The sequence below is a fragment of the Culex quinquefasciatus genome, chromosome 3, assembly GCF_015732765.1.
Source record: "Culex quinquefasciatus strain JHB chromosome 3, VPISU_Cqui_1.0_pri_paternal, whole genome shotgun sequence".
Taxonomy (NCBI): domain Eukaryota; kingdom Metazoa; phylum Arthropoda; class Insecta; order Diptera; family Culicidae; genus Culex; species Culex quinquefasciatus.
The window spans coordinates 142,709,695-142,998,052 of NC_051863.1; the positions used below are offsets into that span (position 1 = coordinate 142,709,695).

At 35.9% G+C, this 288,358-nt stretch overlaps 14 protein-coding genes across 18 annotated transcripts; 5 read left to right on the top strand and 9 right to left on the bottom strand.

The window, feature by feature from the left end:
• Positions 1–4,468: 4,468 nt before the first annotated feature.
• LOC6038399 (WD repeat-containing protein 47) lies at positions 4,469–196,128 on the bottom strand. Of its 4 annotated transcripts, none has more exons than XM_038259540.1 (11): positions 195,015–196,128; positions 149,647–150,452; positions 140,041–140,316; positions 139,798–139,970; positions 132,442–132,839; positions 132,095–132,374; positions 31,473–31,633; positions 27,590–27,616; positions 24,208–24,604; positions 23,927–24,150; positions 4,469–6,058 (listed from the first exon to the last, which is right to left on the bottom strand). In XM_038259540.1, exons 2-11 carry the CDS (start codon positions 150,362–150,364, stop codon positions 5,833–5,835), a joined length of 2,880 nt encoding a protein of 959 aa, XP_038115468.1. In that variant the 5' UTR covers positions 150,365–150,452; positions 195,015–196,128; the 3' UTR covers positions 4,469–5,832. The 4 variants fall into 4 exon arrangements, with proteins under 4 accessions (XP_038115468.1, XP_038115466.1, XP_038115467.1 ...); XM_038259538.1 differs by having other exon boundaries at positions 132,442–132,842; XM_038259539.1 differs by having other exon boundaries at positions 31,473–31,630; positions 132,442–132,842; positions 195,015–196,127.
• An 8,289-nt stretch (positions 196,129–204,417) lies between these two features.
• Positions 204,418–205,428, top strand: LOC6038397 (TM2 domain-containing protein almondex). The gene is made up of 4 exons (XM_038263179.1): positions 204,418–204,511; positions 204,573–204,601; positions 204,667–204,729; positions 204,787–205,428. The coding sequence occupies exons 1-4, from the start codon at positions 204,418–204,420 to the stop codon at positions 205,390–205,392; spliced, it is 792 nt and encodes a 263-aa protein (XP_038119107.1). The 3' UTR covers positions 205,393–205,428.
• A 6,522-nt stretch (positions 205,429–211,950) lies between these two features.
• Positions 211,951–212,411, bottom strand: LOC119770442 (shematrin-like protein 1). Its single transcript, XM_038265365.1, has 2 exons — positions 212,336–212,411; positions 211,951–212,272 (listed from the first exon to the last, which is right to left on the bottom strand). Exons 1-2 carry the CDS (start codon positions 212,342–212,344, stop codon positions 211,955–211,957), a joined length of 327 nt encoding a protein of 108 aa, XP_038121293.1. The 5' UTR covers positions 212,345–212,411; the 3' UTR covers positions 211,951–211,954.
• Positions 212,412–220,156: 7,745 nt separating this feature from the next.
• Positions 220,157–220,625, top strand: LOC119770381. Its single transcript, XM_038265116.1, has 2 exons — positions 220,157–220,242; positions 220,307–220,625. The coding sequence occupies exons 1-2, from the start codon at positions 220,234–220,236 to the stop codon at positions 220,622–220,624; spliced, it is 327 nt and encodes a 108-aa protein (XP_038121044.1). The 5' UTR covers positions 220,157–220,233; the 3' UTR covers position 220,625.
• Positions 220,626–224,785: 4,160 nt separating this feature from the next.
• LOC119769845 lies at positions 224,786–225,327 on the top strand. Its single transcript, XM_038263558.1, has 2 exons — positions 224,786–224,859; positions 224,926–225,327. Exons 1-2 carry the CDS (start codon positions 224,851–224,853, stop codon positions 225,241–225,243), a joined length of 327 nt encoding a protein of 108 aa, XP_038119486.1. The 5' UTR covers positions 224,786–224,850; the 3' UTR covers positions 225,244–225,327.
• A 3,311-nt stretch (positions 225,328–228,638) lies between these two features.
• Positions 228,639–229,126, bottom strand: LOC119769844. Its single transcript, XM_038263557.1, has 2 exons — positions 229,050–229,126; positions 228,639–228,990 (listed from the first exon to the last, which is right to left on the bottom strand). Exons 1-2 carry the CDS (start codon positions 229,056–229,058, stop codon positions 228,646–228,648), a joined length of 354 nt encoding a protein of 117 aa, XP_038119485.1. The 5' UTR covers positions 229,059–229,126; the 3' UTR covers positions 228,639–228,645.
• Positions 229,127–232,613: 3,487 nt separating this feature from the next.
• On the bottom strand, positions 232,614–233,119 carry LOC119769284. Its single transcript, XM_038261253.1, has 2 exons — positions 233,053–233,119; positions 232,614–232,985 (listed from the first exon to the last, which is right to left on the bottom strand). The coding sequence occupies exons 1-2, from the start codon at positions 233,059–233,061 to the stop codon at positions 232,614–232,616; spliced, it is 381 nt and encodes a 126-aa protein (XP_038117181.1). The 5' UTR covers positions 233,062–233,119.
• A 487-nt stretch (positions 233,120–233,606) lies between these two features.
• Positions 233,607–234,173, bottom strand: LOC119770293 (glycine-rich cell wall structural protein-like). Its single transcript, XM_038264898.1, has 2 exons — positions 234,095–234,173; positions 233,607–234,036 (listed from the first exon to the last, which is right to left on the bottom strand). Exons 1-2 carry the CDS (start codon positions 234,101–234,103, stop codon positions 233,701–233,703), a joined length of 345 nt encoding a protein of 114 aa, XP_038120826.1. The 5' UTR covers positions 234,104–234,173; the 3' UTR covers positions 233,607–233,700.
• Positions 234,174–237,786: 3,613 nt separating this feature from the next.
• Positions 237,787–238,372, bottom strand: LOC6038396. The gene is made up of 2 exons (XM_001848151.2): positions 238,255–238,372; positions 237,787–238,186 (listed from the first exon to the last, which is right to left on the bottom strand). The coding sequence occupies exons 1-2, from the start codon at positions 238,261–238,263 to the stop codon at positions 237,887–237,889; spliced, it is 309 nt and encodes a 102-aa protein (XP_001848203.2). The 5' UTR covers positions 238,264–238,372; the 3' UTR covers positions 237,787–237,886.
• A 10,299-nt stretch (positions 238,373–248,671) lies between these two features.
• LOC119769422 (skin secretory protein xP2-like) lies at positions 248,672–249,789 on the bottom strand. Its single transcript, XM_038261816.1, has 2 exons — positions 249,327–249,789; positions 248,672–249,264 (listed from the first exon to the last, which is right to left on the bottom strand). Exons 1-2 carry the CDS (start codon positions 249,592–249,594, stop codon positions 248,816–248,818), a joined length of 717 nt encoding a protein of 238 aa, XP_038117744.1. The 5' UTR covers positions 249,595–249,789; the 3' UTR covers positions 248,672–248,815.
• Positions 249,790–252,785: 2,996 nt separating this feature from the next.
• Positions 252,786–253,643, top strand: LOC119769423. Its single transcript, XM_038261817.1, has 2 exons — positions 252,786–252,946; positions 253,015–253,643. The coding sequence occupies exons 1-2, from the start codon at positions 252,932–252,934 to the stop codon at positions 253,423–253,425; spliced, it is 426 nt and encodes a 141-aa protein (XP_038117745.1). The 5' UTR covers positions 252,786–252,931; the 3' UTR covers positions 253,426–253,643.
• Positions 253,644–256,827: 3,184 nt separating this feature from the next.
• Positions 256,828–258,329, bottom strand: LOC6038394 (skin secretory protein xP2). The gene is made up of 2 exons (XM_001848149.2): positions 257,579–258,329; positions 256,828–257,517 (listed from the first exon to the last, which is right to left on the bottom strand). The coding sequence occupies exons 1-2, from the start codon at positions 257,724–257,726 to the stop codon at positions 256,991–256,993; spliced, it is 675 nt and encodes a 224-aa protein (XP_001848201.2). The 5' UTR covers positions 257,727–258,329; the 3' UTR covers positions 256,828–256,990.
• A 20,162-nt stretch (positions 258,330–278,491) lies between these two features.
• On the top strand, positions 278,492–282,322 carry LOC6038392 (toll-like receptor 13). 2 transcript variants are annotated; one of them, XR_005278809.1, is made up of 5 exons: positions 278,492–278,893; positions 279,966–280,095; positions 280,159–281,603; positions 281,659–281,797; positions 281,851–281,916. XR_005278809.1 is itself a non-coding variant. In XM_001848147.2 (5 exons), the coding sequence occupies exons 1-5, from the start codon at positions 278,507–278,509 to the stop codon at positions 282,038–282,040; spliced, it is 2,280 nt and encodes a 759-aa protein (XP_001848199.2). In that variant the 5' UTR covers positions 278,492–278,506; the 3' UTR covers positions 282,041–282,322. The 2 variants fall into 2 exon arrangements, 1 of the variants encoding a protein (XP_001848199.2); XM_001848147.2 differs by having other exon boundaries at positions 281,670–281,797; positions 281,851–282,322.
• Positions 282,323–282,440: 118 nt separating this feature from the next.
• LOC119770027 (shematrin-like protein 2) lies at positions 282,441–283,261 on the bottom strand. The gene is made up of 2 exons (XM_038264102.1): positions 282,968–283,261; positions 282,441–282,810 (listed from the first exon to the last, which is right to left on the bottom strand). Exons 1-2 carry the CDS (start codon positions 282,974–282,976, stop codon positions 282,514–282,516), a joined length of 306 nt encoding a protein of 101 aa, XP_038120030.1. The 5' UTR covers positions 282,977–283,261; the 3' UTR covers positions 282,441–282,513.
• Positions 283,262–288,358: the final 5,097 nt, after the last annotated feature.

The window sequence follows — 288,358 nt, forward strand, 5'->3', positions numbered from 1 at the left end:
AAACAATATATCGGAAAGAGAGGCCCAACTCTCAGAAGAGGAAAAATAATGATTAAAACAGTAAAATAGTGAATGGCAAGAGCGCGCGGCACCACACACACTCGCGGGTTGCTGCAGTTGGAGTGAAACAGCGCAGTGCCGAGAGAATTGGCCAAAGGAGTGGCAGACCCAAGGCACCAGAGACACAAAACGGATGACGAACTACTGAGCGATACAGTGCAATAGATGCAACATGCAACGTCGTTGCACACACCAGCAAAGCAAGGGTGATAAAAAGAGTGCGAGGAAAAGTGCGTTTCCTTTTGTATTGGCATGGGTGCGGGGTAATTTGGCAGTTGTTGTAACTGTTTAGATCAAAGCTATTGGAACAAATTATCACAAAATGCTTTATACATTATTACAGTTATGCTTCTACTGATTTGCAGAATATCAATGTATATACATCCATTTTTTTCCTAAAGTCTTATGTTTTTTCCCGATCTGTGGTTCAAAAAACACAAAGTAAACGTGATAGTTTACAATCAATTGAACAAGTGAATTTTATTTTTCAGCAATCATTATTTTTTGCCCCTTGCCCCTTGATTTTTTGGCCGCTTCCATCTCCACCGCGCACCAGGGAAAAGGAAAGGGATTTGGAATACGAAAAGTGTTGATGCTCCACTTTTTAAAGAGGATAAGAGAAAATCTGCACCCCAAATAAGTTTCACTTGGAGTTGATCGGTTTTTGGGAAGGTTAAAGGGATCTAGGATACGCTCTAAGTAAGCGTTGCGACCATTGGCATGCTCAGGTAGTAAGATTTTATTTTCAAGGCAAGCAATCAGATACTGCTGTCGAGACATTTCCCGTTTGACACTCTTTAATAGCTATGTATTATTGTATTTTTACTTAGACATCTGATTCTACTGTCGAGACACAAAAACACATTTTTTTTTAATTTTTTACACACTACACACTTGCGACAACCCCCCTCCCCCCTGGAGCGTGTCGTACTTTATGGATGACACCTTACTTAAATATTGATAAATTGCACATTTTTCGAGGTGAACCAAGTATATATAACAAAATCTATATTAAAGTTTTGTGAATTGTAAAATCAGTAAAATTGAGGTGTTTCATTAAACTGTGTGAGATGCAGTATTTTATTGAAAAAGAACAACTTTTACTAATGAAATATCAAGAGAATGGTCCTGAAAAGTGCCTGAAATTAAGAAGGTATAAATAAAAGTTAGCAACTAATGAAATTTTGTTCAAATTTCAGCTGCAAATTTAAACGCTTACCCCAATCTTCAACGCTTTTCAAATCCACAACACCTTACCATGCCATTCTAGAGACTTGTTAGTCACAGCGACACGTTCCACATTCCTTATGAAGGAAGATGTTTTAATTCAGGTCTCTAGTTTAACTTAGCGTCTGGAGATGGAGTACGATGCAAGATGCAGAGATTACGAATCACCCAGATGACGTCGATGTTGAAACTCGCTTACTTACTAGCTGGTTGTAAGATGGATTTCGTGAATAGTTTTGTTTGGCCTCGGTCTATATCTCGACGAAAATATGCCAAATGTATGTTTCAGTCTAACTTTTTTGTGCTTAAAAACGATTAGTTTACTTGAAGATTTTTACATTTGAGTGTAATTTAACACCTTTAATATTATTTTTTGTAGTGAGATGAAAATAACCAGATTAAGACAATTTCCATTCATTGCTTATATGAACGAAAAAGAAAAGTAACGAATGCTACCATGCTTTGTCGCTGGTGCTGTTAAAGCTGGATGATTTATGTGACTGCTACGCGACACAGATATGTTGCAAGAGTATATCCGATGCAACATTATACGTTGCATGTCATGTTATATGTCACAAATCGGTGCGTCATTGTTGTAACAGATATGATGAATCATCATTGATGATTCCTAGGGAGTCAGTGATTTTTGACGAAATTTTTCTGGACGTTGATGGTTTCATACACTTTTGGAGCAATGGATAAAACGCCCAGAAAAAGTAAATTGCAATAAAAAAAATTATCACGATACGTAAAATACTTCTTCAAACAACATGTAGCAATACATTTTTGAATGACAACGGAAAATTTTTTGGTATAAAAATGATTTTGAATCGAATGCATTTTTCAATTCTTTCAACAATTTTTCACTAAGTGGAGGGGGAAGGTATTTCTTGGTGGTCCACGATCCATATAAAAAAGATTCTGAGATTTCTAATAACGTGTCCTCGTGGTTTATGGATGGTCCCAAGAACAGATATGATTCCTTCAAAATATGAGGATATTTTTTTAGTAAAACAAATTCAATAACAATAGGATGTATGTTAAAATCATGGTCCTAAATTGTTTCAGATGCACTGGACGCAATTATAAGTCTCAACACTGCTTTGACTAATCGGCTCAAAATCATGGTGAAGACAATAATCTAGAGTTTTTCATTTTTATTTTTTTATAAAACAAAATTTTACAGCTTGCTTTGCGCATAGCACATTTTCAAGCTGAAATCGTCTGTTACAGAGCACCATGACTTTAAGAAGTTTTGACAAAGAACTTTGTCCTAAGGGCACTGTCTACGGGTGTCAATCCAAAATTTCGCGAAGCAAAAGTGTAACGATTTGTGTCGTTTTTCAAATGCTTATATCTTCCCCCCCCCCCCATTCAAACAATCTTTATGTTTTACCCACCAAACGAAAGGGGAAGACTTAAAGTACAAGTTGACTACCTCACAAAGTTGATAAAACTTTGTTAAAGTACTTAAAAGTTAAGATGAAAATAAAAAATGAAAGCAGGAAAAATCCCGGCTGCTGATTGGCTGAAAGCACATAGCAAATGTTGCCTCCTCTCCTGCTTTCGCGAAACTCTCACGCGAGAATGTGGCACCACTGTTGCCACATTTCATGCGAACTATATAAGCTAGCACTTAGCCTCAGAAAATTTCAGTGCCTAACGAGGTTTCGTCAAAGACGGATCCACGGTGGTAATTTTATTGCTCACACACACACACGCACACATTGAAAGACACAGTATGTGCACCAAATTGGGAGGAATTCTGTTCTAATAAAGATTGTTAGGAAGGTCACCGGAAAACCAGAATGATTTGGGGCAATGGGGTTGGGACCACATTGATAGGATATTGGCCACACCCGGAGTGGCCAGTGCCCTGGGGAAGGTTCTACCGGGGGGACATTAATCGAACCATACGACTTGGGGCAATATGGGTATCAAAATTCATGGTTTTTGATACTGGACATGAAAATAACCATTTTGATTGTGGTGACCGACCACAACCTAGAGTGGCCGGTTCCGTGGCATTTTTGGAACCATACTTGTTTTGGCAATATTTTCGTGTTTTGGCAATTTATTTCCACAGAGGTGCCAAAGATTGAAAACATTTAAATGGAATAAATTATTCAGGATTAAATAAATAGGCAATGATTTAAAAATAAAATATAATAGAATTTTTTTTTTGAGTTTTGTACAAAGTTCTTTGTCATATTGGTCATGTAGAACATAACCACCTGCACCTTTTTTGAAAGTATTGGTGAACAATCTAAACACATTTCCATGAATAAGATTCGTTGATTATCATTCATATCGTTAATATCATTCGAATCCAGAAATCATCTTGAATTTTTCTCATACAGTGGACTCTCTCGTTGTCGATATTGAAGGGACCGTCGAGAGCGGGAGTTATCAAATTATAGAACGGAAAATCAAAGCAATCTATTTGAAGGGACTGAAAAATTTATTGACAGCTGGAGCAATATTGATATCGAGAAGATCGACAGCCAGAGAGTCCACTGTATTATCTTTTTTTCCCAAATTCAGCCCAAACTAGATTATAAAAAATATAAAAAATTCACTCTGGATAATCGAATAAAAAACTATTTTATACTTCTCAAAGTCTTAAGAATCTGTAGATTCAAGATGTCGGCCAAATAGGCAATTAACCATTCGAATTTATTAAAACGGGATCACAGAATTCAAATTTGATGTTAAATGTCACAAAATAAAAATACGTATTTTTTTGTTCATGATTTGATTAACCGAAGTCCCATACAAACAAATGGAATTATAGACTTTCGGATAATCAAGGCTTAATAATATTTCTAAAAAACCAATGTGTGTGTTTTAAACAATGTTTTACCTTGAGCGCCTCCACAAAAAGTCTCCAGAATCCCACATCTTTAAACCAGGTAAATTTATCGCTCTGAATCTTATTCCGACAGCTTTTCAGATCAAAACCGTGTTGGTGCCTCTGTTCTTTTCGCTCCCCCAACTGTAATGAGCATGATACCCGCTAATTGGCGCATAACTAGGTGCTAATTGTTTCTTCCCCCCCGTCGTAGAATGCTTGTGCTGCGCTCAATGCTAAATGAACGGGTTCTATCTTTTCAATTAACACCCCGTTTGTGTCGCTTTGGGTGGGCTTGTCATCACTAGTTCAATAATGCAAGTCATGCTGTATTGTTATTAGTTTACGCTTTTTGAATTTTATTTATTACAATCATAACTTGTCAGATGTAGCTTTCCACTGGTTACAACTCTTGGTATTTTCTGCATTCGCGCCAATAAGAAACGTTGTTTAGCATAAAGTATATGGTACAAAAATTGCCACTTTACGTAATATTGTATGAATATTAACGTTTTTTTTATTTCTTGTGTTTAAGGTTTGCGTTCCTAACAGTTACCGCAAGTATTATTTTTTTTAATATTATATTAACAAAATTAACAGCTGGGCAAAAAGTATCAGTAGCTTATGTTTCATGAATGTGGGCTTTCTTGAGTTATTAATCACTTTACACCTTAATTGGTAGAGCCGCTTACTTAAAAGCACAAACATACACGTGTATAATGATGATTAGCTTTTTTTAGCTTTGCTTCTGATGCACGAGCGCTTCCTGCTAATTCGCCACCAAAGCTTGGCGCTTGTTTGTCACCGCGATTCACACCTGATTATTCGGAAGATTAGTGAGAGGGGAAATTAGGATGGTTGTGAGATTTGTTTGGTCTTTTCGTTTGTTTGGGAGGAAGCCGCTCGTGCGAAAAAATCACTTCGATTGAGGTCATTTCTTGTTTATATTTGCCGAGCAAATTTTGATAGCAGGTTGTAAGTTGCATTTTGGAAGTGTGCCGCCCTGTGATGTGTTGTACTTGATTGATGCTAACGAGGTGAGAATTGGTTGATTTCACGCGAAAATTTGTTCACGTAGCGAATGTTTTTGTTTGACCTTCAAAATAAAAGGGAATCTGGTTTGAAAAAACTCGATTGGATGAAACCTTTTTGATAATTTATTAATTAATAAAGACGTTAATTTATCAGCATCAATAAACACGCAATCACAATCAATCTATCAATTTATTCGTAAAACAAAGCTAAGTCCCCAATGCAAGTGATAGTTCCACCGAATTTTATTGCAAATCTTAAACATGTTTTTTTGAACGCCTCCCAAAGTGAGCATATTACAATGGTTAATGAGCAGTCGTTATGGAGATATTGTTGCTTTACTGTCTAAATGAGGATGCATTTTGTGGTTGTGGTACATAAATATCGAGACTGAAATAACTAATTACTGTATTACGATTTTCTCATGCAATTTATTGCTTCCCCCTTTCCCTTCGCCTTAATTTCATGCAGTTATATTCGATTGAGTACGTTTTTCATTCATTTTTGGTGATTTTCATTCGCATGTTTGTTTTTTTTTAAATCTTTTGTCACGTCATTGCTACTTGTTCATTTCTGTGTATTATTTTAGTCCAATATTTTTTTTTACCGTAATTATCATACAGACACTCCACTCCAAGAATCATCGATCAACGATGCACACTTTAAATCGGTGGCAGGGCCCACAGCGTGGCCGTCTTGTCGGCGGACGTCGAGAGGAATGAGAAATCTACCGGATGCCAGCGGCCCGATATCACCTTGTCCGCGTGCTGGGCCACCACCACCGACGGCAGCGGCATCGTCAGGTCGCCCTGCAGGTCCGTCAGCACCAGCTTGTTGTCGTAGCCGGCCGTCAGCAGGTAGTACGCGGACGGCGAGAAGCGGATTGATCTGTACGAAGAGAGAAATTGCAGACACATTATTTAAAGTAATATATTTAAGGATATAACTTGCAAAGCATCAACAGAGGAAGATGTTCATCTTCTTGTTCTTCATGGAACCTTATTATAAAACAATTTTATTGTCAGAATTAAATCCATTTCAGCCTGTCATTGAAAAATGGCTAATAGAATCAGGAAGGGCAAAACGGACCACTAGGGGCAGAATGGGACACCCTTTTCCTGGTAGGTATACAAAAACAATTAAAATGTATGCGATTTGATAAAATTGGTTATTTTACCCCTGGTAACTTCAAAAATCATGTTTAATGGAACATTAGTGTCTTATTTTAACCTGTTTCACTACTTTCAAAAATGTTTGTTCTGTTAACCCCTTCCCGCCCAGAGCAAAATCGAGATTTTTTTACGTGTTTCATTATTCAGCAATTCCCCACGAAAACAGCATGATTCGAAAAAAAAGTTCTCCGATCGGGCTCAAAATTTTTCTGGGGGATCCTTGACCGAAATAATTAGACCCGTATTTTTTTGTTTGGCCATTAGGGTGACCTACGCCGTGTTAGGGTGGTTCGAAAAATGGCAATTTTCGTCGATTTTCGCAAAAACCACTTTTTTCAAAAAATCATATCTCGGCGCCATTTTATCCGATTTTAGCTGTCCTAGATGCAAAAGAAAGGTGATTAGTTTGGCTATTTGGGAAAAATAGTAAGAAGTTTCAAAAATCTAGCTTAACATTTGAAAAGGTCGTATGAAAATTTAAAAATGCTGTTTTAAAGGTCTCGGGACCGAAGATCGTATGTCTGAAAATATTTTTATCGGATTCCTCGGAAAATTTCACATAACATATCAAAAAATGGTGAAGTTATGTTTTCGATACTCTGAGATACGATTTTTTAAAAATAAAAACTGGGTTTTTCGACGCGCCACGCGCAAAAATGTAATTAAATTAATAATTAAAAAACGCAACTTTTGGTACCATAACATCTATAGGTCATCGCTGAAATTTTAAAGTTATCGCAGTTTTAGTGAAAAAAGTCGATTTTTTCCCGTAATCGGCATTTTCCCATTTTTGCGCGTGGCGCGTCGAAAAATCCAGTTTTTATTTTCAAAATATATGTAGGTTGATTTTTTATATTTTTCGAGATATTTCAGTTTTTGAAGTTAAAAATGAATGGTGGTCTGAAGTAACCATAGACGTTAGAAGGTTAAGGATTAAAAAAAAACATTTTTTTTTTATGAAAGTGATCAAACTTTATAAAATAAATCCTTTCATGGTTCTTAAATTCGTGAACACAATTAAAGAAAATGGACCGAGCCACGTAGCCCAGTGGTAACACTTCCGCCTCGTAAGCGGTAAATCGGGGTTCAAATCCCGGCTCGGACTAACACAACTGGTGATCTTTTCCCTTCTGGATTCGATTGCTTAGTAAAGGGAAGGTAGTGTATCGTCACAAACTGGACCTAATCAAGACACCTTAGGAAGACAACCTATGGAATGTTAACATTAACCTTAACATGTTAACATTAAGTTGATTAATAAACTGTCACTGAATCCGCTTTGTAAATGCCGGCCCCGATACTCTTCACGGGTGTTCCCCTCAGGAGTAGGGAAAGATTTACTAATTAAAGAATTCGGGAATTGTTTTTTTTTTTTCTGTGTAGTCGGAATGATATGTTTTCTAATGAGGCCCATTCTGGCCCGCAAGTTATCTTCATTAAAATTGAATACAGAGTGGATTCACTAATTCGAATGGAACTGCATTCAAATGAGCAAATCCAAATTCGCTAATTGGAACGACTGACAGCTGTCAAAAGCTTGAAACCACGTGCTCTGAAATCGTCGAACAAACGAGTTGAAATGTCAGTATCAGTTTGACAATTAGCTTTGACGTTTGAGTGCTTTTTAATTCCAATACGTTCGAATTAGTGAGCTTTTAAACTAGCAGACATTCGAATTAGCAAAAATCGAACTAACGAATCCACTCTGTACTATGAACAAGTCTGCCCACTGAGAATTTTGGCTCGAGCCTCGAGTCGATCTGGCTCGAGATCGAGCCTGAATCGAGTCGAGGCTCGAGCCAAAAATCTCAGTGGGTGTAAAGAAAATTATTCAAACAAAAAAAAATAACTGCATTTTATTTGATTTGATGTTTCAATCACGGTGGGTAAGAAGGGGATTATTATGCAACTTGCATGCACCTCGGAACCGGCTCCGTGGCTTAATGGTTATGGCTTCTGCCTCACAAGCAGAAGGTTCAGGGATCAAATCCCGGTCGGTACCTTTGAAATTTGGAATCAGGAATTTGAAATTTGAATATGAACAAAAAAAAACGAAAATGAATCAGGTGGGATTCGTACTCACACCTTTGGATTGGTGGTCTGGGACGCTAAGCAGTCGGCCATCAGATGGTTTACACTCTAGCAGTGAAATGATCCGTAGTGTTGAAACATGTTATCTTCTCATATTAAATACGCGCTGATCCCTGATTTGCCTGACGGGATTGGAAGTCTAAATATAGATCGAGTTTCCTTCAGATGCTTGCTTCTGAGCAATTCTCTGAGATTTCGGTCATTCGATTTTTTTTGTATTTTTTAATTCGGCTGAAACTTTTTTGGTGCCTTCGGTATGCCCAAAGAAGCCATTTTGCATCATTAGTTCGTTCATATAATTTTCCATACAAATTTGGCAGCTGTCCATACAAAAATGATATGTGAAAATTCAAAAATCTGTATCTTTTGAAGGAATTTTTTGATCGATTTGGTGTCTTCGGCAAAGTTGAAGGTATGGATATGGACTACACTGAAAAAAAATGATACACGGTAAAAAAAAATTTGGTGATTTTTAATTTAACTTTTTGTCACTAAAACTTGATTTGCAAAAAAACACTATTTTTAATTTTTTTTATTTTTTGGTATGTTTTAGATGACATAAAATGCCAACTTTTCAGAAATTTCCAGAATGGGCAAAAAATCTTTGACCGAGTTATGAATTTTTGAATCAATACTGATTTTTTCAAAAAATCGAAATATTGGTTGCAAAAAATTTTCAACTTCATTTTTCGATGTAAAATTGAATTTGCAATCAAAAAGTACTATAGTGAAATTTTTGATAAAGTGCACCGTTTTCAAGTTATAACCATTTTTAGGTAACTTTTTTGAAAATAGTCGCAGTTTTTTATTTTTTAATATTAGTGCCCATGTTTGCCCACCTTTGAAAAAAATATTTTTGAAAAGCTGAGAAAATTCTCTATATTTTGCTTTATTGAACTTTGTTGATACGACCCATAGTTGCTGAGATATTGCCATGCAAAGGTTAAAAAACAGGAAAATTGATGTTTTCTAATTTTCACCCAAACAACCCACCATTTTCTAATGTCGATATCTCAGCAATTAATGGTCCGATTTACAATGTGAAAAGATGAAACATTCGTGAAATTTTCCGATCTTTTCGAAAAAAATATTTTCAAAAAATTTAAATCAAGACAAACATTTCAAATGGGCGTATTATTGAAAGTTTGGCCCGTTTAAAATGTTAGTCTTGATTTTAAATTTTTTAAATTTTTTTTTTCGAGAAGATCGGAAAATTTCACGACTGTTTCATATTTTAACATTGTGAATCGGACCTATAGTTGCTGAGATATCGACATTAGAAAATGGTGGGTTGTTTAGGTGAGACCTGCGTGGTGCGAGCTCTGTCGCTGTTTTCACACCAGCTCAAAATGTCAAAATTGCACCGGCGTTTCAAGGCTTTCGACGCTCATGGTATGGCAGATTTTCAAATCAAAATATATTATTTCAAAGTTTTTTTTTTAATTTTAATTGGCTTTTCATGAATTTTTATACTTATAAATTTGAAGTTGTCAAATTTGTTTATGTCAAGCGTCGTGTGTGTACCGGGTTGGAGTTAGCTTTGAGCTATTTCGTTTGACAATTCTAAACCGATCAAAGAAATTGTTTGAAAAAATCGTTGTTTTGTGATTTATGTTTAGTCTTTTGTAATTTGTGAATCAAATCTGGATTTGTTTCAGATTCTTGATGGCCGCGATTTGCGTTAAACGTTTGGTTAAACGTGGTTTCAATTTTGCGAAATGTAATCTGTTGTTAATGGTGGAGAAAAAGAACAACTGTGTAAATTCATTTAAATATGATCATAAATAAGTTCAAAGTGAATAAATTCAGCCCCTTTAAGAAAAATATGTAAAAAGTGTGATAAAATTTACATGATATCACTTTGATATCTGGCATACCATAATTTTCTTTGTACCTTGACCATAACTGACAGCTCGCACGACCTAGGGTGAGACTTAGAAAACATCAATTTTCCTGTTTTTTTAACCTTTGCATGGCAATATCTCAGCAACTAAAGGTCGTATCAACAAAGTTCAATAAAGCAAAATACAGAGAATTTTCTCAGCTTTTCGAAAATAATTTTTCAAAGGTGGGCAAACATGGGCACTAATTTTAAAAAATGAAAAACTGCGACTATTTTCAAAAAAGTTACCTAAAAATTGTTATAACTTGAAAACGGTGCACTTTATCAAAAATTCACTAAAGTACTTTTTGATTGCAAATTCGATTTTACATCGAAAAATGAAGTTGAAAAATTTTTGCGACCGATATTTCGATTTTTTGAAAAAATCTGTATTGATTCAAAAAATCATAACTCGGTCAAAGATTTTTTGCCCATTCTGGAAATTTCTGAAAAGTTGGCATTTTATGTCCTCTAAAACATATCAAAAAATAAAAAAAATTAAAAATAGTGTTTTTTTGCAAATCAAGTTTTAGTGACAAAAAGTTAAATTAAAAATCACCAAAATTTTTTTTACCGTGTATCATTTTTTTTCAGTGTAGTCCATATCCATACCTTCAACTTTGCCGAAGACACCAAATCGATCAAAAAAATTCCTTCAAAAGATACAGATTTTTGAATTTTCACATATCATTTTTGTATGGACAGCTGCCAAATTTGTATGGAAAATTATATGAACGAACTAATGATGCAAAATGGCTTCTTTGGGCCTACCGAAGGCACCAAAAAAGTTTCAGCCGGATTAGAAAATACAAAAATTAAAATTAAAGAAAAAAGACCGATTCCGTAGAGAACTGCTCAGGTATTGATAATGACTATTCAGAAAAAATAGGCAAACGGATTTTTTTGCCGATTTTAAAATTAACTTTCATCACACAAAAATAATTTTCCGGAATCTGCATTTTTTTTATTTTTGAAATGTTATGATATTTTTTTTAAGATTTTTGGAAAAAAATGAAATTGTAGTCAAAAAACCTGGAGCTCGATACAGGTCTTCAAAGTTTTACTTTTTTTTTTCCAAAAATCGGCCTCAGTAAATTCAAATAGAGTCTCGGACATCGCGAGGTGAGACGTCTATCTTTTTTGCAGAGCCAATTTTCGAAAAAAAATGCCAGACTTTGAAGGCCTACACTGCCGTTCTACGCATAATTGTCCCATGTTCAAAAAATGGCAACTGAGAAAAACGCGATTGATTTTTTTCAATCGATTTCTGTGTTTCTACGCATAATTGTCCCGTGGATCCCTATTCGCCCTATAAGTCCCTAATCACCCCGGTTAACATGTTACCACCCTTATTTGTAATCCTCTTTCAGGTTAACAGGTAAACAAGAAGAAATGTTTCGTAAAACTCATGATTTCGTGATAGAAAATACGCGGTGGGACAATTATGCGTAGAAGTTCAACGATGGGACAAACAGACTTGGTGTTGTTTTCAATGATTTTCTGAACAAATTCCTAGATTTTATGTGTTTATCTGAAAGTTTACGTAAAACTAAGCTTAAAAATGATAAAAGTCAGAATCGTCAAAAAATGACATGGGACAATTATGCGTAGAACGGCAGTACACCAAGCTCCAGAGTGCTCAAAACTTAAATGTTGTATATACCAAAACTTGCGAAAGGATTTGGCCTATACGCCAGTTATGTTAAACGTAAACGCAAAAGTGGCCAACAAGCCTCAAAAATGGGCATTTTTGAAGAAAAAAATCGTTTTACGGGTTAAAACCCATCAAAATTCAAGTGCAAAGCGTTAGCTCCTGTTACATCCAATCATGCTTTTATTTTTGATTTGGGCTCAGTACGCCCACCGCAACAAGCCCCTGAATGCAAACATAAAAATATTTTTGTTACATCCTAATAGGTACCCGGGCAGACGGTAATAACAAAATTCATGCCATTTCAATAGCAAAAACTGTTAAAATAACATAAAGTGTAATGGAAACTTCTTAAAAAATCCATTTTTGCATAAGGGTTTCATAACAGTTTATGTTATCATATCAAAATTTGTTATTGGTCTGATATTGGTTGAAAGCCAAAACAACTTTGGAATAACATTTTTTGTTATGGAAGAATACCTCCAACTGTTATTGGGATGATCGGATTAGTTGTTAAAATAACAAAAAATAATAACAAAGATTTGTTCGAAGAACAACTAAAAGTGTTATTAGTCTGTTATTACAATAACAGTTCAATAACAAAAAATTCATAACAACGAATAACAAATCTTGTTATAAATTACATAAAATGTTATTGGCCTAGTATTTTCAAATATCAAAAAATGTTATTCCCAAGTAATTTCCGTCTGCTCGGGCTACAATATCATCATAATTCGAAACACACAAATATGATCTCTAAACGAATTAGAGTTATTCTCTGCGTTTCCGCAAGTTGATTTTTCTTTGTATATTTTTATTTGAATGAAACTTTGTCCCTATGTCAAAAGTAGCCATTTTGCATGATTGCGTAAAAAAAATGGGCATGTGAAGGTCAAATCTAATTTTCTGATCGATTTGATGTTATCGACAAAAGTAGAACTTTTCAGCATTTATTTTGAAAAGTGGTTGTTATTCGATTCTGTTATTTCTGGTACAGAAAAGTAGGCTATTTCGTCGTTCAAGAATGACAGGAAAAGTGAGTAATTTTACGACGAAATTGCAAAAACAAAGTTTTACACTCAACCCCCGGTGGTTGGTCACTTTTTCGTTTGACACTTTTTTAGTTTGTACCCCGTTGGTTGGTCAAAGTCAAACTAAAAAGTGACGAACTGTCACTTTTTACACGGCGCTCACGCACACTATCAAAACAAACGTTTGGTAGTGTGTGTGAACTTCGTGTAAAAGGGGTGTCAAACTAAAAAGTGACCCCGTTCGTTTGACAACAGTTGGTGTCAAACCATCGGGGTTTGAGTGTATACACTGTATATCTTTTTCCGATCTGTAGTCCCCTCATTAAAAATCTGCGGAAAGTCGCAGTGTGCTCTATTTGGTTTAAAATGCAAAAATAAACGTTATTCATACAACGTATTTTAAATAGTTTATAATAAAATACAAGTTATTTCAATGAACATGACAATTTCTACCAATATTTTTTTTAATTTCAAATTTGCAGTGGCTTAATAAACATTAAAAAATAACATGAAAAAGTTACACGCACGTCAAAAATCACTCAGTTTTCGTCAAAACCGTACCTACTCAGAAATGAGTAAAGGGGGCATCTGTCAGATTTGAGTGAAATTCACTCAGAATTCCACGAAAACTGAGTGATATTCACCCAGATCTGAGTGAAATTCACTCAAATCTGACAGATGCCCCCTTTACTCATTTCTGAGTAGGTACGGTTTTGACGAAAACTGAGTGATTTTTAACGTGCGTGTATAAAAAAAAAACAAATTTTCTTAACAGTTTTGATCGTAATAATCATTGTTAATTGACACGGTGGGTAAGAAGGGGATTATTATGCAACTTGCATGCACCTCGGAAATTCCTTCTGGGGTTTGTTGGAGGGACTATTCTGAGTCAGAAAAACCGATTCCCAAAATATTCTGTCGGTGAAAACTGATTTTATCTCGATTTGAAGATAAAAAACCTAATATATCACCTAAAACCTTAAAAATACGTCTAAAATCTCGGTCTAACTCTGGACAAAGAAGTTAATTTTCATCAAGATATCAATTCTTAGTTCCCAAAATATAATCCTGACATAGTACACCTTAAATCGGTCCATTACATAAGTCCCAGCGTCATCAGGAGGTGTAAAATAGTGTTATTTAAAAAAAAATTCAATTTGCTCTGGTAAATCAACTGTCATGTCTGAATTCGAAAACTAATGTTGTAGCATTGTTGCAAACAAAATGAAGAACAATTTTGCAGAAAAAAGTATGACATTTTATCCATTTTCGGTAATGTTATGTCTATTTTAGTGGGAAAGTTGCTGCCAATTTTCAAAATTCTTCGATATTTAATCAATTCCTGTTATAAACAGCTACTATGATCATACTCAGTAGGATGTAACAAAAATTACATTTTGGCGGGCATTCAGGGGCTGGTTACGGTGGGCATACTGAGTCCAAATCCCAAATATGAGCTTGATTGAACTCAATAGGAGCTATGCATTTGAATTTTACATAGGATTCAACTCGTAAAAAACATGTTTTTCAAAAATGTAGATTTTTTAGGCACTTTGGCCACTGAAGCGTTTATTGTCAACATCATTGGCGTGTAGGCCAGATCCTTGCGCATGTTTTGGTATATATAACATTGAATTGACGCACTCTGGAGCTCAGGCCTTCAAAGTTTTGAAATTTTTCGAAAAAACGGATCAGCAGAAAATATAGGCGACGCGCCATTCCATTTTGCTCAAAACTTCAATGTTATATATACCAAAACATGCGCAAGGATCTGGCCTACACGCCAATGATGTTGACAATAAACGCTTCAGTGGCCAAAGTGCCTAAAAAATCTACATTTTTGAAAAACATGTTTTTTACGAGTTGAATCCTATATAAAATTCAAATGCATAGCTCCTATTAAGTTCAATCAAGCTCATATTTGGGATTTGAGCGCAGTACGCCCACCTTAACCAGCCCCTGAATGCACGCCAAAAAGTAGTTTTTGTTACATCTTACTGAGTATGATCGTAGTAGCTGTTTATAACAGGAATGAGTTAAATATCGAAGAATTTTGAAAATTGGCAGCAATTTCCCCACTAAAATAGACATAACTTTACTGAAAATGGATAAAATGTCATACTTTGTTCTGCAAAATTGTTCTTCATTTTGTTGCCTTCCTCACTGAGGTAAGGCTATAATCCTGCTCTAAAAAAGAACTTTTTATTAAAAGCTCAAAGACCCACCTTCATGTATACATATCGACTCAGAATCGAAAACTGAACAAATGTCTGTGTGTGTGTATGTGTGTGTGTATGTGTGTGTATGTATGTATGTGACCAAAATTCTCACTGAGTTTTCTCAGCACTGGCTGAACCAATTTTGAACAAACCAGGTGCATTCGACTTGGTTTAGGGTCCCATACATCGCTATTGAATTGTTTGAAGTTTTGATAACTAGTTCAAAAGTTATGTATAAAAATGTGTTTTCACATATATCCGGATCTCATTTATATGCATGTAAACGATGTCCGGATCCATCATCCGACCCATCGTTGGTTAGGTAATCAAGAGACCTTTCCAACGAGTCCACAACATTGAAGGTCTGGCAACCCTGTCTCGAGTTATGACCACTTAAGTGATATTTATGTACTTTTTTGAAGCCGGATCTCACTTAAATGTATGTAAACGATGTCCGGATCCATCATCCAACCCATTGTTGGTTATGTAATCAAGAGACCTTTCCAACGAGTCCACAACATTGAAGGTCTGGCAACCCTGTCTCGAGTTATGACCACTTAAGAGCGAGTTTTTCACCAATGTGTAACAGGTCGTATCGAGTTGCTCCGATTTGGATGAAACTTCCAGCGTTTGTTTGTCTATACATGAGATGAACTCATGCCAAATATGAGCCCTCTACGACAAAGGGAAGTGGGGTAAAACGGGCTTTGAAGTTTGAGGTCGAAAAAACATAAAAAATCTTAAAATTGCTCGCATTTCCGTAAAACTTCATCAATTCCAACTCTCTTAGATGCATTCGAAAGGTCTTTTGAAGCACTTCAAAATGTGCCATAGACATCTAGGATTGGTCCGACTTTTTCTCTTAGCTTTTGCAAATTACTGTCAAAAACGGATTTTTTTAAAACCTTAATATCTTTCTGCAACAGCCTCCAACACCCATACTCCCATAGGTCAAAAGATAGGTAATTACATGGACTATAAGCCTACGGTGTTAACTTTTTGGCCAATCGCAGTTTTTCTCATAGTTTTTCGATTTTTCTAGAACAAACATTTTACAACGTTAGTTTTTGCCCTGTAGGCCGCCATAGCAGCACTTTTTGGTCTCAATTATGTCATATTCGAAATCCTCGGACAATTTCACGTAAGTTAGAAGTATTGGAGGTGTAAATTTGATTTAAAAAATAATTAAATAAAACATTTTTGAAAAAAGAAATAGATCTTATTTACCCTGTGATCAATACGTCAAATGCAGTATCAAGTAGGCGAAAACCTGTTTTACCCCTAATCCAACAAATTGTTAAAAAATATTTTAATTCATTCTAAATGGCAATTTTTCCAATCAAATTAAAAACTCTAATACTTCTAACTTATGTGAAATTGTCCGAGGATTCCGAATATGACAAAATTGAGACCAAAAAGTGCCGCTATGGCGGCCTACAGTGCAAAAACTAACGTTGTAAAATGTTTGTTCTAGAAAAATCGAAAAACTATGAGAAAAACTGCGATTGGCCAAAAAGTTAACACCGTAGGCTTATAGTCCATGTAAATACCTATCTTTTGACCTATGGGAGTATGAGTGATCCCGATGATGCTATGAGACGCGGGTTCGATTCCCGCCTTATCCACTGAGCTTCTATCGGATGGTGAAGTAAAACGTCGGTCCCGGTTTCTCCTGTCTCGTCAGAGGCGCTGGAGCAGAAATCCCACGTTAGAGGAAGGCCATGCCCCGGGGGGCGTAGTGCCAATAGTTTCGAGTATGAGTGTTGGAGGCTGTTGCAAAAAGATATTAAGGTTTTAAAAAAATCCATTTTTGACAGTAATTTGCAAAAGCTAAGAGAAAAAGTCGAACCAATTTTGAAGTGCTTCAAAATACCTTTCGAATGCATCTAAGAGAGTTGGAATTGATGAAGTTTTACGGAAATGCGAGCAATTTTAAGATTTTTTATGTTTTTTCGACCTCAAACTTCAAAGCCCGTTTTACCCCACTTCCCTTTGTCGTAGAGGGCTCATATTTGGCATGAGTTCATCTCATGTATAGACAAACAAACGCTGAAAGTTTCATCCAAATCGGAGCACCTCGATACGACCTCTAGAACAAACCGAGCAATATTTACAAATACTGCCTCTTAAGTGATATTTATGTACTTTTTTGAAGCCGGATCTCACTTAAATGTATGTAAACGATGTCCGGATCCATCATCCGACCTATCGTTGGTTAGGTAATCAAGAGACCTTTCCAACGAGTCCACAACATTGAAGGTCTGGCAACCCTGTCTCGAGTTATGACCACTTAAGTGATATTTATGTACTTTTTTGAAGCCGGATCTCACTTAAATGTATGTAAACGATGTCCGGATCCATCATCCGACCTATCGTTGGTTAGGTAATCAAGAGACCTTTCCAACGAGTCCACAACATTGAAGGTCTGGCAACCCTGTCTCGAGTTATGACCACTTAAGTGATATTTATGTACTTTTTTGAAGCCGGATCTCACTTAAATGTATGTAAACGATGTCCGGATCCATCATCCGACCCATCGTTGATTAGGTAATCAAGAGACCTTTCCAACGAGTCCACAACATTGAAGATCTGGCAACCCTGTCTCGAGTTATGACCTCTTAAGTTATATCTGTGTACTTATTAAAAAAACAATAGCTGAAATATGTGTCCAAACCACTCATATTACCCATTGTTGGTAAAAAGGGAGGAAGGCATCAACCACATAGGTGGATTAAGTTAGTTTTTGCAACAATATTAGTTTTTGAATTCAGACATGACAGTTGATTTACCGGAGCAAATTGAAAATATTTTTTTTTTTAAATAACACTATTTTACACCTCCTGATGACGCTGGGACTCATGTAATGGACCGATTTAAGGTGTACTATGTCAGGATTATATTTAGGGAACTAAGAATTGATGAAAATTAACTTCTTTGTCCAGAGTTAGACTAAGATTTTAGACGTATTTTCGAGGTTTTAGGCGATATATTAGGTTTTTTATCTTCAAATCGAGATAAAATCAGTTTTCACCGACAGAATATTTTGGGAATCGATTTTTCTGACTTAGAATAGTCCCCCAAACAACCTCCAGAAGGAATTTCCGAGGTGCATGCAAGTGTGTGTGTGTGTGTGGTCCAATCCAATACCCGCTAACCCAGGGGTGCTCAATGTTTTTGAGTGGCGGGCCAAATTTGAAGCTCACATAAACTGGGGGGCCAAATGTGAAAAAAAAAATGTGTGTTTAAAAAATAACGTTATTTCAAACTATAAAATTAAAAATACAATAAGTTTCCAGGTATTTTTTGGTAATTTTTGTCTTAAGAGTACAAAAAAAGTAATTTTTCCAGCAGTTTTATTCAATTGGTTCATTTTTTTATAAAAAAAATATGCATAAATTTTGCTATTTTTATACCTCAACTAACAGATCAGGTTATACAATAACTTTGTAAAAATAATATTTCACAAAATAAACTAAATAATCTTTAACATGTATTTTCACATTTGTTCTATAAACAAATTTTAAGAGAGATGATTCATTCTTGAAAAGTGGAGTAATTTTATTTTCAAATAAATTGCTACTAAAATTAAAGATCGTTGCAAAGAGATTTTTCAACAATAATTCCTCCAATTTCAATAATATCTCAATAAATTTTGGTCAGCCGGAATCAGATGTTACGTACTTAGTCACAATTCGTAAACCAAATGAAATGAGTTCGGATCCCGAGGTGGGCAGTTTATAGGTGCAAAAAAGTTTGGTGCTCAGCCTATAAAAATATTGCGTCATGAATCCTCAATTAACATTGAATACCTTTATTTTTACTGTCTTTACAGTTTTTCACTTTAGTCAAATTTGACTGTTTTATAACTCATTTCCAAAAATGTTTGATGAAATTTATGACAAAATTTACTGTTTTCAATCACATTAACACGTGTGAAATTGTTTCAATAAGTTGGGTTTTTTTTTACAAAATATCTGTTTCATATATTCAGGATCAAAGTATGGATAAATCATTGGTTCATATTAACTAAAAATATTCACTAAACCTTAATTTTAAGAATTATAACTTTTTTGTCCAAATTACGAATTTTAGATGACTATCCAACATGGGTCCGCGGGCCACAAAAAATAACCTCGCGGGCCACATTTGGCCCGCGGGCCATACTTTGGTCACCCCTGCGCTAACCGGTAGCGATATTATGGGAAAGTATAGTTTGTATCAGACTATGTATATGCCGAATGCTGATGCAACTTATCTCAGTCCCGGGTATTAGGTGGTGATAGCCCTCGCGCTGCTTCCAACGACCCATTTCAGAATGACAGAGCTCCTTGCGGTCCAATTCCGAGGTCGCTGGGCATTGTTCGGCCCCGCCTAAACATAGAAGAGCAGTTCTCTACGGAATCGGTCTTTTTTCTTTAATTTTAATTTTTGTATTTTCTAATCCGGCTGAAACTTTTTTGGTGCCTTCGGTAGGCCCAAAGAAGCCATTTTGCATCATTAGTTCGTTCATATAATTTTCCATACAAATTTGGCAGCTGTCTATACAAAAATGATATGTGAAAATTCAAAAATCTGTATCTTTTGAAGGAATTTTTTGATCGATTTGGTGTCTTCGGCAAAGTTGAAGGTATGGATATGGACTACACTGAAAAAAAATGATACACGGTAAAAAAAATTTTGGTGATTTTTAATTTAACTTTTTGTCACTAAAACTTGATTTGCAAAAAAACACTATTTTTAATTTTTTTTATTTTTTGATATGTTTTAGAGGACATAAAATGTCAACTTTTCAGAAATTTCCAGAATGGGCAAAAAATCTTTGACCGAGTTATGATTTTTTGAATCAATACAGATTTTTTCAAAAAATCGAAATATCGGTCGCAAAAATTTTTCAACTTCATTTTTCGATGTAAAATTGAATTTGCAATCAAAAAGTACTTTAGTGAATTTTTGATAAAGTGCACCGTTTTCAAGTTATAACCATTTTTAGGTAACTTTTTTGAAAATAGTCGCAGTTTTTCATTTTTTTAAATTAGTGCCCATGTTTGCCCACCTTTGAAAAAAATATTTTCGAAAAGCTGAGAAAATTCTCTGTATTTTGCTTTATTGAACTTTGTTGATACGACCTTTAGTTGCTGAGATATTGCCATGCAAAGGTTAAAAAAACAGGAAAATTGATGTTTTCTAAGTCTCACCCTAGGTCGTGCGAGCTGTCAGTTATGGTCAAGGTACAAAGAAAATTATGGTATGCCAGATATCAAAGTGATATCATGTAAATTTTATCACACTTTTTTACATATTTTTTCTTAAAGGGGCTGAATTTATTCACTTTGAACTTATTTATGATCATATTTAAATGAATTTACACAGTTGTTCTTTTTCTCCACCATTAACAACAGATTACATTTCGCAAAATTGAAACCACGTTTAACCAAACGTTTAACGCAAATCGCGGCCATCAAGAATCTGAAACAAATCCAGATTTGATTCACAAATTACAAAAGACTAAACATAAATCACAAAACAACGATTTTTTCAAACAATTTCTTTGATCGGTTTAGAATTGTCAAACGAAATAGCTCAAAGCTAACTCCAACCCGGTACACACGACGCTTGACATAAACAAATTTGACAACTTCAAATTTATAAGTATAAAAATTCATGAAAAGCCAATTAAAATTAAAAAAAAAACTTTGAAATAATATATTTTGATTTGAAAATCTGCCATACCATGAGCGTCGAAAGCCTTGAAACGCCGGTGCAATTTTGACATTTTGAGCTGGTGTGAAAACAGCGACAGAGCTCGCACCACGCAGGTCTCACCTAAACAACCCACCATTTTCTAATGTCGATATCTCAGCAACTATAGGTCCGATTCACAATGTTAAAATATGAAACAGTCGTGAAATTTTCCGATCTTCTCGAAAAAAATTTAAAAATTTAAAATCAAGACTAACATTTTAAACGGGCCAAACTTTCAATAATACGCCCATTTGAAATGTTTGTCTTGATTTAAATTTTTTGAAAATATTTTTTTCGAAAAGATCGGAAAATTTCACGAATGTTTCATCTTTTCACATTGTAAATCGGACCATTAATTGCTGAGATATCGACATTAGAAAATGGTGGGTTGTTTGGGTGAAACTTAGAAAACATCAATTTTCCTGTTTTTTAACCTTTGCATGGCAATATCTCAGCAACTATGGGTCGTATCAACAAAGTTCAATAAAGCAAAATATAGAGAATTTTCTCAGCTTTTCAAAAATATTTTTTTCAAAGGTGGGCAAACATGGGCACTAATATTAAAAAATAAAAAACTGCGACTATTTTCAAAAAAGTTACATAAAAATGGCTATAACTTGAAAACGGTGCACTTTATCAAAATTTCACTTAAGTACTTTTTGATTGCAAATTCAATTTTACATCCAAAAATGAAGTTGAAAAAATTTTACGACCAAAATTTCGAATTTTTGAAAAAATCAGTATTGATTAAAAAATTCATAACTCGGTCAATGATTTTTTGCACAACCTGGAAATTTCTGAAAAGTTGGCACTATATGTCCTCTAAAACATATCAAAAAATAAAAAAAATAAAAAATAGTGTTTTTTTGCAAATCAAGTTTTAGTGTTAAAAAGTTAAATAAAAAAATCACCAAATTTTTTTTACCGTGTATTATTTTTTTCCAGTGTAGTCCGTATCCATACCTACAACTTTGCCGAAGACACCAAATCGATCAAAAAATTCCTTCAAAAGATACAGATTTTTGAATTTTCATACATCATTTTTGTATGGACAGCTGCCAAATTTGTATGGAAAATTATATGGACAAACTAATGATGCAAAATGGCTTCTTTGGGCATACCGAAGGCACCAAAAAAGTTTCAGTCGGATTAAAAAATACAAAAAAAATCGAATGACCGAAATCCTAGAGAATTGCTCACCTACAACTTTGCAGAAGACACTAAATCGGTCAGAAAATTCCTTTAAATGTTACAGATTTTCGATTATTAAGTAACATTTTTGTATAAACAGCTGTCAAAATTGTATGGAGACTTGTATGGGAGAACCAATGACACAAAATGACTTCATTGGTCATAAAGAAGACCCCCACAAAGTTTGAGCCAAATAAAAAAATACAAAAAAATAAAATGGTCGAAATCGGCCGATTTCGTAGAGAATTGCTCAACTTAAAATTGCACGGTAAAGGGAATTTGAAACTTAATTGAAAAAAATTAACCGACATTTAAAACCATCAAAACTTAAGAGGCAGTATTTGTAGATTCTGCTCGGTTTGTTCTAGAGGTCGTATCGAGGTGCTCCGATTTGGATGAAACTTTCAGCGTTTGTTTGTCTATGCATGAGATGAACTCATGCCAAATATGAGCCCTCTACGACACAGGGAAGTGGGGTAAAACGGGCTTTGAAGTTTGAGGTCCAAAACACATGAAAAATCTTAACATTGCTCGCATTTCCGTAAAACTTCATCAATTCCAACTATCTTAGATGCATTCAAATGGTCTTTCAAAGTCCTTCAAAATGTGCTATAGACATCCAGGATTGGTTTAACTTTTTCTCATAGCTTTTGCAAATTACTGTTAAAAATGGATTTTTTTAAAACCTTAATATCTTTTTGCAACAGCCTCCAACACCCATACTCCCATAGGTCAAAAGATAGGTAATTTCATGGACTATAAGCTTACGGTATTAACTTTTTGGCCAATCGCAGTTTTTCTCATAGTTTTACGATTTTTCTAGAACAAACATTTTAAAACGTTAGTTTTTGCCCTGTAGGCCAAGAAGACGGCACTTTTTGGTCTCAATTTTGTCATATTCGGAATCCTCGGACAATTTCACGTAAGTTAGAAGTATTGAGTTGTAATTTTGATTTAAAAATAATTAAATAAAACATTTTTGAAAAAAGAAATAGATCTTATTTACCCTATGATCAATACGTCAAATGCTGTATCAAGTAGGCGAAAACTTGTTTTACCCCTAATCCGACAAAATTCTAAATAATATTTTAATTAATTCTAAATGGCATTTTTTCCAATCAAATTCAAAATTCCAACACCTCAATCTAATGTAAAATTTTCTGAGGATTCCGAATATGTCAAAATTGAGACCAAAAAGTGCCGCTATGGAGGCCTACAGAGCAAAAACTAATGTTGTAAAATGTTTGTTCTAGAAAAATCGAAAAACTATGAGAAAAACTGCGATTGGCCAAAAAGTTAATACCGTAGGCTTATAGTCCATGAAATTCCCTAACTTTTGACCTATGGGAGTATGGGTGTTGGAGGCTGTTGCCAAAAGTTATTAAGGTTTTAAAAAAAATCCATTTTTAACAGTAATTTGCAAAAGCTATGAGAAAAAGTCAAACCAATCCTGGATGTCTATAGCACATTTTGAAGGGCTTCAAAAGACCTTTCGAATGCATCTAAGAGAGTTGGAATTGATAAAGTTTTACGGAAATGCGAGCAATTTTAAGATTTTTCATGTGTTTTGGACCTCAAACTTCAATGCCCGTTTTACCCCACTTCCCTTTGTCGTAGAGGGCTCATATTTGGCATGAGTTCATCTCATGCATAGACAAACAAACGCTGAAAGTTTCATTCAAATCGGAGCACCTCGATACGACCTGTTTCACATCGGTGAAAAACTCGCTCTTAAGTTCAAATAATAGCCACCAGTTCAAAACACCCAAACGCTTACCTCACATCGGACGCGTGCGGCTTGAAGCACTGAATGGGCCTGTTTCCACGGATATCGTACAGCACACACGAGCTATCCTCGTGACCGGACACCAGCAGCCGTCCGGAAGGATCGACGCACACCGCCGCCACCGGCGAACCCTGCCGCGAGCCCGGAGACGTCGCCGGTGTGACCATGTTGACGCAACCGCGCGTCCGCAGATCCCAAAATCGAACGGATTTGTCCTAAAATGGTATACAAATTAGATTGTTTGCAATACAAAAATAAGAATTCAGTCCTACCATCGATCCGGAAACGAACATGACGCTGCCCCAGTTGTACAGCGACAGCACGTGCCCCCCGTGGCCGCTGAGCGCCTGGAACGGCGTCGACGTTTCACAGTCGGTAACGTAGATCTTGCAGTCGCCGGCGCCGCCACTGATCAGCAGGCTGGACTTGTTGGAGGTGTCCTCGAGGAAGCACAGATCGCGGACCGTTCCGTCGTGCATCGTCAGTTCGATTTCCTGGCCCTCGAGCTGCTTTTGGTTCTCGTTGAAGCGCATCAGCTTGACCGTTTTGTCGTTGGAACCGGTCGCGATCAGGTCACCCACCGGGGACCACGCCATGCAATAGATGGAGCCCTTGTGGTGTTTCGTCCGCTTGAAGAGGACCGTAGGTTGGTACGTGGTGTGGTCTTCCCTGGAAGAGTGTGGGAAAAAATGGTCAAGATTAGTGTGGTAAAGACATATATTTTATTTAAATTAAAAAAAAAATACAATCAGATATTTGGCGTGGAAATTGTAGACATATTAGTTGTGGAGTTGAATTTAACTGATTTTTTTGTTGACAAATCGAATACAGTAGTTGTTCGGTAACTGGGCGTTGTTTAACTGGGCTGCTTTTTAACTGGGCGCTCGATAACTGGGCCGTAGCCCAGTTAAAAAGCAGACAAACGTCAAAAAATCAAAACAAACCAAAATTACCGAGGGGTTAATGGATGCAAAAATCATATTCAATAGATAAAAAAACTTTTTCAAACTTTTGTTTAATTTCAAGTTACAATTAAAGAAAAATTGAAAGTAAGCATTGTAAATAAATTTGAGTAACTTTTATTTTTATATTTCATCTGGAAAATATTATACATCGGTGGTCCCCTCGTTATTTTTTGTTTAGCCCAGTTAACGAGCAACATTCGGTGACTGGGCTACGTTCTCAGCCCAGTTACCGAACAACTACTGTATATAAACGACATAAAAACCTTTTGGGGTGGATACCAAACAAAATAAACAAGATTGGCTCATTTGACCATTTCTTAAAAATAAGCAAGCAGTTCTTATTGCAAAACAAATCATGAAAATAATCATATTAAAAAAAATATGTCTGCTATTGTTCTTTTTATTTACTGATGATGTATAATATTTAAAGGTGACAATAAACAAGTGCAAAAGGTATAAAAAGATACAAAAGAATGTTTTTGTCGGTTTCTGATGCACACATCTCTTTTGAACTGCCAAATGAAAATGCCAACTCAATTGTGAATGTTAAATTTGGAAAACAATGAATGGTGATTGGCAAACCACAAAAAGCCACTAGTTTATGAAAAATTCAATCAAAAAATTACTACTGAAAAAAATTGTCATTTATTTTAACTGAAGAGTGGTTCTTCACGATTTCGAAATTGGACTTTTCTTTGTATTTTTTGATTTGAATTATTTTCTATGTCAAAAGATGTCAATTTGCATCATTAGTTTTTCCATACAAGTCTCCATACCATTTTGGGGGCTGGTCATACAAAATAGGTACCGTAAAACGGGGTGACTTTGATAGCCGGGTTTGAATTTGAATTTGATAGGTTTGCGATTTTTCCGCAAAATGACGAGTTCAATTAAAATACGTAAGGAATGGTTTAGAATCATACTGACCGTGGTTTATTTAAAACTTCTCAATGTTTCAATAAACATGATTTTGAATCGGAAAACGGAATGCATTTTCGGATTCTTTTGACAATTTTCCAATAGGAGGAGGTTAAATAAGTTTGTAAATAATAAATAATATGAGTTTTTGAATCACAATTTAAGAAAATCTCCTAATTCAAAGTCACCCCGGAATTTATACTAAGAATTTTTAAAGTAACTATTTTTCTAAACGCTATTGAAACAACTTTTTTTTCCAAAATAGTGCCTGGACTTTGTGTGGCCTACCCCAGTACATGTTTTAAAAATAATAATCTTGAGAAAAACCTTACCTGTGGAAAATATTCCAAAAACAAATTGAAATCCTATCTAAGTCACTCCGGTTTAGGGTATGAAAAAGTATAAAAGTCTGTATCTTAAGAAGGGATTTTCTGATCGCGGGCAAAGTTGTAGGTTTTGATTTGGACTTTTCGGAAATAAAATAGTTAATAGTTTTTTTTTAATTTTCGAACTTTTTGATATGTTTTGGGGGACTAAAAAATATATCTTCTGAGCCAAGTGATGGTGCAAAAAATTGAAAATATCAAAATCCTGAACAACAAGCTTTTAAAACATTTTTTAAAGCAAAATTGAATTTGCAATCGAAAAAAACTTTACAATTGTTCGATATAATGTACCGTTTTCAAGTTATAGCTACTTCTAGGTTTAAATTTTCTATTTTATTTTATTTTATTTTTTAACTCGCATTATAAAAAAAAAACTTTTTGATAGAAAAGCACCCCTGAATTTTAGTTTTGAAAGGATGAGAAAATGTCCTACAATTTTCTCTCTGAAAATTTGAAAATCAGGCAATTTGTTTCTGAGATACAGCCTCACAAAATATTCGAATCGATGAAAATGATTTTTTCTAGGTAACACACCTAATTAGCCTAAAATTTTAAACTAACGATACTTCGGAAGCCATTGGTCCGATTTTCAATGTTAAATCATCATCATCAAAAACAAAAAAAATCACAAAAGTTTCATTTTTCATAAATTCAATACTCCTAAACCAGATTTTTTACCATCACGCACTATAGCTCAGAAGATGTCTTATATAGCCCCCTCAAATACATAAAAAAATCGAATATTAAATAAAACGTATTTTGGGAATATACCATTAAGTGATTAAAAGTTAAAAAAAATCGTGCACCTATTTTTTCCGAAAGGTCCTAACCACAACTTACTACTTACAACTTTTCCTAAGACACCAATTGATCAAAAAATCTCTTCTCAAGATACAGAACTGTCCAGCCCCAAAATTGTATGGAGACTAGAATGAAAAAAACTAATGATGCATAATTGCCTCTTTTGACATGAGAATTCATGGACAAAGTTTTATCCAAATTAAAAAAATGAACATTCAAAAATCGGGAAATAATATTGTTAAACAGATACCGTAATCTTTAGAACATAAACAAACAATTAAAACTATTTAAACTGAAGAAGCGTCATGTTTTTAAATTTGTCAATTAGAAAATACTTTGCTTCAGATAATTGTTCAAATTAAATTTAAGTGGTAGTAAAAGATGACTAAACTAGTCTACTAATTAGGCCTCCAAACAATGCACCAATTAACGACTGAGATGAATAGATAAATTTAAGTATTCACTTTTTCAAAATCAACACATCACACAATATCACATTGCACCGTGGGCGGACGAGAATCAATCAAAATGAGAGTAAAAACGAGAAGAAGAGAAAAAAAACAATACAGAAGATAATCGCTCACCAACTTGCACCGCTTTCACATCTTTTGCTGCATGGGATTTTTCCAGCGACCCCACACCGACATTTTTTTTGTGTACAGTTGAGAAGAAAGAAAACGAAAAAAAACACACACAACAACACAGGAGACAGACATGAGAAAACAGCTGACATCGGTTAATGGACTATTTTCTACCCTCGATTGATGATGAATGCACCTTGCAGTAGCAGCAAACTTGCGAATGGTACGAAAAAAATGTTTTTCAATGTTAAAAAATCAAACACAAAAAAGTCTGGAAACTACATTTCAGCGTAGGGGAACAGCATCTAATTCCAGCGTGCCTCTAATGTTGGCAGGTCAGAACTTTGACATTCAATTAAAGCTAATTAAAATCGATTTCAACTGAAATCGAGTGATGAATAGCTCAATAAGAAGTGAGCAAGCAAGTTTGTATCCAAATTTTTGCAAAATTAGTTGTTTAAATAGTGAAAATAAGCAAATTGGATGGAGTTAGAAGCGAGTGCTTAACCTGCCAAACATACGAGAATTTCCCCTACATTTGATGCTGAAAAAAAAAAAGATTTTTGCAACTTGTTGCATAAACTACTATTTGAATACGATTTACTTCAGGTCGAAAAATTTCACGTTTCGAAATAAGTGCTGTAAAGTAGATTTTAGCACTGATAAGAAGAATATTTTATCACAATAACAGAAAAAGTAGGTATTTTCAAAACGGAATTACAAAAAAAAATTATCATACTAAGCGTGAGTTTGCTGTTTGCTGCTAAGGTTGATCAACTTCCAGAATCAAACACAAACAAATAATCTAGTGTGCACTTGTGCAGGTGTATTTGTGCACGTGTGCGTATGTGTGTGTGTTCGGGATGGAAAATGGTCGTCACCTCAAAAGCTTGCTGCGACCGCGCTGAGAACTTGAAAGATAAACAATCTTTGGGCAAAGTTGGCATGCAAGGCGCCGCCTCAAAATTACTTCAAACATTAGACATCAGGTGGTGTGACGGTGTGGGGTGAGAATGATCCATGCGCGCGGTGATGTGCGGTGAGGTGAGGTGCTGTCATGAAAGAGTTGTTGGGCCACATTTTTGGGAACGATGCTAGAAAATCTAGCATGTGAGTAGAAGTACTCAAAAAGATCTGTTGTTGACGTGATGTGATAATTATGATGACGGCAGGTGCGATCGAGAGGAGAGGGTGCAATTTTCGGCACGATAGATGGCGTTACGACGCGGCCAAGCGAGGCCGAAATAGACACAAACAAAAAAATCTACAATTAAAGTACGCGCATGGGCTCGAAATGATGGCATGGTTGTTGCAAGAAGGTTCACACCTGCGAGCAGTTCTCTAGAGAAAAAAAAAATGCTGGCCCTCTATCGGCGATTTCGATTTGTTTATTTTTTCCATGTTTATAAGGTACTTCAGTTAAACTTTTGTTCTAAGAGAAACGTAACTAATCTCTTTTGACATTTTCATCTTGCATTTTCTTGTATCATAGTCCAACTCAGATTCCATTATTCAAAGTCTTTGCAAAATTTGTTTTTTTTTCGGTAATCGCATCTTGGAACTACGAAAACAAAATCTTTTTTGGGGTTTTTGAGCTAAAATATGTCTCCAAAAATACTCTAAAGTGCTCTCTGCTATGAAGGCGGTGGACTTTAGAGAATATTTATTTGGTAATGCAACTAACCTCTTCCCACCTAGAGCAAAATCGAGATTTATAACTTTTTTACATTATTATTACACACAAAATGGACCAAATTGGAAGGAATTTTAAATTTTATGTAATTTTTCTATGTTAACTTATTTTTTTCATGCTGCTTGCTTTTCAAGACAGCTTTCAAATAAAATATTAATGCATACTTAAATTGAGCAAATGTAAGTTCAATAAAACTAAAAAAATGGAAATGTGATACGGGACAAAATCAAATGTACATATTTACTCAGAATTTTTTTATTTCTTCTTTTCAACGAATTTGAAAAAAAAAATTATAATATCAGTTCTACATGCAAAAATGCTAGTCAGAAAATAACATTTTCAGATTTACTCTGCAGTTGAAAAAAATTATTGAAAAATATCCATAAATTTAAATTTACTTGGATTCACTGGTTAGTAATTTTCTCACACAATTCATTATTTATCATAATGGATCCAATGACTATATTGCAGATCATCAAACCTGAAAACCTATCCAAGGATGTATAAAAATGTGTTTCCATTGAATACTAAATTCATCTAGAACAAATCAAAGAAATACAATTGATTATAAAACTTCCATTTTCTACAAAACAAGCCAAAAACATGTATTTTTGCGAGGCAAACTGATTTGAGGAAAAAAGTTGTTTTTACGCTAGAACTCAACGTAACCTAAAAGAAATAGACAGTTTGTGAAAAAAAATTTAACAAGATTATTACATTATTTAGAAAATATCAAAAGGGACTGGCTAAAAATTTTATCATTCAAAAAATTCCTAAAAAACTAATTTGAAGAAATTTTCGTAGTGTACGAAAGAAACCGAATAATTTTCTAATACCTTTTATCAAAAAATACCTCTTCAAAAAAAATTAATTGAAATCATACAAACATTTAATAAAACAAAACAATAATTTTGACATGATAAATTAAATATTATTTCACTGTTAATGCATAAAAAAATATCTGATTTCACCGTTAAGTGTGCATTAGGGTGACAAAAAAAATGTGACACCCTCTGACTCGATTCCTAAGGCAATATTTAACATCTGTGCCTATTTTAAGCCAAGTCGGTTGTGATTCTTAATTTTTTACTGAATGATTTTTTCATACCGTCACAAGGGGTGACATATACTCATACAAGTATATTTTATATACTCATACAAGTATATTTTTAAAAAATATCAGCTTCTAAAAAAAGTAGGAATGTTCAAAGGAAAGCAAAAAATAGCTCGAAAAAAATATTCAAAACTTTTTTGTAAGAACGGTGTATGCCTAAAATAATACAAAAAGAAGCTTGTTTTTATTTCCAATGCGTTTTTTTTTTGCACAATTCGTCTTAAATTCCCATTTTTGCAATTTGGATTTTTTTTTAGTTTATAATTACATTGTAACTTATCAAAGAAATTCCATAGGTTGAAAAATTATTGTAGGAAGTCATTCAAAGAATCTGGTACTTTCTTGTAATATTAAAGTTTTTTACGAAAACATTTTAGAACATTTGATCATTTGATTCTTATGGCATATTCATTTCCCCCCAAAGAAGAGTCAAATACCCCCCCCCCCCCCCAGGGGGGAATTCCTCACCGACAGATATTTTTGACCAAGAGTTTGGCTTTTAAAAGCTTTAATATTATTTCAGACAATTTGTGGACCAAAACTTATAAAAATACCACATTTTAACCAAAATAATAATTAATTGGTTTAAACTAGGAGGATAACTTTGGGCTTATTCAGCGAATTATATTATTAATACTAAATTGAATGAAGAAAATCCTAAAACAAAAGAAGCTGAGTTTTTCGTAAAAACACATGTTGTTAAAATTGCCCCCAAAATCTTTAGCTACCGATTCCCTAGAGAACTGCTCCGCGCCGGGCTCACATGGGTCTCCACCAACTATGCTATGGGCTCTCTCTCATGAAATGCTACACCCAAGTGCAAAGTGCAAAGAACCAAAACAGACACGTAACGCAAAAAGGCCGAAATGTAGTTTGATGGTAATCTGCTCTTTCTCTCTTTCTGCGCACGCTGTAAAGAGGGTTACCTCAGTGCCGTTGAGTAGCAGCTGATGACCATCAACTCCGAAATGTTTCTAATTTGATTAGCTAATCGCTGGTGTGGCGTTTTGTTTTGCGGTGAGTCGGCTTTTGGGTCAAAAACCCAACGAACCGTGGGAACGTGAACGACGGTTACGCACCTGATTTCCGACAGTGGCGGGTACTCGCAGATTCGGAACGTTTTCGAGTTGGATCCCACGGCGTAGATCCGGCCGTTCGGGTGGAACTCCGCGCATCGGACCGCCTGGACGTCCTCGAGGGAGGTGACGGCGACGAACTTGGGCCGGTTCTGGTCTGACTGCAAAGTGAGAAAAGAGAGTAAAGGTTGCGAGTTAGTAAGGGTTTTAAGAAGAAAAAGGATTTTTATTATGAAATTCCTGAAAATATTTTCAAGCTATTAATTTAACAAAAAGAAGAAATCTAAAAATTTTAGGAAGGAAATGAGAAATAATTTTCGAATTGTTTTTAAAAGAAACAAATTCAGCTGATCCCATAACAACTAAGCACATTCACTTTTCACTAAGCAAAACAAAATTAAGTTGTTTGCAGAAGCTGATGAGATAATTATCGCTGGTCGGCCAAACCTCATCTTCTGCGTACTCCTGTACTGTTGTTTTAATACAAACAAGATTTGAATGCTCACAGATAAACATTCAAGATAACTCGCGTATTGGGAACGAACGTGGACTCCGTATTTTGGTTAATAAGTTGCACTACACCACCAACGATGGCAACAACTAAGATTAGGAACGATGTTCTTTGAAAGTCGTTTAAATCAAGTTAATGAATTGAGTAACATTACATTAACATATTTAAACTTTCTTGAAAGTTAAACAACTCAACCCATAAATTAAAGAGAAAAAAACATATCCCACTTCTACTCATAAATAAACTTTACAGTTAAATCCATGTAAATCTGCGACAAATCTAAGCTGTTCCTAATCAAAAGTCACCAGCCACACAACTTTTGCGCCGACAAGCCGGATGAACCGGCGACAGTCCAGTTATGTTTGTCCGATACAAACGTTATCTGCAGACCTGACCCACAACTCAGTCGGCTTGCAAACCCGCAAATGGTGAAGTTTAAAGTCATGTTTAGCTAGTTTTGCTCCTTTCGCGATCGGCGATGCATAAATCTTCAACACCATCTTGACGGCGGCCAGACCCGTTAAGGCCAACTGGAATTTGCAGCTCACGGTGAAGTAATCAAATGATGGTAATTAGCTGGAACATCGATCGTAACTTTGTAGGATAAACGCGTGGTGCCGTATCGTAGTTTGGTGTTTACATCTCTGAAGCGACTTCATAAGCATAACTCGAAAAACGAAACTATTGGCACTACGCCCCCCGGGGCATGGCCTTCCTCTAACGTGGGATTTCTGCTCCAGCACCTCTGACGAGACAGGAGAAACCGGGACCGACGTTTTACTTCACCATCCGATAGAAGCTCAGTGGATAAGGCGGGAATCGAACCCGCGTCTCATAGCATCATTGGGATCGGCAGCCGAAGCCGCTACCCCTGCGCCACGAGACCCACTCGCGAAGCATAACTCACTTTCCACAAATACGAGGTTGATTTTCACTTTCGATGAACTATCGCTTAAAAGTGAGTCGATCGATGCTCAGCGCGTGAAGAGCGTGGTGAACCGATTGCATATCTGAAGAGTTGGAGTTGAAGTTGCAGAAAAAAAAGTAAACAGCAAAACATATCCGTAGCGGATTAAAGCGCCACCGCCAACAAGAAGCTGCTCGTTTCAGCAGGACTGGTTTTGTTGAATGCGGAAATCAGCAAATGACATGGAGTTGGAAAGGAGAGAGAGGTGATTTGGAAAAAAGTAGCAAGTTGTTACTACTTGCAAGTTTGCAAACGGAACAACTTCGCCAGTATTTACACCCTAAAGCTATGCATGTTAGAAGGCCTCTGAGCAAAGTTGGAAAATGTTAAAACAAAAATAAAAAAAATTAACTATTTGTTTTGACGGTTGTGTTTGTTAGCTTCGCTTGACCATGAAACTATTTTTTGTTTATTTTTTTTTATTCGCAAGCTTTTATTGTGTTTTCCTATACACGATGGACTGTTTGAGCATACTTTGCATACCAGCTTGAAAAAAGTGTTGTAAATGTATCACTAAATTTTCTGTCATGGAATGAAATATAAAAAAACCCATTCTGAGCTAGCAAAATACAAAATACCAAAAATATGGAATCCATTTTACAATCAAAGCATATGCACAGCAAAAAAAAGTTGAATTTTGGAATGTTTAAAAATTTGGTAGGTTGAATATTACCTCTTTTTTGAGTAATATTACCTAAACAATGTGTAATGTGAACCTGATGAACATTCACCAGAAACTGATGAAAATTCATCAATTTCTGATGTAATATGACACATTTTTTTTGCACAAAATCTGTTACCATTTCCTGATGAACATTACCGTCTTTTTTTTCTGTGTAGAGTTCGATGCTCAAAATGCTGAAATATCGAGAAATTCGAAAATTCGTCGTTACTTGTACACTCAACCCCCGGTGGTTGTTCACTTTTTCGTTTGACACTTTTTTAGTTTGTACCCCGTTTGTTAGTCAAAGTCAAACTAAAAAGTGACGAACTGTCACTTTTTACACGGCGCTTACGCACACTATCAAAACAAACGTTTAGTAGTGTGTGTGAACTCCGTGTAGAAGGGGTGTCAAACTAAAAAGTGACCCCGTTCGTTTGACAAATAAGTTAGATGATTCAATGCTGAAAACTCCCTTCTCCCCTCTCCCCCTTGTAACATTTTGTCACACTTGCGACCAGGGCTGTGGAGTCGGAGTCGGAGTCGGAGCCGGAGTCGGTGGAGTCGGGTCTTTTTGGGGACCTGGAGTCGGAGTCGGAGTCGGAGTCGTCAAAACTCGAACAGCTGGAGTCGGAGTCGGAGTCGGAGCCGGAGTCGGTGGAGTCGGGTCTTTTTGTGGACCTGGAGTCGGAGTCGGAGTCGGAGTCGTCAAAACTCGAACAGCTGGAGTCGGAGCCGGAGTCGGAGTTGGCCAAATTTTATGAGCTAGAGTCGGAGTCGAAAATTTCTGATAACCTGGAGTCGGAGTCGGAGTCGGAGTTATTTAAAATTCAACAAAAAATATGTTTTTTATTGCTCACAAAACTTTTTATTTTTTAATTGTTTTTTTTTATGGTGCATGCATTGCGATGCCATTTTATATATTTTTTTAAATAGATTTATCAGAAGAGCAATTCTCTACGAAATCTAACGATTTCAACCTTTTTTATTTTTTGTTTGTTTGTTTTTTTTTTTGCTATATTTGGCTCAAACTTTATGGGGGCCTTCCCTATCACCAAAGAAGCCATTTTGTGTCATTGATTCACTAATACTAATCTTCATACAATTTTGGCAGGTGTTCATAAAAAAATGATACGTAAATATTCGAAAATCTGTAACTTTTCAAGGATTTTTTTGATTCTTCGGCAAAGTTGTAGGTATTGATGAGAACAATAAAAAATGAGAACCGGAAAAAATAGTTTTGGTGATATTTTTAATAACCTCTTTATTTCAGAAATTCAATTTCTCAAAATCGGCATTTTAAAATTTTTGAGTTTTTTTTGTTTGTTTTAGGGGAAAAAACCCCGCATCTTTTAAGCCAAAAAAAAATCAATTTCTTTCATCCGCTGTATCTCAGCAACCAGTGGTCCAATCTTCTTAGACGAAATAGTAGGAAATTTTCTGAACATTTCGAAAATAATATTTTCAGGAATGGACAATCATGGACACCATTAAAAAAAAAACAAAAAACCGGAATTTTTCCGGACAAAATTTAACTTTGAAAAGCTATATTTTTAAAACGGTGCACTTAATAAAAAAATGTGTAAAGTACTTTTCGATTGCAAATACGATTTTACATTAAATTGTCAAACAATTTGAAGTACATGATTTAATTTTTTTTACAAAAATCCCTTTTTTAATACAAAATTTTGGTCCATACTTCTGAATTGTTTTTCTGAAAATGCCTTCAAAACTGGAGATATTTTTTGATTTCTGTTTCAATAACGTTTAAAGCTTGTTACCTGGAAACTTTTTTTTCGTTTTGTGATTCAAACTTATTTTCCTTGAGAAAAACATGACATTTGGAGAGTATTTAAATAATCCTATTTATTAATGTTTTCAAAATAATAGTTAACTAACTTTTGAAACATTTACAAATATTTGGAGTCGGATTTGGAGTCGGAGCTAACCATTTGTTGAAAGCTGGAGTCGGAGTCGGAGTCGGCTAGAGTTTTTAGGCCGGAGTTGGAGTCGGAGTCAGAGTCGGTTCGAGCTGAAAGCCGCAGCCGGAGTCGGAGTAGGAGTCGGCTAATGTCAGAAAGCCGGAGTCGGAGTCGGAGTCGGAGTTGTTTAAAACATGACCCGACTCCGCAGCCCTGCTTGCGACAACCCCACACTATGCTCCAAAATTATGTTTTCCTCGCCCTTTTAGTTTTAGTAATGTAGGATTTAGAAGTGATTTTCAAAAGAAATCTGATAACCCTATTCATATTTATGAGCTTTTGAGTATTATTTATCAACTTTTTATGAGACTATTTTGAAAATCTTCACTTTCTTAGATATTAGAAGAATTGTATTTTTGGAAAAAAAAATCTTTCTTTTCAATGCGCAACGCTTCAAAATATATCTACGTAAACGTTGCACGTGAAGAAGCTCGAAAGTGAGTAGCCATGTATGTGCGTTTCAATTGTGATGCTTATTTTGACTAGCAACAAGTGGATTATGCCACAGAGCAAACAGGAGTTCAGCGCGTAAATTTCTCATTTGTGAATTCAAAGGGGGATGGGATAAGATAATTCACTTTCGGGTGAAACTGAAAACACACCACTGGAAATTACTCGATTTGCGGATACTTGCCACAATGCTTACCGTTATGCCTCAAACTATCTTTTTTGCAAACGTTACACAACCTAACCGGTTCAACAGCAAGTGACATTTCTCTGGGTGCACACATGATCTTCACGATGTTACATCATATCGTCGAAATAAAGTGCAAAAAAAAATAACATCAACGAACCGGTATCAAAACTACGGACCTGCTGCGGGGGGAAGACCACTTTTTATCAATGCCATATTTTAGAGAACAGCAATATAAAATCGGATCCTGCTCGTGAAATCGATCGAGCTCGAACCGGTTCGGAAGTAGCTTATGGCCATATTGCGTATAGACCAGTCGGTGGTCGGCCACACCAAGATTTGCGGATTTGTACCTTCCGCGCAGACATCCGTGGTCACAACTCTTTGCAAAAATAAAATAAAAAAAACAACAACAACTGCTAATGAGTGGCTCGTAATGACGTCTTTTAACAAATTGACTTTTTTCCCGCCTCAAATCCATGAAATTGTGTGGATGGCGTCGTTTTATAGATCTCCGTTTGTATGCACAAAAATCATAAAACGGTGCAGTTCGCAAACCTTTAATCAGCAGCAAATTATAGCTATCATCATCAAGCCAGCAATCCGATCCGGTGTTGCTGGATATTGCTTCAGCTTTGCTGTGAGCTCAAAAAAAAAAAGAGAATGTTGGCGTACAACACACGTTACAGATGTTATGAAATGTGCAGTGCAGGAGGTGCAATATAATCGCAGCTTAGGGGAGGACTGCTAAATGAGCGGAGTGGTCATTTCCGTCACCGCGAGCAGAATTAATCACCCCCCTCTGGGGTCAGTGGTGTAAATTTCTTCATCTCGGTGACTGGCTGGTCTGCGGTGTTGTAATAAGGGGGTAATTTCACTTGAATTGGTTTGTGAATTTGTGTGGAATTTCGATGTGGTTTGATTGTCTTATAATGGATTTGTTACTATTCTGATATCCATGGCAATTTTCAACAAAAACCGGAAAAAGATCTTCAACCTTTTGTATTGAGCTGCTATTTTGGTGAAACGTTCTCAAAAAGCCTGTTTGGATCGTTTATTCGACCATGCAATTAAGAAATCGAAGGTAGAAGAAAATACAGGGTTATTTTAACTCTGTTATACACTTCACAGAAAAAAAAGTTGAATTTTGGAAGGTAAAAAAGTAGGTTCGTTGAATATAGCCTCTTTTTGAGTAATTTTATCTAAAAGATGTTTAAACAAATTTACCCAAATTCTATCACTGTCTGTGTAGTGTAGTGTTCAAGAAATCCTTTCGCCTTAGAAAACCTAATATTTCCTGTTTATATATTCAGACATTAGGTATTTATGTAGTACAGTTAGTTTGAAATCATGAGCTCTAAAAAAATATAAATTTCGACAAAAAATATTTTTTTGGGAGAATTTTTATTTGCGAAAATTTACTGGAATTGAAAATATTTTTAAACGACCTTAAACATGTTGTAAATGATTATAAACGCCAGGTAATAAAATATTTCATCAGGGAAATTTTGTGGTAAAATCGCCAAAAAACCACAATACATCGATTTTCGACGCTACGTCGCCAAGTCGATAGCAACTGGACAACCTACCGAGCTTCTAAGGCGTCATCCATAAAGTATGACACGCTAAAATCGGCCAAAATTAGACTTTTTGTTTACACTTCGGCATTGGCCTATTTACTTGTTTTGCTAGGATTATTTTTTAATTCGGAGTTCAAGCGAGGTTGTGTTTGTTTTTTCATTTTATTTCAAAATATGATGATTTAAGCATATTAAATCTATTATCAAAAACTCTGTTGCTTAACCCCTTGTATCGTGTTCCATTTATGAGTAAAGTTTATCAAACATTTAAATTTTTTAAATATATTTTAAGGCTGTATTTTCAGTATTCAAGAAATAGTCTAGCGTAACGTCACAGTCTCACGGACCACCCTCCTCCCTTGTCACATTTGTCACGCTTGCGACAACCCCATTCCCCCCTAGAGCGTGACGTACTTTTAGAATGACGCCCTAGACTATTTCTTTAATACTGAAAAATCATTCTTTAAATATAGCTTAAATAGTTTAATGGTTGATAAACTTTACTCATAAATCAAACACGATTCAAGGCTTTGAGAAACATAGTTTTTGATAATAGATTTAATATGTTCAAAAAACTGTAATGGTGACAGTTATTTCTATCACTACAACATTGAACAAAATAGAAAAAAAATCCAAACTCAACCCGTAAAAATGATAAACATTCTCGATGAATTCCGAATTTTTAAAATAATCCTTATTATAAATCATTCCAAAATTGTAAAACAAAAACAAGATAGTGGGGGGGGGGACAAAACGTGACGTACTTTTCGAAGGGGGGTCAGAGCCAGCATGACAAAGTGTAACAAAGGGGGGAGGGGGGGGGGTGTAACCTTTGGCAGATTTTAACGTGACATACTTTATGGATGACGCCTCACGTGTAAAAAAACTGAAATTCAATAGAAATTTATGAAAGTTTCACCAGTTTAAAGATGATAATTTTTTTTTTTGTCAAAAAATCTTTCATAAACAAAAATTACATCAAGAGCCAGATAAACTAATATCATTTTCTATTAAAATTCACCTTTTTACAAAAATATACTCAAAAATTTAAAACATTTTAAGAAAAAAAAACTGATTGTTAACTACAAATGTACAGAACAAAACTAAATTGAAGTTTTCAATAGATTCTACTACATTTGGAGTTTTTTAAGGAACATGAATAAAACTGTTATTTTTTTAAGGAATGTGTAAGTAAGGTTGCTAGAAATAAATTTATTGTACTTTTCCAGAATTTTTTTTTATTTTTGCTTGTCAAATAAATCAAAAAATAAAGCATATCCATTTAAAAAATAAGGATCATTGCAAATATTTTCATAAATTAAAATGTGTCTAAAATTATGAAGCAAACATATGCGCAAATTACCAAGAAGTTTGATTTTTTATAAGTCAATGACAGGGGTTTTCAATGCAATCGACAAAAAAATCAAAATTGAAATAAATCAAGTATTTTTTGAAAGTTTTCTCTATCTCTCTTCCTAAATATAAATATATGAATCATATTTGCAACACTTGTTTATCAATATAATTTATTTGAAAAGGTCCTATTAACATAGGAAACCCGAAGCTCAACGACCTTTGAAAAAACTATTGATTTGTTTTTTTTTTTAACTTTTATCAAACATTATTTCCGGGCCGTCACTGCTTCGGAAAATGCAGATCTGGAAAAAGTTGGGCATCCCTGGTTTAATGTTACTTTTTTTTTCGATGTAATTTAACCTTAATGTATGAGAAAAAAACATGGTAATTTTACATCGGAAATTAAATTTTGTGTCAGAAACATTGTATTCAACCTTCAAATTCTACAACCTGTCAACATTATTTTATTTTGCACTCAAAAACGAGATTACCTCAATTTAGGTCGAAAAAGTAGAACTACACTAGAAAACATGTATATTTACATATTTTTAGAAGTACAAATATACAGTTTTTGTGCCATAGAAGATGCACCCATTCCAAGGTGTAATATTTCTAGAGTTTTTAAAAAGGTCCTATAAGCTATTGTGCTTTTATATGTTTATAGGAACTTTAAAAAAAAAACTCTAGAATTTTTCTCTGTGATCTATGCGTTTCTGGATTGGATAGAAAAAAATAAACAGAGTTTTACATCATAAATGGTGTTACACTTTTTCATGTAAAAATCAATTTAAATTTAAAATTAATTCGGTGTTAATTTGCAACAACTGATTTACTTAAAACTAGTGTTAAGACTAACTCAGACGATTCCGTCGATTCTCATGTTTACTTCAATTTAGTTTAAATGTAAAATTACATCGAAAAAGTGGTTTTATTGAGCCATAAAATGTTCAACCTTCCTAAATTAAACTTAAAGCTCAATTTCCGTACAAGAAATATGGGAAGTAGAGGGTTAAAATTGTTATTAAATTTTTAAGTTGATCTCAACTTGTGAGGTTCGGGCGCTTCTGTAAATGAAAGGTTCCACCGTGGTGCCACAGGGATGATGCGCATAAATTAGTCGGTGGACCAGAATAGGTTTATGGTGATTTAACCTAGGGGCAGCAAAAAGCGCTGAAACAATGGGTTCAGGCATAAAAAGAGAGAAAACTGAATGAGATGGTTTGCAGTGAATGGAGCTCTAGTATTTCCATATATTAGCAGTTAGCTTTAATTCTTGAAGGAAATAATTGGCTGTAAAAACCGGTTTTCTTTTACGCTCATTTATCATAAAGATTGTATAAAAATTGATGACCAGTTTGCTCACTTTGCTTTCGTCAAACTAATTGGTCACTATCGCTTAGATATTGCAAACAGGAACAGATTGGTATTTAGCGAAGCAAATAAATTTTCCTACTTTACTGTTTAGTGAAAATCAAAATTTAGCATATCTTTTGAAGTCCAAATATTATTATCAATTTATTTTAATGTGTTTCCCCCATCCTAACCAAAAAAAACGCATCACACCCTAGCTCCAGATCTTCCAAATTGATCATAATTAAAGAGCGTTAATTCCACCATAATTTCGCCGAACCACTTCTGGCCAGGTCACTCTGGTTAACCCGAAACCACCGCCGGAACCACTTTTGATGAGTAAACAAATATATGCCTGCCCCTGTGACCCAAATGCTTCCCCGGGTGCGTCCATCACGGTGAGAAAGACCCCCTTATTCTTCCCATCTGTCTTTTTTGTTGCTTTTTTTAACCATATGTTTCGGTTTTACATATTTTCACATTAACTCTCGGCAGTCAAAACATTAAGCAGCCAGCAAAAGTGGGCTATTGTTAACCGGGGGTTCAGCCGCACCTGCTCTTCGAACCGTAATCAGAAGTCATGGTTAAGGTGAGTCGTCGTTTTTCATTATAAAGCTTACTTTAATCAAGAGGGCTAAGAAAGTGTGCGTTAATCTGTGTAATTTTTAAATAAATATTATGAAAAAAATGCAATCGAACATTTTTAAAAGAAATCTCCCTCTTTTTAACTTTTTGAAAGATTTTTGATAAATTTAAACGGTTTCCAATATTTTTTTCACTTCAATCAAAATGAGTATTTAATCATCAGTTTTGTTTTCCAAAATTTCAACCACATCATAAAATTAATACTATCATAAGCACACTCAGTCAAGCTAGTCAATTAGCATTTCGTGAACTTTTCGCATTCTCCCGGCTTGTTAAACCCAACAACAGCATAAATAATAGACCGAGAGAGACAGAAAGAGCAGTTCTCTGTTCATGTTTACCCATATATTTGGACGGTTTTTTCTCTCTCTCTCGCTTCTATCATCATGTTCATCATCATGCCCACTTTATAACGGTCACGGCGGGCGCGATAAAATAAAGGAAAATGAATGGAAAATAGAAAGCTCAACAAACGCGGTAGAAAAAAAAGCAAGGCTGAAAAGGTGTTTTTTGTACTAACTTTTTGCCCCCCCTCTCTCTCTCTATCTAAGTTTTCTAACAGAGCGCGCGATGCTTGCCGGCAAATTAGCACCGGCTTCCCTCCCATCAGGGAGTAACGTTTTTTAGTGTTCGAACTTGCAGGGCGGTTTCTTGCCCGTGTGGTTTTGGGTGTTTTTTTCCCCGTGGAACTGACCTGTCACAATGTGGGGTTTATGGGTTTTCCAAAGAAAGCGATTGGAAGTTAGTCAACGATTTGAATTTGCATGCTTGTAGTTTAACCACAGTTAAAAAATTAAATGAAATGTATTTTAATGCTTATGCTAGAAATAGTCTCTCTGTCTTAAAAATGTTTTTCTATGTCTTTTGAATTGAAAATAAATTCAATTCCATTTTTTTTTGTATTAAAAGATGATCAAATCACTCTTAGAAGTATGCAATTATGTTTTTTCTGCTTTTGTCAAATTACAAAAAGTCCAACCATATACCACGTGGACACTTTTTGGAATTCTCAACCCCCAAATAAAATCTTTTTGTATGGAGCGTGGACCATCGCCACCCCCCCTCCCCCTCTTAATCTGTCTACGTGGTTCATGGATGGTCCCATACAGGCTCCAAATGGGGTTGAGAATATTCGAAAATCTGTATCTTGAGAAGGGATTTTCTGATCGATATGGTGGCTTCGGCAAAGTTGTAGATTATGAGAAAGCAGACAAAAAAAAAACTAGATTTTTTTGTTTTTTCGTTGATTCTTTATTACTGAAAGTTGAATTCACAAAATAGGTACACCCAACTGGCAGTCGCATGATTGTGATGCATGGCGGCATGAAAGTATATCAGAATCTGCATGAAAACTGTCCTCATGCATTTTTTGCGATACAGGGGTATGACATTTTTGCCCGTTACCGACAATTATCGACATTACCGACGGCTTTTTGGTTGTATTTTACAAAAAAAACCCTTAACAGAACTAGGATTGAACCACCAACTTCTTGGTTATTAATCCGACACGCTACCACCGCGCCATGAACGCTTGATGAAAAGTGAGTGAAAGAGCACCAACATATTATGCTTCTCTTTGGAGTGTTGCTCGGGGACGGGCCAGCGTTATATGTGTTGGTGAGAACTGCAGATCGCTGAAATGTTTACACGCGGGCAAAAATGATCTAGGGGCTTGCTGCAAAAAATGTTATAAAATATGACATTTTCTGCAGCAAATCCACTGTTGCTGATTTTGAGATATATCTTTCATTTGGGTGTATATAATAAATTATTTTATAAAGAAATTTCTTGCACTAGTGTTGAACACTGGTGGAAAGTTTGAACGCTGGTGGAAAGTTTGGTACAAAAGATATGATGTTTTAAAAAATTGTTTTTTTTTTATCTTATTAACTTTCCAACTTAATTTCAAAAATCATTATTGGATGCAAAATCAAATTTTCATCAAAAAATGACTTAGCCTATTTTTTTTATAAAGTTCATAGTTTTTAAGTTATAGGCTTTTTGAGGTGAAAAATTAGTTTTTTTTTTCAATTTAACAATACATCATAATGGAAAAACATGCCTGCAAAACATGTTTATGAAAAGTTGAAAAAATTTCATGCAATTTTCTTTTTTAAATTTACGAAAACTGCTGAAAAAAAAATACTTGAAATATTTTTTTTTGTCTTTGTTGATCGAATTGCTTATTGCTGAGATAATGCCAATGTCACCTAACTGGCCCTAATTTTTAAAATCGCGATGTCATGGAAACGATTGGTTCGTTTTTAAATGTTAAAAAAAGATGAAATTTTCGTGAAATTTTGAAATTGAAAAATTATTTCGGATAGTTAGACTCAATGATAACCAAGAAACACTTAAGGGGAAAGTGTACATGTAGAAAATCTCAAAATTTCATATTACGGCAAAATTGTTAATTCCACTAAAAAGATGATTTCCAATCACTCCTGAAAGTTTCATGCAGATATTTCATGATTCAAGTGAGTAACAGACGATTAAAGTTTGAAATTTTGCCGTGCGCAAAGCGAACTGTCAAACTTTGTAAGCGTTTTTCTCTACACCTAGAGTTGATTTACGGGTGCCACGATATCTCGAAATTGGATGAACCGAATAAGCTGAAATTTGGGGTGAAGACTCTGGAGACATATCCCGTGTGCATGACAAAGCCCGATTTTGATATTTTGCTTTTGAAAAAAATACAAAAATCAAAAACTGATGATTTTTAATATGAAAAACTTTTTTTTAAATAAACTTTTTGAAAATCGGCCTTCGTCATGCACACGGAACCGGTTTAGCGAGTCTTCACCAAAATTTTGAGCCGAAGCAGTGTTAAGATATCGTGGCACCCGTTTTATGAAACTGCTTACTTCAAATAGCTATATCTCGGCAAAGATACAACCAAATGTCTTCAAATTTGTTTTGTTAAAAGTTGAAAATGTATATTTTAATGCCCTGAAAACAGATTTACAAAAAATGTAAGTGTGTGCTCATACCAACCTCTGACATTTTTGCCGATTTACATGTATGTAACCCCTTAATAAGACAATATCAAATATTGGGCTAGATTTTTAAAATGAAAAATTATTTTTTTAGAAAAGAGCAGAAAATTACATTAAAGTTTAATTTTTTTAACATTGCAAATATAAGCATATCGAGGTACATCGATTAAAACAATAAAGCTTATTCGATGACACTGAGAAAAACTCTGTTTTTTTTTACAAAATTTAATCTTGAAATGGCTGTATCTCAGCAACAAGCAGAACGACAAATTTTTTTTTAAAAAATTGCAGGAAATTATTCCAACCTTTTGAAAATATTTTTGAATGGGTGCAGGGGCGAAACCATTTTAAATTGTAATAAACTGAACTAAATGTAAAAAGTGGTTCAATTATACTATGAAATCAAGTTATTTTAAGAAGACTTAAAAAATATGTATAGGTTGAAGTTTTTTTTTCAATATCAAATATATTTCGAACATTTTCGTCATCAAAATATAATAAAAAGCAGAAAATTACAGAGATTTTCTAAAATTTTCAATTCAATTCAATTTCTTGTCACCCTAAAGATCATTCAAAATGGGTCACATACTTTGGTCACCCCTGAACTAAACACCCATTTGAAAAATAAAATCGTTTTAAAATGAAAATGGTGTAATTTATCAAAAAATGTGAAGAGTCATTTTCGATTGCAAATTTGATTTTGCATCTTGAATGATTTTTGAAATTTGTTTGACAATTCTTTAAAAAAAAAATTCCAAAAATCCTTTTTTAGATCATTAATCTGGTCCCAGATTTTTCTCCATCGTAAACTCTAGCGTAAAATACGTTTATTGGGAAATCAACTTATAGTGATTAAAAACTCAATTTGAATAGCAGAAAAATACATAAGACAGGGTGACCACTCAAATTCCATTTTCAAATTCCCGACTTTTTCCCGACTTTTTTTCAGACTTTTCCAGAATGCTCAAATAATAGGCATTTCTTATCTAAAGAATGATATCAAACAAACAAATGTCTATAAGAAAAGTCAATATTTACCACCGAAAAAAAAATCTAATTGAATTAAATAAAAAATCCAAGTATAGGCATTTTTTGTAACTACAGAAACTAAACAACAAATAAAAAAAAAAACTTCAAAATGGAATTTCATTATTATGATTCAGAGAAGAAACACAAACAATTAGTCTTTGAAAAAAATGATCGAAAGTTCAACAATACTTATAACTTCCATGCTATTTTTTAAATTGGCAAACGTATAGTTTTTGATACTTCGTTTCAACTGGAAATGAAAAAAAAGTTAAAGAACTTAAAATATCGATCCTATTTTTTAAAAACTTCATCATCACTTTAAATCAAAGAATGATTAAAACATAATTGCTGTTACTATTCATTCAAAGAATTTAGAAAAAAAATGTCAAGGAATTCATAAAAAAAATCTTTTTGCCAAGTTCCCTAATTAATTTTGTAATTTTTGATATTGAATATTTAAATCAATTTTAATTTATCTAGTGGTCAGTATTTAACTGTTTTTTTTTTTCAATGAAAATTCAGTTTGAAATGATTTTATGTTTTACCACTTATTTTAAGCAAAATGTTTGAAGAGACAAATTTTTTAATTAATTTTGCAATAACTCAAAATTTCTTGGATTTTTTTGCAAATTCAATATTTTCTTTATGTTTTCAAAACGTAAAAAAGTTTTTCAATTTAGGATTTTATTCGACATTTGAGTTTTCCGAAAATTGAAAATCAAGCTTTATCTATGGTAGGTAATTTACCCATACTCACAAAAAAAGTTCAAGGGCAACATTTGGAAGAAGATAAAACATATTTTAAATTACTTATTGAATTTAGTTAAACAATTAACAAAAATATTCACAAAAAAAACCATTGCCAAACTCAAGTTGGAATCTGTTTTCAAATATTCAATTATGTGGTAAAATTAAATAGAATCATAATTCTATGCTGGCCATTAGGCTCTATTTTTATATTAGTTTTTCATTAATTTTACCTCTTGTTTTTAATAGCGATCATTTGATTCATAGAAAATATTATGGAAATCTGTGTCAAAGACTCCAATATTTATTAAGATTTTCCATACTCAAATATATTGAAATAGTGAAAAGAACCTTAAATTTAAAGTAAGTTACTAAAGCAGAAATGAGTGAATTCAATTTGAAAATTGTACAAAATATTACAAAATTATTCAAGAGTTAAAACATAATTTTCAAACAAGTATGCTCAGAATTCCCGACTTTTCCCGACTTTTTGACAAAAAATCATAAATTCCCGACTTTTTCCCGATTTTTGACAGATTTTGGCGAATTCCCGACTTTTTCCCGACTTTCCCGATTTCCCGACTTGAGTGGCCACCCTGATAAGAATAATCGGATACTTATGAAAATAGCTGGTCTGTAAAAGTCCTAGATTGGAGTGATTGTTGGAGTAAAACCGAAATCTTGAACTGTTCCACATTTGAAATCCTTTTTTTTTAATAGTTAACAATTATAGAAAAAATGCATGAATTAGTTCCTGGACTTTTCCGGTTTTAGCAAAAATCTTTTTGAGCATATGTTTTGAACATTTTAACAATGTTCACTAGGGAAATTGTCTGCGATAGAAAAATGTTTAGTTATCCACAAGAGAAATTGCGAAAACAACAACGGTAAGGTTGTTCAAAAATGTTCAGGGTTTTGATTCCAAAGTTATAATCAAAAAATTTAATAGTAGAAATCTAGAGTATTAAAAAAAAGATCCTATAAACATATAAAACACAATAGCGATCTTAAAAAAAAACCTTAGAAATGCATGCCAGAGTATCAAACTGCATCTTATTAAAATTTCCAATTACATTTTGTCGTAATTTGAGCAAGTTCAGAGGTCATCAAGGTTTTTTTTCTGTTTCTGTCCTCAAGGTTAAAAAAGTTAAATATTGAAAGCTACACAATATGGCGTCCTTAAATCAGTTTAGCCCAAAATGCAGGTGCGAAAATATAGCACGATTACGACGATTTTGTTGTGTGTTAACGTTTGTTATCACGATTTGTAATAAATCTGTTGAAAATATGCTTCTCTTTATAGAACCCTAGATTGTTCACACTCAATATTAATTCTTAATTTTTTTGTTTCCAGTTAATATTTATTTTCTAAAATCACGCTTTTCGTGCACAAATTACTCATGACATTGAAGTTGCACGTTTCACAGACTGACAAAATAATTATCCTTCAAAGATTTGCATCTCTCTTAGCAACACTAATTTAGCCCGTCATTTTCGCAGACAAAACCTTCCACAACCGCTAAAATTAGTATATACCTGGTAATAGCTCTCGTAGTTGGTGTCGACCTCTAGCAGATTATCCACGGAGTGGTTCTTCATGGAAATGAACTTTCCTCCTCCTCCGCCAAAGCCCCCACCTCCACCCCCTCCAAGGTGTTCACTGTAGCTGTGGCCACCGTTCAGGTTGTTGCTGCCAAAGTTGTTGGTGTAGTGGCGAAATCCCCCATTGCTGTGGATTCCCGAGTGGCTCGGACTGCTCGAGCTGTTGTTGATATTGTTGATGTGGCTAAAGTTGTTGTGGTGGCTGTTGATGTTGTTGTTGGCGTTGGCGTTGTTGTTGTGACTACTATTTACACTGGTGCCGTTGTTGAGCAGCTTGCCGTTGCGCGTTCGGTACTTGTCGAACATGAACGCACTGCTGGTGAAATCGTCCATCGATTTGGACCTCGACTTGGACGACGAGTTCAGGTGGAAGAACGTCGGCTGGCGGTTCTGGAGCCGGTGGGGATGGGGCACAAATTGGCCCCCAGCGCCACCGGCCATGCTGTGCTGGGACGTCGAGTGCCGCCTGTCATGAGCGGAACATGTAAATATTTAGCCCACCGCGGTTCGAGCAAGACAGAGTTGGAGCGATTGCGGACCCCGCGATTGCGTGCTGTCACGTTTTGCGGACGAAACTAATCTTTGCGTGACGGATGATAGGAGAAATTCAGAACTGACCCCGCGCAGCAGGGTTGGGACTCTCTAATCGTTTCGGGTGATTTTTTCTTCACCTGCTTATCTTCGGTCTACTTTCTTTGCACTGCAAATTAAGGTGGTTATGTATATTAAGTGGATTGTCTAGTTTGGTTAACCCTCTATGATCCAACCCCGCCTCTCGAAGGATTTTGTTCTGAAAGTTCGCCAGAAATCATTCATACAAATTCCCAAAAATTTAAAATTTTTGACCTTACATTGAAAATGAATTGTTTATTCTTTGAAAATATTTTTTTAACTTGAACATTGCACACAGGCCCGTAGCCAGGGGGTGGGCTTCGGGCTGAAGAACCCCCCCCCACCCCCCGAAATTTTTGGAAGACGTATGAGAGAGAGGGAAGAAGAAGAAAAGAAGAAAATTTCTTCTTCCAGCTCCCCCCGCACCCAACCAAAATTCTGGCTACACTCCTAATTGCACAGGTGATTTTCTCGTTTTCTAAAAAGTTGTTGGGCTCGCTAATTCAAGCTACATTGTCGAAGACACCAAAATTTTATCTCGCAATCTACGCCTTCTACGTTCAAATTAAGAGAAAGCATCTGAGCAAACCTTCAAAAATCAGTTTTTCAAGGTTGAGTTTTAGAGAAAAGTGTTGTTCGGGGTACTTTTAGAGCTTTGAACAACAAACATTTTGATTTTCTGAAAAGTCAATTTGGACTAAAGGGTCAAAAGTTACAACAATTTTAAGGTAAAAAAGATGCAAATTTAAAACTCAAATATCTCGAAAATGGCGCAGGCCAAATTTTAAGCTCTTAGGTTGCATTCGAAAGAGGAGATCTAGCACTATAAACGCTGAAAAAATTCCAGCGGTATTTTTCCTTAAACTTGAAATATTTTCATTTGAAAATGTCTAATTTCCAAGGGAAATTCAAAAATTGTCCAACTGATTTTCCAAATAATTTTGCCCGCTGAATCTGAATCTGCCCTCAGAATTGAACCAATGTGTCGAAAACTCGATTTTTGGTCACATTTGGGTTTACATGTAAAATTATCATAAACTTTTCACTGTATTTTTTATTTGTATGAAACTTTGTCCATCGATTCCTTATGTCCAAATAAACCATTTTGCATCATTAGTTTCTTTATACAAGTCTCTATAAATTTTGGTGGTTGTCCATAGAAAAGTGCTATGCAAACATTCAAAAATCTGTACCTCGAGAAGTAATTTTATGATCGATTTGTTGTTTTTCGCAAGTTGTAAGTAATGATTAGGACTATTCAGAAAAAATTTTAACTCTCTAAAATTAGTTTTTTAAGCAACAAAAAACTCGTTTCCGTAAAGTTTGCCATTTGAATTTTTTTTTCATTTTTTGGTATGTTTTAGAGGACAAACAGAGCCAACCTTTAGATCCATATTTGGTCATAAGGAGTTGATGAACAAAGTTTCATATAAGTAAAAAAAAAACAAAAAAATAATATTAGATTTTTTTTTTTGCGAAATTCTCGGGAACTTCTCAACTTTAAAATCGAGTCTAATTAATCATGTTACAAAATAATCGTTTTGAAATTTTATAGTTCATTTGATTAAAAGTTTTTTTTTATTAATGAAATCCGAATTTTATGGAATGTGTAAGCTTGAAAATCGGACCAATAATGGCAAAATTTGATCTGTTGAAAAATAAGGTCTGTGAAACATAGAAAACAAAAATGATCCAGTGTTCTCTATGGAAATTTTGTTTTCAATAATTTATTTTAGTAACCAGTCATCCGATAGCAAAGTCCAAAAACAAATGGAAAAAAATCTGTTATTAAAAAAAATACCATTACAAGCTTAACAAGCCCTTAAAATTGGAGAAAGAATTATAAAAAAAAATTTGCTATAAAAAAATTTCTTCAGACGCAGGAAATTCATGCTCAAACTTTGATTAAAACCAAAATAATCAAGAGAAAATAATTTTGAAAATCGTAGATCACCACAAATCGGTTACACTATTTTTTTTCAGTCCAAAGTAAGCTAAAAAGCAATCGTGGATCCAGATTTCCCTACATTTTTCACGTAATACACCTATGCTCAACACCGCATGCAAATTAACGGTAAAGTCAGCATTTCAACGACGACATCACCTAGATTGCTGACATTACTTCGCCCAGCTGGTTTAGCCGGATACCAGAATCTTCACCTGGTTAAGTCAACCTTGCCTATCAGCGGTACAGCCGCGACAGCGCAGCGTGGCCAGTTAAGTGAAATGGATGGTGTTTATACTGGCAGCACTTATGTAGAGCAACCTTCTACCATACGACGCTGCCCACTTAAGGTTGATTTATGACCTTCACAGCGAGTATGGTTAGAGGGGGTGTGGGGGGAAATACCGGTTAAAATCACCAGTAATTTCCTCAATCAATAAGTTTTGATACAGGATTTCTTTTTTTGTTTGGCCTACTGAACAGCTGGTTTCCGCAAGCCGTTGTAGAACTGCTTGAATTGCTTCGGTTTAAACCAGCTTTTCCGGCGATGAACTTGAATTGGTCTGTCTGAACATCGGAGTTGTAAAAGGTTGTTCGCTGAAATGACCTTCGCCGTTCAGGTCAGCAATAAATTGATTGAACGGATACGGTTGAGTGAAACTTAAGACTTTCTAACCCTGATGATTCTAACTTATCAGCTCTGAATTTCTCTTCATCTTATATCACGCAATCCGGGGTCCTTCAACACGCTCTCTCACTGCGATATCCACATACCTCATCCGCCGAACCTCTTCCAAATTGCTATCACTGTCCACGACGGCCGGCAGTCCGCCGATGTTCTTGACCTTGCGCGTTCCCGCCATGTTGTTCATCATGAAGTTATTGTTGTAGTCGAACACGCTGGCCGATGACTTGACGTTCAGGAAGATGTCACTCTTCTGGCGGGTCAACATCGGCGGAGGTCCTCCGTACCGATAGCCGGACCCCGGCCCCCCAACACTTCCATTGAACAAACTCCCCGGATGTCCGCCGGTTCTCATGGGAACCCCACCCAGGTCCATCCCTGGACCCGGACTCCCGGCACCCCCGGACGCCAACCACCGTGACTTGGCCATCTTTTCGGCGTACGTCGGCGGCCATGGCCGCAACCGACGATCCGAGTACCGCTTCTCGGCCAATCCAGGCCCAACGCCGCCACCACCACCACCACCATTCTGGTGTGGGACGCTGAAACCCCGCTCAAAGCGGGCCGTCGTTAAGACCATCGGTCCCGATCCCTGTGCCCAACTAGTCCTCGCCACGTGCGTTAAATCAACCAACCGGGCGACGTCACCATCAAATCACAACCAGCTCTCGGTTGCCCTTCGGAGAGCTCGGCCAGAGAGGGTGACTTTCGAAAAACGGTTCTTCGCAGCAGCTGTATCACGGTTCGATGACGATCTTGTGGTTCCGCAAACACAACCCCAACAACACCTCTTTGACACTTTTTCGACCTTCTTCAGTTTTGTTGTTCACGCGATCTGCTTCACCTGCCAGTTGGGGGAAAATTTCACAATTGACCACGCAGAACTTTGCCGTGGTAGAGTTTCACCGTTAAAAGTGCGAAATGTATGGTATTTAAATAGTTATGATGCATTTCGTCAAATGGTGGATTTATTAAATTATATTTTCTGTTTGGATTTGAGCTGCATTATTTTTTATCTATTTCATATTTATTTTAAGCAAACACATTTTAACCTGTTTTTGACCAGCTTTTTTTTTATATACGATAAAATAACAATTATAAAACGATACCTATTTTGAGTTTTATTTTTTCTAACCACTGCACTAATTGTATGCTTTGTTAAAAATAATTGTCACATTCAAATTATTTTCTAGAGAGTTGGAAAGAATTTAAAACATAGTTTATGGCATGAAAAAAAAACCCTTACTATTGAACAATGCATTTTTTTAAAGTTATATGAAATGATTACAACTTTCAAACAACATAACATTTTGAATGTTCTTTATACTGATCTCAGCAAAAAATCCGATGGTAAAATTGCATGAAAAAGCATGCACATCACCTTCGTCAAAAAAGACACTTAATATTACAATTACAATTACACAATTTACAATTTTTGTAAACAAAAAAAAGCAACAGACGGGATTCAAACCCAGCACCAACAGTGAGAACTGGCGCCTTAGCTCGCTCGGCCATCAGACCGATGAAGAATGGAATGGATAAACGCATATATGAGCTTGACATTGCGGTCAAGTAGGTTTCCCATACTGATGAGCTACATATTTCAGGGTGTAATATTACATAGAATTTCATAAAATAAGCAAAAAAAAATTACACCAAGGCCTGTTGCACAAAGCTGGATTATTACATACTAATTTTGCTGGGTACTTTTCGAAGATTATGATTCGGTTCAAATAAGTTAATGAGAAATTTTATAGATTTTTTGTGACCCTTAACTACATTTTCTGATTTCAAGTCTTGTTTACAATTTTTTAAGTAAAAAATTGTGCAAACTTGAATGGTGTAATTTTTGAAGATTTGATATTACCTCTTTTATGTTGTAATTTTACCTCAATTTAGACTGAAAAAGTGACATTACAGCAGAAAAGTTATATCATTACACATTTTTAGAGGTAAAATTACTCCTTCCCAGATGTAATATTACCAAGATTTTTCTGTGTATTACGAAATGTAAAAATAAATGTTTTAAACTGTATTGTAGATACACAGTAAAATGAACGTTTTTTGTTTTTATTATATAAAAAAAAGTATAAATTTACATGTTTTATTTAATCTAATCTAATCTAATCTAAAAAAAAACATGTTACATGTTTTATTTGTAATTTTACTTATTTCACATAAATTGGATTAAATTACATCGAAAGAGAAGTATTATTCAATTAGTAATTTTATTTCAACCTTCCTAAACTCAACTATTTTTTACTGTGTGGTTTGCCAACAATTGCACATTATATATTTGGGAAAAAACTGTTTTACGCCTCATGATTGAGCGAGATACAATGAAGGAGGAGAGGCAAAAACTTAAATGACGTGCAAAAACTCAAAACTTCTAATAGAAATAAAGGGGAAAAATAGAGGAAAAAGTTTTTGTTGAAGGGACTAAATATCAAGAGCCCAAATTGTTAGATAAATTCAATGAAATCACCTGGCTTTAGTATACCAATTCAGGAATAAATCTATGATTTTGATCAAATCGGAAATAGTAGTTTATGCAACAAGTTGCAAAAAGGGTTTTTTCAGCACGAGTCGTACATTTATCCAACGAGGTTCACCGAGTTGGATAAATACGATGAGTGCTGAAAAAATCAAGTTTTGCAACGAATTCTATAAAACATTTTTTGCAATTCCAAAAAACACCCATTGAGTGAAATTTTAAGTAAAATTTTCATGTATTTTGTCAATAAATCGTTTAAATAAAAAAAAATGAAAAGTGTTACTTTTCAAAACAAGTGCTTGCGAAAGTGTTGCTATTCGATTCTGTTATTTTTGGTACAGAAAAGTAGGCTATTTCGTCGTTCAATAATATTACTTTAAATTGTATCAAAAAATATGAAATTTCTTCGAAATAATTACAGCAAAGCAGTTTAGACCGCAGTAGGATTCTGTTTGAACTCAATTCTACGAATCATGGTAATGATTACTTCGTTTTTGGAGATCGAAGCAACCCGCGCGCGAGGTAGGATGCGAAAAGTTTTCGCTGTCATTTTTAGTGGGATTTTTTTTGTGGAAATATTAGTTTTTTAAAAGGAAAAAACGAAATGCCTGTGAATGCCAGTGACCACGGTGGTAGCAAAAGTGCACCGGTTCTGGTGGAACTTTTTGTTCAAGATCATTTGAAGTCCGGGCCACGGTCCAATTCCACGGTTTCGTGCTTTCGGCCCATCTCTTCCAAGTGTTCTTGCCAAAAGAAGATTAATTTGATTGTGTGTGTCGAGTGGCTACAAGATAAAAAAATCAAAATTTCAATTGTGTGAAAAAATCAGGAAAATGTCGTGTCAGTGTCAAAACTAAACTAGAGAAGAAGGTTGAAAAGATGGCGTGGAAGCGAGCTACCTTCGAGCCGAAGCGTCCAGTGGTCGTCATGGAGGAGCATGGCTTCCAACCGGCCTGTTGCCCATAGAGGAAAGGCAACATCGGTTGAGCGGATGCAACGGCTCAGCAAGCCACATTGGACACTGAATTTGGGTGAGAGCGTTCTTATTATTTCGTGTTGAGTTGTGGAGTACACTAATTTTGTTCCTCATAAAATGGCGGCATGACGTTGAATTTAGACAACAAACTTTGAGGAGATGAGACTGCTGCAGCTGTAACTAAGCTGTTACAAAAATAATTCGGTGCCTACTGCGACCGATCGGGTTAGCTCGCTCCGTACTCAATCTATTTTCAATTTATGGTAGTCCATCCTAATTTAGGTGAAGCATATATTTATCACTAATCAAGTTACTTTTTAGTAATGTTTGATGTCCCTAACCCTTTTTCAGTTTTGTGCAAGAATGGTTTAATTGTTCTCAAAAAAGACGTAACATTTGATGCCCATGGAATTTTTTATGTGTATGGTAGAAGTTTTCAGTTAATATGGTTACATTTTTTATGTTACAAAAGGAGTTGTTATGTGTCATTAGCTAGTCCTTGTCACAAATTTTTAGATATTCACATCTCTTTGCAATGCTTTGTCTGCTTTGGATGATGTCTAAGATTTAATTTTATGTTTTATTTCAGCGCTGCTGATTTTTTAACTGCATTTTTGATTTACTTGTTTTAGTTTAAATTCAATAATTTTAGCTTTACTACAATTCAACAATTTTTCAGTATTTTTATTCTTGAATTTTAAATGCTGAATCTAGTTTTATAACTTATACTTCTTTACAGTCTCTTTTCCGGGTTTCAACAACATTTATTGTACATTTATTCACAATGGTTTAAACAAGAAATTTATCAAACTTATATTTTCCATAATCCATTAATAATTTTAACTCAACAGTTTTTGGATCCATCTGGTGTCTACATTTAATGAATATTCGATAGAGTTTTGTCTGATTACAGGTATCTATTGAAAAATTAAATGTCAGGTCCGCTATTAGAACCAGCTGCTAAAGTTGGGACTATAAACTGTCCACATGATATTGAAACTAGGCCTTGACAACTGTTCCGAAGCTCTTGTTCTCTACATCCCTAAAAGTTTGGTTTCAGCCGCTGCATATTATTTTCTTTGCACTGATGTTTTTGTCAATAAAATTATTGTTTTCAATAACAAATAATTTTTAATATTATTGCATGTAATATTCTCATCCAAGTTCCTGTCCCTTAAAAAAACATTTATATGATTAAATTTTATAATAAGTTATATGGGACTATTTAATATTTAGTACAAGAATTAGTTGTAGAATAAGATCATTTTATTTTATTTTTTCTTTGATTTGAACTTCGAAACATTTGTTAAGATCTGAGGACATATTTTTATATTTTATATTTTTATTATATTTGTGATATTTTTTATTTAATATTTTACATCTATTATATTTATCATTATTATATTACCATTACCATTAGACCATTACTCTCTATATTTCAAATGGCATTGAAAAACTTCCAACATCATTGTTTTTCAGGACGACTTTAAATACCATCATGGAGTCTTTTTAATAAAATTCAGTAGTTATTTCTTGTTAAGTCTCGATTTTGGAATCAGTAATATTTTTGTTAAGCAGTTTTCCAAGACTTAATTGTTAATTAGTTTTCCAAGACATAATTATTCAATTGGATGAATTGCTATTTTTTAAGCATTTCCAATAAATGACAAACCTATGTCTGCCTAGTTTTTTGATGTATTATTTTTATTTACAATTGTATAATAAAATTCCTGCTTCCAAAATTGGGACAGTTGTTTAAATTTTAGGCTTTGAAAGCTGTTTCTAAGCTTTTGTTACCTGGCCTTTACAATTCCAGCGGCTTTTGGTATATTTAATTTTACAAGCACCCTAATGTTCTTTTTTCTATAATTTAATATTTTAATTTGTTTTATTTTCATTACAAGATAAGATATTCAATTGATTTATGTTGATTAAAAATAATAGATGCTTCGAAACAACTTCCAAAGTTTATGGCATATATTGACTATTATTTGTTATACATTATATATTTTCTATTTGTTTTCATTATGTTATATAACGCATATTACCATATATTTCAAACGCCTAACAACCCCAAAAAAATACTAACCCCTCTCAAAAAAATAATCCCAGGGCCTTCATATATTTTATGGACTGGATGAGGGAGTCGTGGATCGCCTGGCCCAAGTCACATGAATGTCATTGTCTATTTAATCATATCATAACAAATGGTTGGATTGAGAATGATAATCTTTTAAGGTCCTTAAAATATAAGTCGGTTACTAACCGAACCGTCTCAGTTGAAACATACTGTGGTCATGGCCAAGTCCTGCAAAGACGGGGGTACTAATACATACATACATACATACATACATACAATTCTACGAATCATGGTAATATTAAATTTGGGAATTTTTCCAGATTTTGTTTCAGAAAAAACTGTATTATTATCCCTTAGAATGTGTAAATTTACACCATTTTATGTAAAATTTTACTTATTTCACCAAAATTTACGTAAAATTACATTGATATCAGGTCATATTAAATCATGGAATTTTTCAACCGACCATTTGTTTTATTTTCACTGTGCCATTTTTTTTTTATTTTGAGTTTATTTTTCTTTTGAAAAACTGTTCTTTTTTTTTAAGACCATTACATTTGATATTATAAGTTGGTCAGTAAAATTGTCAAAATTGTCGGTTCACTCAAATTTTATATCGCAATTTTCCAGCTTTGATCATGTTCAATTCTTATAATTCCAATCTACCATATTAAAAAAAAGTTCTTTGAAATACTTTTTACAAAACAACTATTTGACGAAATGTATCGTAACATTTTTCCATCACTATTTCCAAAAGTTTCGGATAATTGAGCGATCAAATGTTTGACCCACAAATATCATCTTCCAGTTATTAAACTGTACACCACACGTTAGTAACAGTTTTTGCCGCTTATATTTATTTCCTTTATTTTCACAGTTTTTCTGTTTTGTTTTTTTTTTTTTCCTGCAAAAACAACACAAGTCACATAAAAAACCGCGCACAAGCCGTTCAACTCCGCCGATCCACGTGTGCAGGCAGCCTACCGGCCCGCCGAGATTGTAATCGTCAATACACCATTCCAAATTCACTGACTTTTCCCAAAGTTGATGAGTTTTCTCTAATTTGCACATTGTCACTTTCAAATTACATCTACACCGCGGCCTAACCGCGCAAGAGCGGTTGATGGACAGATCTTCGAAGCCCCAAACCGTTTTGTGGCCGTCCTGAAGAGACTTTCCCTCTCCGAAAAAAAACCACGCACAGTTTGAACACTTTTCGGGTACGAGGAGAGCCACGCCGCATTTTGAGACTAAGTTCGACTTAAAGGCCGATCGAGGCATCTCTCGAAGGATGATGTAAAAGTTTTGCGCGGGCATTGTGAGGCTGGGTTTGGCGTGGTGGAAAATCGAAGAAAGTTTTCCTTTCGACGAGGCGAGCTTTTAAATATTGATCTTTGGGCGCGGGCATTTGCCGCGCAAGTTTAGGTGCGTGGTTTGTGGCAATTAAAATTTCCGAGCGAAAGTGATAATTTGAGAAGCACACGTGATGGGTGTTTGGGCATGGTTGGAGCTGGTAATCGCAACAGTAATTGAGAATTGAGCAATAGGTATTAGACTTTTAACTGATGTAAGATGAGTTTATTTTAGGATAAACAAAAACAAATAAAGTAATTTTTTTTAAACTAAAAATTTCAATGCAAAATAATCTGGACATTATTGTTATTAAAAAATCATAGAAATAAAGTAAGTCAAGCTACCATGGCCGTTAGGTTATTTGCGGGTTTCACCTTATAAGTGAAAGGTGATGCGTTCGATTGCTGTCTGGCACGGCAAAGTCATATCCCTTCAAAGAGTAAATCTGCTCACTGGGAATCCTAACCAATAGGGGATCAGTTTCGACTAGCGGTATATGGATTTACAATCCAGAGATCGTGAGTTCGATTCTCGTTCCGGGATGATGAAGTTTAAAAAAATAAAGAAATAAAATTGGAGTATATAAAAAAAAGTTCAAATAAATAACATTTTAACGGTTCATACTGAAATTAATCAACTTTACAGTAGCAACTGTAAAAGATAAAAATAAATTAGGCTTAACTAACTTAAATAAGCAAAACGAACCACAAAATGTTGTGTATCAAACTTGATATATTTCTCCAAGCTGTGGTTTCAAATCTTATTAATATTCAAAAATACACTATGCAACTGATTGATGTTTGTTAATTTCTGAAATTTTATAAATATTAAATAATGACAATTTAAGCTAAAAATTCATTTTTTTTGTTAACCCTCTGCTGCCCAAATATATTTTTTTGACAATTTTTATTTTTCCGTGTTCAGGAGGTCATTTTGAGCAACTTTTGTTCTACAAAAAACTTTATTCTTCTTGTTTTATGTTTTTCTTGTTTTATGTTTAGTATTTTAATTTGCATTTATCTTGTTAATTTTATCTTTGTTTTTGGTAGTATTTGGCCTATTCTACCACCTTCTATTATTTTATTTTGCCTTTCTAATTTATTCATGTTTTTAAAGTCACTTTTCCAGAATGGCACCATTATCATTTGACTTGTAAAAAAGCGTACAGGCATAGTCTGGGACACTACAAAAATTACTGTATAATTCTTTTTACTTAAAATATAGGAAATTTTAGTAAAAACACTGCCAAAGTTGACCCCTAAAAAATTACATTTTTAAAAACATTGGCAAAGTCACATAAAACACCAAATTTTTAGAGTTCTTCTTTCCAATGCTTTAAACATCAAAAATTGGTTGATTAATGGATTTTAAACGATTTTTTAGTTCGAACCCCGTCTAATGGCGGGGTTGAGATGTAGAAGGTTAAACTAAATTTGTGAAAAAGAAGTGCAGAGTTATGGAGAAAAATTTTCAATTTTCATCTAAAAATTTATTTTTATTCAAAATTCATTTAAATATATAAACATCTATCAAAAAAATTAAATTATTTTTTATCTAAACTATATTTTGCCCTTTAAATTTAATGGAAAGCCCTTCTTTTTAAACTAAATTTGAATAAAACCATAATGTTCAAGTAAATACCGTTTCGTAGAGTAGACCATTCCCCATTAGCTCATTCACCAGAATGAATAATTCTACACATTTGTTATAGTTGTTCTACATAAGTGTTATAGTTGTTGTTTTACCTGAAAAGGGAAAATTCTATGAGTATTATAAAATTCATAGAGATTAACCCTTCTTTAAAAATTCTTAAAAACTTCAAATTTTATTAAAAATAAACTCTGCATTTTGATAATAAAATTTTTTTAATCTTTCAATATTAAAATCTTCAAAATAGATGTAAAAAAGGATATGAACTCATTTATTAATCCTTCAAATTTTCAAATCTTATGATAAAGAAAAATTAATTTCTATGATTAATGTTCGCTTAAATGTATCCCTTCATTTAATAAAACAACAATAATAAACTTATCTAGTAAACATTATGTTCTAAAGAATGGGATTCTGGAGAATAGATTTGTGGTTAACCATTGGAGTTTTTATTTTGGTGATTAAAAAACATTAAATAATAATATATTAATTTTGTATCGAGGATTACTGAATTGAACTTATGTTTTTTTTTTATAATGCTTTGAACTTTGGAGACAATTTCTTCAAAAAAAATTCTTTCACTTTTGGTGATTTCAGTATTTGCCTTGGAAAAGCTTTTTTTAAAAAAAATAACATAGTGTAAAATATCAAATCAGTTTTAATCATGAGAAACCAGCAAAAGTATTTTTTTCATCCATTTGTTTTGTTTTTATTTTTTATTTTGTATTTTATATATATTATCAAAAAATGTAATATTGAAAATTTGACCCGGAATAATATCTGAACGATTGTTATTTAAAAAATCACTATTAAAAATATGTTTTAAAAACTGAAAATTTGGTTCAGGTTCAAACAATGTTATAAAAATTTGTACCCGGAATTTAGTTTAAATTAAGTCTGCATTAAATTTTCGTATGATCCTTCAATCATTTTCCCATGCTAAGACCATTACAAATATTGTTTGAAGTTTTATCAATCAATAATTTGTGCCAAAAATCAAAATTTTCAAGAAAAAAAATCAATCGATCAGTTTTAAAATACATTGTCTTGTTTATGCATTTTTAATCAAATGCACTTATAAGCATTTTACAAATTTTGATTTTTGAGACCAAAGATCAGCAAGAGACTTTGAACCTCAAGAAAAAAAATAATAGTTTCATGAATTCTTTTAAGTACACATATATGTTAGAGATTGTTGTGAGTTCCATAACTGGTTTACTGTGTTAAACAATGTGTGATACTTTTGTTTAACATTTTGTAAATAATTCGTGAAACTTGAAAACCAACTTGAATTTTTTTTTCTTTCCTCGACCAAGGCCGCGGGACAAAAACTTTATATCAAATTTGTAAAAACCCTATTGCATTAAATAGACAAAGTTTTTTTAAAAACTAAAACCTTCTGACATTTTCCAAAAAAACATTATTTTTAAATTAAAAATAAAAACATTTTTGAACTAAATAAAAAAAAATGATTTGGATTTGATTAGCAAACGTCTTCAACTTTCATCAATTTTCCACCAGCTAACCACACCACATACCCACACTTTTGTGCCACTAACATTCTAACCCGCATTGGGTCTCGAAACATTTCCAACCGCAGCGAAAAAAGGGGCAAAATTCAGTCCATTCGAATTATCCGTCAATTTTTTTATCTCCGACTCGTCGATCCATCCATCACAAATCGTCACATCGACCGCAAATTAACCGGGGTCGGCGAGCAGCAGCAGCACATGTGCCGTGCTCATCAGTCCAGTACGGTGTACAGTATCGCAGAACATCAACACACACACACAAAGAAGTGGAGTAACACGTCGCGCCTAACTGTAACACTTGAAAGTATTTTTATTTATATATTGTTTATAATTGGCTTCTCTCTCTGAGTCTTTTCTTTTCAACGTGATTCCCCCGCAGTATCAACACCTGAAAGAAAGGTGCCGGTGCTGCCGTTGGCGGAAAAATCACTAAAACCATATACAGCACACAGCACAACATGTAGAAGCGCGGTAATCAACTCCAGCGATCGAAGAACACAGTTATGTTTGTGGGGCGCTTCTTCCTCTCCAATAGGCCTTTGCAATCGGATGCAGCAGCCGAACCGGACTCTCGATACAGGTTTGCTACGCGGACTTCTGGAATTCACTGGCAATCTTCTTCTTCCTTCCCCCAAACTTGCTCCCCGTTTGGCAATCGAGTTGCTTAATCAGCGCATCACGCAGCACTTTTCATTCAGGCTAATAATTTAATTTTCCCAACAAAGTGCTTCACACGTTAAACCAAACACACACACACACACACAATGGCTGCATTTGTTCCGCCCAACTGAAGCTAGTTCAGAAGAAGATTCCAAAGAACACGTAAAACAACCAGAACTCCAAATACCGTGCAAGCGCTGGAAAAGCTTCGAATCGCGAAAAACTACTAACGTCAAATTTACAATACGCGAAAGTTCATGCGCGCGCGCCCGTCCGACTGAAGAGATTGCTCCGCAAGTACTGACGGCGAACCCCGCTCATTCGGTGGGGTCTCTCTTCGGGGCGGGTTTGTTGTGGCATGAAGGAAAAAAATGGTGTGTGTGTGCGGTAACAACAGTGGTGCGGTGAGTATCTCCAGCCCAGGTGTTCGCGGAAACTCTCGCGCGGCGGTGTTAATGATCACGGGTGAGCAGGGTTGCCAGTCGGGAGAACGGAACTTGGAAATTAATATTCGCGATTTGGGAAATGTCAATTTGGGTTTTGAAATAAAAAATGCATGTTTTTTTCGGATTTGTTCATCGTGTATGATGCATCCACAAACACAATCCACATCTATTTTGATCAGCATTAACTGATTTTTCAAAAAATAAGATCCCATTAAATATATTTTAAAAAAATCCTTCACCAGTCATTTTATCCCCAGAATTTATTTAATCTGTAATTAAACCGATGTTGAAATGTGAAATAGTCATTCTTTGAACTTTTTAAAATGCAACAATAAGCCGTTGAATTCTTTATTTGTGATACATCCAATTCACAAGCAAATTCACACTCATAAAACATTGCCGTATCATGCAAAGAGTGCCGATCTCCGCTTCATTTGTTCTTTAACCCTCTACAACCCAACCCCGCCTCTAGACGGGCTTCGATCTAGAAAATCGCCAAAAATCCATTTTCAACCAATTTTTGATTTAAAAACTGCATTGGAAAGAAGAAATTTTAGAATTTTAGAAATTTCAGAAAATGTTTGGGTTGGAAGTTTGACTTTTTTAAGGGACTTTGCCAATGGTTAAAAAAATGTAATGTTTTTAGGGGTCAACTTTGGCTGTGTTTTTTACTAACATTTTCTATAATTTAAGTAAAAATAAGTTTGCAGTAATTTTTGTAGTGTCCCAGACTATGTCTCTACTCATTTTTTTACAATTCAAATGATAATGGTGCCAATCTATAGCAGAAAATGTGAAAAAAAGCAAAAAATTGTAAAAACATGAAAAAATAGGTAAGCAAAATGTAATGATAGGAGGTGGTATAGAATAGGCCAAATACTACAAAAAAAAACATAAACTAAATAAGATAAATGCCAGTACCAAAAAGGACCTAATACAAATAATTTTATGAAAAACAAAGTTGCTCAAAATGACCTCCTAAACACGAAAAAAAAAATCTAAAAAAAATTTGGACAGTAGAGAGTTAAATGAACCATACACTCAACAGAACGAGAACAAAATTAAATAAAGATATTTTTTTAAACATTTTTGTCATTTTTCCTCCAGAAATATACAAAAACTAAGACAACAATTTTGTCATTAGTAAGACCAATTTAAATTTTATTTGAAATTATTATCCCCTTTTCTCCCTTTCAAATGTTTCCGAAAATCAGGAGGCAGGAAAAATGAGTCAATTCTTCTTTTTTTTCAATCAAATGATGTACATTAAAGATTTCAGAAAATTTTGAATTTTTGGAACCACAGATCCGAAAAAGAAAAAAATACCAAATTTCCTTAACAAGAATATTAGTTGCTTGGCGATGGCATTCATTTTTATTATAAATGTAAAATTGGCAGACTCGTACTTTCGAAAAAACGTTATTTTCATCGAAAAAAATACAACAAAAAAAAATACAAAATACAAATACACTGAAACAAAAAAAAGTACCAAATTCCTAAATTCTAGAAATTGTGCCTCCTTTTCTTATTAAGTAATCCAAAGAATCCAATTACTAAATTCAAAATTCCTAGAATTTAGGAATTTGGTACTTTTTTTTATTTCAGACTTCTGTTTTTTTAGGTACTTAACTGTTTTTTTAGGCATGTTATTATTATTGTTTATTATTAATCATGTAATGTATTACAAAGTCTTATAAAATATTTTGATTTAGTATGATAAATTCACAGCTTGTAAACCTTAAAACTATTACTGTTTCTATTTACTATTGAATCATATAAATTGCTAACTATTCAAAATTTATTTTTTCATGAATATTTTAATCAAATGAGAATCTTCCTAGATTTTTTTTCTCAATCTTCGGACCACTCATCGAAAAAAACCTTTAATTTTCAGGATATTTTTTCTTAATTTACAATTGAAATGCAAATTATGACAGTAAAGCAATTCATTGAGATTTCGGTCAATGTTTTTTTTTTAAATTTATGATTTGGGAGAAATTCTGTGTGTACTTTTTCTACCGAACCGACTTGAAAAGGGATCTATAACTGAATAGGACTGCTCGATATTTGAAAGAACTTTCTGTCAGCGGTCATTTCCGAAAACTAAAGAAACGAAGGAAAAATGAGCACTATTCAAGCAGCGCCCGAACTAAACACCATGCTCTGTCTCTTTCTCTCGTTTTTCGTCTCTCTCTTCCTTGTGTTTGCTGCGTGGTGACAGAAGTCATTTGAAAGCGATCATGGGAGAGATGATCGAGATCTCGGTAGAATGTCAAACGACCTTCTCTGAGAGAATGTATTTCTAGAGGGAGGTCAACGACTGTGTGAATGACTTTTCGTAGCACTCATTCGTTTGTTTGTGAAACGAACAGGTAGTCGTGGTGAAGACGATTTTAGTGTTCTGTCACCTATCACAAACAAAGACGAAATTTCATAAGCACTGATATTGAGAACGGACTTTGAAATTGATTTGATGTCTTGGGTAAAGTTTAAGGTATTGCTTTTCAGAAAAAAATAGCTTAAAAAATCACCCAAAAAAAATTTGCGAAATAATTATATTTAAAAATTTCCTTTCTGGAAATGTACAAGTTGGTAAAAATTCATTATGCTTACAAATTAACCGTAGACACCAAATCGATCAGTAAATCCGTTCGCAAGAAACATATTTTTGAATATTTTTTAAGCCTTTTTGTATTGGCGGTTCCCAACATTGTAGGGAGACTTACTTATACGGACGAACCAGTGATGCAAAATTACTTCTTTGATCATAGAAAAAGTACACTCAAAGTTTCATCCAAATGAAAAACTCATTTTAAGTTGCTCATTCTTGAGAGAATTGCCCAGTAGTACAACTCTCAGTGTTGAGAATTCGATGACTATGACTGATTTTAATAATGAAAAAAGTGATAATTTTAAATAAATTTTGTGACATAATATGACGTGACTTAAAAGAAAACTTCACTTCCCTCAATCTGGCACCACTCCCAGTTTGCGAGCAACAATCGCGAGCACGAAACATGTTTGGAAACTCTGGTAGAAAGAAAAGCAGAAAAAACATGTGCGCCGAGGAAGCGGTACTCGATCGGATGAGAAAGAGTGAGCTTGTAGGTATGGCAAAGTGCTGCTCATCCCACCACACCGAGAGTGGGCTATTCTGTACAGAATCAATAGAAACGGTAGACAAGTGCCTGGCGGGACTTGATACTAGTGACCTAATTTTGTAAGCCTTCAGCAGGGGGTTTGTTTTCTTGGAGTTGCGGATGCGTCAATAATTAAAAGGCTTTTTGGTTGGTGAAGGTTGAAGCGCTGATTGCAGTGCAGTTACCGAAAAAAAACCAAAACTTGTGGAATGTGACCGTATATCACGCAGCACGGGGCATCCTGTTTGGGGAGTGCAACCAATTAACCTGGCCATGGTCTTCGTTTTCTACATACACGAATGGTATTCCGGGTCTATAGGACCCAGAAATGTTTTCAGCTGCCAAAATTCGAGATTGTAACCGATTTTGGATGTCTTGACCGCAAATGAAAGGCTAGGATGTCTACTTTCTGAACCCAACCGACAGAACCGGTTTTGGACACCGTGACCACCGGGAACCTGCTATAACCGAAAAAAGTCCTTTTTGAGGCCCCTACTTTGAGGACCTGTATCTCCGAAACGATTGCACATAGCAGGTTGCTTCCGGTTGCATTCGACAGATAATAACCTGAATTTTAAGCCCCAGAAAAAATAATTGGTCCATAGTGGCCACCGGTTCCGGTAACCCGGAACTTACGGAAAACTTGATTTTTGCAGTTTTTGACATAAAACCGTCACACAGACCAGTATTTTGAAACGGGTTATTTAGCAAATCATTGCAGAAGGATACTACATACTACCCCTGACTGTTTGGTATCGGTTCTGGCCAACTCTGGCCAATCCGGAACCGGTTCCAGGGTACCACTAAAACGGTTCCAATGATTGTCACGCTAGAAACCCGTCATGTTGCATATCAAACTTGATGAAATTGCATGTTATGACCATCTGAGGTCATGCCGATGTCCTCTGACCCATCCTGGTCACTCCGGAACCGGTTACCGGTGGCCACTGGGGGACACTATCGGAATATGCAATTAACCCTATCATCCGACATATCAAACTTCATGAAATTGAAAGTTATGACCATCTGAGGTCATGCCGATGTCCTCTGACCCAACCTGGTCACTCCGGAATCGGTTACCGGAGGCCACTGGGGGACACTATCGGAATATGCAATGAACCCTATCATCCGACATATCAAACTTCATGAAATTGAAAGTTATGACCATCTGAGGTCATGCCGATGTCCTCTGACCCATCCTGGTCACTCCGGAACCGGTTACCGGTGGCCACTGGGGGACACTATCGGAATATGCAATGAACCCTATCATCCGACGTATCAAACTTCATGAAATTGAAAGTTATGACCATCTGAGGTCATGTTAACGTCCTTTGAACTTATCTGGTCACTCCAGAATCGGTTACCGGTGGCCACTTGGTGACACTCTCTGAGTATGTAGTAAACCGTATCATCCGACGTATCAAACTTCATGAAATTGAAAGTTATGACCATCTGAGGTCATGCTAACGTTCTTTGAACTTATCTGGTCACTTCGGAGTCGGTTTCCGATGGCCACTTGGGGAAACTTGTGGAATATGCTAGAAACCCTATCATCCGAAATATCAAACTTCATAGAATTGAAAAATTATGTCTATCCAAGGTTATGCCGACCTAAACTAACCTTACCTGATCAATCTGGAACCGGTTACCTATGGCCACTGAGGGCCACTCCGGGACCGGTTACCAGTGGCTTTTGGGGAACATTATCGTAATATGCAATGACGGCATATCGAACAACATGAAATTGAACAATATTACATCTAAGGTAATTACGCTAACATCCCCTAACTCTATCTGGCTTTTGGAATCGGTTACCGGTGGCAACTGGTGTACACTTGTGGAATATGCGGAATAGAAACCCTATCGTCCGACATATCAAACTTCATGAGGCCGTCTTTCTCTCAAACCGAGTGTTGCCGAGATTTGGGTGCAGAAACTCTTTCATCTAACCTTTGATTTTGATATTTTAGAAATTATAGACACGCAAAATCGGTATTTTCTCGGATAGCTAAGCTGCACTATTGGCGTTAAAATCCTCTAAATGCGAATCCAAACATGTTTGGAACTTGCTACTCGGCATGTTGTTTTGGGTACCAGTATACTGCGGCATTGAAGGCATTGAAATGGCTGATGAACTTGCCAGACTAGGCTTATCAAACATATTCGTGGATCCCGAGCCGTTCCTTGGAATCTCAAAACGTGCCGTGAAGCAAGAAATAACTAATTCGTCGCTTGTGTGCTATCTATCTCCTATCTTTTTACAGCAGACGTGTTACAAGATAGCACAAGTGACGAATTGAGGACAATCGCAAATTGCTTCAATCTGGGGCGAGATGCGTGGATTGAGACAAGCGTAAACTTTTATCACTCCAAGTCCTTCAATCACCAAGAAACTTCTTGGCTTAAACCGTAGGGAACTACGAATACTCGCAGGGCTTCTAACAGGACATTGTCCTGATTGATATCACCTGTACAAAATCGGCATGGGGCCTAACAACCTCTGTCGTTTTTGTTTAACTGAGCTAGAAAGCTCGGCACATTTACTCTGCCGGATAAATGGATAAACAATGTCTGCAAAATAACCCCTCGTCTACCGATCCCATGGATACGAGTAATTTGTAGTATGGACTGTAACCAGGGTACATTACAAAAGATAGCCTTCTTAGGTGGTCGCACAAATGCCCAATGTAAAAAAAACGTTTGATATTGATAGCCAGATTAAAAACTATAGTAATGAGAAAATGGTGAAAGATTTTGTGTCAAAAATATGTATAATATTACATCAGGATTTGGGTATTTTTTATCAGTTTCTGGTGAATTTTCATTAGATTCACATTTCTACACATTTTTTAGGTAAAATTACTCAAAAAAGTGGTTATCCAAATTTTCAACATTCCAAAATTCACATATTTTTTGCTGTGCGATATAGAAGGATACAGATGTTGGCATAACCTGGGATAGTAATAATTTTCAATTCTATGAAGTTTGATACGTCGGATGATAGGGTTTCTAGCATATTCCGATAGTGTCCCCAAGTGGCCATCGTAAACCGATTCCGAAGTGACCAGATAAGTTCAAAGGACGTTAGCATGACCTCAGATGGTAATAATGTTCAATTTCATGAAGTTTGATACGTCGGATGATAGGGTTTATTACATAATCAGAAAGTATCACCAAGTGGCCACAGGTAACCGGTTCCGGAGTGACCAGGTTGGGTCAGAGGACATCGTCTTGATCCCAGATGATCATAACTTTCAATTTCATGAAGTTTGATACGTCGGATGATAGGGTTCACTGCATATTCCGATAGTGTCCCCCAGTGGCCACCGGTAACCGGTTCCGGAGTGACCAGGATGGGTCAGAGGACATCGGCATGACCTCAGATGGTCATAACTTTCAATTTCATGAAGTTTGATATGTCGGATGATAGGGTTAATTGCATATTCCGATAGTGTCCCCCAGTGGCCACCGGTAACTGGTTCCGGAGTGACCAGGATGGGTCAGAGGACATCGGCATGACCTCAGATGGTCATAACTTTCAATTTCATGAAGTTTGATACGTCGGATGATAGGGTTCATTGCATATTCCGATAGTGTCCCCCAGTGGCCACCGGTAACCGGTTCCGGAGTGACCAGGATGGGTCAGAGGACATCGGCATGACCTCAGATGGTCATAACTTTCAATTTCATGAAGTTTGATATGTCGGATGATAGGGTTAATTGCATATTCCGATAGTGTCCCCCAGTGGCCTCCGGTAACCGATTCCGGAGTGACCAGGTTGGGTCAGGGGACATCGGCATGACCTCAGATGGTCATAACTTTCAATTTCATGAAGTTTGATACGTCGGATGATAGGGTTCATTGCATATTCCGATAGTGTCCCCCAGTGGCCACCGGTAACCGGTTCCGGAGTGACCAGGATGGGTCAGAGGACATCGGCATGACCTCAGATGGTCATAACTTTCAATTTCATGAAGTTTGATATGCAACATGACGGGTTTCTAGCGTGACAATCATTGGAACCGTTTTAGTGGTACCCTGGAACCGGTTCCGGATTGGCCAGAGTTGGCCAGAACCGATACCAAACAGTCAGGGGTAGTATGTAGTATCCTTCTGCAATGATTTGCTAAATAATCCGTTTCAAAATACTGGTCTGTGTGACGGTTTTATGTCAAAAACTGCAAAAATCAAGTTTTCCGGAAGTTCCGGGTTACCGGAACCGGTGGCCACTATGGACCAATTATTTTTTCTGGGGCTTAAAATTCAGGTTATTATCTGTCGAATGCAACCGGAAGCAACCTGCTATGTGCAATCGTTTCGGAGATACAGGTCCTCAAAGTAGGGGCCTCAAAAAGGGCTTTTTTCGGTTATAGCAGGTTCCCGGTGGCCACGGTGTCCAAAACCGGTTCTGCCGGTTGGGTTCAGAAAGTAGACATCCTAGCCTTTCATTTGCGGTCAAGACATCCAAAATCGGTTACAATCTCGAATTTTGGCAGCTGAAAACATTTCTGGGTCCTATAGACCCGGAATACCATTGGTGTCAGTTTTTTTTTGGTGGGCACTTCCGGTGGCCACCGGAAGTTCATTTTTGGCCAGAATGTGTGTCTTAGTAAGATACACAAAGTCACAAAATTTCAGATCTTTAGGTGTTTTTGGTCAAAAGTTACAATTACTTTTATAGTGCTACTGGGTCCTATAGACCCGAAGACCATGCCCGGGTTAAGTTTGTCATTGAAATTCAATCAAATTAACGGTTGACTGAACGCATGACAAAGTTTGTTTTTTTTTTAAAGCAAAGCCTTTAAACAAAAATTGTTATTAAAGTTATTGTTGAAAACACAACAAACAAAAATATCAAAGAACGAAAAAACCAATGCGAAGAACAAAAATGTTCGTAACTTTTCTCTCCAAATTGGATCCAATTGCTTAACCACCCTTGAACACAATCATTCGAAAAGCTGCTCGTAAGATTCGGAGGCCTCCGCGGAAGTGGTACCCTACATGCATCAGCTCCAAATTAAACTCCACTCCAGTGAGCGCTGCGGTTTTGTGAAATCCGAACGCGCTTTCAATAATGATCTGGTAAATTCCAAAATAACAGCCTTGCCAAATTGAACACACACGCACCGTGTTCATTCGATTAGGTCGAAAATTGGATTTTTCTTCTGGTCCAGGGCGCTTAAGGGGTGGTATTTTCAAAACACTATGCCCAAATTTGCCTGCTCAAGGTAAAGATTGTAATTGAAAGTCAGTTTTCCAGCCATTATCTTGTCGTTTTTTTCTAGTTTCCAGAAATTAAGGGGGAAAGCTCCAATTTTGACAAAAGTTACTGTCATTTTAAAAAGCCACAGTGTTTCAAGAACTTGATTTGACTAAAACATATCAAGTATGGCAAAAATAGGTCCACTTACCCTAAAACGAGTAGCACACGATGCTGACGGAGAGTGAAAGTGAGTTTAGCGTGGCACCACTTACCGAGAGCAGCAGCCTCTTGTGTACCAACGAGCACGAGAAGTGTGTGTACTCTAATAATTTCAGGTTGACAAGCTGCGACTGCGGTGGGATGTTGTTGAACTAGTGCAATTTTACTAGATGTTATTTTTGCACTTGATGGAACCGCCGGGAGATGGTGGAGCCCCCATGGGAAATTGAAGGGGACGGGGGAAACCTCAAGCCCACAATTCGATTGTCTTGTGTGGAGCGGGGAAATTTGTTCAATCTTGCACGTGGATGCTTTCTGCCAAAGCCCAACCAGCGCGAGATTTATGGGTTGGATTGGGTTTGTGGACTGTGGATGGAAATAGTATAAGCTTGGAACGCCACTCATGCATACAGTTTAATTTTAGATCGTATCAACGTCGGAACAAAACGGCCGTTAGAGTTGGTTGGTGAAGTTATTTGAGGGTTCGCAAATTGAATTGACGGAGTTGGATTTACGTGCTCTAGTAAAGATACTCTTTGAGATAACTTTCATTTTGTAATTTTAAAGATAATTGAACGGAAATTTTGCGACATCATTCTTTTTTAATGTAAAGTAATTTTTTGAAGAGGTGAAATTTAGGAAAAGCAGAAATCTGTTATTTCTTCCTTTAAAATATAATATTCTTCATTATACAAAAAAAATGCATTACTCAGAGTTTTTACCTCACTGAAGAAAGGCCATAAAATCACTCGAAAATTGAACCTCTTACATTCTTACCTTCTACACGACTCAGAATCATTTTCTGAGCAAATTTCTGTAGGGATGTGTGTAGACATTATTTTTCCACATGGATACCTCAGAACTGAAAAAAACTTTTTGTAGATACAAAAAAGGGTGAAAATTTAAAATGTTTCGGCTGATAGCGTAGGCCGGATCTTCAAATTTCCAATAGGTGGCAGCACTTAGCTTGTTAGCCTACATTGTGTAAATTTGGAAGATGTAATTTTGGAAGGTTGAATTACCTCTTTTATGATGTAATTTTAACTCAATTTTGACTAAAAAGTGACATTACACCAGAAAATTAGAATCGCTTCGCTTCGCTTCGCTTCGCTAGGAGACGGTGATTTTAGCGGATTGCAGACTGGATTTTCGCCATGTGATGTGATGATTGTCTAAGCCCAAGTTGCCTAGGAATCGATAATTGGGAATAGAACCAATTCCACCTGAACCAGATTCTCACCACCATGGCAGCCGTCCATTGCCGGCCGCTCCCATCTCCACCGCGCACCAGGGACAAGGATAGGGGGTTTGGAAGACGGGAAGTGTTGATGCTCCACTTTTTTCAGAGTATTAAGGGAAAATCTCCACGGTATCCTCAAGTAAGTTTCGCTTGGAGTTGGACGGTTTTTGGGAAGGTGAATGGTCTGAGGAGCCACCCTAGGCGAGTGGTAACGACCGTTTGCATTGTTGTTCGAATTCTTCGTGTGTTCTCATTTCTAATGGGAAAGCTTTCAATTCTTCTCATCTCTTATTGGATGAATTCTATCAGTCGCCCAGGCTATTTAGAGCGAGGTATTTTTTAGATTCAATTTCAACTGCGCTTGCAATCTTGCATGCAATCTTGTTTGAGTTCTGATGTTCAACTTGCATTCAAATTTGATTTTTTGTCCGATTCTTGGATTCAACTATACCAGTCTAATTCCTCCTCAAGCTACCAATGCTCCACGGTTAAGTGGAAAGCATTTTGCTTGCCAATCCTAAGGACAGGGGATCGAACCCCGCCGTGAGTTTTTCATGATTTTCCATTAATTCCAAATTCAATGAGTCCAGAACATTCTCGTTGGGAGCAGATGGGTATCGAACCCAGAACCATTCGCTTAGAAAGCGAACATCGTAACCATTCAGCCACGACCGCTCCGCATTACACCAGAAAATTAGAATCACACATTTTCAGAGGTAAAATTCCTCATTTTTTCTGACATAACATATTACCATGTTTTTTTTTTACTGTGTAAGCTTTTCTGGCAGCAACGTAAGTAAGCTTTTACAGCAAACATAAAGCTTTTTCAATTGATTTTAGGAGTGAGGCAACAATCACGGGTTGTTTAAGTAACATTTTTTTTAAGGTACAATTCGAAGTTTACTTTTCAAAAAGCGCCATAAACATAAGCTTTGCGTAAGATATAGCTCTATTTGTAAAGTAAGCGTCAATTTGGAGTTATTCTTATTTTTTTAATATCATTGAATATTATTGGACGTATTCGTGTTCCTGAGACAATTTCACATTAGAAACATGCATTAAAATGTTTGTTTTCATCCATTTTAGTCCTTTAAAAAATGGAAGTTAAAAAAAAATAAGAATCTGCTTTTTTTCTGGTGTCATCTAGTATCCTTGGAAACGAACTTGATTTTCAATAAATGTGAATCGAAGATTTTTTTTAACTTTCATTTTTGAAGGGTTAAAATGGATGAAAACAAACATTTTTATGCATGTTTCTATTGTGAAATTGTCTCAGGAACACGAATATGATAAAACTATCACCAGAAAATTGGATCTAAGGGGGCCCCCGAGCAAAAATTTTCAGCCAAACAAATTCACTAAAAGTAATAGTGTCTATTTAATATGTTAAACTGCCTTACCCAAAGCGTTCTCAGTCTCAGATGGTAGTCCCAGATGTCCCCTACAAGCTGCAGGTGGAACCGAGTTGATATCTGGATGGAGCACTTTATTATTTGAGATTGAAAATTATGCCATTTTTTCGCTAAAATGCCAATAACTCCCTTTAGAATTAACCAATTGAGATGCTCTACCCTGCATTTTGTTGCATTTTTTAAGCCCTTTCAGATGCATTTTGAAATTTGAAATTTTATTGAATTTTGCCAAAGTTATAGCCTTTTTAAGATTTTTGACGTTTTTGAACCTTCAAACTTTGTGTTCCGATTTGCCCCACTTCCCGTTGACCTAGAGTACTCATTTTTTGGCCAGATGCTAGTTTTATATGTACAAACAACCCCTGAAAATTTCAGGCAAATTGGTGAGGTCGATGCGAGATGGGTATGTTTTGCTCGTGGACTCGCTCTTAAAGTATTTCTTCACCGCCATTTTGGCCGCCATCTTAGATTAAACAATTTTAAAGCGTAAGTTAAAGATCATACCTAAGCTCAACAGTTAAAAATAATGGGATAATCGGGTCTTAACTGAATCTAGAAAAAGTATTTCGTAAAAAAATGAGTATTTATCATAAATAATTGTAATGCTGTAAAAATCTAAAAGAAATTTTACGTTGCTTCACAACTAGATTGCAAAAACACAGTGAAAATCTTTTGCTTGAATATTTTTTTATTTTTCTAAAAATAATGAAGTTTTGTGAAAATTTTTAGTACATTGCAAAAAATATTGTAATGCAGCAAATATACAAAATATCGCGTCGTTTGATACTTACAATGCAAATAATGAAATTTAGGGCGTTCAATTTCCCCGGGTTTTGAATTTCCCGGGAAACGGGAAAAATATTTCTTGACTCCCGGGAAGTTTTGGAACAGTCAAAACATCTTTATTTTCATTATATTTTTTCTGTTTTTCAAGCTTAAAATCAAAGAATTAGCTCAATACTATTAATTAGTGATAATCTATACTTAATTCTTAACAAGGACGACAGTTTTTAGATGGCTTAACAATTTACATGGACGCCCAAGCCTCCCAAAAAAGTTGGAACGGTAACTTCAACTCGCTGATTCTAGGACATAACTCAACCAATCGTAAAAAAATCATTTTTTGAGTGAATTGTGAGGATGTCTGCATGATCCTAGAACTTTGCAGAACTCAATTTGATCAAATCTGTAATTTTTATGATCAAAAACATCGTTCCAACTTTATTAAACGCGCATGCCACCGCGGAATTTTGAGAGATTTTTTTTCACTCGCGAAAAAAAAGTTGAAGCGATGTTTGTGATTGCTAAAATTAGATATTTGATCAAATCGATTTCTGCAAAGTTTTAGGATCATCTAGACATCCTTACAAATCACTGGAAAAGAATCGTCCCGATTGGTTAAGTTATGCCAGAGAACCGTCGAGTTTAGTTAACTGTTCCAACTTTTTTAAGGGGTTGGGAGTAGGAATGTTAAAATAAATTTAAAATTGATAATTCAAATAATTCACATGACTTGAAAAACTTGAAAAATGTATTTGAAAATGTCTAAAATATACTAAATCCACATTTAGGTGGTTGGTCCCTTCCTCTCATATATAGCGTGATATAATTATTTGGTATTTTTTGTTAGAAATTGTTGTGCTATCAGAGTCTCTATTTTTTTGAATAAGTTTATCTAAGAAGTTACTTTCAAAGCGTCTCGTTCGAAATTTATATGCTTACAGTAGACGTCGTATCGTTAGGTCGTATTTTTTTTCCTTTAAAAAAAAGTCACGACTTTTTTTTTTATTGATCGATATGTGTGTTTAATGAACGTGATTATTTTAAGCATAAAATTGCACGCAAACTAACCCCAAATAAATTTGCTCATTAACCCGTCCTTCCATTCGTCACATCAGGAAAGCAAGGTTCGTAGCTTACCGCGCAACCAACCACGCTCGGAAACGATTTTCAACGCAATAAACTTCACCACCGTTCGCAATAAGACGACAAAGTCGGGTTTCACGCTTCGATTGAGCCGATGTCTTTCGTTGAACTTTGGGTTAACCTTCTGGTGAAATATGCTTATTTCGCTGCGTGATGATGTCGCTTGTCGTTTTGAGTGTGACAAAATCGACCGATCGACTTTGCCCAACCGTAACCTCCTCCTCGATCATCGCGTAACGCTGCTCAAGTCGTCTGCATAATCGTGGGGCATTTTTAAGCAATTCGACCAACTAAACGAAATTAAACTGACTTGTTTGTTTACACATGCAGCCCGCCAGCAGCGGTTTCCGTTTCCTGCTGCCATATAATCAGCAATAACTGTGGCAGCCGCGGCCATAAACATAACACTTCTGTTTTGTAGCAATTTGCCTCGAAACAAAATGCGTTGGGCGCGTAAAATGTTGTTGTTGATGTGCTTCTTCTGCTTCAGAGCTGCCCCAACACAGCAGTCATCCTTGAGACTTAGATTTGAGTTGCACAATCAAGTTTTGTTACTTAATTACATTTTCTTGCTGACTTCTCCGAGAGAGAGATAGGTTGCTGCAAGTTGTTGTTGACGGACGTACGCAAGCGTGGTTCAAGTGCGGTGGCAGGAATTGGCAGCACGGTGTGCCAAAAACGATTTATTTAAGATAAACATTTCAAGAACTCCCGATTCAAATATAAAATTTGGGTGAAGTTAAGATTTTTTTTTTTTGTAGAATTTGTCGATTTTTTATAAAATCGCAGTACAAAACACCGCGAAAGAAGTGTACGTTTCTCAAAATTGACGGTTACATCGACGGATTAAAGCGCATCAACGCCAGTTGCCTGTCTGTGTTGCGATGAGCATCAAGTGCACTCGACGAAATTGAATTGCATCTTGAACGCGCACGCCAACTTCAGGCCAAGACCCCGGGAACGAACGGACGGACGTGGAAAGATGGAAATGAGATGTTGGAACACTTTTTTTCGCTTTTGCTGGGAGGTTTACTTGTTGAGTTTTCATCGATCGACTCGATTGATGGAGCGAAAAACGAAATCGAAACGCTTTTGCATATACGCACGTGTGGGTGCGATGGCCGATTGACACAGGGGTATTCGAGGGAAAGATCGCAAGCAAAAACGTCAATCATTGTTAGGGTTGTACGAAGTGAGTATAACTAGAGGGTAATATACCTGCGTTTAGCATATCGGAATGCGTTCAACCTTGATGAATTTTTCATAAAAGCTCGGACAGCTTACCTGAAAAGGAAATAAAATAGAAACGTTATTCAACTTTGTTCAATTAGTTTATCATTGTCAATCAATCAATTAAAATCAAGTAAAATCAGAATAAAATTGAACAATGGTTTCGTTTAGTTTTTGGAATTATAATTTTTATGTTTTAATTTTCGGAATCAGATGAGAATTTCAGATAATTTTGCGTTTTTTCGGTATGTATAAAACCAAAATATATTTTTATAAAACCTCTTTCTTCGAAATTTCCACTGTCAATTATATAATTTTCAGAGAAGCAATCAATGCAAACTTATTACTTTGAATGTAGTCCAATCAATAATTTTTTTTTAGTAGCGAAAATACTGTGAATTCCGTATATCTAAACAAAACTAAAAGTGTTAAAAAAAGTTATGATTTAATCCTGTGTTGACTATTGACCTATAAATCTCTGAAATAACAAGATTTCAAGTTTTAAAAAACATGAAAACTTGAATTGTATTGTTTCTGGATATTTTCTGAATAAAATCATTAATTTATAACATTGTTTCTCAAAGTCGAACCAAAAGTATCTGAAACTCGAAAGCAAAGCATTTTTTAAAATGTGACTTTCTTTTCGGTTGCAAATTCAAATTTGCAAAAAACAATTTTGTAAACAATTTAATTAAGTGATTCAATCTTTTCTCTCGAGTGTAACTTTTTTTTTCCTGAATATTGCCAACAAAAACTTATAACTTTGCAGAAGACACCAAATTGATAAGGATATTTCTTACCAAGATACAGATTTTAGAATAACAAATTATGCAAAAAAGACAGTAAATAAAAAAACAAGAAAATTGAATTTCTTGTCTCATCCAAACAGCATTTTATTTTTAGTACAAATATCTCAGAAAGTGATGGCCATATTTTCAATGTTAAAAAATTTAAACATTTGTGAAATTTTCTGATCTTTTCGAAAAAAATATGTTTTGTAATTTTGGAATCTGGATTATCATTTTTAAAAGGATTAATGCCCTTTTGAAATGTTGGATTTTTTTTAAGATGTGTTTTTCAAAAAGATCAAAACATTTCACAGAAGTTTATTTATTTATCATTGAAATCATTGAAAATAAAAAATATATATAAAAATTGAAATAAGAAACTATGGTCTCAACGTTTGAATGATAAAAGTGTTTAAAAGTGCATTTTACACCTGCCAAGTTGTTTTGCAATCATTAGTTTTCAAAATATCCAATTACTAAAGAGATTTTTTTTGGCCGAAAAAAAACTTTTTGCGGTGCTGTACATTGGAATTCCACAAAAATTGAAAACATTTTTTATCAATCCCAGACATGCTAAATATGATTTTAAACGCAGGAAATGCATTTCTAATTGCTTCCAGTTGGTTAGACTTTTATTTAATTTAAAATTTTGTAGTTTTTTGAAAAAATATTTTTTTTGCCCCTAGATTTTTCGAACCGATTTTGAAGGGATTTAAACTTTAAAAAATATTTGCAACGGCTCAAAACATAAAAAAATTCCACTGAGAATATGAAAGTCGAAAATAATCAAAATCTTAAAATGAATCAAATAACTTCACATTGGAACACTTATTTGAATTTTTCAGAACGACTAATTTGAATTGCAAATAAACATTAAAAAGAGTTGTACGCAACATTCAGAAGAAAAAATAAACAATTTCAAAAAAGAATCGAGAAAATCAACTGTAGATTAAATGTTAAAAATATCCTTCGAAAATGAACAACTTAAATTTATTTTTTGGAATTGCTAGTAACACTGTATGTAACAAATTTTATTTTCAAATGTTAAAAATATCAAATTTTAAAAGCTCTTCTGAATATAAAAAATATACTTGCGTAAGAGAAAATGTATGCGACAATTACCCACATCAATCACGATTCACTCCATTGACTCGAGCTCGCGCACCACCACGATACATGTCCCATTTTTGCATACGACATCAGCTTAATAGAGTAGTAATTTAGTGTTTTTTGCAAAAGTAGAAAATTTCAGCAAATCGAAACCCGTCCCCACATGATGACACATGCCACACACACATACACCCCACAATTACCGGGCCATTTTTCTGCTCTAAAACCCCGTGGTTGAATGGGAGATTGTAAAACAATAAACGAAACGCTTTACTTTTCAAAGCCATGTGAACAAATAAAATTGAAACAATATAGAAAAAGAAGAGAAAAGCAACAAGCCAAATGATGACCATTTTGAAATGAATCGCATGTGTCACGTCTCGTCTCTCACCATGCTACTGCAGCACAATGGAATACCCGATTCGAGTGGTAGTTTGACAGTTCGCTCCATAAGAAATACATTGCTTACTACCAATCGCGTCGGGTACTCCATTCGACGAGACCTCGAGATGTCTCATATTTTATTAGCTCATCGCTCACTCTCTCGCGTGCGAGCGAGTGGTTTGTTGACAATGAGATTGTTGTGTTGCACCTGGGTGTGGAGTGCAATTTTGGAGCAAATTGGTTCGATCGTCAGCACCGTGTCCGCTTCTCGTTAATTAGTCAGAGTGTCAAATTTTGTTTTCACACACCACATCATCGGCGTTCGAGGTTATTAACGGGGGAGGGTGTCGTTGCAATAGTGTACGCATTATTGGGTTGAACAAGAGTTCTTAAATATTTAATGAGTTATTAATTTCGTGGATTTGTTTCTCACCTTTACACATTTTCCAATAAAGTTTCAACTATTTTAACACTGGAACGCCCAACGCATGTCAAACTTACACGGACGCCCAAGCCTCCCAAAAAAGTTGGAACGGCAATTTCAACTCGCTGGTTCTCGGGCATAATTCAACCAATCGGGACGAATCTTGTTTCCAGGGATTTGTTAGAATGTCTAGATGATCCTAAAATTTTGCAGAACTTGATTTGAACAAATCTGTAATTTGTGCGACCGAAAACATCGTTCCACCTTTTTTAAAAAGACTGTCTCCGCGGAATTTTCGGGGAATTTTTTTTTACACGCGAAAAAAAAAAGTTGGAACGATGTTTTTGATCGCAAAAATTACAGATTTGATCTAATTGAGTTTTGCAAAGCTCTAGGATCATCTAGACATCCTAACAAATCACTGGAAAAAAAGAATCGTCTTGATTGGGTGAGTAATGCTCGAGAACCAGCGAGTTGAAGTTACCGTTCCAACTTTTTTAGAGCCTTGGGCGTTGGAATGTTAAGTAGAATCACAACAAATGGCAGGAAAAATAAATGTTTACAAATTTTACATGAAGACTAGTGATCTTTGCAAGAGAATAATTCACTTAATATTCATGCATGCATGGTACCGTGGTAGCCGAGACTGTAAAGGCACAGAATCGTTATGTCAAAGATCTTGGGATCGATTCTAGCAATCGACACTTTTTATTAGGTTGATTTTTTTTTAAGAAATTCGAATGCTACTAACAGAAAGGAGTTTAGTGAACAAAATTCAACATCGTTAAAAATTGCCGGCATTGTTTTGATTGCCGCAGATCGACGCAATTTGTACACACGCACCGTGCTTGACACCGATTCATTGTTTATCTGCGTGAATGATTTCAAAACGGCGATCACCGATTCATTGGCGGTTCCATTGATCGAAATGTATCAAACACCGATTCGGCCAAATTCCACGCACCAAGCGCGCGCGCGCCTCATTTGTCTCAAAACCACTTTAAGGTGGGCGATGAGAACTTGCAGCTGGTCGATGATTTGATAATTACCTCAACTCTTCGCGGCACGTCGCTGGTTATGCAACTATGCAGCGTCTCGAGAAATTATCGTCTAAATTGGTTTTAATTGTTGGCGCGGTTTTTTTCGCGCTGTTTTTTGCGATAATTTTTATGTTTTTCATTTTCACGGCCCGTTTCGGAATTTGCAGATTTGCCAATTTGGGAGTTTAATTTGGCGGGGTAAAAGTACGTTTTCCGGATATGTAGAACTTTCAATTAGAGAAAATTTTCATTACCAATTTTTAAAGCAATCATATTTTTTTTGTAAATCAAATCAAAAAGTTATCCAACACTTTTCAAGTCATATTCAATGTGTCAAAAAAATCGATCCCATAAATCTGTAAACATAACGTGACACGCGTTCAGCCTAATTTGCCTCCCAGAAAGCGTGCCCAAGTCACGTTCACTCATTTGATAAATCTCCAAATCGTAAAATTAAAGAGCAAGTGCTAGAGTCTAGTAGCAGCGATACCCACCTGATGTGGCCACTCTCGGTTTTTTTCGTCGTACAAGGTCCACCCCGGTGACCACCGAATCTATTAAAGTCTCAATCGGAATTAATTAATCAGCCCAAGTCACAACCGTAAAAACACTTTCTCTCAATCTCTTAGCTGCGCGCGGGGTTGGGCTGGGTTTGGAATCCCCTCGAGAGACAATTGGCCGGCGGTTGCGATGAAAATTATACACGCTATTAATTTGTCGTAAAAATATAGACTGTCGTAAAGCGGTTCGACAACGCGGAGGGGGGTGCCAGTAAACTCTCCAATTGGACGGATCATGGGCTCGAGTTATGCAACCTCTTTGTAGCAGCGAGAGAGAGAGGTGAACCCATAAATCTGGTTACGGCTGACAGTAAACTAACACCAACCTGTGCGGCTGTGCGATGTTCCGGAAATGTACTGCTTGCGGGGACAGCAGCGGTCACATTTTCACACCGGAACCGGCGACGACGGTTTGCAACGGCCAGTTATTGCAATCGGTGTGACCGCAACGCGAATCGTTCCGTCCCTTTCCGACGAAAACGAAAGGTGCCGGTACGTAATAATTGGTGGCAAATTTGAAGTCAGAGTTGGTGTAACAAAACGAATCTGAATGGTTAGGGGAAATTGGGGTTTTAGAATCATCGAATCTTAGAATTTTTGAAGCTTTGAATCATTGAATAGTTGAGTCTTCTATGAATCATTCAACATTTATCTTTAATCCTTAAACCTTTCAATCATTTAATCTTTGAATCTTTTTGAATCTCTTTGAAACTCGTTGAATCCATTTGAAACTCTTTGAATCTGTTTGAATCTGTTTGAATCTTTTTGAATCGTTTTGAATCTTTTTGAATCTCTTTGAATCTCTTTGAATCTCTTTGAATCTTATTGAATCTCTTTGAATCTGTTTGAATCTGTTTGAATCTCTTTGAATCTCTTTGAATATCTTTAAATCACTTTGAATCTCTTTGAATTTCTTTAAATTACTTTGAATCTCATTGAATCTGTTTGAATTTTTTTGAATCTCTTTAAATCACTTTGAATCTCTTTGAATCTCTTTGAATCTCTTTGAATCTTTTTGAATCTTTTTGAATCTTTTAGAATTTGATCTTTGCATCTTAGCAATTCTCCACCAAAACTAGAAGTGGATTTTATTTATATTTTTAAATTGGCTAAAACTTTATGGGGGCCTTCCCTATGTTCAAAGAAGCAAAATTTGCGTCATTGGTTCACCCAAACAATGTTGGCAGTTGTCCAGACAAAAATGGTACGTAAATATTCGAAAATCTTTATCTTTTGAAGAAATTTTCTTATCGGTTTGGTGTCTTCTACAAAGTTAATGGTACACGGAAAAAAAGCCATCAAAAAATCTATTTCTCAGTTTCCATATTTTTAATTTTTTTTTATTCGTTTAAGTAACTTTTGTAACGAAACTATTGAGCCATAGAAAAGCATGGAAAAACATTTTGCAAAAAGAAAAAAATACAGCGAATAAAAGAAACATTAAAATTGAAGTCTTTCAAGTCTCAACCAAACAGCCTTTTATTTTGTAATACCAATATCTCGTAAACTAATCTATTCGATTTTTTTTTATTACTTTGGAATCAACTCTATGATTTCAAAAGGGCGTAAAATTGAATATTTTAAACATTAAAAAAAAACTCGGCGGCTAAATTTTTGTCTTTTATTTTCTAGTACCAATATCTCATAAACTTATCGATTAGATTTTTTTTATGTTGGAATCAACTCTAGCATTTCAAAAGAGCATAATATTGAATATTTGACATTTTTTTTTCAATGAACTCCGCGGCAATTTTTTTTTTTCTTTTTTCTAGTACCAATATATCATAAACAAATCTTTCGATTTTTTAAAATTTTGAAATCAACTCTAACATTTCAAAAGAGCGTAATTTTGAATATTGACACTTTTTTTCAAAAAACTCGGTGACAAATTTTTGTTTTTTTTTTTTCTAGTTTCAATTTATCATAAACTAATCTTTTCGATATTTTTTTAAATTTTGGAATCAACTCTAACATTTCAAATTGGCGCAATATTGAATATTTGACAGACTAAATTTTGTTGTCCGTATTTTTCTATGGCTCAAAAGTCGCAGTTTTTTGTCCCTTGGCTAAAAAAGTAAAAAAAAAAACAGTGTACCTAAGTTTTTTCAATAGTCCACATCAATAGCGAATTCCTAGAGTTTCAATGTTGAATTTTATTTGATATATTTTTGACACTTCTTAACTGTAAATCGATAGATTCAATTTTTTAATCCATGAATCTCTTCATTTTTGAATCACTGAATCTATCAATCTTGAAACATTTGTTTGAATGTCACCAACAAAAACCATTTTCCCCTACATTTTGAGATTGAAACTAATCCGAGCCATTGTTTCAACGGCATGAAAGCAATGCATTCTCTCATGAAACTCATTTTCGTCTCTCATTACCGAAACCAACCGAAAAACCAGACTCAATTTCGGCACACTCGACGAAGTAAAACCAGCTTAACTCACGTGCGCTCAAGAATACGCCCAATTTCGTTCATACCCTAATCTCGGCAAACGTTGCCTGTTGATCAGCCCAAATTTCAGGGGGTTGCTGGAACGACTGAACGTGTGTTCTATGCTACTGCATTCAACAGTATGTGATTGGTGAAGCTTTTTTCGGAGAAGCTCTATTGCGCAACATTCACAGGTGTGAAAAGACCTGAGTGGCGTGAAAATAATTAGAAGGTTGGAAAATCAAGGGAGGGAAGATGGTTAGATAGAGTTGGGTAATCATCTCAGTTGCTTTTTGCTTCAATTGGATTTGGGTAGTTTGAAACAGCAGTATTTTTTTTTCGTAATCATGTGTTTCATTTGATGGATTCAAAAACATTAATTTCTTAAATTATTGAAAATAACATGATGTTTCTATTTGGTTATGATAATACTTAATGTTCCAGCATAAAAAATCAAGAAGCTTTTGATCGATGTGCTTTTAAATTGACTTCCTATTGGACAAAAAAAAATCCCAAAACAATTGATGCTGCTTCTGAACAGTACCGTATCCATAACCAAGTTTTTTTTTTGTTGCCAGCTGTTTAAAACCAGGCAATGGATCTATGGATTCAATATCGGTAAAATAGAGAACCCTTTCTGGTAGTGGCTTTTGAAAACGATACATTCAACCTGATAATAACTAAAAACCTTGTACCAATAACGTTCAACATAATACGCAGAGCTATCATTAGGGTGTAATATGGTTGTATGGAAAAAAATAAAGTTGTCCAAATTTGGCTAGCACAGCAACTTTTTGGTTCCTTATAGGGTACTTAACAACTTCCCAAAGTTTGGGAACGATTGGTTTAGTCCTCGCTTTGCGCAAAGCAATTCAATTTTCCATACAAATTTGTATGGGAAAAATCATTTTTTTGAATTTTGATATTTAAAAAATCCAAGTTTCACGCTATACTAAAACCGGATTCATATTCGGATGCTCCGGAATGTACTCTACAACTTTCCCGAAGAGAGTATGGTGCTAACTTGCTCCTATAAAAAAATACAGCGTCCTCAAAACTCGTCTAAAACGTGATTTTCGATCAAAAAACACGTTTTAGACGAGTTTTGAACACGCTATATCTTTTTATAGGAGCAAGTTAGCACCATACTCTCTTCGGGAAAGTTGTAGAGCACATTCCAGAGCATCCGAATATGAATCCGGTTTTAGTATAGCGTTAAACTTGGATTTTTAAAATATCAAAATTCAAAAAAATGATTTTTCCCATACAAATTTGTATGGAAAATTGAATTGCTTTGCGCAAAGTGAGGACTAAACCAATCGTTCCCAAACTTTGGGGAGTTGTTTAGGACCCCAAAAGGAACTAAAATAATGCTGTGCTGGAAAATCGATTTTGATATTACACCCTAAGCTATCATACGACTTCAATCACGTTAAGCAACCTCGATCGAAATTATGCTGCGCGCTGTCAACATTTGCCAAACTGTGCCCGATATTGAGGAGAAGGTTAAAATATGCCATAATAGGGTGTAATATAGTTGTATGGAAAAAAATAAATTTGTCCAAATTTGGCTAGCACAGCAACTTTTTGGTTCCTTATAGGGTCCTTAACAACTTCCCAAAGTTTGGGAACGATTGGTTTAGTCCTCACTTTGCGCAAAGCAATTCAATTTTCCATACAAATTTGTATGGGAAAAATATTTTTTTTGAATTTTGATATTAAATAAATCCAAGTTTCACGCTATATTAAAACCGGATTCATATTCGAATGCCCTGGAATGTGCTCTACAACTTTCCCGAAGAGAGTATGGTGCTAACTTGCTCCTATAAAAAGATACAGCGTGTTCAAAACTCGTCTAAAACGTGATTTTCGATCAAAAAACACGTTTTAGACGAGTTTTGAACACGCTATATCTTTTCATAGGAGCAAGTTAGCACCATACTCTCTTTGGGAAAGTTGTAGAGCACATTCCGGAGCATCCGAATATGAATCCGGTTTTAGTATAGCGTGAAACATGGATTTTTTAAATATCAAAATTCAAAAAAATGATTTTTCCCATACAAATTTGTATGGAAAATTGAATCGCTTTGCGCAAAGCGAGGACTAAACCAATCGTTCCCAAACTTTGGGGAGTTGTTCAGGACCCCAAAAGGAACTAAAATAATGCTGTGCTGGAAAATCGATTTTGATATTACACCCTAATGCCATAATTTCCGATGCCGCATAAACTATCATCACAGTATGACGTAACACCTCATTTGGGGGGAGCAGACGGACTGAACCAGACGGATCAATGAGTATCTTCACGTTATGTTTTTGCTTCGGTTTATTTTCCTTTTTAAAGAGATGCGAGATGTTGATGCTCTCGAGAGATCACTTGGTCAGCAGAGTAGTGGCGGGGCTCGGGTTCGATTAATACTCCAGTATTAATTAGGTTAAAGATGATGGTGAACGGAGCTTCTGCTTGATGCGGGCCTCGTAACGCACCAGGTGTTTGCACTAGAAGATCGTAATGGTGTGGCCTTGTGGAAATTAAAGGGTTATGAAATGTTTTCAAAACTGAAACGCACGTAATTTGCAAGCAGGGGTTTATTGTAGCCCCTTAGCAGCGCAGTAATTTGACACATCAATACAAATTTTGATTTTAAATAGGTAAAGTTATTTCAAAGATAAACTTTGATTTTTTTTTGTTGATATCCTGAAGCTGGAATGTTTTCATAAAATCTAGTATTCTTTTTCATTATCACCTATGTGCTATGAATTTCTAGACACATATAAATTATCTTTAAAATGTTGCTATTATGCCCGAACGATTTAAGTATTTTGCTTGGAATGTAATATTTACTTTGAAAGCCTTGAGAACGATAGTCGAAAATGGAGTAAGGCCGTTGCAAATATTTTTAAAAGTTTATGTCCTTTGTCTCTGCCCAAAATCAAAGGGGGGGGGGGGGGAACTAACTTGCCATGCTTTCAAGATTTCAATGAAAAAAGTATTGCAAAATGCATTATACATCAGTACAGTTCTTACAATCATTATTTTTCAAAAAAGCTTATTTTTGACGAAAAAAAGAAACAAACTTTTTGAAGTACTGTATATTGAAATATCACAAAACTTCAAATTATTTTTTGACTGTTTCAATTATGCTCAAAGTGATTAGCAATGATGAAAAACGCATTTTAATTTGTTTTCAGTTGAAGGGTTACCATACATGTAAATCGGCAAAAATGTCAGAGGTTGGTTTGAGCAGAAACTTAAAGTTTTTCAATTCTGTTTTCAGGACATTAAAATATTAATATATTTTGTGATTTTCTATATGTATCAAAATCAAACCATCCACATTAACGACCCCCGGGTCTTTTGTGGTCTCTATTGCAAGTTTCTACTCGAACCTAGAAGTCCGAAGGCTTGAATGGGGAGAGCACCCAAACCTCTTTTACTCCAAGGAACCTTCCACCCCAGTGTTTGAACTGACGACCTTTGGATTGCGAGTCCAACCGCCGCCAGCGATTCCACCGGAGTAGGCTTGGTTTGGTGTGCTGTTTGTACTTATGGCATGGAGACGACTCCTACACCTGGAATGACTTAACGGCCTAACAACCAAGGCCGGGACCGACATTTTACTTCCTCATCCGATGGAAGGTTGGAGCAGATGGGAATCGAACCCAGAATCATCCGCTTACAAAGCGGACAGCGTAACCATTCGGCCACGCACTGCTACTATATGTACACGCAACCGAGATCGGTGGAAATTTGTGCGGAATCCCTCCCGAAACGAGCGAGAAATCCTTCCGCGCACGGACAGGCGAGAAATCACGCACAAAGCTTGTGAGGGAAAACCGCATGAATTATTTCAAGCTTGAAAACACGAAAACACTCACACATTGAAAGGTTTTTTTTATTTGTGTTGGTGTTTATTTGGTCCCGTTTGTTGTGGTAGTATTGGTGAGCAAGTTTGTTTGCGTGTGTATGCGTGTACCAAGAATGTTCTACTTCTTACTCTTGCTCTTTTTTTTTTTCTCAGAAAAAAACAGTTGATTTTAGTTAGGTTTTTTATTAATGAACTTCAACTGAAAACATCACAACAACAAATTTGACACAAAATTTCACTGCTGCTTTCATTTACAAATCGTTGCGCCTTTTCCAATCACGCCCGGAAATGATTTTCGACCGTTGTTGCCGCGGTTCAGCCATTTGCCCACCACCGTTCTTGATCAGGAACTGGCTCAAAGTCATGGCCAAATCCGTGATTTCTGGACTTAATTTTTCCACACGAAGTTTCCTGCAACCGGCAAATGAACCTGCTACCTGCAAAACAAACAAAAAAACAATAAAAAACAATAAAACAATAAGTTTCATGACTTCCACCTGAAACTCAGAAATGTGGCTGGTTTTTATCTCAAAACGAAAATGTTCGCTTACCTGTTCGACAAGTCATATTATTTTCCCGAGCTCCAGTTTAATTTCTTCAAAATTAACCGAAAAAAAACCTCTCGAAAGCAAAACTGGAAAAATCAATCATTTGGCCCGACCGGCCCGACCGGCCCGACAAAGTGACAGCGACGGCTGCTATGAGTGTGTGTGAGTGTTAGTGAATATATAGTTTTGACAAGGGGCAGTACCTACACCACGGATACTTTTTAGTGAGATATGGGTCATGCCTTAAACTACGTAATTACAATTTAATTGTTGAAAATGTCAAAATGTAAAAATGTAAAAATTTAAAAATTTAAAAAATGTAAAAATTTAAAAAATTTAAAATTTAAAAATGTAAAAATGTAAAAATGTAAAAATGTAAAAATGTAAAAATGTAAAAATGTAAAAATGTAAAAATGTAAAAATGTAAAAATGTAAAAATGTAAAAATGTAAAAATGTAAAAATGTAAATGTAAAAATGTAAAATGTAAAAATGTAAAATGTAAAAATGTAAAATGTAAAATGTAAAAATGTAAAATGTAAAATGTAAAATGTAAAATGTAAAATGTAAAATGTAAAATGTAAAATGTAAAAATGTAAAATGTAAAATGTAAAATGTAAAATGTAAAATGTAAAATGTAAAATGTAAAATGTAAAATGTAAAATGTAAAATGTAAAATGTAAAATGTAAAATGTAAAATGTAAAATGTAAAATGTAAAATGTAAAATGTAAAATGTAAAATGTAAAATGTAAAATGTAAAATGTAAAATGTAAAAATGTAAAAATGTAAAAATGTAAAATGTAAAATGTAAAATGTAAAATGTAAAATGTAAAAATGTAAAATGTCAAAATGTCAAAATGTCAAAATGTAAAATGTAAAATGTCAAATGTCAAAATTTCAAAATGTCAAAATTTCAAAATGTCAAAATGTAAAATGTAAAATGTAAAATGTAAAATGTAAAATGTAAAATGTAAAATGTAAAATGTAAAATGTAAAATGTAAAATGTAAAATGTAAAATGTAAAAATGTAAAATGTAAAATGTAAAAATGTAAAATGTCAAAATGTCAAAATGTCAAAATGTCAAAATGTCAAAATGTCAAAATGTCAAAATGTCAAAATGTCAAAATGTCAAAATGTCAAAATGTCAAAATGTCAAAATGTCAAAATGTCAAAATGTCAAAATGTCAAAATTTCAAAATGTCAAAATGTCAAAATGTCAAAATGTCAAAATGTCAAAATGTCAAAATGTCAAAATGTCAAAATGTAAAATGTCAAAATGTCAAAATGTCAAAATGTCAAAATGTCAAAATGTCAAAATGTCAAAATGTCAAAATGTCAAATGTCAAAATGTCAAAATGTCAAAATGTCAAAATGTCAAAATGTCAAAATGTCAAAATGTCAAAATGTCAAAATGTCAAAATGTCAAAATGTCAAAATGTCAAAATGTCAAAATGTCAAAATGTCAAAATGTCAAAATGTCAAAATGTCAAAATGTCAAAATGTCAAAATGTCAAAATGTCAAAATGTCAAAATGTCAAAATGTCAAAATGTCAAAATGTCAAAATGTCAAAATGTCAAAATGTCAAAATGTCAAAATGTCAAAATGTCAAAATGTCAAAATGTCAAAATGTCAAAATGTCAAAATGTCAAATTGTAAAATTGTTTTATTGTTAAATTGTCAAAATGTCAAATTGTCAAATTGTCAAATTCTCAAATTGTCTGACATTTTGACATTTTGACATTTTGACATTTTGACATTTTGACATTTTGACATTTTGACATTTTGACATTTTGACATTTTGACATTTTGACATTTTGACATTTTGACATAACAATTAAGGAAAACTGTAAATTCTTCAATTGTTAAAGTTGTTTGAGTCATGTCACTCCTGCACCACACTGCTAAGTGAATTTGTGCTGATCGGCGATACAAATGAAGCACGCATACTTGTGCACAGCACTGACGTGTGAGATACAACTGCGCTTCGAGTGTTTACGTTCTTGGTCAATGAAATTGAAACATTTCGACATTTTCCTGTGATGGTGTGCGTGAATTTTCGGGACCGTTCAAGTCGGGAGGGATTTCCGTGCGATTTCAGCGTTGTTCCACACAGCTCAAATTGGGAGGGCCACCCTCACGGATTTCTCGTTTGCGTGTATGTAACCCCTTAATTTCACGTCTAATTTCATTGAAATTTTGATGTTCGCTGAAAAAAAAAATTTGCCCCCTTATTTTCGAGTCAATATTGAAGAGGGGAGGGGGGGGGGGGCGTGACGTACTTTATGAATGGCGCCTAAATTATAATGTTTTGCCTTCCTCACCTCACTGAGGCAAGGCTATAAAATCACTCGAAAAATGAACTTCTTAAATACACCTCCTAGATATACCTTCACGTATACCTATCGACTCAGAATCAAATTCTGAACAAATGTCTGTGGGGATGTGTGTAGATATGATTTTTTTTTCCACACGATTATCTCAGAACTGGCTGAACCGATTTTGGCCGGATCCGCCTTATTGTGTTCGTATTGGGGTCCCCTAAGACCCTATTGAATTTCATTCTGTTCAGTGAAGTACTTTTAAAGTTATGCCATGAAAAAGATTTTTTGTAGGTACAAAAAAGGGTGATTTTTGCATAACCTCAAAGGTCGGGTCTTCTTGCTTACGCGCGAGAGTCGCGCAGCCTGCGTTTCGCCCGGTTGCCACATTGCTTCAAATGAGAGTCTGCATTTTTTCTGGAAAAAGTCTGTATTAATCATGTCGCTGAATAATGTTGTCTCGAAAAAGAGTTACACGAACTTTTAAATGAGATAAACAACTCATAAGACTTAAATTACTAAGACTAAGTGCCCAATTAATTAATTAATGTAAACAAAATCGTTTTAGACAAGGGGCTGCAGTCCAATATAATAGTCTGTACTAAACATTTTTCTGTAGATCTGGCAAGGCTGACAAGTTGTCAAAAACCTCGTAGACGTCAAACACCAGATTATTTGATTTGTTTTGATTTTCGGTTTGCGGTTTCTTTCTACGATTTTATGAAGTGGCCACTGCTGGAGAAGTAGTTTGTAGGTGTTTCCGGTGGCCAATTCTTCCAGGATGGGCAGCTTGACCGAGTTGCGTAAACTCAGGTTGACGGTTGGGACGGGTAACTTCGCCGCGGTAGCAGGAGCGTAGGACATGTTCGTCTGAGAGATTTTGGGGGTAAGTCGAAATCGTAACGGTGACCCTGTTCTGGCGAAATTCTAGCGGCACCCGTTCCAACCCACAAATTGGATCTCTCATACCGACTCGTCGAAAGCCCGCAGCAGTTTTAACTTATACTCATGTCCAGAGTGATCGACCGATACTTTTAGGTGGCCGCGATGAAGCAACCCGTCCCGAGGATGGTGTCAACGAAGCTTCCAGGCCGAATAAATTCACCCCAAACTCGTAACTCGGGTTTGCCGATCGTTAACTCTCCATCCTAAATGATCGTCAATCGTGAATCTGTTGGGGTGTGCGAAACGTTAATATCCGTCGTCGGAGCGATTTATGCACGGGACAGGGGGAAAACATCGCTCTTGCCCAAAACTTGCTCTGGCTCATCGACATCCTAATATCCTAAGATCTTCGATCTTATGATGATAACGCAATGAAATCGAAAAATCCATTTGTTAACACCTAAACTCCCAAGCTCGAGAAAAAGGGGGAATTTGTATGGAAATTCCCCCTTTTTCTCGAGCTTGGGAGTATAGGTGTTAAAGCAGTGTTCCTTAACCGATGAAGAATTTCGGGTTGGGAAGGGGTTGTTAAAATATACAATTATAGACCCGGCATAATGCAAACTCATCAACTCAATTCAAATTCTGAGAAAATTTATGTGCGTGTGTGTGTGTGTGTTGTGTGTGTATGTGTGTGTGTGGGGGGGGGGGGGTATATTGAGGATATTAATCAAAATTATTGCACTCGTGGCACTGCCTGAACCTATTCTAACCCTTTCGTTCATAAATTTAGTAAAGCACTTCAAAAGTTATATTGATTTTAGAAAAAAAAAAAGCGTATTTGAAACAACTTTCGGATGAACCCTAAAAATCGAAAACAGACAACCATATAATACATTATGTGCACTTTAGTGTTATTCATCAGATATTCCCCACGAAAACAAGCGCGCTGAAAATAAGTTTTTAGAAAATGGACCTCAGATATTTTGATACATGTACCTATCATTGGATTGGTAGTCAAAAGACCTTTCTATGAGCAATTTAGCAGTCTGATAGGGTCTATCATAAGAAATGAGTAGCGAACAAAGTAAAAGTAAAAAGTAAACCATTCCCTGTTCCTGAGGTAAAAACCCGTGAAGAGTATTTGGGCCGGCATTTACAAAGCGGATATAGTGACAGTTTATCAATCAACTTAATGTTAACATGTTAAGGTTAATGTTAACATTCCATAGGATGTCTTCCTAAGGTGTCTTTGATAAGGTCCAGTTTTTGACGATACACTACCTTTCCTTTACTGAGCAATCGATTCCAGAAGGGAAAACATCACCAGTTTTGTGTTGGTCCGAGCCGGGATTTGAACCCCGATCTACCGCTTACGAGGCGGAAGCGTTACCACTGGGCTACGTGGCTCGGTCTTAGTGAACGAAGTAGTGAAGCATAATTTGTTGGGTAGCTAACAGGCCCGTATCCAGGATTCTTCAATGGGGGGTGTTTCCCCCCATAAGGCGTTAGGGGTGTGTGTGTGTGTTATAGGAAGGGCGTATACAGTCAACAAATGCGTACCAAACAAAAACGTGAAATTTGCTTTATATATTGTAGCAGTAATGCTAAAATAGTAGTTTATACAACAAGTTGCAAAAAGAAGATTTTTCAGCACGAGTTGTACATTTTTCCAACGAGGTTTACCGAGTTGGATAAATACGGCGAGTGCAAAAAAAATCAAGTTTTGCAACGAGTTGCTTACAAAATTTTTTGCAATTTCGAAAAACGCAAGTAACATTTTCAATATTTTTTTGGCAAGTAACATTTTCAATATTTTTTTGTTTTGAACGATGAATTTACTAAACACATGAATGTTTGACATATAATTCCGCGTTTTTCGAAATTGCAAAAAATGTTGTAAGCAACTCGTTGCAAAACTTGATTTTTTCAGCACTCGTCGTATTTATCCAACTCGGTAAACCTCGTCTGATAAATGTACAACTCGTGCTGAAAAAATCTTCTTTTTGCAACTTGTTGTATAAACTACTATTTCGATACTAGTGTTGTAAAGTTCAACTTTTCAGCACCCATTTCAGTGCTGAAAAGTAGAACTTTTCAGCACAGTTATTGAAAGGTATTGATTTTCCATTCTGTTATTTTTGGTAGGGAAAAGTAGGCCGTTTCGGTTTTCCAGAAGGACAGGAAAAGTTGACAGTTTCACAGTGGAATTGCAAAAAAATATCTAAACATCAATAAGTTCATGAAAATATTGTTATTCTTGCATATATTACTGATGTGATATAAAAAACGAAGTTGACTTTATAGCTGTCGGCCACCATTGCTAGTACCAACCACTAGTGTCTTCCTTTTTATCTACAAGGACTTCGCCGCCCTGGGCTCCTAAGTGTAGGGGCAGGGGGGGGGGGGGCAGAATGGACCAGGGGGGCAGAATGGGCCACCCTTGGTTTTGGGCTTTAGAATGGATTTAGACCAATTGTAAGGCAAGGGTCTTATAAAAGACGTCAAATAACTTCATCATACCGAAAACGACGTTTGAATTCATTGTATTCTTGGAATTATGAGCAAAAATGTAAATTTATTAGAAAAACCACGCAAATGTTGTTTATTTCGAGGTTTTTAAATAAGCTTTCTGAAAAGTTGGACTGTTTGAAAAAGTTTGCTCAATGCTTATAACGATACTAGATGTTACTACCAAGGTATACAAACAACAACGGAACCTTGAAATCATTTAGAGACTTGGTGGTGGAAGTGTTAAATTAAAATCCACTTGGGGGCAGAATGGACCACCCTTATCCTGCCTTATAAAAACAATCAAAAGTTATGAAATTTGGATTAAATGGATTATTTCACTCCTGGTAGCTTCACAAATCACGTTTAATGCAAAATTAGTTGATTTTTTAGTTGTTTTGATGATTATTTGTAAAAATAGTGTCCTTTTTCAACATATTAACACTATTTTCAAAAATTTTGTTTTGATAAGTGACTATTTTTATTAAAGTGGTCTAACTTCATGGAAACTATGTTAGAAAGGTACCTTAAGTCATTTCTTATCTCCCTTCAACGTTGTATTAGACAAAATGGCTTGTTTTCTAAGGTGGCCCATTCTGCCCCGCACCCTGGAAAAAAAGTCGAAAAAACTTTTTTTTTAAAGTGGCTCAAAAACAGTTTTAAGCTAAAAAAATTTCATTAACCAAGTATATAACATTGAAGGAAACATCCCAAAGCATAAGCCTACTACACTGAATTCATAAGTTTTCATGTTTTTCTATGGTTTTTGGCGCATTTACTTAGGCGGGCCATTCTGTCCCCCCTCCCCCTATGAAAGTATGGCACGGAGCGACGGCGCCGAATACCCATATTTACACAAAGAATTTTAGAGCGCCCGCCATGGGATTCGAACCAATGTGATATATGTGATAGAAAATATTGAAATAACGTTATTGAATCCTTGATAGTTTAGATTGTTTTGTTTTCAATTATTTTTTTTCTCTTCAGTAATTTGTTTTGCCCCTAAATTTTTGGAGAAAATTTTACAGGACGGCATTTTTTATCTTTACACAGCTTAAGCCAGATTGGTAACGAACTCGATCATCTCAAGCCAAATCAATTCAAAATGGAAATCAACTCGTTTTATCTATGCATTTTGGTTTTCGCCGTTTTTTTTTTATTCTTCAAACATATCATGAGCTTATAGTTTGTGTTTTAAGGAACAAGTTTGCCAAAGACATCAGCGAGATTTGCTTTGGCACAAACAATAATCCCTTAGTTTGATTTTAGTTTGAAATAAAAATTAAGGCGATGTAGACGTATCTCTTCAATGTTTACAGCAAAGTTGTTCTTTAAAACCCAAACTATAAGCTCATAAAGTTTTTGGAAAATCAAAATCAACAAAAAGTTTTCGTACCAAACTTACCAGATTTCTAGATTTCTTTGATAGAACACAAACCTCAAAGCTGACGGATTTTTTTTCTTGTCAAATGTAACATACCTACCAACCAACAACTTTTATTTTCAATCCTCGGTCTTATCACACAATAACATTTTTAAACATTTTCGAATCAATCACATTTCAGAGATCATTTTGTAGATAAAAAAGATAATATCGTCAAAAAAAACATTGATTTGTCCGTACAAGTTTCCATAGAAGTTTGACAGCTGCCCATACAATTGCTTACGAGGCCATTTCACGCCACTCGAAATTGACTTTTTCTGAACATGCCTAAAATTTAGCGGAGCTGTTTATCCTATCGAAACATGCAAAATCCCTTCTTTTTGGCACCGCCCCAAAGTTTTACGATTTTCATCTATTTTTTTAAATTATAGTTTTCAAATGGCCATGTCGTGGATACAAAAAAGCAAAAATCGACCGCTTTTTTTAAAAAAAAAACGCTGAATTATATGGCGTCATCAAATTGTTTATTAGAATCGAACTTTACTTGTTAGGGCAACTTGAAATCTCTTGAGAATTTCAAATTTATAAGCTTAAAGTAGCAGAATTTACCTACATCCATCCCTGCATCATTTATTCTAATTGCTCAAAATGCTGCCATGTTTGATATTAATCAAAATGATGACGCTGAATTGAAGCAGCGTCAAGTGATATATAAAAAAAAAAACTTTGACGTACATAGTCAAAGTTGGATTTGGATCTGGCTGATAACGATCTAAGTATTTTACAAACAAAATCAAGGAGGGCCTATCTAGTTCGTCAAAGGCTTTATAATAAAAATAGCTGGCCGATTTTAGTGCGATTTCGATTTTTCGAGATTAGGATGAGGCCTTATTAAGCTAAACTTCAGTTTTTTTCAAGGCGTCAACGATCAAAGTTTTTATTTTTCAAATAATTCTTATGAAGGCGTATTAAGCGAGAGTTTAGTTTTTTTCAAGGGGTCAGCGATCAAAGGTTTTTGCCTTTCTTACAAAAGAAAGGTTGAAGGTTTGCTTTTGGAAAAACGCTTTTCTCAGAAATCTTAAAAAAATCGTGCACGGCGAGGGATCGTCCCAGAAAAAAATCCCAGAATGTCTAGTTTGAAGGTTTAGATGCGTTCTTTCGATTGGATTTTGTCCCGAACCCGGAACTCAAAGTCTGATTTTTTAGAGCTCTTTTTCTGAAATACTTGAGCGATGTCTGTATCCGCTCTTAAAAATTTGTGTCTTCCATCATTGGAAAACCGCTCGTAAAACCCACAATTTTTATATTTCAGATTTGTAGCCGTGGGGTCGGAGACGAACATTTTATTTTTCGATTTACAATTTTCGACCAGTAAATGTGGTCAATACCATTTTTAGAGGTATTTTTTGGACTATTTTACAGATAACACTATCAAATTTAAAGAATTCAGTTTCAAATAAAAATCCATTCGAAAACATGCGCCATAAACTCCTTGGGCCTAAAATTTGAAGCTTTTCCAAAATGTATTTCCAGAGATATAGCCATATTCGGGAGCGAATGACCCATAGGGTTAAAGTTCCCCTAATAAAATCAACAACAACAACAACATAGCCATATTAGTGTTTTACGTCTTATGTTTATTCTATTTTTTCCTATTACATTTTTGGTTTTATACGGAATCATAAACTGAACATAAAAGATCGACAAGTCGTCAAGTCGAAGCATAAACGCCAGCACATTTACGCCTGCTCGTTTTACGCTGCGCGTGAAGGTGTTCTTTCTGGCTTCTCATAATAGATTGACAAAGTGCAATAACGATACATATTTTTTAAGTTAATCATAGACTAACATTAAAGACTGAGTACCCTTTATTTTTTTTCTAATAATGTCAGTCAAATAAGTTTTTCTTAATTAAATATAATTAGGACCCATAATGTACCTCTGAAAAAAAATCATTCGAGGTTTAGTCTAAAAAGATTCGAAGCTTTAGGTCAAATTCTCACTGGGTGGTATCATTATGTTTCTGAAAACTTAATTGCACCAATATATTTTTCGGAAATTCATCATTTTGCAAGAAAGGCTCTATTTCACCTCTGGTGATATTAAATGGGGTTTTTTTATATTTTCTTGAGGGCGTATTTAGTGACAGTTGAATTTTTTTCAAGCCGTCAACGATCAGAGTTTTTTTTTTAATATTTTCTTGAGGGCGTATTTAGTGCAAGTTTTTGTGCAAGGCGTAAACGATCAATGTTTTTTTAAACTATTTTAATGAAAGCGTATTAAGCGAGAGTTTAGTTTTTTTCAAGGCGTCAGCGATCAAAGCTTTTTTTATATATTTTCTTGAGGGCGTATTTAGTGACAGTTGAATTTTTTTCAAGGCGTCAACTATCAAAGTTTGTTTTAAATATTTTCTTGAGGGCGTATTTAGTGAAAGTTTTTTTAAGGCGTCAACGATCAAAGTTTTTTTTTTTTTATTTTTATGAAGGCGTATTAAGCGAGAGTTTAGTTTTTTTTAAGGCGTCAGCGATCAAAGCTTTTTTTTTATTTTCTTGTTGGCGTATTTAGTGAAAGTTTTTTTTGCAAGGTGTCAACGATCAAAGTTTTTTTAAATTATTTTAATGAAGGCGTATTAAGCCAGAGTTTAGTTTTTTTCAAGGCGTCAACGATCAAAGCTTTTTTTATATATTTTCTTGAGGTCGTATTTAGTGACAGTTGAATTTTTTCAAGCCGTCAACGATCAAAGTTTTTTTTTTAAATATTTTCTTGAGGGCCTATTTAGTGAAAGTTTTTTTTTTAAGGCGTCAACAATCAAAGTTTTTTTTAATAATTTTATGTAGGTAAATACGTCTTTATAAAATAATTAAGAGTATAGTTTTGTTTCAAGGCGTCAACGATACAAGTTTTTTCAAAATATATTCTTGAGGGCGTATTTAGTGCAAGTTGAGTTTTTTTTTCAAGGCGTCAATGATAAAAGATTTTTTTAAATATTTTATTAAGGGCGTATTTAGTGAAAGTTGAGTTTTTTCAAAGGGTCAGCGAACAAAGTTGTTTTTTTAAATTATTTTTATGAAGGCATATTATGCGAGACTTTAGTTTTTCTCAAGGCGTCAACGATCAAAGTTTTTTTTAAAATTATTTTAATGAAGGCGTATTAAGCGAGAGTTTAGTTTTTTTTAAGGCGTCATCGATCAAAGCTTTTTTTATATATTTTCTTGAGGGCGTATTTAGTGACAGTTGAATTTTTTTCAAGCCGTCAACGATCAAAGTTTTTTTTAAATATTTTCTTGAGGGCGTATTTAGTGAAAGATTTTTTTTATTATTTTATGTAGGTAAATACGCCTTTATAGAATAATTAAGAGTATAGTTTTGTTTGAAGGCGTCAACGATACAAGTTTTATCAAAATATATTCTTGAGGGCGTATTTAGTGCAAGTTGAATTTTTTTTTCAAGGCGTCAATGATAAAAGATTTTTTTAATTATTTTTATGAAGGCGTATTAAGCGAGACTTTAGTTTTTCTCAAGGCGTCAACGATCAAAGTTTTTTTTTAATTTTCTTGAAATATTTTCATAAGGGCGTATTTAGTAAGAGTTTAGTTTTTCTCTTGGCGTCAACGAACATAGTTATTTTAAATATTTTTAGAAGGGCGTGTTTTGTGAAAGTTGAGTTTTTTCTTAGCGTCAAATGTTTTTATGAGGGCGTATATACTGAGAGTTGTGTTTTCACTTGATGGCGTATCTAGTGAGAGTGAAGTTTTTCCCTGGTTTTCAAACTTTGATAGTCATAAAAAATGGCGGCCCTTCGGGCCGTGTCTTGATCGAGGCGTTAGGGGTGTAAGCCATTTTTTTTCCATGGGGGGTGTTGAACACCCATAACACCCCCCTTAGATACGGCCCTGGTAGCTAATGATACTGGTTTATCCAAATGTACTATATGAATCTGAGGAAGGCTATAACCACCTAAAGGTGGATTAAGTTACGTTTTTTTTTATCTGACCGCTTTATATAAATCCCTATTAAAGGCATACATTTAGGAAAGATATTAATATTTTAAACGTTCGGTTTTTTTCCAAACTCAAAATGAATAATACTTTCATTTTTGCAGAATTAGGTAATTCATGACTGGCAAAAAGGAAATGGCTGTTGGAATAATATGAAATAATAATTATTCATTAAGATAACAAAAATTTCAAAGCAATATGTCCAAAACAGTTAATTTTTTTTTTGCAAAAAACAGATTTTTTACGCTAAAATTTGTATGATATTACAAAATAAGTTAAAATCAAGAGTGTTAGACATTTTTAAATATAAAGGATGAATTCATTCAATTTGTTATTGAATTTGATTTTAAAAAGGTTAAAAAGCTATGAGATTTCAAAAACCATATGGCTGTGTAAATTTTCGAAATTTGATTATAACAATTGATAAAATTAATTTGATGGGATAACTGGAATCTTATAAATCATTTATTTTAAAATTTTAAAATCAGGTTCGCCAATGATATCCCGAGCATAATAACTTGAATCTTTTACCCAATGCACAGTGGTTCAGATCCCAAAATTAAGGTATCTTCGATAAAGTTGTTTGGATTGACAAGTCCAACAACTTTCTAAAAGACAAATAAAAAATCCTGTAAGCATTTCAAAAACACCCTTATCTTGAACCAACCTAACTTTCAATAAAGCCAAAAGTTGCCATTTCCCATTTTCTAAAATCCCGAAAATCTATGGACGTAATATTTGAACAAACCCTGTTGCGCAACACTTTTATGTCACACGAGTACACTTGCACTTCTTGTTAAACGTTGTTATTTTAACAGATTAAAAATACCACAAAAAAAGTAATTGGTAACAAAAACATCTATCGCTACATCAACAAACACTAAACAACCGCAAGGACTAACTGTCGTAGTCGACAATTTCCTCGTAAGTCAGCCCAACGCGTTTAAATCGCAAAGCTTGACCCACATCGGCTATCATTTTCATAATTCATTTTGCTATACTTTTTTTTGAGGTAACTCTTTTTGGTTTTCCTTCCCCTCAGGCAAACCTCTGTTAATCAGCTTAATGTAATTATCTTGAACCACTCTCGTGGCTGGTGCCTGGTTGAGAGAATCCATCCGGACAAATTCATTTCTGCTGGTGGTGGCTTGTTTTGTTCGCAATCTTTTTTTTGGTTTTGGTTTCAATGCTCTACAAGACATCTGATACGTTTTGTATGTGTGTGCGAACACACAGACACACATTTGTACTCGTCCAGGGGGTTTGTGCGATTTTCTCGCGCGCCAGTCGAATTAATAAAGCTCAAATTACATTTCGGAAGCAGCAGCCCCCCCGAAAAACAACGAAAAAATATGTGAAAGGTAATTACGTGCGGAAGCAACCCATTTCTAAGTAACTGTGCGGGGCCACCACATGTTGGCCGATTTTTTCCGACATCTGGCGCGGCCACACCAAGCAAGGATTGGGGAACGGGGGCGCGTCCAGTAATTTGGTAATTATTTTGAATTTCCAGCTGAGAGCATCATGTGTGTGTGCGCAGGCAAGCAGCATTCGCGTGTAATTAAAATACGCACAATTCGCAGTGATGTGTATCAGTGCAGTGCGATTCGAAATTCGAACAAGAGATTTTTGTCGGATCAATTTTTGGAACGATAAAAACAGGAACATAATAATTTGGTAGGGGGAGAGGGGGTAATATGCACCCCCGGGGCAAAATGCACCCCCTGCTTTTCTCGGTATTTGGAAGAATTTACGGGGAAAAAATCATAGAAATTGGAAGCTTAACGTTGCTTAAACATGCTGGAAAAATTTGAGCATCGTAGTATAAAAACAGCTTAAGTTATTTGCAAAACTTTGAAATGTTGTGTTTTCATCTAATTTTCATTGAACTTTCATTATGATTTTTGGACATTATAAAAAGCATTTATTGTTATTGTAAGTGTTGAGGTGTATAGTTTTTGCCATAATCTTCACAATTCTGCAGATAGATGAGTCCAAAAACATCAAAAAATGCATTTTTTATTAAATTTTCTGCAAAAAACGTGGTCGGGGCAAAATGCACCGCTGTGAAGCTCCTTTGTAAAAACAGCGGTGTCATCTAGTGGTGACTAGTGAAAACTGCTTTTACCCGGTGCATTTTGCCCCGTTGTTGTAGTGCATTTTGCCCCAATGTTGCGGTGCATATTGCCCCGCATGGTTGTTTGAAATGAATCAAAAATGTTTTTAGAAATTTGATATTTTCGAACAATTTTGAGGTTTTTTAAGACTTTTTTCTCATGGATGACGAAGAATAATAGTTGTTTTAAAACATCGAACAAAATTCTTCCACAGTAATGCTGTAATGGTTGAGAAATCACAGTTTTCCCTTAGGGGGTGCATATTACCCCCTCTCCCCCTACATGAATCAGAAAGTTACAGTGCGGAAGCATGAACTTGCACACAACTTGTGTGCAACATTGAACGGTTAGTGTTGTGTTGCACTACAAAAAACATGTTGCGCGACTTTATTATTTCATGCAACAATACATAAAATGTCGCATAGCCGTAGGTCAGTTATTTTACTGGACTAGAAATCGATGCTCGTGTGCTCTCTTGTGCAGGGATTCCTATCTAGATAGTACAAGAGAGCACACGGGCATCGAAATGAAGACTGAATCCATTTGAGGATATGAGTATTATAAATTTTAATCAGGAGATATTTTTCTTTATAAAACTAGTTTACGTGGAGTTCGACAACTGATGATTGATTTTTTTAATTAAATGTAAATACAAAAAAAAAAGTTTTTTTACGCAAAAAATATTTTTTGCGTTAAAACTTTTTGCAAACCGAGCAGTTCTCTGAGATTCGGACAATATTTTTTCAAAAATGAAAAAAAATTGCTGACTTTTTTTAGATGTGATATCAAATTAGCAATCCTTAAGTACTTTACATTAATTTCGATATCGTGCACCATTTTCAAGTTATATCTACAAAAAATGATTTTTTGTTGATAACATGACTTTTATTTACCTCAGATCAGAATGTTTCCTGTAAATTTTCTTAGCGAATAGCGTTGAATTGTTATTAACAAGTGACGATAACTTTGCAAATATGCGTATAATTTTCAATGTTAAAAAATGAAAATATTCAAAAAAAAAAAAATGAAGCCAACCCTCATATTTGAAAATGCCCAAAAACAATTATTTTCGGCCATGTTGAATGTTGGAGTCAATTTGAAAATAATGAAAATATTTTTATTCGAGACCTCGAAAAATTTCACGATATTTTCATTTCTTGGCTTTGGAAATCGGACACATATTTGTTAAGTTATTGTCACTTAAGATTCTAACTTTTCGAATAACATATTGATATTTTAAAAAATATTCTTCGTGGTCCACGTATGACTCATAACCTCAGGCATTGATAATAAAAAAATAAGTAGATTTTTTTAACTTCGTTATTTTTAGTGTACACACCCTTAAAACATTGAATCAAGTAAAAAAAGATTGTTACTAACACTTATAATCATAAGGTTAAAGATTAATTCGGTAAACCTCGTTGGATAAATGTACGACTCGTGCTGATTTTTTTTATTTTTATCTTTTTTTTATATAACAAGGATTCTACTTTTTGCTAGAATGTTTTCACTTATATTCTAAAATTTTAGATTATTTTAAAGTCCTCATTTTTGCAATTCCGTCTTGAAACTGTTTTCTTTTCCGGTCATTCTAGAACGAGGAAATAGTCTACTTTTCTCTACCAAAAATAACTTGATTTTTTCAGCACTTGCCGTGTTTGTCTAACGAAGTGAACCTCGTTGGGTAAATGTACGACTCGTGCTGAAAAAATCTTCTTTTAGCAACTTTTTGCATAAACTTCTATTTCAGTTGACCATACGAATTCAATAATGTCGCATTGATTTAAATAAATGTGAACCATTCGGTTTGTTTAATGAAAATAATAAATCATCCACTTATGAGTCGATCAATTTTAATTTCCATTAAGCAATTGCCTCTTCAGCTCGAAAATCTTAAATTGTGAAGGCTAAATATCTTCGTAATTAATTTGGTTAAGCGTATCGATATTCCAATTAATATGCAAATTTTTGATTATTTTTGAGCACCTTTCGTGGGCGAACCCGTGGTCGTTGTCTTCGCGACAGGTTTCTCACCGGTCAACATCTGTAAATAGATCAAAAAAGAAGCCTCTAGCTTTCAACGCGACTGGGGTCTCACCGCGCCCCTTTTGGAACAAGTGGAACGTGTTATGCTCCTCCGTGGCTAAGTGGTTTATTGAATATCCCGGGCCCCGCACGCACACAAAGTTCGACAAGAATCTATGCCTTCACAAGGCCAACGACGAGCTCGCGTAAAATCAAAATATTTAGTCGAGCCTTTTAAAGCAACGCCGATTGAGAAGAGTTCACGACAGCGTTGAGTCGTGTCTGGACCGACGACGTAGAGCCGTTGCCTTTTTCGACCGGCAAAAAAAAACCGGCGGGATTTTTATGTGCCCGTGATTGACGCCACCCCGCGTAAGCAAATGATTGGAGGGTGCGTGGGCGACATTTCTCTGCACCAAAAACAAAAGTGCGAGTGTGGAGAGACTTGCAAAGTATTCGCGAACATGGATTGTCGAGTTGGTTTATTTTGGAGTGGACCAAGCTTCCACCGCCAGCTTTTTAACGGCTTTTTAATTGGTATACAGAAATACGACTGGAACGAGATTTGAAGCGCGAACATGACGATAGCTGTTTGAGGGGTTGTACCTGATTTGAGTGATTTGTCAAGTTGAATTAGGGGTTTGAGTTGGAGTGGTTTATTTGAGGACAATGACTTTCAGTTTGAACTTTTTTTTTCAGAAATCTCAAATGCCGAAAATCAAATGAAACACCCACATTTTTTGTTCAAAATTACAATTTTCCAAAGCGAATCATTTGGATAGAAAAAAGTTCATTTTAGAACTAAAGTTTAAAAAGATAAAAACTAAATCACGTTTTGCAGAGGGTAAGTAAGTTTTTCTAAGGTGGTCAAATCTAAGTAAATCCTATCTTGATATATTTCTCGAATCTCATACTGTTTGTGTTGCAAATTAGGGTGGCCACTCAAATCCTATTTTCGAAATCCCGACAATTTTTCGACTTTTCCAGAAATTCAATTGATACCGAAATTAAAACTATTAGAGTGGTTCCCCCCACCCCTTCCCCTCCCTAAGTGTCCACGTGGTTTATGGATGGTCCCAAAGGGATTTTCTGATCGATTTGATGTCTTCGGCAAAATTGTAGGTTATGATCAGGATTGTTTAGAAAAAAAAAACAGAAAAAATCCGACATTTTTATTTAACTTTTTATCACTAAAAACATATAAATTTTTTTATTTTTTGAACATGGATATGAAAATACATCTTCTGAGTTATATTGCGTAATGGTGCAAAATCTGGTTAAATCGTGTTTTGTTTTTTAGAAAATATCGAAAACAAATTTGCAATTGAAAAGTTTATCTGCAAAATTTTGATTTTTCTTCGTTTTTTTGCAATTTAAAAAAACAACTTTTTGATAGAAAAGCAACCCTGCAAAACATATTTTTGAATGGATGAGAAAGTTGAAAATCGGGCAATAAGTTTCTTAGAAACAGTTTCACAAAGAATTTGAATCGATGACAATGAGTTTTTTTTTCAATTGTTACCTAATTAGCTTGTAACTATCAACTGACTCTATCTTGGAAACTATTGTTCCGATTTTCAATGTAAAAAATGAAACTTTAGTGAACTTTCAAAAAAAATTACAAACGATTAGTTTTCTTAGTTTCATAGTTCAGACCAAATTATAAAATATTTTCGTTGGAAAGCTCAACAAATTTCACAAAAGTTTCATTATTAATAATTAAAATCGGACTAATAGTTTCCGTGATACCATCAGTTGAAAATTACAGATATTACTTAGAAAAACTAATTTACATCGATTCTTAAAAAAATATATTTAGAGTGCAAAGAAACGAAAATAAATCGGAATTTTATACCTCAATTCAACGTGGAAACCGTACATTTTATTAAAAAAAAACATGTGAAGTACGTTTCGATTGCAAAATTGATTTGTAGCAAAAATGTTTGCATTTTTTTTTCATTTTTTTTATTTTCTTAAAAATACATTTTTTTATGACTTCATGCCTGAACCAGCCTTTGTACCATCATGCACTATGGCTCAAAAGATGTTTTTTTAATCACCAGAAACAACATCAAAACCTTTCGAAAATAGAAAAGATACTTATTTATTAAATCAAAAAATGAATATAAAAAAAACTCGAAAAAAAATTGCGGAATCGCTACTTCTGTCTTTTTTGACGAATTCTTTAAAAAAAAATGAACGGCTCTTATGGAAATTTATGAAATATCTTTGTTGTTTTCAAAAATTCTATATTTTTCAAATTTTTCAAATGTTATTTTTTGGAATTTTATTACGAAAAAAGTTTGTTTTTTTTACAGTTATGTTTTCACTATCAGTATTTTTTTATCAATGCTCATAAAAAAGGTTACGGAGATCAACAATTTGAAAACAAATAAATTGCAATGACCTAATGAATTAACCCTCTACAACCCAACCCCGCTTCGATTTAAAAAATCAGTTGCTTAAAAATATGATAAAATTAGATAGGCAAAATGTAACCAAATACTACCAATAACAAACACAAACCAATAAACTAAACAAGATAAATGCAAATTAAAATACTAAAAATGAAAAAAGAAAAACATAAAACAAGAGAAGTAAAGTTTTTCGTAGAACAAAAGTTGCTCAAAATGACCTCCTGAACACGGGAAAAATGAAAAAATTTTGGGCAGTAGAGGGTTAAGATTAACACATTGAAATAGCTTAATTTTCAAATTTGTTTTTTTTTATGGTGTCAAAATTTAATAGTTACCCGAGCATGGGTAAATAACAAGGGAAATGCGTAATAATACCTTTCTCTGGTATCAATACCAAATTTTGGTATTCCTGGACCCTTTAAAATTTGTCTTGAGGATTATGCAAGAGCAAAATGTGGTATCATACCAATTTAAGGTATTGTTTTGATATTGAAAAATTGCAGAATTTGTCAATGGTCGAACACCACATATTGGTATTCTTTTGGTATTACAGTGTTTTATCAAATTCCTCTGAAACTATGGGAAAATGTTGACCAATTTTGACAAAATAATTAATTTTGCACTAAAATGATGTCTCAAAGCGAATGCTTTCATTGAAAACCGGAAATTTCGAACTTGATTTTAAAATTTTTTTGATATACCCCCTACAGAAATGACTTGAAATTGTGGAAAATTTTCTAAGTCAGGATGGCACATTTTGGTATTATTTTGGTATTGAAAGGTTTGATCAATTTTCTCTGAAACTTTGGGATTTTTATTTACCAATTTGGATAAGATAATAAATTTTGCGCTAAAATGACTTGAAAAAAAAAACCAAATACTTTGAAAAACGAGTCAATCGAAAGATTATTGAATTTTGGTGAATTTCAATCCAGTTTTATTTTAATAACACTTATTTTTCAATCTTGTTATTTTTCAGAATCTTCAAGAACTTCATTATTTTACCTTTGGAATATCATGGTTTGGTATTGTTGTGCCCTTCCACATACTAGACTTTGGTATGATTTCATGGTATTTTACCATCTATTACTGGGCAACCAATGGCACATTTTGGTCGCTGTTATTTGCCCAAGTAATACCAAAATTTGGTATTCCCGTGTTATTTACCCCTGCTCGGGTATCTATTATTTAAGCAAAAAAAAAAAATAAAAAAGCAAATCTCTTGATTCATGAAAATTATTTTAAATTCTTCAGTGTCAAGCGCAACTAAAATTTATTTGAATTTTTAATCACCTAAAACTTTAAGTCTTACATATTCTCAAATAGATAAAAACAGTAAAAATCACCATACACGTTATGTTATGTGCTCCAGTGCAATTGATTGGAAAGTTATACAAAATTTTAAAATATTTATCATATTTTTCGTAAGGGTTTGATTGGGATTCCCGACTCTTTAGTAAAGAAAATAGCAAATTCCCGAATATTCCCCAATCTTTAGCGAGTGTTCTTCTTTCTCTAGATATTTCCGATTCCCACACATGGATGGTCACCCTGTGTGTTATTTCATAAATAACCTAAATTTAATAGAAAAAAATAAAATGCAAAAAACAACTTTTGACCAAAGGAAGAGCATGAAATTTTTTACCTCTACGGTTTTTGAAAATTGCTTCTTTTTTCAAAAATATTAAAATAAAGGTACCTAACATTTTATTTCTTAATTTCAGATATTTTATAAATACCCATGCTCAAAATTGAAAGGGGACCAAATCTGACTTTGCAGAAAAATAAACAAGAAACAGAAAGGTTTTAAGAAAACAATTATTCTGGCAAAACTCAACTAAAAAATTTAGTGAACAATTATATAAATAAGTTGTCAATAAGTAAATTATTATTACTCAGCCTACTGAGTAAAATAGTCATAGATCATTCTAATTGAAGCTCCCTGTAGAATCCGTCCCCAGCGGCCAAGAATGTTCATGATCTCCATGAGTCGCAAACCATTCGCTCTGGCGTCATCAGCCTTTAGGATAAATAATAACAAAAGCAAATGCACTCGAGCAAAAACCCCTCTGATGCCGCGATGTCGATAACGCGAATTACAAGAAGGCGTGCTCAGCTGCAGCTGCTGCCCTGCACTTCAATTGAGTTATTGGGAACGCTCTGCGCGTTGACGATATCGCGCGATTTGCAAGTGCGCTAGCCATTAAAGAAGATGCAACCCGGTGCTTCCGATTCCTTTCCTGGGAGGGTGGTAGGCCCTCGTGGGAGTCTGAACTGCGGACTGAATAGGATAAGTGCAGTGTTTTGCGTCGTTTTGTAGTTATGAAAATTGTGTGCGCACTCAGAAATCACTCCGTAATTTGCATAGCATCACCTACGCGCCCTTTTTCGGAATATTGTAAATCCCGCGAGCGGACTCCTCCAGGTCGTCACCGTTGTGGGAGCTTGGGGCAGGTCAAATTTGACGAAAATTCTAAGTAAGTTCTTAAAGTTCTGGTATTTTCAAATTAAGGATTCAAGTTCGCCATTTTAAATAAACTTTTTTGGTTATATAAATAAATCCTCATGTGTCAAGCTAGCACAGCGACGCCGAATCACACCAAGATCTCAAGTGGCACAAAGTCCCGCTCAAGTTGCAAAACTGGCAGCCGGGATTGAATGAAATATTTTAATTACAAATCTACTGACGTTCCGCAAAAAAGGCCCACTTTGAGTAGGCAGCAGCAGTAAAGATTCTAGAGGGAGTGGCTGATGTGGAATATTCCCCCGCGTGTACAACAAAAATGTGTTTGCTTACACGCAAAATATGACCTGTCCAACTGATTGACCGGTTTCGGGATGGTAATTCAGTCAGATTTACCACCTCCATTTAGAGCAATTGATGACCGCGGTTGAGGTGCTGGCTGCTTTTTGAAAAGCACTTATAACTCGGCAAAAAGGAATGCGGTTCGAAATTGGACGGTGGACAAATTGTTATTTAAATTATTTTGGATTTTTTTTTATGAATATTGCAAAAATATTAAGACGGTTGACGACAACCAGACATGCATTGGCGCTGCACGCGGTTAGCACGCGTGCTATTTGAACGGTTAGCACTGCGCTTTCAATCATAGCACTCGCCCTGGCACTCGAACAAAAATGGTAACCAAGTTGATTTTTCATTTGTTGATTTGAAATTTGATGTCATCATTGTTTAGAATGTGATGGATCTAACAGCAATCACATTTATCTGTAGATTTGGTGCTAGTGCTAGTGTTCAAGAAATGTAAGCAGAAGATCCATGGTTCTGATCCCCTAAGGTAAACTTTTTTTTTGCTTTTAACGAAAAGTGTAACAATATTTTTAATTAAGGCAGATAATTGTCCAGGAATCAAAATAACAGTTTGCATAGAATAAGGGAGCTAATTGTTGCAAAGTACCCGAAAATCAGTTCCAGGTGACTCGGAGACCTAAAAGGACGTGGCCTGGCTGGCATTTGAATGGGTATAGAATTTGAATTACAATTCTTTGAAGATTTGGCGGGCCCCAAGGCGGGCCCTGAGATTTAATGGATGGAAAAATCTGGAAAAAGGTATGTTACATTTGTAATAGATTCCAATCGGCCGGTGATCAAATTTGCTTGAAAAAAAGACCCTAAAAATGTAAAAAAAAATCCTATGAGTGCTAAATGGGAGTGCTAAATAATAGCACTGGCACTGGGCTAGAGCAGCATGCTTTGAACTTGGTGTGAGTGCTAAATTTGAAGTGCTAGTGCAGAGCGTGCCAATGCACGTCTGACGACAACGTCTCCAGGGAGGGTGATTGCTCGAATAATGGGTTGAAGAATAAATCAGTCAGTTGGCATCAAAATGGATTCAACATTTAAAAACAGGGGATTTCAAATGGTTGAACAGGGGGATAAAGCAAAACTCACGATATTATTACGTCCATTAGTTTGAATTGCATACCTGAAAATAAAGAAGATAAAAAGCAAATTATTATAGTTATAGTGTCACAAATAGAAATACAGTAGTTTATCGTATTTTTTTCCTTAACGCATTCTCAACTTAAGCAAAAATGCCGTTTTTCTGGATTTTCTCCCTTCTTATCAATAATTTCTGACATGAGCAAATTGGATGAAATTGAAATTTTAAGAGCTTCAAGAAAACATTCTGAATAAATCAAACAAGAATAATTGACTAATAACTTTTAGGAGTTTTCGAGAAATTTTATGGATGAATTCTTGATGATCAAAAATATAAAATATCATTAAAAGAGTCAACAGCCACATAAAGATTTCATCGCCACATCTGAGAAATGGAAGATAATGAAATCAAAACTGGTTCAATTAAATTTAACGTCAAAAGCAATAAAATTTGGTATCAGTCAACTTTATAATTTCAATTTAACGATTCAGTCTGCCTGTGTGGATCAATCGGACCGCGCACTGGATTCTCAATCCAGAGGTCGCCGGTACGAATCCCGAGGCAGACGCAAAAATTCTAAGTGTTAATATAGGTATTCGGTGCCCTCTCCCCGTGCCATACCTTCACACTTAGGAGACCCGGGAGGCGGAGTCTTGTCGCAAAAAGAACGATACACGCCTGTGGATTAGGGTGCCCAGAATATGGGATTTTTTCTCAAAACCTCGCTCCACAAGCTGAATATTGTTCCTTGAGCTATTTTAGGACTCTGGGCCAAATATGAGCAAAATCGGTCATCATTTACCCATTGATACTCGGAGGTGAAGTTTGTATGGGAGAAATCGATAAAATGTATGAAAAACCCAATTTCCTCACGTTTTGATCTGCAAGGCGCGCTACTTCCATCCAAATATTCTCAAAAGTGAGATTCTTATAGGAAATTTAATGCTCTACAACTTTGTAGAACATGCCAAAGCTGTAAAACTCGATCCTGAAAAGTTATTAGCGATTTAAAAAAGTCATTTTTGTATGAAAAACATTTTTTTCGGCAACTTTAGGCTCGAGTATCAATGGGTTAATCCTAACCAAATTCGCTCAAAATTTACACAGATGCTTAAAATAACCTAAAAAACTGTTTTCAGCTTGTGGAGCAGGGGGTCATTTTTTCTGGGCACCCTACTGTGGATCCGTTGACGAAACCACAAGGTTTAAGAGGGCCACATTATAAGGTGTTACGTCGATTCCGATTCCATTCAGATTAAACCAAAAATAGGAACAAGTAACTTTAGGTGAAAATTTTTCGCTTAGGATTTACAGTATGTCGATTGTTTAATTTTGAAAACAATCATCTTTTCTCTTAGTTACCTAGGTAACACAATTATTCCTTTTTTTAATTAAAAATAAAATTACAGTTGTTTAAAAAATAACTTAAGTTCTAGATAAACATTATAATTTACATCTTTTATAAGAAAGTTCTGAAGATTTTAAAATTTGAGTTTTCCCTAGATGAACTATTGAGAAAGTGTTTTGAATCTTAAAGGCAATCAACCATTTGACCAAACTTGACTAAGATTGGGTCGTAGAATTTTAAATTGATTTAAAAGGAAACAAATTTTTTTAAATCATGATTGGATTATCTGAAAACCTTCGGATAATGGAGAAAAAATCAAATCATATCTACTATAATCTAGTCTTTCGAGGAAACATTTGAAAAAATACATCAAAAAGTCAAGACGGCGGAATCATTATTTGTTCAAAATGTTTCTCTGTCAAAGGTTTCTGAAAACAAAAATAAATCCTTAATTCTTGAATTCTGAAATTAAACTTATTGAAAATTTTATTATTTTAAAATATTTGTATAGTGAAAATCATGAATTTTTTAAATTTGAGAAATTTTGATTTCTTGGTTTTTTGAATTTCTTAATAACAAAACTTATAAATAACAATTTTAAAATTATTAGGATTTTCTAATTCTTAATTTCTGAATTTTTTAATTTCTTAAACATATTTGATTCATTATTTAGAATTTTTATGTTCTTGGAAATACAAATTTTCAAAAATTTAGAGTTTATTTTTTAAATATTTGTATTTTTGGAGTTCAATATTTCTCAATAATTTGAGTAAAAATGTTGTTTTTTATTTCTCGAAAATTCAAATTTTACAAATCTTTAAGCTTTAAATTATGTTTTTTTTTTTAATTTGAGACTTTTTAAACTTTCAAATTTTTATATTCTGAATTTCTGAATTTTAAAATATTCAAATCATTGAATAATTAAATTTTAAGATATTTATGTCGGTGGCGAGAGCGAGACCGATACCGACGAGGATTAAAGCGAGACAGCAGACCCGAGGTCGGCCGATCGCCTGACGACGAACGACGAGCAGAGTTCCTTCGACCCCCGCGAGAATCGGACGTCAAAATTGTTGTCGCGTGTACTTAGCCGGAAATCTTAATAATAAACTATCTTAAAACTAAACAAACGTGTTTTGGCTAATCACATTTATATATTGAATTTTTTTTATTTCTCAATACCTGTATCACTGTGTGTGATGATTTTTTGAGTTTTAAAATGTTTGATTCCGGAATTTTGAAATTAAAGGAATTAGGAACTTTGCAAAGTTTTTTTTTGCTTGAAAATTTTAATTTTAAAATTTTAAGAAAAAGATAATAATAAGTTTGATTTTTTTAATTCGCAAATTTAAAAATTTGTACATTTGATTTTCTAAACTTCTTAATTTATAAGTTTGAAACATCAAAACAAAAAATAAATAATCATTGTTATGGCTTTTTCCGTCGAATCTTTGGATAATCGAATCAATTTTTTTTGGTCTTTTTCTTGACTGTCGAGCTTATGTGTGACCCGTAAACTGCTCTTAAGTGACTTAAAATGTTTAAATCCAAGAATAAATGCATTTTGTAATTTAAAAGACAATCAACTTATTCAAAATTGACTAAAATGAGAAAAAAATCGAATTTAATGTTATAAATAAGAATATAAAAAATACGAAAAAACTTATTTTTTCATGATTCGATTATCCGGAAAAAACAGGAGCGGCCGTGGCTGACTGGTTACGGTGTTCGCTTTCTAAGCGAATGGTCCTGGGTTCGATTCCCATCTGCTCCCAATGAGAAAGTATAGGAAATATTAATCTTGAAACTCTGAAAATGAACGAAAAATCAAAGTCGCCCGAGTCGGGGTTCGATCCCCCGTCCTTTGGATTGGCAAGCAAAAATGCTAACCACTACGCCATCACAGCTTAGTGAGCGATGACTGGAATTAGGAATACTGTTACTATCAACTATATACGCGCTGGGTCCTTGTCCATTTGACAAGGGTTCGGAAGTTCTAAATAACGTTTGAACCCGATTGGTGCAAACGTTCTTCAGGGCGGGGCTTGTCGATAAAGCTGAAGTACCTCGCGCTCGGCTATCCAGCGTAGAAATAGGGAGATGGCGTCGCTATTTTTAGACCACGTTTTCCACTTTTGCCCATCGAAACCGACTACTTTATCGACCTAATTTTGCTGGGCGAGATAGGACGCCGTCTATTTTTAGACGATGACTCAGCACTTTTACACTCTTGCGCTTAAAAAAACCAGGTGGCAGCACGATGTAACGCCACGTCCCTATGGGTCACCGAAGCTCGGCAGAGCTAACACCTTCCAAATGCCTCTGCGAGTTATTTGCATGTATAGAATGTAGATCTATAAATACATGGAAACAACTCAATTTGTAAGAAGCGACCGCGTGGTCCCGTTTGGTTGGTTGCACACACACACACACACATTCGATTATCCGGAAAAAAAACGGAATCGACGTAACACCTTATAATGTGGCCCTCTTAAACCTTGCGATTTCGTCAACGGATCCACAGGCGTGTATCGTTCCTTTTGCGACAAGACTCCGCCTCCCGGGCCTCCTAAGTGTGAAGGTATGGCACGGGGAGAGGGCACCGAATACCTATATTAACACTTAGAATGTTTTGCGTCCGCCTCGGGATTCGAACCAGCGACCTCTGGATTGTGAGTCCAGTGCGCGGTCCGATTGATCCACACAAGCAGTCGATTATCCGAGTCCTATACAAACCTTCGGATAATCAAACATCGTATAATCAAGTCTGGACTGTACTGTGTTTTCAAATTAAATCAATTAACACTGGAACGCCCAACGCATGTCCAACTTACACGGACGCCCAAGCCTCCCAAAAAAGGTGGAACGGTAACTTCAACTCGCTGGTTCTCGGGCATTACTCAACCAATCGGGACGATTCTTGTTTCCAGGGATTTGTAAGAATGTCTAGATGATCCTAAAATTTTGCAGAACTTGATTTGAACAAATCTGTAATTTCTACGACCGAAAACATCGTTCCACCTTTTTTAAAAAGACTGCCTCCGCGGAATTTTTGGCGAAAAAAAAAGTTGGAACGATGTTTTTGATCGCAAAAATTACAGATTTGATCAAATTAAGTTCTGCAAAGTTCTTGAATCATCTAGACATTCTAACAAATCACTGGAAAGAAGAATTATCTTGATTGGTTGAGTTGTGCCCGAGAACCATTGAGTTGAAGTTGCCGTTCCAACTTTTTTGGAGCCTTGGGCGTTGGAATGTTTATAAAAAGGTTGATGGCCAGTGAACAAGATGATTCCATGACAGTTATACCGGAAGTTTTATAACTTTTAATTATTGGCTGGAAAATCAATAAAATTATTATTATTCAGGAAGCCCAAATCTACCATATCTTGCCGAATCTAAAGCGTTTACTGAAATCAACTTAAAAATGTCGAGTTGTGTTGTTATTGTTTACATACAAATTGCTTTTTTTTAATATTTCGAACGATTTACAACTTTTTATAGGGTCCATGGGCTGTAAAAACGTTGTCTACATGTTGTGGCTATAATGCTTTGAAAAATTACAGTAAAAAAACATTATAAAAACTTTAAAGTGAGCATTAAAAAATTAACAAACAAACAAAACATTTTTCCATTAATAGTAACACAACCAGGAACTCTTACTTGATCTTATTTAGGCCTCCTCTGCTTCGCAAAGGAGATCACTGCCCACAAATCACTGCTAATCCGACACTGCCCCGATATTGAGCGAAAATAGTAACGATAATGATGATTAATGAGCAACCAGCAACGATGATGGCGTGAGCGACCCGCTGGAACTCTTTTTAAGCCAATCTGACAGATCAAACTCCTGCGGTAGCCCGGTTTGGACATTTGTTTGTTTAGTTATCCGACACCGGCTGATTAACGTTGAAACGTTTACTAATTAGTGGTTTTGGTTGATTACATTTTTGGAAAATGTTTTAATTTTCTGTGCTTTTTTCAACAGTTGAAGTCAATAAATAAAATCGTAAACCAATCACAAAAAGGTCACAGCGTCTTGGACTAAAGGGTACACGACCGCCGTTGACCGGCCTTGGGTCCATTATGCATAAGGAATGTGAAAGAGCGATTAATTGATGACAGCCGCCGTCGTCTGGCGTCGTCTTCCGCACAGGCGCCTTTTATATGAATGAATGAAGGGGTTAAAGTCAACTCATTGCTCACATTCATTTTCGGGCCCTACTGCACGCCTTGCGCGCCGGCTCCGCGTGGTCAAGCCTTGAAGTCGTCGCGTTGGAATTTTGGACAATTTCTGCGCCCGGTTGCATGTACGTACACATTTTGGGGTGCCAAATTGAAGCGTGTTTCCCAAATCGATTCGCAATTCTATTGACTTGACGAAATGTGTGACGAATCAATCAAACTTTGTTTGCAATTACTCAAGGTTGTTCCACCTTGCTCTAGTCATTCTGGCTAAAAGTGCCATTGGATCAGTGGATATTATACTTTGGTCTTGACCAAACTGTAATATTTTTTTTTTGAATTATGAACAGATTGAATAATTTGTATTTGAGATTTTTGTGATTTTTTAAGTTGAACAATTTAATTATTGTTTGAAGACGAAAAACAGATTCTTTAAATGTCAATAATTTAAATTGAAAATTACTTAAAGTAAACAATTTGAATGTTGGCAAATCTAATTGAGATTTAGTTGGTTCGAATACACAATAGCTCAGATTATGAGCCCCTGAGTTACATTGTTGATAGCCACTCACTCAACAAAATGACAAATCGGTATGCAAATAGGTGCACGTCATTTCACCGTTTCAACCACCCACCAGGAAACACAAATCCAGCTGACTAATAGTAGCACAAACTATTCCCCTTGCGTTTCCCTTACCTCACGTTTATCACCAGAAGCCCCGCCGAAACTGTTGCTAAAGTTTCTGTTCAACAGCCTGATCCGATCGAGATCGATCCCTCCTCCGGTGGTTCCACAGGTGCTACCGGTATCCTCATCCCCGGCACCAAACATCGACGACACGTCCGAGAATCGGCGCGAGTTTCGCCGCGCATCGAGCGAATCGATCGAGATCCGGCGCGAGTACGACGAATAGCTGGAATCGTTGGAGTTGCGCCGATTTGACAACAGGGGCTGTTTGGCGATTCCGGAGTCGAACGAGAGCCGCTTCGTGAGGTCGCACAGATCTTGATCGCTGGTGCTGGTTTCGCTGTCTTTCGATGGGGACGACGCTTTGTTTTTGAGGATCGAGTGAAGTTTGCCGGTACTGGTTGCGAACGGGAGATGGATGTGGTGATCGTCCAGGTTGAGACTACTTCGTTTGCTAGCGGTTGATGATCGTGTGGTGATTGAGGGTTTACGCCGAAGGTCAACCGTGGAGACGGAGGTGGTACGCAGCATCGACGGGAAGTCTGAGGGATGTTCCATGGGACGAACGGGTTTGTTGAGTACGGGCAAGCTGTCCCGACGACGATCTGGGTTGAACCGATTTGCTCCCAACGAGGAGGCCGAGTACAAGTCTCCAAAGTGGGCAATCGAGTTTCGATTCGCAAGGCGAGCCTTCCGCTTGGCCATTTCTTCCTCACGACCTACGTTGTAGATCGACCCGTACGAAGGCCTTCGCAGGTCCGCCATCGAAGAACCCACCACGTAGTCACGTTTCTTCGAGGCCGCCGTCGCCGCCAACGAACAAACACTTCCCCGGCGGTGACTTCCGTGGACACTACAGTTGTGGCTCGTTCTGGACTCGACGATCCGCACTTCATTTTCCTTTTGGTTCATGAAAATTTCATCAATCTTCCGCAGCTGCTTGTCAACCCCGCACGACCGGTGATGCTGGTGGTGATGAGCCATTTCTTCACCGAATTCCACTATCTTCCACCGAGAGTGTGGTGAGTCACCCCAAACACCGTTTCGGCCCCCCTCACAAACCGTAAAATAACACCAAATAAAGAGCTCAACCCCACAAATTTCTGTCCAGCTATGGACGCAACGACGCCGGCACGCGAAAAATGCCACAATAAAAACACAAACACACCAAATCAACTAACGATCCGCGAAAACAATTAATGTCGTCCAGGGTGGTCAATTGAGGAGAGCGACCGCGCGCGAGCGATCGCAGCACTGCTTGACTGCCGACTGAATCACGGCAGAGTCACCGCAACCGCAAACTAGTCAGTCAGTCAGTGGGACAGTGGCTGAGAAGTGGAATTCGCGGCGACACCTTCGCATGTGCGCGCGCCCGCCTGGGTCTCCTTATTCAAAGGCAGTGGGTATATGCAAACAGGCGCGCAAACACACACAAGCACGTGGATCGCTGATCGTCGTAGGATGTAGCCTCAGGGTTGCCAGCTGGTGGTTGATTGGAACTTTTAAAAGGCCAATCAACTATGTTTTTGTAACACTCTTTTGGAGATTTCAAAATTACAAATTTATTTTTGGACAACTGTATTCGGTACATTTTTTAAGCCAAAAGTTTTAAATTTCTTCATGTTTTTTTTATATTATCATTATTAACTCTCTATGATTATATTTTTTCAGAAAAAAATAGGTACACGAAGAAATCCCGATTTATTTTTATTGATTTATTATCACGATTTGATTGATTTTTTAGTCCCAAAATACGTATTTTTAATTTTCTAAATTTTATGATCTCTTTTACACAGTAACAAAAACCATGGTTAAATTACATCTTAAAAGGGGTACATCTTTTATGTCACAAAAAAAGCTTTAATTTTACCTCTAATAATGTGTAAATTTATATCTGGCAGACGCTAGGAAAAATATCTGTAATTTTACCATGTTTTTATTTACTGTGTAGCGGACTAAAGTAGTCATTTTTTGCGCTAAAGTTTAGTATGCACAGTAAAAAAAATCATGGTAATATTACATCTGGGAAGCGGGACCTCTTTTATGACAGAAAAAAATGTATTTTTTTCAATGAAAATGTGTAATTTTACCACTTTTCTAGTGTAATGCCACTTTTTCAGTTTAAATTGAGGTAAAATTACAACATTAATCTAATCCAGGCCTGCCCAACGTCCGACCTACGGGCCGGATCCGGCCCGTAAAGCCATTTCATTCGGCCCGCGACGGCTTTTCAAAATAGTTCTATGACCGGCCCTCAACTCAAGGCTGTTCATGAAATATTCAACTAATAAAATGAGTGTATAAATTAAAAAAAAACTGTTTTAACTAAAATTAAATAAGAAACATTCTGTTTGTTTTTTTTTTCTTTGCATTTGCAATAAAATGTTGCTGATTCAACGTATTAATTGAATTTTGCCTTTTCTTTTTCAAAATCTAACATTCTTTATAATTGAAATTAATTCTTATCATTTTAAATATTAAATATTAAACTGAAAAATGGCGCAGGAAAGCTAAATTATCCAATTCGTTGAAATGTAAAATATATATAATAAATAGATTTATTGTCAAAAAAATTATAAATTAATACAATTTCAAACTTCTTTCAGTTTTAACTGTGTTTACTACAAATTGATGCTTTTCTGTTTTGAAGAACATGATTCAAATTTATTTTTTAATAAATGAGTAAGCAAAAAATATTGGAATTTTTAAGAACAATTTTTAAAAAGCAATTTAAATCCAAATTTAGTTACAATAAATTTTATTATGCCTCATTGAGTTTTGAAGTATATTGTTGTGTTAAAGAAATTAAGCTTTTAAAAAATTTGCAGCGACCAATGAATTTTTGATATTTTTTTTATAGTCAATGATAATAAAACACATTTTTTACAGTTATTTTTTTCTTTCCTAAAACCAAGAATCTTATTTGCAATACTAGTTTATTTATTTGTTTACATTAAAAGAACCTTTTCAAAATTATATTATGAAAAAATATTGTCTTCTTTTTCAACTTTTGTCAAACATTAGTTCCGGCCCGCCACTCCTTCAGAAAAATCAGATCTGGCCCGCAGGGCCAAAAGGTTGGGCACCCCTGATCTAATCTAATCTAACACAAACGCAGCCAGTCCGATGAAAGCATGCTGGAAAGTCTTGTGATTAGATGACGCCCCAAGCACTTTTCTTGTCAATATTAATAATTGCAGTACATCCGAGAACACCCGAAAATGTAAAAACAAAAATTAAAGCGGCCAGCCCTACTGCGTTGTCTTCACAGCAGAGAGGATTCTGAGAACGGATCACATTTCACAGAATCGTCAGGGGAGGAAGGATGCGTGGACATACCGTACCAAACGCTCCGGTTTGAGGTAAAATTACAACATATATGAGGCAATATTCAACCTTCCAAAATTATAACTTCAAATTTTACACATGTTTTTACTGTGTAGTGCAAAATCTGGTACCAGAGATAGGATTGTTTGAAAAAAAAAATATGATTTCAGGTGAAATCTAAAATAATGCAATTTTTTCAAAAGTAATTTTTAGATACAAAATTGAATATGCAATCGCAAAAAACTTCCAACTAATTCCAAGCCCATTTTAAAAAAAAATTGAGGCAAAAACTATCACAAAATCCTTTATATGCTTTATTACAGCTTTTTCTAAAGTTTTATGTCTTTTTCCGATCGGTGGTCCCAGCGAGATTTTATTTTTGAAATTTTTTTTACGTCAGGGATGCATGATAAATGTTTCATGCATACATAAAAAAAATACAAAAAAAAATAAATGTTGAAAAGTTAGTTTTTTTTTAAGAGAAATAAGCTTTCTCTGTTTTTTTTTTGCAAAAAAATAAGTTTATTTTAAACTAGACCAAAATACTTTTTGAAGTTTATGTCGACTCATGGTAAAAATTGAAATAACAAGCCATGGTCGCAACATTTGAATAAAAAAAGAGTTTTAAAGTGCATTTTATACCTGCCCAGTTGTTTTGCAATCATTAGTTTACAAAATATCCAAGAATTGAAGAAATTTTTTTTTTTCGCGGACAAAAAATTTTTTTGCGGTACAGTCATCCCTCATATTCGGAACAGTTTACAGATCGGCCAATGTTCAACAAATCATATAAAATCGATATTTGAACATAATGATTTGCTTTTACCTTCATGTGAAAGCTTTTCTTGCGATCTTTCGATTGATGTACAGACCGACTGTACATTTTTACGTTTTATATCAAGTTTTCAAAGAAAAACATTGACCCTTGAAATCCACAAATTCGGAACACTTTTTTCTTACGATGTAAACAAAACCATTTTTCTCTCCAGGAGTACATATTTTTTACAAAATAATGACTTTGCACTCTGAAACCAATAAAACTCATGCTTAGTAATGTTTTATGAATGGTCTGATAACTTTTTTGTGAAAATATCAGTTAAATTCAGGTGTTCCACAATTGTGGGAGACACAATAACATCCCACAATCACGAAACAGGCAATTTAAAGGCAATGTTTTGGTGCTCTGGATAAAATAGTCTGGAAATGCAGCTTTTGTTTAAAAAGTATTATTTTTACTGGTGAAATAGCAAGAGAGTGTCCAAATAAAGGCCCTAAAAATAGCAGGGTCGGCAGAAAACTTGCATTTTGCATTCTATTGACTAATTACGACAAAAGTGTTCCGAATTTGTGGGTGTTCCGAATATGTGGGATGACTGTATAAAATATATTATATATTTTAAAATATCATTTTTTGTAATTGTCTGCTCTACAAATTTGTAGAACATTGTTACACTCAGAAATAAAACCCTGAAAAAAAAACACGAACTATTAAAATTAAAATTTTTGTTCTAGCTGAAAATAATACCTTTCTAAGTTATTGCAAATTCAAAAAGTATTAAATTTTCCTCAAAATTACATGTCCAAAAAGTTTTTAGTCATGTAACGAAAACTGGCATAGTTTTTGAAACTATATTTTTTCAAAGAAATACATATTTTTTGGAATTCTAAGTACGCCATCAAATCGGGCGTCTAATTTTACATAAAAGTCACTTTGACACAAAATTTCCATCGCATCACCATTTCAGGCTGCAAATTATTTAAAAAAAAACACGTCGTTTTCGAATGTTCAAAAATTGAAGGGGTCGTATCGCCCTTCCGTCACGAGATATCGAAAAATGAAGCTCTGATTCGTGATCAGGGACAAGTAAGTTACCCCTTGAACAAAGTTTCAAGCAAATCGAATAGGGGTCGGGGCAACTGCTGTGTGAGTTGGCGGAGAATTACCCAACTTGAAATAGTTTAAATTGAAATTTAATTTGCAATAAATTATATCATATTATCCAACTTGAAAAAGTTTAAATTTAAATTTAATTTGCAATAAATTATATCATACTTATGCGTCTACGTTTTTTGAAAATCAGGATTACAATATTTTAAGACATGCTACATTTTTTCAAATTTTTATCTGGCAACACGATCGATTACTATACCAAGCTGTCGTCAGCACGAAGACGATGTCGGAGGAGCTGTTTGTGTATGCCACCGAGAGTTGCAAACACAGCTTATAGATTAAGGTTGGTGCACCTTATATGAAAATTCGATATTTTTCTCAGATATTTCAAAATCTGAAAATTCATTGATCTTAGGATTGCCATAAAATTGCCCAAAACAGCACCATTTACCCTATCAACACGCTAGCGCCACAACCACGGTGTTACCGCTGATGATTGGACCAACCGCATCCAATCGGTATAAACTTAATTCAATCATACTAATAGCCACCCCCCAAACTGCTGCTGCAATCATTCGCACAGTTGATCGATGTCCCGTATCATGTTACACCGAACCGCGAATTATTATACGCCACGAGGACACGTGAACATGACCCTGAAAATCTCCGGTACGAGTCGACCACCGGAGCAAGTCGCCAAATATGGGCAATCTGCTGCTAGAACTTGACCAAGTTCTAGTTCTAGGCGTCGCAGCATGAGTTCAACAGCTGATCTAATCGAATGTATTCGTGGTTGGGTTTTCTGAAGTGATTCGCGAAATCTACACGGAAGGAAATGTTTTTGAGATGACCTAGTTATTTCAAAATTTTAAAGTTATTTTTTTTTTCAAAATCTGCGGAAAAATTGACCATACATCAATGTAACGATTAAAAAAAAGATTGAACCCTGTCAACGCACTTATTTACAACTTTTACTTGCAGTGCTTTTGCGATCCTTGGAAATCTTCCCACGACTGTTAGGGAACATTTCCCCGAGTGTTGTATTAAAACGGTTGCGTTGGTTCACGCCATGTACCGGTAAAGGAGTTTGAGTGCAACACGGTGACAAGGTGATCCAGATTTGTAAACAGAAGCGCAATTTCAGTCGGAAAGGTGTTCCGTGGACGGAGTAAGGTAAACAAAGTTTATGCGCGCGTCATTTGCGTTTGAAATAAGCTTATCGCGGCGACGTTAATTCAATTGTGAGCGTAAGAAACGACCGGTTTAATGGCGGGCAGGATTCAAGAAACTGGTGTTGACAAGCACATGTCTTTCAATAATTAACTTTGAAATTAGAATTATAAAATCTGCTAAAATCGCTGAACTTTGAATGTAAATTATACAAATAGTTTGTAGCATGTGAAATACTGAAATTTTGGGATAATGATGATTTTTTATATATTTCTTACCAGCGATGGAATAACCATCATCAAAAGAAAATCTTTGGATGATCATCAAGAGAAAAAATCCGAAGGGAGCATGACTCTCGCGCAAAAAAGAACGGTAAAAAGAATCTAAAAAAATCACCATCTTGATTAATCGGCGGAACATCTTTTTCACTATTACTTTTGAGTGGTACTGACAAGGAAATTCACAAAAAATCATCAGCAGATTGATTTTCTTGGAGAATTTCGGGAGTGATTTTCTTTGGCGTGATTTGCCTCCTCTCTCTTTCGCGGGTGAAGAAAGTTCGCAAGCGAAATCGATTTTTTTTTCTCTATCACTCAAGTATCGGACTAACATTCCCATCCACTTACCCGTGACCCTACCACTGGTCGTGGCCGGCGCCGGTATTAATCAGCATGATAGGGGCCTTTGAGAAGTTGCGAAGCGAGGAAAGATAGCTCCCACTCATCTTCCACGGCTCGTGGATGTAACTTCTGGAGGTCGTGGTCAATAACGGAGTAGCAACTGAGGGTGGGCACCTATGCTTATGCTTATGCTTAAGTTTGATTTGACAAAAAATCTATTTGAAACATCCAAACAAATCGTCATACAATTTTAAGGGGTGGCATACAAAAATAATAAGAAAATTTTTAAATTAAAAAGTATTAAATAACACTTAAGAATTTAAAATGTAAAAAAAATAAGCAAACAAGCAGGTTTCAATTGATAAATTATATTTTTTCATGAAATTCAAAATAATATTGTGATCAAGGTTGTTAATCGAAAAATTTATATTCGATAATATTAGCGTCTAACGATAACGATAATGGTTATTGTAATTGTTAATCGATTATGCTATCGGCGACAATCTTAAGAATATATCATGTTAATTTTTCAATGCTTTCACTAAGAGTATATTTTTTGATAATGTAGTAAGTTTTAATGTTTAAATACTCAAACAAAATTCCCAAAATATCGTATATTTTTAAAATAACTAAAATTTTCTAATATGCAATTTTGTTATCAATAAAAGCTAAATTTTGTTTTTTTTACTTGTATCAGAGTTTTTTTTTGTTAAATATTCAAGTTTTCGAAAAAAAAAACATATTCCATATTCTTTCAAAAATACAATTTTTTTAAATATGCAACATGGGTATCAGACAAAAAAAATATGCATTTCCACTTTATTGGAGTTATTCTTTTGTAAAATACAGTCCAGACTCGATTATCCGAAGGGCTCGGAAAATTTCACTTCGGATAATCGAATCGCGTGTTTTTTTTCGTTGTCTTGTTTTTGATTATCGACATTAAGTATGACTCCTAAACTACGCTAACTGAAGTGATTTAGATTTTTTTCCAAGATGGCGGTGACGAAATATTGGAAAAAATGCATTTTATTATTTATTAGTCAATCAACAGCTCGCAGAATTTAATGTTAAAAACAAGAAAAAGAAAAAAAAAACAAAAATGTTCCTTTTGTTCGTGATTCGATATCCAAAGTCTCAAACAAATCTTCAGATAATCGAACTTCGAATATTCGAAACTTCAGAAAATCGAAACTTCGGATAATCGAGTCTGGACTGTACACAAATTTTCACAAATAACTCTGTTTTTTTTTAAATACTGATTTTTTTATAATTTGCAATATTGAAACGAAGCGAAATTAAGTTTTAAGTTTTTTTGTTGCGAAATAAATACTTAAATTTTCACAAAATACCGTATTTTTTTCGAAAATACTAAAATTTTCAAAAGTCGCAAAATAGGTTTTTGTTGGAATGATTGCTTTATTTAATTTTTTTTTATAAATTTGTAAAAAAATTCGGAATTACCGTAAATATACTCAAATTTTCATAATTCGCAATATGGGTATCAAACGAAAGCGAAATTTTGTATGCACTTTATCAGAAATCATGCATTTCGCCTTTCTATTTTTTTTAAATACAAAAAAAATTAAAAAAACAGCGTATTTTTTGCAAAAATACTCAAATTTTCATAATTTGCAATATGCGTATAAAACGAAGCGAAATTTGTTATGCATTTTCGCATTATTTACAATTTTTTTGTAGAATTTATTTTGTTTCCTAAAATAGCGTATTTTTGCGATAATACTCAAATATTCATTATTTGCAATATGGGTATCAAACGAAGTCAAAATTTGTATTAATTTCCGCTTTATCAAATATTTTTTTGTAAAGATTTTTTGCTTATGTATATTCGAAGGAATGTTTAACTCACACAAATATTGCGGAAAGCAAGTAAAAATTATTTGGAAGAATGATTTTTTTTTCGATAACGTTTCAAGTTAAGACTTTTTCTTAAACTTTATAAAGATTCTCATGTTTGAAAGAACGACAAAACTCACAATAAAATTACAAAAAAATAATGAATTATTTTTGAAGGAATTTGTTCATACTTTTTATACACTTTTTAGGAACTGCTTGTGTTTTAAAGAAAAATAATACTAAATATTTTTTTTATTTTTATCTCACACAGAAAGAAATCTGTTTTCGAAGTTGAACTCCTAAAATTCAATCCTGTGCTTTTAAATTATTTTTTCAGAGAGATCCTCGAATTTCCGCATAAAATGACCTTTTGGTGCATTGCTTAAATATGACATTCTGAGCATTTTGTAATACTTTATGTTTTTTAGCCACCCCTTCTAGACATCGACTAGGGCCAATATCTTGATGTGGTATTAGAATAAGAAATACCTCCTTTCCTCTAACTATCCCCTATCTATTAGCAATTTCGAAGGTAATTTTGTAACTTTTTTCCTTTCCCTGCTCAATTTGTTCTCCCGTGTACCAGTAAACTCTAACACCGTTTGAATTAGTTAGCCGTTGAAAGGTACCTCATATATCAACTTAGGATAATTACTGCACTGATGTTTTGTTTTGCCAAAATAATCCAATAAATGAAATGAAATGAAACTAGGGCCAATGGACAAACACTTAAAATTAATTGTTTAATAGCATAAATAACGAATATCAAAAGCATTTCAGGAGCATTTTTTGCAATATTTTTTGGCGTATTTCGAATGGAATAAGATTGAAAAATGAAGAGGCTCCTAATGAGGTCTATTTAAAGATATTGACATCAGAAGCAACATACAAATCAGTCAAAAATATAAAATAACGGTGCAGTAAACATCAATCAACTTTATAATCTGATTTTGAACAATCAAATGCAACCCTTACAATATCCATAACATGAATCAGCCAAGGCACCCACGGGATTGTCCATACTCGTAACTTCCAACTACTTTCACGCGTTCATGTAACGAAACCATATTAATCCAAGATCAAATCTGTCACTCGAAACAATATTGACACCGACACGTCGAGTGGTGTAGGTTGAACGAGTTAATTAACAAAAAGAACTAGCCACACAACGACTACATGGGAAACAATGCGAAGTCAACCGTATTTCAGGTCCACGTGGTGTTTAGCCAAATTTCGCTTCTTGAAAATATCGGACATGTTCCTAAGATTTTTTTCTTACCCGTAAATAAATGAAACTTTCTTCCTCATAAATAAATGAAACTTGGAACGGAGCCAAATTGACGTTGACGAAAAACAATTTCGTCGGAATAATTCTCCAAAAGGGTCTTCTTCCAATCTTGACAATTACAATCAAAAAGGAAAAGTGTATGATTGAGCTATTTTTTATTACATTTTTACTATCCGTGAAACCGCACAAAGTCGTTGGTTATTAGATTCATAAGTTTAACTGTTCACGGTAACCACCTAGCACCACATAAAACGCCAAGAGTTTCATTCATGGGTACGATTTACAACTTCGTTTGGCGCCGCGTTTGACGTAGGTGGAGTTCCAAGCTCCGCGAGATTCGTTCAAACGCTGAACCTTACCGAGCCTTGAAATTGACACCGATCGAACCCTAAACGAGAAGGGTGACGGCGACGATCTCCGCGCGCTCTTGGAAAATAAGGTATTGTCAAGGGTTCGGGTTGTTTATTTAAATGGCTCTGACGGAGGGAACACATCAATAACTTCAACGACGACGACGAGCTGAGCTTGAACTTGAATGATTCACCTTTTAAGGGAGAGCCTCATCTCGTGGCGACGACATTGCCTGATGTTTTGTAGTTGTTTTTGTACAATCACCTGGTTTGTGGAGGTTCGCGCAGTTATTATTGATGGAATGTGATCCATATGGAACAAGCGACGAACTCGGTTTTTGAAGCGATTATAATTAATGGATGCGTTCATGCACTTTTTGTGGACATTTTGGATCGAATTGCTCGAAGTGTCGTCTCTTTGTTGTGCCGCAGCGTCAATGGACAATCCCCGGAAAGGAATCAAAATTGATGGTTCATTTTGCCTTGAAATAATGTCTACTTGGAATGAAAGGTCTAGACAAACTCTAGGATGAACAATTATTTGGTTTAAAAAAAAATAAACTTGAACATGGGATAGTTCCATTCAATGAACAACTCTGATTTATCTAATCTGCAAACTCATTCAACTAAACCGATCGAACCAAATATGAACTCACAATACAAAGTGCCCGTCAGCACCGGCCATTCACGAGCACTTTTCAACCACGAAGTTGTCCATTCATTCATGCCCAGTCAAACACATCTCGGCGAGCGCGCCTTCAAGTGTCGTCTCCAAAAACGACTCCAGAAATCTCCGTGTCGCCAAAGCAAAACGCACAAGATTCCTGACGAATCGTTGTCCCACAAATGGATTCGCAGAAAAGAAAATTTGGTCATCATCTTCAGAGCGCAGTAACAGTCCGCGCAGGTCCGTTAAATATTCATGGCAAGAGCTGAACCGATAAATCGCCCAACGACGTCCCAAAGTGTCAAACTCATTGAGCAATCTCCGGCCAAAGAAGTGGCTGTGTTACGCCATTTATAAAGTCATCCGCGCGGACGACTGTCGCCACTGTGTTTTGTTCGGAGTTCGCGCCGTGTTTGTTTACAAATCTTGGCCGGCAGATGTCACTGATCTCGCTGGGCGGCGGCGTTCTCATCAAACACCAACAACACACCTCTTTGCGACGTGAATCAATCGTGACTGCGAAGCCACGGGTGTGAGCCGTTAATATGAATAACAATAGCGCGAAAATCAACAAATCACTGCGGGAAATTAGTTTGGAGTTGAGTTGGTGTGACTAATAGAACGGAAAATAACTTTATATCTAGTATTAATTTTGAAAACGTAAAACAATAAAGATAAAGCAGAGCTTCCAATCGATAATACGATTCGTTCCAGTTTAGGATGCTGAAAAATGAACTAATTTGATAACATTGGTTTCGATGGATCACTAATTGATTCGATGTAACTATGTCACAGTTTTATGAGTTTTGAATTTCAAATTAAGGCAATAATTTATGTAAAAAAAATGTGTGCGAGTTGTGATTAAGCAATATATTATGATTTTTATGATGCAACCACTTGAAAATTCGCCCCTGTCCGTGAAATTTGGGAAATACCGTGAAATGCCGCAAAATTTGAAATACTCAATTGATAAATCGCTACTCAGGGCATTCCAGCTTATATTTTTTAATTCAAACATTTTAAAAGATTTTTAACAAGCATTTTAAAAGCAGTTAACAAATAACAAAGTATTTCATTTCAGATTTACAACTATTTTTTGAAGCTATTGTACATTAGAATATTCAACAAAATGCAGACAGTTTCTTTATTTCACAAAATTAAAAAATGTTAAAAGAACATTAATCAACACTTCTTAAAAAATAGCTTTTATTACTTTTGGTAAAATTTATTTTAAATAATCAACGATATAAAACAACAATGAACAAATTGCATTTAAATTTCTTGAATAAAAATTATAAATTGTTTTAATTCAATCGATTAGTGAAATAATACATATTGAAATCATCTTTGTTAACCATTTTGCAATATACTATATATATATTTTTTAATTATTATCAATAAATGTAAAAACTGCTTTTAATGAAGTTTTGCCTGATCTTTATTAAAATTCGCAATTCGCAATTTTCAGTGTAAGAACGGGCCTTGACCGATCTTATGCACCAGGTTCCCGACGAACACGCACTGCCCTTACACCTACATCTCACCCTTGCTCTGAGTCAGTACGAGCAGCACGCTAGAACACGCTTTGAGTGTTCGTGCCAGGCATGCACACCTTCTTTTCCGGTTACGCATTTTAACTCGGCCGGGGGTGGTACATTACGTAGGGTTTGATGTAAGTATAAGCGCCTAACCATTTAAAGTGTGCCTATCAACTTTCATTAAAGCAAGAACTGTTTTATTTTTAGTTTGAATCAAGGTTTGAATTCAAAAACTAATTGTTATTTACTGTGTATTGTTTTCTCCTGAAATCTTTCCTAGTGCTGAATCGTGTTTATATGTAGCTATTTCTTTTGTCGCGGTGTTTTGTTACAATTTTTGGTCCTAAGCATGTTATAAAAGTTTACCAAAAATACAATAGTAATATTTGTGTTAATCCTTTAACCATTCCAAAAATTGAGTAAGGGCTCAAACCTCACTTGTTTGAAAAAAGGGTGAAGATTGAAAACAATAGACAGTAAAAGAGAATTTATTTTATAAAAATCAAGCATCAATTGTAAGAGAATGATGAGCGTATTTTGAAGAATAAAAATGAGAAGCTAGATGTATTAGATGTAAAATTAGACAATTGTTAATAAATAGAGATGCAAAACAAGCTTAGATTATAGTAATGATAATTTATAGGACAGATAAAGAATTATTCAAATAAATAAATTCGCAATAAAATCAAAAAAGATTAGGCAAATGAACAATAGACTTGATATTACTAGTACATTAAGGAAAAGTATATTTTTAATGAAAAACACAAAGTTTTTACAGCAGTATCAATTGATAGAAAAGAGTGGAAAAGCTTTGAGAGATAAGAGAATCAAAAGTTAGTAAAATCAAAATCAAATGATGAAGAATCAGTGAAGAATTGAGAATCAGTAGAGCAAAATAAAAAAGGAGATAGGTGGTAGCTGAGAATGAAGAGAAGAGAAACCCCGTTGTGCGATGTTTCAAGTACATCCACAGCAGTTGACTCAACATACTGCGAATCAAAACAATACCGTCTACAATCACAAATTACTTCCCTTTCCCACATTGTCGCGCCCTTTTCTTTTAGCCGTCTCGACTCTGACCCGCGGTGGTCAAAGGTAAACGATCCGTTTCCACAGGCCACCAGCTAGGTCATCATGAAAACCAAGCCAACGTGGAGGTAAGAAAATAGGACACTCGCAAGGAACCAGAGCTATACTGTTCTGATCAAGATAGTTCGGATGATCTAACAGAACTACGGATGTAGTTAGTTACGCTCCTTCCAGGATGTTCCTTACGTGGACGTCAACCGAAGAGCACGCAACAAGGTCAGTGCCATTGCATGCTCTTAGGTATCAATCCTTGGCCTGCTTTTGCCTGATCTTTATTAAAATACTAAAATTTCCTATTGCTGAAATTAAGGAAAACCAAAAATCTTTATTACACGTATTTTCATGATTCTAGTTTTAATGAATTAGAGGTTCAGGACATGCTTCGTTTTTGAGGTATTTAAGCAAATTAATTTTATAAAAAAAACTCATTAAAATTAAATCAGCTGAATCATAAAATCTAGAATTCAACTGACAGAAATTCTTCAAAATTTCCCAAGATTAATCCAATGATCCTTTTATAAATAATTTGTGTCAGGGGGTTTTATTTTGTATCAAGAACTACTGCTAACTTTTCAGACACTTTTCTGTTAATAATTCTGCTAAAAGAATACAATTTACGTGAAATTTAATTGTTTTGTATTTGGCACGCCGCGTAATTTCAATTTTTGTGCCCTGAACAATCATTACCGTAAAACGGGGTGACTTTGATAGCCGGGGTGACTTTGATAGGTTTGCAATTTTTCCCCTAAATATGACCCCTAAGGGACCATCCACAAACCACGTGGACATTTTCCATACCAATAAAATTTGTTTTGTATGGAGCGTGGACAATCGCCTACCCCCAACCCCAACCCCCCCCCCCCCTTTCCCCTCAGGTGTCCACGTGGTTTATGGATAAAGTGATTTAAAATGTATAAATCCAAGATGGCGGCCAACATGGCGGTGATGAAATATTTTAAAAATGCATTTTGTAATTTAAAAGGCAATCAACCACTCAAATTTATCTAAAATAAGGTCGCAGAACTCAAATTTGTTTTAAAAATTAAGAAAATAAAAAAAAACATTTTTTTATCAATTCTTGATTTGATTACCTGAATTTCAATACAAACTTTCGAATAATCAAAACTTCGAATAATCGAGGCTTCGGATAATCGAGTCTGGACTGTAGTTTATGTTTTTTTTTAGTTTTTAGGTTCTTTTAAACAAGACCAGGTTTTGAAAATAAATTAAATTAAAAAAAATATTTATTTTAGTTTTGCATTCATTCAAACTTGGCCAGTTTTTTGAGTTATTTAATAAAAATGTTTATTAGATGACAAAAAAAAAAATTTATGTACACCTCCTATCCTACTTAGGCAAAATTAAGCATCTGTGCCAATTTTGAGCCAAATCGGTTAAGGGGTCGCTTAGAACGTTAAAGTTGATAAAACAAATCTCTTATCATACAAAAAAACGTATTTTTTCAATAGCTAATAACTTAACCACCTCGTATCGCTTTGCACTCTTCGACAAGATTGTAGAGTGTGTTGAATTTAGAATCAAAAATTTGGCTTTCTCCAAACAATTTGTCAATAGAAATCATACAAAATTTTAATTTCAATAGCGACTGCTAAACCATAACCGATTCTTAACGACATAAACAGTAATTTGTTATTGAATTTATTTTTATTTTTCAAAAAAGGGTGTTTTTTAAATCTAACTCCTAAGGCAGGGGTGCTCAAAGTTTTTGAATGCCGGGCCAAATTTATAGCTCACATGAGCTTGCCGGCCAAATGTAAAAATTGTTTATTTGAGAAAAAATAAATTACTTTATTTCTATCCATAATAGCAAAAAATATAACCACCGGATTTTTTTTTTATTTAAATGCAATTTTTGTTTTTTTTTTCGTCGTTTAAATATTAGTTAACAAATAATTTTTTTTTTTGTGGCTGAAAACAATTACATTTTCAAAAAGATTATGAAATTGGAAATAAAATAATTATTTGAATTCACTTGTATTTTCAACGATTCTTATTATATTTTAAAAATGGTAAAATAAACTTTGAAAAATAATAATAATTCGTTGCAAAAGATTTGCCAGCAATTCTTCCTCCGATTGCATTCAGATTTTTCTTTAAATTTCATAACTTCAAATCCCTAGGTGGATTATAGGAGCAAGAAAAGTGATGTTTCAGATTGATTGGGCAATTTTTTCTTGCGGATCGAGGTGGGATATAATATGATCTTTTCTACTTCAGAATGGCTGTAACTTTGAACCCTTAGGTCCAAATTGACTTGACTTGAGGTTTGTTTTTTAGAGCACTTAAAAACTGCCCCGAACATGACTTTTCTCAAAACATAACCCTGAATTGCTTCGTTAAAAAACTGATTTTTGAAGGATTGCTCAGATGCTTTCTCTAAAGGCGTAGATTGCGAGATTAAATTTTGATGTCTTCAACAAAGTTGCTTGGATTGGCAAGCTCAACAACTTTCTAGAAGAGAAAAAAAAATCCCAAAAATATTCGTAAAGAGTGAAACACCCTGATCGTGAACCACCCCAATTTTCAAACAAACCAAAAGTTGCCCCTTTCTCTCCAAAACTCCAAAACTTCAAATTAAAAAAAAATCAATCAATTCTGGAGCAACATTTGAAAAGGGCGCATAAGCATTTTGACAGCTAGAACTATTTTGCAAATTCCGAAACAACAGGTAACTATTTAACAAAACTCGCTACGTTAGATGGTAGCTGAGAAGGCCAGCTATTGTTTAACACATCGAGTTTTGTGAAAAAGTTACCTGTTGGCTCGGAATTTGCAAAATAGTTCTAGATGTCAAAATGCTTATCCGCCCTTTTCTCGTGTTGCTCCAGAATTTTCCACTTTTTATAAAAAATACTAATTCAAAGATCCCCGCACCGACATAAAAATCGCATATCGCCTGTGCTTTGTAAATCGCCTTCAAGTAGGCAACCACCAGCTCAGAAAAGAAAGAAAACACACCGATATCAGATATTCAAGTTTACTATCTCTAAGACCTACCTCAAGATCCCGCCCTCCGAGCTCGTCCATCAGCTGCGTTGGCCGCGCCAATCCGTTACTTCCGTTGGTTCCGTTCAGCGGCCCACCCCCATTGCTACCGTTTCCGTTCTGTTGACTGAGTGGTTGCTGCTGCTGCAGCTGGTTCATCATCGGCGTCGGTGGCATAATGGTCGGATTTCCGTTCATAATGTAGTCGGACTCTTTGTTCTGCTTTTGCTGTTTGAACTTTTCGTACAGCTCTCCCCCTCCGTTGGCAAGACTTTCACCGTTTATGTTGGTTCTATACGGGGGGGGGTTGAGAGATTGGATTAGTTTGGGGGTTTTTGAGATCACTTTGGGACACTCACTTGGGATGGTCGTAGATGACTCCGGTTGGCGGTGGCGGTGGAGCGGCCTGAGGGTGCACTGGTCCCGGATGGTGATTGCTGCTGGCCGCGGATGAGACGGATACCGGCGGTGTCACCGGGGGTGGTGGTCCAACCGAGGGTGGAGGCAACGGCGGATGCTGAATGTTGTTGCTGGTCAGGTTCGGGAGGCCCGTTGGCACTGGCTGGTTGGTGGTGGCGATCTTGTCCGTGAGCGAGTCCCGCCGGGAGCTTTTCGCCGTCGAGTTGGTCGTGTTGGGACTGTCCCGCTCGGCACTGCTCTGATGAATGTCGCTCGTTTTCACGACCGCTCCCGGCACCGCCTGCAGCTCGGGCGATTTCGACTGCACGGAAGCGATCTCCTCGATCGATGGAAGTCCCTGCTGGACGCGCGGCGTGGGATAAAGAAGTTGAGAACAAGAATTAGATGTAAATATTTTATCGGTGCAGCAGCGCAGGGGTGCAAACCCAAAGTTGGCAAGTACTGGTTGTTTGCAGGTGATGGGCGCGATCGGTTTTAATTTATTAGCAATTAAGCTTTGCCTGTTGGTCGCGTGTGATGGTTGAGATTCGATGCATGGATTGAGAATAACAATTGTCAGGCGGCGGCGTTCTGGAAGTGCAATACGAACACTGGAAGTGCACACCGTAATCGAAATTGGATGCCGATGAATTACTCCCTCCTGACGAGCGCAACGTTGCGCTCATTTGCATATTAGGCGGATCAAGTTGTTTTCAAACAAACCACTTCAGATATTTAATGGCTGCAATCCTTTGTTTGTTTTCAATATCTCAAAGGTATTCATTTGATAGCAAAATTATGAATTTTCTTTTTCACGTTCAAGTTACTTTAACAGTAATTCGAATGACCTACGACGCAAATTTTGAATAGTAATCCAACTTGAATTACAGTTCAAATTTAAGCAATTCTCTACGAAATCGCTCTATTTTTGTTAATTTAAATTTTTGTATTTTTTAATACGGCTGACAATTTATTTGGTGCCATCGGTATCCCAAAGAAGCCATTTTGCATCATTAGTTTGTCCATATGATTTTTCATACAAATTTGGCAGCTGTCCATACAAAAATTATATAATATATTATGATAATAAAAAAACGGTATCTTTTAAAGGAATTTTTTGATCGACTTGGTGTCTTCGACAAAGTTGTAGGTATCGATAAGGACTTCAATGAAAAAGTGATACACGATTAAAAAATAATTGGCGATTTTTATTTCACTCTTTATCACTTAAACTTGATTTGCAAAAACACATTATTTTTATATTTTTTTAAATATGTTTTAGAGAACTTATAAAGCCAACTTTTCTGAAATTTCCAGGTTGTGCAAAAAATATTTAACCTTGTTATGAATTTTTGAATCAATACTGATTTTTTCAAAAATCGAACAATTTTTCAACTTTATTTTTCGATGTAAAATCTAATTTGCAATCAAAAAGTAATTTAGTGAAATTTTAAAAAAGTGCACCGTTTTCAAATTATAGCCATTTTCAGTTTTTTTTTTAATTGTTAAAGTTTCCGATCTTTCCGAAAATAATATTTTCAATTTCTAAAAAAAAACTAACATTTCAAAAGAGCCAAACATTCAATATTACGCCCTTTTGAAATGTTAGTCTTGATTCAAAAAAAATGAAAATATTATTTTCGGAAAGATCAGAAAATTTAACAATTTTTTTCATATTTTAACATTGAAAATCTGACTATTAGTTGCTGAGATATCGACATTAAAAAATTGTGGGTTGATAGGGTGAGACTTGGAAAACATCAATTTTCCCGTTTAAAAATCTCAAATTTTCAAATATATATTTTTCAAAAGTAGGCAAACATAAGCACTATTTAAAAAAAAAAATGAATAACTACGACTATTTTCAAGAAAGATAACTAAAAATGACTATAATTTAAAAACGGTTTGCATTTTAAAAACTTCACCAAAGTACTTTTTGATTGCAATTTTGATTTTACATCGAAAAATGAAGTTGAAAAATTGTTGCTACCAATATTTCGATTTTTTTTCAAAAAAAATCATAACTCGGTCAAAGATTTTTTTCCCCTTTTGGATAAAAAATAGTGTTTTTTGCAAATCAAGTTTTAGTGACAAAAAGTGAAATTAAAAATCACAAAAAAAAAAAATTACCGTGCATTTTTTTTCAGTGGAGTCCTTATCCATACCTACAACTTTGCCGAAGATACCAAATCGATCAAAAAATTCCATCAAAAGATACAGATATTTTAATTATCATATATAATTTTTGTATGGACAGCTGCCAAATTTGTATGAAAAATTATATGGACAAACTAATGATGCCAAATGGCTTCTCTGAGCAAAAAAGTATCAGCCGGATTAAAAAATACAAAAAAAATCGAATGACCGAAATCTCAGAGAACTGCTCATTTGTTAAAATAATAAATATTTTTTTTCATGATTTAAAAATAATTCGTTTTAATGTTTAATGCTTGTATTATTAGGATTTTTCATCCAAAAATATTCTTACCTGCGCCATACAAAAAGGTGAAATTTTCAAGATTGGTACGTGCTCTCGAGCGAATATCGAAGCTATTTGGCATCGGTCCAAAAATCATCCAAGCCTCATAAAAAGGCTATTTAATTCGATTACAACGACGGCACAAACTTTCTCCAGATGAACACGACGATACAACGTCAGCAAGTCGTTTGACAAAATGCACAAAGCAACTTCCACCAAGAGAACAGCCGCTGCTGCAATGTCCCCAATATCGAGGGTCGAGATAGGGCACGCAAGCCCGGGGGGAAAGTAATTTCCGTTCTGAGGGCGGAAAATGGAGCGAAACCGGAGCCAAGCTAATCTCAACTGACGGTGCAACACACACTGTTGGTCGTCTCACTGTTTCAAAAGTTCAGAAGCTGAGAGTATACTTTTAGGCGGAATATAGAGGGAACATTGAAAGACGAAGCTTTCAGGCAGCTCAGCGCTCAGAGTCAATTGCTGACGATGGCAGGAGTGATTAACGATATGCCGTCGGTTTGTTTGCTCTTGCTGATTCGTACAAACATTACATGATGGGTTTTTTTTCTGTTGGCAAGACAAGCTTTTGATTTAGTGACATCAATTATAGATAGAGTTTTGTAAGAGCTTTGATTTAAAAAACGTTACTTAATCCACCTTTAGGTGGTTGGTGCCTTCCTCATATTCATAAAGTCAATACATTCAGTAAAAATAGCAACATTCCCCCTTAACATGTTTAACAAATCAACTTTATTACTCATTTCTTTTGATATGGTTCGCAGACCATCAATATTTCTGGCTCATTGGCAAGGTCTGATAAAAAAAAACCTATCCAACGATAGTTCGCATGGAAGATTCAGACAATATTTTTATCACAATATTTTTATCACAATATCTGAAATCAAACCTCTAAAAAGTGTATAAATAACACTTAAGTGCCAATAACTTTTAATAGGGTTGTCAGATCCTTGATGTTTTAGGCTCATTTGAAAGGTCTTTCGATTATCTAACTAACAATGGGTCGCATGATGGACCCGGACATCATTTTTACTGAAATATCTGAGATCCGGCCTCCAAAAAGTGTATAAATAACACTTAAGTGCCAATAACTTTTGATAGGATTGTCAGATCCTTGATGTTTTAGGCTCATTTGAAAGGTCTTTCGATTATCTAACTAACAATGGGTCGCATGATGGACCCGGACATCATTTTTACTGAAATATCTGAGATCCGGCCTCCAAAAAGTGTATAAATAACACTTAAGTGCCAATAACTTTTGATAGGATTGTCAGATCCTTGATGTTTTAGGCTCATTTGAAAGGTCTTTCGATTATCTAACTAACGATGGGTCACATGATGGACCCGGACATCATTTTTACTGAAATATCTGAGATCCGGCCTCCAAAAAGTGTATAAATAACACTTAAGTGTAAATAACTCTTGATAGGATTGTCAGATCCTTGATGTTTTAGGCTCATTTGAAAGGTCTTTCGATTATCTAACTAACGATGAGTCGCATGATGGACCCGGACATCATTTTCATTGAAATATCTGAGATCCGGCCTCCAAAAAGTGTATAAATAACACTTAAGTGCTAATAACTTTTGATAGGGTTATCAGATCTTCAATGTTTTGGGCTCATTGGAAAGGTCTTTTTAATACCTTTCTGAAAATGTATAACATGACAGGGTTTCTTACAAAAACCACCCTTTTTACAATCTTCCGGACATACGCCAAAATCGTTTTTTTAGCATAACTTTTGAAGTACTTTACTAAACTTCATAATTTTCAATAGGGACTTATGGGACCCCAAGACGAATCGAATGAGACCAAAACGGTCCAAATCGGTTAAGCCAGTGCTGAGATAATCGAGTGCATATTTTTTGGTGCACAGACCCACATCCCTACACACACACACACAGACATTTGCTCAGAATTTGATTCTGAGTCGATAGGTATACGTGAAGGTGGGTCTACGAGGTCAAATTAAGAAGTTCATTTTTCGAGTGATTTTATAGCCTTTCCTCAGTAAGGTGAGGAAGGCAAAAAGCAATGTAAAAATATTCTTAAATAGCTAATGCAGAATCTTCATAAAGAACTCAACAATTTTCTGAATACAAAAAAGAAAGGCAAAAAAATCCAATAATTTCAATGTAAGATTTTACACTTTATGAATCTCCGCAGTCTAGTGTTCTAGTTTCCACCCACGCCGGGAAGCTTTTGAGTGTATTCGTCAGCAGCTATACCGAGAAGTCTAAGCACGTCGACTCTCAAGTGTTGAATGGATGGATGGAGCACAAAAAAGTTGCTGGAGTAAACAAGCCACACAATCTCATCGCCATTGAGACTGTTTCGTTTCCTTTTTTTTTCGCCCCCTGTTCCGTAAAGCAGTAGAGGCAGTGCAAATATCCTTGCATTTACAGTGGCACGGTATTACAAAATAGCTTTTTTATTTAAATCATTTTCAATTTTGTTGTTTACAGAAAATTTTCTAACAAATGCTTAGAATATTTAGTATACAATACGTCGTTATGGCCATCGCGTCTTGTTTGATCATTGATTCATTATTTTTTAGCAAAGAGCATTTAAAGGACTTGCAGATGAACAATCCAAAGCATTTTTAAATTTGATCACTCATTTTTAACTTTCGAAAACTAACCAAAGATAAATAAGAAAATTAAGAATTAAAAAATTCAAAAGCGATTAAAAAATCACAATAAAAAAAATACATTTTAAAACACTAAAAATTAATAAATTTTAAAGAATTTGTATTCAAAAAACTTATTTTTGAATTTATTTTTTTTAATTATTTTATTTTAAATTTGAAAGAAAATTTAAGTTTGTCTAAAGATTTTGAATTTTTGAAGACGATCTTCAAACCCATCTTAAGATTTTCGCGATCGTCAGTAGATCAAGAAATTACGATTGAATGCTATCAATCTACTGTAGACAAATTACGACATAGCATTGACAAATTACTATCGTAATATTTCGGGTTACCTGGTCTGAACAGAGAAAAAATCTGTAAAACCTGGCATGACACTTCTTAAAGTAACATAAAGAGAAATTTTAAACACATGAGAAATTTAAAAAAATTTCATGCATTTGATTTTTTTCTAACAAAATTGAGTAATTTGTAAAAATTGAAAAAATTGTAAAATTTGTAAAATTTGTAAAATTTGTAAAACTAGTAAAATTTGTAAAATTTGTAAAATTTGTAAAATTTGTAAAATTTTTAGAATTTGTAAATTTTTTTTAAAATTTGTAAAAGTTTTAAAATTTGTAAAAAGTTTAAAATTTGTAAAATTTGTAAAATTTGTAAAAGTGGTAAAATTTGTAAAATTTGTAAAATTTGTAAAATTTGTAAAATTTGTTAAATTTGTAGAATTTGTAGAATTTGTAAAATTTGTAAAATTCGTAAAAATTGTAAAATTTGTGTAAAATAAATGCAAAAAATTAGAAAATTGAAGAATTATTAGAAATTATAGAAATTTTAGAAATTGAAGAAATTTAAGAAATTTAAGAAATTTAAGAAATTTAAGAAATTTAAGAAATTTAAGAAATTGAAGAAATTGAAGAAATTGAAGAAATTGAAGAAATTGAAGAAATTGAAGAAATTGAAGAAATTGAAGAAATTGCAGAAATTGAAGAAATTGAAGAAATTGAAGAAATGGAAGAAATGGAAGAAATTGAAGAAATTGAAGAAATTGAAGAAATTGAAGAAATTGAAGAAATTGAAGAAATTGAAGAAATTGAAGAAATTGAAGAAATTGAAGAAATTGAAGAAATTGAAGAAATTGAAGAAATTGAAGAAATTGAAGAAATTGAAGAAATTGAAGAAATTGAGGAATTTTTAGAAATGTTAGAAATTTTAGAAATTAAAGAAATTTAAGAAACTTCAATTTTTATTTTAAAATTATTTTTGTTTTAAGAAATTCTAGACATATTATAAATTTTAGAAATATCAGAAATTTTAGAAATATCAGAAACTTTAGAAATATCAGAAATTTTAGAAATATCAGAAATCTTAGAAATATCCGAAATTTGAGAAATATCAGAAATTTAAGAAATATCCGAAATTTGAGAAATATCAGAAATTTTAGAAATATCAGAAATTTTAGAAATTTCAGAAATTTTAGAAGTTTTTGATGTTTTAGATTTTTTTTTAAATTTTTAAATTTTTAGAAAAAAAATCTATTATAATTTCTCAATGGTAAGTCGTGATTTGTCGATGGTAAGTCGAAATATTACTATCAAGAAATCCCGCTCGTGATTCTAGAAATTACAATCGAAAAATTACGATCGAGTACAATATTCTACACGCCATTTTAGTGAAAACCGAATTTTCACCTGACCCTTATTTTAAGAGATTATTATAATAGTTTGTTCCAGTAATTTTTCTCATCAACAGTGGATTTCAAGAACCAACGCAATAAAATTCATGATAACTTTATTCTAATAAAAAAAAAATGCACTTCGGTACACCGTGTACGAAGGACGACATTATGCGCGTGGCGACTGCTGTCACCCAATAGCGCTTTCATGCATATTCATAAATTATTGATTTACTCCCGTATCTTGGCTATGACGATCCGGGTAAAGCACCCCGAGGGAAGGAAGTGCCTCCACTTGAAACAACAAGCAAAGGGGGATGGAGAGTGCTGCAAGGAAGTGAATTATTTGACACAGGAAAAACTCGCTCTCGGGGACGGACGGGACGAAAAGCTGTTAACATACTTTCTTTCAGGTTCATGCAACACCTCCTCAGCCATTGCATAACAACCCAGTTCTTCGCCGCTGCAACCCGCTTGATTTATGTTGCCAGCGCACCACTAACCTGGTATTCGCTGAAGTTACTGCTGCGATAGACATCACCACCGTCACCGTTCTCGAACAGCCGGTCCACGCTGGAGGTCATCAGCTTGCCACTCGTGGGCTTAATCCCGGTCAGGTGAAAACTGGCAAAGCTCGACCGGGACATGGGAAATGATTCGTTGTTGGCCTTTGGATCTGCAATTGGGCAAGGAAATTTAGCACAAGTCACACGAATGAGCGGGGGAGGGGGAGAGGTTAAACTCACTGAGACAGGAGGACACGGCGTCCAGCGAGGGCAGCAGCGAGCGGGTCATAATGTCGGCGGCGCTGCGGGGCCTCGTAAATGGCATCACAGAATGGGGGAACGTCTTCGGTTTGATGGGCGTGATGAGCATGTGTTCGGTCCAGGACGTCTCCAGCGAGGGCTTCTCGAGTCGTTCGACGTCCACGTTGAGCGTTTTCTGCTCGAACGGAACGGAGAACGTCTCCGCCGGGATGCTCTGGAGCCAGCTGAGCAGCGACAGGTCGGAGTCGGTGAAACCTGGGAAAAATAATATTAAGTCTGTTTAAACCTTTTCTAAACGATGCAGAAATTCACGTCAATATTGAAAACAAAAGTTAAACACTTTTCAAAATCAATGCAAAAAAATAAAATTTTGCATAAGATAAGAAACCACCGGCCTGAGTTCAATCACAGACGAACCCAAGTAAAACTTTTTAGGGACACCGAGGAGATTTTCCCGAAACGAAACTATTGGCACTACGCCCCCCGGGGCATGGCCTTCCTCTAACGTGGGATTTCTGCTCCAGCGCCTCTGACGAGACAGGAGAAACCGGGACCGACGTTTTACTTCACCATCCGATAGAAGCTCAGTGGATAAGGCGGGAATCGAACCCGCGTCTCATAGCATCATCGGGATCGGCAGCCGAAGCCGCTACCCCTGCGCCACGAGACCCACAGATTTTCCCTTATCCCCTTAAAAAATTGGAGCATTAACACTTCCCGTCTTCCAAATCCCTTTCCTTGTCCCTGGTACGCGCTTTTTTTTCATTTTCATTTATGTTGTTGTTTAACATTCCAACTCTCAAGCCTCCCAAAAAAGTTAGAACGGTTACTACAACTCGCTAGATCCTCCGCGGAATTTTTGGCGAAAATCGCCAAGAAAAAAGTTGTTTTTGGTCGCAGAAATCATAGATTTGTTCAAATCAAGTTCTGCAAAATTCTAGGATCATCGGGACATTCTTACAAACTGCTGGAAACAAGAATCGTCCCGATTGGTTGAGTTATGCCCGAGAACCATCGAGTTGAAGTTACCGTTCCAACTTTTTAGGAGGCTTGGGCGTCCGTGTAAGTTGGACATGCGTTGGTCGTTCCAGTGTTAAGCATTAAATGTGTGTAGTTACTATTCTAAGCTGAGATGTGGACTACCTTTCAACAGCTGATTAATTCAAGGTTGGGAATAGAGTTTGCGGGTGCTTAAGGAATCGAGTAAATCTACTGAGGGAAAAAAGTTCCAAAATAACCTTCGAAATAATCTGGTTCAGGTGGAATTGGTTCTTTTCCCAATGATCGATTCCTAGGCAACTTGGGCTTAGACAATCATCACATCACATGGCGAAATCCAGTCTACAATCCGCTAAAATCACTGCCTCCTAGCATAGCGAAGCATTCCATTTTTGCATTTTTAGTTTTTCCATACAAGTCTCCATACAATGTTGGGTCCTTATTATACAAAATGGGTATGTAAATGTATGAAACAATTTCTCTTGAGAAGGAAATTTCTGATCGATTTGGTGTCTTCAGCAAAGTTGTAGATTGTGATTATTACTTTTCGGAAAAATAAGGGTGCACGGATTTTTATCTAGCTTTTTATCATTAAAAGTTGAATTCCTAAAATAGGTATTTTAATTTTTTTATTTGTTTTGTTGGGCCTAAAAAATAATAAGCAAAGTAACACCGAAAAAATATTTTGGAATGGCTGAGAAAATTTCCTAATTTTTTCTCTCTATTGGTCCGATTTTCAATGTAAGAAATTGAATCTTTTGCGAAATTTTTTGATCTTTTCAATTAACCCGGGCATGGTCTTCGGGTCTATAGGACCCAGTAGCACTATAAAAGTAATTGTAACTTTTGACCAAAAACACCTAAAGATCTGAAATTTTGTGACTTTGTGTATCTTACTAAGACACACATTCTGGCCAAAAATGAACTTCCGGTGGCCACCGGAAGTGCCCACCAAAAAAAAACTGACACCAATGGTATTCCGGGTCTATAGGACCCAGAAATGTTTTCAGCTGCCAAAATTCGAGATTGTAACCGATTTTGGATGTCATGACCGCAAATGAAAGGCTAGGATGTCTACTTTCTGAACCCAACCGGCAGAACCGGTTTTGGACACCGTGGCCACCGGGAACCTGCTATAACCGAAAAAAGTCCTTTTTGAGGCCCCTACTTTGTGGACCTGTATCTCCGAAACGATTGCACATAGCAGGTTGCTTCCGGTTGCATTCGACAGATAATAACCTGAATTTTAAGCCCCAGAAAAAATAATTGGTTCATAGTGGCCACCGGTTCCGGTAACCCGGAACTTCCGGAAAACTTGATTTTTGCAGTTTTTGACATAAAACCGTCACACAGACCAGTATTTTGAAACGGATTATTTTGCAAATCATTGCAGAAGGATACTACATACTACCCCTGACTGTTTGGTATCGGTTCTGGCCAACTCTGGCCAATCCGGAACCGGTTCCAGGGTACCACTAAAACGGTTCCAATAATTGTCACGCTAGAAACCCGTCATGTTGCATATCAAACTTCATGAAATTGCATGTTATGACCATCTGAGGTCATGCCGATGTCCTCTGACCCATCCTGGTCACTCCGGAACCGGTTACCGGTGGCCACTGGGGGACACTATCGGAATATGCAATGAACCCTATCATCCGACGTATCAAACTTCATGAAATTGAAAGTTATGACCATCTGAGGTCATGCCGATGTCCCCTGACCCAACCTGGTCACTCCGGAATCGGTTACCGGAGGCCACTGGGGGACACTATCGGAATATGCAATTAACCCTATCATCCGACATATCAAAATTCATGAAATTGAAAGTTATGACCATCTGAGGTCATGCCGATGTCCTCTGACCCATCCTGGTCACTCCGGAACCGGTTACCGGTGGCCACTGGGGGACACAATCGGAATATGCAATTAACCCTATCATCCGACATATCAAAATTCATGAAATTGAAAGTTATGACCATCTGAGGTCATGCCGATGTCCTCTGACCCATCCTGGTCACTCCGGAACCGGTTACCGGTGGCCACTGGGGGACACTATCGGAATATGCAATTAACCCTATCATCCGACATATCAAACTTCATGAAATTGAAAGTTATGACCATCTGAGGTCATGCCGATGTCCTCTGGTCACTCCGGAACCGGTTACCGGTGGCCACTGGGGGACACTATCGGAATATGCAATGAACCCTATCATCCGACGTATCAAACTTCATGAAATTGAAAGTTATGACCATCTGAGGTCATGCCGATGTCCCCTGACCCAACCTGGTCACTCTGGAATCGGTTACCGGAGGCCACTGGGGGACACTATCGGAATATGCAATGAACCCTATCATCCGACGTATCAAACTTCATGAAATTGAAAGTTATGACCATCTGAGGTCATGCCGATGTCCCCTGACCCATCCTGGTCACTCCGGAACCGGTTACCGGTGGCCACTGGGGGACACTATCGGAATATGCAATGAACCCTATCATCCGACGTATCAAACTTCATGAAATTGAAAGTTATGACCATCTGAGGTCATGCCGATGTCCCCTGACCCAACCTGGTCACTCCGGAATCGGTTACCGGAGGCCACTGGGGGACACTATCGGAATATGCAATTAACCCTATCATCCGACATATCAAACTTCATGAAATTGAAAGTTATGACCATCTGAGGTCATGCCGATGTCCTCTGGTCACTCCGGAACCGGTTACCGGTGGCCACTGGGGGACACTATCGGAATATGCAATTAACCCTATCATCCGACGTATCAAACTTCATGAAATTGAAAGTTATGACCATCTGAGGTCATGCCGATGTCCCCTGACCCAACCTGGTCACTCCGGAAACGGTTACCGGAGGCCACTGGGGGACACTATCGGAATATCCATTGAACCCTATCATCCGACGTATCAAATTTCCAGAAATTGAAAGTTATGACCATCTGAGGTCATGCTGATGTCCTCTGACCCATCATGGTCACTCCGGAACCGGTTACCGGTGGCCACTGGGGGACACTATCGGAATATGCAATGAACCCTATCATCCGACGTATCAAACTTCATGAAATTGAAAGTTATGACCATCTGAGATCATGCCGATGTCTTCTGACCTAACCTGGTCCGGAACCGGTTTTCGATGGAACCGGTTACCGGTGGCCACTTGGGGACACTATCGGAATATGCAATGAACCCTATCATCCGACGTGTCAAACTTCATGAAATTGAAAGTTATGATCATCTGGGATCAAGACGATGTCCTCTGACCCAACCTGGTCACTCCGGAACCGGTTACCTGTGGCCACTTGGTGATACTCTCTGATTATGTAATAAACCCTATCATCCGACGTATCAAACTTCATGAAATTGAACATTATTACCATCTGAGGTCATGCTAACGTCCTTTGAACTTATCTGGTCACTTCGGAATCGGTTTACGATGGCCACTTGGGGACACTATCGGAATATGCTAGAAACCCTATCATCCGACATATCAAACTTCATAGAATTGAAAATTATTACTATCCCAGGTTCGGTGGTTCAGTGGTTAGCGTGGTAGCCTCTAAACCCCAGTATGGCCTGGGTTCAATCCCAGACGAACCCGGTGGCATTTTTCGAGACGAGATTTGCCTGACCACGCCTTCTATCGGATGGGGAAGTAAAACGTCGGTCCATTAGCGTAAAAGAGGTTTTGAGTGACTCACCACACATAACCTTCGGACGCCTAGAAATGAGCAGAAACTTGCAACAGAGACCACAAAAGACCCGGGGGTCGTTAAAGTGGATTACTTTGCTTTTGCTTTTTTACTATCCCAGGTTATGCCAACATCTGTATCCTTCTATATCGCACAGCAAAAAATATGTGAATTTTGGAATGTTGAAAATTTGGATAACCACTTTTTTGAGTAATTTTACCTAAAAAATGTGTAAAAATGTGAATCTAATGAAAATTCACCAGAAACTGATAAAAAATACCCAAATCCTGATGTAATATTATACATATTTTTGACACAAAATCTTTCACCATTTTCTCATTACTATAGTTTTTAATCTGGCTATCAATATCAAACGTTTTTTTTACATTGGGCATTTGTGCGACCACCTAAGAAGGCTATCTTTTGTAATGTACCCTGGTTACAGTCCATACTACAAATTACTCGTATCCATGGGATCGGTAGACGAGGGGTTATTTTGCAGACATTGTTTATCCATTTATCCGGCAGAGTAAATGTGCCGAGCTTTCTAGCTCAGTTAAACAAAAACGACAGAGGTTGTTAGGCCCCATGCCGATTTTGTGCAGGTGATATATATCAGGACAATGTCCTGTTAGAAGCCCTGCGAGTATTTGTAGTTCCCTATGGTTTAAGCCAAGAAGTTTCTTGGTAATTGAAGGACTTGGAGTGATTAAAGTTTACGCTTGTCTCAATCCACGCATCTCGCCCCAGATTGAAGCAATTTGCGATTGTCCTCAATTCGTCACTTGTGCTATCTTGTAACACGTCTGCTGTAAAAAGATAGGAGATAGATAGCACACAAGCGACGAATTAGTTATTTCTTGCTTCACGGCACGTTTTGAGATTCAAGGAACGGCTCGGGATCCACGAATATGTTTGATAAGCCTAGTCTGGCAAGTTCATCAGCCATTTCAATGCCTTCAATGCCGCAGTATCCTGGTACCCAAAACAACATGCCGAGTAGCAAGTTCCAAACATGTTTGGATTCGCATTTAGAGGATTTTAACGCCAATAGTGCAGCTTAGCTATCCGAGAAAATACCGATTTTTGCGTGTCTATAATTTCTAAAATATCAAAATCAAAGGTTAGATGAAAGAGTTTCTGCACCCAAATCTCGGCAACACTCGGTTTGAGAGAAAGACGGCCTCATGAAGTTTGATATGTCGGACGATAGGTTTCTATTCCGCATATTCCACAAGTGTACACCAGTTGCCACCGGTAACCGATTCCAAAAGCCAGATAGAGTTAGGGGATGTTAGCGTAATTACCTTAGATGTAATATTGTTCAATTTCATGTTGTTCGATATGCCGTCATTGCATATTACGATAATGTTCCCAAAGCCACTGGTAACTGTTCCCGGAGTGGCCCTCAGTGGCCATAGGTAACCGGTTCCAGATTGATCAGGTAAGGTTAGTTTAGGTCGGCATAACCTTGGATAGAAATATTTTTCAATTCTATGAAGTTTGATATTTCGGATGATAGGGTTTCTAGCATATTCCACAAGTTTCCCAAGTGGCCATCGGAAACCGACTCGAAGTGACCAGATAAGTTCAAAGAACGTTAGCATGACCTCAGATGGTCATAACTTTCAATTTCATGAAGTTTGATACGTCGGATGATAGGGTTTACTACATACTCAGAGAGTGTCACCAAGTGGCCAACGGTAACCGATTCTGGAGTGACCAGATAAGTTCAAAGGACGTTAACATGACCTCAGATGGTCATAACTTTCAATTTCATGAAGTTTGATACGTCGGATGATAGGGTTCATTGCATATTCCGATAGTGTCCCCCAGTGGCCACCGGTAACCGGTTCCGGAGTGACCAGGATGGGTCAGAGGACATCGGCATGACCTCAGATGGTCATAACTTTCAATTTCATGAATTTTGATATGTCGGATGATAGGGTTAATTGCATATTCCGATAGTGTCCCCCAGTGGCCTCCGGTAACCGATTCCGGAGTGACCAGGTTGGGTCAGGGGACATCGGCATGACCTCAGATGGTCATAACTTTCAATTTCATGAAGTTTGATACGTCGGATGATAGGGTTCATTGCATATTCCGATAGTGTCCCCCAGTGGCCACCGGTAACCGGTTCCGGAGTGACCAGGATGGGTCAGAGGACATCGGCATGACCTCAGATGGTCATAACATGTAATTTCATGAAGTTTGATATGCAACATGACGGGTTTCTAGCGTGACAATTATTGGAACCGTTTTAGTGGTACCCTGGAACCGGTTCCGGATTGGCCAGAGTTGGCCAGAACCGATACCAAACAGTCAGGGGTAGTATGTAGTATCCTTCTGCAATGATTTGCAAAATAATCCGTTTCAAAATACTGGTCTGTTTGACGGTTTTATGTCAAAAACTGTAAAAATCAAGTTTTCCGGAAGTTCCGGGTTACCGGAACCGGTGGCCACTATGAACCAATTATTTTTTCTGGGGCTTAAAATTCAGGTTATTATCTGTCGAATGCAACCGGAAGCAACCTGCTATGTGCAATCGTTTCGGAGATACAGGTCCACAAAGTAGGGGCCTCAAAAAGGACTTTTTTCGGTTATAGCAGGTTCCCGGTGGCCACGGTGTCCAAAACCGGTTCTGCCGGTTGGGTTCAGAAAGTAGACATCCTAGCCTTTCATTTGCGGTCAAGACATCCAAAATCGGTTACAATCTCGAATTTTGGCAGCTGAAAACATTTCTGGGTCCTATAGACCCGGAATACCATTCGTGTATGTAGAAAACGAAGACCATGGCCAGGTTAAAGATGAAAAAAATAATAATTTGGTCAGAAAAAGAATAAGGACCATTATCTATTTTTAGACCATTTAAAAAGTTAAGATTGATTTTAATATTTTGAAATTATTTTGAATGAAAATTTCAGAAAATTTTGCAAATATTCGAGATATCGTTAGTTGAAAATTACAGGCTGATTAGGTGACACTTAGAGAACTTAATTTTCATAGATTCAAATTCTTTGTGAGACTGTATCTCAGAAACTTACTGCCCGATCTTCAAAGTTCCAGAGAGAAAGTGTTAGGAAATTTTCTCAGCCTTTTGAACATGATCTATTCGACGGTAGTTTTATTTTAAATAGATTTTTTTTTCCATGCAAAAAAACGAAAAGAAATCGAAAATAATTTCCTGAAAGCGGCTATAACTTGAGAACGGCAAATTTTAACACCAAAAATAAAATAATGCGAAGTGCTTTTTGATTGCAAATTAAATTTTGCTTTCAAAAATTACTTTTAGTTATTTTTTTTCCAGATTTTCGATATTTTCCAAAAATTAAAAAAAACTTTTTTTGCGTGTAAACAAGGGTGACAATGAAAAAAATCGACCCCCTGATTCGATTTCTTAGGCAAAAATAAGAAACTGTGGAAATTTTGAGTGAAATCGGTAAAGAATCGCTTTTTATCGTTGATCCTGATGAAAAAAAAACATTTCATACAAAAACGTCTTTTTAAATCGTTAATAACTCGTCAGAGTAAACTCGGGTTGTTTTGCGGTCTTCGACAAAGTTGTGTGTCATAAAATTTTACATAAGAATCTCATACTTGACAATGATCCGACACATTTAACGCCACCTTTTAGCGAAATTCAGTTATTTATTTATTTTATTTTTTTGATACATTTTTTCGAATTTTCCCATACAAACTTCAACGATAAAAATCGACTCGATTTGGCTTAAAAATTGCACAATTATTAAAGAGTATCTCTTACGATTTTCCAAAATTTTCATTTTTTTTTCTCTTGTCACCCTAGTGTACATATTTTTTTTCAAAAAGTCCTCATCACAACCTACACAGAAAAAACTGTGAATTTACTCGTCACGGATATTATGAATCACATGTAAACTTGGTTCATGTAAACGTAAAATTCTACGTAAACGTGTGAATCACACGTAAAATCATGTTTTTACGAATGATTTGATGGAAATTTACATCAAATCGTATTTAAATTAAAATGATTAATGACGCGCAAAAGTGTTACATCATTTATGATGTAACATTCAAAATTATTATTTTTCTGTGTACAACTTTGCCGAAGTCACCAAATCGATCAGAAAATCCTTCCTCAAAAAACAGAATTTCATACAAAATTGTATGGAGACTTGTATGGAAAAACTTATGATGCAAAATGATTTCTTTTAAGATAGGGAATGCATAGACAAAATCTCATCAAAAAAAAAAAAATATTTGCAAAAGAGATGCGAAATCGTAGAGGACTATTCAATTTTTTTTTCGCAATAATTAATCACCGCCATCTCGAATTTAAAAATTCTAAATCTCTTTTGAGTAGTTAGCTGTAGGCTATGACAGACGTTTAGTTTTTCACCAAGTTATGAATTGTTGAATCAAATATCACTTTTGTATTTTTTGATGAAATGCACCATTTTTTTTTTGGCTTTAACTTAGCCAATTCTAGATTTAAAAATTTGCTACAGAGTGGATTCATTAATTCAAATTTCTCTACTTCGAATATCTGCTAATTCGAATGCTCGGTAATTCGAACGTATTCGGATTAAAACTACATTTTCGATTTCGAAAATTTAATTTTTGGCTTATATAAATGCTTGGATAAAAAATAATTTTAACACTGAAAAATCCCAAAAAAGGTATGTCAAATTATAATGCACCAAACGCTGAAAAAAATCAACTTTCAATTATGAGGGCAGATTAGGATTCAGCGGGTGAAACAACTTGGAAAAACGTATAGTTGGGCAATTTTCGAATTTGGTTAGGGTGGTTCCATAAATTTTTTATTAAATTTGATATTTAAAAATATAAAAATCTCGAGCTTAAAGAATAATATTTGTGCGAACTATAATCCAACTCACCTATCGAACCGTCCAGCACTTTGGAGAAATTTATCTTGTGCGTCGCCGCGTCAGCCGCTCCGGTGGCCTTCACCTGACAGTAATTCACACAAGACTCGTACAGAATGCCCTTGATCATGAGCTGCACGAGGCGATCGTTTTTCGCAAACACCGACTGCACTGGCCCCGCCTTTTTGTCTCCGGGCAGGAACTTCTCCACCAGGGGAAAAATCTCCCGGAAGCACTGGACGCGAGCCTTGCTCGGGTTCCAGTCGCGATACTGCATGTGATCTCCGAGCTTGGGGAGCGTCAGCAGAAGACACAGTCCCGAGTATTCTTCCTTGGTTGGGCAGAGCTTTTCCAGCTCTCCCAGCACCTGGACCACCTCCTCGACGGCACCCTCGACATTGTTAATGAGGGGTGGTCCGTTGAGCCCGCCCGCTTCCGACCTTATGCACAGCAGCTCGATGTACTTGTGGCGCAGGATCGTGTACCGGAACTGCTTCATGTCAAAGTTCTGCAGCGCCTCCAGCGGCTGGATGAACTCCACCACATCGTCCCACTGCCCATCGAGGATGAGCTGCCGCAGGAAGAGCACATCGTCCGAGTACTGACCGTTGATGACGCCGGTTTCGCGCTCCAGCGACAGCTGTGAGATGTGCAGCTCGCGGTTGTTGAGAAACTCCAACGTTAACCGCACCACGTCCTCCTCCCGAAGCGACAGTCTGGCCGGTGACATTTTCTCACATTAATAACCTGCCGATTGGTGGCCACGGTGGCCAATTTTCGTTAAGCGGAGACCAGCGGGTGGGAGGGACCGTGCAAATCTGGAACGGAGAAAAAGAGCGAGAGAATTGCGTTAGCTAACGGTAGGAACATGGTGGCTAACAAACATCAGTTATTAGAAAAAGTATTACAATTGGCAAAGTATTATAATTTACAATCTTTTGAAGCTATAATTTTTGATCGACTTTATTTATCTTGAGTAATTTTTGAAGCGTTATCATATTTTAAACATTTTTCGTTTAAGCGTGAATGCTTAAATCCGTCTCCAAGCTGTCACCCTGGAACATAAAGAACTTAGCGCGTGCACGCCATCTAAATGACATCATTGTTGCAAAGTAAACATTATACCGCTCTATAAACGTTTTGTAATCACCTTACTTAACAACTGTTTACAGCTTGTCGAAATGGTTCACCGCTTGAAAGTAGAATCACCCCCGCAATTCAATTCATTCATTCATCGCGTCTTTAATTAAAAATTTGGTCACCGAACCGAATTCCATTCGACCACGCAACAGGTGGCTCTTCACTTTCGCTTTTCCCGTTCACTAATATTTGACTTTTGCCGATTGTCGAGTGCAGTTTCCATACATGATGAGTCGTGGAGGTATACTTTACTTTTCCCCATCTTGGTTTCGGTTTGAGTGAGTGGCACCGTCAAGTCGATTACTCCACCCGATCAGCGTGAAATGGAAAGCTCTTCAAGGGGCCACCAGCGAACCAACAAAAAAAAAAACAGACTCATGAAAGTAACACAAAAAGTGGAGATTTAAAAACCCAGAGAGGTATTCATATTTATATGCTCGGTGAACCAGATGATGTACACGCGATAACGCCCGGGCTGGACAATGGAAAGGGTCCAGCGTCGTACATTGTGTGGCCAAACTTTCAACAGAGTTTTCGAGCAACAAATTTAAACATTCCATTCATTCTTGCGCCGTGAACAACTTTAATGTTTGGGGCAATTTAATGAAGAACGTGGAATATGCTCTTAGTCGGGTGCGACTTTTCGTCACCGGTTACGGCATGCTGACTTAATCTCCATAGCATGTTGTTTCCCGGCATCAGTTCATAAGACTGATTCGAAAGAACCATAAGAGCAATTCTCTGACACTTCGGACAAAGATTATTTTTTTTATATTTTGATTTGGATGAAACTTTGTGTGTAACTTTCGTATGACCTAAAAGGACATTTTGCATCATTAGCTTTCCATACAATTTTCCATACAAATTTGGCAGCTGCCCATACCAAAGGTTTTTAAAGTTGAGCAATTCTCTACCAAAATCGGAAATGGATTTTATTTGTATTGTTTTATTTGGCTCAAACTTTGTGGGGGGCCTTCCCTATTACCAAAGAAGCTATTTTGTGTCTTTGGCTTTTCGAAAAAAGTATTTTAATTTTTTTAATCAAGACTAACATTTTAAAGGGCAAAAAAAGGGTTGAAACCACTTTGACTTTTGAAATGTTAGTCTAAATTATTTATTTTTTTCAAAGTATTGTTTTCAAAAAGATCGGTAAATTTCACGAATGTTTCATGTTTTAACATCGAAAATCGGACTATTACTTGCTGAGATATCGACATTAGAAAATGTTAAGTTGTTTGGGTGAGACTTTGAAAACTTTAATTTTCCTGTTTATTTTGCTGTATCTAAGCAACCAGAGGTCCAATCTTCAATGTCTCTTAAAAAAATTATAGAAATTTTTCTGAACTTTTCGAAAAAAAAAAATATTTTTAGAGATGGACCAGACACTATTTAAAAAAATCGAGAAACTGCGAAAATTTCGCTGAAATCAAACTTTCGGTGGCTATTTCTTGAAAACGGGGCCGAATATCAAAAAATCTGTAAAGTACTTTTCGATTGCAAATTCAATTTCACATAAAAAAAATAAGTAAAAAAAAATGTTTTGCGTAAAATTTCGTTTTTCCTAAAAATCACTAAATTTTTTTCAATAAATCATAAGGCTAGTAAAAATTTTATTTAATGTTATTGTCTCCCCCCCCACCCTTCAATGTCAGCCCAAAAAATTAGGGGCAAAAAAAATGTTTTTCAAAAAACTTCAAAATTTCTATGGAAATTGAACTGCAATCAGCTGAAACCAATTGTTTGTTTGCATGTTTGGGTTGATTTAAGAATCTTTTGAATTTTTTTAAAATTTGAAGATTTTTGATGTTTATTTTCGCAAATCTTACATTTTTTGAAAACAAATGATTGCAAAACAACTGAACTAGTGTAAAATGCGTTTTAAAACTTTTTTTTCCATGCAAATGTTGAAACTATGGCTTGTTATTTCAATATTTATATATTTTTCCTCTTTGCTCTCTTATGCTAACTACACGGATAGAAATCCTGTCCGGGAAATCGACAACATTGTTCTCGATTCGTTCTGAAATTCGTTTCAGAATGTTGTCGACCAGTCGTCCGGTAACATTTGCAACAAAATCGAGAACAATGTTGTCGATTTTGAGTCGTCACGGTTGGTGACGCCTGGCAAAACAAAAAGCACGCAGCCATCCCGAACGGTTTAATCGGTTTTTGAATTGACCGTTGGTTTGATTTTTGAATTCACCGTTGGATATTTCTTTTGGTTCAGTAAAACAGTTGATTCGTTTTTTTTATTTATTGAGGCAAAAAATACATCATTAATTATAAAATTATTCTTTGTGTGAGTGTGAGTGTGTGTGTGTGTGTGTGTGTGTGTGTGTGTGTTTGGAATATGGGAATACAATTTGTGAATTTGGTAATTTGAGAATTTAGGAATTTGAGAATTTAAGAATTTGTGAATTTGGGATTTTGGGAATTTGAGAATTTGGGAATTTGGGAAGTTTGGAATTTAAGAATTTGGGAATTTCGGAATATAGGAATATAGGAATTTAGGAATTTAGGAATTCAGAGATTTAGGAATTTAGGAATTTGAGAATTTAGGAATTTGGGAATTCGGGATTTTGAGAATTTAGGAATTTAGGAATTTGGGAATTTGGGATTTTAGGAATTTGGGAATTAAAGAATTTGGGAATTTAGGAATTTTAGAATTTGAGAATTTGGGAATTTGGGAATTTAGGAATTAAGGAATTTGGAAATTTAAGAATTTGGGAATTTAGGAATTTAGGAATTTGGGAAATCGGGAATTTGGGAGTTTGGGAATTCGGGTATTTTGGAATTTGGGAATTTGGGAATTTTAGAATTTGGTTATTTGGGAATTTAAGAATTTGGGAATATAGGAATTTAAGAATTTAGGAATTTGAGAATTTGGGAATTAAAGAATTTGGGAATTGGGGAATTTGTTAATTTGGGAATTTGAGAATTTTAGAATTTGAGAATTTGGGAACTTTGGAATTTAAGAATTTGGGAATTTCGGAATTTAGGAATTTAGGAATATAGGAATTTAGGAATTTAGGAATTCAGAGATTTAGGAATTTAGGAATTTAGGAATTTGAGAATTTAGGAATTTGGGAATTTGTGAATTTAGGAATTTGAAAATTTAGGAATATGGGAATTCGGGAATTTGGGAGTTTGGGAATTCGGGTATTTGGGAATTTGGGAATTTGGGAATTTTAGAATTTGGTTATTTGGGAATTTTAGAATTTGGGAATATGGGAATTTAAGAATTTGGGAATTTGAGAATTTGGGAATTAAAGAATTTGGGAATTGGGGAATTTGAGAATTCGGGAATTTGGGAGTTTTGGAATTCGGGTATTTGGGAATTTGGGAATTTGAGAATTTTAGAATTTGGTTATTTGGGAATTTAAGAATTTGGGAATATGGGAATTTTAGAATTTGGGAATTTGAGAATTTGGGAATTAAAGAATTTGGGAATTAAAGAATTTGGAAATTTAAGAATTCGGGAATTTGGGAACTTGTGAATTTGGGAATTTGTGAATTTAGGAATTTAAGAATTTGGGAATTTGAGAATTTGGGAATTTAGGAATTTTTGAATTTGGAAATTAGTGAATTTGTTAATTTGGGAATTCGGGAATTTGGTAATATGGGAATTTAAGAATTTGGGAATTTGAGAATTTAGGAATTTGGGAATTCGGGAATTTGGGAGTTTGGGAATTCGGGTATTTGGGAATTTGGGAATTTTAGAATTTGGTTATTTGGGAATTTAAGAATTTGGGAATATGGGAATTGAAGAATTTGGGAATTTGAGAATTTGGGAATTAAAGAATTTGGGAATTTGGGAATTGGGAATTTGTTAATTTGGGAATTTGGTAATTTAAGAATTTAGGAATTTGGGAATCTGTGAATTTGGGAATTTGTGAATTTGGGAATTTAAGAATTTGGGAATTTAGGAATTAAGGAATTAAGGAATTTGGGAATTTAAGAATTTGTGAATTTAGGAATTTAGGAATTTGAGAATTTGAGAATTTGGGAATTTGGGAATTTGGGAATTATAGAATTTGATTATTTGGGAATTTAAGAATTTGGGAATATGGGAATTTAAGAATTTGGGAATTAAAGAATTTGGGAATTGGGGAATTTGGGAATTTGTTAATTTGGCAATTTGGGAACTTGTGAATTTGGGAATTTGTGAATTTGGGAATTTAAGAATTTGGGAGTTTGGGAATTTAGGAATTTAGGAATTAAGGAATGTAGGTGTTTAGGATTTTAGGAATTTAGTAATTTAGGAATTTAGGAATTTAGGAATTTAGGATTCTTTAAATTTTTAAATTTTAGAATTTTCGAATTTTAGTATTTTAGTATTTTAGTATTTCAGAATTTTAGAATTTTAGAATTTTAGAATTTTAGAATTTTAGAATTTTAGAATTTTAGAATTTTAGAATTTTAGAATTTTAGAATTTAAGAATTTAAGAATTTTAGAATTTTAGAATTTTAGCATTTTAGAATTTTAGAATTTTAGAATATTTCTAATATTGAATTTAAGAATTTAAGAATTTAAGAATTTATGAATTTAAGAATTTAAGAATTTAAGAATTTAAGAATTTAAGAATTTAAGAATTTAAGAATTTAAGAATTTAAGAATTTAAGAATTTAAGAATTTAAGAATTTAAGAATTTAAGAATTTTAGAATTTAAATTTTAGAATTTTAGAATTTTAAATTTTAAATTAAAATTTAGAATTTAAGAATTTAAGAATTTAAGAATTTAAGAATTTAGAATTTAAGAATTTAAAATTTAAGAATTTAAATTTAAGAATTTAAATTTAAAATTTAGAATTAAGAATTTAAGAATTTAAGAATTTAAGAATTTAAGAATTTAAGAATTTAAGAATTTAAGAATTTAAGAATTTAAGAATTTTAGAATTTTAGAATTTTAGCATTTTAGAATTTTAGAATTTTAGAATATTTCTAATATTGAATTTGAGAATTTGAAAATTTTAGAATGTTTGAATTTAACAATTTTAGGATTTCAGTATTTAAAAAAATTTGAATTGTGGGATTTTAGAATTTTACTATTTTAGAATTTTAGAAGTTTAGAATTTTAGAGTTTTAGAATTATATAATTCTTGAGGTTTATAATTTTAGAATTCGAGAATTTTAAAATTTTTGAATAATTGAAATTTACAATTTTAGAATTTAAGAATTTTAAAATTGTAAATTTTTAGAATCGTGGTATTTTAGAATTGTGGTATTTTATAATTCAGAATTTTACTATTTTAGAGTTTCAGAAATTCATAATTTAAAATTTCAGAATTTAAGAATCATATAATTTTGAGGTTTATAAGTTTTGAATTTGAGAATTTTAAATTTTAGAATCTTAGAATTTCATAGTTTTACAATTTTAAAATTTCAGAAATTAACAATTTTAGAATATCAGAATTTTAAATTGTCAGCATTTCAAAATTTCAGGATTTTAGAATTTTTGAACTATATATTTTTTAAGTTTTTTATTTCAGAATCAGTGCAAATGCACGAATGTCGACTGTTTCAGAATTTCAAAAATTAAAAAAATTTTAATTTCAGGATTTTATAATTTTTGAAATAATATTCTGAAATTCTAAAATTATAAACTTCAAAAATAATAGTTTATAATTTAAGAATTTGAGAATTTTTAAATTTTAGCATGTTAGAATTTCACAATTTTACAATTTCATAATTTCAAAATTTTACAATTTACTAATTACAGAATTTTGAAATTTTAGAATATTAGATTTTCAGAAATTTAAAATTTTGGAGTGTTAGAGTTTTAGAATTTTGAAATATCAAAATTTCAGAATTTTGGAATTTTTTAATAATAGAAATGTTAGAACTGTACATTTTTTAATAAAAAATTTAAAAACTTTCTAATTCTAGAGTTTAAGATTTTTAGGTTTTGAAATTTAAGTTTTTGTTTTAGAATATTTGGAACTTAGAATATTTGAATATAAAATTTTGAAAGTATAGATTTGAAAATTTAAGAAAATTTTGGAATTCTTGAATTAAAAAACTTCAAAGTTCTAGGATTAAAGATTTTTAGGATTAGAAAATTTCAGTGTTTTAAGATTTGTTGTTTGTGTTGTTTAAAAAAATGTTAGTATTATCGAATTTTAGAAATTTAGAATCTAAGAATTTAAAATTTTGGAAGGTTAGAATTCAAAATTTTAAAACTTTAGAATATTTGAATAAAAAAATTATAAACTTCAGAATTCTAGAATTTTGGTTTAGGTTTAGAAAATTTCAGTGTTTTGGAATTAAAGAATTTATGGAAGTAAAGAATTCAAATCTTAAAATTAAAAAACTTTAGAATTGTAAAGTTTTCGGATGTTTATTTTAAAAAAATCAATGCCTTGAAATTTTGAAATTTGATAATTTTTTAATTAAAAAACTTTAAAATGTTAGAATTAGTAACTTCAAAGTTCAAAATCAATAGTTTTCTAGAATTATAGATTTTTTGGTTTTGAAAGTATCAGTGTTTGGAATTTCAGAAATTTTGATATTTTTGCATTTTGAATTTAAAATTTTGGAAAGTTAGAATTTAAATGTCCAGAATTGGAAAAAAATAGAATTTGAGATTTTTAGGTTATAAGAATGTTAGTATTCTAATTTTAGGAATTTTAAATTATAGAATTTCATATGTTCACAATTTCAGGATTCAAGAATACTTCTAGAATTTTAGGAATGTAGAATTTATGAACTTTAGTATATTAGAATTTGCGATTTTCAGGTTTTAAGAATTTTAGAGTTTTGGAATTATAGAGTTTTTGAAATTAGAATTATGGATTAGAGTTTTGTGTTGGTAGAGTGTAGCAAAGTGTGTGTGTAGATATTCAGCGCAGATATTGACGTAGATATTGACCAAGATGTACGGATGATGTTGGCCGGTCCGCTTTCCTTGCCGAGGTGGCTGAAGATCCAGTGGAAAAGGTCGGCGACGCAGTCTGTGGTGGAATAAAGGTCGATTAGATCGATTGATTATGAATTTTGGGATTGAGGAGGAGGAGGAGGAGGAGGAGGAGGAGGGAGGAGGAGGAGGAGGAGGAGGAGGAGGAGGAGGAGGAGGAGGAGGAGGAGGAGGAGGAGGAGGAGGAGGAGGAGGAGGAGGAGGAGGAGGAGGAGGAGGAGGAGGAGGAGGAGGAGGAGGAGGAGGAGGAGGAGGAGGAGGAGGAGGGAGGAGGAGGAGGAGGAGGAGGAGGAGGAGGAGGAGGAGGAGGAGGAGGAGGAGGAGGAGGAGGAGGAGGAGGAGGAGGAGGAGGAGGCTCCCTCCCACAAACGGATTCTGATCGTCCAACAGTAGCAACTGATTGCTTGTTATCCGCCGCCTTCTTCTACATCCAAAAGATCTCCCGGAACAACTCCCGGTGCGACGGGCTGAACCGGTACCACGAGTCAATCACGGCTTGATCCTCGTAGATGCTGAACTTGCAGTCCTACGGTCCGCCATCGTGCACAAAAAGTTCCTCGGCCGTTCGTCCATCTGCGTCGTCTTGCTGCTGATCTTGTCAGAGAACCCGGAGCTGATTGTTTCCGCCTCGGAAAAGTCCATCGGCGTGCGCAGTTCAATCTTCCGCCGCGTCGTGCCCCCGTTATTGCTCTGGCCGTCTTCTTGCTGATGATCCGACGACTGCGACTGCTGCTGCTGCTGCGGCGGGGTCACTCCGGTGGAGGTGGAGGACGCCTTGCCGATTTCGACAAAAAAAAAACACAAACTGCCACGATCGCTCGGTTGACGTTTTGATTAATTTAGGCTGCGTTTTGACAGTTGTTACGCTCGGGGAAATCGTAGGGGACGGTTGCCAATTTTGAGAACAAAATGTTTCAAAATCGAAGAGAATGTTGTCGATTTTGAAAACATTGTCGATAAAATCGAAAACAATCGTTGTTTTCGATTTTATCGCAACTTGTTTTCGGTTATGCGGACCGGATTTCTATCCGTGTAGACAGGAAAACTAGCTAGCTTAGTACAAGAAAGCTCAAAAGCATCGATTTCACAGTGGTCCAGATCAAGAAATTAAGTGGAAATTTTATTTTCAGAAAAATTGTGTAGTTTGAGAGCAAATGGAAAGGGGCAACTTTTGATTTTGTTGCAAGTTAGGTTGGTTGAGATAAGGGTATTTTCGAGAATCTAAATCTACGGAATATTTTTGGGATATTTTTGGGTTTCTTCGACAAAGTTGCTTGGATTAAGTAAGCCCAAAAACTTTCAACCTAATAATATTCCTAAAAAGTTTGATTTTCAAAAACACTTTAATCGTGAACCACCCTAACTTTCAACAAAGACAAAGGTCCCTTTCAATGTGCAACAAATCAACTCAAAACAAATAAAAAAAACCAAAAAATACCATTTTTCAGAAAAATATACATCGATCCTAAATTATTTTTTTCCAACTCGTGCCATAGCTCCAAAGATGCATTTTTTGTCATCTAAAACATATTCAAAAACGAGATTAAAAAAAAAAATTTTGCGCAGTTCATTTTAATGCGTGAAAAGTCGAATAAAAAAAAGTACTTTGTTAAGAGTGTTTGCCGAAGACACTAAATTGATCAGAAAACCCGTTATCTAGATACAGATTTATGAATATTTTATGGTATGGTCAGCTGTCAACATTGTTATTGAGACTTGTAAAAATGAACTAATGATGCAAAATATCTCCTAAGGAGGTTCTCCTTTTGTCATAGAAAAGGTACATAAAGTTTCATGTAAACCAAAAAAATAATAAAAATTTCTCATTCTTGGAAGAATTTATCATAAGTGAATGTTATTTCGCAGATTTTGATTCTTACTTTTTATACATCATCTGTTTTTTTGGTTCCATATATTTACATTCTATTTGTAAATTATACAAAATACTATGCCTTGAAACATACGCACACAATTTTTTCGTAGTCTATGTGTTACAATTATTTAAATTAAAATACAAATATTTATTTAGTATTCATTCAACGTCTGATCCAGTCTACGCTTACTTTTTGCAAAGTCGCACTTAATCGATAAACTCACAGTGTCCAGTCTAAAAAAATTCCGTACCAGACTGACGCTTCAGCATATTGCGGTACACCAGCTACTTAGTCGCGTCGTCGGTCGTAAGCCGTAAGCCAACGTACATTCTTACCGAAGAGGAAAACCGGGAAAGCGAGCCAAACCATGAGCAGAATTACATTTCCAGGGGGAGAAGCACAGATGCGAAGAACGTGTCTCTTGAGATATTCTGGTAATTCGAAGCATTTGTCTTTATCATGGCGTAGGAATGGAAGGGGGATGGATTGTTTTGGGGGAAATAGATTAAAAATTGTGGGATTGTGGCACGTGTTGTGGTGACTACACCGGACCGGTTGAGTGGATTGGGTTGCTGTAAAGGGGAAGAATTTATGGTGTCTGGTAAATTAACAATTTGTTGATTTCCAATCATTAATCTTGGCGGAACTGAATTATTGAACTCGCAGCGTAAAACTTTGGAAATTGAAGCACTCCAATGAAAAGAATAAGGATTTACGACTCCAACACGCTGAACCACTTCATAAACAGAAATTCTTACACGTCCCACAAGTTTCCCATCCGACCATAAATGATACCGATTCGTATATCGCGGTGAGACACATCACCGCTCTGGCTCTCTAGATATATCTACCAAATCAGTTGTAAAATCACCATTGCCGGGGCAGCGATATGACGTTACGTGACGATGAGAAATCCTAACAAAGCGTGAAATTACAGTCCAATTGAATGAAACTTTTATCCCTGTACGGCTATCACCAGTTTGGATTTCCATCGTAGAAGAGTCACCGCGTAAGAGGCTGAAGAAAATTGTACACAGAAAAAAATCAATTCTCGTAATCGTGAATTAAATTCATGAGTAAATTCCTTCGTGGTTCTCACATTCGTGAACTTAATTCACGATTACGAGAATTGATTTTTTTCTGTGTAGGCAAAGTTCTACACAAAGTAGTGCTTTGCGTCCACCCGCAAAAGGGTTGTTATTTGCCGTCCAATCTAGCTCGATGCTAATAGTGGGTAGAGTGTTGTGAGTTGGACCTTTCATGCTTCCTCTTTTGGACAATTAAACCCTCTGACCCAACCCCGTCTCTAGGCAGGATGAATCTAAAAATTCGCCAAAATCCATTTTTCAACCAATTTTTGATCTTTAAACAGCATTGGAAAGAAGAAGTCTTTAAATTCAAGAAAATTTCAGGGTTGGAATATGTTTGCGACAATAATTTTGAAAATGTAATTTTCTAACATTTTTTTTATATTTTATGTAAAAATAAGTTTGCAGTAATGTTTGTATTCCCATAATATGCCTCTACGAATATTCTAGATTTAACCCTTAACTCCCCAATTTCATTGAGGTTTCATTTATAGTATTTGCATATTTGCATTTATCTTATTTATGTTTGTTTCTGATAGTATTTGGCAAAACACAACCAAAGTTAATCCCAGAAAAAAAACGTTTTTTAAAACATTGGCGAAGTCACATTAAACAAGTCACACTTTCAACCCTAAAATTTCTTAAATCAAATTTTAAGAGTTCTTCTTTCCAATGCTTTTTAAAGATCAAAAATTGATTGAAAAATCGATTTTTGATGAATTTTTAGATCGAAGCCCGCATATAGGCGGGATTGGGTTGTAGATTCTATAGAGCAATTCCAGCTCAAATCAGTAATTTTTCTGGTACTTTTGTACCCGACCCTCTCCGATTTCAATGAAACTTTGTAGACATGTTCACCTAGGCCTATACAAGCCATTTTTGTGTATATGGAGCATATTGTACTTGAAAATGACATTTAAGAAGGGCGTAAGTTATTTAAATATTTTTGTATTTTGTAATTTAAAAATTACTGTATCTCGAAGCCGTTGCATTGTATCAAAAAGTGGTCAAAGACAAACTTGTAGGAAATTTGACGGGCTTTCCGAAAAAAATACACTGAAATTAAAAAACACGCCAATTCCATGAGATTTTTGGATTTTTAAGTTTAAATGTTAAATGTCACGAGTTTTTTCGTTCAAAAGAAGAAAATAGCCTAAAATGATACAAAAACAATCACGAAAAATGCAGGATGGTATGTCTCTCCTAAAAAAATACAAAAATCATATACTGAAATTGCTTTTTTTTAAAGTGGTCTAAACGTCAAAATATTTAAAACCGATAGTGGGAATCGATTTCCCAGACAATTTTACATAAAAGTCTCCATATTGACAATTGTCCTATGTCTAATCCTTGTGAAGATACAGCGGTTTTAAAAATAAAAATGTTGAAAAAATAGGTTTTGTTGTGGTTTTTGGCAATTTCTATATGACAGAATCTTTTTTTATCTTATTTTTAAGTCGAAACTATGAGGAGATAAAAAATTCGTGTCAACGAGAATATTGTGTTAAACTTGATGCCCGATTTGATAACGTACTCCAAATTCCGAAAATAACGTTTTTTTCATTAAAAAAGATTAAAAATAGATTTAAAATCACTGTCATTTCTCGTTACGTAACGTTCAAAAATCTAGAGAAAATTAAAACTTTTTGAATCTACTATCACTCTGGAAAATTTATCATGCAAAAGGTTTTTTTTTTAATTTTTATGCGTGTTTTAGAGTGTAACAATGTTTTAGAAAGTTTTAGAACAGACAAAAACCAAATTGATTATTATTGTGGCCCTTACATTGCTTGAATAAGAGGGTTTTACTCTAAAACAATAGGTCTATTCCCGTACTTGCAGAATTGCAGAATTTCTGCAGCTTCTGCAGAATTCTGCAGCCAGCATAAGTCACTTTTTTGCAGCACGTTCCCGTACTTTTCAGCTCGCTCTCTTCATCTCTCTCTTTTGCAGAAGTTCTGCAAGGAGAGAAGCCGCAAAACTTTTGCCTGGGTAGCGCGTTCCAGTACTTTTCTGCAATATTGTACACAGTTGAGTGGATTTACTCAAATTGGGTATTGAAGTTTTTAATTATTTCAAAACAATTAAAAAAATGGATTGACAAAAATTGTAATTGAAAGAAGTTTACCTCTAGAACGGGGACTTATTTTTTATGCAAATCAACATTTTATCTAAAAAATCAAGCATGTACCATTTATTAAACTAGAAATGAATAATGCTTAGGTAGACATTTTATATTAGAAACAACTCAAAACTTTACATTAGGTAAACAATTTAAGAAATGAGATTGGCAGGTACGTTTAAAAAACATGATTAAAAAAAGAAAAAGGTTTAATATAGAAGGTATATTTATATAGACCATAAATACATGTTTTAATCAAGTTTTAATAGCAAAATGTCTGAAAGATAACATAAATAAATTATGATTGGATTTCACATCGAAGAACAACGGTGACGCAGCGAAATTGACAAATAAAAAAAATGAATCACAAACTCTACAATTTTGAAACTCATAAATTTATAAATCTGAAAATTAAGAAATTCATGATTAAAAATATAAAAAGAACTATTTTCAAATTGAGGAACTTGAAAAAAATAAATCGGATATTAGAGAAATTTAAAAATGCAAATATTTATTTCAGAAAAATAACAATAAATCAGAAATTCAAAGCTTGAAAATTCAAATAATTAAAAATTAAACATTGAAAATTTAAAAAAAAAATCTTAATTTTCAAAATTTGATATAAAAAATAAAGGTTTCTAACTTAAAAGTTCCTAAACTTAAAAATTCAAATACTTTTAAACTCGAAATAAATGAATCAAAAGTTTTCAATATTTCAAAGTTCAGAACACCAAAAATACAAAAGCTACAGTTTTAAAAAATAATAAAAAATTAAGAAACTAAAAAAAAGTAAAATTTTAAAATTCTGTACATAAAAAAATGAAAACTCAAATACTAGGGGGTGTACAGAGTCAATAAATGTACCATTCGTCAATATATTGACGTTGTTATTGATATATTGGTTAATAGATTAACGAAAAATGTAATGACCTACATTTGCACACCTTGATTTGACAGTTGACAGATGAAAAAATAATAATTTTGGCGAAACAAATTTGTATCCCATTCTGAAGCACGCTGTTCGGCATTAATAAAGAGAAAAAAATGCTTTGTTCAGTTGCAGATTGACCAAATACGATCACAGCAAGAGGGAGATTCCGCCGCAATAGAGTATATGGCGTTTCGACCGAGGTTTGACGGAATTCAAACGGTAGGAGGATTGCGGAAGTAGGCGAAAACTTTGTCTTTGACCCATCGTTGCCCTCTGGTTCAGTTCGAGAAGAAGGAGGAGGCAATATTTACGGTTCCATCCGGGATTCTCCGGGTTTTTGCTTCAACTGTTCTACTATAGTATAATAATGATGATGTTCACATTTTCTCCTCTTGCGCGGTTGAAGAAGGAGGCAATTGGTCTCGTTGGTGATTGTTTTCCTCCTTCGACGCTGGTTTAATTTGGCCACATTTGGTGATCGGATTTTGGATATACTAAAGTGCGGAACTCGTTCCTGTGTTTTAAAGGAAAGCTGTTTCCCTTCCACCATTTAGATGATGTTGGACCAATCCGGAATGTCACCGGTTCTAGCATTTTTTTTCTTTGTGCTCCAAATGTTAGGTTATGTTATCCGGCCTGTGCACAGAATTTGTCAAGGTTCCGTAGAAAAAAAGAGGAGCTTTCTATGTTTAATCGATTATAGTGCTCATCGAGGGTTCATTGTTGCTTCATAATTGCTGGAGGAAGCAACAGGACGGGTTCTGATCCCGGAACATGGCATCTTAATTTTGCAACAGGTCGAGCAGGAGGAGCAAGAGGAGGAGGCTAGATTAGGTGGACATGACTTTTTGGGTAACACTTCAACGTAGCGGGACGTAGAGGAATCAGTAAACCGGTCCACTGCATTTTTCTTCTTTGGCGTTTTCAGTACTAACTTGACCATTCTTGGCCGACGGAGCATGGTCCACGCTGAAGAAATGTCCATTTTCTGCCACTTAAAAAATTCCCTCCGAAATTTCCATGAAAATCCTCACCGCCAAATTTGTTTGTGTTTGTGTGTATGTTCATTTGACATTTCTATTTGTCAAAGGTTCAAGGATCCACAAACCCAGGTAAGGTCGCGTTAAAGTATTGACGAAATATAAATCAATCAACGAACTATTATTAGTCTATCGACCAAGTTGTCCTGCCCCTAGCTCAAATATTAAAAAAATAGAAACAGAAACGTACTCTATTTTCCGAAGAACTCGTCAAAATGTTCAATCTCTAAATCCTCTAAACCTGATTTTCTAACGACTCCAAAAAAATGTACTTTTTGTGATTCAAGATGGCGCATTTAAGAATTTCCGAATTTTACAATTTAAACTTCCTAAAATTTAAGAATTCGACTAAATTACATCACATTTATTGGTTCAAATAAGAATACAAATTGGTAGCACCGTTAAAGGTACAATTTATTATTTGGCAATTAAATTTACCTATTATTTAAACAAACATATTTAGTCTATTCAAAAAGTTATCATTTTAACACTAAAAAAAATATCGCTATTTCATTTACATTAATGAACTAAGCATGAAATCGTTAACACAAAAAATCGTTCTCAATAAAACCAGACATAAAAAAACTAACTACCCAAAAATCCATCAATTCAAAATATAAAAACGTCTCTTCAAAAGACTAATTCAATTTAGTAATAATAAAACAAAAAAAAATATTACAGCTAATAATAAAATGCTTGATTTCACCCAAATTGCAAACTTTATGTAAGCGTGTACTCAACATCCATCACACCAACTTGCAGTCACTTTTCAACAAGAAAGAGAAGAGAGCTTGCAGAAAAGTACGGGAACGGTTTTGCTGCAACTTCTGTCTCTCTCATTGCAGAAGTTCTGCCTGGGAAAAAAGTTACTTATGTTGCAGAAAAGTACGGGAACGCTCTGCTGCCGATTTCGTGCAGAATTGCAGAATTCTGCAGTACGGGAATAGACCTAATATTTGAATGATGAACGGGAGTATCTGGGTTGTTCATTGTTTTCAATCTCCATATTCAAGCAATGCAAGTGCACTGGTCAAAAATGGTCAAAATCATGCCAGTTTCAATATTAATACACTAAAAAGTAACTCAGCAAAGTTACAATAAACACGTAATTTCAAAATGAATAATGTTGATCTGCATGAAAAAGAGACCTCGCTGGGTTATTACAGATTTAAGCATTGAATTTCTCTCGATTTTTGACTCGATACTTTTTTCGGCATTTTGAGTTCGCCATCAAATTCAATTCAAATTAGTTCGGGTTTTTGTGAATTATCACGTTACAATGAGATCATTTATGTACATAACAGAGATTTGGAGTTCCTTTCAGCTGTGTGTTACATCATAATTCAATCGAATGCATTATTACTTATAATTATTGAATAGACAAGAGTAAGAAAAAGATTTCAAAAAACTTATATAAAGGTACGCAATTAAATCGGGCATCCAATTTTACACAAACATCGCATCGACGCCAAATTTCGATCTTTTCACGGTTTCGAGCTACAAATTACTGAAAAACGTGTCATAATAAAAATCCAGGAAAATTAAAGGGGTCGTACCACCCTACCGCCACGAGATATCGAAAAATGAACCTCGGATTCGTGATCAGGGACCAAAATTACCCCCTATTACAAAGTTTCACGAAAATCGAAGAGGGGTCGGGGCAACTGCTGTGTGAGTTGATGGAAAATTACTTTTACTTATTCTTAAATTCCAGAAATTGCAATTGTTAAAAATTACAGATATAAAAATACGAATAAAAATATGAAAAATTGTAAAATATCAACAAAGCAATAAACGATAAAAATATTAAATGGAAACAAAGACATCTCAAAAGTCCAACATAGGACACCTTCCAATCCCAGCTCAAATCTCTAAGCAACGATACATGCTAATTAACCTACAGCTGCCAATAAGAAGAAGAGTAACAGAGCACCTATCGCGCGACAAGTCGTAATTACAAGTTGCTATAAACGACTAATCGCTATACGACCATCGTCATCATCATCATCGTCATCGTTGCCGCTGTCATAAACAAAGTTCACATTCAAAGTGATTCTTCACCACTTTTTTCTCTCTCTTTACTTTCGATCGTCCACTTTCTAACCTCGCATGCGGACATTACCAACAAAGCGTTCAAAAGGTGTGAAAACGAACACCAAAACAAACAAAAAAAAGTAATTTGATAGCAAACCAACAACAACAACCAAAAAAACATAAACAAAAGCGTACAATTCACATGGTGACGAGGGGTCGGCGCGCGAGTCTAATCGCGCACTAGACCGAAAAATAAGACCCCGAAAAAAGAAGAAATTGAGCAGAAAGTATACACAAATGTAAACAACAACAAACACAAAACGAGCGCGCCAAACTGTCTACGCGTTGAGGTTGAGGCGGCGCACAGTTTGAGATAAGTGACCAAAGAAAAAAAGTGCCGAAAAGTGGCGGACCTTAACCGGGACGGGGCAGGCATTCATCAAGTTGGTGTGCTTTTTGATATGTTTTGGTTCCGCGAACCTTTTTGCCGCCTCCCCCAGCATGAGAGAAGATGGATCAACAAACTAAATCATGGCAGAAGCAGAAAAAAACGGGAGCGAAAGTGTTGAGGTTTACGGGTTGGCTTGAAAGTTTTCATCGCAACTCAGTTGTTTTTATAAAATGTATGAGGCACCAACGGAGACGCGACGGGACGGGATACCACGTAGTCGTCAATCGATAAGGCCCGCCGTCTGGGTCGGAAGTTGCTGTGAATCCGCCAGTAGAAGTCATAATCGGAAACTGTCTGGTGGAAAACGATGAACATTTTGCAAAGCGAGAGAAAAATGTTCGTCAGACTTAAATATTTTGAAAACTTATGATTGTTTAACAACTATACAATAATGTATAATGCATTATAAAACACTTTTTTCGTTAAAATGTTGAACAATGGCTTTTGATTTCATGTTTAGCCTCCCTTACCCCTCGACTCAGGAGGGAAAATTTTGAAAAATATTCGTTCATATCTTATTTTTTTATTGGACCTATGAGACCTGTTCTACAACCTTCAATCGTTATCTTTTGCCGCAATTTTTTTTTTTCATATGGCAAATGAGTTAGTCTACGTTTTTGCCAATCGACTTTTTTTTGTAATTTTGCTAATTGAATGAAACTTTATCCAAACATACAAAATGGGCAGGTTAATGTTCGAAAATCTTTATATTGAGAATGGATTTTCTGATCGATTTGGTGTCTTCGCCAAAGTTGTAGGTTATGCTTAGGAGACTTTTCTGAAAATATACGAACACGGAAACAAAAATTCCCGTTTTTTTATCTGTTTTTGGGGACGAAAAATTGCATATTTTTCGTTAGAGTTTTGTTTCTGGTACCGGAGGTGTCAATTTTTGAAAAAAATGGGGTTTGGGAAATGATCTGAAAAATTGTCATTTTTGATTGCAAAATCAAATTTGCAATCGAAATTTTCATTCCTTAACTTAGTTGATGCATGTTGAGATACATACAGACTCTTGAAGTTTAATATTTTGAAAAATGAGTTTTTCTCAGTGTCATCAAATTTGCCCTATTTTTCAAATCGCGATATTTCGGAAACTTTTGGATCAATTTTCAAGGTTAAAAATGAAACATTTGTCAATTTTTGAAAATTAAGTCAATTACTTAAAAATTAATATACAATTTCAAAATGATACTCCTAAATCTTAAAATCCTTTTTAAGGAGCAAAAATAATCTAAATACTTTTAGTTTTTAACATTGAAAATCGAACCAATAGTTTCCAGTATATTGCGATTTGAATAATTAGGACTTATTAGATGACACTGAGAAAAAACTATTTTTTTACAACATTTAACCTTTAAGAAGCTATACTTCAGTAACCAACAGTCCGATCAACAAAGTAAAACAAAATTTAGCCCTTCGGAAATATTTTTTAAATGAGTGCTTTTGCTTTATGGAGTGTTTTTAAATTACAAAAACGGAATATTTTACCTTAAAATGCCTGTTAAATGAAAACGGTGCTCTTTATCAAAAAATGTGTCAAGACAAAAATGTTTTTTTTTGTATTTTTTATTTTCATATATTCTCTGAAACAACTTTTTTTTAATTTAAAGCTCCGGTACCAAAAAATAAAATAAAAAAAAACATTGGTAATAAAAAGACGAATAATACCTAGAAAGAGATCAATTGTTTTATTTTCTTCTGAAAAGTACTTTTATAACCCAGCGGTTCAATTTTGTTTGAAGTTTTGAAAGATTTTTTTTCCAGAATTCACAGCTTTTCAAAAAAAAAATATGTTCCCGGTATAAGATTTTACACCATCTTGAAATCGAGTTTTGTCGAGTTCCCTAAAACATATTTAAAAAAAATATAAATTAAAAAATATCTTATTTGGGAATTCAACATTTAGTGTTAGAAGGTCAAATAGAAAACGAGTTTTTCTATGAACCTTTTTTTCTGAAAAGTTCTGAAAACTTTGCCATTGGTGTCAATCATGAAATCTCTTTTCGAGATGCAGATTTTCGAATATAGGTAAAATTGTATGGAGCCTTGTATGAATGAACTATTGATGCAAAATGACTTCTTTAAACATGGACATGGACAACGTTTCTAATTATAAAAGATACCAATTTATTTAGTATTTAGTTATTTAGTCTTAAAAAAAATGGCAAAATTCTATAGAATTACTCATTGGGAAATGTTGGACAAATGGACAAATTTTCAAAACTGTTCATAAGTGTAATATAAATTCCTAATCCAGTTCTCCTGCTGTGCTCTTGAGTGACGGATGTGTGGCAGCCGCGCGCTCGCGGCTTTGTTTACGTTTGGAGGTGTCGTGTTTTGCGGGTCAAAAGTGCCGGTAGTGGCCGTCGTGGTTCTTTCGGAGGACTTTCCGCCCCAACATTCCGAGGAATGGAGGCAAACGAGCGCAAAAGGAAGAAAGATGACGACAGCAAAGTGGAGCAGAATCTGCTCAACAACAACAATTTCAGCCCGCTAGCGGAAAACAACAACAATGCCAGCCCAGCAGGAGGAGGGAACGCCCCGGCGGTTCCAGCACCCGGCCAGTCGGCAAGTAAACAAAAGCAACCACCTTTGGTGGTGAAGAACACCACGGATTTTTACAAGCTCGTGGCGATAGTGGAAAGTTGTAAATTTGGTTTCGACCCGATTTACAAACTAACCCGATTTGGAACAAAGGTGACCTGCTTCTTTGTCAATGATTTTGATAAGTTGCAAGAGCTCCTCAAGAAGAAGAAAGTGGAATTCTACACCCACGGCCGAAGAAGCGAACGATTTCACCGGGTCGTTGTTCGTGGCTTACCTGCTGAACTGAAACCGGACGAGGTCAAGTACCTGCTGAAGAGGGATCTCAAGCTGGACGCGCTGGAGGTGCATGTCATCAAGCGGAAGGAAAAGTCCACCGTGGACGAAACTCCGTACATTGTGGTCTTCCCCAAGGGATACACCAATCTGAAGAAGCTCTCTGCAATGAAGGTTGTGGCAAGCACTATCATCCGGTGGGAGGCCTACCGGAACAAGCGGCCGAACGTGACTCAGTGCAGGAACTGCTTGCAGCTGGGTCATGGAACCAGGAACTGTCACCTCAAGGGGAGTTGCAACAACTGTGGGGGTCCCCACAAGACGGACGAGTGCAAAGTCCAAGAAGCCGAGCCGAAGCGGTGTGCCAACTGCTCTGGAGCCCACGAAGCCACGGACCGCAGCTGCCCCAAGCGTGCGGACTTCATCCAGAGGCGCCAGTAGGCGTCGAAACCGAAACCGCCGGCAAGGAAGGCGGAGAAGCAGAGTCCAGCAGTTCCGGCGTTCACGCCGGCGGAGTTCCCTCCGCTGCCGGGCGCAGTTCCGGACGGAAAATTGAAGGATCGCCCTCGCCCCGCAGGAAGCAGCCAAGGAAGCAGTGGCTCCCGAGACGGTGGAGCCACGAAGGACGAAGCCAGGGAGGTGCTATACAGTTCGGCTGAGCTGTGGGGCATTTTCTCCGAGTACATCGGCAGGTTTAAGACCTGTAAGACCCGCTTGGACCAAGTAACCCTCGTCAGTTACATGATCTATGGAGTATGGAGTTTAGGAGTTGTTTTTTTTTCTTGTTATATATAAGCTATTTACCGAACCTCGGTCCCAACCTGGTCACAGCACCTAAAAGGACCTAATAAAAAAAAATTAAAAATAAAAAAAAATATTCCTTATCGTTATTTTGTTGTGTAGTATAGTGATTATCCATTTACAGGATTCAAAGATACGTTATTTCGAAAAAATATACATCGGAATTCAGTATATTAATTGAACTTAAATACCATTAGGGTGACAATAAAAAAGTCGTTATCAGGGATACCCCCTGGCTCGATTCTTTAGGTAAAATAAAAATAATTAACTGTGCCAATTTTGACCTAAATCCGTTAAGGTTTAAGGGTTACTATATAACGTTAAAGTTGGTTTTTTCCATCGCTAATAACTCGTCAGGGTTAAGTCGGATCGTTTTGCGGTCTTCGACAAAGCTATTTGTTTTAAATTTTTACATAAGAATCTCACACTTGACCAGGGTTGCCAGGTTGGCAGATAAATCTGGCAATGCCAAATTTTTTAAGTAACAATTTGATAAAAATTATTCTTTATTATTTCCAGACTAAGTTAAGCTATAATGTATAAAAAGTGAATTTTTTTGAACACAATGTTGCTCATTCGTTTGAGAAAAGTGTCTCGCTAGATTTTTCCAGATCTTTTAGAGATTTTTATCTGTTCAGACCTTGTAACCCTGCACTTGACAATAATTTTTGCTATTCCCCATATATTTAGATTTTTTTTTCCATACAAACTTCAACGATCAATAGCGACCCTTAAACCTGAACCGATTTTGGCACAAAGTTAGCACAGTTACTCTTAAGTATCTCTTAAGAATTTCAAAAAAAATAATATCTTGTCACCCTAAGCACCATGCGTCCCCAGCAAAATGTACTAGATACTCATTCCGATGGAGAAGCATGGTCTTTTAGTTAATTGATGTATGAAATTCCAGTAATTTTTTTTCGAAAAATCTTATCTCAGAAACCTTTTATTAAATATTCACCTTTTTGATATTTTACGTAAAACATCCGTAAAAAATATACAAAAATATATTCAGCTTTGAGCTCTTTGGTCCCAAGACCTTCAAATCAGCAAACAAAGATTTTATTTGATCTGTAAGTGTATTTAGCTACGTTTTCAAAATGTCTCAGAATTTTTCATTAAAAGCCCAACTAATCACCTTTCTTTTCAAACGTGGCGAGCTAAAATTAGTTCAGCCGTTCCTGATATATGATTTAGAAAAATAGTGGTTTGTGCGAAAATCGTCAACAACACAATTTAAAAAACTTTGCCAAATCGGAGCACTTTTAATCTGGATCCTGCTGGATTGACGAGATATCGCTAATACAATAGATTGTCTCTTGTTTTTTATCTTTATCATTTTTAAGGACCAAACAAAGTAAACATGCAAAGCATTTGAAAAAAGAACTGGAGTTGGTCACCGATGATATTCAATTCAAATATTTGGTCAACTTTTTAAAATAAACTTTGACATATCAACAAGTTATTTTCCCTGCAGTGTTGAACGTCCTATTTCTAAATGATAAAACCAACACAAAAAAAGTCATACGGATTTGGGCCACCAAAAGATGCAAAAAAATAATAATCACATCCGAAAACATTCGCAGCGAGTAAAACAAAACCATGCCGGCAAAGTTTAAAGACGAAAATCGGCGATGATTACAGCGTGCGCACACATGGGGAAAGTGCGATGGCGAAAAGATAAAATCGAGCAAAAAAATAAATACAACGATTGCATCGATTGCACCGAAATCTAGATTTGCCAGAGGTGGCAATATAAAACCGAAAGCGTTATTTTGGTGAAAGGTCCTCGCTGTAATTCGGATGTTTGAGTTAATTGAACATTTTTATCTTGCGTTTTTTTTTTTCAACTGAGTTGGTGATCAAAACATAAAGCAATTCAGCGAGAGTTGATCAAGTGAGATTTTTTGAATATAAATAAAGAGGAAAAGTGGAACGAAAAAAAAAACAGTTTAGCATTTAGAGCGGCAAATGATTAAAGCTGCAAAAGTATTTTTTTTTTCAATAAAAGTTGAAATGCAGAGAAAAAAAACTTGTTGCCGTTTTCAATTGATGTATGCTAATCATAAATCGCGGTGCATACCTTCGGACTCGGTTATGGAACATATGGGCATTATTAGGGTCTGCGGGCGAGGGCTATTAGATTTGCTTTCTTCACAAACCGCAACCGTCCTGCATATAAACAGAACGTGAGCCGGCGATTGATGGGGTAGTTTGTTAGAAGTTTAATTAATTATTATATATTTTTAATTTTTAACTTTCAAACTACAAATCTGATTATTTATTTTCGCAATTCGTTAAAAAGAAAAATCGAAAATTGCAAAATTTTGATAATTTGCAAAATTACCCCAAAACAGGTGGATCGAGAAAGAGAGTTTACCGGTTTGTGTACGTCTGGGGCCGATAGATTGTAGGTAAATAAACGCGCCGGTCTGCTCTTGCTTCGTGGTGCATCGTCATTATCATCAATGAAAATGAATCAACTCAACAATCATCAACGTCAGCGGAAAAACGGCATAATCGTTTGAAGCCACCATCATTGGAAGGCACTAATCAACGCACGCACGCACATTAAGGAAGCTTCAGATTAGTAAGCAGACGATATTGGCTCGAAACTCGTGCCATAGACGCCCTAGGCAGTTACCCCTCGCGGACTTTAGTAGCTGTTTATAATGAAATATGAGCTCCATCGAGCACCATAATGGGAGAGCTTCATTTAGTTAGCGCGACTCAACGGCGTTATGTGCGTATAATAATCGATCGTTAGTATCGTTAACGGAGAAACGGAGAAACGGTAAGTAAGGGGCAGATGACTTTCAACACTTTTTGAGGTTTTTAAAACTCCTTCATCTATACACCACGTGGACACCTGGACATTTTTTTTCGTAATTTTCATGAAACTTGTACAATCGATTGTAAACTTTTAGGAGTATTTTTTGAATTTTCAATCACATCGGACATTTTTCAGTTTTTTAAAACTTAATACCTCGAAATAAAAATATTTCGAAATTGATGATTTTTTATCTTAAGTTCAGATCAGTCCTTTTTTTTTTTTAGGGAGCGGCCGTGGCTGACTGGTTACGGTGTTCGCTTTGTAAGCGAATGGTCCTGGGTTCGATACCCATCTGCTCCCAACGAGAAAGTATAGGAAATATGAATCTTGAAACTCTGAACATAAAACGAAAATCAAAGTCGCCCGAGTCGGGGTTCGATCCCCCGTCCTTTTGATCGGTGAGCAAAGATGCTAACTACTAGGCCATCGCGACTTGGTGAGCTAAAAACTGGAATTAGGAATACTGTTACTACTTTGGTTACTACCAACTATATACGCGCTGGGTCCTTGTCCATTTGACAAGGGTTCGGAAGTTCTAAATAACGTTTGAATCCGATTGGTGCAAACGTTCTTTTGGGCGGGGTTTGTCGATAAAGCCGAAGTACCTCGCGCTCGGCTAGCCAGCGTAGAAATGGGTCACCGAAGCTCGGCAGAGCTAACACCTTCCAAATGCCTATGCGAGTTATTTGCATGTATAGAATGTCAAATCTAAAATACATGGAAACAAATCAATTTGTAAGAAGCGGCCGCGTGGCCCCGTTTGGTTGGTTGCACACACACACACACACACAAAGTTCAGATCAGTCTTTTTTTTAATTTCCTCCCCTCGACCTCGACCAGGACCGAGGGAAAAAATCTTTAAAATTGCAGAAAAAAACTTTGACTCACCAAAGACGCATTGACGTCAGCGAGTTTTTAAAATTGCAAAAGTCAACGACAGGTGCAAAAATTAGGTACCCCATCTCGATATTATTTTAAGTGCAATAAGTGAACCATAATTTCACTTTTCTCAAAAATTTCACCACAACTGCTGCTGTTCGTGTTCGTGGCACATGTTTGATCTTCTATAATTTGATAATGCAGCCTTCAAAGTGGTGGCGCACACGCGGCAAATTCGCCAAAAAATTATTTCCTTTTTTTCGTTAATTTGCTTCCCTGATTGATAAGTACCATATTGATGTAATTTGGGCAAAACAATCCACTTTACGGAAGCAACAAACCTCTCGTCAGCTGCGAGCACAAAACGCGTCGAAATCGACAAGCAAATCGAAACCCAATCGACCGTGTGAATCTCTAGTCTTCAAGTGCCGCGTACAACTTGTCAGCTCATTTGTGTTCAGCGTTTTTTTTTTTCTCTCCCACTCTGTTTGATGGTTCCGTCAGACCAAACACGGAGTTCGTCGACCTTCCTCACCAAAACGGCTCCCATATCGTTCGGTTTGGGATCAACTCGTTGCTGAACAGCACTCTCCGAGCTATCCGACACGTGTATCTACTTCTCAAATTGCAATTTTACCTCATTTGTCTTAACATATGTAAGCGAAAGAACAAACAAAGTAACAAATTTCAGTTCGGATAGACCTTCTAGAGAGGGAAAAAAACGTGCTCATCATCAATGAACTTTTAATGATATACCTTTTGTTTCGGATTTGTCTGGCAGTCTTAGGAAACACCGCACAGTTTTTCTCCCTTCGGTTGGAACCGGTACCTCACCGAGAGCCAATAGAGGAGAAAAAGAGTGCAAAAAACGAGAAGTAACAAAAATAATAATGCTCTTTTGGCGCATTTGTAATTTATTTTACAAAAAAAAATGGTTTTATTGAGAAATGATTAATTTTTCACTAAATCAGAAAATGGATTTCATTTGTATTTTTTTTTTTTCATTTTTCAGAAACTTTAACCAAAGTTATAACTGGATCGTCGAAATGTAAATCCTAGGTGACACCCACTGGCTTGATTCCTTAGGCAGAAATAAGCATCTGTGCCTTTTTTAAGCCAAATCGGTTAAGGTTGAGAGTTGAAGTTTGTATGGGATTTTATGAAAAAAATGTATGGAGAACAGCAAAATTTTCAATGTTTCCCGGAAGGTGGAGATAATTGTGTGGAAATATTCTCAAGAGTGAGATTCTAATGTCAAATTAAACGTTGTTAAATTTTGGCGAAGAGTGCACAGCGATCCGAGTTAATTTTAAAAGTTTAGCGATTCAAAAATCGTTTCTGTAAAACAATTTCACCATTTTTAACGTTCTTTAGCGATCCCTAAACCTTAACCGATTTGGCTCAAAATTGGCAGCGAGCCAGGGGTGTCCCCAAACATCATTTTTTTTGTCACCCTACTGTTCATACAAACACAGTAAATATTCAAAAATCTGTATTTCAGGAAGGGATTTTCTGATTCATTTGGTGTCTTCGGCCAAGTTGTAAGTTATAATGAGAACAACATGTGCACTTCGAATTTGGATCAAAATGACAAAAATGATTTTGGGGTCCCCAGAAACATGTGCTTTTTGATTTTTCAAAAATATTTAGACAGGCCCGAATGGTTTTTATCCAAAGTTTGTTTGGAGAATTAGTGCTGTTCGCTACTCCCACATATTGCATGCAATTTTTTGGTTGTATGCAAAAGCGACGAACCGCCCTAACTCTCCATACAAACTTTGGAGAAAAACCAATCGACCCTGTCTAAATATTTTTGAAAAACTCAAAGTGCACATGTTTCTGGACCCCAAACTCATTTTTGTCATTTTTGTCTATTTGTGTAGGTCAGTGAAATAGTCCTTTGTTTAACAATTTGCTAAATGATGTTTTTCAGAGTAATACGACAGTTATTCAACGAAGCTCTGCTGAGGTTGGCGTCCTGTTTTTGATCAACTCAAAAACTTAAAAAAAAAGTGTAAAAAAGTATTGCTTTTCGAAGAATTGAAACTGAAAATGTTAAAAATAATGAAAAAAATAAAAATAAATGTGTTTGCATTTTAGCCTGCAGTTTTGCAACCAACACAATCTCAGCAACTGTTTGTCCAACTTTCACTATTAAAAAATGTGATCTGTGAGAATTTTCCAATCAAAGAAAACAATTTACAATTTCAAGATCAAGCGTGATCCGTCTTACAAAAAGTTTCACGGAAACTGAACATTTGGATGTCGATTAATATTAATTGTTTAACCTTGAAAATCGATACAAACAAATATTCGGGTGTTAATATTTCAATTAAATTAGGCTATTTTGGAGGTCCAAATATATCCCTGGTGAAAATTTCAGCAATATCGGTGCAAATTTGTTGATTTTGTAGAACAAAATGGCACTTGTCTGCACAAAAAAAAATCCGCCGAAAATCACAAAAAAATATTTGTTGTTCTAACAAAATCGCCAAATTTGCACCGATTTCACTGAATTTTTCCCTAGATTTATGTTTTGACGTCTAAATTGATTAAAAATTGAATGACCGAATATTTTTTATCGATTTTCATACAAGTTCAAAGTAGGTCGGGTTCCCCTGAATAGATTTGGGGTCAATTTCGGCCATTGGCTTATTTTTGCATGCAGAATCGACCCAAAAGTGCTTAGATATTTTTTGTAAAGTTGGGCTTGATTTTGAATGATTTAAATTGTCTAGAGATAATTTTATTTATTTTTTCAGAAATGCATATCTCCGTAGTAGAAATCGATTCATTACTTCTCTGAGGCTCAAAAGTAACATATTTTGGTAAACAAAAAAGTATCGAGGAATAAAAAAACTACAATACGATCAACGTTCGTATATTGCTGAATACTTTCATTAACTTTGTTCAATTTTATGTCTAAACCTGTTTTTTTAATATTAAGATTTTTTTTTTTTCAATAATTTAAAGCCACCTATTCGTCACGAGAGCACTCCACTCGCGAAACGTTACTCAATTTTCCACCTACATGATCGCAGCCGCATTAGTTTGTGACTCTTCGGCGATTGGCATTCGAAGAATTGCTGGTTGAAGTTATTTACTGCGGAGTTACTTTGGAGCAGAGCGCAGACGCTCGCCAAACTGGGAAACTTGTTCCGGGGGAGACCTGTTGACGGAGGTGGCATCTCAACGTGTATCGTTTGGCATAACGTTTTGCTGCACTCAAAAAAATGAGTTCGCGTATACGTGAACAGCGTTCATGCCACCGGGAACAAGGAAGAAAACTGTTCAACTTTTATAGTGCATTGCACCATGAAAGTGAACAGTTTTCTTCCTTGTTCCCGTTGGCATGAACGCTGTTCACGTTTACGAGAACTCATTTTTTTGAGTGTGGAAGCTTGGGGTTTTTTTAGATCATTTTAGATGATATTAAAATAATTATAAAACAAAAACAAGATGGCAACACTGCCATCTCCGTTTCATAGTCGAGCGATTTCTAGAGTGGATTATTATTATTCATTATATGTGCCTAATCAACATGCTTACACGCCCGATTATGACTAGGTTCGAAGCGGTTCTCGAAGAAAACGAATGTCTCGAAAGAAGCCACGGAAAGCTTGCTGGGAGAGATCTTTATGGGTGCGAGTTTACCTACTGAGCGATACACACTCCCATTCACAGAAACGGTTCCGACTTAAGCGAATTAAAGCTTGCTCCCTCTTTTTATGGCTGGAGGTCTTTTTCGTGAAAATTGGAACAAACCATTCTTGAGATCGTTCACAAATTACGTAATGTATTTCAGAAATTGACGCATTACGTAATATTTGAATGATCCATTAACTTTTGGCAATTTTTCTAAACAAAATTTGCAATAAACAACAACTTGCTCGCGCAATGTAGAATATGTTTTCGCAATTATATATGTCCGCGTGAATGTTTAATTTGGTCTAGCCCAAACGAAGACCAGGTGGCGTGTCAAGTTCTTATTATTCATTTCACGCCCTTACTTGCTGGATCCACTAGGGAAACAAGATAATTTGTGGTGAATTTTTCTGTCTGTAACTTTTCTGATCCGGGTTGCACGTAGAACGAGAAAAGTTAAGCAATTCACCCAAGAATGAGCAAATTTTTTATTTTTGTATTTTTTAATCCGTCTGAACCTTTTTTGGTGCCTTCGGTATGCCCAAAGAAGCCATTTTGCATCATTAGTTTGTCCATATAATTTTCCATACAAATTTGGCAGCTGTCCATACGAAAATGATGTATGAAAATTCAAAAATCTGTATCACTTGAAGGATTTTTTTATCGATTTGGTGTCTTCAGCAAAGTTGTAGGTATCGATAAGGCTAACATTTCAAAAGGGCGTAATATTGAATGTTTGGACATTTTTAAATGTTAGTCTTGATTAAAATAAATAAATATTGTTTTTGGAAAAATCGGCAAATTTCACAAATATTTCATATTTTAACATTGAAAATCGGACCATTAGTTGCTGAGATATCGACATTAGAAAATGGTGGGTTGTTTGGGTGAGACTTAGAAGACCTGTTTTTAAACCTTTGCATGGCAATATCTCAGCAACTATGGGTCCTATCAATAAGGTTTTAAAAAGCAAAATATAGCGAACGACTTTTCACAACAAATATTTCAAACAATATATGAAATATTTTGAGCTATGGCACAAGTTGGTCAAAATTCATTTGGCAGTGTTGCCAATTTTCCGAAAAAATCATATATTAAAAAATACCTGGAATACAGTAATGAAACTTGTTTGATGTAAAATCAAATTGAATACAAAAAAATAATTTACATAAAATTTGATTTTTTCATAGATTCGCGGAATCTAATTCATCGAATTTAGGGAAAATCGTCATCATATTTAAACAATTCGATTTCAATTCTTGAACTAAACGTTTGAATACTGAAAAATATGATACAACATATATTTTTGAAAAGAAAGAACAATAACAATTACCATCAACGTTAAGTTTTTCCATCCCACATGGCCCGATACAGCCTGATTCCAGCCACTTTCCACGTGCGCATCATCATACTGCAGACTGTGCGCAAAAAGCTGTGACTATCTTGGCAGGTCTAAACTTCGCTAGACCAACTCAGCGAGCCGGCGGCTCCAGCATAAACGGAGTTTGCATTGCCAGCGCGCATAACTCGGCCAGTCGGCACGCGATCAATGATAATAGTGTTGAATGAAGGAGAGAAAATTCACTCCAGCTTTTTTTTTTGCATCCAACAGACTGATGATGATCATCGTCTTGATGATGGTATGTTAATATTTACCTGCTGGTGGTGGGCAAGTGTTTGCAAACTTTACGAACGGTAGCCGTTCCACGTGCCCAAGTTCTCCAAGGGTTGACCATTACTTGGCGAATTGTCATGGTGTTTACTTAAAATCTATATTAATTTAAATTTCAAAGATTTCGAAGTTATCTACTTTCTCTAAATTTATTTACTATTCTACATGTTTTAACACTAATTTTCTTCTTACAAGTAGACACCCTGACCCCCTGATCCTAGCAAACCGGATGGGCCCTGATGATGAACTGCTGCCCTGGCAAGTGAAATCCAAATCGGAAACTAATCACCGTGTACGCGGAAATTGGCTCCAGCTAATACATGGCCGCTGCTGATAGTTCGCGCAAGCAGAGTGTGGTTATTTTAATAACTGGCAAATATTGCTTCTCCAACATGGCGAAGGGTTTTTTTTTTCCACAACAAACGGATCCATTGAGACACGGGCATGGATTGTGTGTACTTTGTTGCAATCAAAGCAAGATTCGCTTTTCAAAGCGATGTTGAGCAAGAGATTGGTTTGTTGTTGCTGTGTTACTGGAAAATGTGTAAATCCAGCTTGTAGAAAGTTGTAAATTTGTTTATCGCGTGCTTTATGTGTACTGTCGGATGATACTTCAGTAATGGGAGATTAATATCCACAAACAGTTAATATACACAAATAATAATGTAGCAAAACATACCACATCATGTCTTGAATATTTGAAAATGCAAATCAAAATTATTGAATTTTAAACTCAATTTTTATCTTATTAGAGAAATTTTCAGACACTTAGAAAAAATCATATTCATCGATTCGATTTTTTTTGTGAGGCTGTATCTCAGAAACTTATTGCCCATTTTTTAAGTTCCAGATAGAAAATTGTAGGAAATTTTCGCAGCATTTCAATATAATAAATAAATAAATAAATATAATAGTAGTTTATGCAACAAGTTGCAAAAACAGGATTTTTTCAGCACGAGTCGTACATTCATCCAACGAGGTTCACCGAGTTGGATAAATACGACGAGTGCTGAAAAAATCAAGTTTTGCAACGAGTTCCATACAACATTTTTTGCAATTCCGAAAAACACCCATTGAGTGAAATCTTAAGTTAAATTTTCATGTATTTTGACAATAAATCGCTTAAAATATTATTTTTTTGAAAAGTGTTACTTTTCGAAACATGATGCATTTTACAACACTCGTTTCATTAAAATGTCAAAACCATGTTAAGTTATTGGGTAATTCTCTACCAACTCACACGAAATCGGGAAAAGTTGCCCCGACCCCTCTTCGATTTGCGTGAAACTTTGTCCCTGATCACAAATCCGAGGTTCGTTTTTGGATATCTCGTGACGGAGGGGCGGTACGACCCCTTCCATTTTTGAACATGTGAAAAAAAGGTGTTTTTCAATAATTTGCAGCCTGAAGCGGTGATGAGATATAAATTGGGTGTCAAAGGGACTGTTATGTAAAATTGGACGCCCGATTTGATGGCGTACTCAAAATTCCGAAAAAATACTTATTTTTTATCAAACAAAAAAAACACTAAAAAAGTTTTAAAAATTATCCCATTTTCCGTTACTCGACTGTAAAAAAATTTGGAACATGTCATTTTATGGGAAATTTAATGTACTTTTCAAATCTACATTGACCAAGAAGGGGTACCAATGATACCGTACCACATAATTTGTTTGTAAAAAAACTGATTTCTTTTGTATTTTTTTAAATACTTAGTTTTGTGAACATTTCGAGTGTTTTCAAAAAATTGTGATTACTTTTGAAATGATTAAAAAGAATCTTGATCATTTGATACCCATTGCATAAAAAACTTTTTCGAAAATACGTAATTTTGTAATTTGTTTTACCATTTTCAAAAATTTGTGCTATAACTTTTGAAATGTATGAAAAATCCAGATTATTTGATACTCGTATAGAAGAAAAAAAACTAATACACAATATGGAATGGCTCATTTAAAAATTTGTAAAACAAAATGTTTGTGTTCTTTGGTTTCAATAGGCCAAAAAGGCAAATTCCAGGCAACGCTTTTAAAAATCAAAGTATTTAAAATATATATGCTTAAAGTTTTCTTTTTTTTATTCAAATATCAATGTTGATTTATGAAGTTATCAGTATTTTAATGTTTTTTAATTTATGTTAATTGAATATTCAGTTTCATAAGAGTTCAAGCTTCAACCCTTCTCTTTATGCACAAGTATTGAATTCTTTTGAAGCCTAAATTCATGATTTCAAAAAAAAAAATCAAAAATCTTAATCTTAAAAACTTAATGAACAAAGTTAAACATTCTTAAACATTTAATAAACTAAAAATCTATTACCAAGCTCAAATTGGACGATACCGAATATTTTGAAATATTTTAGCGTTGTGACAAAATGAAATAAATAATAATTTCACGCTGGTAGCTATCGTTGAAATTAATCTCTACTTTCAAATTGAGGTTTCAATAGCTTTGTTATTGTTTAAAGTTTAGGACATTGAGAATATTTTTCTAAGTTTATGTTCCGACTATGTTTACGGCATAACTTTTGTTTAGTCTTTAAAAGCCTTTTCATTTTAAAAAGATTTTAAAATGTAAAAGAAGCCACATATTTTAAACTAAGTTCTCAAAACTAATGGGGTGCAATTAATTTGAAAACTGTACAAAATATTCCAAAATTATTCTACAGCTTGGATACTTTTCAAACAAATATTCTTGAGATTCTCGACTTTTCCCTACTTTTCCTGATTTTTTACGAATTCCAAACTGTTTCCAACAAACATTTCAATTTGTAGATAAATGATTTTTGACTTGGACTTTAAAAACTTGAATATTACAAAAAAAGCGCTAGCTACTTTCCATGCATCAGGTTGAAAAAGTCTTTGAGGCCTTATCGAATTTCTATGCAAAATAATCATATAAAACCATGAAATTAATTGTGGTTTGGTTGAGCGTTTTAGCAGAATGCATTACTATGAATACAATGAGACGAGTTGTTCCTTTTAATTCCGCAATATATTTTTAATATCTTGAAAGATACGTATTTCGTCTACTACTTGCAGACTTCATCAGTGTTCTGTTCTCGACTTCATATTATATAGCTACCAATATTGATAAGACCTAAATTCTAAGAGATCTCGACAATTTTTTACGAGATATAAGAGGCTCAAACTTGACAAGCTTTATACTCCAAAAGCCTATAAAAAGTTGTATGAAATGGACAAAAGTTATTTTAACTTTAGACTTTAGACAGTATTTTTCTCATTAGAATGGCTTTAAAAATAGCTTTAAGTTTAAAAATTTATTAACTTGTCATGCAACTTAAACGCACAATTTTTAAACCAAAAATATTCGAAAGTCCCACCCCTGTCCAGTTGTCGCGTAATGTAGGTGGTAGTTACCCATAAACTTGAAATAGGTCACCACGGCCAACACCTCACGTCACGTGGATCCAGCTGCAGCAGCAGCTGAATTTTGGGGCCGCGCGCAGAAATGAAACACGAACGAAAAAAAAAACGGGAATCGAAAGCTGCGCCGATCGACAGCGATGATGATCGGTTCTTCGGGAGCATTACCCCTCACCTCATTCCGCTAGCGTTTTCTTGTAAGGTGATGGTGCAAAGTGGTATACGAAACTTTTTTACAACAATAGGCTGCAATAAGCGCGTAGTCGCAAGAAACGTTTTTGGTTCGACCTGGGCCATAAAATGAGTCGCTTCTTTTTTACGGCTAATCGGTTTCCCATCTGACGGGGACTCGAGTGGGGCCGTCATGCCACTTTTCGGGGACCTGTTTGAACGGGTTGTAACTGGGGCAGGGTCCGAGGGAGACTGGAAATTGTGTTTGTGTTGGAAGTTATTTTAATCATCTGGTTAATGTCGAACGTTACACGGCAATCAATTATGGACAAAGAAACGTTTTACAGCTATTACAGGTGGAAAAATGGAGGATATTTTTTTAAAGCTCTAGTAAGACATCATCAAATTTTATCCTGTGACAGGGCAAGAGTTATCAATATTAAAAGATTGTTGAGCAATTCTCTCAGATTTCGGTCATTCGATATTTTTGTATTTTTTATTCCGGTTGAAACTTTTTTGGTACCTTCGGTGTGCCCAAAGAAGCCATTTTTCATCATTAGTTTGTCCATATAATTTTCCATACAAATTTGGCAGCTGTCCATACAAAAATGATGCACGAAAATTCAAAAATCTGTATCTTTTGAAAGAATTTTTTGATCGATTTGGTGTCTTCGGCAAAGTTGTAGATTTGAATAAGGACTGCACTGAAAAAAATGATACACGGTAATTTTTTTGTGATTTTTAATTTAACTTTTTGTCACTAAAACTTGATTTGCAAAAAAACACTATTTTTATTTTTTTATTTTATGATATGTTTTAGGGGACTTAAACTGCCAACTTTTCAGAAATTTCCAGGTTGTGCAAAAAATCTTTGACCGAGTTATGATTTTTTGAATCAATACTGATTTTTTCAAAAAAACGAAATGTTGGTCGCAAAAATTTGTCAACTTCATTTTTCGATGTAAATTAAATTTGCAATCAAAAAGTACTTTAGTGCAATTTTGATAAAGTGCACCGTTTTCAAGTTAAAGCCATTTTTAGGTAACTTTTTTGAAAATATTAGCAGTTTTTTATTTTCTTAAATAAGTACACACGTTTGCCCACATTTAAAAAAATACTTTTGAAAAGTTGAGAAAATTCTCTATATTTTCCTTTTTTGAACTTTGTGGATACGACCCTTACTTGCTGAGATATTGCCATGCAAAGGTTTAAAAATAGGAAAATTGATGTTTTCTAAGTCTCACCCAAAAAACCCACAATTTTCTAACGTCGATATCTCAGCAACTAATGGTCTTGGTTTAAAAATTATTTTTTTCGAAAAGATCAAAAAAATTCACGAATGTTTCATATTTTAACATTGAAAATCGAACCGTTAGTTGCTGAGATATCGACGTTTTTTGGGTGAGACTTAGAAAACATCTATTTTCCTGTTTTTAAATCTTTGCATGGCAATATCTTAGCAACTAAGGGTCGTATCAACAAAGTACAAAAAAGCAAAATATAGAGAATTTTCATAAATATATTTTTTTTTTCAAGTGGACAAGCATGTCCACTAATTTAAGAAAATGAAAAACTGCTAATATGTTCAAAAAAGTTACCTAAAAATGGCTTTAACTTGAAAACGGCGCAATGTATCAAAATTTCACTAAAGTACTTTTTGATTGCAAATTTGATTTTACATCGAAAAATGAAGTTGAAAAATTTTTGCGACCGATATTTCGTTTTTTTTTAGTCAGTATTGATTGAAAAATTCATAACTCGGTCAATGATTTTTAGCACAACCTGGAAATTTCTGAACAGTGGGCATTTTATGTCTCCTAAAACGTATCAAAAATAAAAAAAATTAAAAATAGTGTTTTTTTGCAAATCAAGTTTTAGGGACAAAAAGTTAAATTAAAAATCACCAAAAAAAATTTCAGTGTAGTCCTTATTCACACCTACAACTTTGCCGAAGACACAAAATCGATCAAAAAATTCCTTCCAAAGATACAGATTTTTTAATTTTCGTGCATCATTTTTGTATGGACAGCTGCCAAATTTGTATGGAAAATTATATGGACAAACTAATGATGCAAAATGGCTTCTTTGGGCACACCGAAGGCACCAAAAAAGTTTCAGCCGGATTAAAAAAAACAAAAATTAAAATTAAGAAAAAAAGAGGAGTAGAATTGCTCTGTTACAACTGTGGTTTACAAATGGTTTTTGCAATCCAGGTTATTCAAAATCTGCCAAATATTTACCACCTCCCCCAGGTTTATGGGCGGCCCCATACCGATAACCTAATAAACATGCTCCATGTCGGACAACTCCCCGGACAATGCCACAACCGGCGATTAGCGAAAGCCGCCAAATTGCACCAGCGATTGCAGCACACAATATTTAGTGAAAACTTACTTTTAAGGGGGTGTGGTGCTCCATAAAAGCCATAAAATTTAAGCAAAAAGAACTACACTGCTTTCGCCATCGCAAACCGGCTTTTTTTTTGTGTGTACAGTCATCCCACATATTCGGAACGGTTTACAGATCGGCCAATTCTCAAAAAATCATAGCAAATCGATAATTGAACTTAATGATTCGCTTTTACCTTCATTTGAAAGCTTTTCTTGCGATCTTTCGAATGATGTATCGAACAACAGCAAATTTTAACTTTTATATCAAGTTTTTCAAGAAAAACATTGACCCTTGAAATCCACAAATTCGGAACACTTTTTTCTTACGGATGTAAACAAACTTTGGTTCTCTCCGTGAGTACATATTTTTTACAAAATAATGACTTCTCGCACTGAAACCAACGAAACTCAAGCTAAGTTATGTTTTATAAGTGGTCTGATAACTTTTTTTGTTAAAATATCAGTTAAATTCAGGTGTTCCACAATTGTGGAAGGCACAATAACAACCCACAATTATGGAACAGGCAATTTGGAGGTAGTGTTTTGCTGCTCTGGATAAAATAGTCTTGAAAAGCTGTTTTTTGTTCAAAAAGTGCTACTTTTACTAGTGAAATAGCAAGAAAATGTCCAAATAAAGGTCCTAAAAATAGTAGGGTCGACAGAAAAGCTACATTTGCCATGTTATTGATAAATTATCACAAAAGTGTTCCGAATTTGTGGGTGTTCCGAATATGTGGGATGACTGTATGCTATCGCTGATAATGGTATTCAGGGGAAAAAAAGTGATCCCATCTGGCGCGAAACCCCACCATAATTAATCCCAAAATGATACCATTTCGAACTGGTGCTTGTGAGGCCATAAATCTGAAAGTAGTTCTCAATAAAAACCGAGAGGCTTTCAACTTGGAAAGAACTCGAAATTCGTCCACCATCGGGGAACCACCTTCTTCTCCACCGAAACAGTAAAAACAAGTTAACAATGATGCAAATTAGCCTCGCGCGTTAATGACCTTGCCCTTAAATCTGCTGCCGGCAGAAAACGTATGTGTGTGGAGTGTGTGAATGTTTGAAAAAACGGTAAGTTCAAGTTTAACACCGAGCTTTTTCTCAGTTTTCAGCGGGAGTGTTGTACCAAACCGGTTCCACAGAAAAGACGCGCAGACTGCACGGTCGGTTCCGAACTTCGAGCTCATCTCTTTGGATTTATCGCAACGCTGTCGAGTGTCGGAGAAATGCAGTTTTCGCTCGAGGGAAGTTACTCAACGTGTTACGACTTATTGCTGATTAGTTGTACTTGGTAACCCGGTTGAGATTTATCATGCTTATTTTGAAAATTAGGTGGGAAATGACTAATTTTTTCAAATAGTAGCGTTTGCTTTTTATGTTTTGCAAAATCAGTTATTAAAAAATGGGATAAATGGGTAATAAATCTTTTTTTCTGTTTGTCAATTTATTTTCTTTATTTTTGAAATTATAAATAAATTAAATTATATTTTTTTCAACGGGCCTAGAAAGCCTTATTCAGAACTGTTGATTGCCAGGTAAAAATATGTACTTAATAAGGTCTTAGAGCACATGATTAACCAAATACCTAATAGAATGTTTGCAATACTTATTAAAAATCTATCTATCTACTTACAAAACTCTCATATAAAATTGAAATGTTTGTTGAAATTTCAGAAATTTATTAACATTTTTGTCATAGAGCAATTCCAGCTCAAATCAGGAATTTTTCTGGTACTTTTGTACCCGACCCTCTCCGATTTCAATGAAACTTTTTAGACATGTTATCCTAGGCATATAAAAGCCATTTTTGTGTATATGGTGCCAGTTACACTCGATAATGACATTTGAGAAGGGCGTAAGTGTTTTCAATATTTTTGTATTTTGTAATTTAAATATTGCTGTATCTCGAAGCCGTTGCATCGTATCAAAACGTGGTCAAAGACAAACTTGTAGGAAATTAGACGAGCTTTTTGAAAAAAATACACTGAAAGAAAAATGCATGCCAATTCTATGAGATTTTTCAATTTTTAAGTTTAAAAGTTAAATTTTAAGGTGATGTCACGATTTTTTTTCGTTCAAAATTTTTGTGAAAATAGCCTAAAATGTGACAAAAAGACTCACAAAAAATGCAGGATGGTATGTCTCTCCTGAAAAAATAAAAAAATCATTTACTAAAACTGTTTTTTTGAAAAGTGGTCTAAACGTCAAAATTTTCAAAAATCGATTCTCCAGACAATTTTACATAAAAGTTTCCATATTAACCATTGTCCTAAGTCCAATCCTTGCGAAGATACAGCTGTTTTAAAAATAAAAATGTTGAAAAAACAGCTTTTTTGTGGTTTTTGGCATTTTCTATACGACAGTCTCGAAAATATTTTTACCGGAAAGCTCGTCCAATTTCCCATAAGTTTGCCAATTTAACTCGATAAAATATTTACGTAAGATGATTTACTATCCAGATTTCTACCACACTGAAAAAAATATTCTGTTTTCAGTTATGAGCAATGTAATTAAGCTTATATCTGTAAGCCCATGCATCCAATTATGATAAACGACCGGAAAGATGTTAGTACACTTAATTATGTATTAAGCACCTAAGCTAAGTGTTTTTTCAAGCTACACATTTTCAGTTTTTAGGGGACCATCAAATTAAATCATCAAATTTCGTGGGAATAGAAATACTTACTTGGCAAAAACAATGACACACTCAACGAAAATCAATACTTTTCGAGCGAAACATCATGTTTTTGTGTTGTTTCATTTAAAGCAATTTTACCAACTTTAAAATTCTAATGAAAGTTATACTAAAAAGTATTTTAATTTTAACAAATCCTTATATTTACATTTTATATCTTTGAATAAATGAAGCTAAAACTCAATAATTGTGCCAAAAATCAATTTGGAATGTTTTCATAGATTTTGAATATAGTTAAGTGAAGAAAAATAAAAGTGTATCATTGTTTCGCAAGGGCTAAAAAGAGAGGCAAGTAATCCTCAATTTGGTCGAATCTAATTAAAGGACATTGTAGCCCAAATCATGCCTTATGTAATGATAAAAGAAATTTGAATATAAGTTTTGGTGTCAATGTCAGCTTAGCAGAGAATATGTATTTTTTCTCCGTAATTTACTTTTACACCCAGAATCAAACTTTTATGAATAACTATAGAAGGGAACGTCCATAACCAAATCCACTCTTGTGACAGAAGGGTATCCAGTAGACACACATTCTTCCAAGTATGAGCCTGACTGCTTTACCCTAATCAAAGGCCGTAAGAGCAAAGTCGTACTGCCTTTTTTCAAATGTTCCTCCAGAAGTTTCCTTACCGGCCTAAATTAAAAATTCGCCAACCTGGAAAAACTGGGACTCACAATACAAAGGATTCAGTTCGAGTCCCGGGTGGATGGGAGCTTAACCCTGTACTGCCCAAATTTTTTTGTCGAAATTTTTTGTTTTTCTCGTGTCTAGAAGGTCATTTTGAGCAACTTTTGTTCTACGAAAAACTTTACTTCTCTTGTTTTTTGTTTGTTTCATTTTTAGTATTTTAATTTGCATTTTTATTGTTTAGTTTATGTTCGTTTTTGGTAGTATTTGGCTTATTTTACCACCTCCTATAATTACCTTTTGCCTTTCTAGTTTTTCATGTTTTTACAGCCACTTTTTCAGTTTTTGCATGTTTTTCACACTTTCTGCTATAGAATGATACCATTATAATTTAAATTGTAAAAAAATACGTGTAGAGGCATAGTCTGGGATACTAAAGTTACAGCATACTTTTTTTTACACCGGAAAAAATAATTTTAAAAGCACTGGCAAAGTTAAATAAAACAAGTCAAACTTCCAACCCTTAAATTTTCTAGAATTTTAAGGGTTCTTTTTCCGATGCTTTTTAAGATCAAAAATTGGATGAAAATGGATTTTTGACGAATTATTAAAATCGAAGTCCGTGTTTAAAGATGTTTGGATTGCAGGCCAAGGGTGCATGATACTGATGATACTCGTCGGTTGACACCCAGGCGAGGAAAATCCCGGAAGGAATCCAACTACATCCGTAGTGCTGTTTGGTCAAAACAGCATGGCTCTGGTTCCTTGCAAGTGTCCTATTTTCTTACCTCCACGTTGGCTTGGTTTAGTCATCATGATGACAAGCTGGTGGCCTGTGGAAACGGATCGTAAACCTTTGACCAGCGAGGGTCAGAGTAGAGACGGCTAAAAGAAAGGGGCGCGTCAATGTGGGAAAGGGAAGTTATTTGTGATTGTAGACGGTATTGTTTTGATTCGCAGTATGTTGAGTCAACTGCTGTGGATGTACCTGAGCATCGCAGAACGGGGTATCTCTTCTTTCCATTTCAGCTAACAGCTATCTTCTGTTTATTTTGTTTCACTGATTTTCTAAAACGGCTTCTGTTTACTATCCTCCATTTGATTTCGATTTTACTTATTTGATTCTCTTATTTCTCAACGCTTTTCCACTCTATTTTACCAATTGATTCTGCTGTAACAAACTGTCTGCTTTCCCTTAATTTGGCAGCGATGTCAATTTTGTTTATCATGTGCCTTTTCTTTATTTATCTATTTGAATAATTTCTCATCTTCCCTGTAAATTGCCCTCAATACAATCTTAGCTTGTTTGTTACCTCTATTTATTAACTATTGTTAATTTCTTTATCTACTTCATAAATTACTATCTTTCTTTTACTATTGATTCTTTACATAGTATATTTCCTTCACTGTCCATTGTTTTGAAACTTCACCTATTTCTTAAGCAAGTGAGGTTCGAGCCCTTACTCAATTTATGGAATGATTAAAGGATTAACACAAATATTACTATTGTACTTTTGGTAAACTTTTATAACATGCTTAGGACCAAAAATTGTAACAAAACACCGCGACACAAGAAAAAGCAACAGATAAACACGACTCAACACTAGGAAAGGTTTCAGGAGAAAACAATACCCAGTAAATAACAATTAGTTTTTGAATTCAAACTAAAAATATAACAGTTTTTGCTTTAATGAAAGTTGATAGGCACACTATAAATGGTTAGGCGCTTATACTTACATCAAACCCTACGTAATGTACCACCCCCGGCCGAGTTAAAATGCGTAACCGGAAAAGAAGGTGTGCATGCCTGGCACGAACACTCAAAGCGTGTTCTAGCGTGCTGCTCGTACTGACTCAGAGCAAGGGTGAGATGTAGGTGTAAGGGCAGTGCGTGTTCGTCGGGAACCTGGTGCATAAGATCGGTCAAGGCCCGTTCTTACACTGAAAATTGCGAAATTGCGAATTGTTTAAAGATGTTTGGATTGTCTCACTTTTTCCTAATTTCGAGTATGAATCCTGCAAAAGGAACCTAAATGCCATGCTGTAGAGTGAACAATGTGTTTTTTAATTGCTTAGGGGAAAGTGGGTCAAGTGTAACAAGCTAAGGAAATGCTCGTTGTAACCCATTAAAAACGTTAAAAAATCTGGCGGATTTTTTAGAATCATCTTATTCCAGGTCTTGACTGAGACTTTGTTAGAACAAGTTTTTAAAAAATCTGTTTTTTAATGTAAAAAATGGATTTTAATTTTTTTGTTTTTCCGTACGTTCTACTCAACTAGTGGGGCAAGACGAACAACCCGTTGGGGCAAGAGGAACAATACATGAAAAAACATACTAATTTACTAACAATTGAACTATTATCACTTAGAGGGGGTAGGCGTGGCTGAATGGTTACGCTGTTCGCTTTGTAAGCGGAAGATTCTGGGTTCGATTCCCATCTGCTCCTATCGAGAAATTATGGAAAGAAGGAATTCTCTGAACACTTTGAATATGAACGAATAATTCATTAGCTCGCGGCGGCGGGGTTCGATCCCCCGTCCTTTGGGTCAGCAGACAAAAATGCTAACCACCAGACCATCGAGGCTTAGTTGACTAGAAGGATTAAGAATGTGCTATAAGAATCCAAGAAACTTGATTGGAGTCTGTGTACCTAAGAACAGGACATGCAATATTGAATGCAAGTTGAATTCGAGGACACTACTTACTGGTTGCATAATTGTTAGGCGAATATTGAACTTTCAACACGGCCAGAATTCACCACAAAAAGCTTGGTGAACCGAATTGGAAAGCTTCCAAAATGAATCCAAGAACATACGAAGAATCAAGGGACTATAAATAGATTTGACCGGCCGCATCACTTACCACGGTGAATCCTGGCTTCACACCCATCTTACTAACACCCTCAAACCTCACGTGATGCTTTGTCGAAGACGCAGCTGATTTAGCGGTCTTCATCACTCAAGTATCGAACTAAAATTCCAATCCACTTCCCCGTGTCTTACCACTGGTCGTGGCCGGCGCTGTGATTGGCTAGCATGATAGGGACATTTGAAAGTTATGAAGTGGTGATGATTGGTTCCTACTCTTCATCTGTGGTCCACGGAGCAATTCTTGGAGGTCCTGGTCAATAACAGAGTAGCAACTACGGGTAGACACCAATGCTATATGCTATGCTAAATGAACTATTATCACTTAGATAAATCAGATTAGGATGTATTTGAAAAGTTTCTTTCATTTTTAAATTAAAAAATAATATTTTACTAGAAATTTGACCGTTTTTACGAAAAAAAAATATTACTTAGATGATAAATAGTAAATTTTCATGATATTATTATATCGTATATGGACAATTTTTTAAACAATTGTTTATCAGTTTTTAAGAACTTTTATGTATTTTTTTTTTCACAATAAAATATGTTGCTGCAGCAATTCGTATTTTTTTCCATACTAAAAATCCATATGGTACACTTGCCCCACCTAAACAAGATTTTTTAAAAGCTCTCTACAAAAATAACCAAATGACAAATCATACTTTATAATACGTGCAAGTCATTGGTAGGGGCACTACTGATCTAGGAAAAATAGCATTTTGATAAAATGAGCCTTAAAACGAACCCTAAGCCTTATTTTGTACTTTCCAAATATTCGTTTTCGTTTTACCGAGCAAGGTGGGGGACGCGGCCTCAAGTCAGTCCAAGTCCGGTTTCTTGTGGAAAAAAGGGTAGTGGCCGAACTAGTATTGCATACAAAATGAACACCACCGGAAGATATAGGGGATCGGGAGGGGAAAGGTGAAAGAAAATTAGTGTAGGTGTGAGTAGTAAGAACTTGGATGACTTGAGCAGTTACGGTAATCTGAGTTTAACACTGAATAATGAAAATATTAAATTTTTATTCAAAATAAAAAGGCCCGGAGGAAATTAAATTATTATTTAATTAAATAAGAAAATGTTACTAATCGGAGATTTATACAAAGGAAACCTAACATGTATATCAAATTTAAAGGAAAATAAAAAAATATTAAATCGAAAAATGAAAACTAATTTGTCTATGGAATACAAATCTTGAGGCCTTTTTCTGGGCCACGTCCTGTCGCGTCCGTCAGTAGTCTTGTCCTACATTACAACTAGAAGCAGATCTGCCAATTAAATAGAACACTTCGACCAATTCAACTAATCATTTAGATCCAATTATTTATTATGGAAAACTAACTAACTTGAATCAATAACCTTAACTGAACTGTCTAAAAGTAACTTGAATCTCAAATCCCAAAAATTGTAATTACAAAGCCAAACATTCCTATACCTAGTTTTTAAACCTGTCTTGCCGCCCCAAACCAAAAACCATAAATCAACTGTTCATATTTTACAAGTTGAACACTCGTCGTTAAGACGACTATTTCGTGCCTTCCATTTTATTAGGACACACAAGCTTTGCAAACAGGAGCGTATCCCTATCATACCTTTTGTAAACTGTTATTTGAGTGGGAGAGATACACTCCTGTTTACAAAACCCATGCGCCCTTTTGAAATGTTAGGCTCTATTTGATCGTCAAACCTCCAGTAGATCCTCGATTCGCAACAATGGTCGATACAACCATAATCCGAAAACCGTTAGTTCAACAGATTAACGAATTTTGTCCGATATCATTACATTATTGATTGACCGAAACTCTATGGAAATTTTGACATATCAAAATGCTTTGTATTATTACTTAAATGGAAGTTTAAAATTTATGTACGTAACATTTTTTTAAAATAAATTTCAAAATCTATTCTATCCTACAATGCCTAGAAGAGGCCTCTGTTTCTGTTGTGAGTAAGCGCTGGTTTCAGAGTTCATTTTTCAATTTAAAAGGGGTGGGAGACGACTAATTTGCTTCATGAACTCCTACTCGGCCTTGGGACCACCTCTTAAGACACTGATGGCTCCTAGCTAGGAATTAAACCTAGACACAGCGTCGAGGCCCGCTTCGCATGGCAAAAATGTTGGCTGGGGGGGAAGTGATATTATCACGAAATTTTATTTTAAAGCCAACATTGCTAACGGCGTCGAGGTCCTTACTCATGCCCAAGGATTTTGTACTTTCCAAATATTATAAGGAAACAAAGGTTTTGAAAAAAACTTTATTCAATCTTATGCCCCGTGGCGTTTACGTCGTTTTGGCGGTTATGTGGTAGTAGAATCAGCTAATTGCATTGCTAGCCACAATTCCTCATACTGGAAAAAATCAAAATTGTAAAAATTACGGCCTTACGAGCGATTGTTCCTCTTGGTCGTCTTGCCCCACCTTCCCCTACTGCGATAAATAGGGACATTTAGGGCGAATTTTGAAAACCAGGACAAAATTTGTGTAAAAATACAGAATTAAGCTGTAAAAACTTCATTCACTTTTTTTCGATTGGAACTTTTTAAACATGGGACAAACACCCTAGAGCGGAAGATTAAAGCGATGAATTATGTGTAAAATAATTGGTCTTGAGGAAAAACATTACGTTAATAAAAAATATCCAAAATCGAACATTTTTTTTGGAAACAAGCTTATGTAAACCGTAAATTTAACAACATTTTAATTTTTTTTTATGTCATTATGGCAGCAATTTTGAGGCCTTTTCACCGTTGCCGTGATTTATTGCTCCCAAATTCAATCTGGATGAACTAGATACGCTAAACACGGCTAGACGATTGACTAATTTGCATCTTTTCTCTCCCATTCCCGTCATGATTCCGACAAAACCCGGCAAACAGAAAAACAAGAAATAAAAAGCAACGAGCCCGATACTCTGATTCCCCCATCTTCGCTGACGTTCCATTCCCTGGGGCAAAACTTGCAGCATTTCAACGCCGCCGACTCACCTCTTTCCCTTAGTCGAATGCCTCCTACAACTATTCTCGATTCTCTTTCTGCCTTCGGCCACTACCAATCCCTTAGTTGGTCAGATCCCCTTGCTTTTTTTTTGTATTTTCTCTGCTTCAGACTCTTCTGCCGTTTTGTGCAATCGAACGGCTCACACAAGAGTGTAGTATTGCAATTTTGCCACCCCCTCTTCACCGCCGCGTTTGGCACAGCTTTAATAACACCTTTTCCCTCCCACCGGGGGAAATGAGAATCTTCCTGCACACAAAACACCCTCGACGACGATTCACGATTCTTGCAGAAGCGATTTTCTTCGATTTCCTCCTTCACCAGTAAGTGCAGACTTTCCGGGGGAAGGATGGGCGGAGGCGGCCACGACTCTAGCTGGAGGTCACGCGGAGCGCCACACGGCGGCCACAGGAATCAATGAAACAATAATAATTGAGCCTTTTGGCTGCTTTTCGTTGGACGAATTCTTCAGTGTGTGGTTAGGGATTGCACTCTGGCCAGCGGCTGCGGGATGATTTCACGTTTTTCTCTTCCTTCGGAGGGTTTAATTTAACAGTGACATCAGACTTGTGCAGAATCGAATTTGGTTTTTGCACGCAAATCTTTTCATAGAAGAAAAGTTTACCAGATTTTTCCTTATTCAATCACCAAAAAGCAAGTTTTTCTCCTTCAAAACCATGAATCACCGTGGCAAAACTTCTCCAACGCGAGCGGAGCCAAACCCGGTTCCTCCTACTCCTTCCTGTCGGGATCGAAAACCAGCTTTTTTCGCCGTAACTTTGTACGCAGCAGCCAGACGAAAAATTACTCCGATAAAGAACCAAATTGCACAATGCCCCTTCTTCCAAAAACATGCAAATCTCTTTCTTTTTCCGTCTCCTGTTAAGCACCAGCTGGAACCGTAATCCGGAATCGATTCCACAATATAGTTTTACAAAGCACAACAAACTTCACCCAAAGGTTCACAATTTTCCAAGTTCAGCCGAGCTTAATTGGACACAAAAAACGCACCACAGAAAAACCTGACAGAGCGCGGCCAGAACCGACGACGAAAACGAAGGGGGCACGACGGACGGCAACTCGAAACTGACTGACGAGGCGAACCCTGACAACGGAACGGAACGCTTCTCGTCCTCCTGTCTCCTCTTTGGTGCGCTGGTTCAAAACACAAGAAGAGAACCGCTGGGAGGGCTGGGAGAGGGAGGAAAATATTGACATTTTTTGCGCAAGTGACAGTTTGGCGTTACGAGTTGGTGAGGGGTAGGAAAGTGAGCGGGCAGGCGTTACTGGAAACGGTGCAGAGTTGGATTAGTTTGAAGGAACTCAAATTTGGGTACGATAAGTATTTGATTTTGATTGATTCACTGAAAATGCTTTGTGAAGTTGTGAAGTTTTGTATTTTTAACAAATTTGGTTTGGTTTAAATTAGGTGAGGAAATCTCAGCAGAAAAATTTAAAATATAATTTGCAATTACTTGATGAAAATGTAACTTAATATATATCCAAAAATATTTATTTCAAGTTTATGATCATTAGGCATTAGCAAACCCCGATGGTTTGACACCAACTGTTGTCAAACTAACGGAGTCACTTTTTAGTTTGACACCCCTTTTACACGGAGTTCACACACACTACCAAACGTTAGGTTTGATAATGTGCGTGAGCGCCGTGTAAAAAGTGATAGTTCGTCACTTTTTAGTTTGACTTTGACCAACCAACGGGGCACTAAAAAAGTGTCAAACGAAAAAGTGACCAACCACCGGGGGTAGAGTATACATTAGGGTGCCCAGAATATGGGCAAATGTTTCAAAACCTCGCTCCACAAGCCGAAAACTGATCCCTAGGGTATTCTAAGCCTCTGTGCAAAATTTGAGCGAAATCGGTCAACATTAACCCATTGATACTCGGGCATGAAGTTTGTATGGGAAAAATCGTCAAAATGTATGGAGAAACGGCACAGTTTCGTAATTCTCCCTGTAGGTGGCGTTGCGAGTGTCCAAAATTTGCCAAACGTGATATTCTTATGTGAAATTTAATGCCCAACAACTTTGTAGAAGAGTGCAAGACGATCCGAGTTAACCCCAAAAAGTTATTAGCATTTTAGTGAAGTGGTCTCCAACCGACATGGCCAAAGGGCCTAATCCGGTATTGCCACTAAGGAAAGCAAGCATAAAATTGTAATTTTGGGATATTTTTTGTCAAACAAAGAAAACAAAATGAACAAAGTATGAATTAGACTAAATCGATCCAGCTGAATCCGAATTTAAAGGTTGATAGGCGGAATTTTCAAAGAGACGCAAGACATTCAAGATGGCGGCCAAGATGGCGGCTGTATAGAAAACCCTATACATAAAGGGTATTATGCGACCTGCGAACGACTACTCAAATTTAACTAATCTTGGGGCTCTGAACACGATTAAGACCACTACAGAGTTCCAAACAGACAATGTTATTCAAACCAAGATGGCGGCCAAGATGGCGGCTGTATACAAAATCCTAATGAAATACTAAAATACTAAAATACTAAAATACTAAAATACTAAAATACTAAAATACTAAAATACTAAAATACTAAAATACTAAAATACTAAAATACTAAAATACTAAAATACTAAAATACTAAAATACTAAAATACTAAAATACTAAAATACTAAAATACTAAAATACTAAAATACTAAAATACTAAAATGCTAAAATGCTAAAATGCTAAAATACTAAAATGCTAAAATACTAAAATGCTAAAATGCTAAAATACTAAAGATGCTAAAATGCTAAAATGCTAAAGATGCTAAAATGCTAAAATGCTAAAATGCTAAAATGCTAAAGATGCTAAAAATGCTAAAATGCTAAAATGCTAAAATGCTAAAATGCTAAAATGCTAAAATACTAAAATGCTAAAATGCTAAAATGCTAAAATGCTAAAATACTAAAATGCTAAAATGCTAAAGATGCTAAAATACTAAAATGCTAAAATGCTAAAATGCTAAAATGCTAAAATAAAAATGCTAAAATGCTAAAATGCTAAAATGCTAAAATGCTAAAATGCTAAAATGCTAAAATGCTAAAATGCTAAAATGCTAAAATGCTAAAATGCTAAAATGCTAAAATACTAAAATGCTAAAATGCTAAAATGCTAAAATACTAAAATGCTAAAATACTAAAATGCTAAAATGCTAAAATACTAAAATACTAAAATACTAAAATACTAAAATACTAAAATACTAAAATACTAAAATACTAAAATACTAAAATACTAAAATACTAAAATACTAAAATACTAAAATACTAAAATACTAAAATACTAAAATACTAAAATACTAAAATACTGAAATACGAAAATACTAAAATACTATAACACACTGAAATCCCGATGATTTGAAACCAACTGTTGAAAGGGGTCACTTTTTAGTTTGTCACGCTTTTCACACAGTGCTTACAATTACTACCATTTTGTTTGATAGTATGTGTGAGTCCCGTGAAAAAAGTGACCGTTCGTCACTTTTTAGTTCGACTTTGTCAAACCAACGGGGTAAAAACTAAAAAAGATTCAAACGAAAAAGTAACCAACCACCGGGGATTGAGTGTACTAAAATATTTAAATACTTCAATACTGAAATACTAAAACATTAAAATATTAAAATACCAAATTAGTAAAAAAACAAAAAACAATTCATTTCAAATAATTTCATCAATATTTGTGAAGCCAAATTAGAATTTTCTATCATTTTGAGCAACTTTTGTTCTACGAAAAACATCACTTCTCTTGTTTTATCTTTTTCTTGTTTCGTTTTAAGTATTTTAATTTAAATTATTTTTTGTTAGGTTTATGTTTGTTTTAGGTAGTAGTTTCGTCTTTTCTACCACCTCCTATCATTACATTTTGCCTATTTATTTTTTCATGTTTTTACAGTAACTTTTTTATTTATTTTTGCATGTTTTCAACATTTTCTGCTTTGTAATGGCACCATAATCATTTAAATTGTAAATAAATGTTAAGAGGCAAAGTCTGGGGCACTAGAAAAAATACTGCATTCTTCTTTTTACTTAAAGTCTAGGAAATGTTAGTAAAAAACACAACCAAAGCATTTTAAAAATACATTTTTAAAAACATTGACGAAGTCACTCACAATAATCAAGTACTTCCAACCCACACAGTATTTAAAATTTAAGGGCTCTTCTTTCCAATGCTTTTTAAAGATCAAAAATTTGTTGAACAATGGATTTTTGGCGATTTTTTAAATCGAAGCCCGTCTAAAGGCGGGGTTGGGTTGTAGAGGGATAACCTTGTCTGTTTGGAAGTGTGTGGTCTTAATCGTGTTCAGAGCCCCAAGATTAGTTAAATTTGAGTAGTCGTTTGCAGGTCACATAATACCCTTTGTGTTTAGGGTTTTCTATACAGCCGCCATCTTGGTTTGAATAACCTTGTCTGTTTGGAAGTCTGTAGTGGTCTTAATCGTGTTCAGAGCCCCAAGATTAGTTAAATTTGAGTAGTCGTTTGCAGGTCACATAATACCCTTTGTGTTTAGGGTTTTCTATACAGCCGCCATCTTGGCCGCCATCTTGGTTTGAATAACATTGTCTGTTTGGAAGTCTGTAGTGGTCTTAATCGTGTTCAGAGCCCCAAGATTAGTTAAATTTGAGTAGTCGTTTGCAGGTCACATAATACCCTTTGTGTTTAGGGTTTTCTATACAGCCGCCATCTTGGCCGCCATCTTGGTTTGAATAACCTTGTCTGTTTGGAAGTCTGTAGTGGTCTTAATCATGTTTAGAGCCCCAAGATTAGTTAAATTTGAGTAGTCGTTTGCAGGTCACATAATACCCTTTGTGTTTAGGGTTTTCTATACAGCCGCCATCTTGGTTTGAATAACCATGTCTGTTTGGAAGTCTGTAGTGGTCTTAATCGTGTTTAGAGCCCCAAGATTAGTTAAATTTGAGTAGTCGTTTGCAGGTCACATAATACCCTTTGTGTTTAGGGTTTTCTATACAGCCGCCATCTTGGCCGCCATCTTGGTTTGAATAACCTTGTCTGTTTGGAAGTCTGTAGTGGTCTTAATCGTGTTTAGAGCCCCAAGATTAGTTAAATTTGAGTAGTCGTTTGCAGGTCACATAATACCCTTTGTGTTTAGGGTTTTCTATACAGCCGCCATCTTGGCCGCCATCTTGGTTTGAATAACATTGTCTGTTTGGAAGTCTGTAGTGGTCTTAATCGTGTTCAGAGCCCCAAGATTATTTAAATTTGAGTAGTCGTTTGCAGGTCACATAATACCCTTTGTGTTTAGGGTTTTCTATACAGCCGCCATCTTGGCCGCCATCTTGGTTTGAATAACATTGTCTGTTTGGAAGTCTGTAGTGGTCTTAATCGTGTTCAGAGCCCCAAGATTAGTTAAATTTGAGTAGTCGTTTGCAGGTCACATAATACCCTTTGTGTTTAGGGTTTTCTATACAGCCGCCATCTTGGCCGCCATCTTGGTTTGAATAACCTTGTCTGTTTGGAAGTCTGTAGTGGTCTTAATCGTGTTTAGAGCCCCAAGATTAGTTAAATTTGAGTAGTCGTTTGCAGGTCACATAATACCCTTTGTGTTTAGGGTTTTCTATACAGCCGCCATCTTGGCCGCCATCTTGGTTTGAATAACATTGTCTGTTTGGAAGTCTGTAGTGGTCTTAATCGTGTTCAAAGCCCCAAGATTAGTTAAATTTGAGTAGTCGTTTGCAGGTCACATAATACCCTTTGTGTTTAGGGTTTTCTATACAGCCGCCATCTTGGTTTGAATAACCATGTCTGTTTGGAAGTCTGTAGTGGTCTTAATCGTGTTCAGAGCCCCAAGATTAGTTAAATTTGAGTAGTCGTTTGCAGGTCACATAATACCCTTTGTGTTTAGGGTTTTCTATACAGCCGCCATCTTGGCCGCCATCTTGGTTTGAATAACCTTGTCTGTTTGGAAGTCTGTAGTGGTCTTAATCGTGTTTAGAGCCCCAAGATTAGTTAAATTTGAGTAGTCGTTTGCAGGTCACATAATACCCTTTGTGTTTAGGGTTTTCTATACAGCCGCCATCTTGGCCGCCATCTTGGTTTGAATAACATTGTCTGTTTGGAAGTCTGTAGTGGTCTTAATCGTGTTCAAAGCCCCAAGATTAGTTAAATTTGAGTAGTCGTTCGCAGGTCGCATAATACCCTTTATGTATAGGGTTTTCTATACAGCCGCCATCTTGGCCGCCATCTTGAATGTCTTGCGTCTCTTTAAAAATTCCGCCTATCAACCTTTAAATTCGGATTCAGCTGGATCGATTTAGTCTAATTCATACTTTGTTCATTTTGTTTTCTTTGTTTGACAAAAATATCCCAAAATTACAATTTTATGCTTGCTTTCCTTAGTGGCAATACCGGATTAGGCCCTTTGGCCATGTCGGTTGGAGACCACTTCACTAAAATGCTAATAACTTTTTGGGGTTAACTCGGATCGTCTTGCACTCTTCTACAAAGTTGTTGGGCATTAAATTTCACATAAGAATATCACGTTTGGCAAATTTTGGACACTCGCAACGCCACCTACAGGAGAATTACGAAACTGTGCCGTTTCTCCATACATTTTGACGATTTTTCCCATACAAACTTCATGCCCGAGTATCAATGGGTTAATGTTGACCGATTTCGCTCAAATTTTGCACAGAGGCTTAGAATACCCTAGGGATCAGTTTTCGGCTTGTGGAGCTGGGGGTCATTTTTTCTGGGCACCCTAGTATACATCCAATTGAAATGTGGTCAAAGACAAACTTACGGGAAATCGGACGAGCTTTCCGGTAAAAATATTTTCGAGACTGAAAAATCAAGTCTGTCATATAGAAATTGCCAAAAACCATCAAAAAACCTATTTTTCAACAATTTTATTTTTAAAACCGCTGTAACTTCACAAGGATTGGACTTAGGACAATGGTCAATATGGAGACTTTTATGTAAAATTGTCTGGAGAATCGACTCTCTAGTTTGGTTTTTGAAAATATTGACGTTTAGAGCACTTTTCAAAAAAACAGTTTCAGAAAATGATTTTTTTTTTAGGTGAGTTGCTCCATCCTGCATTTTTCGTGAGTCCTTTTGTAACATCTTAGGCTATTTTCACAAAAATTTTGAGCGAAAAAAAATCGTGGGCTCACTTGACTTTTAAACTTAAAAATCAAAAAATATCATAAAAGTGGAGTGTTTTTTTTCTTTCAGTGTATTTTTTTCGGAAAGCCCGTCAAATTTCCTACAAGTTTGTCTTTGACCACTTTTTGATACGATGCAACGGCTTCGAGATAAAGCAATATTTAAATTACGAAATACAAAAATATTTAAAACACTTACGCCCTTCTCAAATGTCATTATCGAGTGAAACTGGCTCCATACACACAAAAATGGCTTATATATGACTAGGATAACATGTCTACAAAGTTTCATTGAAATCGGAGAGGGTCGAGAAAAAAGTACCTCAAAAATTCCTGTTTTGGGCTGGAATTCGGTCCTACAATGAAGCTTAGATTGCTGATATTATTGTTTACAGCGATAAAGCTTAGTTTTCTGAGTACAATGACCCTTTGTACGACCACAAAGAGTTTAAAATGGATTTTTAAATCAATTTTGAAAAATTAACCTCGCGGTCCTTCTTGACAGAAACGCTCCTACTTGACAGCTCGTTCCAAAGGGACCATAGTTGATCCATCGAAAAAATGTTGTCTTGTCAAAAAAAAAATTTGCATTAAAATGAAAAAAAGTGATCACAAATGGTTTTTAATCGTGTTTTTTACCGTTGTACATAAAAATTTACATAGGGCTTTAGTACCCAATTGCTCTATAAGCACTTAAGTGTTATTTATACACTTTTTGGAGGCCAGATCTCAGATATTTTGATGAAAACGTTGTCCAAATATATCATGCGACCTATCTTTGGAGTGCCCTGAAATATGAAGATCTGACTACCCAATCGTACGGTTACTCGGCGTGGTACGACTGTGCCGCTTCCCACCGGAAGAAACTTCAAGTCAAGCAGAACCGGCTGTTGAAGATTATGCTAAACCTGGATCCTTTCCACCCGACTGACGACGTCCACAGGATGGCTAAGATGGAGTTGATCGACGATTGGCTCCAGCGAGTGCTACCGAAGTTCTGGATGGGGTGCGCCACCTCAGTCAATCCCCTGCTGCAGCGGTTGTCCCCTAGAGCTGTGATATAAGAATAAGTAATGCCTCCTTTCCTCTAACTATCCCACATCTATTAGCTATTTCGAAGGTTATTTTTGCATTTTTTTTCCTTCTCTGTCCAATTGGGTACTAAAGCCCTATGTAAATTTTTATGTACAACGGTAAAAAACACGATTAAAAACCATTTGTGATCACTTTTTTTCATTTTAATGCAAAATTTTTTTTTGACTAGACAACATTTTTTCGATGGATCAACTATGGTCCCCTTGGAACGAGCTGTCAAGTAGGAGCTTTTCTGTCAAAAAGAACCGCGAGTTTAATTTTTCAAAATTAATTTAAAAATCCATCTTAAACTCTTTGTGGTCGTACAAAGGGTCATTGTACTCAGAAAAATAAGCTTTATCGCTGTAAACAATAATATCAGCAATCTATGCTTCATTTTAGGACCCAATTCGTTCTCATAAGTAAGAGTAAACTCTCTCCCCATTAAGAACAAATCAGCTGTTGAAAGGTAGTCCATATCTCAGCTCAGGATAACAACTGCAACAATGTATTTGTTAAAGCAACCAAATAAATGAAATGAAATGACTACCCAATCTGAATGAATGAATAATGAGTCAAATTGATGGAACACTTAAAGGTCCGCCCTATTTTGGATAGCATTACCTTTTAAATGTGAGGAAGGCACCAACCACCTAAGGGTGGATTAAGTAACGTTTTTTTAATGTGCGTTTATCTTTTTAAGTTTATGCTTATATCTGATAGTATTTGGCTTATTCAATTTTTGCTTTTTTAGTTTTTTCATGTTTTAATGTAGTCACTTTTAATTTTTTTGCGTGTTTGTCATATTTTCTCTAATTTGTTTTCATGGCATGAAAAGAATGCGCAACTTTTTTGTTCGCGTTCTTTTTGAGCTCGGTACTCAGATCAAACATAACGATTCCTTTTTAGTCCTTCTTCTTCAACTAATTCATATTCAAAACCTAACATAGCTCACAGCACTCAACTTTGAGTGCCCTCGATCGCATGGGAAATGAAATGTAAAACTTTTTCCTCTTTCGTTTTCATCGTGTAGTTGCGTTACGATTTTGTGTCTCCCTCCAAAAATCATAACAAAAACAATCGAAACTGTCAAAACACAAAAGTTTTCAGGACTGTTGGATGATTTTTTTTCGTGGTCCTGAGTTTTAGAAAGAAAAAATAACTTTTTAGTAGTAAAAATGTTCGGCAGAGACTGTGTGCGGTTGAATTTGAAGTCAGTTATGTTCCTCATCGTGGCCGTCATAATGTCCCACGTGCGAATTACGCAAACATGTAAGATTGATCATATTTTTAAGATTATAATTTATGTTCTCATCAATGTGTGTTTTTTCAGCTGTTCACTCAAACAGTCCAGAAGTTATTGTAAGTATGAAATTTGTATAAAAATCATTCAAGTCAATTAATCGATATTATTGATCATTTTTCAGCCTACAAAGCAAGAAAAGAGCAACAGTGATAACGATCGATCTGCAGTTTTGATCAACACTAGTGTAAGTGTTTGTAAATTATGAAAAAAATATCTTCCAACTTAAAACTTAATTTTCCAGAACAAAATCCCCTCCGACACGAGCCACTGCCCGAACGATACGCTCTGCTCGGTCCTGCCCAACTCGTGCCTCGCGTGTCCCACAATTCCGCCGCAGTGCATTTACGGGTCGGAAGTGACCGTAAGCTGCAGTCCGAAGCCGACGGTCCTGTGCCGGAACGAGCCACTGCCGTCACCGTCGTCCTCATCCTCGCCGAACGCCGTCAACTCGCAGGGAAGCGTTGAGATCAAGCGGCGTACGCTCTGTCGGTACTGCTACCAAACTGAACGCTGGGAGCAGATTTGCGAGCAGAAGGGCGGCTGCAACTCGGTCGATTCGCAGTTCAAAACCAACTGCACCGTCAACGGGGAGATCCTGTGCTTTGGCAATAGGACGTTTATGAGGAAAGTGCCCTGCAACTGGACGCAGGGCTATCGTTGGTCGACGACGCTGATTCTGAGCATCACGCTCGGTGGGTTTGGGGTTGATCGATTCTTCTTAGGGCACTGGCAGGAGGGTATCGGGAAGCTGTTCAGTTTTGGGGGGTTGGGTGTTTGGACGCTTATTGACGTGCTGCTGATCTCGTTGCACTATCTGGGACCGGCTGATGGGTCGTTGTATATTTAAGAAGGGCCTGCGATTATAATACTCGATAGAACATAGTTGAAATTATCAAGAATAATAAAATGTGATAGTTGAGGTAAGAGTTGGAGAGAATAAAGTGAAATTGAAAAAAAAACGTTATAGTTTCTGTTTCTGATGACAAATCTGCCTTTTTCTTTTTGCCTTCCTTACCTTACTGAGGAAAGGCTTTAAAATCATTCGAAAAATGAACTTCTTAATTCGGCTTCGTAGACCCACCTATCGACTCAGAATCAAATTCTGAAAAAAATGTCTGTGCGTGTGTCTGGATGTGAGTCCGTGCACCCAAAAAAGTGCACTCGATTATCTCCGGACTGGCTGAACCGATTTTGACCATATTGGTCCCATTTGATCCGTCTTGGGGTCCCATAGGACCCTAGTTAATGTTATAAAGTTTAGAAAAGTACTTCAAAAGTTATCCTAAAAACACGATTTTGGCTAAACTCTGGAAGATTGTAAATATGGTGTTTTTTGTAAGAAATCCCGCCTTGTTATATATTTTTAGAAAGGTATTTGAAAGTCCTTTCAAATGAGCCTAAAACATTGAAGACCTGATATCCCTATCAAAAGTTATACGAACTTAAGTGTTAATTACACACTTTTTGGAGGCCGGATCTTAAATAAATCTATGAAAATGATGTCAAGCGACCCGTCGTTAGTTAGAAAATTGAAAGATCTTTCAAATGCGCCTAAAACATCGAAGATCTGATATCCCTATCAAAAGTTATGAGCACTTGAGTATTATTTATACACTTTTTGGAGTCTGTTGTAAAAAGATAGGCGTGTAACAAGATATTACACAAGCTACGATGTACTATATGAATGTGAGGAAGGCACCAACCACCTAAAGGTGGATTAAGTATCGTTTTTTTTATATTAATACCGCTTCAAAATTACCGTAAAACGGGGTGACTTTGATAGGTTTGAGATTTTTCCGCAAAATGAATAGTACAAATTAAATACGTACGGAATGGTAGTAAATCATACTGCAAGTGGTAGAGAAGTGTTCAAAGTACCTCAAGAAGAACTTTTCATAAAATTTTGAAATGTTTGAAAAGTTAGTTAACTATAATTAAGAAAGTGTTGATGAAATATTTAAATCTTCTCAAAGTGTGATGTTTTTCTCAACGAACATGATTTTGAATCGGAAAACGGATTGCATTTTTGGATTCTTTGGACAATTTTTCGCTAGGAGAAGGTAAAATAAGTTTGTAAATAATAAATATTATGTGTTTTTGAAACAGTAATCGAAAAAATCCCTTAATTTATAGGCATTTTCAGTTGAACAAATTTCATATAAAATGTGAAAACTTTTGATTTTTGCTTCTAGTTCAGTTTGAAATGCAATATTAATCGATAATTTTATAACCAAAACTAGTTTCAACGAATTTCAGGCAAAATTCTAACTTTTTAACCATTTTTCCTAAAATTTATATGTATTTTAATAAAAAGCTTATAAACTTAGTTAATTAAATATAAACATTGATTTTTTCCTTGAAAACTATATAAGCAACCTTAATAATGGTACATTTGACGTAAAAATAAAGTTTGAACATATAAAATCTGATTTGAACAGGAAAAACCTCGGGAAAAACTATGACTATCAAAGTCACCCCGGAATTCTAACTAAGAATGTTTAACGTAACTATTTTTTTAAACACTATTGAAATAACTTTTTTCAAAAATGGTGTATGGACCTCATGTGGGCTACCCCAGTACATATTTTAAAAATAATAGTCTAAAGAAAAACCTTACCAGTTGGAAAATATTCCAAAAATAAATTGAAATTCTATCAAAGTCACCCCGGTTTACGGTATATAAAATAAATTTATTTTATTTTTATATTAAGTTCATCCAGATTCGATTATCTAAAGTCCTCGATAAATTTTACTTCCGGTTTTCGGATACCTAACCGAATCTTGTTTTTTTTTGTTGTTGTCTTGTTTTTGGTCGTTGGCCTCAAATATGACCTTAAAACGGGCCTAAATTGATATGGAAATTTAAAATCCAAGATGGTGGCCAAATTGAGAAAAGGCATTGGTAAAATAACAATAAAACACTGGAGCCAAATTGGGTCATAGAATTTGACTTTCATGTTAAAAATGAGAAAATAAAAAACACGATAAAAAATATGTTCATGAAGAAACTTCGGATAATCCAGGCTTGTTAAGGTTTGTCTCATTATATTAAGCATTTGAACATTTATCGATGCAAGTTATATCAAATTCATTAACACTCCTAACTCTAGCGTATTTGTCGAAGTTCATAGAAATAGAATTTAAAAAATCGTTGTTATATTCAAGCAAAATTATTTATTTTTACCCGCAAAATTGTATCGATAAAATAGTAATTCAGTAATAAAAATATAATTTAAGATTCTACAACACAAATTCACTTCTAAAACGGGCTTCAATTTAAAATTCGCCATAATTTTTTGATCAGAGCAGAGATTTGGTATTTCTGGAAAGGTAACCAAATTATGTGTAATGCTAAAATCCTATCAAAGCTTTGAAATTAAAATTAAAAATAACCTCGCTTCTTTCACAACGTTGGGATATCTTAATTGATCTGGAATGCTCAGTCATGCATTACAAAATATTAAATATATAAATAAAATAGCAAATTAACACATTTCGAACAGCGTAGATCAGAATAAATCCAGTGCAAAAACAAACGGGCACGCAGGTGTGGTGAGAAAAATAAATGATGACAGAGTTTGGACGCGTGGAACAATTTGCACCATGTCCCGTCCACACTCCAGAAGGGGGTGTATTTTTGTTGCAAATTTTGAGGACGCTAATTAAAGTGGCTCTTTTCTAGACTAACACGCAAAATTCGGCCTTCATATAAAAGAGACTCCGTTTGACTTGAATTTCATCAGTCTCAAAATAGCTGCAGATCAAAGTTGTGTAAATCGTGGTGCAGTTCAAAGAAGGCAAAAAAAAACAATCAAAAATGTTCAAGGTAAGTCCGAGCTTTAAATCGAAGGTCCGATTTAACAAACCTTTTATCTATTCAGATTCTGGTTCTTCTCGTTGCAATTTCGGCGATCGCCGCCGTTCCAACACCATCTCCGTTGCCCCTGACGACCGGTCAACCATCGGTTCCGCGATTTCAGGGGTTGTTCCCTTATGTTTCCGATCCAGCACTGGCATCGAACCGAGGGCAAAACAGCGACAGAGCATCTGCTGATGAGCCGGACATATTCTTTTACTAAGTTATGGTTTAATTTGTTATAAGAAGCTAATATTTATTATTTTTATTACGGTTTGTGATTATTTTTAAATAAAGTTTTTTTTTTACATTTTTAATAATTTTTGTAAAATTTTTGTTAAGGTTTTATCATCCATCTTCTTGAGTCACTTTTTTTTCTCTGAAATTTATGCTTTATTTTCAGCTTTGAAGCTGTTTTTTTATATTTTCCAATTTATTCAATGCCTTTTTTTTAGAATCACGTGGTGATATTAATGTTGTGAAAACAGGGATCTTGGTAGCATCATATTTAAAAAAGGCATTCTTTAAGTAGGGGAACAACAAAAACAAATTCAAACTTATGAAATTAATTTCGTTAGAAGCCTCTAATATGAAGGTCGAATTTTGCGCGTTAGTCTAGAAAGATCCTCTTTAATTAGCGTCCTCAAAATTTGCAAAAAAAAAAACACCCACCCTCTTCTGGAGTGTGGACGGGATTTGTGCGAATTGGTCCACGCGTCCAGACAGAGTCTTAGTTTGTTTTGCCTTCCTCATTTGATTTCCCTCTACAACTGCGTGACCGTTTGGGAACTCAATGTGTTAATTTGCTTTGTATTTATATATTTATTTGTTGTGCATGAATGAGCAGTCCAGATAATTTCGGATAGCCTATATCTCTAAAGGAACCAACGCTGTTTTGATTAATTTTCTAAAATACTAAATTTTGTTATGATTTGTTGAATTTGTAAAAATGTTCATACTAAATGTTAATTATTTCAAATTCAAATTCGGTTTTATTGGTGAATAATCAAAATACAATAAGTTCTTTTGAGGTACAAAACAGAGTTTTGGAGTTCCTTTCAGCTGTGTGTTACATCATAATCCATTTTGGAACAGTTATTGCTTGTAAATAAAGGTGTTACCAAGAGTAAGAAAAATTAAAAAAACTTACTAAACTTGCTAGGAAAAGGGGATAGAAATAGAGAAAGCTTAAAACTAGATCACAGTTTTTATCCTTTATAGATGTGCTTAATCATTAATTCCCCGAGGGCTAGAAATTGCTCCGCCTTGTTACGGCAGCTCCGAAACCGCGTCATCATCTCCCCGCGAGAGCAAAGAACTCCGGCAGGGTGAAGAGATCTTCCCCGGTGACTTCTTGCTGGGCCGCATTGCCGCTACCGGCCGCGACCACGCTGGCAAACGATCGCCCCCAGCCAGGAGGGAACGCTGGGTTGACCGCTGGAACCGTACGCTGGCCAGCTGCAGGAACGGCTGCACTCGTACTTCGTTGAGGAGGATGGGACGCTGCTGCTTTCTTCTTCCTCTTTTCCTGCTCCTCGAGGTAGGACTTGCGCGCGACGCATCCGCGGTAATTACCGGTATGGTTACCGCCGCAGTTCGCGCACTTTACGCGTGGCTTGGTTTGTTCTGCGTTTTCCCCCAAGTCCGCCTTTCGTGGCAGTGCGCACACCTCCGAGAGGTGTGACTCACCACACTTCACGCAGCGGGGCTGGAGGTTGCAGTTCCGCGAGCCGTGGCCGAATTTCTGGCAACGGTGACATTGCGCTGCGTCCGTCGGATTTTTGGAGTAAAACCGCCAGTTTACCCAAAAACCGTCCAACGCCTTAGTCCGCCGCAGGTCTTGAAGTTTGACGGTGCCGCGATCGAAGTACAACAGGTACAGTGTGTGTGTACCTGTGACGGTTGTCTTCCGCGAGAGGACTTTTATGTCTCGCGGCGTTATTCCGGCACCCGAGAGGTGCTCCTTGAGGACGGAGGTCGGGCGGTCTTGGTACCTCTGCAAGACGATCTTTACAGCGGTCTTCTGCACGGGGTCGAATGTGTAGAATTTGAAGTTTTTACGCTTAAATTTCTCCACAACCAGGTCGAAGTTCTTTTGGTCAAATGTGAACACTTGCACTGACGCTTTACCTATTTTGAGGCAGTACACGAGGCCTTCCAGCTGCTCGTCAACATCGTCCGCCAACGTGTCCAAAACAAAAATTGGTGGTGGTCGTCGTTCCTTTGGAGTAATTACTTTTTTGGCGTCGGCACTTTTTTCCGTGCACGACCATCGTCGTCGTCGTCGTCGGTAGTGCTACCGTCGGTGTTGTTGTAGCTGCTTTCATCGTCACTCAGCCTCGCGAACTTGTTACTGGTGGGAATGTTGGCGGATGTTGAAGCGCCATCGGTCGACGGATTGCCGGAAGTAGCTGAACGGAGCCTAATAGGGCTGCGATCCTGGCCGCGGTAATTAGCGTGTAATAATTTGGGGTCGAATCCTTTGGCGCACACACTCCCCGGCGCGATGGTGGTCGACGCGGCGTTGCTTTGTTTACCGTTTTGCACACGGCCGGTAGACGAACTTCGCGGGTTTTTCGAGGCCGCACTCGAACTGCCACGGCCACGGCCGGCCCTTGGCATGCTGTTGGAGCAAACTCGCGGCGAATCAAGGTAAATTACGGCGAAAAATTTCGAAAAAACGATGGAGCACTGAGCACTTGACTGCTGCTTGCACTCGTGCGTACACGGAGGTGAAAAATGTTAATTATGTTTTATAAAAAAATCAATATAATAATCAATACTGAAAAGCAGCAGTCGTACATTAGGGTTACAAGAAAAAATTAAAATTTTAGAAAATCTTAACATATACCCTCTGGCTCGATTCTTTAGGCAATAATAAGTAACTGTGCCAATTTTGCGCCAACTTTTTGATCGATTTGGTGTCTTTGGCAAAGTTGTAGGTAAAAAAATTGTGATTTTTAATTTCACTTTTTGTCACTAAAACTTGATTTGCAAAAAAAACACTATTTTTTCTGATATGTTTTAGGGGACATCAAATGCCAACTTTTCAGAAATTTCCAGAACGGGCAAAAAATCTTTGACCGAGTTATGAATTTTTGAATCAATACTGATTTTTTCAAAAAAACGAAATATTTTTGAATTTTTTTTTTTTTGGCTGGCGTTTTTTTGCTTTGACGTCTTTTTGACAGTCAATTGACTCCAAACTCCAAAGTTTTAAAAATTCGGCCCTGTCTAATAATTTTTGAAACAATCAAAGTGCACGTTTTTCTGTGGAATTTCATGTTTCCCCTAGAGTAGAGCTTGCCCATTTTTGTCATTTTTTGTAGGTCAGTGTAATAACTGGATTTTATGAAAATGGTGACCTTGGTAATTAATTTATTATTCTTAGACAGAGGAGTTTGTTTTGTTTTTTATTCTTGTTATTTGTGATATTTTAAAAATAAATAAAAATAATTTTGAAATAAATAAAATTTAATCGAAATAAATAAATTATTGCACCAATCATTTTTTTTGCGACAGAGACGAAGTATTTTGAATTCATTGCACCCTTCTAGTAGTAGTAGGGATATCCATATCCACCGTATCCGTAGCTGGGATATCCGTAGCCGTATCCATAGCTGTAAGGATAGTATCCACCATATCCGTACGACGGGCTCACGTAGATGTGCTTGTGGAATCCAAATCCGAACGTTTCCGCCTTCTCCATGTCGTCAGCAGATTCCGCAGCTCCCCCGGCAGATTGTACTTCTTTGGATTCCGTTGGCATCTCAGCTGCCCGAGCTTGTCGCATCAACACCGGAAGTGGCGCTGGAACCGAAGGCATTGGGATGGCAGCAATGGCCGACACCACAGCGAGCAGGATCACAATCTGGATTGGAAAATATTTTTTATAAGTTTAAAAATTAAGGTTGACAAATAGTAAAGAACTCACTTTGAACATTTTGAGTTGAATGTTGATTTCAAGATTAAATTTTGAAGAGCTGGAGTTGCTTCTGCTTTGATATACAACTTAGCTAGAACTGATGAATATCCAATCGAACGGCCTTCCTTATATATGAAGGCCACATTTTTCGCAACAATTTTGGAAAATCCAATTTGATTATCACGCCCCAAAATTTGCGTCACCTCGAGACCCGGTCGCCACACGCACCCTCTGGAGTAGACATGTGAATTGCCTCACACTGAGTCACATTTGTTTACTGCCAAAATAAAAAAAAAACAGCAAAATTAATCTGGTCAGTTCGAATATTGATGTTGTAATGTGCAGTGCATTACTTCAATAACATTATTTTCGGATTATTAGTAAATTAACCCGGCGTAAGTTCGAGAGTGTAAACTAACAAACTGGTGATTAAAAAGTGACTGTTTATTAAAAAGTTTCGGTTACATTATATAGTTCCTTAAATTTAGTACAATTTTTCAATGCTCTCAATCAAGAGATTTCTCTCTTGTTCTAAACCTCTCTCCTGGACTTTTGTCCTTTTCTTCCATACGCGCATAGCTTGTCTATCTCGCTTACGCGGCGATCATAGTTCGTTCTATGTTTTGTCCTCTTTATTCTAGTGGCGTCGTTCGCTCAATTTCTACTTTCTCTCTGCTTTGATCGATTAATCCGTTTGCTCGATCGTCCCTTTCACTCTATACGTGCTACTTTGTATTCAGGTGCGCGAACATGCTTCGGATGCTTGTTCTCAAGCTCTGTGCGGACAATACCGTCTTTCCATGTTTCTGATTCTAGGATCTGATAAACTTGCAGGATATATGGTTATGTCTTCGTTTGAATTTTAACCTTCTGATTTGTACTTCTGAAAAGGGTTTTCTGATGTTCCTAGAAACCTAGCTGCCTTTCCTGTCGATAATGGTTTTCTTGGATTTCGTGTTTCTTACAGGAAACGTAATAAAATAAATCTTTCTTCTAAATTACCCGACACCGCTTGGGAATTTCTTAATTTTCGTGATTGTTGCGTCACAGGAAGCGCGAGTAAGTTTTTTCTAATAATTGAAACTACTTCGGTTAATTTAACTTCAACTAAATCTGACACCGTCAGCTACACCGGACCCCGTAAATCTACATCCGTAGGTTTACCACAAATATGAATTTAGTTGGAGTTGTTACATGAGTAAATTGTTCCTTATCTCATAAAGCATTGTTGAATGTGATTTCCTTACATTTATGTATTACTTGAAAGATGAAATTAATATTGGAAAAATAATATGATTTATTTACTTTTATTATATCTATGCTGAATACCTTCTTATTATTCCTTACCCCGTATTGCTTGGGGATCATTTATAAATTTTCGTTTTGCTTATCATCTTTCATTTCGATTTTCTTATTGCCATCATCATCTGATGCGGTCCTTTGTTTACGCTTGACGTCGAGAATGGCTAATTTCACGACTGGTCTTGTCAAATACTTTCCTGATGCTGTTTTGATTCTAACTGATCTTACTATCCCGTCTTTTCCGGGTCTTGTGTCGGTTACCAAACATTTGATCCACTTTCCTTTGTTCTCTTCATCAGGAGTTATAGCAATATCTCCAACTTCAATTGGTTTCATTTCTTGATTCCATTTTGGTCTCTTTGTAAGACTGGGTAAATACTCTTTTATCCATCGGTTCCAGTAGTTATTCGCCAACTGGCTGGACCTTTTCCATTGCTCTCGTAGAGCTTCACCTTTTGAAACATCATTTAACATTGGTTCCATATCACCGGAACAATTTATCAGAAAGTGATATGGTGTTAAAACTTCGTCGTCTTCTGACTCCAGAGGAATATGAGTCAACGGTCTGCTATTTATGATATACTCAATTTCTGTGAGTAAGCCTCGTAAAACATCTTCTGGCATAGTTTCTTGCACCGATGCTAAAATACTTTTGACTTCTTTTACCATTCTTTCCCAAACACCTCCGAAATGAGGCGCTGAAGGTGGGTTGAAGAACCATTCAATTCCTTCGCTTGCTAATCTCTGACGGATTCTTTTGATTTCATTATTTGCTCCAATGAAATTTGTTCCATTGTCACTGTACAATTGCATAATTCTACCTCGTCTTGATTGAACATTTTTCAAACAGATAAAAAAGGCATCTGTACTCAGATTACGAGACAGATCCAAATAAACCGCTCTTGTTATTAGGCAAGTAAATACTACTCCCCAACGTTTTTCAACACGTCTCCCTATAGAGACATTTATCGGCCCAAAGTAATCTACTCCGGCATAAGTAAACGGGTTGACAAATGGAATTGTTCTGTATGCCGGAAGTGCAGCCATTATGGGTGGCTGAGGTTGCGCCGATCTATTTTTGCATAATTGACATGCGTTCTTTACTTTCTTCATTGTTGCTCTAATGTCAATTATCCAGTACTTTTGTCTAACTGATGCTATTGACGCATCCAGTTTCAAATGGTAGAATTTCTCGTGGTAATATTTCAGTATGAGTTTACTGACATGGTGATCTTTCGGTAATATAATTGGAAACTTAGCTACGTAGTTTAGCACGTCAGCATTTTCCAATCTTCCTCTCGACCTCATCACTCCCTTTTCATCAAGGAACGGTGTGAGACCTCTAAGAGAACTATTTTTCTCAATTGGCAATTCAAATGTTAATGACTTCATTTCGCTCGGGAACTTATCCCACTGAGCCTTTTTAATCAGAACGATTTCAGCTTCACAGAAATCTTCTTTAAGCAATGTATTTTCGTAGGCCATATTCTTAGCTTTCGAAACGATCATTTTCATTATACCACCGATGGCTCGTTTCAAGCGACTCCAATCAGAACACCATTCTATTTGAATGTAACTGTAGTTTGGAATTTTGCATTCCCTTATGATATGAACTGGCTTCAATTCTTCATCTGTATGAAAACGGTTTCCTTTTACAGGCCAGTTTTCTTCCTGATACTTTAGGAAATTTGGACCATGCATCCAAATGGATTCTTTTGTTACAACCTTCGTTGCTTCATCTGCTGGATTGTTGTTCGTGTCTACCCATCTCCATTGAGATACGGTTGTAGAGTCGAGTATTTCACTAATTCGTAATCCTACGAATACATTATATGATCTAGCATCAGACTGTATCCAAGCTAGCACTGTCTTCGAATCAGACCAATATATGGTTCTGTCGATTTTCAATCTTAGTTCATTCATTATGTTTTCCGCGATTCGAGTTCCTAATACTGCTGCTAATAATTCAAGACGTGGAATGGACAGCATCTTGTTGGGGGCAACACGTGCTTTTGCTGCTAATAGATTTACTTCAGTTTGTTGTCTTGGAAATTTAATATTTTTAGTAGCTAAAAGTCTAGTTAACCAATGGTTCCAAGACTCATTCAAATCTTCTGGGATTGATTCATCCCATTCTAACCCCAACTTCCACAATTCTTGCATAAATATTTTACCTTGAATTGGTATTATTGAAATTAGTCCCAATGGTCCATGTACTCTCATAATCGTGGATAAGATATTTCTCTTCGTTGGATTTTCCGTTTTAAATTCTTTATCATCGTGTTGTAGACCAATTTCACAATGGTCATTCTTATTATGCGCTTCTTCGATTACGCTTTCTGTTTCCTCAATTCTTGTAATTAGAGGCTTCGACAAATTACTTCTTGGTAGGAATTCACCTTTCATTTTATTTATGGATGTTTCATGATGCTGCACTTCCTTGTGCAACGCAACTGTATGTCTCCCATTGGAGTTCTTATTGGAATTATTCCCAGATACTTTGCCATGCAAGACCCAGCCTAATCTGGTTCTGTTTGCAATGGGTTCATTGAATTTGCCTACTCTTGATTCTAATCCTTGAATAACGAACGAGTGTGGCAAGCCTATTAAAAGTTTAGGACATCCTTTCCCATAACCTTTCAAATTTGTATCCTTCAGATATGGATAACGTTTAATCATCTTGTCCTTATTTAAGGACTGTTCGGGTAGTGACATGCTACTGATAGTACGCATTTTTCGTAACTCGTAAGTTTTTCCATAACATCCTTCGATACTAACTGTAATCTCTTGACTGTTCTCATCATTCTGTACGTTTCCATCAGTCCATGAAAGAGCTAATGGTTTCTTAGTGCCCTTTATGGCCAATTCTTGTCTTACATCGTCTAGCAACAAACTAGTAGATGAGCCGAGATCTAAAAGAGCTAAAACCCTAACTCTTTTATCTACATTTGATAATATCACCGGCATGATTTGATAATACACACTACTATCATTCCTATCATGGTGGTTAACTTGATTTGCTGTATTTTCAGACTGTTTCTCCACGGTAGGAGTTTTCTCGGTTTCGTGAAGCAATGGATGGTGTTTTATCTTACACCCAGCAATGTTGCATTTCCTAGGGTTCTGGCAGTTTCTCGAATTATGGTTCGAGAAGTTGCAACATGCGAAACAAAGTCTATTTTGCTTCACACTTTCTATTCTTTTAGCGACATCCATTTTTGCGAAAACTGGACATTCAGCATTTCTATGAGTTGTTTCATTGCATGAGAAACACTTGTATCTTTTGTCTGATTTTATATCCAAATGAGCATTCAATTTTTCTCTTCTATTGAACCTTTCGCGGTTCCCTGGTTGGGAGTATTCTCCCGTCTTATACGACATCATCATGGTTGCCATTGATTTATGGTCCTTTAGCCATATAGAAAACGATTCTAAATCAGGCAATTTATTTTCTTCAAGCAAATTCACTGCTTTCTCTTTTTCAAGCAATGATTTCAGCCATTGCTGACGCAAATTGAATGGTAGTTTTGCTACCAGATCTTGTATCAACCTTTGATCCTTCAGGTAATCAGGTTGTTTCAGCAGTTTGATATTTGTAACTAAGTTCTCGATCGAAGTTACAAAATCAATCATTGATTGTGGGTTCTCCACACTTGGGTTTTTAAGACTGAGTGCATCTTTTAAATATCCTTCATAAAGGAATCGAACGTTACCGAACTGTTCCTTTAAGGATTTCATAATTAGTGGAACATTTGTATGATCTGTCAACAGAGACTCTACGTGAAATAGGGCTTGTCTCTTCAAATGTTTTTCTAGGCGGTTCAGATTTTCCACATCACTGAAGCCTCCTTCTTTTGTAGTTGTTTCAAAGATACTCTGAAACCTGGGCCATACCTTATAAGACCCGTCGAAATCAGGCAAGTCCATGAGGGCTTGTCTGGTCACAATTTTGTTAAGTTGGAGGATTGCAGCCTCCCCACTTGGATTATCAACTACCATTGCAGATTGATTTTCGAGTTGCTCATTTTTAACATTCAATGATGCTTTAAATGCATCCATCATTTCTTTTAAGGTTGCTACCTGATTGTTAGTACTCTTATTGGACATGTAACGGAATGCTTCCTTTTGTGCTTCCATCATTTCGATAATTGGATTTACACTTCCTCTGAGTTTTTCCGCGATGGTCACGCATCTTGGACAAAACCATTCTTGTTTCTTGGGTGGATCTTTTGGAACATTTGCACAACTTTTGTGAAACCAATGTTGGCAATCGTCACAACCTATCATCTTATCCTTTTCATCAGCATCATTACAAAGCTGACAGTGACCATTCGTATTGCCACTAAACTTGAACAATTTTGAAGCCATATTGCTTCTTTACACTCTTTTTTGTAGTTTGCGAATTATTCCTAACTGATCACTTCTTACGGGCTAATGTTGTAGACTTACTACTTTTCTGCTGTAGCTCGTTGTGATGGTGATGCTGCGATGCTCGTTGCGCTGCTCGTTGCGCTGCTCGTTGCGTTGCTGATTTCGCTATGCTCGATGCGGTGCTTCGATGTCGCGTTGTCCACACGACGATAGATTTTCCTTCAGATTGATCTGCTTCGATTTATGATTCACTGATGAAACTCCTTGGCGCATGTAGGCTCGACCTGATGTCGAATGCGACCGGGCAATCTCTAATTGACCGGATTTCTTCGTTGTAACGTGCTCTTCCAGTGAACACGACAGTTGCTGATTATTGATATTCAACCGGACTTATTCGATGTCCGGACCAGGCACACTTATCCGCAATTCGGGTGTGACCGAACAGATTTGTCCGGATTTCGACGAACGCACTTTTCCAACCGTATGTTGAAGGCGACCGATCGGCACGTGGCACTTGATCGGATTTTGATGAACACGAGTCAACCTAGACGTTGGTCGCGGCCGAAGGAAAGTGAACTACTTCTCACTTTTTACACATGAGTCACTATTTTGTGAAAACTCGGCAAATTCCACAAACACTTGGTTCTTACTTTTGAACCATCACCAGTTTTGTGCTTATCCTCTCTGGAGCCACCATAAAATGTAATGTGCAGTGCATTACTTCAATAACATTATTTTCGGATTATTAGTAAATTAACCCGGCGTAAGTTCGAGAGTGTAAACTAACAAACTGGTGATTAAAAAGTGACTGTTTATTAAAAAGTTTCGGTTACATTATATAGTTCCTTAAATTTAGTACAATTTTTCAATGCTCTCAATCAAGAGATTTCTCTCTTGTTCTAAACCTCTCTCCTGGACTTTTGTCCTTTTCTTCCATACGCGCATAGCTTGTCTATCTCGCTTACGCGGCGATCATAGTTCGTTCTATGTTTTGTCCTCTTTATTCTAGTGGCGTCGTTCGCTCAATTTCTACTTTCTCTCTGCTTTGATCGATTAATCCGTTTGCTCGATCGTCCCTTTCACTCTATACGTGCTACTTTGTATTCAGGTGCGCGAACATGCTTCGGATGCTTGTTCTCAAGCTCTGTGCGGACAATACCGTCTTTCCATGTTTCTGATTCTAGGATCTGATAAACTTGCAGGATATATGGTTATGTCTTCGTTTGAATTTTAACCTTCTGATTTGTACTTCTGAAAAGGGTTTTCTGATGTTCCTAGAAACCTAGCTGCCTTTCCTGTCGATAATGGTTTTCTTGGATTTCGTGTTTCTTACAGGAAACGTAATAAAATAAATCTTTCTTCTAAATTACCCGACACCGCTTGGGAATTTCTTAATTTTCGTGATTGTTGCGTCACAGGAAGCGCGAGTAAGTTTTTTCTAATAATTGAAACTACTTCGGTTAATTTAACTTCAACTAAATCTGACACCGTCAGCTACAGATGTGCTAATTGGTAGTTCAAACATTGACCCTTTTTATGCTTCTGAACTTATAAATGTTTTTAAATGTATTATTGTCATTCATACGGTCAATGTGAAATCTTAATAAGTAATAAAATATTTTCGCATGTTTTTATAATACAATTTAAAAAAAAACTAATGAACAATCTCATGATTTACGTTTTCTAAACTTATTCAAAAAAATCAATTCTTCAGCTCAGTTGAACTCAGTGACAGTTGAAATGGATTTTGTAATTGAAACTGTGAACATACATGTTATTTTAAGTTATGGAAAAATATACAATATAACATTTGCACAGAGCACTCCATAGCGAATACAATTTCTTTTTAGGCGCTTAACTTTTTTGTGGAAACACTTTGTTATTTGAATTTTAACACAAAAGAACAGTAACTTAACAATCAACGAGATTATCAAATCTATGCAAACACCCTCATAATACTCCAAACGAGTTGAATCATTCATCCAGAATAACTGGTTTTGAATATTTATTCCCGATGAGAAAAATGTTGCAACAATCTGGATGTTTGCTGACGCAAATATTGGGTGTTAAATGGGTTGGGATTTCCCGCAGACGTTCGAGCTGGAGAAATTCATGTCATATAAAAGAAAGTGCGTTCGGTCGACGCTTCATCAGTTTCTGTCGATCAGCTAAGCCAAGCAAACCAAAAAATATTTGAAGATTTTAAGAATCAACTTCAACCTCACTCATCAAACATGTTCAAAGTAAGTGTATTAAAAATGTTTGTTCTTATACAATTATTAATCAAATTTTTCATTTTTTCTATAGATTCTGTGCTTATTTGCCCTGGTTTCGGCCATTGCTGCCAATGCCATCCTAATGCCTTCGGTGCCAGCGCCACTCCCGGTGTTGATGCGACAAGCCCGGGCAGCTGAGATGCCAACGGAACCCAAAGAAGTACAATCTGCCGGGGAAGCTGCTGAATCTGCTGACGACATGGAGAAGGCGGAAACGTTCGGATTTGGATTCCACAAACACATCTACGTTAGCCCATCGTACGGATATGGTGGATACTATCCTTACAGTTATGGATACGGATATCCCAGCTACGGATACGGTGGTTATGGATATCCCTACTACTACTAAACGGATGTAATAAACTTAAAACGTTTCGTGTCTGTTGCAAAAAAAAAAAGATTGGTGCAATAATTTATTTATTTGGAATAAACATAATTTATTTATAACATGATTTGAAATTGCTTGAAATATATCACAAATTCTTTAGAGCCGAAATACACAGCATGCTTTGACCTTAATGTAAAGGCATGTCGTTATATAGAAAATTTTCAAGTTGATCAAATCAATCCAGAACAAACTTTGAGCTTCAATTTAACCTCCCAAAATGTGGATGGGATTGGTTGCATTCACACTGTTTTTTATTTGTAGGGAAAATTCATTTTTTTTAATTAATCTTTTATTCTCAATAAAAAAAATTATTCAAATATTATAGCCTAGTAGAAATAAAAAATTCTCTACTCTCACAATAGAAGACCAAGAAAATAGTTCTACCAAAATCAAACCTCTCGCGAGTAAACCACCACCAAAAAGTGTTCGTTTGGTCTTTTTTTTTAGAATTTTAATTTTTGTATTTTTTAATCCGACTGAAACTTTTTTGGTGCCTTCGGTATGCCCAAAGAAGCCATTTTGCATCATTAGTTTGTCCATATAATTTTCCATACAAATTTGGCAGCTGTCCATACAAAAATGATGTGTGAAAATTCAAAAATCTGTATCTTTTGAAGGAATTTTTTGATCGATTTGGTGTCTTCGGCAAAGTTGTAGGTATGGATACGGACTACACAGAAAAAAATGATGCACGGTAAAAAACATTTTGGTGATTTTTTATTTAACTTTTTGTCACTAAAACTTAATATGCAAAAAACACTATTTTTATTTTTTTATTTTTTTTTGTATGTTTTAGAGGACATCAAATGCCAACTTTTCAGAAATTTCCAGGTTGTGAAAAAATCTTTGACTGAGTTATGAATTTTTTAATCAATACAGATTTAAAAAAAATCGAAATATTGGTCGCAAAAAATTTTCAACTTCATTTTTCGATGTAAAATCGAATTTGCAATGAAAAAGTACTGTAGTGAAATTTTGATAAGAGGCACTAATATTACGCAAATATTCAATATTACGCCCTTTTAAAATATTAGTGTTGGTTTATAAATTTTGAAAATATGTTTTTCAAAAAGATCGGAAAATTTCGCGAATTTTTCATATTTTAACATTGTTAATCGGACCATTAGTTGCTGAGATATCGACATTAGAAAACAGTGGGTTGTTTGGGTGAGACTTAGAAAACATCAATTTTCCTGTTTTTAAACCTTTGCATGGCAATATCTCAGCAACTAAGGGTCGTATCAACTAAGTTCAAAAAAGCAAAATATAGAGAATTTTCTCAGCTTTTCAAAAATATTTTTTTCAAAGGTTGGCAAACATGGGCACTAATAAAAAAATTAAAAACTGCGACTATTTTCAAAAAAGTTACCTAATATTGGTTATAACTTGAAAACGGTGGAAATTTCTGAAAAGTTGGCATTTAATGTCCTCTAAAACATACAAAAAAAAATAAAAAAATAAAAATAGTGTTTATTTACAATTCAAGTTTTAGTGACAAATAGTTAAATAAAAAATCACCAAATTGTTTTTTACCGTGTATCATTTTTTTCAGTTTAGTCCGTATCCATACTTACAACTTTGCCAAAGACTTCTTTCGCAAGATACAGATTTTTGAATTTTCATGCATCGTTTTTGTATGGACAGCTGCCAAATTTGTATGAAAAATTATATGGACAAACTTATGATGCAAAATGGCTTCTTTGGGCATACCGAAGGCACCAAAAAAGTTTCAGTCGGATTAAAAAATACAAAAAAAAAATCGAATGACCGAAATCTGAGAGAACTGCTCAGATGGTGCCATTCCCTCTTTGAGCAATGACTGTCAATGGTAATTCTGAATCGAGATATGAAAAATGTTTCTACATACGACTCAAAGGAAACCATTTTTTAATTGATGCATTCTAAATCAAAATTTGAAAGATATTCTAAATCAAACAATGCCGCCAAATGGCCAACCGGGGATGATACCTCTCAGAGCCTTAAGTGGCTTGTATTTGCAATTTATCGTCAGAGCGTTGGTTGTTCCCTGGAACACGGACTATGAGCTCATGAGGTTTTTGAAAAATGCTAAAATCGTTAAGGGGCTCAAAACTTGCATAAACCAAAACGCACCGATTTTACGGGCTTCCCATTTAAAATTCAAAAGCAAAGCGCCAGGTCCTGTCGCAACCAAACAAGCACATATTAGGGATTCGGGCTCAGTACACCTGGGGGATCATGGCCTGAAATGCCCGCAAAATTAATTCGTTTTGTTACATCCTAGAATTTACCCAATTCAAATACAGCTTTGTTGACTTTGTGTGAATAAAAAAAAACTGGAATCCAATTTTCTTTTATTAATTTTAAATCGATGGGACAAACTAATAAAAAAAATTGTCCTTGTAATTTATTAAGACGAGTTTGTCGTTATACATCAAATAGAGTTGAGATTGACTAAGATTGATGAATTAAAAAAGCTTAGCGAAAACATTAACAAAAAACATTTTAATTTGACGAACCGTTAAAATACGATCTCTGTGTCAAGATAAGGATCGAATTTAAATAAAGCTTTAAGATTGTTTTTGTAAGCTCTAACTCAATATTCTTTAGACATTTTGAAATTATTTATTCGATTTTGAAATGGCAAAATTTGCTATTGCTCAATAATTTTAAAAGCTAAATTAGGGATTAAATTGCTGAATGACAAAAAAAAATACTGAAGGGGTTACATACATGTAGAAAATCTCAAAATTTCATATTTACGAATATTTTTTAAATCCTTTCAAAAGTTGAGTAGAAGAAGATTTAAGTTGAATGTTTTGCCATGCGAAAAGCGAACTGTCAAAACTTGTGAGCGATTTTCTCTAAACACCGAGTTGATTTACGGGTGCCTCGAAATCTCGAGATGGGATGAACCAAATTGGCTGAAAAACTTGGGGTGAAGACGCTCATGACATATCCCGTGTGCATGACGAAGCCAGATTTTGAAATCTTGTTATTTTTTGAAAAATAACAAAAATCAAAAACATACATTTTTTGTATGAAAAGCAGAAAATTATTGTTATTTAAAAAAAAACTTTTTGAAAATCGGCCTTCGTCATGACCACAGGACCGGTTTAGTGAGTCTTCACCAAAATGTTAAGCCAATTTGGTCAAAGCAGTGTTGAAAATTATGTTGGTAATAGTTGAAAATGTTTATTTAAATGCCCTGAAAACAAATATAAAAAAAAAACTTTGAGGGTGTACTCATATCAACCCTTGACATTTTACCGATTTACATGTGTGTAATCTCTTAAGATTTTTAATATTAAAATTTCAATGCAAATTTTTTTTTTCTTTGTTTGTTGTACTGCTAAAACAAAATTTACTAGTGTTAATTCCGGAATGTTTTCAATGAGATGGTTCAACTTAATTTAAGAAAATTCATTGTATGAAGTGACTTCCATTATACAAAAAAATAAATTATACATGTTGCATAATACAGTCGTCATCCCAAAATGAACCTTAATCACGGTTTAATTCTGAAAAAGAGCCGTTGAGTGATAATATGTAATTTAAAAGCTGATGCAAATCTGTTTGCTTTTTTATTTCTTGGTTGATGTAGCATAACATTATATGTTAATTTCTCAAGCTCAGCTTTAGAATGACATATGTTCTTATAAAAATCAACAGACGTCAATCGTAAGGAATTTTAATGTTTATTTTCGAAGAATTTATCTTGTTATTGATCTACTGAAAAACAACCTGATTTGCGCATTTTGGGCAAACCCAAAACACTAAAATTCTGCCAAACAAAAGGCACGCTACGCGATCCCGGTCCCGATTACGCTCCATATATAAAAACCAGTTTAGAGTGTAACAAAGAAAAGCGCAGAATGATAAATAATGTCGTTAGAATGTGCTTTGGTCGAGGATTTGTTTTTCCTCAAGCTTTGGCGCGCTCTCACGTGCGCAAGAGAAGGAGAGCGCGCGCACGAGAGGATCCTGTGACGTCAGCAGACATTTATGCTAATCGCGAGCGACCCGTTGGAGATGCCAAGCGACGAACCTCCAAGCCAACGCACTTTTGCAGTTGTTTTTTGGCTCTCCAAATTTTGGGATAAAAGGCAGCTCCAAGAGGGTCGAAATCAACAGTTTCAAACGAAGCACAAAGTGACACAGTTCAGCTCTTTCTAACGCTTACAAGCAAACCTCAATTTTGTACAAAAATGATGAAGGTGAGTTTTTATCAAAGAACATTTCTGTTTTTGTGAAACTAATCAGAATTTTCTTTCATTTACCAGTTCATCTGCCTACTTGCCCTGGTGTCGGTGGCCTTGGCCAGCACATCGCAGCTTCCAGCGGCCCCACTGCCGGTGTTGATGCGCCAAGTTCGAGCAGCTGAAGTGCCACAGCCACAGAATGCCCAGCCCAAAACGGATTCCGTGGGTGCCGAAGACCTGGAAGGGGCCGAAACGTTCTTCCACAAAAAGATCTACGTCGTTCCGGCGTTCGGCTATGGAGGCTATCACGGTGGATACTACGGACATGGTTACGGCTATGGTGGATACGGATACGGTGGATACGGTTACGGAGGTTATGGATATCCCCACTATTATTAAGTGAGGATGCATTTGTAGATAACTGTGTGCTCTCTACTGTCGAAGTCAATTTACTCAAGTGTTCCAAATAAAAATTATTTTTAATTTAAAGCTAATTTGTTGATCCATTTCCAATTGTTTTGATGATATCACTTTTCTTTAACAACAATTCTAGAGCAACATTTGAAAAGGGCGCATAAGCATTTTGAAAACTACTCAGCAAATTCCGAGACAACAGGTTTATCAAAACCCGCAGTGAAGGAAGGTAGCTGGGGAGGCCAAATATTGTTTAACACTTCGAGTTTTATGGAAAAGTTAAAACTAATTTAGAGATATCTATTTTTTTCAAACTTTAAAAATGCTTATCGACCCTTTTTGCTCCACAATTACAGGAAAAATGCTTATTATTGGTCCACAATGCTGAACAACGTATTTTAAATATTCAGGCAGTTTTCTACTATCGAATCATCTCTTTTCGAGAAAAATAAAGTGTGGCCTAGTTACTTACTTTTAATTTATTAAAAGAAAAAAAAATTTACTGCTTCTTTTTATTTGACAGTTATACCACAGTCACAATTTTGTAAAACATCAGAGCGAATCTCCACGAAACCCGAAAATTGTTTTTTTTATTTTGCTCATGACTAACATTTCAAAATGGCATATATTGAATGTTTGGCCCTTTTGAAATGTTAGTCTTAATTAAAAAAAATCAAAAGGTTTTTTTCGAAAAGATCGGAAAATTTTACGATTTTACCCTTGATTTTACCATTGAAAATCGGACAATTAGTTGCTGAGATATCGACATTAGAAAATGGAGGGTTGTTTGGGTGAGACTTAAAAAAATATATTTTCCTGTTTTTTTTTTCCTTTTATCAGCAAATTTTCTGAATCTTTCGAAAAAAATAAGTTCAGGACAATCATGGACACTAACGTCATGATTCGAATTCCCGGACGCTTCGAAACCCGGACACCTCATCTTGTTTTATCAATTGGGTCCTAAAATGAAGCTCAGATTGCTTATATTATTGTTTACATCGATAAAGCTTATTTTTCTGAGTACAATGACCCTTTGTACGACCACATAGAGTTTAAAATGGATTTTTAAATCAATTTTGAAAAATTAACCACGCGGTCCTTATTGACAGTAAAGGTCCTACTTGACAGCTCTTTCCAAGGGGACCATAGTTGATCCATCGAAAAAATGTTGTCTTGTCAACTTTTTTTTTTCATTAAAATATTTAACAAAAAGTGATCAGAAATGGTTTTTAAGCGTGTTTTTAATCGTTGTACATAAAAATTTACTTAGGGCTTTAGGACTCTATTTTTTGGGTTTAAGTTCACATTATGAATGTCAAAACTGTGTTATTTGATGAATTCCAACATCAACTTTCATTTAAAGTTTGTTTGAACGCTGTAGTTAGTGTCAAAACAATTAAATAAAATAAAATTATAAGATTACCAAAAATGCGAAACATTTCACTTGAAATATTTCATAGGCGTCCGAAGCACCGGGAAGACAAAGCAGAAATTTGTGGTTATGATTTCCTTAAATTCTAGCAAATTTTATATAAAATATCGATTGTTTTGATGTTAACAGCTTATTTGAGACCTAAAGAATGCCATTCACTAACATTTCTGTCCAAATTTGTGAGATTCATTAGCAAAAACGAATGTCCGGAATTCGAATCAGCTTTTATCAATGTCCGGGATTCGAAGCACAACAAGACATTTTAATTTCAAATTCTGATGAAAAATTGTTAGAAAAGGCATATTTTGCATGCATTCTCTTAAAACTGACTGTTTATACTACATCCTGATGATATTTCTACATTTCCAACTTGTTACATGATTTTTTGTCAGCTATAACGAAAATGATATGCTACTAAGTGTCCGGATTTCGAATCATGACGTTATTTAAAAAATCAAAAAACTGAATATTTAGGTCAAAATTAAACTTCGAATGGCTATACATGTTTTAAAACCGGTGCACTTAACAAAAAAAATTGACTTTCGATTGCAAATTCGATTTAAAAAAAAAAACAAAATAAGGTCCACAAATTTTAAAAACTAAATTTTATTTTTTTACAAAAATCAAAAAAAAATTACTTGTCTTCAAAATTTTGGTCCATACTTCTGAATGGCTGAAAAGCTGCAGGGTTTTGTCTTCTAAAATGTATAAAAAATAAATAAATTAACAAATGCAGCTTTTTTCAAATTGAATATTTGTGAAAATAGTTAATAAATTAATTGAAAAATCAATTTTTTTTCCATGTACCCATTTTTTCTAAATAGTCCTCATCAATACCTACATCTTTTCTCAAGACATCAAATTGATCAGAAAATTCCTTCAAAAGTTACAGTTTTTCGAACATTTACGTACCATATTTGAAAGGACAGCTGCCAATATTGTATGGATAATTGTATGGGTAGACCAATGACACAAAATGGCTTATTTAGTCATAGAAAAGGCCCCCACATAGTTTGAGCCAAATTTAAAAAAAATACAATACATAAAAATGGCCGAAATTGGTCGATTTCGTAGAGAATTGCACATAAAACAAATTATGAAATTATAATATTTTTTGACATTTTACGCCGCCACGCATCGGGGTGCCAAAAATTAAAATATGTAGTAAACATTAAAAACAACCTGTATTTGATATTTCCGTATTAACTTTTCAATAGGGCGAATCCGTAGATGTAAACAAGCAAGCCATCCCATTCTTACTCGACGTGAACCGACACTAGAGCAGGTGGGATAGACTGTTTGTGTACATCTATATATTCGCCCTATTGAAAAGTTAATACGGATTTACAAAATGTAGTAAAGTTTATGATCATTACAAGAAATTATGAATGTTTGGTGACTACTAAATTAAGCTGAGAAATTTTTGTTTATTATTCCTTAAAATACAATAAGTTAAAAAGCATAATTTATTTTTAAATTATCGTTAAAAAAACCTAAACCCATGCTCAAGAAAAAGGAAGAATTGGTATTTATACAATTTTTTCCCTTTTTCCAAGCTTGGGGTCTCAGGTGTTAAATAAAAAATCGAGAAGTCTTGATTGTTAATTTTCTTAAATATTAAAAAATATAGTTTTTATAGCAATTTTACTTATTTTTTTCTCTGAAACGTTAAATACTAAGAAAACGCCATTTTGAAATATTAATCCAATCATTGATATTGTTTAAGCAAATTTGTAATACATTTTCTGACCTTTACAAAATAAATATTTCCATGAATAGTGAAAATTGATGACAGCAGAAAAAAAAAATTGTGAGAAAATTTGTCTAAAATAATTTGTGATACTTGAATAAGCCAGATATTGTTTGAATTCAAAATTATAATCGTTTATTTGTATAAAATATTGCACAATTGTTTTTTTTAAATTATAGTTTAAATAATTTAGTTTGATGAGGATTCAATAATAGTAAGGATATCCATAACCACCGTATCCGTAGCTTGGATATCCGTATCCGTATCCGTAACTGTAAGGATAGTATCCACCATAACCGTACGACGGGCTCACGTAGATGTGCTTGTGGAATCCAAATCCGAACGTTTCCGCCTTCTCCATGTCGTCAGCAGATTCAGCAGCTTCCCCGGTAGATTGTACTTCTTTGGGTTCCGTTGGCATCTCAGCTGCCCGGGCTTGCCGCATCAACATCGGAAGTGGAGGCATTGGAACCGACGGTTGGCCGCTGGTCGGTGGCACGGGGATCGAATTGGCAGCAATTGCCGAAACAACGGCGAGCAGGACCAGAAACTGAAATTTATTATGAATTAAAACATTGTAGATTGAATCTAATTTATTTTGAAACCAACCTTGAACATTTTCAAAAGTTAAGCGTATGTTTCAAAGTTGTAGTTTGTTGAAATGCAATCTGCTTCGTTCTACAGCTTCACTCGAACTGATGAATTTTCAATCGATCTATCCCGCTTATATATGAAAACGATGTTATTAATTTGATGTTTTTGGAAAATCCATTCTCGTTTGCGCCAACAGAAATTTGCGTCACCTTGGGATGGTATTGTCACATCAGCGATCAATTTCTGGATGAGACATGCAAATTGCTCCGAGTTGAGTCATATTTTCACACCATTCCCGTTCGATGTCTGCTCCAGGATTTGGTGGGGACAATTTCTGAGACGATGTGCTAATGTCATTTATAACTTTTTGTTGTATTGGCTTTAAGTGCAATCATTATTTATTATCATCAATTTAAATAAAATTACCAATTACATTTAGTTTAATTCGTTGGTACAACTTGACATTTTTTTGGTCCTAAATAGCAAATGTTTGATATTTTCATTCATCAGTACTTATCACAATAATGTTTGTTTGCTGGTGAGTTTTACTTAGTAGTGGTGTTAAATTCTTTCTCAAACACGAGGGTAGGATCTTTAAACTGATAAAAATCAATTTAAGTCAGAAATTGGGATATTATGATATTGGTAGATTTTTGGCTACAGCTAAACAATATCCATGTACTATTTTAAAATAAAGTATTTTGTCTTATGACAGCTTTCACTTCGAAAAATTAAACATTAAATTTCGGGGTGATTTAAAGTGTTAATTGTAAACTCTTCCTTTTTTTTGGCACCGTCCCAATAATTTTTGCGATTTTCTCCAATTTTTCTAAATGTTTAACCCTTTACAACCTAACCCCGCCTTTAGACGGGCTTCGATCTAAAAAATCGCCAAAAATCATTTTTCCAACCAATTTTTGATATTTAAAAAGAATTGGAAAGAAGAACTCTTAAAATTTTAGAAAATTTCAGGATTGGAAGTTTAACTTGTTTTATGTGACTTTGCCAATGTTTTTAAAAATGTATTTTTTTTAGGGGTCAACTTTGGCTGTGTTTTTTACTAACATTTCCTATATTTTCAGTAAAAAGAAGTATGCAGTAATTTTTGTAGTGTCCCAGACTATGCCTCTACGCATTTTTTTGCAATTTAATTGATGATGGTGCGATTCTATGGCAGAAAATGTGAAAAACATGCAAAAAATTGAAAAAGTGACTGTAAAAACATGAAAAAATTAGATAGGCGAAATGTAATTATATTAGATGGTAGAGTAGGCCAAATACTACCAAAAACAAACATAAACTAAACAAGATAAATGCAAATTAAAATACTAAAAATGAAACAAGAAAAACCTAAAACAAGAGAAGTAAAGTTTTTCGTAGAACAAAAGTTGCTCAAAATGACCTCCTGAACACGGGAAAAATAAATATTTTCGAAAAAAAAATTTGGGCAGTAAAGGGTTAAGTATCTTGGAAACCAAAAATGGTAGAAAATAAACTCGACTGCAAATTTTAAAGGAAAATGGACGCTGAATTGACGGCCACAAAAGAAAGGGGTGGTTTATTTTTGCTAAAATGCGGGATTCTTGAATGTTTCGATTGCATAAACATCTCCTCTAAATTTGAGGATGATCGGAAAAAGGGGGGTCGAGGGGTGTGCCGCTTCACATTAAATTACCCAAATGTAGTCTGTTAACCGAATCCAAATATTTGTGGGGAGAAATTGTTCATCTTTTTCAGTAGAAACTAGATTTTCCCTATCAATTATAATTTTAAGCATTCTTCAATTGTATTTAGGCTGTTGCAAATATTTTTCAAAGTTTCTTCCCTTCAATATTGGCGCTAAAAATCAGACGTTCAATTAACTGGAAAAAAAAGAAATGCATTTTTCAACGTTGATTATCACTTTGAGCATAATTGAAACAGTTAAAAAATAATACGAAGTTTTGTGAAATTTCTATGTTAACAGCACCGCAAAAATATGGCAATTTTTTTTGGTCGCCTCTTTTGATTTTTTTAACTAATGACTGTAAAACACCTGTACTGATCCGTCATGCATTTTACAACACTTTTTTCGTTGAAACGTAAGTAATTTCAATTTTTCCCTTCGACTTCGGCCAGAGACAAGGGACATAAACTTTGAAAAATATTGGCCACGGCCTTGTGTAAAATTTACAAATGGACAATAAAAGCAGATTGTTTTGTTCTCCTGACGACTTAGATTTAACTTGTGTTTATTTATTGGTAATAGTGGAGAAATCTAGAGTTTTTTTAAAGGTCCTATATACTATTGTCTATTATACATATGTTTATTGAACCTTTTTTTTTTAAAAAAACTCTAGAAATATTTAAATATTCGAAAAAAATATTAATTGAATTGCCATTAGTGAATAAAGTATGCCAAGCTTTTATCATACACTTCAAGATCGTTCACTCAATATTTTACTATAATTTGGATAGCAAATTAGCTAATAATATTTATTGAAATTTGTTCAATATTAATATTTAGAGATTTTGGGTGAGCTTTTCGGTAAAACAGCTTCCTGATTGAATTATGAAATGATGAAAATTTCTCTTATTTATTTCTATTCAGATAGGATTTTTTTAAAAAGGTTCAAGTTACATAATTATTTAATCAGCAATTCCCCACGAAAACAGCAGAATTCGAAAAAAAGTTCTCCGATCGGGCTCAAAATTTTTCTGGAGGTTCCTTAACCGAAATAATTAGACCCGTATTTTTTTGTTTGGCCACATGACCTATGCCGAGTTAGGGTGGTCCGAAAAATGGCAATTTCGTTTATTTTCGCCAAAACCGCTTTTTTTCAAAAAATCACATCTCCGCGCCATTTCATCCGATTTTAGCTGTCTTAGACGCAAAAGAAGGGGCTATTTGGAAAAAAATAGTAAGAAGTTTCAAAAATCTAGCTTAACATTTGGAAAGGTCGTATGAAAACTAAAAATGCTGTTTTGAAGGTCTCGGGACCAAAGGACCTATGTCTGAAAATATTTTTATCAGATTCCTCGGAAAATTTTACACAATATATTAAAAAATGGTGAAGTTATGTTTTCCATACTCTGAGATACGATTTTTTGATAATAAAAACTGGGTTTTTCAACGCGCCAAGCGCAGAAATGGGAAAATGACGAAAAAGGGGAAAAACTATTTTTTTCACTAAAACTTCGATAACTTCAAAATTTTAGCAATGTCAGGGTACCAAAATTTTCGTAATTGTAATACGCAACAAGCGGTTTTTGCGAAAATCGACGAAAATTGCCATTTTTGGACCACCCTAACACGGCGTAGGTTTCCCTTATGACCAAACAAAAAAAAATACGGGTCTAATTATTTCGGCCAAGGAACCCCCCAGAAAAATATTGAGCCCGATCGGAGAACTTTTTTTTCGAATCATTCTGTTTTTGTGGGGAATTGCTGTAATATTAAACGGAAAAAAGCAATCATTTTAAACGGTGAAACAAGTTTTATTTGGTGTCCTCCTTCACAATAAATTAGGCAAATAAATACTTTAAATAATGCATCAACAAACACTCTTCACTTCCGCTTTGTACTTGGCCACACTATCTCTAGTACACCACATAACCTCCATATCCTCCATAACTCGGAATCGCCGGAACGCCGTATCCGTACGCGCCAACGGCATGGTACGGCAGCGGGTACGGCGGAACGAACACGCGTGGCGCCACGTGGAACGTCGTCTTGTGGTATCCAAATCCGATCGTTTCGGCGTTCTCCATGGCCTCCTTGTTCTGCTCGCTCATTTCCACGTCGCTCTCCTTCGGGGCGGATATCTTGGGCTCCTGCTCGACCACGGCCTGGCTCGTTTGGGACACTCCGGCCACGGGCGCTTCCGCCATTTCGTCCAGTTCGGTCTGGTCCACGGGCACGGCACGGGTCATCACGGCACAGCACACCAGCAGGGCACCAAGGGCGATGATCTGTTAGGGGTGAAGGGAATCACTTTGAGTTATAATGCTATAGCAATTTTGAGTCACTTTGAACTACCTTGAACATCTTGACTAGATTCTTGCAGGTCGTCACTTTACGAACACAATCGGAGGAAGTCTCAGCTTGGAATGATGGTCTAAAACGCTCTGTGAATATTGGTTTAATTTCCGCGATCTTTTATACTACTAATGGGATGCCAAAATCATATTCCATAGATTTGGAGAAATGGTAACGAGCTTTGACAAAACCACTTTCTTTTTCGTTCGCGAATATTCGTAATTTGCAGGTGATCTGCGTGGATCATTATGGAAATTTGAGTAAAAATTATGCCAATGTCCAGTGGAAGAGAAGAGGCGTAGGAAAGAGATCAAAAGAGAACCAAAATATTGTTTATGTTTTGAAAACCGGTTTGGTGATATTTGAAAAGTTGCTGCTACTAGCCGTTAGTCTGGACAGTTTATACGAGCAAAAGAATTCGTAGTAGAATATTTAATTCATTCATTCAGTATCACTAGCTTTTTCAGCGATAAGAAGACTAACTTATCTTAATTATAAAGAGTAAAATTGTACAGGTCATCAATTCGCTATTGATAAATTCAGGTATTGTTACATTAGAATAGTTTTATTATCTTGCAATATACAGGTTAGCTAATCGGTTTTGGCAGTAGAGAGCACTTGTATTTACAAACTTATTTTTTTTTTAAATTAATAGTAGTGAGGATATCCGTAACCATATCCTCCATAGCCACCGTGTCCATAACCACCATATCCGTATCCGCCATATCCGTAACCATGTCCGTAGTATCCACCGTGATATCCTCCATAACCGTACGACGGGACAACGTAGATCTTCTTGTGGAAGAACGTTTCGGCGCCCTCTAGATCTTCGGAGCCAGCCGCGACTGGAGCTTCTTGAGCATCCTTTTGCACAACTGAACCTTCAGCCTCCCGAACACGTCGCACGTGCACCGGAAGTGATTCTGCCGGGAGCTGGACCGTGCTGGCCAGAGCGACTGAAACCAGAGCAAAAATGCAGAGGAGCTGAAATTAAATTGTTATTAATTATTGAGTTTCCCAGTACAAGACAGTTCTTGATTACCTTCATCATTTTGAAGATTTTTGATGATTCTACGAAGATAGACTTGCTAGCGTTGAACTGTTCTTCGTTGAGTTTGAGCTAACACTGGTGACTGGAGGTTCTACGATCTTTGCTTTTATCCCAAAAAATATATTCAGTATCACATCTCCTTCGATGCGTCGCCCGGTTCTCCTACTGGATGTGGTCTGACGTCAAGCTGATCTTGATCGAAATTTGCGTCACGAGAATATAGTTTGGAAATTTCGAGCAATAAAAAATCTAGATTCCTTATGGATTTTGAATCTGGATATACCTATAGCTATTTATGGAGCAATGTGCGTTATGATGAAATCAGGAATCGGAACTTATCTACAGATTTGAATATTGACGCAATCTCAGAAATTTCACAAGATATTTGGTTTGTTTTGGTGATTTTTATATTTTTTTTTGTAATCCAAGTATTTTTGTGAAGATGTTTAAATTTTATTAAATGCAAGGCTCCAGGCTCCAACGACTCCAACTTCGGTTTCTAGAGATTTTAAAAGTGCACAACGGTTATAAAAGGACAAATAATGATGAAAAATTGTATTATGCTGTTTCGAAATTTGCTTATGCAAACAACCATCATGAATCATAATCGTTCACACCCCAATCATTCGTTTGGGAGGAGACCCCACTTTCGCGTTTGAACTTGTTAATTTTACGTCACAATCCAGAGCCGAAGACAAGGAATTTCTCGCACCTGACCAAGTGCGCATCCAGAGGCACGAGACAAGTTGGGTCGACAATCTCGAAATGAATCACCTGACAATGACTTGTGACGTACTGGGGGGATTGCGCCGAGGTGTGTATCCAAAGAATGTCACGTGCCGCTAAATGAGCGAGCAAAGATTTGCGATAGTGATGTGCAGTTTTTGTCTGAATGAATTGTGGTGGTGAAATGTGTGTCGTAGGAGCTAGAAGTGTCAAGTCATGGTTAGCAAACTGTGGCAAATATTTTGTTCAGATGGTGCTGGTGCATGAATCAATTCTATGGAAATTGGTCGGATTCTGTAAAGAAAATTTTAACAAGGAGTTAAACCTGTGCTTCTTACTCTAAATTTAAGGTATTCGATATGATTCATGTTTGAGCAATTTATTCTGTATTTTTTTTTAACTCGGCTGGAACTGAAAAGTGTTCTTTAAAAAACAGGAACCCTAGGATTTTATGATGGGAAAATCACCAAGTTTGAACAAAAATGTTTAAATACATTTTTCAAAAATATGCTTAATGCTTTTTGTTTTATTATTTTTTAATGGAATTCTGTCACTCAAATGTCAAAAATCGAGAGACATGTTATTTTATGGAAAATTTAATGTACTTTTTCGAATCAGCAATTTCTCAGAGGGGTGTTTTTTTAAACTAGAAAAAAAATTAGTTTACCATTATGCCGTTACAAATATTTTTCAAAGTTTATGTCGCTCCCCCCCCCCCTTCAAAATCGGTCCAAAAAATCAGGGGGCAAAAAAATATTTTTTTCAAAAAACTTCAAAAATGATACGGAATTGTGAGTGTAATCAGCTTTAAACATTTTAGAATGCATTCCCCTGTGTTTATCAACATTTTAAACATGTTCAAGTTTGTTTAAAAATATTTTAAATTTTTATAAAATTCTGTTTGTTTTTCGGCGAAAAAAAATGTCAATTCTTAAATAATTTGAAAACTAATGATTGCAAAACATTTGGGAAGGTGTAATAGTAGTTTATGCGACAAGTTGCAAAAAAAGGATTTTTTCAGCACTAGTCGTACATTCATCGTAACGAAGTTTACCGAGTTGGATAAATACGACGAGTGTTAAAAAAATCAAGTTTTGCAACGAGTTCCATACAATATTTTTTGCAATTCCGAACCCCTTGAAAAGAATAATAGTCCATGCATTTAGTCAATAAATCATTTAAATAAAAAAAAATGTTGAAAAGTATTACTTTCCCAAACAAGTGCTGAAAAGTTCAACTTTTCAGCACCCATTTCAGTGCTGAAAAGTAGAACTTTTCAGCATTTATTTTGAAAAGGGTTGCTATTCGATTCTGTTATTTTCGGTAGAGAAAAGTAGGCTGTTTCGTCGTTAGAGAATGACAGAAAAAGTAAGGAGTTTCACGACGGAATTGCAAAAAATGTAATTCAAAACAGTTTTTTTTATTCAAATGTTAGAACCATGGCTTGTGATTTAAATTTTTATACTTTTTTTTTGCCCTCCCCCCCTCCCTCGACTTTCAAGGGGCATAAACTACAAAAAATATTTGCAACGGCCTTACGTGTTTTTTGCTTTTTTACTTATTAGAGTGTAGCAATGTTGTGCAAAGATATAGAGCAGACAAAAACAATAAAAATTTATGCATAAACTTAAGGGTTTTGCATGTATTCTTCATGAGTTATCAGAATTTTACGAAAAAGTTTTTTTTTTATATTTTCGACCATTTTGAGCATTTGAAAGTTTTTTTTTTTTGAAAATTTCAGTTTTTTTATATGAGAATAACCCTTTGGACGACCGTTGTAGCTCGTGAACTGCTGGGATGAGGGGATTTTTTCTAAAATAAAGAAACAAACCAGATTCTGCCGTTCATCATGAAAAGCCAAAACAAACTTTCAAGGGACTTTTTTTACAAAATTTGTTGAAAGTTTCGAAAAAATACTACAACGCAAAATTTCGAAAATTTGTAAAAAATGGTCAAAATTATCACATTTTCAAAAAACTTTGTCGTAAAATTCTGATAACTCGTGAAGAATACATGCAAACCCCATATGTTTTTTGTTTTCGTCTGCTCTACATTTTTGCAGAACATTGTTACACTCTAAAAAGATACCATACAAAGCTACTAAAAACTACATAGATTTTTTTTATAAAAAGGACATGCCTTTATTTTTATTTTTTTCAAAAGCCGTTTCAAAAATATTTTCTCCTAAATTCTTCTAATCAACCTTCAACCTTCAACTCAACCGAGAACACCAAAGAAAATCCGTTCTCAAGATCTCATTTTTGAAACAGTGAAACTTTGTATAGTTGTGAGTACTTGTTTGATGTCACTAATCGAAATTGATGAAACTAAATTTGGCTATAGAAGCAAACATCATCATGCGTCTCCATCAGTTCTAAACATCAAAGCCTTACCACCAAATTGATCAATTTGTTAGACTCAGTTTTATTTCGATATTTTAAACAATCACAAATGCAAAGAATATATATTAAAAATATTTAATCCTTTCAGGCCTGATGACCAAAAAATCTAAATTACCAAACCTAGCCTATATTTTTCGTATGGGCATAAGAATCATTTGCACATCATTACCCGTTTTTTCAAAATTCAGGCCTGAAAGGATTTTGTAATAACATTGTATAATTTTATCACTTTTATTTTTCATCTGAACTTATTCTGCACGCAAAATCTTGTATGTTAACAACTCATTTTACATTGTTTCTAGATTTACCATTACAATTAAGTTTGATTTGATTTTTTCACCAGACTTTTTTTTAAATTAATTTCAAAATTTTTATCAATCCACAATAATTTCACAGACAGAGATGATGAAAAAAAAATTCAATCAACGTTTTCTCATCATTGTATTTTGTGCGGGAGTTTAACAGATTTTGGTGGCTCATAGATTTTTTTTTTTTAATATTTCTGAACTTTGAGTGCATGTCATCATTAAAACATAAAATAAAAATGTGTTAATGTATAATTAGAATAATTTATTAAATAGTTCGGAAATCAACTCCCTGTGCATTTTTGTACCCTCACTTATCAATATCACCTCCTACTCTCACTAGTCGCAATCTACCAGTAGTATCCGCCGTATCCTCCGTAGTACCGGGGGTATCCGTAGCCGTAGTATCGCGGATATCCGTAACCATATCCGTAGTAACGTGGATAACCGCGGTAGTATCCAAAGCCGAACGTTTCCGATTTCTCCAGTCCCTCCTTGTTCTGCTCGTCACCATCAACAGCCGCCACCAGGTCCTGTGGCTGATCCTGTGCTACCTGAACTCCTGGAACTACGCTAGCTTCACGTGGTTGCTGGAAGTCCGACGGAAATGCACTGGCGATGGCCACCAAGGCGAAAACTGCGACGATCAACTAGAATGGTATTTTTTTCATTAGAACGATGTTTAGATCTTTGATTAGAGCGTTCGGGCGATAATTACCTTGAACATTGTGTTTGTTTTTGTTTTGCTGTGGTGGACTTTCTCAGGATTCACACGATGCAACTTGCTGGAGAAGCTCAAGGTGACTGGTAATCGATGGTCAGCGCCAGGTTGGTATTTATACTTGAACGCGAACGTTTGGATCGATGTAAAGCTGTGTTCAAATTTCTCACCGCTTCCAGGTGACGCTTTGTGACGCCAGTCTGTAAATTGAACAAATCACATTAACTTTTTCGGTACACTTGGGCCCGAGGCGAACGCTGATTCAGAATCGAAGGATCATTTCTCTCCTCGCTGAAACCGGTTCGCAGTACTTGGGCGAGTGGTTTTTCCAGTTTTTATTATTATTTTTTATTTTTCGAGTTATTTTGGGACCGCCGAGCCAAATAAATTTAAATTAGATAACTGTTTGCCCGGGCGGGCAGGTATGACAGGAAACGTAAGAAAATGCACGGAAGACAGAAAGAGAAACATATCCTCGATTGACGTCAAAGAAATGAAGACGCCGAGGGGTCATATGAAATTTTATGCTTATCAAGTTTTGGGAGTATCATCGGCTGTATCGTTGGTGATTGGAGAAAGGGTTGTGAAGATATTATGGATCATTTAAGTATTAAACATGAAATCTTATCAACGAAGAAATGAATTTTGTTAATGTTTGGAACAAATAAATTGCTAGGTTAAAATAGTTAAAGGTTTGTTCAAATATTAAGTCTGAACAGCAAATTTTGAATTGCCATTTCAGTAAAATAAATAAATAAATTCGGTAGTGAACAAATAATTTGATGTTTCTTTTGCTGAAATTTCAGTTGTTTTTCATCTGTCAAAGTGACAAATATCAACTGAGGATTCAGTTAAATTTAAATTACTGAATCGAAAGTTAAATTTAAATTGCTGAAAAATTTTGATGGATGAAAATTCATCAAAACTTTACTGAATTTCAGCAAAAAAAATTTGGTGTGCAGGGATTTTCAGAATTTAAGACCTCTTTTTCTAAATTTAGCTTAGGGGCCTTTTCTATGACCAAATAACCCATGGCAAAATTAAAGTCAAATATTAATAATGGTCATCAGAAAAAAAGTCTTAAAAGAAAACTTAAAATAACTTTAAGTTTATATTTAACCATTCGTACAGTTAGATTTTTAAAATTCAGTGAAACGTTTTTGGGGATGAAAGAAGGCTTTAAAAAAACTCTGTTAACCTTATTTTGTATGCAAGCATGAAATTGCTTATTTTATTTAAAGCATGTCATAAAAGAAACCGTTTTGAATTTGATAGACTTAAGTCAAGAGTCATAAACTTCTATTTATTTTCACAATGGTCTTAAACTATTTCAACCAAACTGTAACGTCAATTTTCTTTTTTCATTGTGTAATATCATTATCACAGAATTCTGATTTCGTCAGAGCAAAAATCTCATAGCTGGGTAATTCTCTACCAACTCACACGAAATCGGGAAAAGTTGCCCCGACCCCTCTTAGATTTGCGTGAAACTTTGTCTTAGGGGGTAACTTTTGTCCCTGATCGCGAATCCGAAGTCTGTTTGTTGATATCTCGTGACGGAGGGGCCGTACGACCCCTTTCATTTTTGAGCATGCGAACTTTGCTGGATTATTTTTTAGAGTGTACTTATATTCTACAAAAGTTGTAGAGCAGACAATTACAAACATTTTGATATAAACATCACGAGTTATCGCGATTTTACGAAAAAAAGTTTTGAAAAAGTTACTTTTTGCGTTTCTCTTTGTTTCGTCCTCCGTGTCTGTCGCGGGTGACGATGAACGGCTAGATCGACGACGACCAACTTTTTCAAAACTTTTTTTCGCAGCAAACCCCTTATGTTTATATCAAACTTTTTGTAGTTGTCTGATCTACAACTTCGTAGAATATTATTACACTCTAAACAATAACCCTGCAAAGTTAGAAAAACACGAAATTTTAAAATGTAATTTTTTGTTCTAAATGGAAAAAGGACCTTTCCATGCGTCTAATTTTACATAAAAGTCTCTTTGACACATTTTTTGTGGCACTTGGCCAGATTTTTTTTCAATCATTATCTGGCAACCCTGACTGTAGTCAAGGAAGCCATTTTGCGTCATCTTAATTTTCTGAAATTGCAAAATAGTTGGGGAGAGTGATGAAACGTGATCTTTTTTGCAAGTGGGTAAAATATGGTATGTTCTAGAAGCTGTGCGGAATTAGATTGACTGCAGAGCAAAAAAAAAATGTAAATTTGGAAGGTGTAATTTTAGAAGGTTGAATATTACCTCTTTTATGATGTAATTTTACCTCAATTTAGACGGAAAATGCGACATTACACCAGAATAGTGGTAAAATTACACATTTTTTCTGACGTAAAAGATGTACCCCATCCAGATGTAATATTACCATGATTTTTTTTTCTGTTTGTAGTTGATAACAAATGTGACTGTGATGTGCAAATTTTATCAATACAGTGGACTCTCTCGTTGTCGATCTTCTCGATATCAATATTACTCCAGCTGTCAATAAATTTTTCAGTCCCTTCAAATAGATTGCTTTGATTTTTTGTTCTATAATTTCATAACTCCTGCTCTCGATGGTCCCTTCAATATCGACAACGAGAGAGTCCACTGTATTTTTAAATTCAGGACACACATTTTGAAAGAGCCTGAATTAAGCATAAGTATAAGCATAGGTGCCCACCCGCAGTTGCTACTCCGTTAATGACCAGGACCTCTAGAAGTTACATCCACGAGCCGTGGAAGATGAGTGGGTCACATTTTGAAAGAGCCTGAATTGTTTAAAAACTAGAAACAGTGGTTTAAAAAGCAATTTAAAAAATAATAATTGGATTTATACGTTTAAAATTCATTCATTCAAAATATTGAGAAATTAGAATGGCCAAAACAATTGTTTTATTTTGATTTTTTTAACCTAATTATTTTTGAAAATAATCAATTCAATTTTTGGTGTTCCAAACTGCGTCCTGCAACTCTTTTTCAGTCAGCAGCCTCCTGATGCGCAAACTCTTCCTCCGTCAGCAGCAAAGCCCCCTGATCACCGTGGGGAGGAAGTGGGTGGCTCGAACGCTGGGAAAAGCGCAACACGCAGAGAGGAGACCCCAAAACGAACGAGAGAGAAAAAGAAAGAAGACCCCTTGTGCGCACGACGACGCGACGTCTTCAGGGTCCATAAAAAGTGGTATAAAATTATATTATTTCGGAAATAAATTGATTGTTTCTGCTGGCGCTGCGCAAAACTCTCGGGAAGTGAACCGGTTGGACGAGTTGTTTGCGAGTTTTCCAAAATTCCTTCGATTGACGCAAATGGAAAAAAAGGTCGCTGGTTGGTCGGTTGTCGTTGGATGCCACGAATTAGCACGAATATTCTGGACTTTCTGGAGTCTGGTGGCGTGGGATGGGATTGTTATTATTTTTTTTTGCTTTTCTCACTGTTTTTAGCAGAACAGCATTGGCGCAGGAAGCCACTGGCACGAAGGGTCAGTACGGAAAGTTCTGTCGAAGGCAGTGGTTCTGAAAGTGTTGGAGTCGTCAATGTGCTTACAGGAGACTTACTGAAGTAGGAGGTAAGGAACTGTATTTGAATGTTTTATTCACATAACACTAAACTTTACTTTTGAAAGTGATTAAAAAGACGTTTTGATCACAAAAATTCTTTGATTATAAATAACACATCTGGGCTTTTTTTTCTACAAAATTTTCATCATATTTCAATATTTTTTTGAATTCTTTTGTGGTTACATTTTTCTCAAATTTGTATGGGTAACATTTATTGATAAAATACAGAATTTTCCTAAACGTTTGAAAACTAGAATGCGAAAAAGGCAAAATTGCTTTCTGAAATACTGTTAGAATACAAATAAAAAATCTTTTTTGTGACTCATTGTAATCAATTTATTCATCAAAATCTTTTTCAGTATGCCAATCAAAATACAAGGTCCATATTCAGTTCCGCTAGTTCCGCTTCACCAATAGTATCTTTTGTAGTACCACGGTCTGTAGTGATAGTAGCTGGGATAGTGATAATAGCTATGGCAACCGTACGAACGAGGATAGTAGTAATGTTTATGCTTATAGCCAAATCCAAAGGTTTCTGATTTTTCCAAATCGTCAGAATCGTCTCCATCGATTAGACGTGCTGGTTGTTCGAATAAACCGTTGGGTTGATTTGCAATGACCGATCTTTCTTCCTCATTTGCTGGTAGTCCGTAGATAACAGCTGCTAGAGTACAAATCACTACCAGTAGCTGTGAATGATGTTTTTGTCTTAATTAGCAAATTTTAATTAAAAAGTTTTAATTATTACCTTTAACATACTGAAGAAGATGCTTCTTAGAATCACTCGCAAAGTGACGGCTTGAAATGGCCAAATATGACTGTGACCCCTCCCACAGATCAATCGCTTTTTATATGGGTACAAAACAATATCTGCACCCAAAAAAAAAAAATACAAAAAATGAAACAAAACCAAATTCCTCGGGCGTTCCAAGTTAAACATTCTAAATGACCCGACAACGCGCGATGGGAAGATAATTCAAATGACTAAATGTGGCTTTGTTCTGGTTCGATACTGCCGTGCTGCCGTGGGTACGTCATTGATCTTCCCGTTTTCCGTTCGCTGTTGGGTGTTGGAATCCGGCTAATAATAATCATTTTTGGTGGATCATTATTGTCAAGAAGCCATGCTGGCATTGACGGACGAAATAAAGCTCAAAGAACGACACAACAGTAATTTCCTGACCCGGGCATGATTGACTAACAGGGTGCCCAGAAAAATGATTTGAAACAATGTTCCACAAACCGAATACTGTTGGAATATTCAAGCCTCTGTGCCAAATATGAGAAAAATTGTATGTAAGTATTACTCAATTTCAATTATCATCAAAAATTATTGGTAAGCATTTGATGCCCAACACCATTGTCGAAAGGCTTAATCTGGTACGACTATATCTAGACATTTTTATTGTAAACACCGGACCCGTGGTGTAGGGGTAAGCGTGGTTGCCTCTAACCCAGTCGGCCTGGGTTCGATCCCAGAAGGTCTCGGTGGCATTTTTCAAGACGAGATTTGTCTGATCACGCCTTCCGTCGGACGAGGAAGTAAATGTTGGCCCCGGTCTAACTTAGAGGTCTTAGGTCGATAGCTCAGTACGTACAGATGTAGGAGCCATCTCCCTGGGTCCTGCCTCAGTGGAGTCGCTTGTAGGCAGTTTGACTAATTATCCAAAGGTCAAAGGCAATGCTGTAGAGCGAATAATTTGATTTTGACACAAATGTAAACATTGAGTGTGTCCCATTTACTTCGATGGACGGTCGAGATCCGCAAAATTAAAAAATTTCATGAAAATATTTTTTCACAAATTTTATCCAAAAAATTCCATCAAGGTTTTCCATAAAAAAAATCGCTAAAACCAAAGTCGAAATTGCTTATATAAAAGTTTCCAATTATGGAGTATGAGGTCAGATTTCCTGGGCACTCTGATCATCAAAAACAGCAAGCGTTTTCATCAGTCTTGTGTTCTGCTGGTTAGCAATCAGTATGACCTTTATTTTTGGCGGAAATTTTGGTTCATGTCTAATTGCTAAATCCTCGTCTAGAGAGAACATAACTGCTGAAGATTTGTTGAGTCAACGATTTTGAATATGCATTTAAGCCAGTTTAAATAATCTCTTTGAACAAAGAAGTGATCTTGTTGCATTGGGTACACCGTCGAACAATTTTTCTGAACTTTCTCGTTTCATGGGGAAGATTAGTTCCCAAGATCACGTGCAATTTGATATGCTTATAAATTTGTTTAAAGGGCCCTTTGGTTTTTCTCCAGAGTTTGTTTGGAGAACTAAGACGGTTCGTCGCTATTGCATATAACCCACAAATTTTTCATGCGATATAAAGAAGTAGCGAACCGTACTGATTCTCAACACAAACCGGGCAGAAAAAAATAAATCTTGAGACCTTCTTGTTTTTGCAGAAGAGTGGTTAATCCTCTACTGCCCGAATTTTTCTCGTCTTTTTTTAATTTTTAACGTGCCATTTCGGTTTAAGGTCATTTTGAGCAACTTTTGTTCTACGTAAAACATTACTTCTCTTGTTTTATGTTTTTTTTTTTGTTATTTTAGATGTTTAGTTTGTATTTTTCTTGTTTATTTTTGGTAGGGGAAATATACCCATTTTAAGCCTAATAAGCGGTCGTGTTTGAATGATGCTGGATAATCAGGAGTGTTCCTTGAAATTCACTAAAACCAAGTACACCAACGAGTAGAGCAACTTTTTGTGAACATTTCTGTTTATTTTCACATTTATTAAAAGTTATGCTATTCCTTTTACAAGCATTAAAAAAAATATTTCAAAAATGCATTCTAATCAAACGAGTGCATTGAGCCACGTCCATTTTTCTATTCTCAGCTTAGTTCTTTTTTTCTTCCAGCGCTCTTTTGGGTATGCTTAGTGCTGCCAAAATTGATGAAATTTTAAGCGAACACTCACGAAAAGTAGCATTTATAGCGAAAGTTTCCTGGCGGCACTTGCTCACTCCAGCATGTTAATGGTGTTGGTGGCCACCCTTTGTTCTTTATTTGCCTTCGCTCCTCGCTCGGTTTTCTTCAGCCTTCGATTGGGATGGGTATTCAAAATTCAAACGTCAGAAGACTTAGCGCGTTTGTTTTTTTGATGGTGCTTGCTAATTATTTACATTTTTCGGGATTATTTTTCAAGTGAGTGACTAACTAATGTGCAAAAGAACATGTTGCCGGTAGTTGAAAGCAATTTTATATCTTAAGCGCTTTGAAATCGTTAGCGCAAGTGAAAAGATATTAATGGCGACTTTCGTTAAGCAGTTAACCTCTCATCTTGCGTGTGGATGTGTGTGCCACCAAAATAATGAGAAATGGTCTCGAAAAATAGAAATTATGATCAAAAGTGCATTAAATTTGATCTTTTTGGCCGATAAATGGCATAAATTTGCGTGCTTACTCGAGGCGGTGCTGTTGCTGGTAAGTTTATAGCCTTAATAGTATTTTTGGAGTTTTAATCGAACATCAAACTCTCCATATGACGAAGATAGGTGTTTGATTAGAATGGGTATATTTCCCCTAGTTTCGGCCTATTCTACCGCCTTCTATAGTTGCATTTTGCCTTTCTATTTTTTTGTACAGTTTTTCACAGTCACTTTTTCAATTTTTTGTTTGTTTTTTTTTGCCTGCATTTTCTGCTATAGAATGGCACCATTATTATTTAAATTGTAAAAAAAAAACCGTAGAGACATAGTCTGGGAAATAACAAAAATTACTGCATACTTGTTTTACTTAAAATAACGGAAAAGTTAATAGAAAACACAGCCAAAGTTGACCCCTGAAAAAATACATTTTTTCAAACATTGCCAAAGTCACATAAAACAAGTAAAACTTCAAAACCTAAAGTTTTCTAAAATTTTAAGATTGCTGCTTTCCAATGCTATTTCAAGATCAAATGTTATATGAAAAACTAACTTAATCCACCTATGTGGTTGATGCCTTCCTCACTTTTTACCAACAATTGGCGATTGGGATTGGACAACATTTTTATCTAGTTTTTCTTAAGAACATCAATAAAAAGTGCATAAATATCACTTAAGTGGCCAAAACATGAGACACGGTTGCCAGATTCACAATGTTTTGTAGCTGGGTGCTGAAAAGACAGAATGCGTAACGTGATTTTCGAATGCTCCCAACTGCTCCTCACTACTACAAGTGCACTTAGCTGTAAACATAAACAAAGTAGAAGGCTTTGTTCAAGCTCAAGCGTGACATATTTTTTGCTACTGAAGTGACTTGTTTTGAAACATTTTGGATCTGTTAAATCTGAAAAATTAAGTGCTTCACGCAGTTTTTGTTCGTAGACTAAACGATGGGCGGCCAAAATATGCTTTTTTATATTTTCCACGTGACGAAAAATTGCCTCAGAAGTGGGTGGAATTTTGTGAACCAGAAGAACAACCGAATGGAAGTTCCGAGATTATGTATCTTTGTATCTTAAGATTTGTTGTCTTCGAATACCTCAAAAGTTCGAGTCATTTTTCAATCCTGACAAAATAAATTTTAGATCGATTACAATACTTGCCAGTTCTTGGTATCATTTTGCAAACAGTAAATTGGTTCCGCTTTGACAGTTCTAAATTGAGGCCACTTTGCGAACCACTATTCTGCACCCAGTTTTGTAGTCGTTAGAAAGGTATTTCGATTACCTAACCAACGATGTAAAACATGATGGTATTTGAGTCGATTTCCGATCACTTGTCTAACAGCCGGATAAATACAAAAACACATTTTTTTACATAACTTTTGCACTTCTTATCGTAACTTTTTTTAAATCAATAGGTACGTATGGGACCTCAAACCAAATCGAATGCAACTGGTTTGACCAGAATCGGTTCAGCCAGTGCTGAGAAAACTCAGTGAGAATTTTGGTCACATACACACACACATACACACACACAGACATTTGTTCAGTTTTCGATTCTGAGTCGATAGGTATACATGAAGGTGGGTCTACGAGCTTTCTGAGAAAAGTTCATTTTTAGAGCAGGATTATAGCCTTACCTCAATGAGGAAGGCAAAAAGATGTTTGGCGATTTTTTAAAATCAAATCCCGTCTAGAGGCGGGGTTTGGTTGTAGAGGGTTAAAGCTATGGCCAAGTCCCGTTTTAAATTGAATTGGCTCAAACATGGAATTCTGGCTCTGAATACGACAATTATGCCATGTAATGTACAAAAATGTGACTCTGAAGTTCAGGTTTTCACATAAAGTTCAGGAGTTCTACAAGAGCTCTTCAAGATATCTACAGCATAGCAATTTACGCCTCGGAAGGATAAAATTCCCTTCAAACCTACTCCAAGACTGGGAAGAGAGTTTTATCCTGCCTTGGTCCGAATTGCCATCCTGTAGCTATCTTGAAGAGCTCTTGTAGAACTCTTGAAACTTTGTGTTGCTTGGGTAGCTTAAAAAGCTCTAATGTGCAGTAATTTTTTGCCATTTTTTTGGCTTGTTTATTCATACAAGTTGCCTTTAAAATTGGATTGTATAAGACAAAATGATGTTATTTCTAAGTTCCTTCATAAACATCATAAGTGTTTAATTATTTTCTTTTTGGTTTCACATTTTTCCTAACTGAAAAAAAAATTATCATTCTTCGTTTTAATTATAAAGTTATGGACGAAATGTTTCATCAGCAAGCTTTGAGTGAGACTGTTAAACTTACAGTTTTGAAGGATTTTTTTAAAAACATTTCATCGAAAAACAAACTATGGCACATGTTAGGTTTACATTTGGCAAAGAAGAGTCAAACTCTGCCAATTTTTTTCCGACATGACATTAGAAATCTTACCCATGAAACGTTGAAAGTTAAAGAATACAACTTTGAGCTTTGAAATCTCGGTCTGCTGGAAGATCCACGTCAAACATATGACCGACATATTGCATCAAAGCTAACTGATGAAATATTTCTCAAGTTTGTAAAAATCGAATGCCAATGTCCATTCAGCGGTTCATAATGCACTGATCATTGGTCAGTTGAATGCCTACTTGTAGCATACTTGCAGGCGCGATCTCTAGATTCGCCTACTTCATGAATCGATTCATGAGGCTTTTGATAAATGATTAACATAATGTTCACAAAACTGAAAACGACAAGAAAATTTACATTCCATCGATTTGGAAATGTAGGAAACATGGTTTTACTACTTTTGTTTGATTATAAAACCCTCTTCTTTATGTTATAAGTTCAGTTTCAAATTGTTTTTTTTTTATGAATGCATTTATATTTGTAACGAATGGTTTTATAATTGACAAGTTATCATTGGGCTAAACTCATGTTTGTAACCATGAGAACCTGTTTTGCACTTTCAACAGATTATTTGAAAATCATATCGAGTCACACTCTGCAGGGGGTAATCTATAACCCACGTGAACACTTGTGGGGTGGCGATTACCTACAAAAAAAATAAATAGAATAATTTGCCCACGTGACGGAAGAAGGGAAGCTAAAACTTAAAAATAGTTTCCACATAGTTTATGGCTGGTCCCCAGCACAACATCTTTAATCAGATTAGGATTTGTTCAAATATTACGTCCAGAGATTTTCGGGATTTCAGACCCCCTCCCCCCTGTCAGGCACTTTTCCTATACCTTTAACATGGGCTGTCACAAACCCCAGACCCCCTCCCCTATTCATGTACGTAATTTTTGAACGAGCCCTTATCGGAACTAGGAAAGATGAAACACCGTGCGCACCCTTGATTTTATTCTGTTATATTTGGATTTCCTCTTCCAATTTTTAACTCGAAATTTTCATACTAATTTTCATCAACTCCCTTTTTGCTCATGTGTTAGAAACTATTTCATGAATGTTTGGGATTCTCGGATTAAATAGGAGGGTTGCCAGCTTACTTTCACTAAATATCGTTTATTCGTTCAGCTCTCATCTGGTACGTAAAATCTACAGTTTTGGTAAAATTTGTTCTATTGCTTAAAGATGGCTTGTGCAGCAGAGTTAGCTGGTTCTAAGGTACTTTGGCAGCACTGCTTTTTACAGCTTGACGATACGCTTGGTGATTTCAAATCCGATGGGCTTGGGGTGGTACGGGGCTGGCGCCGGAGCGGCATAAGCAACCTGCTGGGGAGCGGCCACGAGCTGGTAGGTGACTGGAGCCGGAGCTGGAGCAGCAGCCTGGTAGCTGATATGTTCAGCAGCGGGGGCGGACACCGAGTAGTGGATTGGCTCCGGAGCCGGAGCAGACGGGGCAGAAAAGCTGTAGCTGATGGGCTCGGCAGCTGGGGCAGAGTGGAAGTGGATTGGTTCCGGAGCAGGAGCCGACACGTGGTAGCTCACTGGGGCCGGGGCAGGGGCAGAAGCAGCGGCAGAGGCAAAGGAGTAGGTCACCGGAGCCGGAGCGGGAGCGGGGGCAGCGGCAAAGGTGTAAGTCACTGGAGCTGGAGCCGGAGCCGGAGCAGCTTGGTAGACGATCGGTTGAGGAGCTACAATTAAGGATAGTTTAACTTACTGCGTATTTGAACAAGTGGATGATTACAACTCATACCTGGAGCAGCAGGTTGGGCAGCGGCGTAATAAGTTGGCTGAGCGGGCTGCGAGTAGTAAACTGGCGCTGGTGGAGGAGGTCCAATCGGTTCCGGGTAGATCGGTTCAATTCCGACTTGAGGTACAAAGCCACCGAAACCGTGTCCGAGTCCGTGGCCTCCTCCAAGAAGAGCAGCCGCCTTAAGAAGCTTCAGCTTCTTCAGCTTGTGGAAAGTAGGCTCGGCGGATACCGAAGCCACCAGGACAACCAAGCACACGAACTTGAACATTTTGATACGATTAAGGCTAAACGTTTCACGACGAGGAAGATGAGCGGACTGTGCCTTGAAGAGGCGTCAGTATCCTTATATATGGAAAACTCACGCAGCCAACCGCGAATCGGACCGGTGCCGAAGAAATGGAAGTTCTCACCTTGGAGAACTTTTAGGTAGATTTTTGGAAACACGTGCGATCTTCCAGCGAAACCTGCAAAACTAGTTTGAGGAAATTTTGGATAGGGTTACCAGAGAAACTGTTGAGAAATTGTCGAAAAATCCTGAAAATTTTGGTTAAAACTGATTGTATGTTCTTGTTTGAAATTATGTACTTAAACTAGTCCAATATTTATCAAGTACTACAATTAGTGCCCCCCTTACAACCCTACGAGAAAACTCCCCGCCGGTGAGCAGAGACTCAGAGTATCGGCATAGAACTCCGCGTGCAGATGTCTCTTTTCATAAATATTCAATCAGCTCATATTGCCTACGCCAGCGGTCGCGTCAATTTTGACCAGAGCAGGTTGAGTCTATCGGCTGGACCACGCGTCAACGCGGATGGGGCGCGGTTCATCTGTTTTAGGGTGTCCGGGTCCCCTAACTCGGAGGAAGATTAATTGATGCCGCATTGCAGCGGTACTGTATGACTCAATTAGATAGGCGAACATGGTTATTGTTTGATTGGAACATCCATCTTGACTGTAATAAAAAAGAAAACAATGCATGGCGGTATTTGAACAAATTCAATTAAAAACTCGAAAAAAAACAATCATAAAATAGTTACCTGATTACCCCTGGATGAGGCCATCATCTTATAAAACATGGTAGAGTTGCCAAGTTGCATCGGATATATTTTTGACATATTTTTCTTTTGAACATTTTGTTTAGATTCAGGGAAACCTCAGTTACAGATTTAGTCGCAATTTGAAACACAGTGTTATTCGTAGTTCGACCTGAAGTTTCAGTGAAGGAGATATTAGACTATGACAAACAAACTCGCATTTTTTCGTTTTTGCAAAAAAGCAGGCCAGCTGTGAAGCGCTGGTAAAAAGTGCGAGTTTGTTTGTTTGTTAGAGTCTAATAAAGGTGGGCAAAACCGCTCTTTTTTAGGAGCCGCTCATTTTCACTCGCTCTTTAAAATGAGCCACTCTTTTGAGCGGCTCTTTCGCTCTTTTTCAAAAAAAAATTCTGAAAAGACTGTTTTAAAAATTTGTGTGATTTTTGATGTTTTTTATAAGACGTTATTAGAAATAATTTAAAAAAAGCTAAAAACGAGATGATTCGCTTTAAAATCATAGATCTAAACGTTCGAATAATTAGATTGGGAAAGCACCCAAACTTAAATCTACAGTTTTTATAGAAAATGCTATTAATTTTACAAAATTACGTTTATTTCTGCTAAAATTAATAAAATTTTATCATGAAAAAATGTACTGTGAACTCTGTTCTACATTCTTATTTAATAAAAAAGTATATAAATGCCAAAGTAAAATCAGGCGAGAGGAGTTAGGATATGGTTATTTAGTAGTTTTTGGGCAAAATTTTCCAAGTGAAGCATTTGGAATTACTCTAATTTGTACTCCGGTAATTCTATAATGTGTCTTCCGATCAGTTATGCAACGAAAAGTTTTTTATTTTGTTAGAAAATCATTTACTATTGTGGTAATTTACGTTCATCAAAAAGTTCACCTTGAACATAGTTCTGACAAATTTGACATAATTTATAATCATTGACATATTAAAATTACGTTTTCAATCCTCAATGGATGGATTGAAATTAAATTAATGATATTTATAAATTTTCAAATAGACAAAAGTTTAAAAATAATTCCATCTTTCAAAAGACCAGAGTTTCGAAAAGAACCGCGGCGCTTTTTTTGTGAGTCATGGTTCGTTCGCTCTTTTTTGTGAACCGGCTCTTTGAGCGGCTCGCTCTTTTTTTGCCCACCTCTAGAGTCTAATATCTTCTTTACAGTCAATTTTTAATGCTAAGTTTAAGTCGTACTTTCAGTCACAGTTTCAGTCGTAGTTCCTGTTGCAGTTTTAGTCACATTTATAAACGCAGTTTCAGTCACAGTCGTCGTTTAAGTTGTGATTCAGTCACAATTGTGGTATCATTTTCGGTACCACTTTTATTGTCAGCTTAAATCTCAATTTTAAACATACACCCAAAGGTAAAGTCCATGTGGAGAGTCCTTTCAAAAAGAAACGAGAGGAAAATACTATTTGGCGATAGTAAAGAACTCTCGCGCTACAACAACTACAAATCGTGGTCATTCGTTCATTAAAACAGTTCATCCCATTGAGTGGCTTATATGGACAAATTACCACCACTTAGTCACCGAACCATGGTAGCTGGTTCGGCAAAGGTGCGGTTCAATAAACCAAAGGTTTTGGGTTAGAGTCTCGAGGTATCGACAACTTTTTTTGAAGGGTGATTTTTTTGTAAAATGAACCCACGAGCAAAGTACTCTTGGTAATTTCGGGATTTATCTACCGATTTTACTACCGAACCATGCTCTTTATCCTCTCGTATACCGATGCCCAGTTCTAGGTGTCGTCCCATTTCCAAACCCAATTCTTTCTCTTATGTACAAGATAAACTGAATGTTTACATTGAGTTTTTGTCCTTTCAGTCATAGCTCAGGTTGTTACAGTTTCAGCACCCATTTTTTCAAGTCGTCCTATTCCGCCTATTGTGGTGAGAAAGTCGGTGAATCTCTGGAGCCGGTTCGTTACAATTTTAGCATAGCCCCGAAACCGGCTTTCTGAACTTGTCTCTGAAACATACGCTCAAACCAGAAACACCGGCCGTTTGACTATTCATTTTATGGTTTCGATGCCTCTGCCGGCGCAGATGGTGACGGTGACATTAGCAAGTGATGGAATCTGGGTGATCCGCCGTGTGCATGCATCTTCCGGGATCAGGTGGGCAGGTTTGGTAGTGCGTAGTGAATCGGTTCGATTGGGGGGTTGTTTACGATCTAGAAAAGGGACTGTCCTTGACCGTGAGACGGTTGACGCTTATCACTAATGGATGCAGAAAACGATCGCGATCGTGAATGAATAAATTTACCCGTGATGGCTTCGTTAAAGATATTTGTGTGGTGTTTGAATTTTTCCAGAAGTAGTATTTTCATTCACAAAACAAATTGATTCATAATGAGCCACAATACTTGAATAGGAGTTGAAAATACTTCTTGAATATTCGATAAATTAAATGCACCATGAGACAATTGAAACAATGAACAATGCTAGAGTCGGGTTATAAACCGATGCTGATCGGAAGTGACACAGCATTTGCAATCAGTTACTCGAGTAGATTAGGTTCAGTACCTTCCACCAGTGCATAATGTTCACAACATTGGTATCTTTTTTCAACTCCACATTATCGAATGATTTATCAAAGCTTAATTCAAAATTTTAAAACTCCAGAAACTCCTGATGCTGTTACTGTTCCTCGCGGCTGTCCTCGGATATCCTCAAGCACTGCCAGGCGATGAGGATGGTCAACCCCAGCATCCCCACCATCATCCACCGGAGAAAAAGGACCGCGAAGAGCTGGATTCGACTGACAACACCCCACCGGAGGTGGAACTGGTTGACACCAGCCAACAGCCGGGAAAAGAACCGGTTGTGCCGAGAATTTTCAACACCCCGCCCGAGCTGGAAGTGAACCTGCAGCCAAAATTTGGACCTATCCTACCGGAAGATGTAAAGTTGCCGCCAACGGAGGAGCTGGTGCGATCCCAGAGACAAATTTACTCCTACTACTACCCGTACTACTACTACTACCCGAGATACCGGTGGAATCCGTACTATAGCTACTACTACTGGTGGCTGTGAAGAGTGGGGGAAAGTTAGTGCACATCGCACAGATTAATAGTGAATAGTTCAAAACGGTTGTTTAGTGTTAAACACGTGCTTTCTAGTGTAGTGACTTCAACAAGAAAAGTGACGAACCCGTGAAATCGTTCGGATGTGTCATTTTGTACTAGAGTAGTCGATCATGCCAAGGAAAATTGCATAGAGAAAATAAATATATTTTTGGTATTCCAAAAAAAGTCTTTATCGATTGACGCCAATTGGGGTGAGTTGGAAATGCAGAGTGACTATAGAGAAAGATTTGTGTACCTCCCTTAAAAGTAAAATTCATAAATCTTTCCAGAGATCTCCAGAAAAGGTCCAAAAAGTGATAATTCTTTACTTCTCATTATCAGAGGAGTAGAATCCAGAAGCGAAACGATCACAAGTGTTGTTAATTCAAACCATGGATTGAAATCTCGAGCTCTAGCACAGAGCCGCATTCAAAAGTGAATTTTTATTTAAAAAATGTCAACCTAGATTTGATGTAAAAGTTACCTTTGTTTCCTCCTTGATAAAATTTCCGTCCGAGAGTCATATGGATGATGCTGCAGGAATAAGTTGTCTCTGTACATTTACTGTGTGTTTCGCTCAGTACTTGTACAGAGCCAAATCAGAAGGCTAAAAGAATTGATCACACACACATATTTCCTCAAATGGCCCTTCGTTGACTTAGTTTTCCGTCCTTTTTATCTTCTTCTATGTCTCTTAGTCGACCTATCCACCTGAAATTTCATCATCTTTCTTCTAAAATTTGTGTCAGCTTTCACCGAAAAAGTCCGATTAAAATTAAATTAACATAAAATTTGTAGAAAACTTTGGTTTCAACCAAAACTTACGAAACTTTACAAAATATTGCAAACTTTTTTGTAATGCATCTCAAGTCAGGAAGAATGTTTATTAATAGAGATCTTTGTTTTCATTTTATATGTGAAATTTTTAAGAGAAATATTTGCAAAAACCCAAGCGTATGATTGTTTCGATTTTAAATTCGATTGTTCGAATGAGACTTTGAATAAACTCTTTGTCATTAAATTCAGAGACTTGATACTATTTGAAAAGAAAGGACGAAATTTAAGAAAAAAAAACTCAATTGCTTTATTTTGAACATTAAAAAAAAGTTCAATTTTTGCCTAAATAAAACGATAAGGAAAAAATCATGATCCTTTTATCAATATTTTTCTTTCTCAAATTTTATTTACGCAAAATGTATTTTTATAATTAAGGCAGGATTATAAACAAAAACTAGCGTTAGTGAATTTTCACGATTTCGCGGGCAGCGTGAATTCGTGAAATTTGAAAATTTCCGTGAAATTTATCAATTTTCTCAAATCATTGCTTAGGAATAACAACATAATAAATATTTCATCAATGAAGACTTTTAAAGTAAATTTTATTAGTTTTCAATTGAAAAACCATTTTAAGAATTGTTAGCAAAACATACTTTAGCATAAAATTGTTACATGTTTTACTGAGAAGTGAATGCTGCGAATAATGTTAACATAAATCAATCAAAGTAAAAAATATATTCTCGGAATCATAAAGTTATCACAAGGATGATATCATCAATCATTTGATTGCAGTTACCAAAAAGTTTTTTTTTAACAAATTTTAACTTTTATACCCACATTTATTAAAATTGACTTAACAAGTATTTTGTGATAAGTTTTTGAAAGATTCATTTTTAATAATCAATTAAAAGCAAACATTCATATAAAAGTAACATTCAATAGAAACAGTCATCTTTCCTTAAGTCAATGTACCATTGACCGGAGGAGCAAACAATAAGAATAGAATGAAACAAAATGAATTCCATTAGAGTAGAGAAAAATATTGAAAAAATAGATTGTTTATAACAATTTCATTAATAGTTTATCAGTTTTTTTACCTAAATTTTGTGATATTTTCATTTGCTGTAATAACAATTTTAAATTGCATAATTTTAAATGAAATTAGAAGATTCAAGCTTGGTTCATTCAAGACTAAATGATTAGTATTTTTGATCTGTGCAATCACCTTATTTCAGATTTTTGCTAAGTTCTGTTTAATTTTTAACGATATTTGATTATTTGGGTGGATGATTTCCGTGGAAGTTAAAAAACACCACTTTTTTGTTTTCTGTTCTGAGTTTGAATGAAAATTTGAAGATTTCGTTACAGATTACATTATTTCTGCATCTTGATTTTTATTTTAGTTTTTGAAAAGTGAGAATACGTTTGCCCTACATTTCAAAATGAATATATAGCCCATCCATAAACCACGTGGACACTTTTTTATGAAATTAAGAAAAAAAAAATTGTGTCAAATTCAAATTTTGTGAAGAATTTTTATTAGCTTATTGAACAATAATTTGTAAGGAAGCAAAATAGCAGTTTCTGTTATTTTTACATAAGATTTTCACGGTTATTTTAACATTTTTCAATTTCCGTGAAATTTGGTGTTTTGAAATTTGCATTTTTTGAGCGTGAAAAATCACTAAGCTTAAATAACCCAAGTTTAATTTTTATTGATAAAAATCATCATTTTGTATTCATTTATGAACAAATATTAGTTTTCAATTAATATTGAATTTTTGAGCCTCATGGAAAAAAGACGACAAATTTAGCCTAAAGCTTCGTTTAGACGATGCTTCGATTATCCGAAAGATAACGTGGAACTTCGGATAATCGAATCATGAACAATAAAATCGTATTTGTTATTTGACCATACAATCCGAGTTTTTTTGTAATGGTCTATTAGATTACCAAATGCATTTTCTCAATCTTTTATCACCGCCATCTTGGATTTAAAAATTCTGAAACACTTTAGAGCAGTTTTGTAGGGGTCATAGACAAATTACAATCCAATCAAAAATAATAACAATCAATGTTTAAGTCAGAACGTATCACCGAAATTATTAAAAAGGCTTAGCAGGATCGATCTATAAGGAATTGTTACTGATCTGAAACCATCCAACCCATCGTCACCACAAAACTGAAATCAGCATGAAAATGTCATCTTGCCGATTCTGGGTGGTCCTCCAAACTGCCACACAACAAGAATGGCTTTGTCACATGGGTCGGCTTTTCAAAAGCGTGTTAATTACTCGCAGCTCTACATATGGAGCGAGCTGAATGCTTGAAACATTTTTAAATTCAAATTTGAACCTCGAAGACTAGAGGAGATATCTCGAGATGCGTTGAACTCAAAATATCTCGCCTTTAAGATAGATTTCTGATCAACATGGCTGATTGGTACGCCTCTGACTTAATTAATTTCCTGAGTGTTGACCTACCATGGTCAAACTTAAGCTAGCAGAGGGGTGAAACCTGATAAGAGATGAATAATTTGGATCAATGTTGGAGATGTTTAAAAAAAGATGAATAAACTTTGTACGAGTATATATTTCTCATTCGTATTGTATTTTTATGAGTTAGTTTGTACAAATGACAAATCAGCTACGGTTACATAACAAACGATGCTGACTTAAGAGCAGTTTCTAATCCCTGAAGAGTTGGTAGTGTGGCGTAGAAAGTGAACACTTCTAATGACTTAAATTATCCGACTCCTAGTTGTCGTCACATGGTGGCTGAACTGAAGCGGCGATGGGCTGCGGGGCTGGAGCCGGTGCCGAGTAGCTGTATCCGCTGGACACGGCCTGGCTGGAGTACGCAACCGGAGCCGGCGCTCGGACGGATTGCACAGGCGACAGGTAACCGATGACCTGCAGGTTTCCGGTGTACCCGGAAGCGACCGGGGTGTCGGCTTGGTAGGAAACTTGGACGGGAGCCGGAGCTGGAGCTACGTAGTTGGTGTAAGTAGGCACCGGAGCTGGAGCGGCATAGCTGGCGTAGGTGGGTACCGGTGCTGGGACTGGAGCCGGGGCAGCATAGCTGGCGTAGGTGGGAACCGGTGCTGGGACTGGAGCAGGGGCAGCCACGTAGTTGGCACTGAATCCTCCGTACGCTGGAGCCGGTGCACCGTATTCCACCGAGGTACTTCCGCCGAACTTGCTAGCTAGTCCATCGAATCCTCCGGAGCCTCCCTTTTGCGACAGAAGCAGCAGTCCTCCCAAACCCAGTCCCTTCAGAAGCACTGCAATGGAACACGTGGTTTACTAAACGAACAACATACACTCAGAATCGTTCTGTCTTACGTAATTTCTTCGCTAGAAATACAGTTTCCGCTCCTTCCAAGTCTTGTTCACCGGCAGATTCTACACTGCTGCTTGCCGCGGCAGTGTCTTCACAGATAACGACTGTCGCCGCCAGCAAAACTAGACAACACACTTTGAAGAAAGCCATTTTTCTGACACTATCTAAGACACTAAGGCACCTTTCCCGTTCAGGATCCTGAATGATCGTAAGATCTACCACACTCGGTATGAATGAATGGCCAAAAATCACTTCATTTGTAGCTTTTTATACGAGGGTTCTTGCCGGAGGATTTTCTGTTTCCAGCTCTTTCGCTCATTTCAAGAAGAAAAGAGCGCACATCTTTTTATTACATGAATTCTAATTGTTTGGTCATATACACATCCACATAAAAATTCACACCATTGCAAGCCAAAACTAAAGACCGGGTCTACACGCACGAAGAAGACACCATCACGCAGAGTGAGGATAAGTGCGAACTAGTATTGGCACAACAGGGCTGGTCCGATCCGTCAAACACCGGGCTAAGAAGTGGTGAGATGGCCACACCATGCGGAGTTTGCCCCATGCTGGACACTTGAGCGCCGAGCGTGGAGTATCCCGAAGTTGAAATCCATCGATTACTGTTTGTGTCATTTGTTTGCGCTGTGGTCAAACAAAACATTGAAAGGGGGTACTAAACTAGTGTGAGAGGGTACTTACTAGGGTGGTTCGATGTCCAGAACATCATTTTTTTTCGGGCCCTCTAGTCACCCATAAAAAAATCGATAACGGGAATCGTTTTCGAGAACATTGACTTCACAATATCGGAAATCACTTCTCGATAAGTGTAAGCCACATTTGAAACTCAGTGCAGATTAACTGCGGCGAATCAACCCAATCTGGGATTGTGAGCGTGTTTGGTTATCAGATTAAAATATACTTTCTGATAAAGGGCTATTCTATCTGTCAAATCGGAGGTCATTTTACTCTCGAACGTTTGTTTTGGGTGCATGATGTTAACAAAAACTTTAACAAGGATATATAGCATGTTCAAAACGGGTGTGTTGTGCCGAAATCATATTACAATATCATTTAAATACTGTAAAAATTGCTCATTTATTTCGCAAAAAATACGACCAAAACAATATTAGCAAAACATTCAGCCTTTAAATTTAAAATTGTGTTTCGGATAAGCTATGAACACGCTCTTCTTTTGTCAGATGCCATTTTGTAAATTAGTAAATTTTTAAACATGTTCTTAACTTCACTTTTTGCGATTTTTCTTTGTAAAGTGAAGGTCTCCCTACACATTGATAACTCTGTAGGAAAAGCTTCACTGATATTGTTACATAAGGATTGATGACAAATTATTTGTAAATTGAAAATGTGTAATAATACCGTAACAAATGTGTAAATTCATTTTCTGTGTCATTTCAGTAATTCCTCCTTACCTGAGGTAGAATTCCACCCAAAAAAAGAAAAACTTGTTTTGTATTGTGTGTAGTAGGGTGGTCCAAATCCGGGCTTTCTCGGGGCGACCCCCTGAAATCCAAGATTAACCCATCACTGGGCTAAATTCCGAATTTGTGCTCAATCTGATCACAGGAACCCCTCCCTCTAATCGCTTGAAGTTTGTATGGGAAAATCGTCAAATGTATGGAGAAAAGCACCAGTTTCAGTTTTCAACTGTAGTGGGCGCAATAGTCATCCGTTTCTTTTCATTTCTCTGATGTAGAACCTTTATTAAATTTAGAACAGCTTTCCCATAGACACAATATTTTTCGATTTTTTTGCAAAACGGTATTAGCCTCCGAAAATGAAAACGGTATTAGCCTCTGAAAATGATTTCCGCGCGGAGAACTTCGAAGAGGAGTTCCCGTGATTTCCGCGCGGAGAACTTCGAGAGAGGAGTTCCCGTGGTCAGAATGAGCTCAAATTTGAAATTTAGCTTAGTGCCTGGTCAATCTTGATTTCAAGAGGCAATCTTTGGAAATGCATTTTAAGCAAGTTTCAAAAATATTACGGGGAGTAGGGGTATAATAAGCCCGCCCGTGTGGATCAATCGGATCGCGCACTGGACTCACAATCCAGAGGTTGCCGGTTCGAATCTCACGGCGGGTGCTCTAAAATAATTTGTGTAAATATGATTATTCGGCGCCGTCGCTCCGTGCCATACTTTCATACACTTTGGAGCCCAGGGTGGCGAAGTCCTTGTAGATAAAAAGGAAGACACTAGTGGTTGGTACTAGCAATGGTGGCCGACAGCTATAAAGTCAACTTCATTTTTTTAGGGGTATAATCAACTGCTCCCAAATTAAAAAAAATGTAAGGGACTAAAATGAAATTGATAAATGTTTCTGTTAAAAAACATGGAATCTAAAAAAACAGAGCTGGAACCACCCTAGTGTTACTAGGTGTACGTGTCTCGCACGCAGCATCTCGCAGCCTTAGTTGCTAAGGAGTGGTTCGTGGATGATTGGCTTAGAATAGAGCTACTTTCTTGAGATACATGATCTGCTTATTATCAAGACTTTTAGTGTTCATCAGATATAAAAAGGGACAAACCATATGTATGGTTCTGAAACTAAATAAATCCGGAAATCACTACAAACTATAGAATACGTTGAAGTTTTCCTTGCAATAACAAAAGAACTTAAATGACATCGCAAGACTTTTATATCGAGAATCACCCTAATGTCTGTGGGACCGTTAGGTTTGATGAAACTCTTCTGGAAAAAAAACTTCCCCTTTAAAAATTATAATGTTTGCTTAGAATTTCTGTCAAAATCAAAAGTAAACAATTGCTGGAAAAAATCCGAATGAAGCTCATATTTTGTATGCTTTTTGAGAAACGTATCTAAATATAGCGAACAGAAACAGCAGCGGATCAATTGACAAAAAGTGCTGCTTATCGTTGGAAGTGGTACTTCAGAGCTCAAGAGATCATGCCTTTGCTTAAGATGTATTGCCAAAGATTTGTTATACTATTCAGCGTTTGGTTAGGCCACCTGCTCACGATGATACAGTATATATCCAATAAGTGATGACGCAAGCTCCCAGGGGTTAGTGAAGAGAGATTTTATTAGGTGCTAATCCCGAGGCATCTTTTCCGGATACGCGTGTTGGATTTTTGGAAGAAACCGTTATACTGGAGTTACTGAAATAACGGTTTCATTGATTTCTTATTTTTTGACAAAAAAGTGTGTGATTTACAGCAACGAGATAATTTTATGTAAAAAATCCGTTTTTTAAAGAAAGTATTAAAAATAAGCTCACTTTTTCGCTTAAGGGTGCACAGCCACCTTGGAAGTTGTTGTCTTATTGTTCCAAAATGGTCAAACTTACGAATCCAATCCTGCAACAATCTGATTGTAATAATCATCAATATAATCCTGAAGGGATGTGTGTTGAGTAAATAAAAATCGTGTGCTCCTTCAAAATCTAGTGAATTTTGGTGCAAAAGTTCCACTTTATCGCTACTCGGAGGGTTATATCAATTAACGAAGCTCAGTGAAAAGTGATGTTGCTGCTCTCTCGGCTGAACTAGTGTTTGCCTCTATTTAATTTCACTTTTTGTGCTGATGTTTACACTTCGTAAATCATTAAGTTGAACTCAGCCAGCACGCCACAAGCTATACTCCCTTCAGAAGTCTCTCTGAGTTCCAGTGCTCTGCTATAATGAGTAACCGTTCAACTCGCTCTAACTCAGTGCCGTCACTGGCATCACTGTTCGAACTCGAGAATGGGAATCAAAACAAACGATCCCGCAAAGAACTTAACAAGGATTCTGTGCCAACAATGTCGCTGGAAGACCTTTGGACCAAAATTGAGTCCAAAATGGACTCGTTCAAGCAGGATTTCGACAAACGCATCGATGGACTGGAAACGCAACTTTCGCAGCTGAAGACGGAGTGCACTGCAAGGATTGATGATCTTTCGGAAGCTGTTGTCGAAGTGCGCGCCGACTTGAATCTCGCTTCAAACTGGATTGGACGGGTCGAGAAGTACCAGGACCTCATCATTACCGGCGTACCCTACTCACCGACGGAAAATCTCAAGACTGTCTTCCGTGATATTTCAGCTAAGCTCGCATACGATCCACTCGATGTCCCAATGGTAGATCTCAAACGTTTGGCCAAGCCCCCCATCGCTGCCGGATCCGCGCCGCCGATTTTGTGCCAGTTCGCCATTCGCAACGAGAGAAATGCCTTCTACAGCAAGTACCTCAGCCTAAGGAACCTCAACCTCGAGCACATCGGCTTCAACAACAAGAACCGCATTTTCATCAATGAGAATCTAACCCCCCAAGATCGCGAAATCCGTACTGCTGCTATCAAGCTGAAGAAAGAAGGTCGAATCCAGCAAGTGTTCAGCAGAGATGGAGTTGTCCACGTCAAGTCTAGAGGAGGTCCTGCTGAAGCTTGCTACACCGTTGAACATCTGAGATCCTGCAGCAAATAATCCCTTTCCAACAAGCTACTCTTTTTCCTTCCATTTTTCCCTTGTATCCAATCCCCAAAATTCCCCCATGTTTTCTTCCGTCCTAAAAGCAAAAAAAAAAAAAAAAAGAAATGCAAAAAAAAGAAATGCAAAAAAAAATCAAAAAAAAAATTAAAAAAAAAAAAACGCCAAAAAATACAAAAAAAAAATAACTATTAAAAGTCCGTAGGTGACACAAGCCAAGTGTCGCTGAGATAGAGGACTCAGCCGTAGGAGAAACCCGACTCCTTGTGGGTCGGTCGCCTGACCTACAATGCGTCCTGCGGTCACTCCGTAGGGGTGCGCCGGACGTGGTAGGTTAAGTGGTTACTCCGTAGGGGCGAGCTGAACCCCCGAGCCAGTGGAGGCCACTGACAGCTGTTCCAAAACAAACCCTTTTCCCTTTACGCTTTTCTTTTTCCTTCCCCAAGTTTCTCCTATGAATCCGTTTCCCAGTTATCCTTGATTCCATTTTCCCTTCCTGAAAGTTAAGTTCCGGTGGACCCTGAGACGAGTATATCCCCGTGCAATCTGGATTGTCGGATCCTGGACCATTTGCGATGTTGGCCTGTTGCTGTTGTTGCTGCTGTGTTGGTGCTGAGATGTCGGTTGTTGCTGCCCTCCTGACGTGGCGATGTGATGTTTCGTTTGCTGGTTCCTTCCTGCGGGCGGCTATCGTTGATTCAGTGCTGATCAAAGTTCTTTACTGTGATCCTAACCTCTGAGTGAGTTATTGCCAGCACCATTCACTAGTTTTTTTTGGAGGAGTTCTTTGATATGTTTCTATGCTTTTTCAATTTAAAAATTATAGTTTTAGTTTTAGAATTAAGTTTATTTTCTCAAATGTTGAATCTGATTCTGTTGTTGTGTACAGGTTAGGTTTGCGCCTTCCTTCGATTTACCTTTATAATGGCTAGTTCAACAACTGGAAATGCCTCAGCTAACCAATATATAACAAGAGCTGTTGTAAATGCAATCTTTGATAATACTAAACTAAACATTTGTCAAATCAACGTACAAAGCTTGTGTGCAAGAAATTTAGTTAAACTTGAAGAATTAAGACGAGTTTTCAAGGATAGTAAAGCGGATGTTGTTTGTTTTACTGAAACATGGCTTGATACCTCTATTACTGATTCTTTAATCGCAATTGATGGTTACAACTTGATACGAAATGATCGTAATAGACACGGAGGTGGCATTTGCGTTTATTACAGAGAAGGCCTTCAATGCAGAGTTGTCGAAAAATCAAAATCCGTACGTGAGACTAGTTCTACCGAATTTTTGTTACTTGAAATTGAATGTCTTAATGATAAATTGTTAATGGGAGTCTATTACAATCCCCCAACTGTTGATTGCTCTGAAATTCTTTCTGCACAAATTTCAAAATACTCAATGAAATATAAAGCTTGCTTCCTAATAGGAGATTTTAACACCGATCCAAATAGACCTGGCGCGAAATCAAAGCGCTTCAATGATGTTTTAAGTGGACTAGCTTTTCATTTTGCTAATAGGGAACCAACATATTTCTATCAAACAGGATGCTCTCTTCTTGATCTACTATTAACTGATTCCCCAAATCAAATTTCTAAATTCAACCAAGTCTCCATGCCAGGCATTTCTCATCATGATCTAATCCTAGCTTCACTTGAATTTTCTTTTACCATACCTGAAAATCGTTCTTATTATCATGACTATAATAATATTAATTATGCTGAATTAAATGAAGCCTTCAGCAGAATAAATTGGGCAAACTTTTTGAATTGTGCTGAGCCAGATATACTTAAAACTTCATCATCCCGGTACGAGAATCGAACTCACGACCTCTGGATTGGAAACCCAGCACGCCGCTAGTCGAAACCCATCCCCTACCGGTCAGTATTCCCAGTGAGCAGATTTGCTCTTTTGGGATCTGACGTTGCCGAGCCAGACGGGAATCGAACCCATCACCTTCCGCTTACAAGGCGAAACCCGTAACCTCACGGCCACGGTAGCTCGGCGGACTTTTAGAATTTTTCAATGTAAATATGCTAAATCTATTTACGCAATTTGTTCCTTTAAAGGAGTTCAAAGTACGCAAAAATCCATGGTTCAATGCAGTCATTGAAAAGGCCATGATTGATAGAGATCTATCCTATAGGAACTGGAAACGTAGCAAATCCATTGAAGACAAAAATCATTTCAAAATTTTAAGAAATAGAGTAAACTCTTTAATCGAAAAAGCTAAATCTGATCATAGCAATCGTATTCTCAACACAAATGTTCCAAGTAAAAAACTATGGAGTAATATTAAAAACTTAGGAATAGCAAGTAAAACTAAATCTCCAGTTGTCTGCAACAGCTCAGTTGAAAATATTAACCAATATTTCTCTTCAAACTTTTCGCCTTCTCAAGGTGATTTTAACTCTAATTTAGCCACAGTGGATGGTTTTCATTTCCGCGCTGTTGAAGACTATGAAATAGTGAATGCAATCTCTTCAATTACTTCTAATGCTACTGGATTAGACAACATTCCAATACGATTTATTAATCTTATGCTTCCACTCATCCTACCAATAGTCAAACATCTATTTAACACAATTATTACAACTTGTATTTTTCCTCGGGACTGGAAAAAGATTAAAGTAATTCCAATTAAGAAAAAATCATCGTCCTGTGATGTTACTAATTTAAGGCCTATCAGTTTGTTAAGCTCACTTTCTAAAGCATTTGAAAAGATAATTAAATATCAGCTTACTGAACATGTTAATAGGTATGATCTTCTTCATCCATTGCAGTCTGGATTTAGAAAAGGTCATAGTACAGAAACTGCTTTGATTAAGGTACATAATGATGTAGCACGTTGTATTGATAGACGAGGCGTTGCTGTTCTTCTTCTTATTGACTTTTCTAAAGCGTTTGATCGAGTATCCCACACTAAGCTCTTAAACAAATTGGCCACATCATTTGGACTTTCCCGACCTGCCGTGTTGCTAATCGAATCTTATCTAAGAGATCGATCTCAATCTGTTTTTCTTAATGGGTTTCATTCTTCTTTTGTTGATATTCTCTCCGGTGTTCCGCAAGGTTCAGTACTCGGACCTTTACTTTTCTCGTTGTTTATAAATGATTTACCTCCAGTTTTAAAATTTTGTTCTGTGCACCTCTTTGCTGATGATGTGCAAATTTATCTTTGTTCTGATGCAAATATTAATATTGCTGATATGCAAAGAAAAATAAATAGCGATTTACTAAAAGTACAGAGCTGGTCAGAAAAGAACTTGTTAGCAATAAATCCCGCAAAAACTAAAGCCTTATTAATAAGTCGTCTCAAAACACCCCCAAATCCTCCAGAGCTTTTCCTCAAAACGAACTGCTCGAATTTGTCGATCATGCTTGTAATCTTGGCGTCATCTTTAGAAATAACCTAGATTGGGACAAGCAAATTAATTCTCAAATTGGAAAAATTTATGGCTCTCTGAAACAATTGAATTTAACTACAAGATTTCTTAATTCACATACTAAACTTAAACTGTTTAAATCTCTGTTATACCCACACTTCATTTTGGTGATTTTATATATCCTAACGCAACTGTTGAGTCCCTAAATAAACTCAAAGTGGCTCTAAATTCCTGTGTCAGATATGTTTACAATTTATCTCGATATCACCGAGTATCACATTTACAGAAAAATTTAATTGGCTGCAGTTTCTCTGACTTTTACAAGTACAGATCATGTCTCACACTCTTTAGAGTAATGCACACAGGTGAACCTAATTATCTTAGTTCCAATATAATTCCTCTAAGATCATCCAGATCTAAACAATTCCTAATACCTCAACATTATTCTACTTATTATAGTCAATCATTATTCGTTAGAGGCATTTCAACCTGGAATCTATTACCTTTAAATATCAAAACAAGTATGTCTATACCTTATTTCAAGCGCAAACTCCTGGCCGAACTCAACAACCCGAATCAGTGATACATTTGAGAAAATGTGTAGTAAATTTGAGAAAATTAGCATTAATTTATTTAAGTTAAGTGAAATTGAATAACTCCATCACTAAGTGAATTCCCGCCACAATGTAATGAATTAAAAGGCACGTGCCTTATATTACATGAATAAATAAACAAATAATAATAATAATAATAATAAACAAACTTTGTGGTAAATTATTTTGCACATAGTACTTTACGGGATGAATCAAAAATAAAATCGATAGTTCCCGTAGTTTTGAGGATACAAAAATGTCAGTAACAAAAATCTTTGTGCAAAAGCTCTGCTTGATGTGTACCGTTAAATGAAAAATCAGAAGAGAGAAAACATAATACCATTTGAAAAATATAATGGAAAAAAAAACCTTTAAAAAATACAAATGTTTTGAACAAACGGTCTTGCCTTGAAGTTTTACAAACAAGAATATAAAATAAAAGCTATCATTACTTATTTCTCTTTAATCATTTTTTTTTGTTGAGCCTTGATACCACTGCGACCAATTAGAGGAATCAGTAGCGTGCCCAGCTCCTTGAAGAAGGTGGGGCTATAATATGGAGATTTCGAATATTACGTCGTTTATGGACACCCCCTGACCAAATTTAGAACAAACTTCTGAGGATGGTGGGGCAGTTGCCCCACCCTGTGCACGCAAGTGAGAGGAATATTGTGGTGTTACCCATATTTTATTAAAGAAAACAAGCCTAACTCGACAAATTTTTTTTTGCCTTTTTTCGTTTGTTGACGTTTTTTTGCTTTTTTGCTTATTCAGCCTCCCTAAGATCAAATTTGATTTTACGTAACTTTTCCAAAACAATCTGCAGATTTTCCGGAATCGGTTCCAGTGTGGCCAAAATTGAAACTTTTTGGCGTAAGAACCTTCCGCAACAAAGAGCACCTCGATCCGACATTCCGTGTTGAATTGATTCGCGTTCGAACAAAACCATCGAAATTTTTTATATATATAGAAGATATAAAAGAGATGATCAAAATTTTTTTATATATAGAAGATATAAAAGAGAAGATCAGGCATCATGGAACGATGAGAGGCAGCTCCTGTTGTTGTACTGCGTGTAAACAGGAGCTGCCACTTAATCAATACATATTATTTTACTGGTGTTCAAAAGATAATTTTTTAGACAATTTTCAACCTCTTTGTTTTAGTTTTTAGATTTTTTGGTTTGTTTTTTTTTACAATTTTCAGGTTTTTTGGTTGAACTGATTTTATTTATTGATTGAAAAATCATTAAAATTCAATTCAGTCGATCGCCGGCTGTAAAGGGAGCCGAAATCTATCATACCTTGACGAAACTGAAGTGTTTACTGACAATTTTCGAGTTGTGTTATCGAAATCTCAAAATATAAAGTTCTTTATAAAATTTAAAAACTATTTTGAATAATGGATTTTTAGAAAACATCAATATTGAAGTACGTCTAGAGGCGAGAATCAAGGATAATATTCAATGATCGTATAAATTTAAATATTTCACACTTTGATAATTTGACAATTAAATTGTTAATTCAAATTGCAAAATGGATAAAAAAATCTGCAAATATTTTTATTATTATTATTAAATTTATTTTATAATTTTCTAGTCAAGTTTCTAACTCATTCAAATCTTCAAAGCCCCAGTTCGGTCATTATTAAATAATGTCCATCTCGTCGCTAATGTATCGCTTAAGTAGGAACGACGACGACGATCATCGAATACTAATTTACACACCGGTGCGACAAACGACACGTCATTCCACCTCGAGTTATGTGCGGTCTGCCCACCAAGACGTCTAGTCCGATCCTCCATTATCCGCGTGAGATGACACTTATGTAAGCCATCTTGAACTTGAAAATGGTGACATTGCCATAGGGTCCGGCCGGATGCTGCGATGGGCTTATTGACCCATGGATTGACCAATCGAAACCCTTGTATTACTGCCTTTGATAGTGTATTTACTGAATGTTGTGGGGTGTGTTTCCGTTTGCAGAATCAATTCTCACAGTTGACGATTCTTCGACGTTTTCTTAGATTTTGCTGGAAATAATTTCCATCTGAGTGAAGAAATGTTTAAAGTTGTGCTCGACGTGAAATTCTTCCAACGGCTCGTATTTCCTGAGTGTTGTGTCATAGCATGGAACTTTCGTTGTAATAAAAAATCTCCTGGAATCACTAAGATACTTGAGGTAAGTGTCAAAGCAAACAAAATAGTATTGTTAACGTAAACAATTTGGCTGTGAATGAATAAATCATGCCTATAGAAACTTGTTTTACAGTTGAATTAACAAAATACCTTGCTAGTTCGTTATCCTGGTAAATCAACGACTTCGTCTTCTTTGAAATTTTTTAGTACCTTTGTAAAACCTAAATTCGCCTGACAGTTGTAACGGTCAAGTTTCTTTTTCTGGAACGCACACAGCAACGCTCAAATCTTCACAGATTCTAAACGTTCCCAAAAAATAAAATAAAAAGATGGAAACCGGTTCGACAGGATTATAAAATCATGCAATTGGAAAGTCTGGCAAACTGGCTTGACAAATATTACGGAGGGGCTGGTGTTCCTCTTCGGTCTGCCAACGGGCAAAAACTGTTTGGTTTTGGGGCGAAAAGTAAATTATTTGAACTGAAACTGAGATCTGGCTGTTGCTGAGACCGCTTAGGCCGACTGATATTCAGAACAGGATGTGTCGTCTGCTAAGATTTCTTTTTTATTTATTTTGACAAAATAAACCGGTTCGCTAACGAACTTGTTTGGGTGCTTTAATTTTGCAGATTAAGACAATATTGGCAATGCGGAAATGGCTTGTTTACTGATTGAGAGATTCTGGATATAAATCAACTGAATTATGTTATTGGAAAAAAGAATTCAAAAATCATTCAAATATAATTTATATTTACAATATTACAATCAATTTTTATGACCAATTTTGCGAGCATCTGCAAAAAAGCGTGATTTGTTTTCAATCCACTCTCAAATAAACGCTACACTTTTTGTGCTTTTTCAGCTTTCAGACATGTATACTGCCCATAATTGAAAAAACGGCAAATATTTACTTTTGTCAAATTCGAGATTTTTGCTCCAGGTGGTAAAGGACGGTTTAATGAATCTTCTGAAACTTGAATTTCACTAAAATAGTGCTTGGTTTTGGCTGCCGATGCGAAAAACCAAACGGCTAATATCCCATTCCCCTTTGAAATTGCCGTGACGCAGATTTGGTGACAAACAAAAAAACGCGTTTTTCTCGTAATAGAAAGCCGAATTTTCAATTATGGGCAGTGTAGCAGTGAAAACATTTTATTGTTTCATCGGACACGTTTCGACAAATTCAAAAGTCCAACACATTTAAATCTAATCTAATCAAGCAAAAGCGCAGCCAATCTTTCGAAGAGATCCTGCAGAACGCCTAGCCTTTATCTTGTCATTTGAGCAATTCTCTTCGAAATCGGCTGATTTCGACTATTTTTATTTGTTTGTATTTTTTTTATTTGGCTCAAACCTTGTGGGGGCCGTCTCTATGACCAAAGAAACCATTTTGTGACATTGGTTCACCCATACAAGCCTCCATACAATTTTGACAGCTGTCAATACAAAAATGGTACGTAAATATTCGAAAATCTGTAACTATTGAAGGAATTTTCGGATCAATTTGGTGTCATCGCCAAAGTTGTAGGTTTTGATGAGGACTATTTAGAAAAATTAGGTACCGTCATCTGGGGCAAATCGGGACAACAGTCTGAATCGGGACAGCTGGTTTTAGAATACTTAAAAGATTGATATTTTAAAATTGATGCACTATTTTTGTTAATCTGTGTTTGTTCTATCCGAAACCAATCGATAATATACAAATGTTATGCAGTAACAACGCAGTAACATCTGTCCAAGTTCGCCCCATGTGTCCCGATTCACCCCAGATGACGGTAAACGGATAAAAAAATATGCCGATCTTTAAATCGACACAAAAAATCAATTTCCTAAAATCCGTTTTTTTAATTTGTTGACATGTTTTAGGGGACAAGAACCACAACTTCTGAGCCGTAGAGAAGTATAGACAAAAATTATGCCGTCGATAAAAAAAAAATTATTGGAAAAAATAGAAACCTTTTCATTAATTTTTTACTTAATTTTTTAATGTAAAATCAAAAAAGTAATCCAAAAGTTCTTTAGAGATTTTTTGGTCAATTGCACTGTTTTCAAGATAAAACCTCAAAGTTTAATTTTAACTGAAAAATTCCCATGTTTCGATTTTTTAAAATAGTGTTCATTATTGTCCATTCCTGATTTTTTTTTCTAGAAATGATCAGAAAATTTCCAATAATATTGCCTAAGAGACATTGATAATTGGACATCTTGCTAAAATACAGGGAATAAAAGAAGAAAAATAAGAAAAATGAAGTATTTTAAGTCGCATCCAAACATTCCTACATTTTCTAATGCCAATATCTCAGCAACTGATGGTCCAATTTTCAATGTTGAAAATTGAAACATTCGGCTTCTGACTTCTTTGGTCATAAGGAAGGACTCCACAAAGTTTGAACCAAATCAAAAATATCTAAATAAAATTCATTTGCGGTTTTGGTGGAGAATTGCTCAAAGCAAATTTAAAAAGTACTCTGGAATTGTCCTCGGCATAACCTTCAACTTTACTGAATTCTTCAAATCGATCATAAAATTCCTCCCCTAGTTACACATTTTAAGCCGGGACCGTGGTGTAGGGGTAAGCGTGGTTGCCTCTCACCCAGTCGGCCTGGGTTCGATCCCGGACGGTCCCGGTGGCATTTTTCGAGACGAGATTTGTCTGATCACGCCTTCCGTCGGACAGGGAAGTAAATGTTGGCCCCGGTCTAACCAGAGGTGTTAGGTTGTTAGCTCAATCCAGGTGTAGGAGTCGTCTCCCTGGGTCCTGCCTCGGTGGAGTCGCTGGTAGGCAGTTGGACTAACAATCCAAAGGTCGTCAGTTCGAATCCCGGGGTGGATGGAAGCTAAGGTGTAAAAAGAGGTTTGCAATTGCCTCAACAATCAAACCTTCGGACACCTAGTTTCGAGTAGGAATCTCGCAATCGAGAACGCCAAGGCAATGCTGTAGAGCGAATAATTTGATTTTTTGATTTTAGTTACACATTTTCTAATATTTGATACCATTGTTGTGTGTAACAGTTATCAGAACTTATATGGACGAATATAGGGATTTACAAAATAGCTTCATACCGACATTTTTTCCCATAATATGAAACAAAATTAAGGCAATTCAAGTTATCAAAATAAAAAAACGTACACACTATTTTGTCGACCTGTGTATACTGTATACTGTTTTCATTAGTCTAAGATCACTCCAAACATTCAAGCGCTACGCGCAAGCTATTGCTCTACGTCGAAACATTCAAGTCGATTCTTCACTCTCGCTCTCTTGACTCTGGCACCACAAAACAAGATTTTGCACCTCTCCACATTTCCACAATCTACCGAACTGCATGCACTTCGGGGGGTTCGGCTGATATCGCAATAACCCATTCTCTCCATAAGGTTATAGAAGTTATCCCTTAGTTAACCAATTTTATAGGTTTTGGTTCTGGAAACTTTTAAAAAGTTAAATCTTATCGATCAGTTTCTGTACATTTTCCCTTATGTTAGGTGAAGATTTTTTTACAGAAGTTCGCTATGTAGGATAAAAATAGGTGCCACCACCCTAAGTTTCAGTTCTAAATGAGTAGAACCAGTTCTTCCTGGTAGTCTGGATATTCTCATTTTGCCGTCAACTCCAGTTCCGGACTTAATTAAAGTCGTTGATTAATGGTTAAACCAACAAACTACTTCGGGACAAAAAAATCGCTTCGGAGGGTAAAACTGCGCCGAACGCGCGCCGATCGTCGCGTGGTTTTTCAAGGTCGCCTGAAGCCATCCCCGCCGCTGAATACCTTTCAAATTTGTTGAGCCGAACGCGATCTAAGGTTGTGCTGCATCGACATCGGTAGCTCCGTTCCACATCATGCAGTTCCACAGTGCCAGTCAGTAGTGTAAACAAAGCCACGCTGGTGATCGATCTACGCCGACGACGACGGTCGCTCAACAGTTTCAGTTTCTACGATCGCGCGTTTGTCGTTGAGTTTGGCAACACTTGGTTCGTTCCGAAGCATAATGTTCAAGGTGTGGCCCGACCCAAGTCCACGTTCAAGATCGCCGTTTTAACGTTTTCAGTGTGTGCGAAGTGATTTGTTTGAACAATTAATGTAATTGGTGTTTTATTTTTTTTCTGTTTCAATCCCAACGGTGTGTTTACAGATAATGACCGTGGTGGCAGCGGCAACGATGGTGGTCAGCGGTGTGACCGCGCTGCAAGCTGTTCCGGTGGTGGCACTGACCGGAAACGGGTCGATTGTGCTGTCAAACAGTAACGTGGAAGTGATGGATCTAATGGTGAAGAAGTTTTGTAAGTAAATGGCGCGCAAATTGTTGGTATTATCACGCCATCCAAGGGTCTGGATGAATTGTTTGATAACTAAAAATTTTAATATTTGAGAGTCGAATTCAGATTACTGATGAAAAAAGCTGGTTTATTTAAAATATACTAAGAACGTAAGAAATAATTCACTATTAATAAATTATTTAATATTTCAGTAATTCACCGTGATTTTTCAAATCCCTCGTTCAAAAAATGTTCTTCTTGTAGCATTTTGAAGGTACGATGGTGGGCCAGTTACTTAACATATTTGCATCAAAATTTCGAAGCTTGTTCGTGGCCATTCACTAATTAAAGCATGTCTACATTTAATTAAATTTTGTCATAGATCGAACACATTGTTCTCATTTTACCATTTTGTACATATTTATTTACAGTTTGTCCCAAGGTTTGTCCAGTACTTTTGAATACAAGTAAGAGGAATTAATATAACACAACTGAATGAAATATTTCCCGAGAGAAATTTCCAAAATTAACTTTGGTTTGATTCCTTTAACGTTGTTTCCAGATTAAGTTATCGGAGTTTACATCAAATCTTTGTGATTTTTTTTATCTTTTCACTTTCAATTTTTCAACATTTAATGTTGATTTTTTTGTAATAAATAAGATTTTGTACTATCGAGATGTATGTTGATCGTTTATTTCCAGATGATTCGATTTGGTGTACGGTATTTGCAGACACTAATGAAAATTAGTGTTTCGTGCATCTCACGTCAGACTTTTGTTTTCCTAAAATCGCGATAATTCGTGAAGATTACAAGGAAACCCCTTATGTTTATATATCTTTTTTTTTTGTAATTGTCTGTTCAACAATTTTGTAGAACATTGTTACACTCTTAAAAACAACCCTGCTAAGTTAGAAAAAACACGGCATATTAAAAATGAAAATTTTGTTCAACATGAAAAATTACCCTCTTGGGCAGATTCAAAAGTACAATAAATTTCCCTTAGAATGTCAAGTTCCAAATAAGTTTACAGTTGAGTAAGGGAAAATGGCAGTGTTTTGGAAACTTTTTTAGTGTTTTTTCGAATGAATGAAACTTTTTCCATGCAATTTCTATGTCAAAAGAAGCCATTTCGGAACATTAAGAAGTCCCATATATGGCTCTATACAGTTTTACAGGATTGTCATACAAAATTGGCATGTGATTATGCTTAAAACTGTATTTTGAGAATAATTTTCTAATCGATTTGGTGTTTTCGGAAATGTTCTAGATTACCGTCATCAGGGTTAACATTGGGTCTGGGGAGTTAGATTGGGTCATAGAAATTTCAGCATTTTTGTATGACCCAGTTTCACCTCCCAGATCCAATGTCACCCCTGATGATGGTACGATTAGTAGTTTCATGAAAAAATAGGCACATGGAAAATATTGCCTATTTCTTTATTTTAATTTTTTTACATTTGAAGTTAAACCCCTAAAATATTTTTTTTTATTTTTTTTTGAAATTTTGTGTAATGTTTTTGGGAATTTAAAAGGCTTTGTTTACGTAAGAGTTTAGAATCGGGCAGATCTGGTGATACTGGATATGATTTTTTGAATAAGATCTGATTTATGGAAAATATCTAAAATCTTGTCTAACCAAATTGCATTATTCATTTTTAGATGCAATATCAAATTTGCAATCGACATTGACTTTTCACATTTTTTGAAAAAGTACTACGTTTTCCAGTTACAGGAATTTTTCAGTGAAATTATTCGATAAATATCAAGTTAATTTTGCATTATAAAACATCTTTATGAAGGAAACGGACCCTTGCATAACATAGTTTCGAAAAGCCTACAAATATTTTAGCAATTTTCTTTTTTGCTTTTGTTGACCAGACTGCTTTTGAATAAGATACATCTTAAAATTTAAATGATGTAATAAAGGAGCCCTCATGTTTCAACTCGAGATTTGTCGGATCATTCTCGAAGTCAAAAAATGTTTTTTTTTTCAATGTTATGCAAATTTCTATAACAAAAAGTTTCTAGTGATAGAAATTCAATTGAAAAAAAAATCGGGATTTTTTGTGTACCTATTTGATGGTGTAATCAATACAGTGAAAACCTCTTAGAATATACACAGACATCATTTTTAAAAAACTTCAGCAAATAAAAATCTTATCCTTTGAAAAAAATGCAGTTATTAAAGTCAATTAGTTTAAATCTTTTGTCAATCAAATATCAAATGTAAATTTTAGAAATATGATTTTTAAAGTCTAAAATTCTCAGTTATGTAATTTCTCAAAAGTCTAACTCTGTTTCCTTTCAGTTCGTGGTGGCGATCGCATTCTTCTACCTGCTTCAACTGGTGCGATTTCTCACGATTCCACTGCGCGTGCGGCTGGAGGACACTGAGGAATTGAGACGCGCCAAACGACGGCTCCGAACGATGGTCAGAGCATTTGTGGCGGCTAGCAGCTAGCACAGTTCTACACCGCCCAAAAAGTCGAGCTGATTCAGACGGCTGGCCAGCCAGATCACCTCGAAGACTGCGCGTGAGTGTGCGACTATCAGCGTTTAGTTTTAAGCTAAGTTATGACCTTCGATTAGCGAAAGTTTAGAGTTCGGTACTAGTCCAAAAGTGTGTGCGTGTGTTAGTTTTAAGTTTTACAGACCACAATGTACCTCCTGGCCCTAACCATGCTGTTTTGATATTGCTGCTGCCGGTCGCCGCGCGGCATACCAGGCTAATGCAAACAACTTGTTTGGTGATGAAACTGTTTCAAGTCGCGTAAAAACCATCACGAAATCGCATGTGACACTTTGCTCTGCTGTTGAAGGCAAACAGTTAAACTTGGATAGTTTTTTTTTTCTATAGAAAAAAACTATCCAAGTTTAACTATAGTTTATTTTTAATTTGAATCCAAAAATCACTTTAAAATTTAAGGTCACGTCAAATAGGAAGAATCCAAATCAAAAGTGCTCCGATTTGGATCAAATTTGGCATGAAAGTTTATTGGCCGAAACAATAAGACCCGTATTTTTTTTTTTTTGATTGACGATTAGGGTTCTCCTATCCAAAATAGGGTGGTCTAAAAAATTACGTTTTTCGTCTATTTTCGAAAAATCATGTCTCCGAAACCGCTGAACCAATTCAAGCGCGCCATATTTCAAGAGAATGGTTATTAGTTGAGCTTTTAAGGAAAAATATGCTGAGGTCAGAAAAAAATAGCTGAATATTTGAAAAAGTCCTATTTAAACTTCATTTGCTAATTTGAAGTTCTCGTGACCAAGGAGCTGGCCCTGATTCCTTGTTTTATTTGACATAACATACCAAAAAAATAGCGAATATTCATTAACAAGATTTGGAAATATGATTTTCTAAACACAACCGCAAAACGTCATTTTCTCGTTTTTGCGCGCGTTTTTATGTTTAAAAAAATCATATCTCCGAATCATGTTAATGGATATTCGCAATTTTTGGATTTGTTATGTGAAATATTTCAAGGAATTTAGGAAACATATTTTCAGATATGAGCTCTTTGGTCCAGAGATATTCAAATCAGTAAATGATATTTTTATAGGACCTTTCCAAATATTCAGCTAGTTAACCTCAACATATTATTTCTTAAAAGCCTAACTAATAACCCTTCTTTTGAAACTTGGCGCTATAAAATTGGTTAAGCCGTTCCAGAGATATGATTATTGTTTTTGAAAATTGTGGTTTTTGCAAAAATCGACGAAATACGTATTTTTTTTGCCGATAAACATGAAAATACTGGTCTTTTTATTTTGACTCAACAGCTTTCTAGAAGACTCATCCCATCCCAATTGGGTCCAATTTCTAATGTAAAATAGAATAACTTTTGTCAGATATTTCAAAGCAGAAAATAATGTTTTAAAACATGGCTTACATGGCATTTAACGTATACTGCCAGTATGCGTTTAGAATTATTTTTTTAAATATTTAAATAATAATTCAAACCATTTTTCTTCACTTTAAATTAAATCCATAAATATATTGTTTGTTTATGTGACATCGAAGATATTGCAAAAAATTAACTGAAACGGTAAAGAAACTCTTTAAATTTCATGTCATTATTACATGGGTAATTCTCTACCAACTCACAAGAAATCGGGAAAAGGTGCCCCGACCCCCTTCGATTTGCGTGTAATTTTGAGGTAACTTTTCTTTAGTCGTACCGCCCCTCCGTCACGAGATATCAAAAACCGCTCCTCTGATTCGTGATCAGGGGCAACAGTTACCCCCTTTTACAAAGTTTAACACAAATCGAAAAGGGGTCGGGGCAACTGCTGTGTGAGTTGGTGGGGAATGACTCACATATCTTTAGAGAACGGACTTCTTTGTGTTTTCCGATTTCATACATTTTTGTCCTAGTTTTTGCGATCATATATTTTTAATTGCATTAGTAAAACCATACCCTCAAAGAACGAACCATAAAAATCCCCGCCAAAAAACATCACCACAAGTGTTAAGCCATTGCAAAAATGGTACCATCAATGTTTTGCCCAATTGATTGTCTCTACACTAAAGCTATTATTGCAGTAGAAATAATAGTCAATTGCACACCACACCACAAAATACATGCCACAGATACGTGCCCAATCCGTTGATGGTTTATCACGTGCATTAGTAAGTAGCAACGCGTAAAAAAAACCTCCCTCAATTGTGATTTATGTAAGTTTGATTGCAGTGTTTTATGTCGTTATGTTTGTGACGTATTCGTAGGTGTAACTGAGTGTCAATTGGCCAGTTCTGTTTATCGGTCAACCTCCTGTAGTCCCCTGACCAAGCCAAACTGGACGGTAGATACGCTGTTCATGATATGATAAATCAAAATAAAAAACGCCATGTGATAATTAGTATTATATACGCAAGGAAAGTGTCGTGTTGCATGATTTTATCGAGTTGAGAAATTCCCTGGAAGGTGGTGAACTTGACCAATTTGTTTACACGACCGGTGAATACCTGATTAAATTGTGATAGCAGTTGTGATAGCCATATCTGCTTGATTCGTTTGATGACTAATAAGAGACAACCATACTAAAGGATTAACATTCTCGTTTGTTCCGACATCCAGGTACTTGAGCGTCTATTTTAACTTACTGCGGATAATACCCCAAACTGAACGTTGAACATTTCGCGATTACACAAATCCAATTACGCGCATGCAGAGATAATGTTAAGCTCCCGAGCATCAAGCCCCTGCTCGCGATAACTCGCGATAAATTTGAATCAAAGCTTTTATTTGTTTATACTTGGGCCCAAACTTCCGTCTTTTGAACACCACCGCCCCTACCACCAGCTCATATTTGGCCATTTTTAGGAATTTGGCAGGACAAGGGGTCTACCAGCGCGTTCTTGGTGGTATGGTTGAAACCGGTTTTGATACCTTGAAGTACCCCTCGGCACTCGAATCGAAGTGACGAATTTTATACTATCTTAACATTCCAACGCCCAAGGCTCCAAAAAAGTTGGAACGGTAACTTCAACTCGCTGGTTCTCGAGCATAACTTAACCAATCAAGATGATTCTTCTTTCCAGTGATTTGTTAGAATGTCTAGATGATCCTAGAACTTTGCAGAACTTAATTTGATCAAATCTGTAATTTTTGCGATCAAAAACATCGTTCCAACTTTTTTTTTCGCGTGTAAAAAAAAATTCGCCAAAAATTCCGCGGAGGCAGTCGTTTTGAAAAAAGGTGGAACGATGTTTTCGGTCGCAGAAATTACAGATTTGATCAAATTAAGTTCTTCAAAGTTCTAGGATCATCTAGACATTCTAACAAATCACTGGAAAAAAGAATCACCTTGATTGGTTGAGTTATGCCCGAGAACCAGCGAGTTGAAGTTACCGTTCCAACTTTTTTGGGAGGCTTGGGCGTCCGTGTAAGTTGGACATGCGTTGGGCGTTCCAGTGTTAATTACACCTTCGGGATGCCGATAAGGGCGGACAGTTGAAACCCAAACGGCGCGAAACAAAAGGCGAAATCACGTTCGATAAGGCCGTTATCTTGATGTCACGCTCCCCCGAACTGTCCACTTCGGTGGAACTGCGCACAGTTTGGGACGAAGTCTTGAGAGATGAACGCGGCGAACCTATGGAAGTTCGTACGGTGATACTGCTTGTGTTACAGCTGCTGTTACTAGGACAAAGTGTTGTTGACGCGCAAATCGGATGTCAATCGGATGACGACGTCGATTGTGACGGGAAGGAAGGTGACGAGTTCAGCAATGGTTACGAGAACTTTCTGCCGGTGGAATCGGGTGACCCGTACCGCATCCGGCTGCGCAAGTTTGACTACCTGATCGGCGTCAATCCGGAGTGTATACTGGGCAGCGCCAACAACTATCTGCCCTGGCTGTTTCCGAATGGTTCGTTGACCATCAGGAGCAGCTCGCAAGCGTTGGATGTATCGAATCTGAAGCTGAACGACAACGCAATGGAATCTGTAGTGGAAAAGCTGGAAACGATGCTGAACTTCAGTGTAAGTTATAGTAAGGATAACCCCATGAATGTATAGTGTTTTATAATCCCTGACGAAGACAATTCGTTGCGCAGGCTTTTTAAAAAAATTAAAAATAATTGCTGAGCAAACCTAAAGCAAAATGATTTCATCTGTTTTGAGTGCTGAAATAGAGAGCAAATTATTTAGGGACTGTTATCGCGCTGAAGACGCGTGTAGTTGATTGGCATCAGTGATAAGCTTCTATGTAATTGAGTTGTTCAGAGCACGAGTTCCTTCGGGTACGCATCAATGGAAGGGCGGGTATTACCGGAGGGTTCATTCAAGGTGAATAATGTTGATTGTTTGTTGCTGGTTACGATTTAGTAATTATTTTTTCAATTACATTTCAAAATAACTAAAGAATGAAGCGATAAATTTGCTTAAAAACGTAAGGCAAATTAGGCTTTGTACAATACCACCTCTGCCAACATAGACGAAATCGGAAAAAGTTGCCCCGATTTTATGTATTGTAACCGATGGTAGTTCGTGACCCAATTGTTACAGTGCGTCTCTTAGTTTCGCGTTTAAGTATCAGTTGTTAAGATACAGGAAAATACTTAATTATTGGGCGGAGCTTCACTTACTCCCACTGGCTATGACGTTGGTAGCTGTTTGGTAACCGATTGGTAGCAAGGATTGGCAGAAGTCAGGTTGGCAGCAATACCAGAGATGACTTGCGAAGTCAATCTGTCAATCCTTGCTACCAATCGGCTACCAAACAGCTACCAACGTCATAGCCAGTGGGAGTAAGTGAAGCTCCGCCCAATAATTAAGTATTTTCCTGTAATCTTACCAACTTCGGATGCTTCTGTAGTCTCCTAGTGGGATAGCAAATGTGGGGGTACAGAACTGGCTGCATACTGCTAGGGTCTCTTGGGTTTTTTTTGCCCTAGCCAGTGGGAGTAAGTGGAGTTGCCCCCATATCTAAGTATTTTCCTGTATTTTAACAACTGGTAACTGATATTTAAATGCGAAACAAAGAGACGCATTTTAACTTTTGGGTCAGGAACTGTCTAGCAAAAACAGCTAATTTTTCGTACCAAATTTACAGGACATCCGATATTTATCGCTAGCAAACAACCGACTCACTGAACTGCCAGCGGATAGTTTGCTGCTTTTCCCCAATCTGGAGCACCTCTCCTTGATGTTCAACCCCTTGAAGGAATTCACTGCGGAATCGAGTGAGTGGATCTCTCTTCTCATTTTGCTGCAAAAATTATAAATCATCGCAAGTCCCGTTTCAGACAACCGTCCGAAAATACCCAACCTTCAATCCCTGGTAACGCTGGACATGCGCTACTGCGGGTTGGGAGTGCTTCCGGCGGACTTTTTCCACGACGTCCCGAAGCTGCAGTTTCTCTTTCTTTCGCACAACTACATCACAAAGCTTCCGGCGCCGCTGTTCAACCGACTGAACAAGCTGGTACATCTGGACCTGTCCTACATGGACAGCTCGCTGCGGGAGGAGGAGGCACGGATGGAGAATCCCTTTATGAAGCTGATCACGGGGATGGACATGGACTCGAACGTGTTTCAACCGTTGAACAAGCTGCGGTTTTTGGATTTGTCCCACAGCAAGTTGGACTTGAAGGCGTTCATAGCGTTGAGTTCGCTCGGGGCTAAGCTGGAGTACGTCAGCTATTGCTACACGGATCTGCCAACGCTGATGGACTACCTGTTCCAGATGGAGAGCATCAAGATGTTGGACCTTTCGGGGAATTTGGGATGCGGACGGGCTTTGAATGAGCTGAGTTTCTCGCTGTTGCGGAACAGTTTGGAGGTGTTGTACTTTAAGAATGCGAGCATTTTCAACTTGAAGTGGATGTCTGGACTGAGGAATCTTCGGGTGCTGAACTTGAGGGGAAACTTTTTGTCAACACTGGAGTATGGTCCGTTTAATGAGCTCGTTAGCTTGGAAGCGCTGGATGTAAGCAATAACTTTATTCAGTCGTGGAGTTGTCAGCTGTTTGCAAACAATACCAAGATGTACTTGTTGAACGCACGACACAATAATCTTCTGCTAATCACCACCTCTATGCTAAGAGATTTTGAGCCCCTCAAGTATCTCGCAGTTGGAGTGAATACGATACAGTGCACCTGCAACTACGTGTACTTCCTTCAGATGATCATGGGGAACAGCTCGGCCGTGACTCCCCAAACGGAACTCAACTCGGAGCGTTCCGCGACCGAGACGATATTTTCAATTGAACACCTTAAGCTGTACGATTTCGATGAAGCCGAGTACTATTGCATGAACTTCACCGGCAAGAGAAGAGTGAACGCGATCGAGTTGCAAATCTGCAGCCGCGAGGACGAAGGAGGTTACAACAACATTTCTGAACCAGCTAGCGAGGAACCTCTCGAGGATGACGTCGAAGAATACCTCGTGATCTATGTAATATCTAGCTTGTTGGTGATATTAGCTTTGCTGTCCCTGTTGGGCATCTACTGGTACTGGTTCTACATCAAGTACTTCTTCGTAATTCTGAAAAACTCGGCGATTCTCAGCTTCTTCAACGACGATAAGCTGTACCTGGACAAAAGTGCCCTCGTGGAGGAGGCGCCCTTCAACTACGACGTGTTTGTAAGCTACAGTGATAACGATCGCTCCTGGGTTCTCGAGGAAATGCTTCCGAACCTGGAGCGCGAGGACCTGCTGACGGTTTGCCTCCACGAGCGGGACTTTGAGGTAGGTTCAGCATTGGCTTATTCGAGAGCATGGAGGAGTGGAGTATGAAATCCAGATCTTTGGCAGGTTGGCTACGGGATACTGGAAAACATCATTTCCTGCATGGATCGCTCGCGCTGCCTGATGTTGATCGTGTCGGAGAGCTTTCTGATGAGTCGGTGGTGTCAGTTCGAGATGCATCTGGCGCAGCATCGGTAGGTAATTGAGATTTGAACATGATAGAATATTAAACTTATACCAATTTCAGGTTATTGGAGACCCGCCGAGACGAGCTGATACTGGTGCTGCTGGAGGACATCCCGCGACGAAAGTGTCCCAAAACGTTGGGTTTTCTCATGAAGACGAAGACCTACATCAAGTGGCCCAAAGAGCGAACGCAAGAAAAGGAGCTTTTCTGGAAACGGTTGCGCAAAGCTTTGCTCACGTCCAAGTGCTGAATCGTGCATGGGGTTGAACAGTGGGATCGTTGTAGAGTATAACTTTGGGGGTTATCGTTGTTGCGTTATTGAATATTACTTCAAGTTGATCGTGTTTGAGAACATGGACATCGTTCATGGTGTGATTAATATGAGAGGTCAAGTTTTTTGGTACCGTCATCTTGTGCGAATCGGGACACATGAGACTTATTGGAACAGCGGTTTTAGCCTCGTTACTGTAAATATTTTGATATTTTTGATTGGTTTCTGATAGCACAGGCACAGATTTACAAAAATAGTGCATCGATTTCAAAATTTCAAGCTGTTAAGTAAATCAGCTATCCCTATTCAGACTGTTGTCCCGATTCAACCCAGACTATGATAGCAAGGATTATAAGTTATAATTACCATGCAATACAGATTTATTTAAATAAATAAGATACATTTATTAAATTCTAGTTTTAGATCTATTAACTATCAATTCATCAAAATATTTATCCATGATGATGATGGTAGCCTCCATAGCCGCCATACCCTCCGTATCCACCTCCGTAACCAACGCCTAAAACAGGCACTCCGATTCCAATTCCGATTCCGCCACCTAGCGGGAACCCTCCATAACCACCGTATCCTCCACCATAGCCGCCGTAACCGCCGCCATAACCTCCATAGCCACCGTAACCTCCGTGGGCAGACTCAGCACTGTCCAAATCTCCGTTACCAACGACCACGAACTGGGGAATAGGGCTGGCCAGCGCCACGGCGAGCAACGCGCAAATTACAGAAAATACCTAGAATTTATGTAACATTTCATTAAATACACTTTCTGAAAATTTTGTTTCTGTCCAATTGAACTATTGAAGGAATCACTACAAATTTGGCAAACCACACTCTATCCACGGGTAACTTTACTCATTCAATTATCACTTTGTAGGACGCAAATCGTACCTTCCACATAGCTTCTTCCGTTTCACACAAAGATTTCTCTCCTTCAAGAATGTATCCAATGTCACCAGAACTGGCTCCGAAAAACAACTGATGCAAAATTTAAATTGTGAAGCGTATTTATGGTTAACGTTGTTTGTTCTCCAATTTTTGGCACCTCGGTCAACCAAAACAGGGGATTTCCTGTGAGAAGTTTTAATTAAAGCTGCCCGAAATGAAATCATTTCAAAACATTTTGATAAAACACCAGCATGGAAGACCGGAACTATAATGGAATTATCTTTGTTTAAGTTTTCAGTTAGAGCTCGGTTATTCATCGTAGACTTGTTGACGACAATTTCTGAAATCCACGATTCCGCTATTTTTATACCGAATTGACGAATTTCATGTAACTTTGGCAATAATTTGACAATATGTTTTGTTTAATAGAACTCGGCAAGTTTTTTTTTAACCAAACCAGTTTAAATTCAAAATAAATATTCAAAAACTCAAAAGTGAATTTGGAAGAGTTGTGGATTGAAATGAATGAAGAAAACCATTTTTACAAATTAACAAACTTATATTTTTTCATCACATAACTTATTCATAATCTCAAAAGCCCTTTCCGCTGAACCGAACACCGTTTTCATGCAATAAAAAAGTCACTTGAATGCTTAATCCAACGCGGCTCTATCCCCACCGCCTCCAGCCGCCTCCACGTCCTCCTCGCCAGCCACCTCCGTAGTAGCGACTCTCTTCCACGTTCATGGAATCCTCATCGGTAGCATCCGAATTGTCCGGATCTGGCTGATGGTCAGCGGAGTCCACAGTTAGCGTTGACCTGAGCTCATCGTTTTCATTCTGCGCCAGGGCCAGCACGCAGAACGTCGCACCGATTACGAACAGTAGGGCAATCTGTAATAGAAAAATTTTTAGGTTGTGTAAGAAAAAAATCGTTCTGATATTAAAAAAAAAATCTTTGATTTTGTGTTGATTCGGTTACTTTCATTTTACTGAATAAAAAGAAAACAATTTTGTGAGAAAAAAACTATGTTACGAGGAAGAGAACTTTAGTCAAACTGGACAATGTCTGAGCAAAAAGCAATTTCTTATATTGCTGTCTACGAATAATTATCATTACTCAATCTAATAGAATTGCTCACCTCCATATTGTTATGTAAATGCGTTTGATGAACTTTTACAACTTACATCATTAAGCTGTTTTTAAACGTTTTGTAATATTGTCGTTTAAATATATTCCACTTATGCGAATCTATTCAAACTTTTGGTTTGAACAAAGACAACGTTTTTTGTCAAACATCAATAGGAGTCACTTGTCAGATTATTAGGTTATTCCAAATTGCAGTCTTGCATCGACCATTTGAACCTTCGATTATCCAAAGTTTCGGTTAGCCGTTCTTAGGTTTCTTAGGAACTTTAGGTAATGCCACCCCATTTAAGTCAAATGCCAAATGGTTTTGATATTATTTTTCTGGAGCCAATTTTGGCCATTTCTCTATCTGGCTTCCCAAACGTTTTCTCAAAAAGTAATGTTTTAGTTTTTGCTATGGAGCAATTCCAGCTCAAATCAGGATTTTTTCTGGTACTTTTGTACCCGACCCTCTCCGATTTCAATGAAACTTTGTAGACATGTTATCCTAGGCCTATATAAGCCATTTTTGTGTATATGGAGCCAATAGTACTCAAAAATAACATTTGAGAAGGGCGTAAGGTTCATAAATATTTTTTTATTTTGTAATTTAAAAATTACTGTATCTCGAAGCCGTTGCGTCGTATCGAAAAGTGGTCAAAGACAAACTTGTAGGAAATTGGACGGGCTTTCTGAAAAAAATACACTGAAACAAAAATACACGCCACATCTATGAGATTTTTTAATTTTTAAGTCTAAAACTTAAATTTAAAAGTGATGTCACGATTTTTTTTCGCTCAAAATTTTTGAGCAAATAGCCTAAAATGTTACCAAAAGACTGACGAAAAAATGCAGGATGGTATGTCTCTCCTAAAAAAATACAAAAATCATTTACTAAAACTGTTTTTTTGAAAAGTGGTCTAAACGTCAAAATTTTTGGAAACCGGTAGTGGGAATCGATTCTCCAGACAATTTTACATAAAAGTCTCCATATTGACCATTGTTCTATGTCCAATCCTTGGGAAGATATAGCAGTTTTAAAAATAAAAATGTTGAAAAACGGGGTTTTTGGTGGTTTTTGGCAATTTCTATATGACAGACTTGGTTTTTCAGTCTCGTAAATATTTTTACCGGAAAGCTCGTCCAATTTCCCATAAGTTTGCCTTTGACAGCATTTCAATTGGATGTAAGGGCTTACAGATATAACCTTAATTACATTGCTTATAACTGAAAATAGAATATTTTTTTCAGTGTGGTAGAAACCAGGAGAGTAAATTTGATTACATAAATATAAAAACGATATAAATCAAAAAGCTTTCAAATGCAAACTTATGGGAAATTGGACGAGCTTTCCGGTAAAAATATTTACGAGACTGAAAAACCAAGTCTGTCATATAGAAATTGCCAAAAACCACCAAAAAACCCGTTTTTTCAACATTTTTATTTTTAAAACTGCTGTATCTTCCCAAGGATTGGACATAGAACAATGGTCAATATGGAGACTTTTATGTAAAATTGTCTGGAGAATCGATTCCCACTACCGGTTTCCAAAAATTTTGACGTTTAGACCACTTTTCAAAAAAACAGTTTTAGTAAAAGATTTTTGTATTTTTTTAGGAGAGATATACCATCCTGCATTTTTCGTCAGTCTTTTGGTAACATTTTAGGCTATTTCCTCAAAAATTTTGAGCGAAAAAAAATCGTGACCTCACCTTTAAATTTAAGTTTTAGACTTAAAAATTAAAAAATCTCATAGATGTGGCGTGTATTTTTGTTTCAGTGTATTTTTTTCAGAAAGCCCGTCCAATTTCCTACAAGTTTGTCTTTGACCACTTTTCGATACGACGCAACGGCTTCGAGATACAGTAATTTTTAAATTACAAAATAAAAAAATATTTATGAACCTTACGCCCTTCTCAAATGTTATTTTTGAGTACTATTGGCTCCATATACACAAAAATGGCTTATATAGGCCTAGGATAACATGTCTACAAAGTTTCATTGAAATCGGAGAGGGTCGGGTACAAAAGTACCAGAAAAAATCCTGATTTGAGCTGGAATTGCTCTATGTACCAAATAATGTTTTAACGCACTTTGTTGTGACTTAAAAGCTATTGGTTATAGTCTAGTTGAAAAAATATATAAAAAACACTCAGAAAATGGAAAATAAAATTCGAAATTTATGAAAAACAGTAAAATGGCAAAAGAGGATAATTGCAGTTTGTAGAACAGGCTTTACACATCAAATAAAAAAAGCTTTTTTTTTAATTGTATTACAGAGACTGACTTTATCCACCTAGGTGGTGATGCCTTCCTCACTACTTTCTAAAAATTGATCCGGGAATATTTTCCATCTGAATTATTTTTTAATTCTTAAGTAAGTACATCATAACTTTTATATACTTACTCACTCACGTAAACTTCTTATAAGTTTAAGCTTTAGAATAGGGATTAGAGAATAGCTTCAAGACTCGGATTTAGGAATAAGTTTTAACATCGAATTGTATTGTCTCCGTACTCGCTGACGGCTAGATCTGACTGAACCTTTTATTAAATAAAAATCCCTTTATATACATCCACGATCTCGCACGATCGTTCCCGATCTCACTCGATCATTGCGAGTTCATCCCGATTATATTCAATCGGTTTTACCGTACATGGTTAATTATTATTGAAAATTTTATCTGGACACTACAATAACAAAAACAGGGTTGCCAGATTTAGACTCGTGTAGAATTACCTGTCAACAAAGGTCGGTACTCAAATATCACTTAAGTGGTCATAACTTGAGACAGGTTGGCCAGATCTTCAGTGTTTTGTACTCATTGAAAAGGTCTTTCGATTACCTATCCAACAATATATAACATTGTGACATTTGCTAGGATTTCAGGTCATTTATATAGCATCCGGTTTTATGAAAAAACACATTTTTGTACATAACTTTTTAGCTACTTATCGAAACATAAATTTAATTGAAACACGATCTATGGGACCCTAAATTAAGGTAAAACGAATGGTACTGGTTTGACCAAAATCGGTTCAGCCTGTGCTGAGAAAACTGAGTGACATTATTGGTAACACACATCCACACATACACACAGACGGACAGACATGTGTTCAGTTTTCGTTTCTGAGGCGATAGGTTTACATGAAGGTGGGTCACGAGCTTTCTGTTAAAAGTTTATTTTTAGAGCAGGATTATAACCTTACCTCAGTGAGGAAGGCAAACAATTGAGCAAGATAAATGATTATAAACAAATAAAAAGCAAGAGAGGTATAGTTTCCGTGAAACCAGAACACGGGAAAAAAATAAAAACTAAAAAAAAGTCAGATTCATGTTTGAACAAATCCCAGGTTTAATTTGCTTTTATCTTGTTTAGTTTAAGTTTGTTTTTTTTTATGGTTTTTGGCATATTCTGCCACCTCCTATCATTACATTTTGCCTATCTAATTTTTTCATGTTTTTACAGCCACTTTTTCAATTTTTTGATTGTTTTTCACATGTTTTGCACTAGAATGGCACCATTATCATTAAAATTGTAATGAAATGCGTAGAGGCATAGGATGGGACACAAGAAAAAAACTGCATTCTTGTTTTTTCTTTTATATCAAAGCCCGTCTAGAGGCAGGGGTGAGTTGTAGAGGGATAAAAACTGTTCATAAACTCCTTATTAATATTTTAAAAGAAATTATGTATTAGCAATTTAACAACTATTGCAATGTTTGTTAATAAAGAAAATATATCAAAGATTTCTCATGATTGAAAATATTCAGAAACCTCCAGCACTTGTAAATGTAATATCTGTCTGATCTTGAATCGTTAAACTCAATTATGAATCTAAAATTGATCTGGAAAATAGTCAAAACTATTCATTCAATCATATTTAACTGATATTTATCTGGGTTGCTAAAGCTGAGCTGTCTAAGACTATATTTCTTACCTTCATTTTGCTCCGATACAATTAACGCAACTACTTAAAGAAGACTAAAACTGCACTAGCTGGATGAAGCAAATTTGCACCAGTTTTATACTCATATCCGGATGATAACTGCGTGGTTTAGATTTCATTGAGTGACATTTGTCGTGTGATATAATACTTTTCAATCTGCGGTTTTTATTTTCATTGTCAAGGGCAATTACTAAGCAACAATGTAATTAAAAGTAGGCTTAAGTCAAAAGGGCAATATTTCAAGATATAAATTTATTAATAACACATTCATTGATCATAAAGTTCCAAATATTTTGTTCAACTCAGTAAAGTTAT

What these genes read in the sequence shown, in the direction of transcription:
- LOC6038394 (XM_001848149.2), bottom strand. Translation starts at nt 257,726, where the DNA reads ATGGCTTTCTTCAAAGTGTGTTGTCTAGTTTTGCTGGCGGCGACAGTC. An exon ending in ATTTCTAGCGAAGAAATTAC is followed by an intron (nt 257,518 to 257,578) that starts GTAAGACAGAAC and finishes GTTCCATTGCAG; the next exon opens with TGCTTCTGAAGGGACTGGGT.
- LOC119769422 (XM_038261816.1), bottom strand. Translation starts at nt 249,594, where the DNA reads ATGTTCAAGTTCGTGTGCTTGGTTGTCCTGGTGGCTTCGGTATCCGCC. An exon ending in TGCCCAACCTGCTGCTCCAG is followed by an intron (nt 249,265 to 249,326) that starts GTATGAGTTGTA and finishes CCTTAATTGTAG; the next exon opens with CTCCTCAACCGATCGTCTAC.
- LOC6038392 (XM_001848147.2), top strand. Translation starts at nt 278,507, where the DNA reads ATGGAAGTTCGTACGGTGATACTGCTTGTGTTACAGCTGCTGTTACTA. An exon ending in GGAATTCACTGCGGAATCGA is followed by an intron (nt 280,096 to 280,158) that starts GTGAGTGGATCT and finishes GTCCCGTTTCAG; the next exon opens with ACAACCGTCCGAAAATACCC. An exon ending in ATGCATCTGGCGCAGCATCG is followed by an intron (nt 281,798 to 281,850) that starts GTAGGTAATTGA and finishes TACCAATTTCAG; the next exon opens with GTTATTGGAGACCCGCCGAG.
- LOC6038399 (XM_038259538.1), bottom strand. Translation starts at nt 150,364, where the DNA reads ATGTCACCGGCCAGACTGTCGCTTCGGGAGGAGGACGTGGTGCGGTTA. An exon ending in CGCCGTGTCCTCCTGTCTCA is followed by an intron (nt 139,971 to 140,040) that starts GTGAGTTTAACC and finishes GCCCAATTGCAG; the next exon opens with ATCCAAAGGCCAACAACGAA. An exon ending in TGTGAAAGCGGTGCAAGTTG is followed by an intron (nt 24,605 to 27,589) that starts GTGAGCGATTAT and finishes ACACTCTTCCAG; the next exon opens with GGAAGACCACACCACGTACC.
- LOC6038397 (XM_038263179.1), top strand. Translation starts at nt 204,418, where the DNA reads ATGTTCGGCAGAGACTGTGTGCGGTTGAATTTGAAGTCAGTTATGTTC. An exon ending in CGTGCGAATTACGCAAACAT is followed by an intron (nt 204,512 to 204,572) that starts GTAAGATTGATC and finishes GTGTTTTTTCAG; the next exon opens with CTGTTCACTCAAACAGTCCA. An exon ending in CAGTTTTGATCAACACTAGT is followed by an intron (nt 204,730 to 204,786) that starts GTAAGTGTTTGT and finishes TTAATTTTCCAG; the next exon opens with AACAAAATCCCCTCCGACAC.